Source organism: Numenius arquata, chromosome 1 (assembly GCF_964106895.1).
Source record: "Numenius arquata chromosome 1, bNumArq3.hap1.1, whole genome shotgun sequence".
Classification (NCBI taxonomy): Eukaryota; Metazoa; Chordata; class Aves; order Charadriiformes; family Scolopacidae; genus Numenius; species Numenius arquata.
In genome coordinates this window covers 95287895-95561328 of record NC_133576.1, presented here as the reverse complement: position 1 = coordinate 95561328, position 273434 = coordinate 95287895, and the positions used below count along the sequence as shown (strand labels likewise).

General features: G+C 39.7%; 3 protein-coding genes across 3 annotated transcripts; 2 read left to right on the top strand and 1 right to left on the bottom strand.

Moving 5' to 3' along the window:
- Positions 1 to 9070: 9070 nt before the first annotated feature.
- On the bottom strand, positions 9071 to 17450 carry COMMD6 (COMM domain containing 6). The gene is made up of 7 exons (XM_074152295.1): positions 17374 to 17450; positions 16681 to 16739; positions 16023 to 16088; positions 15784 to 15860; positions 14329 to 14497; positions 13026 to 13178; positions 9071 to 11965 (listed from the first exon to the last, which is right to left on the bottom strand). Exons 1-7 carry the CDS (start codon positions 17420 to 17422, stop codon positions 11915 to 11917), a joined length of 624 nt encoding a protein of 207 aa, XP_074008396.1. The 5' UTR covers positions 17423 to 17450; the 3' UTR covers positions 9071 to 11914.
- A 3460-nt stretch (positions 17451 to 20910) lies between these two features.
- UCHL3 (ubiquitin C-terminal hydrolase L3) lies at positions 20911 to 65697 on the top strand. Its single transcript, XM_074147632.1, has 8 exons — positions 20911 to 21048; positions 33038 to 33166; positions 36331 to 36487; positions 36871 to 36956; positions 38039 to 38086; positions 60293 to 60368; positions 63640 to 63698; positions 64966 to 65697. Exons 2-8 carry the CDS (start codon positions 33092 to 33094, stop codon positions 65047 to 65049), a joined length of 585 nt encoding a protein of 194 aa, XP_074003733.1. The 5' UTR covers positions 20911 to 21048; positions 33038 to 33091; the 3' UTR covers positions 65050 to 65697.
- Positions 65698 to 71201: 5504 nt separating this feature from the next.
- Positions 71202 to 208155, top strand: LMO7 (LIM domain 7). The gene is made up of 34 exons (XM_074148826.1): positions 71202 to 71270; positions 107875 to 107945; positions 111403 to 111472; positions 132567 to 132673; positions 161485 to 161515; positions 161931 to 162044; positions 162528 to 162726; positions 163854 to 164106; positions 164571 to 164870; positions 165224 to 165514; positions 165792 to 165992; positions 166470 to 167186; positions 168722 to 168751; positions 171053 to 171170; positions 172355 to 172497; positions 173794 to 174235; positions 175014 to 175334; positions 178244 to 178358; positions 184426 to 184587; positions 186010 to 186194; positions 186874 to 186934; positions 187996 to 188052; positions 190216 to 190241; positions 190560 to 190664; positions 192474 to 192566; positions 193951 to 194312; positions 196068 to 196133; positions 196464 to 196529; positions 198419 to 198471; positions 200133 to 200352; positions 201279 to 201551; positions 202931 to 203039; positions 204895 to 204997; positions 207409 to 208155. The coding sequence occupies exons 1-34, from the start codon at positions 71202 to 71204 to the stop codon at positions 207429 to 207431; spliced, it is 5556 nt and encodes a 1851-aa protein (XP_074004927.1). The 3' UTR covers positions 207432 to 208155.
- Positions 208156 to 273434: the final 65279 nt, after the last annotated feature.

Here is a 273434-nt window from a genome sequence, read left to right as displayed (position 1 = left end):
CTCTCCCCGCTCCGCCGCCTCCGCCCGGGGGGGGGGGAAACCAGCCTTGTCGCAAACTCGCCCGGCTGTATTGCAGCAGTGTCTCCCTGCCGAGCCGCTGTCAAGCCAGAGTTTAATTAAGACAGCTTTAAAGATAATTTTTTTGTTTTTTTTTTTTCCTCTGTGTTTCTTTTTCCTGCTTGAGCTGTTGGGGTTGGGTTGGTTTTTTTTTTTCCTTCCCCTCTTGGCTATCGCGATAACATATCTTTTGTCAGCGAAAAATCCGCCACCTACTGTAAACCTTAGTAACTTGTCTCTACCTGAGAAAGTAGCCGGACAAGGATTTTCCAGTCGCAGAGCATCCATATCCGTTTTGCAATGGTCAGCGTTAGTGACCGTCCTTGTGTTTAACAGCTCTAGCAACGGCGGCGGTAATTCCCAGTACCATGCTATTACGGCAACGGTTTTAACCCCGTCTAGGAAAAAAAAAAAACCAAAAAACCAAAAAAAAACCCAAAAAAGAATAAATCTCTATCTTGAGCTGAAGAGCGACTGTGGAATTTGAGGCTGCGTGCTAGATTATTTGGGCAGAGAAGGTCATTATTTGGGCAGATGCATCACAGCAGGTCACAACGGTCTGAACTGACACAAAAACTGTCACGTTAGCAGTATTTTAATAGCGTTACAAGCAACTCTGCTCATTTCCCGAGCAAAGGATTTTGCTCTTTTTTTTTTTTTTCCTTTTTCCCAGTTTAATCATCCAGTTGAATGCATTTTGGCTTATCAGTTGTAATTTTCAGTTTTAATGTTCTGACTCAGAAAGACCTCAAATATACCTCATCCTACAGAATTCTAAAATGAGCTTTTTTTTTTTTTTAGAAGAGCCAATGCAAAAAGTCTCATGGAGGCTGGGCTGGACACCAGCTTTAATATTTGCTAGAATGGTACGAGTTAAAGCCAGAATGGAGTTGCTTTCCCAAGCTATTTTCACACACATTAACATCCGAACTGTGTTAGAATAATAACGGCCAAATTTTGGGGATCACAAACCTAAAACAATTTCTCGTCCCTTCAGTCTTCACAGTTGGCGCTAACCCCTGGGGAATGTGGCTCGAGATGTTGTGCCCTGGTGTTGCGGGATGACAGTTTGGGAGCTGCCGGCATCCTCTGAACGGCGCACCTGGAAGAAGACCCATTCTCTTCCTGGCAGCAGCCCTGGCACCGGTTCGATGCTGCGGTGAACTGCTCGTTTTCTGCCAGTTCCGTTCCGCGAGCCGCTTCTAATTGAAATGACAGCCCTCGTACAGATCCCACTGTGGGCACAAAGGAAGCGGGAATGGCTGCTGGGGGCGGGGGGGGGTGTGTGTGATGGTGGCAAAGAGGGGCAGCGAGACCGCTCGCTCCTTTTGGGAACGGTTGGCGAGATGATTCCTCTGAAGCATGAAGCTGAAATTCAGTCGCTTGAGCACCAAGACCCATTTAAACTCGCGGGAAAGCGAACCCAACGCTGGGCTTGCACTAAAACCAGTGGGGAAAGCCCTTGGTACATTGTGTCGGGAGGGTTTTAGGTGGGATAACCATGAAACGGCTCTTAACAAAGCAGCCTAAGGCAGGGAGGCTGCAACACACTGAATTGCTGCAGCTGCTTACAATCGCCACCTCCGAGATTATTAGATCTCTTTGTATGATGTTTGTCCACGACCTACCAAAACCAGGTTGAGGACAGCCACCTAGGCTTTTAGGCGATGCAAGTAATTAATAATACTCAGGAGACATGAAGACAATCATGAGAATACGTTAAAAAAAAAAATAGCAAAAAGAGGCCAAAATTCTTTTAAGCAATCACAGATCCATCTATGTTCTCACGTTGTTCAAACGGCACACAAAGCCTTCCCTTGAATAACAGAATCACAGACTTTTCATGTTTGGAAAGGACCTCTGAGATCACCGAGTCCAACCATATACACACAAAAGACCCCCACAATCTCAGGCACTAGAGCATGCCCTGAAGTGCCATGTCTACACGTTTCTTAAATACCTCCAGGGATGGCGACTCCACCACCTCCCTGGGCAGGCTGTTCCAGTGCCTGACCACTCTCTCAGTAAAGTAATTCTTCCTAATATCTAACCTAATCCTTCCCTGCTGCAACTTCAGACCTTTTCCTCTGGTCCTGTCGTTACTCCCTTGGGAGAAGAGGCCAACACCCACCTCTCTACAACCTCCTTTCAGGTAGTTGTAGAGGGCAATGAGGTCTCCCCTCAGCCTCCTCCTCTCCAAAGTAAACATGCCCAGTTCCCTCAGCCTCTCCTCGTATGACTTGTTCTCTAGACCCCTCACCAGCTCCAGCACTTCAATGTCCCTCTAAGGCTACAGAGCTGGGTTTTCAGCTGCTACGGACACCACCTCAATTTTTACAAATTTATTTTACCACGTAGAAGTGCGAGGAACAAAATGTGGAAAATGAAGCTGAAGTTCTTAAATGCTCACTGTTGTGCCAGTTACGCAAAGCTGTTTGGGTTTCTCCTTCAGTTGGGTGATTTGCTTAATATGATAGATCTGGTTATTTTGTCCTAATTTATTTGTATTACTGAATTCTTCATACAAGTCCCTTTTAAGATGAAATTAATCTAGATAAACTCTACCACTAATATTTTACCTCCCTTCAAATTTGAATTCTCAGATGTTAATCCGAAGTTTTGATGCTTTCTTTTCGCTTCAGCTATTTATGTCTCTCTGAATCGATTCTTCATAGTAATCCCTCTTAGCTGTCCATTACCTTTATCCATTTACTTCATTATTTCTTTCTTATCCTTTAACCTGCCTACCACTTTTTATCCTCCCCCCATCTCATTACTAGTGTTTCATTAGAAACTCAGTCCTTTAGTTACATAACTTTCTTCTTGAAGTTGGTCCCTTTTTCTCATTTCTCTTCACTTGTAGGATTTCATGCACCTTTAAGTTAAAACTTCCTAATTTCTCTCATCTTGAGCCCAGTATTCCTTTGCCCATGACCTCTGTCTGACACGCCTCTCATGTAATTTTTCTCCTAGCATTTAAAACCATAAAGGTAACAAAAGCATCATCATCTGTAATTCTTTGCACAATATAGTTAGGAATTAGCTTAAACTATATAATCCTTATAGCTCAGTTAATGGGAATCCGAAACTTTGGGACAGAGAAGAAAGCAACTTTCCGGAGCTCGTATCCACAGAGCTTTGAAAAAACGTGTCTGTTCTTGAGGAAAGAACAGTTTTTCTCCAGGTCATCCCGAACGGAAAGAAGTGTAAATGCAGTACCCGTGCAGAGACATGACAGACAAAGCCTCAATCGAGAGGCCACACATTTTTTTTAATTGCTTTTTTTATTATTGTTGGCCAAGCTTCTTGAAACCAATTGTAAAATTCAAAGTGAAAACTACGTTGGAAGATCTAAAGTACATAAAGTACCGTGCTCGATAATTGCCGTATCATGTGCTGCAAATACATGTTCAGTTGGTCAAATAAAACCAACCACGCACCCAGTCAGACTTTCTGGAATCATTGATAACCTGCCATTAATTTCTGTTGACTAAACAGGCATTAGATGTGAAATCTCTCAAAATAAGGTATATTATTGAGGTGACCAAACATAGATACAATTAACTAAATGTAAGTGTATGCCTCTGAACATTTTGGATTCAATGCACTTGTCAATGGAACACTACATGCAGAGATTATTTTTCCAAATAAAATAAGTATATTTTCCTTCTGTTTATGAAAGGAAGTATGTTTTGTTCATTAAGACAATACCTCAATAATGTATACTGTTTCTGCACATGGCACCACAGCAGCCATTTCATCTAGCGTATCTGGATCGATTCATCTTCAGCGTCAAAGGATTTAAACCTGTAAAATGGTGAGCAACCACAGTTCCCAGTAATATCTTCAGGAGCGAGGAGACCTCAGCGTTTCACATGATCAGACTGTTAATTGCTAGTAATTATCCATCCCCTTAAGCTTTCTAGCCACAATTTTAATTGCAGAAAAAATATTAAGTTATTAGAGGAGCTGTAGACTTGACTTTACAATCCCATAATTTATGCGTAACTTCAACCACCTCGGACTAGAGTACTTTAGTTCAGTAATATGCCCCGTAGCTGGGATCGCTTCTCATCCTATTGCTTTTCTAATAATGCTGTCACTTAACTCTGGGATTTCAAGGTCTGCTGCCCTATTTGCATTATTTTTAACCGGTCAAATTTTATTTTACTCTCAGATCACCTTTGAGTAAGATCTGAGACAGAGACAGTTTTACTTTAGAAAACACTTTATTGATTTAAACTACCCAGTCTTATTTGAAAACTCTAATGAATTAACTTTTGGAAATATAATTGAAGCATTAGAAAGTAAGTTCAGTAGACCGGGCATATTACCAAGGCTTTAAACTTTAGCTACTAGAGAAACTCTGGTGCCTCCTCTAGTAAGTGTGTAAAAACACCACTAGAAATAATGAAAACTGTGTATTTTGCCAGATGTATAGAGATTATTATAGTTTAAAATGTAATGCCAAAGGTCTGAGTAAGACGTATCAGTCTTTTAGAGACATGTCAATAGCAGGAGACACTCACTGCAATTTGTACACAATGAAAATGATGAAAAATTCATCTGATAGGGGGTTGGGTGGCTTGGTGGTTTTTTTTTTCCTTCTCAAATGGCACTAATCTTTTTTGATCGTAATGACAGATTATAATTTGTTCTGCCAACAAGAACCACTCCAAAACAGGTTTAAGGGAACTGGAATGATCAAAGTTCGTAAGAGAATAATCCCCAGCTAGAAATTTCTCTAGAACTTAAGGCGACCCACCATATTTTATGTCTGTGTTCAGTGTACTGTTACTCAATTTAATGTAGAACTGATTAAGAGAGACAATGCATCAAATTATTATATTTCTCTTCAAAGAAGCATTTGATTGTGGAACAGATTCTTTACGTTTGTCATTTTTTCATGTAGCAGTCATCCCAAGAAACTTTCTGGCACAGTAGACTGAATCCAGTGAAGAACAGCAATGCTTTTTGTTTAAAACTAAGTTTCAATCTGAAGTGCTGTGTGCTTATGTGTAATCATAGCATCTTTCCAGAGTGAAATATCTGAATTTTGGTGTGGTTTTTTTGTTTTTAAGGTTTCTCCCCCTAAAAAAAGGGTATCAGATCAGCTTACTAAAATCCCTGTTGTTGAGATAATGCAGAGTTTGGTGGCTGTTAGCAGCTCAGGCCACTTGCAAAGCTAGTTGTTGCAGAAGATAAAGCAACTTCTGCAACAAGAACTTCCACGTTCCCAATTATTTCTGCTTTTATATAACGGAAGCATTTACTTCCCTACAATTCCCTAGGCACTGCAGTAACATACAAAGAAGAGACAAAAAAAAAAGAGGAAAAAGAGTGTACTGCTATTGCTAGAATTTACTTCTCTCCCTGACAGTGCCCTCTATCTTGTTTTGTTATTTGGAAGGGATCCTGGTGCCCTCCCACTCTCCCTGATGGAAACTAAGACAGGATTTCTTGTCATTGCCAAAGTTTGAAGGAACATCTTGATATTTTTGCACAAATGTATTATTACATAAGATGACCCACGGGCTAGAAAGGTTAAATCTGTAGCATGGTGCAGAAATAATGCAGAATAGAGAGGCTTTGGGAGGCCAAGAGTACTTCAAAGGTCACAAATTATATTTGTTCTAGAGAAAAATGCAAATACCATTAAGACTTTGGCAGCGTATCTCTATTAAAATGTTACTGTAACTTCACAACTCAGTACTGTACGTCTGGTAAGAGAAGGCACAGTTTACCATGAACAACAGGGCACTTGTCCCAGCACAATACCAAGAATGGTGCCAGCGGAACTGCCAAAAAAAAAAAAAAAAAAAAAAAAAGAACAGATGGGAACCCCTTAATCCTCTTTCTCATCATCCTTGACTCTCTCCTAGGTAAATAGACATCTGGTGTCTTGACTTGAGCATCTCTCGTCTTCCCACCTCCCTAACTGTGAGAAGCAGCGCTGCACAGCGCGCCAGTGACTGATGTGAGACGCACACTTATATTCCTCTACTCATTTTAAATGTAAACTTTAACACCCCTCTCAAGCTTCACGTGTGGTTACAGCATCCAGTACTTGCCAGTTCAGAAGCGCGACTGGGAAGGAAGCCCATCTAGCTTTAAATTGGCCAAGCTCTCCAATGAATACTTTTTTTGAAAAGAACTGTAACCTGCTTAAGACACAGTAGTGATGACATTCTGGGCCCATTAACGGGGAACAGAAAAATTCTTTGCAGATTCAGTACTACCAAGAACATCTGAATGCTATTTTTCTGATTCAGAGGTAGTTCACAAGGGAATTAAGCTACAGGGCCACTTTCAGTGGCAGAGGAGTATATTCCTAAGTGTAGCATAATAACACCAAGAACTAGGCTGCGTAATAAAGTATGGAAAAAGGAATTTAAGAGTGGTTAAACTGCATGAAAACTTGGATAGAGAAATACAAATGCTTGTTCTATGAATAAGATACAGATCTAGAAAAATCTATTTGAGAGATGTAGAGCACCTCTCCTATGAAGACAGGCTGAGAGAGCTGGGGTTGTTCAGCCTGGAGAAGAGAAGGCTCCGGGGAAACCTTATAGCAGCCCTCCTAAAGAGGGCCTACAGGAGAGATGGGGAGGGACTTTGTAGTAGGGCATGTAGTGATGGGATGAGGGGTAGCAGCTTCAAACTGGAAAAGGGTAGAGTTAGATTAGATATGAGGAAGAAATTATTCAGTGTGAGGGTGTCGATGCACTAGAACAGGTTGCCCAGGGAAGTTGTGGGTGCCCCATCCCTGGAAGTGTTCAAGGCCAGGCTGGATGGGGCTTTGAGCAACCTGCTCTAGTGGGAGGTGTCCCTGCCCATGGCAGGGGGATTGGAACAAGATGATCTTTAAGGTCCCTTCCAACCCAGCCCATTCTATGATTTGATGTATCAACAAGGAAAAAAACATAAAACAAGAATAGGCCCCAATAGATATGTACCATGATACTACTTAAAGAGCAATTCATAATGCAGAAGTGTTAGTATAATTAAATTACTGTTTTAACCTACCGCAAATATACACTGTATGGAATATATTCTGATATCATTAAAATGTTTAATGTTGTTTGTGTCACTGGAAATCTTTACACTTATCTTTTTAATAATTCACACAGAAGTTAAGTATTTCCCTAAAACGTAAGAGGTAGGATGGAAGTTGTGGTGACATGAATGTGTACAGTTCCAGATATAAGCCATACCAGGGAGAAAATGAGAAGTCCTTATGCTATTGTCAGACAAGCTCTCAAAGGATTACCACGTATCAAGTCTATAGCAGGAGTGCCACCTGGTGACCAATGTTATGACAAATTCCACTTAAAATACTACATAGAACCAAAATTTATTGTATGAAGTAAAAAAAGTTCCCTTTTTTTTTTTTAAAGCTTACTGTTCCAAAGCTTAATATGTGAAGTATAAAACTGACACTGAAATTACCCACTTATAGATATAACAGTATTTATAATGTAAACACAGTATTTGGAAACTATGGCACCTACGCATATTGGACAGAAATTGTTCCCACAGGTAAGGCAGCTCACCATAATTAGTCATAGGAGAAAAATGCAGCACAGAGAGAGGAAACCTAGAAACACTAAAATTAGCCTTCTCTGAGAATATAAAAATCTCAGCTTCCCTATTTCCTCAATGACACAAAGTCATAGATAACTAACAGACTTATCCCAGCAACTCAGTACAAATGGCAGGTCGTTTCTCCACTGTTCTTCATGCTTTTCACATGGACGCAAGCATTAGGAACTCTTCCAAAGCATGCAGGACAGGGTATGAGGAGTGCCCAACATCATCCCTCTAACACAAACGCTTCCTATCAGCAGCTCAAGCACCCCGAGTGGAAGCGGATGGGTATGGACAGTGCTGTACAGCATAAGCACAAGGAAAGGAAACATTTGGCCAAAGGCACAGGGTGACAAGCAAACCCAGTTGTTTAGGAGGTGACTGAGCCTGAGGGAGGACTACAGTAGCACACCATGCAAGCTCCAGGTCAAGGCAACCACAGGGTACTGGATAAGCTAGAAGCTGCTGCATTTTAAGTCCCTCCCCCTGTTGCAAAGGTTCTTCAAAGATGGGGCATTTTTTGCTGCAGGTAGATTAAATGACTCAGGCACCTTTGTATGTTCTTCTAGTACCCACAAAGACTCAACAGAAGAACGCTGCATGCCTCTGCAAATGACTGGAAATTACCCTCTTGTTACACCTACAGTTACAAGGGTAATAAAACACACAAATATGATAGGAAAGAAGGCAAGAAGGAAAAAGAAACGTTCTTCCTCTCCCTCAAATTTATCATTTCTCTACCTCTATTTATAATTGGTCCAAGTAATGTATCTTCAGGTGTTCAAACAGAGTGCAAAGGCTTGAAAGTAGGAAGGTAAAAAAAAAAATAAAAGGGGATGGGCAGGGTCCAGTAGAACAAGGTTACAGACCTTTACAATGTGGTTGAAGAAGGGCAGTACAATTTTGTGGAAGCAGAAACACTAAGCTAACATAGACACGCTTTTTACTTCGGCCATGATTAGACCGAAGTGTGATGTATAAACCAGTACACAGAAATGACTACAGCCATTTGTGCACTCTTTCCATGGGCCTTTCTCCGTTTTTCTACGAAATAGCTAGTAGGTTGGAAACTAATGGAAAAAGAAAAAAGGTCATGTGATGAAGACGACAGTCATTGCCAGGGGACTCTTTCATTATTGCCTCCCTTGGGTTTGTTTACTGTGTGAGACTCTTTTCCTTCCTCTTGCTCTGTTTCAGGCAAATGCTGAAAAGAAAAATTGTTTACTTGTCTTCTAAATAGTTAAGGAAAGAGAACCACCTGAATGCAATTTCCTGCAAGATTTCATTAGTCTCATATGTCTTCTGTCTTTTCCTGGTTCAATACAGCATTTTGTCTGGCTTTAAATAGTTGATAAAAATACTCCTTGGAGCCTGCAGTTATCCCTCAACTCCTTGGTATCCCATCAGAGAAAGACTACATAAGTCTGAACTTCATCCTAATTTAATAAGGAAAGAAGTTTAGTCATAGTCTAGTCCTGAACTTTAACCATTATGAGACAGACTTTCATACAGTAGGCTTAAAACAAAATACAGACCACCATTACCTTTGTTACCTATATGTTTAATGACTGTGGACTTAGAAAAATGTTCATGTTATACAATTTCGTATCAGACAACAAGTCGAATTACGAACACGCAAGGACTCCTGATTCTCTTGATGAGATTTGGTTCCTGCACATACAGACAAACAATTCAACAGCTTGTTTGAACATGTTAATATTGCTACCCTGAGAACTGTTAGGGTTTTAGTTAGGTTTTTTTTTAATAAAGTATTTAATTCTTCCATTACTCAGTATAAGAATTCCTACCGATAGAGATCAGGACAAATCTCAGAAGTCTGAGTACATAGCCAACTTTTAATCACATCTCCTAGATGTCCAAAAACACCTCTGAAAATTCTCAGACAGTTGTGCTGGTATAGCACACATGTTCAGGCATCTTCCAGGCAGAGTTACAACATGCTGGAGTTCAGGGACATTTCAAAAGTATTCACTAATATTTCTAGAATATTTGACCTGACAAAATCTAAGTAAGACTTTTCAAAGGCTGCCAACTTTCTCCTCTTCCTCATGGACCAAGCAAGAACGGTAACTTAAAAGTTTCCTCATTACCTCCCAGCATCTACTAAATTGTTGTTTCTACAAGACATGATTAATTAAATCTTTTCCATCCACTTCCAATGAAGGCACAAATATTTCCAGCTATATGAAGAACTTAAGTGCATTAGAACAAAACAGGAAGTATTTGTAAGGCTCCAGTTTTACTAAAAAGTATTATTTTTCTGGAACTCTTGCATTGATGTAAACCAATTGATTCACTAGCCCAAAGAATGACGTTTTCCAGTTTATAGCAGCCTTATACTCCAACTTCTGCAAATTAAAAACAAATAAAATAAAAAAAATCAGCTGCCCACATCACTTTTTGACAGAGGATTTTTTGCACTATGTTCAGCCCCGAACCCTTGGAGACAGACAAGGGAAAAGGCAAATGGGAAATGTGTTCCTAAGACCATTTTGCAACCATTGAGAGGGTCCTGGAAAAAAAGCAATCTGCTCTCCCCAGCCACAAAGCAAGACACCTCAGTGTAGCAGGAAGGAAGTATCATCCAGATCAATGGCCACAGCCCAAAACTTTTAGTACCTTTTGTTAAAGCCAACCCTGTTTCACTTACTTGGGCTTCTAAGCAACTCCAAATACTGTTTTTATGCACCATGCATAATGCCCAAATAGGGGGGGCTTAGCTCTCTTTATTGAAAGGACTGCAGTATGCAGCACGCACAGTATGTTGCAGTTTATTCTCATGACACAAAAAGGCAGGCATAACCTGTATCAATGACTTTCAGCCAGCTTCTAAAAAAGTTAATAAAAAAACCTAAGTAGGTTAGAAAGGTAGATGTTCTCATTTAAGGTGTCCTGAAATCACTTGAGGATCTGTCCCAGCAAAACCGCTTCTCAGTCTCTACCATTCTGAAGTTACAGCATAAGCTTCAGTCTGCCTATCAGTATGAATTGCCTCTCTTCAGTTTTACCTGCTCTACGTCACCACCACACCTTGAAATGCAAGTGTTGTTTTCATTACATCCTACTAGGTTTGCAGTTTGTGTTTTGCTTATGGAAAGCAAGAAAAAAAACAAAACAAAACAAGGAAGAAAAAAAGAGAGCATGCAAGCACACTGGATTTATCACTCTCCCTTTGGAAATGCCCCCATTCTTCAGAATCAGAGTCAAAATTTTGGTGGTTAGGACATTCTCTGACAGCGAGCACGTGCACCACAGTCCAGTGGATTCTCGCCACAGAACATAAACAGCAAAGAAATCTTGCTGACTAGTAGTGTGGTTCTTTCGCTGATGTGCTTGGCTAAAACTCCAGCCTGAATTTTCAAGTTTCCTCTTGACTTTGCTTGTTCAGAGTTTGGAGTGAGGCAACTACATCAATATTCTAATTTAATCAGAAAGACTGCTGATCAAAACACCAAGCAGAGTACTACAGATTAGAGTTGGATTAAATGCAAAGACAGAAATATATTAAAATGCCTTTGAATTAAATTCACCTTTCTATCTTTATTTAAAATTAGCCCCAGACTTCATTTCAGAGAATAAATTTTAGGTCTCCAGTAAAGTTTAATGCATTAACTCAGTTTTATAAGCCTAGGTCGTGGGAAATAAGCATTTGAAATAAACAAGCTGTTAGGAGACAAGTACATTCTCCAGTTATTAAAAGAAGACTGAAAGCCAGAACTGCAAGTACCTGCAACTAACAACATGACATTGCTATTCTTCAGTAACTGTATGCTTCTTATGTGTAACTTCATATACTCCTTACATTTAATATTATTGTTGAATCTAAGCACATCTGAATTTTATGGACAAAAGCGTTACCATGGGATTTACACTTCTCTCTGTATCTTCCCAGTCAACATTTTCATGTGCCTTTCCACACTCCAGAGTTAAATGCGTAGTTTCTTACACATAGTTTCTTGCTCTTGGATATTAGAGAAGGTCTACAGTGATGCTTCTGCATACACATCCTGATCTTTTTGTCCACCAGGATGAAGAAAAGTTGAACACATTTTCACAAACACTGAAGACTTGGCTTCAAGTACTCAAAAGATAAGACATCTTCACAGCAATGCAAGGATGATGCTGACAAATACCTGTCGAAAAGACAAGGATACATACCTTGCTGTACAATGGCACTTTATTCCCTGTGCAGAATGGAAAGTTTACTTGATCTAAGTCTGTCCAAAGTTTCAGTGTAAATAAGTTCTCTTCAAACTGTTTCAAGAACAGCTGCCATTTCCTTGAACTGCTTGAAGAAGTTCTAAAAAGCAAGAGTTAAGATAAATTTCAATTGCTTGAACAAAAGCTAGAACTGTAGTTCAAACTAGCATGTTAGACAAAAGACACAACATGAGATTCTCACATTCCCTCTCTCTTCCAGTTAACAGTTTGCAGCTTGAACTGAAAGTTTCTGCTTTTCTTTTTGTGGGCTGCTTAGCTTTTGAGCACATTCACTATTAAATCTACACAGGTGATGCCTTATTTGCATGGGCTTGCTTATTAATAGGAGAAATGCTATCAAAGAAAAATACAAAGTAGCTCTTGCACCACAACAAAACAAACACCAAAAAGCCTTCTCACACAAAGATTTCTATTCCCAGCTGAAATAATGCAGGCTTCTCAAGTATAGCATCCATTTCTAACAGTAGTTGAACAGCAAATTATTAAATAGGTTTCAGCCAGAACGAATACAACATTTCACAACACCTAAGGATTCAGAATATCCTTCTCAAATTCCTGCCAATCCAACTCTGAGGATTTGTTTGTAAGATCGTATGATATTCTAAGTCATGTATTCGCCCTTTAAAGAGGAATGACAACAGAAGTGCCACGTTTGTACAAAATTAAATAAAGTTACTTAAGTTGACAGATGAAGTCATAGCAATTAAAAGCCAGTGGTGACAAAGCTGACCGACCTCTATTCCTAATTATTAGGAAATGTTAGGCTTAACCCAAATTTTAGATTTTGAAGCTGGGAACAGCTCCATAGATTTAGAATATCCTATCCGTTTTTAATAAGGCAGAGTGACAGCTAACAGGAAAGACCCAAGAGTCTTTACATCTTCAGTTGTTCACTTATTTGTAAGAGAACCAATTAACTACTGCTAAACTAACATTTTCGTCTAAGTGATGTAGAACTAAATGCTATGAAATAAGTAATTAGGTTCAGCATTTTAAATATTTATTTAATGCTTCACCTTTGGATGACTGTATTAGTAAGTAAGCAACACAAACGTATGCATTGAGGTATACAGTTGTTCCTTCACAACGATGTCACTGTTATTTTTAGGAGACTGAATCAAGTAACACCAATTACAGACCTTGAACTGTGGGATCGTCATCTCAAAAGATTTGTCCGTTATTTGTCCTGAAGGGTCTGCCACTTTTAGGGTCACTGTAACATAAGGATACTTCAGAGACCTGCAGGTGTCAGAGCTCATCGCAACTCCCAGTTTCCATTCAATATCTACAAACTGCAAAGAATAATTGGAAACAGTGTTAAAAAAAGATCTAGCCTACCATTGCTATTCTGTTGAATGGATGTTTTACAGGCAATATAGGACACCTAGAGCTTCTATCCAAACAGGAAACACACACATGTTTAGATATTATTGTGAACACTAAATCATCTGCCTTCCATTTCATAGTGAAAAAATAAGCAGTTGAATAAGTTACTTCACTTAATCTGTTTTTCCTTATTCAAGTACTGTCAACAGTCAAGTACAGTCTATTTAAAAGTTCTAGCAAGAGAAGCTTGAGCCAGAGAGTTCATCTGGCTTGCATATCACTCATGCTTTTGTCATGTTTATTTAGAAGTTTCTAAATCAAGTGGAAACAAAAACCTCAGACAGTTCTCAAATTTTATAACAACAATAACGCAAAAGAGTAAGGCATTTCAAACTGTATTGTGGATAAATCAAAGTACACCATAAATACATTTCAGATAGGCAAGTCATCATTTTTATTCAACAATTCTGCTTATCATAAAAAGGCTAAAGTGAAGAGAGCCTTTAGAAGCTTACTATCAAGCCTCAGATATAGATTTTTTTTCCATAATTCCACACTCTCTGAAACTAGAATAAAATACCTTAAAATGCAAATACACTCTGCTATTTTTTCAAAAAAAAAAAAAAGCTATGCTGGAAATTCTGGAAATTGACAGAAAGTATCTTTAAAAAAGTTTAAACTTAAGGGAGACAAAGAATAAAACAATTAAGTGCTGGTGCTATCAACTCTAAAGAATTATTTCAATTACATTTAAAATGGATTTACATAAACAGCTCATACAATTGTCTGCCACACCGACTGCCACTCACCTTCCCTAATAGTACTATGAATGACTAACTTATCAAAAGGTATATCAAAAGGTACAAAATGTTCATTTATGATCCAAACAATAATATTAGAATACTGTTCTGCATTTAGACAGCCTTTACTGTATATGCTTTATCTGGGTAGACATTTGGCAACATATACATACATATATATACATACATATATATATATGAAAGCTTTAGGCAGTGAAGATACCACCACATGCTTGACAATACAACATACACAATGAAGCACTGACATTTCTGAAAAGTTAACTATTAACTCAACTGCACTTTGTCATTTAGTTACCTGCCCCACTGTGGCCATATTTCTTGCATCTTCTGACACACTAATGGATTTGCCCTGCTCGTTCCATACATGACGAATAACTTGAACTGCATGTTTTGGCAGCACACTGACTGTATTGTCCAAGGTGGCGACGAGCTCTTCTGTAGAGAGATTGTTTCTGGCTGCTGTGCTATAGGTATATCCAAAGAATACAACATAAATTTCATTCTCCACAAATTTAATAAAATTTCTCACTTCACCCCAAACAGGCAATTTTTAATTTCTGCTTTATGCGTCTATGTACTTTATAATAATTAGGCAGCCTTTTTTTTTTTTTCAGAATATTTTACTAATCTTTTGTATCCACATGCAAAAACCAACATGACTTGACTTTTAATGTATCTTAACATGCAGAGACCAAGCTTTGCCTGGCTTGCACAACACACAACATTAAAACAAAAATAATCACAGCCTCCAAGTGCTGTTGCAACTGAAAAAAAGACATAATTCAGTGAAAGATGTGTGCATAGAGCAGTTAAACAACATTATTACTTTAGAAACAAGGCAGTTCAATTAAACATTTAGAAGAGGTAATTTAAGTATCACCAAAAGGCAAGTAAAAACCTCCAGGTAATGGTATAATTGGTACTAACAGGAGTCAAATGATGCAATAAACGCTCAACTGAAAAGGTAGCAAGTCTAGAGGAAAATTGCAACTCGATTTCCTCAACAGAAACAAGTGAAAAAAATCTTGCACCCTAAGTTTGTTCATACAGATCCGCTCCTTTTAAAGGGGCATTAATAAAAGAAGAGTTGGTCATCCAAGTAGTATGGTCTCATATAATTTAAGGCTTTGTACTTTATAGAGGAAGTAGTATGTTGATTACTACTGATATTTTCTTCAGTCATATTAATGTCACATAAAATGTTTAGATACTAGATATTAAAAAAACAAGATCTAGAAAATTTTATCTTTCTCAAAATAGAAAAACGTACAGCAAAACAACAGCTGAAAATACTACCTAAAAACTCTACTCTTATCACAGTAGAGTTCAACATTATAAAACTGTGTGCTAGGAACATATGCTGATTCCTAATATCTAAGAAAAAAAAAAAGAAGTTTGTAGAACACACTTCTTGCAGGCAAAGGTCCAGCTGACTTCACTTTATGACTGAGCTTAACTTCCTCTTTTATTTTGCCAGTAGTCCTAAAGCTTGCAGAAAGGATCTTCAAACAATTTCCTCTCTATTTTTATTACAAAAAGTAACACTACATATTAAGTAACTACACTTTTTTTTAAAGATTATAAACTAAGCCCAAAAGTTATTTTTTTTTTATATACTGGAAGTTACAAACTTTTGCTCTTTTCCCACATCAATTGATTTTATACCCACATTGATGTCACTTTTTAATACCACAATTAAGTTGGGGTGGAGGGAAAAAACATGAGGCAAAAAACATTATTTTGTGCTTACCTAAACAGAAAGGAAATAACGTTAGCTATTCTTGCCAAGTCACCAACATTAATCTCAATTCCAGATGTTTGAATTCTCTAGAAACAGAATATTCAAACAATTACAAATAATAATAAATTATGCACTAATAAAAACCTCTTTGTGTATACATACACACACCAAAAAAATTGACTTGGGGAATCTAGTTACAGCATATACAACTAATGCATTTGCTTGCAAGTGCTAGAATCCAAGCCTACCTGACAGAGTTCAGCTGTGTTTACACCCGGGATCTTATGGTTCAGATGTTGAATTATTTGTTCACACTGTAAAGAAAGTAAGTTTGAAAATATTCTTAATGCATATTTTAACATACAAGATAAAGCTAGTTCGCTTACTTGGAGATTACAAAACAAAAAAGAAAACCGATTAATGCAAAAACAGACAACAGGAGGATGCTCCAAATGCAGAGAGAAGAATAAAGCCATTGAAATGACTAATTGTGAAGTTACATCAAACCCAAGAAAAGCAAATAAACGCAGTCAAGACTGTTAGTTACTACCTCACTAGCTACTCCTACTTAACACACCATTTTCACACTAACTGAACAGTCATCCTTTTCAAGTACACACTAAGGTAAACAAGCTGAATGTTTTCTAGCAAGCTAGCTTGGTATCTTATTTATATGCAAGGCAAAACCATGTCTTTTCAAGTCTACTGTGACAAAAACATAAATTTAATGCAATCTCATTGCTCTTAGCAGGACTGGTCCATTTTAGGCGTCATGTAAATCTAAGCTACCGCACATGTAAAATTCCCTTTACAACAGACAAAAACCAGAAGAGCTTAAACAAAAACGTTTCCCAGAATCAAAGCGTGCCAAAAGCCATTCCACATCCAATTTATTACCCTCCTTACCAGTTCTGCAAAAAAGTCTTGAGGTATTAAATTAATCTTATCTGCTGCACCACCAACATCTGAAAAACACAGGCAGTTGCAATCAGAAGCAAATCCTTGAAGTGTTACCATAATAAATCTAATCTCTCTCTGAAGAATTCCTGAGTCATAATGCACACATTTACCTTAAAAGCAAAGCTTTCTTTAAGGGAGTTTATCCTGAATTGCATTGATGTGACCTGCTCAGTGTCCCAACTGAAATCTAATAAGAGGGACTCCATAAAGCCCCGAAATCATAGATTAAGTCTATGCAACTACACAGTTTGACAGCCCTGAATAACTCCCCCGGCCCTACGGAGCAGCATCCGCACTATCCGCTTAGCGGGAAGCTGGGCATGGCCAGAGCTGCCCTCCGGCACTGGCAGCACAGGACCGCTGCTCTCCCTACGACTACGCTGCCTCATCTAGCCCCCTCCGCTCCCCCTCCCTGCGGCGAAGCCCCCGCGGGCAGCTCGGGAAAGCCCCCGCTGGCCCAGCACAAGCCTCCACCCGCTGGAACGGCAGGACCCGGGCCCTGGGTGAGGTGTGTCCGCCGGACGGCCCCAACTAAGCCCTCAGGAGGAGGGAACGCTCCACCCTACACCCCGTCCCGCAGGCCTGGGTAGGCCCAGCTCCCCTCAGCCCCACACCGGGGTCCCCTCCCGGTCCCCTCACCCAGCGCCTCCAACGCTCGCGCCAGCACCGCCACAGAACCCGCTGCCATGGCGCCGCGCACCCGCCGAGGCCTGACTTCCGCCACACAACGCCAGCCGCTCTGATTGGCTCCGAGCCGTCTCAAAGCGAGGCAGGGCCAGTGGCCTCGCCCTTATTGGCTGCCGGGTACGGCGCATGCGCTGTTCTCCCCTGGCAGGGGGGGCGGAGCTTGCCCGCGCGCGCGGGTTGGGGGCCTCCGCGTTGAGGCTGGGTCTGTGTGAGGCCGGGCGGGTGTTGGGGGGAGGAATTGTCCTTCTCGAAGTAAATCGCTTAAATAGATGGAAGTAAAACTAGGACTGCGTTTTAAGACACTATTGGGTCTGCAGGCAGCGGGTGGAAAAGGTCGCCCGCGGATGATGATTCAGAGCCTTTGCAGGTTGGGGCCTAGCAGGCCGTGGCCTTGCCGTGCTTCACCTCAGGCTGGCCGTGCCCTCCTGCCGCAGTCCCCTGTGCAGGTGCTTATGCAAGCGATGGCTTAGGAAATGGTGCTGGCATGAGAATCGTTTGGGGAGACTTTCAGAAACGCTAGTTCAAGTCACAACCGGTTTGCGCAACAAGTTGTTGACTCGGTTTGGCTTGTTGTTAACTGGCGTCAAGGTTTTGTTGGCGCTCTCTGTTACAACAGTCTTGGGTACATAAATCATGTACTGTTCCGTGTGTACGCAGCACATATGGTGTATTGAATGGAGTAGAGTGACCGTGCTTTTTGCAGGTGTGTTGTGTAATCAGCCTGTACACCTGCCAATAAACTGTGCAGTTCATGGGTGATTTGTGTAGATAAACTATGTCTTCGGTTTGCTGGAAAAATGGTCATTTACTGTAAAACAACGGCTAGAAACATGTTAAATAAACTTTGCATACTGAGCATACTGAAGTAAGTTTGGGGTGTGGCTGGAGTCCTAAATTATCGCTGATCCATCGCCAGTTTCACCTTTTAAAAATAACAAATATTCTTAGATTTCTCTAGTAACTGGTTTTAGATTTGCTTTTAGCTTTTCTTTCTATATTGTAATGCTGCAGTCTCAGTAGATCTATTGTAAGACTGTGACGGAGCAGTGAAACGTAACTTGTCATGCAGTAGCGCTTGCTAGTTCAAAATTAAGTATTTTCAATAAATGTTAATGAAAGAATTGAAATTAAAGAATTAAAAAGATGCTTGGGGAGAAGAGTAATTATTATGGAACATGGTGTGTGTTTATGAGCTTTATACGTTTCTGGTCTGTCTGATCCTGGCCTCTCCCTTTTAAAGTATCTAATTAAGCGTGCAAATGTTTTTAAGTAGTATGTGTTTTTATGACCTCATGATTGTCAAAACACTAGAAATGTACGTACTGGTAAGATCTGTCTGTGATAGCAAGGACCTGATTTAACAATCTCTTTGTTCTTAGCTTAGGTAACTCTTACATACTTTGTTATCTAGAGAACTTTACATATTATTTTATATTACAATTTCATCAAGTCGCTTAGTAGTGCCTTTAACACTATGACTAATATTTGTTACGTTCCTTTTCATTCTTTCTCCAAGGTCTGGAGGTAGATGTGGAGTTGAATATCTTGGTAGTTCGGTAATTACAGAATCATTTGCTGAAATTTGGAGTTATTTGGGGGTTATTTTCACCAACATGTGAACACGCGTTTAGTTCTTTGGATTTGGAACAGAAGGTGGTGAAGTATGTAGTGATATCAGCTTGTCTCCCCATCCACAGAATTAAACTCCCTATCTTTGGAAAATTCTGCCTTCTGTAAGTGTGCTCTATGAAGCTTTTCATGGCAGATGCAGACTGTGATGGCGATGTGACAGTACTGGCCCTTCTCTTGGCTAGGTGAGGGCTGAGAATACGAGGTGATGCTTGGTATAGAAACTAGAAGACAAATCTCATGAGCTGCAAGCGGGCTGGATTGCTGAAGAGATACGCTACAGTATTGTTGAGAGGTCAATATAGAAGCTTAAGGCACAGGCATGTAGCATCACCGTAGTCCTGCTAAGTGATAAGGGGGGGTAAAATAAAACAAAAACATCGTTAGGTAATTTACTCCATTTCATAAGCTTTACATTTGCAGAATGAGGTGTCATTTGCGTCAACGCTCTAAAGAACTACACTGTGTTCTTCAAAGAGCTTTTCAGGCCGGTGGGAGAAGGGGTATCTGTTAAGTGGTTTTTACAGTCCCTCAACTGTACGGTGTCCCCAACACCCTGCCTTTCTGGCCGCCTGGCACTTTGGTACTCCCATCTCTACAGTACCCAGACACGGCATTTGCTCGTATTGTACTGCTTCCTTCTCTCACAGGACGTTGGTTTGACTGTAAACTGGCACAGCTTCCATCTTCCAGGCACCCTCTGTGTTCGCCCTCCATGTACACGTACGCTCAGCCACCTGTTCCTGCTGCCCCCCAGGTCTTTCTGGGCACATGCTGGGCTGGCCCGGAGGTCCAGCTTATGGGCTTTGACAGGCCGGACGGGAGAATGGATTGAGAGCAGCCCTGAGGAGAAGAACTTGGGGGTGTTGGTTGATGGAAAGCTCTACATGGGCTGGCAGTGTGCACTCACAGCCAGAAAGCCAACTGCAGGCTGGGCTGCATCAAAAGCAGCATAATTAGCCAGTCCAGGGAGGTGATTCTACCCCTCTGCTCCGTGCTGGTGAGACCCCACCTGGAGTACTGTGTCCAGCTCTGGAGCCTCCAACATAGCAAGGACATGGACCTTTTGGAGCGGGTCCAAAGGAGGGCCACAAAGATGATCAGAGGGATGGAGCACCTCCCCTATGAAGACAGGCTGAGAGAGCTGGGGTTGTTCAGCCTGGAGAAGAGAAGGCTCCAGGGAGACCTCATAGCAGCCTTCCAATATCTGAAGGGAGCCTACAGGAGAGCCGGAGAGGGACTCTTTGTCAGGAAGTGTAGTGACAGGACAAGGGGTAATGGTTTCAAATTGGAAGAGGGGAGATTGAGATTAGATATTAGGAAGAAATTCTTTACTGTGAGGGTGGTGAAGCACTGGAACAGGTTGCCCAGAGAAGTTGTGGATGCCCCATCCCTGGAAGTGTTCAAGGCCAGGCTGGATGGGGCTTTGAGCAACCTGCTCTAGTGGGAGGTGTCCCTGCCCATGGCAGGGGGGTTGGAACTCGATGATCTTTAAGGTCCCTTCCAACCCAGCCCATTCTGAGTTGAGAAGAGAAATACTTTTCCCAGTAAAAGAGCGGCTGGAGCCGGGTCATCCCGGGTGGAGCGTCAGGTTTGCCGCCCCCTGGGGCCGGGATCGGGACCTCCGAGGCACCACCCCTTGCCCGCTGGGAGAGTCCATTGCCGGGGGGGGAGCCAAGAGGGTGGGAAGCGGGAAATCTTCCCGCCTTCTTTTGTCTGGCAGCAGCTCGGGAGAAGGCGTTCATCGCCGTTGTGGCGTGTTGTCCCGCCGCTCCGGAGCCGGGAAGAGGTTTGGTTGGGTCCGCGGGAGGGTTTGGGGTTTTTTAATCCTTCCCCCACCCCCCGCTTTCCCGGTGGTGCGGTCCCGGGTCAGATCTGAGGCGAGGCGGCGTGAGGCGCTGTCAGTGCCGGTACCGGGAACCGCCGTTGCTACTACTACTGCCGCTATGGAGCCTCATCGCTGGCTGCCCCTGGAGGCCAACCCCGACGTGAGTGCCCGTGGGGAGGCTGCCTGGCTGCCGGTGGGAGGGAAGAGGGAAGAGGGGTCGGGGCCGGCCCGGGCTCAGCATCGCGGGCTGAGGGGCGGCTGGTGGGGGCAGGGAGCGGGGAGAGGCCTTAGCCCGCGGATCTAATTGGGGTCTTAACTCCCCCTTGTTTTCTGCTTCCTTTTCAGGTCACGAATCAGGTAAGAGGCTTTTATTTGAGGTAACCTTTAGTCTCTCGGCAGCTTTAGGCCCATCTCCTTTCGTTTTCATGTCGTGAAGGCTCCTCCTTCTCCAGCCTCCCTTCCTCCCCCCACGGGTGTCGGCGCTCAGTCTTCTAATGTTGGACCTTCCTGGCACCTCCTGAAACCTCGGAGTACACAGTGTCGTGTAAAGATACTGTGTGAAAGAAAAAACGGTAAAGAAAAAGAGAATACATGTGGTCTGGTTATTAATGTAATGTAATTTCTGGTGTGTTCTAAGGTGGGTTTTAACTCATTAATTAATGATTAAAGCATTATGTATATATTATATATAATATATATTATATTTATACATAATGTATGGCAGTTCTGGACCTGTACATGGTGGCTTTGTGCACTTGTATGGATCTGCTTACATCACTGTGTCGCAGTCTTTTTCTTCTTTGGCTGACCATAAAAAATAATGTCATTTTACCATATTTACACGTTGCTGCTTATTCATGGCAATATCTGCGTGATTTGTTGTTGCCGATTTTCTTGTTGTGGTTTGTTTTTTTTTTTTTTTAGCCTAATAGAATCCATGCTAGAGAAAGGAAGCTTGTTCTAGTCCACAGAACAATGGAAGTGCTAGATAAACTAGTTGAAAGGAAATCATGCATTCTCCAACCCTGCATCATATTCTCGGTGATAATTTTGAGTATCTTTAGCAAGCAGTAGAGGTCAGACGTTGATCCCTAGCAGCATTGATAATGTTAAGGATAGTGTTTAAGCCAAAAGACTCTGAAGCTTCCTGCAGTGAGATGACATTCTTAAAACTATAGTGTTGAAATATTTTGGAAATTAGGGATTTCTATGCGTATTTTTTGTTGTTGCTGTGATATACTGAGTCTGCAGGATAGTGAAGGATTATTTGATGCTGGGTCATTTTGTACTTGGGTTTATAGTTTTCTAGGACAAATAATGTTGCACTTCTTACAGTATTGCTGCTCTGGAGCAATTTGAGAAGTTTTTAATCCCAGTACTGAGTTAAAATTAACAGTGCTTCTTGGGAGCTTTTCTCAAATGAATGCTATAATTTCCTCATGTTTTAAATTTTCTAAAATTTTGAAGTTCAGAGACTACATTCCAGGTTGGAAGAAAATAAATAGGAATAAATAACTAGTAGAATTTAAAATTCTCTAACTTCTTTTCCCTTTCCAGATGTTGAGATGAGCTTAGCATGGTACAAATAAAGTCCTGTCAGTTGTAAAGTAGAAATTGAGGGGGAAAAACTAGAGACTTTTCCCAAATATCTGAATTATCTTGTATCACTACATGGTTATATTATATGGAGAGAATCCTCCAAGTACGTTAAATAAACAATTCAAAGTGTATTCAAAACTTATCTCTCTTGCCCGTTGGCTTTGCATTGATGGTGGATGGTATTTATCAATTGTGAATCATCATGGATTATAAGAACTTTTGCTCTGCAAGGACTTTGTTGTTAACATTTTTGTACAGAAAAGTCCACGTTAGACCAGTTAGACTTCCTCATTCACAGTATTTTGCCACTGTTAACTGAGCGGTGGTCGTTATTATCTAGACTGAGACGTGTATTTTATTTTTTTTAAAAAAAGGGAAGAAAACAATGGTCAGTGTTGAGTATGAATACACCTTGCATTATTAGTCATTGTTCTTTTAATGTCATCAGTACACTGGTAAACTGTAACAACAGGGCTGTTAGTCACCAGTTATTCATATCCTGCATAAAACAACAATAATAGTAATTTGAGATTTAAATGAAGTTGCAAACACATTTTTAAAAAATCCTGTTGAGTTAATTGCAAGGATAGGTTGGTTGGGTTTTTTTTTTTTTTTTTGTGGTACTCTGTGCCATGCACTGTAAAATATTCCAGAATCCTTCAGGATTTAAAAAAACCCCAATGGTTGCCCTTAATAGCTGTAACATACCTGTCCAGTAGTAGTTTAATACATACAGGCATCTAGCCATGTGTTTCTTGGTTGGTTTTTTTTTTTTCCTATTTTTTAAATTGTATTTTATTTTTTTTACTCGAGTGTTAGGCTGTCCTTGGAACATACTACTTCTGTTAGTTTTAAAGTGTGGTAGCGAACTCTTAAACCCCTCCAAAATTCCAGTCAACCGTAACATGCATGGATTCTTAAGTATTAGATTGTAGTCAGAACTGTCATTGTGTTTTAACAAACACTTAGCCTGTTTTAATTATTATACCAATCATTCCCTTTTTAAATAGAAACTAGAAAGGCAATGCACTAAATGCAGGTTTGTTTCCTTTTAATGTGTTCTCACCGTACTGTGTGCTCTCTAGTTTTGAAATTTAAGTTGCAAATTGGAGACTCTTCCAATCTTTGTGGTAGAAATTCCGAGGATAATGGAGAAGAAGTGGTATTTCTCAGTTGTAGGGTATGTGAAATCTTTCCAAAATATCTTGAAAGTTTTTCTCTATCTGAAGAGAATGTTATTATACACATCTAGGAATTTCTACATCCTTAGTGTGTGTGTGTGTATATATATATATTTATAGGGTCTGTCATTGTGCATATGTGTTAAAATTATTTAAAGGTTCAGAAACTGGCTTGTGAGGACAGACAGGAATATTCTTTCTTAGCTTTAGAGATTTCCAGTGGCAGTGACTCACTCAGAATACCATAGCCACATATCTGTAGTGATCTTTTTAAGAGAAAAGTCAGCGTAGTTAAATGTACCATACAGTGCTGATTTAATGTCACAATACTTTTTTTTTTTTTTTCCCCTTCTACAGTCCGATAGAATGAATCGTTAGTCCACCTCTGATACAGAAAGAGTTGATGATTCAGCATTTACAAAGCCCCAGTTTGTGTACAGTGATGACAGGGAATGGTTTTTTCTCTTTGACTTTCAGCTGGGTGCCTGACATGACCAGTGCTACTCTTCTTCCTGAACCTCTTACAAGACTTTCCCCACTAATTAGAGAGAAAGCAAGAAAATGGGTTTTATCCACCCAGTGTTTACCAGATGATGTTTGGCTGTGTATCTTGTTCTCAATTTCTTCTACCACCAAAAAAAAAAAAAAAAAAAGCATACATATTTTTGGAGTCAGACACAAGCTGATTGTTCTGCATCATGACATTGCTTCAGCTTGGCTTGCAACCCATGATTGATTCCCTAGCAAGCATAGATAAGCAAAAAAGTATATTGGTGGTGATCTGTCATGATCTCTCTTACCTTTCTTCATCTCGCACATTCTAAGAGATGTCCTTACTTTCTAGATAAGGTGCCCTGTCAACTCACACCTTCTTTATATCTGGATAATGACAGAGTAATTGACTGCATCTGATTATGAAGCTCAAGCTCTGGCTTCAAGTAGTTCAGAGTTAAGCTATTGCGAGTTGGCTGTGGCTTGGGCTTATCTTGCCACATAGGGCTTACTTGCCTGTTCTTAGTTACCTTCCAGCATTATTTTCAGGCCTTTGATCCTACTTTTTTTTCTTTTTTTAAAGCAATTAAGGTACTGAGAGTCAGCTACATAAAGAAATTAATTTTAGTCCATGGACACCCTTGACAGCTGAGGGGGGCAATAAAGATCACAAAACATAGAACAAATCTCAGAAACTGGATACAGCTAGTCTTTGTCCGATTATGGAACACATTTCTTAAGGGTGTTGGGCAAATACAGAGATTAATTAAGTATCTCAAGGAAACAAACGTTGCTCTTCCTAAAATGTCCTTCCATTTCGTGAACTCTGCAGCACTATCGCAGAAGGTTTTCTGAAAGAAAGCCCTACAGATCTAAGTCACTGAAAAAGCAGTGTGCCCACAATTCCTGAAGTGCGTTGGATGGTAGTACTCGTAGATGAGCTACTGTGTTGGAGTGAAAGGATCCTGGATGTGAATAAACAGATATGTCCTTCTGAAAATGCTTAGCTAGGCTTACTGGGTTTTTTTTGGGTCGGGGAGTGGAGTTTGACTCTTCTGTTGTAAGCAGAGTGGAAACAGTGCAGATAGTGTGCATGTTTGGAAAACAGCCTGTTATTATGAGTGTAGCCTCAGAAAGTGGAAGACCAAGACTCAGTTTGTGTCTTTCTGGAAAGAGAATACCCCAGAAAGCCTTCCACAGAGCTAACAGAGGGAAAGTGTTGAGGCTGTGGCACAGCACAGCAAAGAACAAATATGAAGGGATTGTAGATGTCCACTGTGAGACGGCTTGTTGATGGCTTCTTCTAGTTTATATCTCAAGCTATACAGACCTCTTACTGAGTTTAAATAGGTAGATACGCTGCAAAGAAAAAAATTGTAACTTATTTTGGGGTTTACAGCCAGTGGTCGAGCAACTCGGGGAACGAGAAAGAAGTGAGAAAACATCTGGACAGAGCTGCATCTATGAATTTGCAGTCTAGTTTCTTTGCAGTCCTTGAATAGGATGCTTCAGACTCAGTTGAAAAAATCACTGAAAGGCCTTGAGTCACTGCAGGCTAAAAATGAAGAACTACTTAAAATAATAGAAAGTCAGAAAGAAGAAAATAAGCATCTTGCAAAAGATATTCAAGATAAAGAAGAATTACTTGAAAACAAACAACATTATGACACTCATTCCACCAACCTCAAGACTGAAGTGGAAGAGGCATTAGCAAATGTGAATAATCTTCAGTTTAAACTGGAATCTTCAGAGAAAGAAAACTTGACCCGAGTTGCATAGAGGGAAAATAATTGAAAGATTGACCAAGGATCTCTCTTTCAATGTTCCTTGGTAGTTGAAAGCTAAGAAAACCATGTATTTCATTCCTCTATTTATACTTGTCACTTCTGGCCTTTTATTATGCTCTTTTTTGCTCACGTTCTTATTTCTGTTTCAATGACATAAGTTAAAAATAGTAGCAGGAAACCCTTACTGTCTGGAGCACTGTTTAAGTGAATGGGGTGCTACCGAGTCAAAAACAAGTGATAGTGGTTCATGCAATAGGTTATCTTGTTGCACTGAAGATGCTGTTGCTCTCTTCCATATTTTCCATGGCTTAAAGGACCAGCAGAATCAGTAGAATCCAGTTGTTGTTTTGGCACACTTTTAATGAAATTGAAAGTGTTTTCTTTTCTCTTCCTTCATCGCAAATTTTGAAGGAAAAAAAAAAACAAACTAATTAAAAAAATTGTGGTGATAAATGGACTATATTCCTTGAACTTTATTAGGCGATTCTGAAATACAGCACTTGTGGATATTAAAGAATTTGTAATAGATCTTTTATTTCCCAAGTAAGTTTATTATAATGGAGCATCTCTTGTTTGACCAATGGAGCAAGACCATATTGTGGCCACTCTAAGTGAGGAGTAGGTAAAGAAGAATAATGCACCTCTTGTAAGTTAAAACCAAGTATTTGCTTCTGGTATGCCTTTTGACTTGCTGTATAGAGCTAAAGTTTCTACAGCTGCTTCCATCTTCTCCTGTCAGCCATTTCAATTAATGGTCTGAAAGACGCCTTCTCTAATATGTATTCAAGAATGTTCCCTTAATTCCATAAATGTCATAATGAAAGAATTAAGCAATATATCCTTTTAATGCCCAAACAATAAAGGTTTTGTTACTGTTTGGGCATTAGCAACTTACTGTTATTGGGAAATAAGGCGGTTCCCTTATTTTTATGAAGGAATTTCACTTCTGAAACAAACAGTTTTGTTGTAATATGCCTCTAGAAATGATGTATAAAGAATTGAAAGCAAAATATTGGTGCATTTATATTTGTAATATAGATTAGTTTAATAAGAATTGGATACTTAAAGGGCCGAATAGTACCATCTATTTGTGGATTTATATAAATTGTAATATAAGTGTTTTTCCATATTTTTTTTTCTTGGTGATAATTCCATCAGACATATTTTATGCAATGTCTTACTACTTTCTAGGGAAAAATATTAGCTTAAATTTAACAAAGTGCCAAAAATTCTTATGCTTTAATGAAAAAGTTACAAAATATTTGTCGTCTTAATTGGTTTATCTAGATGTAGTTCTTCCAGTTTCCTAAAGCCATAGGCATGTTTTGTTATTGCAGAAGAAAATCTTAACTGTGGTTTTGTTGTGATACAGTGATGCTTTAATCCGCTGAGCAAAAGTACAATAAAACATAGAGTCTGTTGGTGTCTTGGTTTGCATTTGCATTTAGAAGAGGATTACAACAGTGTGTTCTTCCCACAAAAGCTCTTTGACTTTTACATCTGAGTGTCTGGAAATGTTTGTGCATTTTGCCAGTTCTGTGTTTTCAAGGTTCCAACTTGTATACAAATGCCACAGTAAAATGTGGAAAACTCAGTCTTGAGTATAATGCCTTAGTATTTAGAATGTGGGGTTCTTGAAATATTTGTAAATACCATCCAACTGTAATTGCACCTAAATTTCAAAGTCCATTTTGTTTCAGTGTTTTTCCTCACTTTGTTTTTACGTGCCACTGACAAATTAGATGAGGGCATGGCTACTTTGGGCAATATTTAAATTGTGTATTAAGTACTCCAGAAGTTTTCTGTTAAAATAAATTGCACCCTTACTTTTTCCTACCCCACTTACCCTCCCACATCTCCATCAACCCCATAAATCAGATTTTCCTACTGGCTATGTAACTGTGTTGGCAGGAGTGCTGTTTTAAACTGCTCAAGTCAAGTTGTCTGGGTCAAGATGTTGCTAGGTTTCCTTTGTCCTCTGGGTTTCCATTCTACTGTCGAGGCTCTTTAAAAATAAATAAATAAGCATGAACTCTCTCTCTTTTTTTTTTTTAATAATTAAATAAATTTAATGAACCTTAAAGGTAGCCAGAGTACCTCAGTGCAAAATCATGTATTAAAGATGACTGCTCTGTGACTCTTTCAATGCCTAACAGTTAGTAGGTTATGGCAGTGGTACTGACAATGAAAACAGCATAGGTCATACCACATACGTAATGTGCCTAAATCTGCTTATTGCAATGTTTTTGCTATTAACTAACATTTGGACATACAGATTTACTGTTTGTGGTGATTTAGAAAAGAATCGGGTAGGCTGGAAGGGACCTCTACAGTTCTGTAGTACAGCCATATTCTGTTCAAAACGGGTTTCTCAGGAACTTGTCAAGTTGTGAATTCCTCAAAGGATGGAGACTTCACAGCCCCTTGGGCAGCCTGTGCTAGTATTTGACCCTGATCATTGTTTTTTAACTTTATTTTTAAATTATTTCCTTATAAAGTTCAAATTTCCCATGTTCCAGCCTATGTGCATTGTTTCTCATTGTTCTGCTGTGCACTGCTGAGATGAGTCTGTCTCCATCTTCTCTGCGTTCCCCCTTAGCTAGTTGAAAACAGTAATAATCAGGTGAGAAGGAAGGGCCTTCTGGAATACTGGGGAAAAAAGGAGAAATTCATGACAAGTGCAGATAAGGAGGGGTGTGTGGAAAGTAATTTCAAAAGTGATTTCTTGTCTAATGGTTAGCTGGACCAGTGAAAAAAGAAGTGTTTTTCAGGAAGGTATTTTAACACAAGAAAAGAGACAACTGAAAATATGACAACAATCAGTAAAAATAAAGTTCTGAAAAAGTTAATAAACTAGAGATGTGTGGTGTTTTTTGTTGCTGCTGCTGTTATTGTTCTTCCTGAGCCCCTGTAAGACTTCTGTAATGTAGCCACGTATCTTCTTTTTCTTTTCTGAGGTATGTGCTTGAAGACATATAAATTAAGAATAGTCAGCAATGTGATAAGCAGTGACTGAAAGAGTACCTGATACTCTCTTGAGCAGATTTAGAGAAATATAAAACTGCTATTTTATGTTAACCTGGGTATGTAGTATCAGTAAGCTAAGAGAAGGTACACAGCTGAAAGTGAGCCTACATATACCTACTGGATGGAGAAGTTAGTATCTGTAGAATAAAATTGCTTGGGTAATCGCTGAATAATTGGAATTTAATTCCAATTAAAGGAAGGAGGCCCCTCCCTATGAATGATGCTCTCTAAAAAGCATACAGAACTGCCTGCTGTCCTAGAACAGGAATGTTTTTGTTACTAGGGAAGGGGATGTTTCACCTCCTGGTACATAACTGACTCCTTTTTGTACCAGCATCTTTGTCTGACCTAGGAAAGAGCTAGAAAAAGACTGAGGGAGGAAAAAAATGAGGTTTAAATTAGTTATGACTAAGATATTACGGTAGTTTGCCAAAACTGAAGCTGTTGCTTGTGACACTTCATTTCTGACCTTCCTGTGTCACATCTAATAAGGATTTTTGTCCCTCTAAAGAGCTTTACCTGGTTCCTAACAACTTGGTTTTATTCCTGCAAAATTTCTTTTCTCTGACCCTGCTAAATGCAGTCTTGCCTTGCTTTTATCCATTCAGAACACAATTGCAAAAGATTACTTCTCTGGCTGTGTCATTGAAATCCTTTTTTCTTTGCATATCTCCACATTAAAAATGAGCTCTATATGGTTCTTCCCACCCTGCCATCACTTCTAGTCATTGCTTTGATTGTATACTGAAACTTCTAATTTCTTAGATTGTAAGATTTCTTGGCAGTATGGTAATGTGAAAGGCACCCTATATTTGTGGAGTTTTAGTTATGTTGAATATTTCATTCAGGAGTTTGAGTAGCTATTCTTGGGTTTAGGGAGTATTTTGTTGGTTTGGCGTTTGTGGGTGGTTTTGGTTTGTTTGTTTTGGTTGGTTGGTGTTTTTTTTATCCCCAGTATTGTAGAACAGGACAGGAGACCCTAAATAACTTATTTTTCCAGTAGCTTAATGTTGGCCTTCTAGCACTGATGACTGTGGTTGTGGGGCCTTTTTCTGGGTGAGTGTTGTTGGTTTTTTTGTTGGGGTTTTATACCCTTATTTCCTGCAATCTTGCAAACTATTCAATAGGCTTTTTTCAGTTGCATTAACTGTTCCCACAGTTCTGAATAACAGCAGTAAAAATGATGGAAAGATTAGTCATTGGCTTTGTAAGAAAAATACTAGAAATACAAATAATATTTTAATGCACCTATACACGTACTCCCCCTTCAGAATTTCGTCCTTTTTGCGAGTCACAAAGTGGTAATTATTTTCATAACATAGAAGGTTAGAATAGGAGTTCAAAAAATACTGTCTTCTGTTTCATCAGCTGGTAAAAACTTAACACTTTCCCTTTTCCCCATTTTCATTAAAAGATAATAATTTGGCCTTCTTCCCAATCTTGGCAAGATTTAAAGGTGGTACAGAACCGAAAGAGCTTGGTGTATTACATAAGCCATCTTCTGAGTGAATTTTCTTGTTGTACTTCAAAACTACTTTGTTTTTTAAACAAGTCAAAAAGGGTAGGTTCTGCAAAGCCTTAATTATGACTTGTGCCCAGTCCCACAAACCTCTACAGAAGGGAACAAGACTTCCTTAAGGGCTCGATAGAGACACTTTATTTTGCCCCTCATATCCCTTTTCTTCTTTGAGTTTATGGTCAATCCATGTTCTTCATTATTAGTAGGTAGTGTAAAAAAAATGGGGAAAAGTGTATACATGCCCTTGTGAAAAGAAAATCTCCACGTTTTGCCATACAATTATAATCAAATATTGAACTAGTGCTGTGAACTGTATAGGTTATTACTGTAGATACACAGAAAGCCATATTACATTTTCCAAGATACTCTTTAAACTTGTTTCAGACTTAAATTGTCTTTGATTGCCCTTGGTCTTGTTGTCATGTCTTGCAGTGTAAAGTGGAAAGAGAATAATGCATTTAAAATAGTAAAGTGTGGGGTTTATTCGGGGGTTTTTTCCCCTCAAAACACCGACTGCAAACTGCAGCTTCATTCCCTTACTAAATTTAAGGGTATGTATATTTTCTGTTGGTTTGCCCCCTTGTAGAAGATATTCCTAAGTGTTACTGGTAAAAATCTTCCTTATTCTTTATAAATACTTCTTGTCCATGCGTTCAGTCTTTGTAGAAACTGTCTCCTTTATATCCCTAAATATAGAGAGTCAGTCCCTTGGCTGTGTCTCCGGGAAGACAACCACCTTGCCTCTTGCCCAATGCAAGCTGAAACTGGTATTTGAAGGGATCTCATAGTAGATGAAGACACTTGTAATTTGTTGTATGTTCTTGTGTTTTGTTTTAATAATATATTCATTTTGGGTATTTCTTACAGCTAATTCTATGTAGGTACGAATCTACTCAAATATGGCATAACTGTCAACTGAATTCTTGTGCATATGTGTAAACCTGCTCACTAGGTGGATTACGGAAAGAAGGGTCATCTATGCCTTTCATTTAGGCTTACCGTCTTATGTGATCCTTAAGCATCTCTTTACTGCAAATGTATCAATAAATAGATTTCCTCAAATAGCATCGGGCAGGAAGTATGATGAAGCTTTTAAAATAATCTTTCCCCTCTAATAAAGATAATGGGCAGATTGCTCTGGTCTTCTACAGTATCACTTTTGGGAACAGTACTGGGAACTGCAGAGTTGAGTTTTGTTGAGAGCTGGCTAAAGAAATGCTTTAGGAGTTCATTGTTTTTCCATTAGAGAGGGCAGAATAATATTACTTGCTACATGTTTTTTCAAGCATTTAAATTTGCAGCTGTTTATCAGCAGACTGTCCTTATTTTAAACTGGAGCCCCGCGTGACTGGATGAGATTTTCCTATAGAATGTGATTTTTTTTCAGTAGAAATATAGTAAGTTGTGAAATGTTAACTTTTTGGAAAATATACATCTTTAAGTATCTTTAAGTTTTTCTCCCAAATGTATTTCTTTTACCAGTAGAAGTAGTGTTTCAAAATAGGATTTGTGTATGCCACAGTGTACCATTAGCTTTTTCTTATAATTATGGATGGTCAGTGTATGTGTAATAACAATAGTTTCTGAATTCAGTTAGGTTCTTCTAGACTCCAGTAATGCAAATATTTCAAACTGGTTCAGATCATATATCGTTAATTGTGCAACTGTTGTTGTGGTACATAACTTACCTGAGTAAAAGAAGAATGTCTGATTAAAAAATGAGCACCCAATTGTAGGCTAAGGTTGTAAAAACTTAGTAGGTGCTACAGTGTCTCTTTTGTTCTTAAGTGGACTAATGTTAGGTAAAAGAACTAAAATCCCCTTTTGTGTTGTGACCCGTAACTGTAGTATAGGAAAGAGGATCCTTTGGCTTAGGATCCCAGAGGATCCTTTGGCTTAGGTGCTCTTCAGAAGTTCTAAAGAAGCAACTGAGAATTACTTGATGATTGATGATTACTGTCTAGCAGTTAATCTTTGTCAACTTCAAAATATGTTGCTCTATCATAGTTTGAAAGGAATTTTCTCCTAGAGTACCACCTTAAAAGGTACACCTACTAAAATTTGTGTCTTGTGATCTTTGATGGCATCTTGAACAAAGAGACACAATTTTTTTGAGTTGCTTAAACCTTCCAATATGTGCACTGGTGTCAGGTGTTCTGAAGTACTCATGGAGTCAAATAATATCATAGGTTTATTCATATGTGCTCTGACCCATGATTTCTAGGTAAAGTGAATATTCAGTACTCTTCTATTTTGTGACAAAACACTCTCAAAATGGCTGAAAGGCTTTAATGCTTTAGTAAATGGTGCTGGGATTGTTTTCACTTCCCTTTCATAAAACTATCTAAATAAATAAAACATAGGAATTTTGTTTGTCATTGTTAGCACTACGATTTATTTATTTATTAAAACCCGAATCTCGTTTATTCTCCTTAAATTTTGGAAAGTATGGGTTGTTGCAATGTGTTTCACATTGTAAATACTCAGTTATGTTTCTAAAATGTAGGTATATGAGCACAGTCATTTAATATTATTCTATTTGCTTCTCTTCCAGTTTCTCAAGCAGTTAGGTATACATCCTGACTGGCAATTTGTAGATGTTTACGGTATGGAACCAGAGCTGCTTAGCATGGTGCCAAGACCTGTCTGTGCGGTGCTACTTCTCTTTCCAATAACAGAAAAGGTAAATGTTTATTTAATAATCAACTAATCACTTTTGTTATAAATGAAATCGGAATGAACAGTTTGAATCTTGTACTTTGATGCCATAATAGAATCAAGATGAGACTCAAACCTTACTCAAGAGACTCCTTAATTAAAGAAAACAACAAAATGTTTCCTTCAGAACCTTCTTTTGATAACCTTACTTTTATATTTCTGATTTCTTTTCAAGCTGGGAGTGGGAAAAGCTAATGTAGAAGCACAGAGAAATGCACCTCATGTTTTTCTATTACAGACAATTTAAGTTTGTGTTTTTTTTTTTTAAAATATGCACTGTGAAATGGCTCGGTTTGGTACTTTTAGCAGAAAGGTGCAATATAATAAAAAAAGTAAGAGGTAAGGTGTAGGACTATATCAAATGCACCTACTTTTTGAGTTTTCTTACTGTTGTGCTTACCAAACTTCAATCCACTTTTAGTTCAGTTATCAGTGTCCGAAGGGCTTTTGCTTCTTGGATAGATGGGGCCTATTTCTAAGATGAAAGAGAATTCCTTCCCCACCTTATTCCTCTATGTTAGGCTTTGAAATACTTGATTTGGCTAAATCTTCAAGTCTGCTTATTTTGTGTTATTGTATGCTTCTACATGGAGAAGACATCCATCTTGCATGTCTCCTTCAAGTGTTACGTAGGTTGAAATGAGTGATTTATATTGATCTTTCAGTTTATAAAAATATTACCTGATTGTGATAAGATCAGCTGAAAAGTTTGAGGTGAATCTGCCCAAACATCGTCCTTTTAATATGTCTCTCAAAAAGAACATGTGGTTTATAAGGACAAAGCAGTTAGCTATTAAAGCTTAACTTCTATAACGAAACCTGTTTAAATAGAGAGAGGAGTGACTAGGTCAGTCCTCTTGCTCATTAGGTCGTGAAAACCTTTGAATTCTTAGTTTCTCCAGAACAGCTATGCAGGCAGTCCTTTTCAGGCTTGATCTCAGCTACCTTGATAGTTTTGAATTTAAGCAAATTCCTAACTGTTCTCACCCGCCTTCAGGAAATTTCGTTTCTGTCACCTTTGCAGCATTGTTTTCTGTGTGCTGTGGGTTCTCTCTGGCTTCTTGAGCTACAGGTTTGAGCTCTTTTCTGTGCCTATCGCTTTTTTTTTCGCCTCCCTGCCTGTGCAAACTTCCTTTCTTGGATCATGCTATGGGAGCATCATCCCATGGGAAAGAACAACCTTCCTCTTGTTCCAGACGGTGTATCAGATTTCATCCTCAAGAAGTGCATGAGAAACAGAGCCAGAGAAACAGCATATGCTCTGCTGCATCGATCAATCAAATTTGACCACTAGTCAAGTATTTGAGATTTTCTCCAGCATGTTAATCCTTCAGAAACATCAGGGACACAAGAGTTCTTGTCAACCTGAGCATGTGAATGCTGAATCTTTCATGTGAAGTCCCAGTGTTCTGAAGCTTTTGTTATTCAGTGTGAACTCTACAAGACTCTTGGGAATTATTTTGTATTTCTGGAGTAGTTTTCCCTTCCTCAGTCTCCCTTTTAACGTGCCTGTTATAATTTGCATTATTTAATTTGTTATTTATTTATGTTTCTTGGACGTGTCTACATTTATGAAAGTGTGGCTCAATTAATTTTGCTGCCTCTGTAAACACTTTTCTATCATGTCTTTGTTCTTCTGCCTAGAAGTTCCTTTTTTTTATATTTTCTATGTATCAGTTTCCTTGGACTTGCTTTTAGGGCAAGATACTCTTTGTTAACATACAGATAGTCTTAGGATTATTGTCCAGACTTTCTTAGTCTACATTGTAGGCTCTAGACAGAGTGAACGCTGTGAGCCTTGGGCATTTTGGGCATGGCCCAATGAATATATATATATTATGGGATAGCTTGGGTTAGGAGGGACCTCTTCAGGTGATCTGGTCTAACCCTTGCTCAAAAGTGTATTTTCGGTATTCTCAACATTTATATATTTATTTTTGCCATGGAGTTCATTTTGGTTGGCAGGGAGTGAATGGCAGCTATGTTGTTTACCTGCTTTAATATAAACTTCTGTCCAGTTATGCTCTGTGAAATTTCTTTTCTCAATTAAGGCTGTTTTTGTTAACTTGTAGATATGTGGTATCAAATTAAAATTCTCTGTAAATGCTCTTGCTATTACTTAGACCATTCAGAACATTCAGACAAGCTGCAAGTGTAAAATTATGACACTGGAAAAATTTCTTGGTTTTTTTTGTCACTGACGGTACATTGAGTCCTAGAGAAATTTCTCATGGGTCTTCAGGAATAGTTCCGTGATAACATTCTGCTTTCAAACTTTACTGTTGTCATATTTGTATAAAAAGCCTATCTTCTTCAGTATTTTTTTGTCTACAAAAGTACCTAGTAAAAGAGGCACAAGAACAGCGTTGTCTGGAACATTTGCAGTTTTCTTTCATTCTTTTTCTGTTGGAAATGAAAATCTTAAAATAAAAAAAAAAATTAAAAATCCCAACCAAACACAAAAATGAAGAACAACCTCCTCCCTAAAAGAACCAACACACCACAACCAACAATAAAAAGCCCACAAAACCAACACACTGTTGCACAGTGTAACAAATTTTAGTCAGTTATAATCTTTACAAAACAAGTACTTTAGATTGTTCAGTCAAACTAAGTTCTTTCTTTTACTACAGAAAATAAAAATTCACTTTATGAATATGGATTTTGAAGGGCCTGTTTTGAGGCTGTGAGCATTGTAGAAATCTTACCTTTATATTCCTGGAAAACTGAAATGTACAAACGGAACTTGTAAGAATGCTTCATGCTGATTAAACACCGGAAGTACCTCTGTCCTTAAAAGCTTTTTGCTGGATTGAAAAGGGACGGTGACAGGTGCTCTGATCAAGGAAATATTTTTTGAAATAATGTTAACACAATTTCAAAATGATGTTTCAAGTGTGACTGGGTTTTGGCTGGTGGCAGCATACTGGTTTAAGAAACAATATAGAGCTGTTCAGTGGAGTAAGTTTACATATACTTGTTGGACCACGCTTGTTAAGTGTTTCAAATCACAGCTTGAGTTTTGTTTTGTATTAATTAGCTTTTGCTTTTTTAAAATCATGTTTGCTTGAATAATATAGCCAGTATCTATTTCTACTATTTGTGAAATGTCTGTAACTTTTCTTCTAGTATGAAACCTTCAGAACAGAAGAAGAAGAGAGAATAAAAGCTAAGGGGCAAGATGTGAAATCATCAGTGTATTTCATGAAGCAGACCATTAACAATGCTTGTGGAACAATTGGGCTAATTCATGCTATTGCAAACAACAGAGATAAAATGAACTTTGGTAAGTTTTTTGTTGGTTGGTTGAGGTTTTTTTGTTGGCTTTTCTGTTTTGTTTTTTTTTTTTTTAACTGTGGGGAGGTGTGAAGGGGAGGATACATTTTGTACTATTTTCTCTGAATATAACCATTATTAAAAGACTATCTCTGTTCAAAGAGCATTTCTACCTACAGTTATAAAAACAGTATTTCATACTAATCCACAAACTAAAACACTCCAAACACAGCAAACTTCAGCAGGTAGTAACTCCTCTTGCAGTCAGCCTTCAGTGTCTTAAGGGTGCAATGTAATTATATCCTTAAATCTTTTGTTGGATATAAGTGTTCTGTAAGCTTTGAATCAAGTTGGAGTTAAAGCGTGACTCTATGTCTTTTTTATTTTTTTAAGAAACTAATTCTTCACTGAAGAAGTTCCTAGAAGATTCGCTATCTATGACTCCGGAAGAGAGGGCCAAATACCTAGAAACTTACGAAGTTAGTATCATGTGTTTTTGCTTTTTATTTAAAATGATAGAAGAATTACTTGCATGAGCAGGTACTGTCCTTAGGACTTGATCCAGTGAAGCACTTAAAGAACTCAATTTTACATGTGAGCTTAGGATCAGACAGTTGCTTCAAAGAAAACCCTGCTTTGGTAAAGTATTCCTGTCTGCCCATATCTCAGTCAGCAGAATGGATTTTGTTCCTCATCCTTATTAATTCACTTAGCTTAAAATGACTTTGAAATGGATGAGAAATGCGTGCATAATGTTTTTGGTGTGTTCAGGATGCAGTTTAATGGTCAATTTAAGCTGATCTGGGGCTTTTGCTGTAAGGATGGTTCTTCTGCAGCCTCCTTTCATTTGTGCCTTCTAGTCATCCCTCTTTGGCTATATCAGCTTGGGGCACACAAAGAGCTGATTTGGCTGAAATATAATCTTCTTCCCCCTGCCCCCCGTCAAACAACTAGATGAGCTAGCTGATAGTGTGTTTAGCCAGATCATCAGTGCTGTTTGAAAGGATGCAGCAGAAACATCTGGCCAGTGGTGGAATGGGAGAATGGTGCTGTTGCTCCTGATGGTAATGAGGATCCTTTTTCAAGATTAAAATCTTGATGCCAAGCCTGAGTTCAATTTAAGCTTATTGTGAAGCCCTCAGGAATAAGGGTGTTAATATGTGGCTGAGGGAAGTAGTAACAAACAGAAACAGTAGAGGTTCAATTTTCTGTAGAAATGTTGGACACAAGATATCTGATCAGAGCTTCTATCTAAAGTGTTTTGTCTGCTCAAGAAGTGATATATAGTAAAAACATTTGCCCTTAGTGTTTTCTGTGTGTAAAAGTGCCATTTCAAACTGTTAGGTATTTGATTTGAACTGACTGTCATGAAACTGAAATATTGGTCTCCCTCCTTGGAAGTGGAGATGATTTATTTATTATTTTTTAAATTTATTTATTGCAAGCACTGAACAAAAATAGTAACACCTATGACATTTGATAAAACAAAAAGCTTACAGTGATTCTTAAAACACTGAAAGTCTCTCATTTAAAGTCTGATTGAAATATGTTTTAATTTTAGGCTATTCGTGTCACTCATGAATCCAGTGCCCATGAAGGTCAGACTGAGGTATTCATTTTTAAAAAAAAAAAATCTTTGTTAATAACTGCTTTAAGTTGAATATAATTGAAATGACAACAATCATATATTAAAGGTTTACAGTGAAATGGAGGTTATTGCTTGGTTTGCAGTATTGTGTCATTGGTCAAAAATCAGGGCATAAAATCAAGTGGTATTGTTTGGGGGAAAAAAAATTTGAAGCTTGTTGGGGTTTGGTTTTGGTTTTTGATTTTTGTTGTGGTTTGGGTTGGGTTTTTTTTAAGGTTTTATATAACATGGATGATCTTTTCAAGTGTCATTTCAGAGTAAAACAGCCAGTAATAGTATTTTTAATGAAAGTTGAGGTTTTGATTTTGCAAATTTGTAGGTAAGATCCATAGTAATCATACAAGTGGAACAAACATTTTGGGAGAGTTTGAGAAGTTTTATTTCAGGAAAAGAAATAGTATAATACTTTGTTTGCCATCATGTATATGCTGCTTGTTTACAAATATCAATTCAGATATATTCTCACTAATAAATGTGTTTATAAGGTTTTATCCCCCAACAGATTAGGTGATAGAAAAACAACCACCAAAACAAAAGAAAATGCCAAAACAACAAAAAAACCTTAAAATAAACATAGACATAACATTCAATATTTTCTTGCTTCAGTCATACTAAGGCAGTTTTCCATCTTTCCAGTTCAGATTTCACTATCTATTCCACAAAAAGAAAAGTGATTAGATTACTGCTAGCACTGCTTTGTTTGACGAAGCAAGGAGCCCACCTTTCTTTGACTGTAACTTCAGTGGCTCCTTCACTTTTTTTTTTTTTTTTTTTCCTTTTTTGAGGTACAGTGGGTGATGTTGTCTTCTTATGACTTGTGTGACTTGTGTAGTGTCTTGGAAACAATGCAGGAAAAAACAAAGTAGTCCTTTCTGCTCCCCAGTTTCATTTCCCCCTCTTCACTTCCATCTGGAAATGAAAATTGAGAATTGTTTTAACTACCTCTCTTTTATATACTCAACTTCCTTTTTAATATTTTCTTTAAAAAAACCTCACTGCTCTTTCTTCTTACCTTTTTCTCTAAATTAATCAAGGTTCTATATTTCAAGAAGAAACATCGGAGCAAATTCATAATTCTCTTTCTTTTCAAAGTGAGAGAATCCACTTTACAGATGAGTAAGCTCACTAAGAGAGAGGCTTATGGAGATTATTCCCACAAGCTGCTGAAGACTGAATCTTTTCCTAAGATCCTTGTGAAAGAGGAAAACTTCTTTAGTTGTTCTGATGTACTGTGACTTTCACCCAGGGAATGGTTTGTCTGTGCATTCTTCTGACAAAAATTATGGAATGACTGGGAAAGAAAATGCAAGGGCTATAGAGTTCCTGAGAGTCTTCTTAAAGATTCAGGAAGCATCTAAGGGATGATGGAATCCCCTCATAAGGGACAGTTAACTTCTTGAACTTCCATAAATTAATTTGTTTCCTGATCAAGATAACCACAATACAAAAGATTAATAATTGTGTGGAAATATGATGACTTCTTTTCATAATAAAAATTTACAAGATTGTCTTAGCAACCATGTCTGAACACAAATATTAAATAGGTAGTTTCCTTGCCAAATATTTATTATTCCATTTTGCATGACTGAATCTGGAAGTAATTCAATATGGATATTCCTTAGGCTGGTAAAATAAGTTTTTCCTGTCCTTCTGTTTCCAAAGTTGAAATAGTACAGTGGCTGAATACATGTCCTAGGACTATTTTTCATAATAGTTCTGATCCATCAACCAAGGAGGGAAGAAATAAACAAGTTATCTTACTGGAGCATCTAGTAGCCTGAAGATCCTGTCCTGCCAGAGTGTACTTAAATTGGCAGCAAGGCTTCCCCTTTCATTTGTACAGGAGGAATTGCTTTACTTTAAAGTACAATTCTTTTTAAGCAAAACAAAATCTGAAATGTGAATATGCTGGGAAGTGTAACTGAGGGTTGGGGTGAATTAATCTCCTAGTCTTTTTTCTTCCGGTGGTACACTGTAAATGTAGCTTCAGGTAGTAGGGGAGGGACTGGTGAACGGCATGCCCTTGAAGATGCTGAAGTTAGCATATACAGGTCCTACAGGGATGTTGACTTGTCCTGCAGAATGAGTTGACAAGTTCTAGCACCTTTGGAGCAAGAGAGAAGAGAATCCCATTCCTCCTGCATATCGATTATTTGTTAGGATTACTTTCCTGAGAACTTAAACTTCATTTCAGAGGAACATGTTTGCCTTCCCATGCCTCTGTTGGGTACTTGTTCTCCCCCTGTCCCCGCACAGCAAGGGCATCTTGCATAAAAATCTTTCCTTTGAATACAAAGAGTCTTTTATAGTTGCTTAATGATACTAAGTGCTGTAGCTTTGTGAGTAAAAAGTCCTCTCCAGGTCTCCTACAGAATTAAAGGTTAAGAAAACGTGCTGGCCTGCTCTTTTTAGGATGATTAACTTGGCTTGCTTGCTTCCTAAGAATAGCCTGCTCTGTTGGTAGTTCTGTCCCTTAGATAGGTATTGCGTGCTACTCTCCACTCAGATTCTTCTGAAAATGTTGCTTAAGCTCATCTGTGTTAGAATAATTTCCAGAAGTGGGAGGTACAGCAGGGCCTTGCTGATTTGGTTAAGAAACTGTGTAACTGCCCTCAAGATGCTGTTCTTCCCCTCCCCTATTCAAAACACCCCACCCCACCATAGATCAGTGTGATGTGATAAAAGCAAAATTTTCTGGAATCTTGAGATGCGGATGGTTTAAAAATAGCAAAGAATACAGGCAGGTTCTTCTCTGATAATATGTCTTTTTTCTGGTCTCTGATTTCTCAGATCTTTGAGGAGTCAGCCTTTAATGCTTCTAAGTAAAGCCTTTATTTGTTGATTGCTCCTTGACAGTCTTGCGAAGCCATCTCAGTGGCTACTTGTTTTTTACAATATGCAAGTGGATTTTCTGGTTTTGTTTCTGTTCTGTGTATGTGGGTATTCCGAACCTTGAAATAAAACAAGTCCATCGAGAAATAAAAGGTTAGCAGTAATAGAGTAAAGCAATGCTGTCTTTCTAGTACCTGTGTATTTCATCTGTTCGTCTTGTCCAGCGGGCAGGATTTCTTTCTGTTTGAAAAGAATCTGTAATCAATTTATTTTTATTTTGATTTCTTAATTTTTTTTTTCCAAATACAACTTTTCTTAAAAACATATCTGACAAGATAGTATTTGTATACCTTCGATATTAGAGGACGGCTAGATTCTACATTCCAGTTCGTGATTGCTGGAAGAAAATAGTTACAGTGGTCAGTTTGCTGCTGGGATTTATCATTAATGTGTGATCTATTTAGATGAAGCATTAAGATGGCTTGCTAAGCAAATGGATCAGAGCTGAGAGCTATGGAGTGTTGTGCCTTGATGGGTGTTTTAACAGGCTTCCCAAGTTTGATAGCTGCAATTAATTTGCTTAGTTTCAAAAGGGGGAGGAAAAAAACAATGGCTGTGTTCCTAGCCATTTTGTATAACTTTTGGTATTGCATTGAAAACTTTTACAGAACATCTGTAGACTGGATTAGAACTGGGTTTTTTCAGTACCTTTTTTTGGTATTAAAATATGTGAGGTTTTTAACAAAGTTTACTGAATTTTTATTAAATTTCTAAATATTTTTCTTAAAAATAGTCTTTTTTTTGTTCTTTCGAAGAGATTAAATTTTAAGAACAGTCAAGCAGTTTTCATTTTGCTAATTCGTTTCAGGTTTGCAAATTAAAAGGATTGTAAATTGGGGTTGTCCTTCAGGCCAAGTTTTGGACAAGGTGTGATTCAAGTTCTGTGTTAAGACTCTCGGATTCTGTGGCTCCATGGCTCACTTCTTTGCTTCAGTAAAGCAAATAGATAAAGCAGTCCTATGGGTACTTCTATGTGTAAAAAATATAGGTCTGTTTAAAATTATTTTAGTAGCAAGCAGTAAGATCTGGGAATAATCCCACAGGAGAAGCGTGGTGTTGGTTTCAGGGGTTTCAAGGGTGATTTGATTCTGGTCCCATGTTCCAGTACCATAATGAGGGCAATTAATGTAAGACTCTTTTAAGTCTTGCTGTTAAACTTTATGCTGCTGAAGCTTACACTTTCTCAAGTGACAGGTATTTTATATCCAAAGCTGCCAAAAAAGGGATCTAGGTCTTTAGGATAAAGCTTCACAGATCCAACTTGTTCTCCTTTCTAGGTGATGGTTCCTTTAAGGCAGCTATTGCTGAGACTGGAATAGTTGCCAGCTACTCAAGGTCCTCTTTCTTTTTTTCATGAGTCTTCTGCTGAGCGTATACTTTTGTTTATAGTATCTAGGATGTCTGAAGATATGGAAAATATAACCTGCTTCTTTGCAGAACTGCACACACTTCTAAGCTGGTCCTTATGTTGTTCCTTTGTACTGAGCAGAGTTTTTCTGTTTGTTTGTTTTGCCTTTTTTTTTTTTCCTTTGAGGGAGGAAAAGTAGCAATTAATAGCACTGATCACAAGTGTTAGGTTCATATCTAACTTTTTTGAATTACAATCTTGGGTTGCTTTCTTTCAAAACAGTCACAGCAACTATTTTCAAGTAACAGATCAGAAAATCTGAGGGGAGAATTTTTTGAAAACAGGAAAACGTCATTCCATGAGAGAGACTTCCAGGTCTAGAGTCTTTTGCAGAGGAAATAGCCCTTTTGAATTTGGAGTTGGGGAAGAAACTTATTTTGTATCCTACCTACTCATTTTCATTAATAATAAAAAGTTACTGTATAGTTTTCTGAGTGAGTAGGAAGAAGAAGATGCAAAGACACACTTGTTACAGAAATAAACCAGTAGAAATTGTTTAACTCAATTAAACAATGATATGCTATGACAGCTTGAGGGAAGTTATTCCAAGTAGAAATTATTATCTGTACTGATTCTTGAAATAAATGACCTTTTTAATATGTGAGTATTATAATGTGAGTAGCAAGTTATTTTCATTTTGCTCTCATATTATTGACATCCGTATCCACTTCTTTGCAATGATACTTCATTAAGCTCAATTTTACAGTAAGGAAAATGGCAAGCTATACCATATAAAGTACCTTTTAAAAGATTAATTGGCCTTCAGACAAGGAATTGATCTAGAGAATAATCTGTATTCAATTTCTGCCTTTCTAAAGGCTTTGACATGCTTAACTCCTGTTCCAATACTGTTCTGGTAATAGTATCTGAAGTTTTAGACAGCTGTGTGTGTCTGTTGAAATAATTCTGTATTGTCAGATTACTGACAATATCTTCTGTCTTCTGTCAGCTTCCCAAACAGCTTCTTTCAGCAGCTCGTCCTATAGCTCCTGTAGGAGCTAATGCTGGCACAGCGGTGTTAGAAGCACACTCCTGGGAAGAGAGAAGGCTTCACAGACTAGACTTAGATCAGCTTTTGCTGCTGTGGACAGCAAATACTCAAATAGCTGGGGTGTTAAGGAATTGTCAGGCTGTTTGGGCAACATAAGGTATCACTAACTGCTGACATAGAGCTTTCCATATCACTTTTTGTTATAAAATTCAAGTGATAGAGTGAACTTTTTATTATTATGTCTTGCGGTACTTGCGGCATATGGAACCACTTTCGTGTTTGAGGTTGACCTTTTTTTTTTTTTTTTGGACAGGGGAGTTTTAGCATGGTTTATGCATTACTGCTTAGCAGAATTTGATTTGTGGTCTTTAGGAAGTTTACGTCTTTAAATGTCATTACAGCATAGCTCAAAAGAATGTTTTAATCGAGCAAATAAATACAAGTGAAGTGGCCACTTGAAATACCTGTGTTAGATAATGGTTAGAGAATAATAAGAACTTCTTATTTTGTTCATGGCCTAAATCCTTAGGAGAAAATTAGGAGTTATCAAATTCCTGTTTTTTTTCTTTTCTCTTCCTTAGAGGGAATTGAGAATGTCCAACTAAATTAAGTTTAACCTACAGTGTTTCAGTTACTAGTTATGGAAGAGAGAAGAAAACAGAACTAGAATATACAATATATCAGCTATTTCGGGGAGCACAGAAAATACTGTTTTTGGTTTTGTAACTTGTGTTTGTGAGGGTTTTTTGTTATCTCTTTTTAGTACAGTTCATACCTCTATTTACCAACTGACACCTTTGGCTGCTAGTACTATCTGTTGGGCTAAATGAGACTCAGAACTGAGCAGACTGAGGTGCTGCCTCTGAACTGCCACTTCAAATGAAAACAACATTCCTGCACCTCATTAGACCTCTATCAAAAAATTGATGGTGGAAATATTAGCCTTTGAAAATCAAAATTGATGTTTGACTCTGTCAGTACAAAAGTCACAAGTAAGAACTGCTCTCAGATGTTCACAAAAAACTGATGTGCTCATCAGTATGTTTACTTAAATATACTTTTTGTTCACAAGTATGATCAGGAATATTTTTAACATGGATTGAAGTTGGCAGCCACTAAAAAAGCTACCACAGCTTGATTTCTTCCTTAACTCAAACCATAACTGCAAACTGTAGTCTGTAAACTTGTTTAGTGTGCTCTGAGAACTATAATCTTGCTTGGAATGTGCTAAGTTAGACTTTGATCACAGTAACAGTCGTTAACATTGGCAAGAATGAAGTAGAGTCAATGTACTCTGTTCTCAGCTGCTATAAAACTTGAACTTTCAAAGATCTCTGGTTCCCTGGGGCATTACAATTTATTGTTAGAGAAGAAACATAAAGGAGCTTCCCTTTCACTCCTGCCAAGAACATATGGTGGGATTTTCTTCTTAAATAGCCTGTATTCCTCAATGTTTCTTCTGAATAATCCATAGTCTTGTAAAGAAACATTTACATCTTGGGAGAATTTAAAATCAATTCTATAACTGTTTCTAAGATGATTTTTGTTTAGCTTAGCAGTACAGAACAAGCGTGTAGTCTCTCCTGGAAAGGCGATGAAGTTGCCTAAATTTGTTAGCTATAGCTTTTTCTTGTTTACAGCCTACACAGTAAAAGTGTAAAAAAAAATTAGCTTACTAGAATCATGTGAAATGTTTTGGAAGTTGTACTTGGTTAGTCTTTGACTCATTGCATTGCCCTTTTATTTAACATGTCAGTGTTTGAGACATGCATCAATCTGATTTCTGTAGTTTACTGAGCAAATAAGTAATAAGGTATTAATACAGTATTGCTCTGAATTGTTATTCTTATGATTAACTGTAAAATCTGTATGAAGGAACTCTGATTCCCAGGATGAAATGTAACTATAGAGGATATTCGCACCCATAAAGCAGCCTATGAACTTAAATAACAAGTATATAAGAAATAAATGATGACTGAAAGTAACAAAATGCTTCTACAGTTTTGCATCCAACAACTCTACCAACAAACTACCATAAGTTTTTTTTTTTTTTTTTTTTTTTTGGGTTTTGGTTGTGGTTTTTCTTTTTGGCATCTCTCCAATCCATAACGCTTCCAGTGCTGTTCTTGCACTATCCATGTAAGAGACAGCGAGCAGCAGGCTCCAGCCATGTGTTTGCTCACTGGTGTTTTGGTGGGCTGATCATGATGGGTGATGGTTGAGTTCGCACTCAACCTCTTTCCCTCAGGCAGAAGAGAAACTAATTTGGCTTTGGGTTTTTTTGTTTTGTTTTTTCTTTATTCAACCACTTATTGGGGGGGGGGGGGGGGGGCGGAAATTATAAGAACTTACAATCTTTAAGACAGCCAACCTTTTACCTATATGGCTGAAGCTAGACAGTGGGCTAAAACTAATCAGAGAATTGATGTTGCATCAACCAACTTTGCCCAAGGAAGCACTCTAAAAATATGATAATTGGGTGTGCAACAATGCTGTTCAATTTATTTAAGAGAAAAAAATATTGTGGAGGAAAAATATTTGAAAAAAAATCTAGTTAAATTAGGTTTTGCAGAGCTCCCTAACCTTTAGAATTTTCTTTTTTGTAATTCCACTAATTTTTGATCACAGAAGTCACCATTGTGATAATCTAGCTTGACTTTTGCCTAACATAGGCCATAGAACTTAAATTTAGGTCTTCAGAGAGATACAAATAATCACAAATTTTGGAAAGATTTTTTTGGGGAGCTCTCAGCTCACCATTTTTCTCACCTTTAAGCTCTGTCTTTACCCATATCCCTAGCAAAGTAATACTCTTGGGATACTGTCCATTCTTAATCGTGGATTAAACTGACACAGAGAATACTGTTAAGGTTTTCTTTTTACCAGGTGCAGAAACTGTCATTAAACATACTGGTGCGGAAGTTGATCAGTGAGCAGGTGTAGCTCAATTTGCTTTAAAAACTGTAGTCTCGGTTTCAATACATACTAACACTGATGATTGTAATGTTGATAAGACACGTAGGTCTGTGAAGAGTGGAGTTTATGAACCTTAACAATTTGCATGTTGCGCAGGCTTTTGTTGCGTGTAAGGAAGTTCTAGTTAGGAACAAGACATTGCTTGCAGTTGAAATATTCATAATATCTCTTGTTTGTGTGAATTCTGTGGTGCACTGTTGGAGATGAGCTCATGAAGCAGCTTCTGCCTCTGTGGAATACTTCCTTTGTCAGGCTCCTCTTCCCTGTCTGGCTGCTTATCTTCTTATAAAAGCTTGAAGGAACTTAATGTCTCTCAAGATTTCCCCACCACCACCAAAACAAGCTTGAAACGCTGTTAAAAGATTAAAAACACTTGTGAAGGAAGGAGGAGGAAGAGGATTTTTTCAGACAGTGGGATGCATGGATTTAATTTGCATGTAAAAACCCCACTAAGGATAATGACTTCTAAGGAAGAAAAACGCTATTACACTTTGAACTGTAATACAGACCCTTTTAAACAATACAATAGTGAGCAATTACTCAAACAAACCAAAAAAAGCTGTAAAAGGTGGTGGGGAAAAACAATAGATAATAAGTACATCTTCTCTGAATGTAATCTTAAAGCTGTAATAACTCTTATATTGCCTATTTGGCTGGCAAGGTTGCACTTAATGTCACTTCAGCCTTCCCCCATCTCCACTACAGGGCTTACTGTACGGGAACTGTATAATGAGGCCACTGATCAGTGTCAGTGTCAGTTTGTTGGGAGCAGTTATTGCAGGCTCATGGACTGACTAAACCAAGCAGCTCCAGAGCGTGTGGCAGGGCCTCTGATCCCGGGGTTGCACGTAAGAAACGAAGACCAGGACTAGAAGCGCTGTATTTCCTCCTGTTTCCCAAGTTTCCAGTGATGTTGGTGTGCAGTTAAAGCTGGTTTGAGCTCTGTCCCAGTGCAATGAGCATTTCTTTCTACGTAGCGAAACAACCTCACAATCGAGGAAAGAAGAAAGCCCCACTCCCAGCATAGTTTGTCAGCTGACAGACAGGGAAGCCTCCTTAGAGGAAGGTGGCATGGGCTTGAACTTTCCACTGAGAGGACACCCTGAACTTGAGCTTCCAGACGGATTAATTTTTGTAGCCACTACCAAGTTAATCGGTAATAAATATTTCCCCTTAGAAAGAAATGGTCATGCAATACCAGACACCACTTTGTCCTGTTGGGTCTTCAATGCATTAGATGTGGACTGAGATACTTTGCTGGCTTGGGTTCCCCAGACAAGATGAGCAGATACATCCCTGTTCCTAGAACCTGACCGGTTTGGTCGTGAGCCCAGTCATGAGCTACTCAGCGCTATCAAACTTCTGCACTTTTAGGTATTTGCAAAAGCACAGCTCTTGGTGCGTGATGAACTTTGTAGGTGTTTCCTTGAGATCTTAGACTTAAATGGCTCTAGGCTTTAATAACAGCTATATATAGGAATGAGTTTCGGATTGGGGCGGATGATAATTGCCTAAACGTTTTTTGGACCTATTCCATGAAGCGTTTAACTTGTTTATAATGTATTTTTTGCATTACAAACCATAAACATAATGTACTTACTGGTTTATATGACAATAACATTCGATTCTATTTCAGGGTTTTGTTTTACCGCTTCAGATATTTGACCTGCTACAATTTTCAGCTCAGAAATATGCTCCTGTGATCTTTTCATCTTGTGAAGTTAGTCTAATTCTCTCTTCTCTGCAGTTTCTAGCTGTTAATAAGTCTTGTTTGAATAGTATCTCAAGTTATGATGTCTTCCGCATTTTAAATTAAATGTGAAATATATGACTTTGTATCCTTTATGTGGAGACATGTATTAATATTGACAATAATTCTAGCTTAATTTTTTTTTAATATTAAATTGAAAACAACTGCAATTGACACAGCTTAATTTGTGCTTATTAAACCAATGCATGGAATTTTATGGCTCTTGTAGCCTTGTTAATTAGGCATAATCTGGTGTTAATTTTGCTTTTCAACAATTCCTATATACTCTCTGTTGAAATTTCACTCTTAAAAATGCAAAAGTATGTTTTCAGTCTGGAGGAAGTTTCTCTTTGTCTTGGTTGATCTCATTAGGGGACCTACTAGTATAGGAAATAAAAGATAAAAGATAAAAAGGTTCAATGAATGTAATTTAAAATTAAGACAAATACTGACTTAGAAATTTTAAAATACTAGTTGCCTTAAACTGCATTCTAGGTTATAAGTTTAATTTTGAAAACTTAAAGTGTTTTCTGCTGTCATTACATTCAGACAAGGGGTGTTTTTAATATTTTTTGATTATTTTAGCAATATTAGCTAGGGAACAAAGAAATAACCGCAGTCATGGAAAATGGAAAAAGTGAAGAATTGTGGGAAAATGGTAACAAAAGGAAAAAAGGCTTTATAAAAAAATTCTTTCAGTATTCCGGTCATCCCTGTACTGTTAAAAAAATCTTAAATTTGGTATTGTTCAAAGTCTTACTGTTTCACAGTAATTACACTAGGAGTGCTAAAAGATAGAGTTTTTCTCAGAGCAAAGTATACAGTTTAACAGCTTCCAGTCAATGGAATGCATCAATAAATTCCTACTCTCAACAAGTTTTTCAGTTTCTTTTTTTTTTTACTATTTCTAAGTAAACAGTTACTGTATTGTGGTCCAGGAAGACTAACAGTCTTGTCTGTTTTGATAGCAGCAGCTTACAAAATTGTAAAACATAATGTAGCGTGTCTTGCCTTTTATCATGAACTGTCTAGTCAGCAAAACTCTTAAATTTCTGCCCCACAGCAGGTTCTAATCTTTCAGGTTCCTCCCTCCATAGGGAGGTCTGTGGACTGTGAGGACTTCTAGGAGCAATGTTTTATCAGTCATCTTTTGGAATTTTCTTAGGCAAGCTGAGAAAAAATTGTTTTCAAAGCCATCTGATACATTATCTAAATGTAAAATGCCTCATTTTAAATCTGTTCAAGTGAAGAATTTGAAAAAAAAAAATAATCAGTGGTACAGATAACTATAATAGCCATGTAAGTTGTAAGTGTCTCTGACTCATAGAAGTATTGTCATTGTTAAATTGCTCTTTCTTCATATAGTTACATTTTTGAGCTGGAGGTTTTCTGGTTTTGTCCTCTTATGTGGAGCTACTGAGATATAGGGGTGGTTCAGAATGTTTGAAAATCAGAAGTTAATTGAAAAAAAAAGCCAACCCAAATAACACTCCATGCTTATCTCTGAGCTCTACAGTTTCTACTGTACTTGACGCTTGCTTTTCATGAAGAATTCCTATTCCTGTGTTTGTTCTTTAAGGTCAGCAATATGGGAGCAGTAAGAACCAATTCATTGTCCCACTCTTGATAGAAAAAGGAAAAAAAAGTGAAATTGGATGGGAAAGAAGATTAATTGCTTCAAAAATAATACAAAGGAAGTAAATGTTTTTGACTGACACTTATGCATTGATTAAAAAGAGTGAAAATATTTTTTTTTTTTTCAGAGAACCTATCTAATGCTTGGTCTCTGAAGTCTTCTAGAATCATTCCATTGAATGCGTAATGTGGGACATACCTTAAAGAGCTGCAGTTTCTATTCTGCTTGCATAACTTCCATGGATTCACAAGTAGATGGCAGGTCTCAGTGCGGATAAGTGGGGTATCATCAATGAGTAAATATGTTTGCTAGGGGGGTGGTCTCCAGGGATCGGTTCTGAGACCTGTACCGTTAAACAACTTCTATCAGTGATGTGGAAGGCAACATAAAAAATACACCCCAAAACCTACAGGCAGTGTAAAAAGATCAAGAGATAGTAAAGCACAAGACATCAACACAGGACAATCTGGATTGCCCTTTAGGTTAGCTTCAAACAAAAAGGAGTATTTTTCTGAGGCCAAATAAAAGCTGTGTCATTAGGATAAAAGATAAAGTTTATTTCCTGACAGAAGGTGAGGGGTTCTCTAAAAGACTGAAGATAACATTGGGATTTTTATATGTGGTGAGAGGAGAAAGTTATGGTGGATGATAAGCTGAAGGTGAGCCCCTGGTTTGACATCATGGCCAGATGAACGAATGTAATCTGTTGTTCCATGTTCATATCATCATTAAGCAGGACTAGAAAGGTTGCCTTTTCATTTAGCAATAATGTATTAAGTAACATCCATACAGTTTAATAACTCTCTCTGGAGCTATAGACAGGATTGATTGAATTTTTGATTTGTTCTGATTTATTTCAGTAGCAAAAGAATTGTTAATCTTGAATGTTTGTTTTTGTTTTGTGAGTGTGTTCTGATCCAAACAAAACTTGAACTTGATTGGTCCTGTGGCCTGTGTGGGGCAGAAGATCAAAACTAAATCATCACAATGGTCCTTTCTGGTCTTAGATATATTTACTGTAACTTTGTCAGTTGCAGCTGAGAGTCATTTTTAATACTTCTGTGGTCTTTCTTCTAATAGTAACAATTTGAATGGTTTAACATAGTCCTACTGCTTCCACGGATACTAAAGGGATCCTGAGTGTTAATGGCAATACTGCCACTGGCCTGCTATTTTAGAAGAATAGGTGAAAAACTTAGGAAGTTGCATACCTCATCACGGTAAGCTTCCCTTTTCCTTTGCTTTCCTTTTATGTTAGCCATGGAACAGTAAAGAAACTCTGGGTTCTGTCACAGTAGTTACTTGATTCATTTTAAATCCCAGAGCAGCACAACCTAGCTTTCCCAAATTACCAGAGAAACTGTTGCTTACGGTTTTGTAGCTGTAGACAAAACTGATCGCTCTCTGTTCTCAACTATTCCTTCCATGACATGACACTTTAATCCTCTCCCTCCTCACTTTCCAACAGTCTGTCTCTTGAATGAGTCAGTTAACTTGTGTTCATATTATGAAGTTCACTGGGTGTGAATAACCTCTAGATTATCTAGTGATAAACTTCAGATTTGGACCATGCTTATTTTCATTTTTCCCTTGTCTTCTCATTCAAATTCAACACATTCTTGATTATTATCTGTGTGACTTGATCAGTTAAAGGACAGTATAATAAAGAGTGGACATCTTTGCAGTTGCCTTTTTGGGTATGTTACTTCAAGTTTAAGTGGGCTAAGTATGTTCTTTTTTAATGTTTATGTAGTCGTCATCGTCCTCGCTGTCTTCACCACCATCCTCATCGCAGCCTCAGGTTAGCAACAGCAGAACGAAGGCTTCACCATTGTGTCACTCTGCATCCCTCTCCTGGGGCAAACGTAATCATGTAGGTCCTGCAAAGGCTACCAGTCCGTCAATCCGTCTTCGTCGTTGGCGGCCCTTGATACGCCTTCCATCTGTTGGGCTTCATTCTGTTGTAAGTGTAGTCCATCTTCAGTCTTTTCTTACTCTGACACGACTGGCCTTCTGCCATGCAACTTCAGTCCTCAAGGCATCATTTTTTGTTGGAGTCTTTTCTAAACCATTCTTAGGATTTTTTTCTTCCTTTTTTTTTTTTCCTTTTTTTTTTTTCTTTCCCCCATGTTGGACAGCAAAAGTACATCACTCCATGCTTTGCTGTCCAGGTATTTTTGATTCAACGCACGTGCCAAATCATTTTCAAAGCATAGATGAAGTTTGCCCGTCATGAAGTGGCTTTTTTTTTTTTTCGCCATAGGCTCCACATCCAGCCTCTTCTTTTCACCTCATCTTCATGATCTTTCATTTGGATGTGCTAAACCAAGGGGCTTCTAATTCTTTGTTACATGCTGTTATTTCTTCTGTGTTTGAGACCTGGTTTATGTTTTTGTATCCTAAACCTGGTCTCCTTTTCTTTCATTCTAAGTCTTGCTTAATGGTCCCTGAGTATTTCAGTAAAGGTTAAATGTTTCCTGTAATCCCAAGGGGCTGCCTTACTTTCTCACTTGACATCTGTTTCTTTATCCAGTTTGAAGACATAGATTCTAGTTGAAGGTGAAGACATTCTAATAAGAAAAGCTTGTCATCAAATACCATACTTAAAATTTTTTTCTTCTTCCCTCACAAGGCACAAATATATCTTGGAAACGTTAGAAAAAAGCTACATGCACAGAATAGCTACTATTTCTAAACTGTCCTATGACCACTATCAGAAACAGTAAACTGAAAGAGTGGTTTAGGGTTATTGCATCCTGCTTTTAAGGAGTGGTCACACTTTTAGTGCACACACAAAAAAATCTTGATATGTAGAAGTGAATGGTCTTCAATGTAAAACTGGGACAGTGATTTTTTAGTTTTTTAATCATTCTTCGATAATGACCACCTGTCTTGCTAACAATTCTTATTTGAGGTGTGTGGATTTTTCACTGAGGTGAAATAATTATTCTGACTATGGTCCAAATAACTTCCTTTTTCATACAGATCTGTCTTTCCAGATATGGAAAGCCTTTTTAATGTTTTATTGCTATTAAAAATTCATGTCCAAATGCTTCCATATCCATTATAGCTTTTATATTTTTATCCTGAGAAGTATCTTGAGATGAGATGTTTTCCCAGACTCCATTCTCTTTATGTGAATAATAATTGCTATTATTAAGTATTTAGCTCTCTTGTAATCTTCAGAACTATAAAACATTCTTGATACTATCATTTGGAGCTAGTTAAATACCTTGGGATTTGAGGAGGCATGGAGTTTGGCACAGAGTTAAGTTCTCCCCAACGCATGCTTCCTCTCCCCCCATGTAATATTTATGCCATTGACTGCTGACATTTTACCTGAGGACTTTTTTGTTTGCTTAGCAAAACTTGGAAAATTCTACGTCGTATTTCTGTAATTTGAAACTGGGTGCTTGTATGAATTTGACCTATATAAGCTTGTTGTTAACAAAAGACTTATTGAGGGCAACAAGCTTGAGTGTGCCTGCCTAGAACAAAAACATTAATTGATCATGAGTTTATTTCAACACTAAATAAACCATGACTTATCCAAGGATGGACATTACAGCATAATCTGTTGTGATTATACTAGAAGACCACTGTTGGCAAGTTGAGAGTTTTATTTACTTCAGAAAATTTCTGAAAACAACTCCTCATCCATTAGCAGTGAGTGTTTGCTTTGAAAACATTCAAAAAATTAATTGAAAAAGTGGCCTTTGATACAGCTGTATCTGGCAAAACAGAAGCCACTAAAAATAGATTTAAAATAATATTCATTAACTCCCCTGAGATCCCAACTATCTCCATCTGACAGATTAAAATTGTAAGTCCTATATGCAAAGATTTTGTCACTGAATAAAATATATTCTGATATTTATTGGTAACTAAAAAGTTGTGCTTGTCTTTACACTTTTGTATAACATAGCTTTTCAAGAAGATTCAAGAACACACAAACTATATGTAAATTATTTTAATATGCAGAAAAACAGACAGCATTTTGGGCATAATTATCAAGCTGAGACAGCTTTATATACTGCCTTGTCCTTTAAGGTTTGCCCTGTCAATGCCTGTCGCTATTAGTAGTATTAACATTGCTCTGATCACGTACAAGGAGGCTGAATTGGTCTCAGTGTTGTATGAAAATGTTGTAGTATTGCTTTTATTAAAAAATCTATGGAGCTAAATTTAAGAGAAGGGGGAAACATCCTGTGTATTGTATTTAAAATAAAATTGAACTTTTTTGTAGTTCTAAGTATACTTCTACTACTTAAACATTGACAGAAAATAGATTGTTTCAAAATTCAAGAGCGAAAGTCTTAATCACAACAGACTGTATTTATGCTCCTTAATAAAACCACTTTCCTTACTTGAAAACTTCCCTTGAGTTTTTAGAGTAGGTTTCCCAGATGAGTTAAGAACATACAATAGAAAAAAAAGTAATTGAAAATACTGTCCTGAAATGTTCTATGCAAGCCTGATAAATTGCAGTAGAGATGACAAATTTTTAAGCTATAGGTAACAACATACTTCATTAGTAATGTTGAGCTTTCCTCAGTCCTTGTAATGATCTCTTTATCCTTGCAGCTCATCTGTTCTTTTAGTTTAGTGTCTCTGCTTGCCTTATGGTCACTTTGTTCCCTTTTTTATGTCAAGCAGATCTCCTAATTCTTTTTTCTTTTCTACACTTCTCAAGTTGGAAAACATGCTCTTTGTTTTTTCCCCATTTACTTTCTGTGTCAGACTTAAGTTCCCGTTCTTCAAAAAAAAAAAAATCCAAGAAATACCTATTTAGAGCAGGTATATAATCCCTCTTGCTTATGGATCTAAAGGGAGATTTGTGTTTGTATTAACGTTCTGTATCCAGATACTCTGGTCGTTGGTAGAACCCATCTCTGAATTTTGCCTTCTTGCTTGACATCTTCCCATTCAGAATCAGATGCTGCTTTCCTGTAGCTTGGACCTGTACCTCACCTGGCAGTTGTGTTTTCTAGCATAGTTCGGGACATAGAGGTAATAAGCTTGAGACAGCTTGTCTACAATGACAGCATGGTAGAAAAATACATTCAGGCAAAGCTTAGCACAGCAACTTCTTGTCCATTCTTAGGTCAGCACTCAAGACAGTCCCTCGGCTCCTTTCTTCTAGAAATTCTTTTTCATTACTCTGGACAAGGGATACCTTGATCTAAATTAAGCTATCTGTGTTCAACTGTGAAACTCCAGAGCATTTCAAATGCTGTAAACTTCACGGCAGTATATTGAGCGTGAATGGAGACATCACTGTTCTGTGAGAATGAGCCAGAAATAATCTTGCTGAAACTTGTGATCATCATTCCAGTGGTCTTTGTTTTAATTGCAGTATTTTAACCAGCATTCAAATGCCTTTCACAGGACTGCACAGTACATTTGCCCAAGCATGTTCTGTGCTTCAAAATGGAAATTATAGATGCCTAATCTACTCAATAGCAATTCCATCACTTTTCCCCTTTTACTTCAAAATTTATTGAATCCAAGCCATACCGAAAGTTCTGTTCTGTAAGCTTTGTTTTTGAATATGTTTTTCTTTGGCTTCTCGCAACTCCTTGTGAGTGAAATTGTATAGTTACTCCTAAGTTTACCCCTAAGGTTTTTTTCTTCTCTTATACTTCAGTTACTTTTGTCATGATTTTTCAGTTGGATGCATCTGAAACTTCTTATTCCTCAAGGTTCTGCAAAATCATCTTTTCCATATCAGTCTTTACCACTCTTCATCCAGAATCTGACAGACTCTTGATGCCAGTTTCTTCACTTAGCACAAGTAGTATTTTTTCCCTTCCCAATCACTATCTGTAATATGAAGCATTTTACTATACTGGTTTGTGAGACTTCTTGCTTCATTCCTTTCTCTCAAGAGCAAGTGTAAGGAAATAATAAAAAAACCCAAGATTTAGTTCGAAGAGGTGGCTTGAAATCTGACATGTCGCATTGAACCTGGTTTTATAATATGTTTTTTTCTTAAATAAATTTTAAGCAGGATGTGGTGAGGACTTGTTCAGTATGTTCATGAAAGCAAGACAATTTTTTTTTTTGTTCAATTATGTATTTGTCCCAGAAATGCAGTTTTCAGGGGAAAGAAACCAGTTGCACATCAAATTTGATGAACGGTTTTGTTCTGTTAGCAACATTTGAAGATCAAAAGATTTCAAATGCATGAAAACTAAATACTGACTTTTAGATTGTGTAGGGGATGAAATGTACCTTATTAGATGGCCCGATACAATTGGCAAACAGTGATATAGGGGTGTACTACTGAGGTTTCTGAAGGTTAGTGCAACAACAAGAAAGAGGACTGTTGTAGTTCATGAAGAGGGCAGCATGCAAAGGTGAAAGGTAAAATCAAGGAATTTCTCAGTACAAAAAGAGGGAGTATGAAAGGTTATTATTTGTATAGTAAAAACTTTAGGAAGTGCCTTTTTAAAAATTGCTGATTGGAAATCTGCTGGTGAGAATGAAGGAATAAATGTAGAGGTGCTGTTTCAATAACATAAACTAATGGGTATCGACCTGAGACAAGTCAATTAAAACTCACTTCACAGCAGTCAGCAGTTGTTTATTATTTAATTTGAATGTCCAAGTTAACAGAGAAGGCACACAAATCCTCTGAAAAATTGGGACTCAGTCATTTAGGTGCTTTTAATGTGGTATCCAAAATTGGAGGGCATGACAACCTTGGCTGTCACTTTTGTATATGAGACTGAGTATTTATGAAGATATGCCCTATTATTACCATTGAGCATTATCGCAATACCTTGAGAAAAAATAACAGCTGAGAAGACGTTCTCAGAAACTTCGAGCACTAAACTTCATGTATTTTTCCTCTTCTATCATTTTCAAGTCTACAAGTCTACTGGTCTTTTTTTTTTTTTTTCTTTCCAAAAGATAAATTAGAAAAGTGATGTCCACTAAACCTTACTACAAAAGCTTATTTGTTATACTAAGGTTGAAACCATAACATAAGCTTCTGTAAGCTACTCAAGATGCTGGTATTTGTCCTCTTTCTGTCTTTTCTGGATGGGAAAGAAATATAAATTTTCTTCACTGTGTGCTACAGCTCTTTGGAAAACTTGAAAAATGAGTCTTGAATCCCATAGGTTAGTTCCAAATCCTGGTTAGACAATCATCTTATTTAGACTCCTGTGTCTTTCTCCCTTCTTGTGGTTCATACATGCAGTTATTCAAATGTGCTGTCTGCTTTTGCACATTGAGTGGGCTTCTAAGTGAAAAAATCTAAAGGAACAGGTCATCCCAGCACTTGACTGATGTTCATGTTACTGTGGCCTTTGACAAGAAGAGTAATCCAGAGAAAATCCTCTGTAATTGTTCTGAAAATATTACCTAGTGATGAACGCGCAGTCAGACTTCTTAAATCTATGTTCTCTTGTGCTTGTAAGCATTCACACAGACTGTTTATTAGAAGCTGAAAACTTGGCCAAAGGTGTAGCTTTTCAAGGAGACCACAAAAGCCATCTCCCTGAAGCTGACATTCCCTCTTCTTTCCATTCCTTTGAAATTTAAAATCTTCTGGTTCCAAGTATTAGAATTTGTAGAGCTTCCCAGTGAAGTAGAAATTGGTCTGGCTATGCTTCTTTTTGTGTTAGTGTCTGTGTGTGCACATGCATGCACACATATGCAATGGATGGGGTTTTTTTTTCCCTAAGGAAGAGTGGGGTGAATTTTGTATCAGATACATTACATTGGCAAAGTTTAATCCAGTTACTTCTTTGCCTAAGTCATAAGCAACATGTTTTTATAATATAAAGTTTTATATCATCTTGACTGTTCAGTCCCCATTGTTTCTCTGTGCTTATAATGATGCAAATAATTGTCTGTCAAAATTGATTGAAGTCCTAATTTTTCACGAAATATAACAGATCTACTTGGTAGTAAATTTACTAGTATCTACATTTGATGAAAAGTAATCACAAAGGAAGGAGACTGCCTACATTAGAACATGTGGTCGAAACTTTAATAATGGTGTGGCATTTTCCCTCTTTCTATGAGGTTGGGAAATTAAAAATGTAAAACCAACATTTCTCACGAGTTGTGGGAATAGCACTTAATGGAAGCACATTATTTAGACTAGGCATGCACACAAACTCAGCAGGATTCTATAGGAGCAGCACGGTCTTCAAGAAAACTCTATGAAAAATTAATCATGCTTTTTTTGATGGCATCCCTATCCATCTTCTAGCTGTATATAGGCTCAGCATTCCTAACATGCCAAACGTTCCCTCTATTGAAAAGATGTTTATTAGGAGCTGGCAAAGAACACAACCCTCAAAATGGGCAAAGGGACAACTGTATTTTGTTCTAAATGTGATCAAAACCAAACCTTGAACATCTCGGAATCCTCTGAAATAGTGGTACTCCGAGCTCTTCTAGTAGATGTCAATATGAGCCCAGGTAGCGTATACTCAAATGCAAGCTTTTAAATGCCAAGCCGTTTCCTTCCTGAAGTGAGACTAACTGGCAGTAGTCTTTCCCCTAACCCTAAAATTCCTTAAGCCCAGATTTCCCAGTTTAACTGGTAAGGGAACAGCCGTGAAGTCATATCTCTACACAGGGGTTAGGTGGCAATGTAGGATTTGGCAAGGGCTCTCAGCCGTGCCTGCCTGCACGCTTTTGTAGCAGCATGGTTTAGGTGCCTCTAAGCTCTTGGTTGATTGATGGCACCTTGTTGTTATTCCTGTTGGTCGGCAGCTACTGTCTTGTGCCGTTTTCAGGAAGTTACAGAAACCTGTGCTCCTTGGAAGTTTACAGCTGGGGCAGCCAAACTCTAGAGGCTGCTTGTTTTTTATTTCTAAGCCCTGGCTCTGTTTGGCCTTCTGTAAAGTAAAATTCTCAAAGGCAATTCCTTATGCCATAGAGGAAAAAAGACTCCTTGGAGTTCTGGTGCAAAGGTCCTCTTGTCCCTTTGATAGCCGTCTCATCTTCAGCAGCAGGAATGCTCTTTCTCCATTCTAGGCCCTCTGAAACTGAGATGAAACAGGGTATTTATGTCTTTCACACTTTAACTGGTTACGGAGATAAATCTCAAATGAGGGTGAGGGGTGGTTGTCTGGTTTTTTGTTTTTCTCTTTTTCGTTTTTGAGCTTACTGCATAGAATTTCTGTAAGCTGTTGCAGTTCCTCTGTAATGCTGTGTTCTTTGGCATTCTTGGTGTATTGAAGGACTTATGGTGACTTCTTGTCCTTCACTTCTATTGTTCGGGTTGTTTGCTACATTTGTTCAATTTAGATAATCTTTTAAAGTTGTTTGTTTTTTTCATGACCATCAGGAAGAAAAACTTTTAACCCAGTCTTGAAAACATGACGCAACTGTAAGGTTCTACAATGCATTGTACCCTCTAATCTGCTTCTGGCAAATTCTTAGATTTTTGGGGCACTTCAAGAAATTAGCATAAGGCTAACAGTAATTACAAGCTGGGAAAAAAAAAAAAAGCATGAAATATATTTTCATGGAAGTCAGTTTCTCAGTAGTTTAAGAAAAATTGAGGTGCTTTTTCCCTGTTCCTTCAAATGGTATCTTAAATTATGGATCGGGGCTCAGGTGTGGAGTGGTCGGATTGATGAGGAAGTAAGACCATCAGTTGCTACTGAAGACAATGGTGGTGATGCACCTTTTGGCTCAGAAGTTCAAAGCCCACTGCTTAGTGGATGTCAGGAACGTGTGCTGGCAGAGTGCCATGCTCTGCATGCCCTGCTTTCTTCTGAAAAAGCTTTTGCTTGCTGTAGTTGGCAACACAGTATTGGGCTAGATAAATCTTTACAAACTGCAACCATTATTTTATTTTTTTTTTTATGTCATGTCACTTGAAGTTGTCACTGCACTTCCGTCCCTTCTTGGTATGCAGTAATGATGCCACTTTGAGGTTTCAGAAGTCTCAGACAAACAGAGCTCTAGGCACGTGTCTGCTTATTTTCCTTCCTCTTCACCTAAGATGTGTGAATTGTACCTTGGGAGTATCTGTTTCTCTCAACCCCCTGTGAAGAGGGAACGGGTTAACTGTACTATATGTGGCTTAAGAGGAAAAATTATTTTGACCAAGTGAATATTTTCAGTTTTAAAATACTACAGGTTCAGCATTCAGCCCTGCATCTCTTTGTTATTGGAGGTGGGTTAGTGAAGGAGTTGCTATTTATATGAATATCTATTTTTAATGTTAGTATATTTGAGCCGGTACTACTTCTAATTCAGTAATGAAAAATAAAGCTTTTACGCAGAGCTATAATTGGAAGTACTTCCAGATAATTTACTGAAAGGATCCTTACTGATCTATGCCTTTGCAGAAAGCTGCTTTATATTCCAAAATGTTCTGCAGCGTGACTTCTGCCATTCTGTATAGATCCAGAATGTGCTTCTCACTTGTGAGTTCTTTTGGCCAGGTGTTTTGTGTATTATGACGATATGTTCTCATTAATCATATTGTGATAAGAATTTTAGTGAACAATTTATTTCTGTTTTGTTTTGTCTTGCAGGCACCAAGTATAGATGAAAAAGTAGATCTTCACTTTATTGCATTAGTTAATGTAGGTGGTCATCTCTACGAGTTGGGTAAGAACAATTTTTATCCTCTCTCTCCATTTGTTTGAAACAAATACAAGCAGTACTGTTGTTACCTGTTAAAGTTTGGGAGACATTACTTGATTAAATGTAGGCCTTAGGTTCTTTTCAACTGCATCATAGCGTCCAGGGGTCAGGGGATTCTGTCAAACAATCGCAGCCTTCTTCCCATTGTTTTTTTGGATTCTCCTTCTCTCAACTCCCTCCTATTAAGATAAAATAGTATGGAATACTATACTGCCTCTAGACTTCCTTTATGATTTACAAGGACAGGAAGCAAGAAAGAATTGGTAAGCACTCAACGTTTTAGAGAGGAACGTACTGTTATATTTATGTTCCTGAATTGCTTGTGGAATTAATAAATGAACTGTACGACACCTTAGAAGTGTTAGCTATATTATTAAACTGCATGATACAGTTCAAACTGAATTTAGGTAGTCAGAATACTAGCAGATGCTAATGTAACTCATTTGTTATAGGCTGGTTATTTTTTCTTCTACCTCTTTGTGGTCACTAGACAGTTAACTGTAAAACAGTAGTCTCTGTTTTCGGAATTACAGCTGTTTTTTCCCCTCTTCGGATTGTGTAGCACCAAGTTCTACTCAGATATTCTCTAATGACTCCAATCTTAAACGTGTTGCTGGGCAACTAGGTTTTGCCACAGGCACTTCAGAAAACTAGGAAGCAGATCAGCATTTTGAAACTGCAAGTCACTGGTCTTTCCTAACATTTTTTTTTTTTAAGTAATTTATGGTGAGAACATTTTCATCTTATGCAAATCAACATGTAATTAAGCAATGCCCTTAACAGGTGGCAGCTAATCATAACCTGGGGCATAAGCGGTATATAAGAAGTGCTTATGTTAATGTGAAGCTGATATAAGGGATATTATCAGTGGCAAGTCATGAACAATAGGCATGCATTTCTGTATTTTTATGATGCTGTATGTCTATCAGTGACCTAAATCAAATAGTGAGGCAACAACTGTAGGATGCAATATAAATATTTTATGACTAAATGGGCAGAGAATGGCTGGAGATCAGCCCTGAGGAGAAGGACTTGGGGGTGTTGGTGGATGAGAAGATCAACATGAGCCGGCAATGTGCGCTGGCAGCCCAGAAAGCCAACCGCATCCTGGGCTGCGTCAAGAGAAGTGTGGCCAGCAGGTCGCGGGAGGTGATTCTTCCCCTCTACTCTGCGCTCGTGAGACCCCTCCTGGAGTACTGTGTCCAGCTTTGGAGTCCTCAACACAGGAAGGACATGGACCTGTTGGAACGGGTCCAGTGGAAGGCCACAAAGATGATCAGAGGGATGGAGCACCTCCCCTATGAAGACAGGCGGAGAGAGCTGGGGTTGTTCAGCCTGGAGAAGAGAAGGCTCCAGGGAGACCTCATAGCAGCCTTCCAAGATCTGAAGGGAGCCTACAGGAGAGCCGGAGAGGGACTCTGTCAGGAGATGTAGTGACAGGACAAGGGGTAATGGTTTTAAATTGGAAGAGGTGAGATTTAGATTAGGTATTAGGAAGAAATTCTTTACTGTGAGGGTGGTGAGGCACTGGAACAGGTTGCCCAGGGAAGCTGTGGATGCCCCATCCCTGGAAGTGTTTAAGGCCAGGCTGGATGGGTCTTTGAGCAACCTGCTCTAGTGGGAGGTGTCCCTGCCCATGGCAGGGGGGGTCATTAAGATCCAACTTAATGGATTTTACTCTAAGATTCCAACTTCCAACTCTAACCATTCTATGATTCTATGATTGTAAATTTCAAGGCATGATGGATGGCTCACTCTTCTTCTAGTTGTGTGCTATTATTTCCATATTACCTTTTCATTGTGCTTAAAAAGCACACTACAGACTGTGATTACCATGTTTAGCTATTTTCCATAAATATGATGCAAGATAAAAACATTTGAATTTTTTGCTTAAATTTTAAAAAATTTTCTTAAAAAAAGAGGCATTTAGCTCCCCTGTATAGTGGGATGCTAATACTACTGTTTCCTTTGTTTTTAAAATAACTTCTCTCTGTACCAGTGGAAGAAAGCAAGAAATACTTAAAAGTAGGAAAACGGGGAAAGGTTTTTCAATTAATTCACTGGCTTCAGTTGCTGTGGCCAGCATGTGGGCTTTGGCAGGCAGAAAATGCTAAAGAAACACATGAATGTTAAATGCTTATGATGTTTTTGCCATAGAAAACACATTATTTATAGGCACATAAAATTAAAATGCTGTTCTGCCAAGATGTATGTAAAAAAAATAAATAAAAAATCGAGTCAAACTTAGCTTGCAACAGTACAGGGCATTCAGTGCTGTTTCCCTGGCACGTTCTGAGGGGTTTGCATTGTTGTATCTTCAATCACGCTTGTTACAATAATGAACAATCTCTTGTTCATGTAAATCCAAAAGTTTTCTAACATGGAATCTATTTTTAGCTATGGAAAATGTAGTTTGGAAGTATTGTCAACTTGGATGGAATCTTTAGGCAGGGAAAAGCCTTTAAAAGGGAGGACAGAGCCAAAAGGGAATTTGGTCTAGCAAATACTTAGGATATCCTGACATATGTTCTCATACTGTTAGCTCTTCACAAGTAACCTGAAACATATTTCTATGAATAAAATTATTTTTAAAAAGCTGAGAATAATAGCATTATTATATTGCAAATGGGAGAAAAAATGATTAACTATAGAAACCATTTTTAAATGCTGCGAAAGTACTTAGTACTTGAAGCTATTAGGTTTGTTTCCTTATTTTATTTAATTTTTTTTTTAAATGAGGGTGACATTTCAGTTATGCCAGACTCTTCAAACTGGTGGGTTTGGTATTCTCTTCTGTTGTGGAGTCCCTGATCACAGCTGTCAAACCCACAGATGTACAGCTGCCTGGGTAAATCCATTAAGTGTAGTTGAAATTGTTCTTCTCTACTTGAAAAACCGAAGTACTATACCAGGACTAAAGCAATCACAACTTACAGCCTTAAAGTTTTCAAATAAAATACTAAAAAGTATTTCATTGGTTTGATTGTGGGTTGTTTTTGTTGTTTGGTTTTTTTTTTAAATGTAAATGGCTAATCATCATGGTACCTGTTGAAGCAATCAACAGTGGAGCAGAGACCTGGGAATAGGTAGCTGCATGCAAAATTCTTTTATGAAAAATGCGGTAGCATTTTTATAAGTGAAGAGCAAAAAATCTGTTCAAATAGTTTTAACTGGAAAAATGAAGCTTTCCTAATTTTATAAATGCGTTGTTCAATCTTCCTTTGTGTTTCAACAGATGGGCGCAAGCCATTTCCAATAAACCATGGAGAAACTAGTGACGATTCATTTTTAGAGGTAGGAATAGAAAACCTTCTTAAATGTTCTTGTACAAAATTATTGCTGTATTTACACAAAATTTATAAAAAATATTTTAATAAATATTTATACAGAAGTCTTGCTATATTTATGGTTGGACGAGGAATAGAGCGAGTGGGATGGTGAGACAAAATTAGGTTTACTCAGTTTTAAAACAGGTATTTCAGAACGCTGGATGACAGGCTGTCATAACACGGTAACAAGAAATGTCAGAAGGGTTGACCATAACAGAAGATCAGGCTGACTTTTCTTCTGTGCTGAGATTTTCCATATACCCCTGCTCCTTTCAAATTGTACATGAGATGAAGTCATCAGATAGAAAACTCAGGACAATTTTTCGTTCTCTTTCCTTTTAGTTACAGGTTGATATGTGCCATGCTAGACATGAATTGATTTCCTTTCTGACACTTGCTAATAATCAGTCTTCTCCAGTTTCGTGGCTTCTTTTGGGTGCTTCTTTGTGTCAGGAACTGTTTAGATGAGAAATGAATTGGAAAGGAGTACACTGAATTGGGAGGATAAACTGTCATCCCCACAGAATGATGAGAGTAGGCAATGCCTGGATCTGACTTTTATGGTATCCAGACTGGATTAGCTTTACAAAAGGAAGAAACCAGAGAAACTAAGAAACCAACCAAATAAAACCTTTTATAGTTTAGTAGCGTAGACTAATGTCTGTAAAGGCTGCGTACAATTTGTGCTTGTTTGGGCAGGGGGAGAAGTTGGATAAAGCTTTCCTTTTTTCTTATGTGGCTTTCTTTCTGTTTTACTGATAACATGTGTTCTCCAGATTGCACCCTAAAGCTAGATGAAGGAATTACTTACAATCTTTCACTTACCCCACGCAGCTTAGATTCATCTTGAGACAAAGGAAGAATTTCTGAGTACAGCAGCACTAGTTAAGGCGAACTTCAGAGATGCATTTAGGAAGTCAGACAAGGAACACAACTGTTGCACAAAGGAATATTCAGTCTTTGTTGCTAAGGTTCTGCATATGACTCTTGCTCTCTTTTATGCTGCCCGTATGAGCACTGTAAATCTTGAGTAGCGGTAACTGATCAGAAATACAGTTTACGTAGATTTGTCACACTTCTTAGTAATCTTTTATAGAAAAAGGATTTTGAGCATATTTTGTATAAAGCGTGTCTTCATATTTCAGTTGTGAGGGTTTTTTTTAATAAGTATGATTTATAGTGTGTTTTGTTTTCTTTTTTTCTTTTGTTTGTTTTTTGCTTTTTTTCCCTAGGATGCAATAGAAGTTTGCAAGAAATTCATGGAACGTGACCCAGAAGAATTAAGATTTAATGCAATTGCACTGTCTGCGGCTTAAAAGCCTTTTCAAATGGGGCTAATCTATTGCAGTGTATTGTAACAATAAAACTGTTGCCATATGTTAATAGTACAAATTTTGATACTTCCCTAACATGTTGATTAATTGTAGCATACGTGGAATAAACTTTGCATTTGTCCTTGCTATATCTTGCTGCTTGTTCCTGGAGCAACAACGTTGGGTATTTATATACACGCATGCATTTTGTGCAAGACTTCTTTGTGGTGGGTTTTTCCCCTTCCACCCCCTTAAAAGTTTTGGGAATTACTGTCTGTCATATTTCATCATAATAACGGTGAGCTAGTTCAGAGCAGGATTATCATTTGTATCATTCACAGATAATATTTTTGAGTATGTGATATGTTAATGGGTAAAAACTTGAGATATGAGGCTATCTCCATCTTTTAATTATAATCATACAAGAATATTATGAGAACTTTTGAAGATGACTGAAAAGACAAATGCATTTTTTTCAGTGCATTATTTATAAATAAACATATGGAAGAAAAAGGCAGAAAAAGGACTGTTTCGTCTTTCTGTTGGTGAGCACTAACATTTTAAAACTATCTTAATCTTAACGTTTTGAATAAAAATTGTTTTTGTTTCTCAAGCCTAATAATGTTAATAAATTTTTAAAAAGCTTTAGTTAAACCAGCGTTTGCTATTTGTATATGTGGAAAAACAACATGGATTTTTGCCTCGGAAAAGCCACAGTAGTAATTAATACTAGTTCAAATGGTAGGACCATGGAGGGCACACGCAGGTGAATACAGCAACGTGAAGTATTCACATTCACCTCACCTAACTGAAATAAATGACAGAGAAGTAATGATCACTGTAACAAAGCTTTGTGTAACAGGAACAGACTATATATTTTAAGGTAGCCGTGATGGTCATATATTTTTTTTTTTTTCCTCTTTAGGAGTATCTATTGTAAATTTGTCAGGTGGCATTACTGAATGCTATGTGATACCCTTCCTTCCCCTGTGCCATCCCTCCCACCCCACCCACTGGATCTTAAGGTACTGTTGACCAGTTTCTACACTTGAATTAGTAACAACTTGGTTGTTTTGGGGTTTTTTTGTGGTGTTGTGTGGGTTTGGGTTTGGTTTTTTTTGACTAAGCAGTCCTATGCTTTAGGATTCTTCTGAAGGGTGGTTTTGGTTAATGTCCATCTTTTGACATTCCAGAATAATATTCCTTATTTGTTGCTTTGAAGTGAAATAATTCAGGTTTGCTTCCAATCAAGATCGCTGCCAAAGGAAACTGAACCCTCCGTGTCCCAGAGGGTGCTTTCATTCTCTGTCAATTGTCATTGCAGGAAAAATGAATGGGGTTATGCCAGAAGCAATCTGGCAGTTTTCCTCCTTTATCGAAAAGAAAGAGGCCTGGGAGTCTGTCTTATCACTTAAGAACATCTTTTGCACTCTAAAGAATAAGTCGGAGTGTCTGTCTAAAACATGTCACCTGGAGAGTCCCTTAACAACAAGAGTCTGTTTTCTTTAAGTGAGCTGGTTCGAAAAGTGAGGGGAAGAACAACACTAATGAGCTATTTTTGAGCACTCTTTCACCCCCGTAAAATGCAGTATCGTTAAGACTTGCTTTATGTTGCCATGCTCATTAGTAAAGCCCTGAAACTTGTCTTTAAATAAAAACCAAAGGCTTTAGTAACCAAAGCAGCTGCACTGTCTTCCTGCTAATATCAGAAAAATCAAATCTAAGTTGTCACAACTTAGTTGGGATATTGCATATCTTATGCTAAAGGAGACTTGGAGGAATACATTTAAAGTAAGCTACAGTTATATACATAACTTGTAGGGAGGAAGGTGAGGAAAGAGAGACTTCAGTGAATTCATGACAAAGGAAATCAAGGCTAGAATAGTAAATGTGGGGTGGGATTTTTCATGGACCCCCTGGAAATATACATCTTGAATCTTAAATGAAAACTTAGAAGAATTCTTTGTATTTTGGCAATATGATAGTTTTGCTCAGCGTTTTTTCACATAGTTTTCAAATCGGTTGTCCTGCAGGGTAAGGCTTCCTTCTATTTTGTTTTACTTTCACTGTTTGTTAATATATAAGATGGTACTTTTTAGTGAACATTGCTTTTGGAAAGGTTCTCAGAAGTCTGAGATGACGAAAGAAGAGCAGTGCACCAGTTTTTATGCTGAACTTTATCTGCTCACCGCATGGTCCCTTCGCTAGATGGAAACTTTGAAAGACTGCACTGCAGAAGTACTATCTCACCTAAAATGTACCATTTAACAACCTTCCAGTACTTACAAAAGCATGTTCTGGCACAGGCACTGGTGACCGTCTTGAGGAGCACAGGGAATAAAGGGATCTAGAAGATGCTGTAATATCTTTGGCCTTGACAGAACCTGTATGTCTTGGACACAAGGAGTGAGGTACGAACACTTGACCGACTTGCGTAGCTCAGCAAAGTCCTGGCCAGGGGCTGATGAGCCCTGCAGACCACGCGGGGCTTTTGGCTCTGCAACGCCCGTGCAGACGTTGCCTTTTCTGTACAGTCTGTGCTGATTAGCTCAAGCTCCGTGGGAAAATAACGCTGTATTTCCAAACTTGCGCAGCCCTGCCAGAGCCTCGCCGCCTCGGTGGTGCGGAGCAGGGTCTGGCCACAGGCAGGCAGACCTAGTGACTGTCAGGATGTCCCTTTTCAGCTCCTGCAGCCTGGGCCGGCCCTACACATCGTCTTATGGAAATGGTGCGTGTAGGAGGGAAGAGATGATGCACACTCAGCCCTCCTCTTAATTTTAGTTGAGTGGAGCTGGTGTGCTATTAAGCACTCAGGATTGTTCAAGCGCTTTTAAGTTCTATTGGTGTAAGTTTTCCTGTGTTATTACAAGCGTTTTATTTGAGAAACTGTAAGAATTTAATAACCAGTACAATGCCCTTTCCTTTGTCGCGGCTGCATGATTCAGTTGAGGAAAGAAGGAGGAAGAAGCGTTTTCTGTCGTTGAAATGAAGTTTTAGAATATAAGCACACTTAACAGCCCACATTTAAAAAATAAACACGGTCTTTCCTTAAGGGAGGAAGCCTGCCTTGGTAGAAAATATTATTGTATCAAATATTTGTAGAACTCTCTCTGAGAAGAATATGACGTAAACTGTTGCTTGACTTATCCCTGGGAGCGCACACAGTTGCTGAGTAGAACAATATTATGTTTGCTACTTTTGACACCAACAATTAGCAGCTGTATCTGGTATACGGAGTATTTTTCTGACCAAGGAGTCTGGTGACTTACCTTGTTAGCGCAAAGGAATATTTAACCATTTTGGTTGTTTGGGCTTTCATAGAGAAATTATCCATGATAGTCGATTTTAAATGCACTTTGAGGAAGAAATTTGCAGGTTGGAACTTTTTTACTCAGTGAATAACTTTGACTTGAAAGTTGCTGTGATCCATGCAGCTTACTAAAAAGAGGATTTACTCATATTACTTGATTACTCAAATTACTTGAATTATTTGATCTAAAACATTAAATACTTGATTTGCAAGAAAAGTGATTTTCTTTGCCACTAAGTGAAATAAACCAGCCAGGAATAAGCAAAAACTTGAAAACTTGTTTTTTAAACGTGACCTCTTTTGAAACCTGTTTCATAGAATTTTATTCTCAAATTTAAACTTTTACAGTATTCATAGTTACTCCTCCTACTTAGGGACAAGCATCATATTTTTATACAAAGTAAAAAGGCAGACCTTAAAAATCTGGGAAAGGCTGTAGTACTTCTCCAGAGAAACGTTTAGTAATGACAGCTAATGCAAACTGATGTCAGCCAGCAGCAGCAGCACATACATTTAGACTTTTTTTTTTTTTTTTTTAGCCTTTGTAGTCACGAATGTTAAATAGTGAGATGAGAAGGTTGTTTTCTGATGCTCAGGCTTCCCACTCAAGGAAAAAGGCAGATTCTTCATTTGTCTTGGGGCTGATCTGGCTTGGAGCAGGAAAAAACTTCAAAATTATAGCTTTGATTATTGTTTCATTCATCACTGGCTCTACGGCATAGTTGTCTCAAATCACACCACTGTGAGGAGCTAACTGCATCATTTCTATGCATCTGTATGCCAAACATCTCCTGTGGAACTTATTTCAGCCGGAGTCACTGGGTTTTCCTGCCTATGTGTACCACCAGTAACGCTAATCTCCACGTACTGCAGACGCTGATGGCTAATTGGGATGTCGAACAGATCTCCTAAAACCTTCTCTCCTGTTCTAAGAACTTTCTTTACAGAGCGAAAACAAGATCTGCTCCCAAGAGACACCTTAGGAGAAGCTAATTTGCGCGCAGTACAAATTTTAAGTTATCTTTTCTCAGTAATCCTTTAAAAAATGACTTTGTATGTTCAGCCCTAGGCCCTACAAGCAGAAGATGCCTGCAGCAGCTCTGTTTTGCTTACAGAGAAGACAAGGAAGGGTGGAAGAAACGTGGAAGTGCCGTAGCATAATCCCAACTCATCCTGGTGTTGGTAACCTTAGGGTAACCAACCCCCCCGGGCTCAGGAAGAGTCGGGCTGAGACAGAGCTTCAGGACCCACAGGAGGGTGTGGGGAAGTTCCTAAGAAACTGTTCCAGCATGTTGGGGAGTGCAGAGACACCAGTGAAATAAATCAATGGGCCTTCCTGGGGGTACTGGGAGCAAACACACGATAGCTGCAGATGGTGCTGGGAGCAGGAGGGAAGTGTGGAGGCCACCTCTTGTGGCTCCAGCTCTGCCCCAGGCATCTCTGCTAGGGTCATTTTGTGTGAAAAAGAGTTCAAAACAAAGCATGGACATCTCCTGTCTTCCAAATCACAGAATGGTAGGGGTTGGAAAGGGCCTCTGGATATCATCTAGTCCAACCCCCCTGCCAAAGCAGGTTCTAGAGCAGGCTGCACAGGAATGCATCCAGGAGGGTTTTGCGTTCTCCAGAGGAGACTCCACCACCTCTCTGGGCAGCCCGTTCCAATGCTCTGTTACCCTTAAAGTAAACAAATTTTTCCGCATGTTGAGATGGAATTTCCTGTATTCCAGTTTGTGCCTGTCGCCCCTTGTTCTGTCGCTGGGCACCACTGAAAAGAGTCTGGCCCCATCCTCTTGGCACCCGCCCTGTAGGTATTTATAAGCATGAGATCCCCACTCAGTTTTCTCTTCTCCAGGCTAAACAGACCCAGGTCTCTCAGCCTTTTCTCGTAAGAGATGCTCTGGTCCCTTCATCATCTTCATAGCCCTCTGTTGGACTCTCTCCAGCAGTTCCCTGTCCTTCTTGAACCAGGGAGCCCAGAACTGGACACAGTATTCCAGATGGGGCCTCACCACCAGGGCAGAGGAGAGGGGAAGGATGACCTCCCTCGACCTGCTGGCCATGTTCTTTTTTTAATGCACCCCGGGTACAACTGGCCTTCTTGGCCACAAGGGCACATTGCTGGCTCATGGTCATCTTGTCCACCAGGACTCCCAGGTCTTTCCCTCCGAAGCTCCTCTCCTGGCTTCCAAAAGGCTCCTGACCTCATCCCCAAGCGGGGCAAGGCTGCAGAAGAGCGTGGAGTCCTTCCCTTCCCCCTGCTGCCGGTGCTGTCGATGGCCGCAAGGCAAGACCGGCCGGGCAGGAGGTGGGGGGGCCGGCGGGGCCCGGGGCTCCGGCTGCCCGACCGGAGGGAGAGCGGGAGGCGGCGTCCCGCAGGGTCGTCCCGGCCGGGCGGGGGCGGTCCGCGGGGCGGCAGGTGGCGGGGGTCCGGGACGGAGGTGGCCGGCCCTCAAAGGTGCGATTGTCCCCAGCTATTCCTGGTATGCGGCGGGGCGGGGAGCCGCCGGGGGCAGCCTCCACCGGGCGGCGGGAGGACGAGGGGCCCGGCGGGACGGAGCCACCGTCGCCGCAGGGGGGGCGTGTGTGCAGCCCCTCCCGGGCGTCCGGGGAAAGGGGGTGTGTGTTGCTTTACAGCCTTCGAATTCTTGCGGTCGCTGGGCGCCAGCGAGCTCCCTCCCGGCAGGGGGAGGAGGCGGAGAAAGGAGGGAGGGAGGGAGGAGACGGCGCGGGGAGCGTTAAAAGGAGGCAGCTGAATGACAGCGGCTGCTCCCCGCGCCCCCACCCCGCCGGAGGACCGGCCGCTTGATCCCACCTCCGCCTCTCCATCCCTCACTCACTGCTGGCCATGGAGGGGAGAGAGGACGTGGAGTGCGACTGCCAGGCGGCCTTCGCCGAAGCTCGGCGATGGGTAGAGGTGAGGCGTCCCTCGGTCCCCGTCTGTCTGTCTGTGTCACCCCCTTGTCGCCCCACGGCCCCCCCCGCCAGGTGGGTCGGGGGTCTCGCCGCACCCCCTGCGCGGCCCAGGGGCACCCCCCGCCGCCGCCGGTTGCCGGGCGGGAGCGTCGGGGACGCGGCTCCCAAACTTTGGTTTCTTTGTCAGCGGCTGCCGGCTGCTATTTTTAGAAGGTATCGTGCAAAGAGATCCGTCTCGGCAGTATCGCCGACGGCCCCCTCCCCAGAAATCCAAATTACAGGCTGGCGGGGCTGCCCTCCTGTCATTAGGGCTCGTAATTTCTTGCCATCTTGTAAATTACTTCTCCTAGCGCTTGCTCTGAGACGGTCTGAATTAAAGGCACTCCTCGTCTTCCTGTCTCGAAAGAGTTCAGGACAGAGAGCAACCTGAAATTACAGTCATTTTCTTTCTCTCCTATTTTTAAACATGAGTGTCTGACTGAGCACAGGGCTTGATGTAAATATCTTGTGTTTCCCTATCGTTGCACAAAGCCACAGTGTTGTGCGTTAATGCGCGGGGAAAGGAGTTGCTCACAGTTGTACCTGAGCGTGTGTGTGTGTGAGTACAGTCAGGGGAGCTGATGGCGTGGAAGGTGTTAAGAGAAATGTTAGAAATATCGAACAGCCTCGTTTAGAGTCAGTGTGTGCTCTTAGAGAGGAGCTTTAGCGTGCTGGTTTGTATGTGTTTTAATGTGTTAAGCTTATTTCTGTGCGCCTGTTCACTTGAGATGAAACTTCCATTGTCAGAAATGCTGCCCCAGTAACTTTCTGAAGAGTGAGTGTTCGGAGAAGGGTGTCTGTTACTTTTTACCTCCCCATCTTCTCAAGCTTGTCAAGACCCGAGTCCAGGCTTCTTTGTTTCCTCTGTAAAATGATGACATCTAGTGCTTAAAATCCATTGAGGATTTTGAACCGAGAGCACCGTAGGCGAGGGTATCGCAGATGACTTCTACAAGTGTCAATTCTGTAAGAGCCATCCGTGAATGTAGCTAATTAAAGCAGTCCTGGCTTCCTCAAGTGTCAATTTTGTCAGAGCTAGCTGTGAGTTTAGGTAATTAAAGCATTCCTCTCGAGCGTACATGTTCCTTACCTTGCTTTCTTTCAATTGGCAAAGCTTACTTTAAATAGTTTCAATCATTAAGGTTGATGTAATGTTGTCTTTGAAAAGGCTATTTTAGGAATTTGGGGATTTGTTCTGATTATTGTTAATTTTCATTTGATGCTGGCTGGTTTTCCTACAAAAGGTTCCCTCTCTGCCTGCCAGTAGCACATGGGAGCATTAGCAAAGGGGTGGAAGTGTAAAGGGCGCACTGTTTCTGTAGCGAAAAAACCATATGTTCAGCTTCCCCCCTCCCCTTCCCCATCTAATTTTTGTGGCTATACTTTGTTTCTGATACGTGAAAGCTGTTCTCGTTTTAAAGTAACTTTTAAACTTACCCCTTGGAGAGACGTTCTCTTGTAAATCGAGTAACTTAAAAACCTGAAGGTATTGATAAACAGGATGTTAAGAATTCCATAATGTTGAAGGAAGATGTAAATATTTATTTCCCTACGAAATGAGGTTTGCCTTTCAGAGAGTCTGTTGTGTTTCTCTACCCTTTAAATCCAGATGGATTAAAAAGCCACGACCAACTGTTTCCATTGTGTGAGATGAGTAAAGGTATTTTTAGAGTAAGGAGACACGGTCTCAAGGTTTTGTGAGTCTTGGTCAAATGCAGTGGTGTGTATGTGATTGAGAGTGGAACTTGGTGAGTCCTAATCATTAAACAATTAGTTTTGAAGATGAGGCAGATTTCCAAATATTTATGAACTTGAAGTTCTTATGTTTTGGTAAGGTTTTGTGTGCCAGCTTCCCCCTAACATTAGAGGAAGATGAAAGCATACAAACACTAGCTACTATATATTTAAAAGAACAAGCAAAAATCTCTTTGTAAACTGTTACTGTTTCCCTTTGCTAATGAATTCTGTGTAAACATTTTTCTGTATGTCAATACAGAGCTTTTTGGACTCTGAGACTTAAAAAAACCTTGGAAGACCTGAGCTCAAACCTTGAAGCTGAGAGCTTTCTGTAACGGGAATGAGGAGCTGTATTTGTTCAGATCTGAGGGGGAAAAAAAAGGCACCCCAAAACATCAAAAGTTTTCACCCCCATATGTTCTGGAAGCTTTTGGTGAGAGAAAATTGTGTCCTGGTCAGGTCCCGCTTCCGCCTGTTCCCAGCTGGAGTCTCCATGTTGTACGGCAGCCACTGGCTGGTAGGAGCTTAAATATCTGATCCTAGTTCTTAAGCTGTACCAAAAACGGAGGGGGGGGGGGAAGGAACAACAAAAAAACACCAAAAAACTCAACAACTTGATTAACAGCAATAACAACAAAAGATTTGCATCTGATATCTGGTGTTAGTTAACGAAAGACTTTGTTCTTCAATTCAGATTCATGTTGAGGCATAGTTTATGATAATGCAGACAAGGCAGGTCTGTAGTCTTTATGGTGCAGAGGCCTCTTAAAGTGTAGTCCCCAAACTCTTGTGTTTCATGTGATGTGTTGAACTGGAAGAGGAGATAATGTTGCTCGTCTTGGTATTGGTTACTCCCACTGGTGGTGGTTAGTCACTCTGGGAGAGCTGGCTGTCAAGGACATCTTCTGGGGAAAGAGTAGTCATTTTCTGTGCAAAACTCAAGCTCTTCTCAGGTGTCCCTTACCCAGAACCTAGCAGTGGTTATTGGTGGTGGGTTCTTTCATCTGGGATGTCTGGAGTCTTCTGAGCTCTGCCTGTAGCAACTGCTGCTGGTCAAACGCGCGTGCAGCTCAGCCTTTACTTAGCACCTCAGCTGGGGCAGACGGTGTGCGCCCAGACCAGAATAAAACACTGAAACAACACAACTCAGAAATAGTTTCTCCAAGGTAGAGCTGTGTTTGCCAAAGCTAGAAATAGCTGGGTTAAAATTATTTTACTGCGTACTGTTCCATTTTATAACTTAAGCGAGCCAAAAGCTGTTCCTCCAAACCAAAGCATTCTTCCCCTGGCTATTAAATATCCCAGACTGCCGAGTCTGTTTTCCTGCCTCAAGATGTGGGAGGGCAGCCTGCCTCTTCCTCTCTGCAGCCCACCACCAAGTTCATCCTCGTGAGCGAAGGGGAGACGTGGTCCCTCTCCCCCAAAACACCCTTCGCTATTTTAGGGATGATGTCTCTCTGAGAGTTCAAGAGGAAAGAAGGGTGTGTGCTGTTTTCTTGTAAAAAACAAAAAAAACAAAAAACAAAAAAAAAACAACCCAAAAAAAACCCCCCAAACCACTGCTTTTGATTCCTGTTCTGTGTCATAAATGAACCCTAGTCTTCAGGTAAATGTCTATGGTTTGAAATTGTTTGCTAAAGCAACTTGAAACCTAACCCACCAAGTCTGTTAATCTTTAGTTGCAGTGCCCTGAGGCAAATAACGCTTGAATATTTTTTTATTTCTTTTTTTTTTCCCCCGAAGTAGTCGAATGTGCAGATCCCGTCTGAGGGAGGGTGGGCAGTGAGCGTGTGCCTGAATCAATTGTTGGGAGGGAAGCAGCAGAGCTGTAGGAAAGCACATGGAACAACCTTGACAAATCCACTGAAGTGAAAAATAAGTGTTAGGCCAAATAACTCTTAATATCGCAAACTGTTACAGGGCCTCTTGGGAGCTTAATTTCTTCTGCTAAGAACTGATCTAGAGTTGCTAAAGTCAGATGTTCTGAAAGCTACTGATTTCATATGATACCATCGTCAAGAGCATCAGTCTCAGACTCACGAGCAGGAACCTGTGGTCCTGGGACTGTTCCTCATGCAGGGACACTGCAGTGGATCAGAAGTCCTTTCTAGTGCGAACACTACCCAGTGTTGATCACAGAATCATGGAATGGTTAGAGTTGGAAGGGACCTTAAAGATCATCGAGTTCCAACCACCTGCCATGGGCAGGGACACCTCCCACTAGACCAGGTTGCTCAAAGCCCCATCCAGCCTGGCCTTGAACACTTCCAGGGATGGGGCATCCACAGCTTCCCTGGGCAACCTGTTCCAGTGCCTCAACACCCTCACAGTAAATAATTTCCTCCTAATATCTAATCTAAATCTCCCCTCTTCCAATTTAAAACCATTACCCCTTGTCCTGTCACTACACTTCCTGACAAAGAGTCCCTCTCCGGCTCTCCTGTAGGCTCCCTTCAGATATTGGTAGGCTGCTATGAGGTTGATGGAGGGAGGTGTTTCACCATTAGGATTCCTGTAGCAAGATAAGGTTTTTATCCTTTTCAATAAGGCAGTGTTACAGGAAGGGAGTCCAGTGTGTCTGGACGGCAACTAAAGATACCTCTTGCTGCTCATATCTGCCGTGGCCATTAAATACGTAGTGAAATAGCCAAATTTATCTGCATGCTGTTGGGTGTGCTAACAATTTCATTTATGATTGCATTACAGTGTGCTTTTCAGAGTTCAAAACTATCTTCCTTGTGATTTAAAGGTATCTGTTACATTTTGGATGTTGGAAAATTATTTGGGGGCTTTTGTTTTTGTGTTTTTTTCCAGGAAAAAAACCCCAAAACCAAACACAAACACACATCCCCCCATCCCCTGCCTGCTCAGAAGATTAAAAAAGCAGATTTAGGAGTAGCTTGGTAGAAAGAGTCAGTTTGAGGATTAAAACGTGAGAGCCAGGACTACTTACTGAAGTCTTCTGGTTTGGAGCAACGGCGCAGCAATCAAATGCAGCGAATGGTCTCTGACATGTGGCCACCAAATGTTTTTGTTTGTTGAAACGTGTTCGACGTCTGCATTTCTACTGTATATTTTTATGGCTTGTGCAGATGCAGCAAGAGGTGTCTAGCAGCCACGTTTTCCCTGCATTTGCATGGAGATCTTACCTCGGTGATTATTTTGTTTTGTTTTTCCCCCAAGCATGAATCTAATGCGTACAGTCTGGTATGGCAGACGGGAGGAATAACTGTAGAGACAGAAGACTCATCTTACTGTTCAAATCCTCTTCTCATAGGTACCTCTATTTCAGTTGAACTAATCGTTATGAAAAGTTGTTTTTTGTTTTTTTTTGTGTCTCTGTTCTGGGTAAGGTGTCCTCAGATAGCGTGTAGAGAGCCAGTCAATGTCCTGGCTGGTGTCAGAATGAAAAACGTGTGAATGAAAAGGCAAAATCTATATACTGTGTTGCTTAAACTATGCCTAATACTGGGTAATTCTGTCAAGTCATAAAACCTGGGTGGGCTGGTTTCTGGAGAACTTCTTACAGCCCGGCTGCCAAAGTCCTGGCTCACGTCTACATAAGGGATGTATTTAACTCTCTTTTAGGTGGATGCATCAATATTTCATTACTACGTGTAGATTCTTGGCAGTGAGCCCTTGCACGAAGTAAAACTAAGTGTATCCAATTAATGTATAAATATGAATTGATTCATAAATATACATGCTGTTAAGTAAATACTGTGGGGAATGTCAATCCTAGAAATAATGTTCTCTGCTGGCTGCAGACTATGAAAGTGCTGTGGCAAAATGTCATATAACAGGGCTAGCAATAATGTTTTAGAGGGAGAGGGTGACAGTAATACTGTTTTATCTGGCTTAACATTATTCTCTCTGTTACCTTGGTGTCCCCTTCCTTCTGGACCTCAGGAAAGGTGTCTGTAGTGTATTTGGTGATGTGTTTGAGAGAAAAATGGGACTGATTTTTGCTTGAGAGTAGAATCCATTTCCTGATTTCTGCAAGGTGGGTTTATATATTTTCAAGTTAAGTCTATATTTGGATTTCTGGGAGATGCTTGCAGTCTGTCTTCACGCAGTCCTGTGCGATGGGCATGCATAGCTTTGAGCTGAGTTCACAGTGTAGTTTCCTTTGTGGATGGTTTATCTTTGTAGTTTTGAGCATTGTGTTAAAACTTCGCATGAAAGCAGCGTCTGCAGACACTTTAAGAGGAAGAATTAACTTGTTGACTATAGAAATGGATATGTCTTCTATACTGGGGAAATGCATTACAGCTTAAGAGGATCTACACACAATTCTGATTGGACTTCTGTTTCTTCTGTTCTGCATTTTGTGGTTCCAGCTACAGTTAGTCATGGTGTTACTTTTATTCTTTTCCTCCTGTCTTTTTGTTTGTTTGTATTTTGAACGGTGTCCTGATGCTTTCTTCGTTTTTATGTGAGGTCATGCATTTATTTTTTTTTTTTTCCCACCCATGGTCTGGGGAGGAGGTGAGATGATGATTTCCATGTTTAGTACTCCACCCTCTGCCCCATTACTATGGACTCCCTTTTAGCACCTTTTCTTTGTCAAACACCTCTTTTTTTTTTGGTCAAAATTTTTAAGTTTTTAATGAGCACTTGGGGTGTATTACATTAGACGGTGACCTTGCTGAACTTTGGAAAACGCTTGGGTTTTATTGAGTTGTAAGAACCAGATAAATTCCAGCTGTTTCTTGTACCTACCACTCCTCCTCTTTCAAGTTCCTTTATCCACTCCAGGAGGAATATTTTTATTTTTTTTAAAAACAGAACAAAAAACCCCCAGCCTTTTCTGCTTAACGAGACTAACATAACTCTTAACTATCATTTTTTAAATGGGCTTTCCAACTTCAGCAATTTAATGAAAAACAGCACGTGCTTTCAGACACAGTGTTCTGGAAATGTATCTGCTGGTGTAAGGTGTGCTTGACACACCTAACTTATTATCCAAATTACGTTAGGAGGAGTGTTTTGGTTTTGCTGTTTTTCACGTATCTGAATACTGTCAATCTGAGTGAAAATCTAAAGGAATGTAGTGAATAAGCTACTTTAAAATAGGTTCTTTGGTTCCTCGTGCTGTGAGCTTCTGCAAGCAGTTGTAAATTTAGCGTTTATGAATAGTGCTAAATTTTTATTTTTCCAATGAGAAGAAAGATGTATGGATCTGACTCACAGTGTGCTTGCTTCCAGTTGGATACTTAGCTGTAAAACTTTCATTTGTGTTACGCTGAATAGAGAAACAATTTCGACAGTGTTTTGCATTTGTGGTACAAAACATCTGGGATTATCTTGGAAGGGCATGAGAATTATAAGACTGGTTTTATTATTTTATTTTTTTTTTTGCCAGCGCTGGGTGTGTTGGCACATTTTTTTTGCACCAGCTCATGTGAAAGTCCTAACTTTCAGTTCTGGATGTGATTCAGCTTTCAGTCGTTACTATTAGAAAAGCAACCTGATCTACTAACTTTGGGAAATAGTTGTTACTATGTTGGCCAAAAAAGTCAAAATCATTGTCATGTAACACAGCTTTAAAGGAATATCTGGGTTGGGATCAATTCAACTAGCACAGACAGTGAAAGGTGTTGGTTGGGCCAAGCTGTCCTCCTGGGTAGATCCCACAATGACGTGGTTCTGTGTTTGTGCCAGGATGTTATCACAGCAAGGTGTCATTGAAACTCCAGTGCTTGGCATGTGCTTCTGCTGTGTCTTTTTGCGGTGATAGTGGTGTTTGCCTGACCCTCCAGTGATTTGGCTCAGGGAGTTCATCTGACGATGGAAATTCAACCTGGTTTGCAATATTTGGCTCCTGGGATGCGAGGTGGGCACCTGCGCTCATGCTGGGGAAGAGGTGGTGTTGGTGGAGTTGGCCTTTCGGTGGCAGCTCGCTGTCCGGTTGCAGCCGAGCTAGTGGGATGAAGAGAGGCAGACACCTGAATTGAGACAAGCCATCTCTTTCCCTGCAGGTTTCTCAAGTCACCTGCTTCTGCTCGTTTCCCGGCTCTATTCCTTATGTGACTCGGGAGCCGTTCGCTAGGCGCCCGGGGTCGCCTAGACACCTGAATTAGGGAGACTGGCTTCCAGCCATAACTAGCTTCTTCAGGACGAATTTCATAAGGCTCATAAATACAGTTGGAGCTGGTTTAAATAGAAACTCTGCCAGGAGTTTCAGGGCCAGAGCATTTGAAAATATTTGATATGCTTATAGACTGACTTCCGCTACGGCAAGAGCAGCCCTTGCGTCTCACTGGAGTTTCGTTGCTTGGGAGATGGTCCTTCAGGGGTGGTGGGCCATGTGGCCCAGCAGTTCTGCAGTGATCATCACCTGCCCTTCAGGGGTACGATCTAATCCCAGATATAATCTCCACTGTTAGTTGCAAATTCTTTCCTGGAAGTACTTTATTGCCCCTGCTGTTTGTTACTTAGTTAAATTCCTTCCTGAAGGAAAAAATAATTAAAAATCTGGATCGAGGAGTTTGATCCGAGACTTTCTATGTGGTCAAATGACCGTGTCAGCACGATGTGATAAAGAACGGAAGCAAACGAAACCAGATGTCGAAGCGGCTGTGGAGAAGAGGAAGAAAAATTAAGATCCAGATCTGACACCACGCGGGGGGGGGGGGGTTCTGTAGCAACAGCTGCTGCGCTGCCTTGAAATGCTTCTTTGGATGCTATTTCAGGTTAGATGAAGCTAGACATCACTGCATTTCCACTCTAGCAAAAACCTCTCTTCCTTCTTGTGTTCCGTTCGCCTGAATGGTGCCACTGACAAAACATACCTTTTTGGTACACCTGAAAATGTAATCCCGAGCAAAAATGGGCCAGACATTCGATTGCAGGTTCTTTTGCAAATAGAAGGGGTTCTAACAAAGTGACATCAGCTGTCTTAACTAACTCCAGAGGTCTCACCTTCGTATAATTTTTTTTTAAAATGTCAGGTGGGCATCCTCAGTGCAAGATCTCGGCATTCCATAAAAAGGTATGCTTACCATAAAAAGGTTGCTCTTATTTGGACTAAATGAAAATGGAGTAAGAACGAAGGCATGAGCTCCGGGTACAGATGGATATCTTTCACAGACATTTGCCTGATGCTGTGGAGAGGGGAAAAAAAAACCACAACCCTGATATAATAAGCATCCACTCGATGATTATTCAGGAGGGCATTGCTTCACAGCTACGAGTCTTACGTGTCGACGAATTTTTTCATAGACAAATCCCCATTAAAATGCACAGACTGGGTTGCTCGCTAATGACCTAGCTTTCATGCGTCTGATAAAATCCAAAAGTCCTCTGTGACGTTGGGGTAGGTCTTGCAGACACGGGCTGTAATCTCATTTGAGAGCATCGTTAAAGACTCCAGGAAGTTCTGCATGTCGGGTGTCAGTGGATGGGGTTGGGAGCTGTGCGCTGTGGAGGAATGACAGAGGAGAGAGGCTTGGAAAAGGAAGAGGAGAAATGTGCACCTAAGGTTATTTGTAAAGAACTACTTTTTCCTTCTTACTGGAATGAATTTTTTACCTCGTAAGTATTTAAATTATGAAATTTTATAGAATGTACTAAGTCTTTAAATCTGTGGTGGTTTTTTTTTTTTTTTTGTTTTGCATTTTGGCCATTTAAAAGATTGGGGTAATAGAGTCTCAGACTGTTCTAAATTTCTGAATGTGTTATTACACTTATTTTAATTTTTTCACTTAGGTATTTGTAAAATCAGTATCTCATCTGATTTACCTGCCATGGGGCATGGAAGCCTACTGTTAGACCTGGCTGAAAAATGCATGTATGTGTGTACCTATGGTTCCTTTTTTGTTCCTTTTCTTACCTCTGCAGTTAAGAATTTCTAATTTATTTTTTTTTTAATGTGGCAACTAAAATCTTGTGGCATTCCATCTTTCAGTGGAATCTTTGATCTTTCCTTGTGAAAACTGTCTCCCCTTGAAAATTACAGTAAGAAGGTCAATGTTCTCTTCCTAAACTTATTTGGATATACTGTAGTTACGAAGAGCAATGCCATTAAAGCACACCTGGTTCTCAATGTAATGGTTCATTTTGTCAGAATACAAAATACTTAACGTGCACATTTCGGCAACGAGTATTGGTCTTTGCGTGCGGGCGAGTCTCTTGCAAGAACCGTATCTGCTGGCCACGGTAGCAACACGTAAGGTTGGAGCAGCGTTTTCCGGCATCTAAGCAGACGTGGTCGGGAGGCTGGCAGTAATTTGGTTTCCTGTGTCTGGTGCGTAGATGGGTTAGATGCGATCCAGCCCTGCAGATTTCCAGCGGTGACTCATCCGATTGTTTTCTCTTTCCTCTGCGATCAGCCGAGGGGGTAGGATAGAGGAGGGTGTCTCTCAGGCTGTAGAAGACATCTCTAATGTCACGCTACTTTTCAGATACGGGGGAGTGGAAGATGGAAAGGATATTGGTGTGTCTCAGCTGTTTTTAAAGGTATGCCAGCCTTCCTCACCTCAGTCTTTTTTTTTTTTTTTTTCATTTCCTTAGAGTATTTTCTCTTAACCCAGCTGTGCTGTGGATCTAGCTCAGCCACATCTTATCTTTGTTCTGGGAAATGGTGAACCTAATGCAGGCTCACTGTAACAGACATTGCTCCTGGAGGGAGGATATGGAGAAAAGGTCTGGATCTCCGGATCCTCCTCTTCCCAACCTCAGCACGTGCTTCTCCACTCAAGTAAAGAAGTGTACGTGTCCTTGTTTCTTCTTGAGGCAGGGCATGTATATTGCCCTTTGGGAAGGGGCGGTCTTCTGCAGACTGCTAGTGAAGGTAGACGTGGCATGCACCAATTTTACCAATGTTTTCATCTACTGATGCGTATACCGTTGCTTGGGTTGCACACAGTGGTTTTAACTTTTGACAGAGATGCAGACGAGGACCTTTAAATGCTTTGACTGTGTCTCCCTACCTGCTGTAGGCTGGGAATTGGAAGCAGTGTGGCTGCTGTCACACACAAATCCACGTGAACCAGTTTAGGTCTGGCAGGAGCACCCACGTATTCCACAGCATTACACAACATAAACATCCTTGGAGATTTGGATGCTGCGAGTTAATTGCAGCCGGACACAGCTCATAGTTTTCTTCATCTAAAGAGCCTGGATATTGCTCACCTTTCTGTTTTGTGAAAGAAGATTCAAAGTATGAAACTTGCTTCTATATAACTTCCTTTGTGTGTCAGAAGGAACTCCATTTCCCAGAGTACGAGTAATACCTAGGTTCCTCAACTATTGTAAAAGTATAACAGCTGTTCATCTTTCTAAGAGCTTCATAGTCTTAGTTATAGAATGGAACATCCTTACCACGAGAAGGGTCTGACAGAGAAGCTTCTCTTGAGAAAGCTGCTTTAAATCGTCTCGTGTTTAGAGGTAGGTATGTGGATTCCATATGCCCCTTTCTTTCCTGCGTTAGATGTGTAATACCATGATAGAAGAATTAAAGTCTTTGTGTAAATGTTAGCATTATGTATCCCCCTCCCATCTACTTTTAAAATAGTTTTAATCCCGTGATTTGGAAGGGAAATAGGTAACATGAGGGAGATGCAGATAAAAATCCATCCCGTGGTTGGGACCAGTCTGACAGGCAGCATGATGTATTGAGGATCTTAGCTTACAATAACGAAAACTCTGGGGATAGAAAGTTATTTTAACACCAGCAATCAGGTACCAAATATCATTGCACATTATCACATGTGGTGTTATCACATTCCTCAATTTAGTAAGAGAAGTTTTGGCCATCTTCTCAACTTCCATGAGCAGCTCCTGCTTACTGGTTCAGTTTAAATTATCATCTCTTTGGGTTTTTTTTGGTGGGTTTTTTTTTTTTTGTGTGTGTGTGTGTGTGTGTGTGTAGGTTTTATGGCCGTGATGCTCTCTGGTTTTCTGCCGAGAAAAATCTGGTTTTAATCTTGAATTCTAAGCTGTGTTTTTTGGGAGGCTCTCAGAAGTAAGCATGAGTCTTCAATATGAACTAAAAGCTTGATTGTTTCCTGGATGTAAGTGCCAGGACACTTTCTACTTTACACTGAATTTGACCAGGGTCTGTTGCAGCAACCCTCAGTGGTCATTAAAACATCACTTTTACTGCTGATAGTTCATTTCTACATGGAATTAAACTGACATGTTTTGGAATATTTACGTAGTGCACTTCTCTTTATTTAGCTTTTTGGCATAATTAGGCTACAGCACTGTCATGAAAACACAGTTTTGGTTAAACGCTACAATGAAATGAAGTCTTTAATGACCTCTGAAACATTGCATAAGCACTTATAAATCATAGCTGTCAGGCTGGAGTTGTGAAAAATATCTACAGCAGTGGCTAGTTTCAGGGAGAAAGTTTTCCAGCAGTCAGAAAGTTGGTAAAATACTATTTTAGACCTCAAAGCCCCTTGCTTCTATTTATGTATCGTGTCAGTGGATGCTTTTTGATGATGCTTATTGCAGATGCCGCTTGCCACGGTCTCAGACGATGGGGAAACTGCTGCGCGGAGCAAACGAGCAGCTGATGTTCTCCCTCTGCATAGATTCATTACTGTAACCAACTTACTCACATACATGCAGTCTGGAAATACTAGAAGTCTTTGATCTTTAAAACTTAATGTTTGAAAATGTAAATGATGCACTTCTTTGATCTGCTTCTTAAATTAAATGGTAATTGTGAAAATTACATTAGGCAGCTTTCCACTTAAAGGTTTGTACTTTTCATTTCACACTATGTTAATTTTAAGCTGTATGTCTTTGCTGGTTTTTCATCAGTGAATTCTGGTAAGGGGAAGATCTTTATGTTTCTGCGTGGCCTAATTATCAGCAGTGTGTATATTTAGGGATTAGACCTTAACATGCGATTCCTCTAACACTGTCTCCGGGCATCGCCAGTTTTGCCTGTCTGCTTGTGTGTTCCTGACTGGGGGAATAGGAATCGTTAAGGCCGAGCGGTAGAAAACAAAGGGAGTTTGAGCTGTGTGTGCCCAGGGTAGGATTTGTTCACCGAAGTTGTCAGGAAACGCTTGGGCACGTGCTCCCCTGCAATCTGGTGATGTGTCCTCCCAAGCATCTGCTGATAGCAAAGTAGCAAAACCTTTTTTTTTTTTTTTTTTTTTGTTTTAATCTGGATTCTTCTGTGCTACTGGGCTGTTTGCTGTTGCCTTTCCAAATTACTGTCGTCTTCTAATCCAAAAACCTACTGTGTAATTCAGGGCTCCTAAAAAGTTGATGAAGCTCATGCAAAATTCGGTGTTTTCCTTACATCAGCTTTCTAGTACGTAGTATATTTGTCTATCTTATTTACCATAAATGATGATAAAGGCCTCTCTGCCTTTTGTCCTGTTTTCTTATAAAAGGGGCCTTTGAAGTCTGAGGGCTGCGTCAAACTGCCAGCTCTTAACTCACAAGGTTATTCAGAATCCATGTGTAATAGCTTCTTTTAAACACCGGTTGGTTTAACGCCAACTGAAAATCAGCTGCTAAACTGCAATGAAGTTGTTATTTACCCCCTTAGTAAAATCACTTTGTGTGCTTTTCAATTATTAATATTTGTTTAGCTACGCGGAGATTAAGTTTGTGGGGGAGAAGGTTCAAGGTGGTTAGTATTGTATGTCTGCCACAACAACTCTAAGATGTACTCATGGCTGGAGGAGGTTTTGTGGGTTTTTTTGTTTTGCTTTGTTGTTCTTTTTTTTTTTTTTTTTTTAGGAGCAGGTAGATGTTCTTTGTTCCAGATAAGAAAATAACACCCCCAAACCAGAAATAATCTATGGGAGTAGGCTTTCTGTTTTGAGTATCATCATGTGGACCTTCTGCTGTAACTCGTGCTACAGTCCCAAAGTTTGTCTTGCTTCCTATCTCCTCTTGACTTCCTTTGGAGATGTTTGTATAAAATTTGGCATCATGCTGAATTACCATATTGCTGCTTTTTGCTAATTTCCATTTGTATGTGTGCTGATGGACCTGAGCATTCACTTCCAGTAATTTGCATAGGATGTTAAACAATCTGATTGCTTTGGTGGCACCCATCGGAGTTAGGAAATTGCCCAGCTGAGGTGAACAGGAACATCTCCACTTGGAGCTGCTACAGCAGCCTGCCTGCATATTTGAACTTTTTTTTCTTTTTAATTTAAGCACGAAAGCAGAAGAAGATATTTCCAACTGGGGATAAAAACAGTTGCCAGGCAAAAGAAATGTGAAATGTCTTTTCTGTGGTTATGGAAATGATCTAGCTTGGGTTTCAGTGCTTTGGTTTGATACCTTCCTCATTAAAATTTCTTTTAGGTGGATAAGGACTTATAAAACTTCCAGAGAACTGTTCAAAATAAAAATGAGTTCTTTTAGATTATTTTTTTTTAACCTAGGAATGCTTAAGTTTTATTTCTCTTTGTCTAACTGTGGAGAATTCTAGATCATTCTTTCTCAAAATTTCTCTTCCCCAATGTGTTCTTTTGGCTTCTGTGTCCTTTTGAATAAGGAAGACTTGTAGCATTACTAAAAACCTAATTCGCATATACCTGTGAGTTAAAATTATCTGACCAAAACCTTTGGATTGGGTGCAGAGGAGGCCACAGGAGCCCTCTGTCAACTTCTGCTGTGAGGACAGAGACCGCCACTGGAGAGGGGCTGGCCAGGAGTGGGACCACGCAGGCAGGACCATTCACCACCACTTGTGAATCTTCAGCCTCTCTTGTTACCCAGGTCTCAGAGTTGTGTTACTGTTGATTTTTCCTTTCTTCTTCAAGCCTAGTGTGAAGGTCCTGTGGCTCAAAGTGGAGGCTGGTTGAACACTAATGTACCTTTTTAAAGCTGTTACTTTAACGTATCAGGTGATGCTGAATTTTTTTTTTTTACTGTTCCTTCATAGGGAATAAACACATTTAAAGTCAAGTTAGAGCAAGTCATTAATTACAGTAGGGAATTTTTGAAGTCCAGATTTTTTTCTCAAACTTGAAGAACTCGAAACAAGTGCACTCTGTAGGTGCCTAAGAGCAAGTAACTTGTATTTTCTGGCGAATGAGACTGCCAGTTTTAAACCTCTCTCACTGCTCCTTTAAGGCTAGCCCAGAACTAAGTAAAATAAAAGGCCTTAAGCTTCAGACCAAAACTTTAACTTTGAATGAATTGCTCGGGATGAAAAAAAGAAGTGGTGGGTGTGTTCTGTTTCATGGATTTAAAAAACAAACAAACACAAAGTTGTGTCTGCTGCCCCATTCAAAGCGGTTTGCTGCCAAGGAGACCTTCCCTCCTGGAGCCAAACTTTGATAAACTTTCTGGGGCTCCCCGGTTTTCCCTGTATAATTTCATTTTCAGTCTTGTTTGGGGAGTGTTGTGACCTCTTGAGGGTTTAAGGCTTTTCCAGAGACCAGAGCTACCGCAGTCCTGTAACCTTTCACGTAGCCCCCTGTGATGGAGCACAACAGCCAAGGACTGTTCCTTAACAGGAACAGGAATCTGATAGTACAAATCTCTTCCCTCTTTAAGGTGTGAGGCTGCTGTTAAGCACAGGAATCTCTTGTAACCAGAAAAAAAGATATTTAAATTGCATTATGTGTAATCATATTCTTCTTTTCCTCTGCTCTTATTGACACTACAGGAGAAAGGTTTGACAGTGACGTCTCACACTAAACTTGCTCTTCAGGGCCTTTGTTACCAGCAGAAATGTAGGTACTTGTTTGAAATCTCAGGAAATTGAAAGGGCCAAGCTTTAGGTCTAAAAAAAAAAAAAAAAAAAATAGTTGTTCTTGTCTTCTTGTAGGTATATATCATACATAGGGCTTCCTTTTCAATTTTATGATAAATAGCATATGCTGGGTTTTGGCATTAGAACTTGGAATTGTGTTGAAATTAAACACTAGTAGTCGGATGAAATGGGCTTAGACAGGCTTTACTTTGTTTTGGTGCTCTTGAGCTAATCATTCACAAATTGCTGAGCTAAGGGGCACAAATTAATGACATTCCAGCATCTTAAAATAGCCCTCCCTATGTCATACTGGACAAATGTGTATTCGGCATTCAGATGCCATGAATTTCACAAATGTTTCATTTATGTGAAAAAAAAAAAAAATAGGATCAAGACACAGAAAGGAGTTGAGTTGATGTTTTGTGTCAGTTATTTTCTGTTAATCTGAACGTTGCAATGTGGTTTTGAGCAGCACAACATTCTTTACAACATTTGCAAAATTGCTTTATTACAAAGATTTACAAAGAATTTTCTGCCATAGTATTTTTTTCTGTTTAGCAGAAATGTCGCTATCACAAACTTTCTCATAAAAAAACTTTCATTAGCCAGCAAAATGTTTATTGCTTAATCCAGTTTCACTTTGTGCAAAGTTTTCAGATTTGATTAAAATAACAATTTCTTCCATTGCAGCATACTGTGACTTTCCAAGGACTCATAAGGTATTTGGCAGGGATTCTCAGCTTCCTATTGCAGTGTTTTTAAGGGCAATTCCAGCATAAGATGTTTTCAAATAATGCTGAATACAAGTTTCAGAATTGTTTTATTCTAGTTTTGGTTTTTGAGGGTGGTGGGTTTTTTTTGGTAAAAGGTGTTTTAGGAAGTTCTGTTGTAGACTTATTCATGTCTGTATGGAGGAAAAAATATTAGCAATCTTTTGGTTGGTTTTTTTTTTGACATTAATTTGCTTCTTAATACTCAATAAAATATGGAGCGTTCACTTAGGTTTGCTTTATTGACCCAAAATCTCTCCCTTGGTCTCTATTGATAAGTCCCACACAAAGAGTGACAGTCACTTTTCATAGACATATCTTTTGGCAGAGACTCTTACCTGTATGAATTTGGCACATGTTGATGTGTATGAGGCTTTGACAAATCTCTGTCCAGACAAAACCTGGGAGGGCGACCTCTGATCTGCCAGCTTTTGACTGTCATATCTGGGGGTTTTTTTGAGGTTCTTGTGCCAGCCACTGTTACTATGAAATGCTTGGTCATCAAGCCTTGTGGTTGTCTCATCTGAGTGGATTCATAGATTCATAGATTGGTCCAGGCCGGCAGGGACCTCCAAAGGTCGTCTAGTCCGACCTCCCTGCAGTCAGCAGGGACACCCCCAACTAGACCAGGTTGCCCAGGGCCTCGTCAAGCTTCACCTTGAATATCTCAAGGGAAGGGGCCTCAACTACCTCCCTGGGCAACCTGTTCCAGTGTTCCACCACCCTCATGGTAAAGAATTTTTTCCTAATATCCAATTCCTGTGGATTCCTGTGAAATCTCCCTAAATTCAGTGATAATGGTGCACAGAGCTGCTGGAAGCAGCAGTGGAACTGTAGTTATCCAGACTCTCACCTTCTCCAATGCTAAGCAAAGGCAGGAGACCAAGGTATGGCAAAAGTCACATGCGAGTTCTGTGCTGGACTTGCTGGCAGGGGATGAGGCAGACAACAAAGGTGGTTGTTCTCATCTTTCCGCCCCCGTTTCTTCAATGCAAATATGAACAGCAGATCTTCAAGGGTTTTATGCTTTTGTCCTTTTCCTTCTGCTCCTTCCTTTGGCAGCAAGGTTGTGTAGGGTTTTGCATCTTCTTCCTTGAGGTGGCAAAAACTTGAATTTTTTAATTTTTTTTTTTTTTTTAATGTGCGTTTCTAAAATGATGCCTTGAGCAGGTGAATTCATGTAGCACCTGTGACCAAAAGCTATGTAATGAAGTCCAGACCTGTTTTTATTTTGCGTGTTCCCTTCCAAAAAATATGTTTCTGTTATTTTTCTTATGTGGTTTCTGGATGTTCTTCAAAGAAAACACTGCAGTAGCTGTAGCAATCCTCTCTGCTGGTACCTGCCTCACTCCTGCATAACTCTGTCATTGGAGGTGCCCAGGGAGAGCACTTTCTCCTTCAGAGCTTAGAATCATAGAATAGTTTGGGTTGGAAGGGACCTTTAAAGGTCATCTAGTTCAACCCCCCCCGCAATGAACAGGGCATCTTCCACTAGATGAGGTTGCTCAGAGCCCCATCCAGCCTTACCTTGAATGTTTCCAGGGATGGGTCATCTACCACCTCTCTGGGAAACTTGTTCCAGCTTGTAGGCCGGTTAATTTTATCAGGTCAAGACAAGCCTCCACCACAGAAAGGGAAACCAGAATTTTATTTAGTTTTTTCTTGTTGTCTGAAACAGTCACATAATCTCTGTGGAGATGTACGAAGTTCCAACGGTGCATAGGCATCCTCAGCACCAGCACCTTGAGCCTCTCCCATCTCTCTGCAGGTATCTCCAGTGGTTTCAGGGCAGCAGACCACCGGAGGAGCAAAGTTGGACCACCAAGAGCTTCTCTAAACTATGGGATATAAATAATCCTGTGCATAAACAGCAGTCACTTCCTTTCTCCCCATCCCCAGCAAGTGATGAGAATTAACAGGCATACAGAGGAATTTATTTTGGGAACAGAATTCATTATCATGCATAAATCAGATGCAACTCATACCTCAGCCTTTAAATTCTAATAAATTGTAGTTGCCTATGCAACTTTTACCATAATATTAGAGTTACAGAGTCTGGTGTTTGGTTTATATATGGTAGTGTAAGTGCCACTTAAATTGTGTGTCTTCAGAGCTGGTAATTATCCTGATCTGAGCAATTATAGTTACTCGAGGGGGTCAGTACTTGTGTCTGTTCCCCCACCATGGGTATACAGCTTTTCTTTTTTCTTGTTTTAATAATGTCGGTTCATAGTAGGCATTATAGGTTTGAATTTCTGATTTGACACTTAAGAGTATGCATCCTAAAATAAACAACTGATGTATGTGTAGACCTTTTTTGTGTCTAGGTTACCAAGTGTTTTGAGCAGTTGCTGTAAAGTACCTCATTTCCAAAACACCACCAAAACTACCCCCGAAACTCACTTTGTTCTGTCTTATGCCCTAAATCCTGCACATGCATACATGCTTAACTAAGAATTTTCTCTTGGTTTGGTATTCAGATGACGAGACTGAGTAATAAGCTCTTTCATGTGGAAATTGCATATGTGGCTGGAAGAAGCTCAGAGGTCACGTAGTTCATGAATACTCTCTTGTAAGACCGGATATTCTTATACCCAGACCATTCCTGGTATATATATTTTTTTTTTTTTTTTTTTAATCTCTTAAAAACTGGCAAACTGGTCTATGGTCATAACTCTTATGGTTAATTTTTCTTCCCTAATCTGTGAGAATTTTCTTTTCTGCAAATGAAACCAATTAGTACAACTTCTGCTCTGATAAACTTGGGAAAAGAAGTGTTTCCTCTCAGTCTCATCTCTTCTTTATAATAACTGGTCCTCATACTCTTAAGCGTCTTTTCTGTTTTGTCTTGAAGTGTGATAGCACATACCAAGCTGAGAGTAGGACAACTACTGCACCAATACAAACTGGTAAATAATCACTTAAGGCAGTGGCACTGCACAAAAGGGCATGGGGGTCACTGACTACAAACTGATCTCAAAACTGTTGTCAGAAAAACCCACAAAACCAACCAACGACCCAACAAAACCCACCCAACAAAGTTAACGTTGTTTGGAGATGTACAGGAATATCCTATTTCTGTGTTTGCTTGCCCTGGTTTAAGAATAAGATATTGTAGCTAAGCTCTGCTGAATTTTCTCTTGCTGAACTTTAGACCAGTGCTCCAATTTGAGACTAGAATGGCAAATTCTCATCTCCTGCTGTAATGCTCATGCAGTGTTCCCGTTTGGGTTTATAAATAATATGGTTGTAGTCTGTCACCTAATTCTGTTGAAGAACACACTAAAGAGTCCTGGGAGTTGAAATAACTTCTCTTGCGTCCAGTTTAGTACCTTATCCCAGTCTGATGTTGCACCTTAGAAACCTACTCTCTACACGTGTGATCTTCTTCCTACTGCCCAGGGAGGTCGTGGAGTCCCCTACTCTGGAGATTTTCAAGACCCGCCTTGATGCAATCCTGAGTAATGTGCTCTAGCCAATCCTGCTTCAGCAGGGGAGTTAGACTAGATGATCTCTAGAGGTCCCTTCCAACTGACAATTCCGTGATTCTGTAATATCTAACCAGATTCCATGATTCCGTAATGATGGCCTTTTGATCTCCTTACCTGGACTGTATTTCAACAGTCTGTCTGTCTTTAAATAAAATAGCAAGGCTTTTCACCAGTTGCATAACTTAAGTCCATCTATAGCCCACTTATTGCTTTTCTTCTTGTGTATCAGACCAGCTACTTTGCCAAAGCAGGAAAAAGAAATACTATTTGGTTTGAAAAAGTCACATATAAATTGTTGTCTCCCTTCTAAACAGCTATGGTGTGGTGGTGGTGGTGAGTCAGCAATATTTAATTCCCTTCCAGAAACTAAAGTTGGGGAGATTAGTCTAAGTGCTTTTCTAACTCTCATTCTGGTTTATTCTCATGTCATCACACCTCTAAAGGGGATCTTTATTTTTAATTTTTCAGTCAATGAGACCTTTCCAGCCCTTTGAGTTGAAGATAATTGCTAATGGCTTAGAGCATGCTCTAGAACACAGAAGAATGTAATTAAGCAAATTCTTCCAGACTTCGCCATCTTCAACACTTTTCTTCTACTCTCAGTAGTTGTTTTCCCAGTCCCATGCATCTCTGAAGAATCTGACAGCTCTTTAACCGAACGTCGTAGCCATCTTGTCATTAACTGTTTATTCACCTTCATCGTACCCAATCCATTCTTCATTTTTCTTCTAGCATGGCCACAGAATTTCTTTGACACTTTGTCTTTAGTTATTTTTTTCTCTTTAACTTGCCTAACTCTTTCTTATGCCAGTAGAGTTAACTTTTTTCACTTCTGTTTGTACAAATTTGTTTCTCAAAGAATTCCTCTTTAATCATACTGCTGTTTGGTTTAGGCTATTCAGTTTCTCATCATGTTTTTGATAGGATATGAAATGAAACTAGCCATAGTAATTTATTGATCTGATTGAACACCTGCCAGATTCTGTAATAGCCTTTAAGCCAATAAATAAATTTTTGAGCCCTATTGCAAGGTAGTGCTGGGTAGTCTCTCTACACAGACGGCAGAACTGAGGCTCCCTCCTTATATCATGCAAAGCTGCTGTCTTTATTAATAAAATTTTTGAGTGGGAAACTGAGCTAGCTGTCTTGACATGCCTTATTTAAAGTAAACCCATATTTTGAAATATTAATTGTAATGTTAAAATCTGCAGGACACTCATGGTATTTTGCGTAAGCCATTGTTTAGCGCCCTTGCTGACACTAATAACTAGGTATTCATTTCTGGAGTATGTGTTTCTTCTGCAGGAACATTTTTGGGGGCCCTTTCTGTTTTAGTTACCAGCAGATGGTGGTTGCAAGTGAAAGCAAAAGAAAACATGTGAGGATGGCTATTGGAATGGTGTGTATACGTGTGTAAGCGAACAGACTGTCACCTGGATACCTGTGCGATGGAGTAGGGTGCCGTGCTGAGTTTTAATGACTGACTGTTTTGTAGTTATAGTTGAGGATCCTTTAAGGTTCACTGATTTATTCATATTAGGCTGTTACATTTCCTACTTTTACGCCAGTAAAGGTGTTATGGGAAACTTCCATATGTTTGTCCCAGCAGAAGCAAAATCTTCAATGATTAAAAAAAAATAAATCTCTTAACCACATGCATGAAGGTGAAAACAAAGTCATTACATGCAGAGCAATTAAAAAAAAAACATTAATTTTAGTATTACTGGTAAAGAACACAGTTGTTGGTGAAAACAGGGTGGATTTTTAGAACGAAATATTGCCAAAGAACTGAACAAGACAATTTTCTATTTGTCTCTCTAAAAGAGGTAGGCTCTTGGCATAAGGCAGAACTTGCTGATTTGAGATTAGGGTCTTTTTCCTGATTAGACATGAGGATTGAAAAAACATTTGGTGCTAAAACAGTCATTGGGCACTATGCCACTCTCTTTCCATTCCTTAGTCAAAAGTGTTATCTGACTGGAAGATACTGTTTATAAATATTTGATCAAATACCGTATCATCTCCTAAGCCATGGGAAATCAGCAAGTCAGAAATAATGCAAGCTGTAGATGCAATTTTATTTTGAAGTGTGTCAGGCGTTACGGTGGGAAAGGAAGAGCGAATGTTCTTTGAGCATTTGTGATAAGTACAGTAAAGGTTCATGCCTTAATCTCCATGATCAAGGTTCTGAGAGGAGACTTCTTATCCAGAAGGGAAAGAGAAGTTTAGAAGTAGAGCATCGTGATGGACACCGCTTTGTTTCTTCTTTTCCCCCCCTGAGGGTACCTATCACTTAAAGTGGCGTTTTGCTGTTTTCAAAACCTTGCCAACCAATATAGTCGTAATTCACTCAGATTTATGCTTTCACTGATGTTAACGTATGGGTTACTTAGAATACGATTTCTTTACTAACCAGTACTATCAAAATTCAATATAGAGTCCTAGACTTGTACCTAATTAAGAGAGCTTGCTAGTCTACTGTAGAATATTTTTGTAGTAAAAATGCAACTTAAACTAAAAAAAAAAGTGCTGCCTAAAACTAGTTGTTTGAATAGTTCCAAATTAGTGATAGTCTGTATATTGCTATGCTCGGTGGTTTTGCTGGTATCTGACATAAAAAGCCAAACTCAATGTATTCTCAGAGAAAGATGTTGGGACAGTTTGGGAGCATATGTAGAGTCCAGATGCAAAAAGAACAGGGTATGTGTATTTATGTAATAGTCAAATATGCAGCTTGTAATAAATGACAGGATAATAGGAACATGAGGGGGAAGGAAAAGCTTGGGCACTATTATTTTTGTGCTTCACAGTGTAAAATAAAAGTGATTTTCCTATAACTTATTTACCCTGAATATCTGCAAGTATTGAAAATGCAAATTCAGCTGCAGGCAGTGTTTTAAAGAAAATTGTTGTCAAAATAAATTCCACTTTATAACAGCAGAGGTCAGAATATGTCAGGAGATATGTGAAATCAGTTCTGCAGTGACACCAAGACTGTGTGAATTCACACCCAGTATCTATCCAGGCTCTTCAACTGAGGCACCAGTCTTGGAGAACGCTGGCTGACAGGAGATGTACGAGTTTTTAATAGCATATTCATGGTTACATACCTTAGTTAAAAAAAGGCATTGTATAGATTTAACACTTCGGATTTAATACAAGTTAGACTTGTGTCCAGTTTTTTCTGGATACACATTTCCCTATCTTATTGTATATCACAAACAAAGAAATACTTAAGCAATAAAGTATTAAAAAAATTGGTATATGGAGGTGGGAGGAAGTGGTGGGTGATTATTTCTCCTTTCTGTAACGATTTCTGATGCAAGAGAAGTGTGTGTGAAAAGATGTGTTGCTCTCCCTATCTGTGTTTTTTACCATTTAATTACAGAGAAGGCTGAAACTCCTCTAAATATTAAAGTACTGGTATCCTCCCTCCCCACCCTGCGAACATGCTGACATGCCTGGTACAGGTCACTGTCAGACCGAGGATGCTGGACGAGGTGGCAGCTAGTTTAACTCAGTGGGATAATTCCTTTGTTAGTCTGTAAGCGTTGTGCAAGTTGTGTTTGAATGCTTCAAGCTGAAGTTACATCCAACTTTTTGTTCTAGCAGAAAATATTTAGGAGGACGGGAGTCCAATAAAACGTATCATTTTGCGATGCCCCCAAACAAAATTTAATCTTGCATCGGAAATAACATTGATGGCACAAAGTACCATTCCTTTCTCTCTGGAATTTTGAATAAAAAAACCCCAAAGACATCATTCGGCTTTGATAAAGCGGTGACCTAATGTTAAAAGCACTTCCCAGTTTTGTTTTTGTTAATGGTAGGGAAAGTCTCTTCAGCTGCTCTACCGAGCTTGTAAGTAAAATGGTCAAAATACTCCTGTAGAAATGGTAATCGTGTACCAGATCAAGCAGCAGAAATTGGCATAACTTCATGCAATATGTATGGAGGAAAATGTTTAAATTGGGGGTAGTCTATGCTTTGTTTCAGTTGCTAAGCAAAACTTCAGACATTCCTGAAGTCTGCATGCCCTGGAAGGCAGCTGGTCATAGAAACCACTGTGGCTTGAACCTGAAATGCTTGAGGCATATTGCCTACGGTGGAAGAAAATCTCAGTCTTCCAGGACATAGATATTCTCTGCTGATGAGAAACCGTAGGAGTTACTGATAATATTACTCCATTTAATGCATTATTATTTTAAAAGACAAAAGAAAGTTCAGCTAGAGATGAAAAATGCCCAAAGTGCACACATCTGTTTATAATCCTCTGGATTATTTTTTATATATATACACACACATAAAAAGTGCATCTTTTCTGTCATTACAAGGTACAAGCATAATCCTACTAAATGAATGGATCAGAGTAGTCTTCCAAGACTGTTTTTTATAGCTCTGGACAGAACGTTTTCTGGTACAATTTGTTTGCTTGCATCTCGGTCCTTTTCTTGTGTGCATTTTGTGTGGCGTTTTTAATCACAATTCTGTGTGGCTGTATCATTAGGAAAGGTTATATGAATACATGTGAACTGTCCCACTACAGTGGGTTTGGTTTTTTTAGACAGGACTTAAGCTCGGTGTCTCCCTTTGAGAAACATTTATCTGCCTATGGCTGATATGTCCTATCAGCCATGTGTAGATAAATTATTTAATATGCTGTTGTCTGTCTTCCAGAGAAAAATAAATGAATGTTTTCAGCAACATCAGATTTTTTAATGACATATATATAATATATTTATAAAAAAAAAAGGGTATTGAGCATTCGCATTTTAAATGCTTTGTGGGTTGAGTATGGAAGCTGCGGGGTAAATTTCTGCCTCTCCCTTGCAGGGTATGGAATTGTTTACTAAGAGTCACGAACATTTCTCCAAGGATGTCATAATAAATATAACCAAATTATGATTGTCTTCTGTAATAAGGGGGGGATTGGCTGCTTTTGACTAGTAATTAAATCCTACCTCTGGGCAGTGTTCATAGCAACTCTGTGTAGCTGCTATGACAGTCAGTCTTATCTTGGGCTCCTCTAAACACACCCAGGGGAGGAGGCAAGCACTCTGTCAAACCAGTTTGGCTCCTCAAACATTTAAATAAATGAAGCTGCATTTGCAGAGGCGCAATAAAATGGCTGGAGGAAGTGTTCACGCCGGAGGTGGTTGAGTAACGCTTGGGTTGTATCGATGCTCAGCCTGGATCAGAAATGGAGCGGTGAGTGACGGTGTCAAAGAAGAGAGATAGTAAGGGGGAAGCGTTGGAAGAGTTTGGAAGAGCAGCAATTGTCACTTGCGGCTTCCCTTCTGGACCACAATCTCTCCTTTGTGCTCTTCACCTTAATTCTTTAATTGAAGTGCAGCAGTTATCCCCGTGTGGGGCCACCTACTACTTTGATAGCTGCTAGTACTTCTTCTATCTGTGGTTTTGCAAACCAGGCAGAAGAGTTCCACGGAGAATAAGAGTTTGCTAGTGGTGTATTTGGCTTAATAAATACTCAAATAACTAGACTGACACATTCAGATAGGAAAGACAGATGACACCACAGTGTCGTGCATAAAGAAGACCCTTTTTGTGTCATCTTTAGTCTTTAAGTAGAGTGGAGTCCTGATTTTGAGGTCAATGGTACCCTGATCCCTGATTTCTGTTAGCAATGACATAGTATTTTTGTAAAGCCAAACACATCTCAAACAGTGAAGGAGTTACATCTTGGGGTGTGTGTGTGTGGAATATATATATAATTACGAATAATGGGTGAGTAGCATAAGCTACTGTTCAAGGTGGAACTGTGTCTGCTGTGAGATGAATTAAAGGGTCTTGAAGGAGCTGTAGCTGGAATAGGACCCCCTGAAAAGCTGTGTGATCAAGCACAAGAGTTTGTTTTGGAGTTCTCCAAGTATAAAGACACTTCAGTAACTTGCTATGTGTTCATCAAATATTCCTTTATACTTAAATCCTTTAAAATGATAGTGCTCATATTTTAGAACTGCTCATAAACCTAGTCAGAGACAAGAGTTGGTCAGCAAAACTTACTGAGCCCAAATTTCCTTACTCCTTTGGCCAGACTGATGTTCTGCCTCCTCTGGCATCTGTTCCTGTCATCTTTTCAGATGCACGCCATCCTTCTGCAGCTCCCTTGGACTTCAATTTCCTCCGTAGCCATCCTTCCTCCTCTGACTGCAATTATTTAATTTCTTTGCCAGAGGCGGTTTCTTTCATCTCCTGCCAAGGAGAGGGACTACATATAAGCACAAAGCCTCTGGTCATATGCCATACCTGGCGTCTCTCATTAGATGGTGCTGCGTGGCAGTGGCAATGATGTCCTTGCCGTCCAGCGCTCTAATACAGGAGCTCATTACCTGTAATGCAGTATATCGCTATGAGCCTTGGGAAATGGAGCCTTCAGAAGCCTCACTCCCAGCTTAGTAACTCGGTGCATGTACAGTGTACTTCAAATATCCCAATATAATTATTGGTGTGTGTTTATATTCCTTTAAACTTTGGATTTTAAAAATTCCTAAAGTAACTCCCACAAAACCCCCACATTACCATTTTTCTTGATGTTGCGGTTCTATATAGCTTCTCCTATGGCTTGCTCACTCTCACTTCTTAAAACTTAACTGTAGTTGAAAAAAACCCCAGCTAATAAACTTAGTAGAATTCAAGAGCTTTACAGTCTTGCTTTTATTTTGAATTGAACAAATCGTATTGGTGGAGTTCTCTTAAGCTAATCCTTCTCCCTGAATTATTCCAACTCCAGAGAAGAGCATAATATTTCTACAGCTGAACCTGTAATGCTTAATCAGCATTAATTTCAGTGACTTCCACTTGATGGTTTATTTCTACATAGCTGTTGCTAGATAATACTGAATTTTCTAAAAGCTGTTGTTTAAGTGCCACATTTAATGCCAAGTGCCATAGTTTATGGGAAGTGGGGTCATGACTATTTTTTTTCCAGACTCCATACGTGACACTAATTGCCTTTATGGTGTCTTTTGACCCTGCTAAATGTTCGTTTCTGCACAATTTCTTTGCTTACTGTCCATCTGCTGCAGTGTTAATGAGCTAAGTAAATCTGGTGAAGTGGGTTGGAAACTTGTGGGTGTAGGAGGAGACAGAAAAGGGAAGGGATGTGGGGACAGGAGGGAAGACGTGGCCAGAGATGGCTGCTGGTTCCCCAAACCCTATGTGCACGCACGTGGGTGTATGCATGAGAGAGAAAGGGGGGGCGGGGGGGGGTTGGTGAATACTTTTGGCTGGGGCTAACTCAAACCACGTCTCGGTATGTATTCTGCTCAAAGTACTATTTCCAGTAAAGTTTGAAAAACTTGCAAAGATTGACAAATCTCCAGTAATAACAAGCAATGGCTTCCATGCATGAATACCCGCGCTCAACACGCGAAGGCAATTGTATCTAAAGCATTTCCTTCTTGTGTGCGTGTTCTTTTCTCTCATGCCTTTTCTTCTCCTTCTGCCAAACGTAGTTTCAGGACCTTGCAGTTAGATCCCCGGTTTGCTCGTGGCACTGGCGCTGCCCTCTGGAGAATCACGCCTATTTAAAATGTATGAAAAAATCAAAGTATTAGATACATCCAGGAATCAAAGCAGTTGACTTGTAACAGGTAACTGCAGTCTAGGGCAGAAGTACGCTCTGGTTTTGGCTGCTTCATTCGGTATCTCTGTATTGCTCGGCCACTCTCATAAATTATCTCAACAGGGACCCGATTGCAAATAGCAGCGGAGTTTTAGTATATTCTTCTTAATTAGCGTAAGCAAAGGTCTTTCCTATAAGAATAAATGCTAATGAACTGACAACCTGTATTGAAACTTGCAGCATGTAGTCTCTGACCTGGAATTACAATAGTAGTAAAATGGAGCTATAAACTTAGGAAATACAAACATCAGAATCCTCTTTATAGCTTGCGTTTACCTTTTGTTCTAAATTAACAAGAACAAAATACTTAAAGATTTGATTACAGTGAAGTGGGGACATTACTTAAAATAATAAACCTAAAATAATAAACTGTTAGAGAAATGTGGTTTTAGTACCTTTACAGCAAAAAAGTCCACGTTTGTATTTGCTGTATTCCTTTCTTAACATTTGTCCTAAACAAATGTTATTTTAGTAGCGCTAACATTTTATCTATTAATATTTCAAGTAATGTCTCTATTTCAATTGAAGCTTGTAGAAACAATATTTTTTTTTTTCTCGTTCATCTGAAACCGAAGTGTTGCAGCTGTCATAAACTTTGTTTTCCTCCTTTATCAAAAGCGATGGTATAAACGGATTTTACAGAGAGGTTTTTGGGGTGGGGTTTTTTATTACTGTTGCCTGAACTTGAAGTTCTTTGTGAGGGTGCATGGCTGGCCATCCCATCGGTCACGTACTGCCTGGCTGTCAGGGCGCTGAATCACTGGATCTTTGGGTATGTTAAGCCTCTCAAGAATCTGCACAAAGTCCAAATGTTATCCCTCTCTCATCTCTGGCGTGCTGTGGCTCCAGCCCTGTGGTGCCCTTCTCTGGTGCTTGGAAATCTTGGCTCAATTTCCATGGTCGTTTTGGGGCCGGGGAGGGGTGACAAGATGTGTGAGGGAGTTACGTGGGGAATGTTTGGGGTTTGGTTTTTTTTTTTCTTTTTTAATACTATATTAAAACATGAAGTCATCTGGGTGATTGCAGGAGATTTTTCTAAATGCAAACCCTTCACATGGGCATGAAGAAGAGAGTGGGAAAGGAGGCCCTGGTGCCATTTCAGGAAGGGAGGAAGATCATGTTTTTCTTCTGTGACTGTGCAGCCAGCCCTCCAAGACCTTCTGTCAGTGGTGTGTCTAAGTCTTCTTGTAAGCCCTCCTTTCTAAGCTGTGTTGTTGCTGATGTTCTTCTAGTCTTTTTATTTCAACATCCTAAGGGAGGTGTTGAGGACATACTGATTTTTTCTGTCCACGGCAAGCTTTTTGTATGCCCTGGGTGGACGCTATGTAGGAGTCCAGCTGAGACGCAGCTATTCATGGATTCGTTTATCTCTTGATCACTTACACCCCTGCTTGGAAAGGCATTAACAACCTGAGGTCGGGTAGCAACCAATGCAGCGCTGAAGATGTTTCAGAAAAAAAGTTCAAGAAGTGGCATGTGGAGTGACTGGCTTTCACAACGGGCAAGTCCAAAACTTGGCTAGCGTGAGAGTGCATGCATGATGAAACAGGATCATTAAAAGATATCTAATCAGTGAAACTGGAGTCTCTGCTCACTGCTTCTTCTGTTATCTCAGTCAGTCACTTTTCTAGAAATCATTCCTTCATATTCCTCATTCCCTGGGTATGTTTAACTTTTTTTTTTTCCCAACTTTTTTCCCCTATGGCAGAAATAAACACCCAGGTCTAGTACACCACCGTTACGCTGTGAATTACTTGAAAAAGACAACTTTCAATCAACCAGGTTTTTTGCATATTTAAGGAATTCAGTGGTTGGTTTCTAGTTGTTGCAGGGGCGAACTGAATGTTTGGACGTTTGTTTTCTCGTGATAATTTTTTCCTTTTCTCTGCTTAATTAGGAACACTTATGGTTAAGGTACCCACTGCCACCCTTCTTTTACCACCAGTCACTGAACTAGTATGGAGCTCAGCTGGCAAATCTTAAAATAATCATGTTACTCATATTGTTTTGGGAAGGTCCATAAACACTCACTTCTATTTAACTGAAGTTAGTTGTGAATACACGTGAGAAAGTAAATACTTGGTTAAAGTTGAAATCAGCATGCATCAATTAGGATGGCAGCTTTAGAACTTGTGCTCATTTAAACCGTTTATGGAATTAATAGTTTCCAAATAAATAAGACGTATCTATATTATTAGAATAAAATGTCAATTATTTGGTTTTTTCAGAGATTCCTAGTCATTCAAATTTCACTTTGCATTTGCAAGTTTTACGTGCTAGTGGAACATCTGCTTTCATCTAGTTTATGCTGCCCATCTCTGCATATACAGTGAGACCATTTTTATCACGCAAACTAATGCATGTTGGTTTTCCTAGTTTGACAGCTGTCAGTACAGTCATCAGTATAAACAACAGCTTACTTATTTGTCTTGCTGTTTTGCAGGATGACCTTGTTTGTTGGGGGGAAAAAAAAGCTTGACTGAATTGATTGATCCTAAATGTTTATCCTTGCTCTTTCTGCAGTATTGTTCCTTGTAGTCAGGGATTCCCTTAAATATTGGAAGAAAAACTTCACTTCCATCAGTTTGTATTTTTATATGCAATTTGACAGAAGAGCTGAAAAAGTGTAAGTGGCTGATGAGCAGAGATTTATGCTTCTCACACCTTCCACAGCAGTAATCATGTGCCTCCTTGCTTGCCCCTTATTCATTGGTTTTCTTCGTCTTTTGTAAAAATGTATGTTATTTCAGGAGTCTTGGCATGTCTGTCCAGAAGGCATACCACAATAAGACCCCATCATTATGTTGATGATAGAAAATAACAGTAAGACTCTTTCAATAATCAGTCATTTCCTTTTATAAATGTCTGTTCTGGTTTGTTATCAAAGGAAGTTTTGGCTGAAGATTGAAAAATTTCCACATCCTCTGAAATGAAATTATGCCCAGGGATTTGGGGTATGGGGTTAAACAGGAGAGTACGGCTTTGCGTTGAGCAATAGAGTGGGAATTATTCCAACTGAAGAACAGAAGCCTTACGGATACAAAGGGAGGCATTCACATGGGCCAGCATAAGTGATTAATGGCAAAAATACTCATCTCCTTTAGCCGCCTTACTTTTTTCTGTGCAGTTCGATTATACAGGAGATTTCTTAGTAGATATTTTTTCTTATTATTTCTAGCCACCCCAGCTCTTTTCCTTAGTGGAGTTGTGCCTGTCACGGAGCTTAGCAATGAATTGTGAGGACTTGAACTTCTTTCTGTAGAAATCCAGACCTTGCTCTTGACTCCTGTGCAGTTTTTAGGCAGGGTAGTGTCAGAAGTTCATTGCTGGACAGCTGACCAGTAAAGTCTCTGTGGGTACCAGCTTCTTGAGCACTCGTTGACCTCTCAGGAGTTAAGGACCATTAATTAAGTTGTGATCAGCAGAGAAGACAGCAGCACAGTTCCCTCTATGACCTTGGCTGCTTTAGACCTGACATCCCTCCTGTAGCCAGAGGTGAGATGCCAGCAGTATTTTTTCATGGGTGGAAGATATGAATGCCCACTCTTTCTGGACATCTTCCCAGGGCCCAAAATTCAGGGAGACAGATGCTGCTTGCTTAAAAAATGAGCTGCTTTTTTCTGCCATTTGCCCTTGAGAAAGCTAGGAACTGCAGTGGTCGGGCTGTTTGCTGCAACACCAGAGGCTTTCTACCTAAATGGCTCATTTTGCCATTTTTTATGTTCAAGATCGTGTGCACCTAACCCTCTGAATACGGTTCCTACCGTCCGCCCTTTGAGAAGGATTTGGATAAATCAATCGACTACAGGAGCAAATTGCGGTAATGTTAGGATTTTTTTTTGGTTGGTTGTTTTTTTGGGCTGTTTGGTTGTTTTTGTTTTTTTATAAAAACAAAAGAAATTCAGAGAGGAAGAACCAGGGAGGAGAAAACTGGGAAGTCTGCAAAGGGCAAACACCACAAGCTCATTACTTCAAAGCATGATGGCATCATTTTTGTTGACAGCTGCCACATACACCATTCAAGGACAAGCTCGTATCCTGCATGGCATTTAAAAAGGACTGCAAATAGCTGTGAAGGGGGGAGGCAGGACCTCTTGCAAGACTTCGGGTGGTGCATCTGAAGTGTCTCACAAAGGAGCTATTTATGGTCACAGTCCAGAAGAACCACCAGTTCCTACTGAAACACAAGAGAGGAAAAAGTACCTACTGCTTTTGACAGATCCTAAAAGGTAAAAATCCATCAGGCTGAGGTATACAGCATGTTAGTGACAACTGTATATAAAAAGCAGTGGGCTTGAAATAACGTATAAAATGTGTCATGAATCTACTACTAGGTCCTGCCAAACCATACAGATGCCAGAGCATTGGGAGTTGCTTGGACGCTTGCTTGTTGGCTGTGGGTGTAGCCTATATATCTCCTTGTGTGTCTTACAGTAACAGTGCTGTTCTGGAGTGATATATTGGATGAGGGTGGTTAGAGCCAAACGAGTGCTGTAAACGGAGCTATGTAATGCTGGGATTATGTAAGGATGGAGCCATTTGCCGTGTCATCTGATCCAGATGGTAACTGTGGGGTGGGAGGAAGAAAGACCATTAGCAAGGTAGCATTCAGACATTGAGGTGATCCGCCGAGGAAGGCACTGTGACAGAAACTGGCAGGCATAGCCAAAATTCTGTAGTGGGGACGGTACCGCAGCACCAGATTTGTATTGTTATCTCCGTTCTCTACAGCATATGAGCAGTTGGTCCTCTCTGCAGCACGATAAGCTTGGCTTTTCTTGCTGCAGGGGACCTGATGTTCATAAATCAGCGTAGTATCCTTGAAGTTGTCGTTTGGTTAATTGTTTGTCCCACGAGATACTTGCGTGAGCCTGCATTAAGGCTGTTGCCATCGTGCGTGGTTCAGTATCTTTCTTGAATCTTCCATCCCTAACCTGTGACCCTACATCAGGGAGCTGCGTGCTTCACGCTGGTGCAGTTAGAATTTCTCTCAAATCAATTGCATGGGATCCTTGCGCGTTTTGAAGTTGGTGTAGTCTACATGGGGTGGTGGTAGAGGAGCTCTGAACGAGATAGAGAGAGCAGGGCTGGCCAGGTGGACGGCAAGTACCTGGCTCCTCTGCAGCGAGGCATTGTTTAGGTGACAGGCTGGTCATGATGCAGTGCCACCTCCTTGTTTCTGAGAAGCTAACACTTTTGTGATGGAGGATTGGTTAGCCAGCGTGCCTGTATCTGTGGTGTCAGTCTTGCATGGGATGGGGAGAGTCTAGATTTGGTGTTTCCACCACAGCAAAGTTAAACTGAGAAACCTGCCACTTTGAGTTGCACGTGGTGGTATGTATGGGAAACCAACCCACTTGAAAACGTCTGCCATCCTGCGGTGGAGCTGCCTTTCTCCTAAAGCCATTCAAACCGGTGTAAACCGTGGAAGCAACTTGACATGAACTCCCTTAGTATTTTTTACTAACACTGAAAAATCTTTCGATTTTGAATAGCTTGTAAGGCAGAGAAGGCCTATTATGATCAGCTATATTTGGCCTCTAGGAGGACAAGCCAAAGAAATGTACTCAATGTTAATTTTGGTACTGAGGCGTATAATCAGCGTATTCTTCTGTGCTGTGTGCTTTTTGTTCGGTCCATCATGATTTTGATGTCGTGCCATCTCCAGAATGGTTGATCTCTGGTTATTTCTTCTTGATTTGCCGCCTCCTACAGAAATCACAGCAAACCTGAAATTAAAGTAGCCCTCTGTGTGTGTGCGTGTGGGTAAGCATTTTTAAAATATCTGAATTTAAGTAAAGACTTGATTTGCATACTGTTTGAAGTAAATTGCTTGGACCTGGCAATTGCAAGTTACCAAAGTATTTGGGGACGCTGACTTACAAAAATAAAATCAAACTGTTTTACAGCAGCAATTAAATGTGATTTTATGATATAGCCTTTAATTATGTCATTGCTCTCTTTCTATCAAAAAAGCAGAGAATGAAGCAGAATACATTCAGCTGAATGAAGGAGAGAAAAGAAACATAATTTGAAAAGAGATGTTGTTCAAACATGGATAAAAAACACTTTTGCAAGATATCTTCTTTATTATTTGGTAGCTCACATGGCCTAAGTGTTTGAAAAATTGTCCAAAATCAATTATGCCTATTACATAAGAGTACCACACCCAGTATAACCAGTTTTTATGAATAAACAGTGACTCACGCATCGTAGACATTGTTTGAAGATGTAATATCTCAGGAGGGGATTAATTTTGTCTTACTCGAGTTTCCATTTTTTTTTTTTAATGACACCTAGTTCCTATGTAGGCTATAATAGTTAGAGCTGTGCTTGATGCCTTGCAGTGGATATAAGCCAGATGAAAGTCCATGCTGAGAGAAGTCCTCCCTCTCTGTACAAAAGCTGAGTTTAAAATGGAGTACTTAGTTTTGTGCCATCAACAAAGTCAAGGTGTTGTGCAACTTGGAAAATGTTTTGGTTTCAAGCCATCAGTGTTAAATAGTTCCTTGAGAATACCTCTTAATTACTTAATTATTAGTTATCCTTTAAAAGTCAATATTAATGAAACCTAACTTGGCAGTACCGACGCTTTTATTTTAATGTCAACAAACCACGTAGTCGCCAAAATCTGTGGGTCACAAGATCAGTCTGACAGCTCCATCCTGTATATCAAATCAGTGTTGATTGCCACAGTGGCTGCACAAATAACTTAGTCAAAATGCTTCCACGGAATGCCCTCTAATGTAGTTTTAAGAGGTCTGCAAGTCTAATAGTAGCATTTACAAGCTTGTACGCAAGTTGGACTCTTGTTGCTCAAGGGTGGCTTCTAGTTACCTGAGGTCATGTGCCTGAAGACTTTGTGGCAGTCAAAAATGTTTCACACACCATTTTGGAGACTGAGGTGTTGGTGGGTTTTTTTGTGGAAAAGACCACAAGATGCGCTATAAAAATGTGATTATGCACTGCAGCGTGGCACTCTTGTGTTCTAGAGGGGCTACACTGAAGTTTAATTATTATAGTTTTAATTATTCTTGAGAATAATTTTTGAGGAGTGATCTCCTTAGCCACATGCTGCAGTTTTAGGATTATTTTTTTTAAGGAATTTCAGTGTGAAGGTTGTTTGTGGATATATAAGACTTCGCATGTTTAGGATGAGCCCAACTCTAGGTGAAGGAAACACCTTGCTGTCTATTACATGCATGACTTACCAGTAAACTGTCTATACAAAACTAAACATTTGGACTGTATAGTCCTGTAGATGTCAGCAACAACTCCAGAATGATAATAACTTTTGGACTCTCTTAAGAATTGATTGGAGTTTGAAACATAACCATAAAGTCCCATCCTACAGCCCCTGTTACAGTACAGTTCTGCTGTATAACGTGCAGGCTTCAAGTTTCTAGCTTGCAGAATGAAGCGCTTAATTTATAACCCATATTCCCTATTACCTAGGGAACACAAATATTTATATTTAAACTTTCAGTGATGCTATGTTACATTGGCTAGTTTCCTCAAAATTATTATCGCTAAATATAACAGCTTTCTATACAAATTTGGAAGCAAAAGGCCATATATTATTTGAGGTAAGGGTAATTTTCAGATGCTGTGTTTTGAAATTATTCTTGAAAATGATATTGCTAAGATTCAACATCTACTCTTTTGTTAAGAACAGACTGTTAAAGAAATATTGTATAAAATGAAGTTCTCCCAGGGGAATCACTGTCATCCTTTGTTTTTAAAAGTTTTGGCATTGCTTCCCTTCGTCCCCACCTTTACCTGCGTGTTGAAATTTTTCTTATCTTGAGTTGGTTTGTCCTAATTCTTTCTCCTTATTTGTTAAATCTTAGGGGAAAAAATTAAACCCTAAAGAAGATTTTTGTAACATCTAAATTTATTTTCAATAAGGAGATAGAAGTTACAGCTTTTTAATGAAAAAATAACTTGCATAAAAACTACTTGCTTAAACTTTAGCATTTCTGGTGTTAGTTCCTTTTGTAATTTAGGAAAAAATAATAAGGTGGTAACATAACAGGTCCTGAAGAACTGCGTCTTCTCCCTTGCTCTTTGAGCAGGCACAGCTCATTTGTTTCACTACTAATTTCCTTAATTACTGTGGTAACCAGTAGCTTTAGTCTGCATGCACGCAGGTTCCACAGCATGTTTAACTGTGTGCCCGAAGTCCTGTGAAGTATCAGGGATGGTCAGGATCCCCAAAGGGGGCTTTGTAATTAGCTGGTGACCTCTAAGCTCAAACATGGTGTCCTCTAAGCTCAAATAAATATCCTTCCTAGCGTTTGATTTCTACACCCAACTGGGATAAAACCCTCTTTTGGACTGTTTTAGGAATATTGGCTCCTTTTCTGACTTGCGTGTCGGTTACTGATCTGGGTGTTTAGAAGATACCTGCCAAATTTGGTCTCTTCAAGGGACATGGGCAGAGAGGGGATCTAGTAAGAAGAATCCAGGTGAGTTTAGACTTGAGCAGGGTGCTGCGTTGATGATCTACATTTGAGATGGAGGGAGTAAATGCCAGGAGCAAATCTTTTTGTCTTTTTTTTTTTTTTTTTTGGTAGAAAACAACTTTGCTGAAAAACAATGCTTTTTGCATTGGGTATCTTAATTGTTCTTGTTCACTGCTTTTCACTCTGTATATGAAAAGTAGTCCCATTAGTATAGTCCTACCACTTGCCAAGTAATGGGAATTGATGTGCACGTGGTAATACAGACTTGCTGGAGTGGTTCTTTAGTCACACTGCCTTAGGTGCAAGTGGCAGGGGAAAAAAAAAAAACCTTATTAAAATACTTTGTGCCAGATATCATGAGTATACACGCTGAAATATGAAGTAGGAGATAAAAGACTTTTTCCCTCTTCTGCACTTCTGTTTGAAATTTATTTTATGCTTTTCAGTGTGGCTGGTATTGCTTTAGAAAATAATAAGTATTTCCACAGAATTTAGCTGGAGATTGTTTTACACTAGAGAAAACTACTTGAAGATGTTGGATCTGACTTCTTTTGAGGCATAAAGAACAAGTTTTTAAACACTTATTTCTTTTGAAGTCAATATAAGAAAATAAAAGTATGAACAAAGTGTTGAATTGAAAAGGTTTTGTTGGTTTGTTGTTTTTTTTTTTTGTTGTGGTTTTCTATTTTTTTTTTTAGTACTACTTAGACACTCTTGCTAGTCTTGACTTTCTGTGCGTGTCCAGTTAACTCTCAATTCTTATTTTTATAGACAGTTACTGGGAAAAGCTTTGGAACCAAAGACTTTCGAGCAGCTCTAGAAAATGGAGTCCTGTTGTGCGAGTGAGTATTGACTAATCTATATAAAAGTCCTTCAGGTTAACATCATTTGGCCTCTTTCCTTGCTGGCTTCTGAAATTTATGGGTTTTTTTTGAAGTACCAAACGTATTTTATAAGTAAATTTTTATTTTTTTTTTTATACCTGTTGTTTGCCATGAGAAGGAAGAACAGCTTTCAGACATCGTCTTTCTAGATCTACACATTCCATGTGTTGTCCCACACACTTCATGTGTTACTGACGGGATCGTGCTGATCCTCTGGCCACTTGATTGGTTTTATTGGTTATAATGCTCGCGGTATCACTAGGCTTTCCCTTCAGCTTGTGCAAGGTGATGTGGCCATGGCTGGGATCACAGCATTTGGTTACCCCTACACCCACTGATGTTGTTTTGGTTTTTGTCCTCCATCCCCACCCCCTTGTAAGACAGTATTGTAAACTGTGTGTGCTGGTTGTTCTCTGAATCCTGAAAGCTATTTATTCCTACCAGAGAACTTAACACTCAGAAAGTTTTATTTTAAAAAGTACTACATTTCAGAAGTGAACTTCGTGAAATTGTAAATTAAAGATAACAGGCAGGCATCTGATTTCATGTGCTATTACTTACTAATACTGTTCTTATGGTTACATCCAATTATCTCAGTAATGTAGAATCTATTGGATGTCATTTCGCTTACTTTATAAAAACATACTTTTAAAAAAAAAACAAAAACACAAAACAACCAAAACAAAAACAACAAAAAACCAAACCAAACAAACAGGAAAAACCAAACAAAACACACACCACCCCCCCTGCCCCCTGATCACTTTAGGATAATAAAAGTAAGTGGATTGGGTCTCAGCATAACACAGAAATATGTCATTATGTGTGACACGCAGTACAGGTTTCAGTACTTTCTGGACTGACTTAGTTATTGCCTTTAACAGCAAACTCTGACCTCAGCTTTTTTTGGAGTGCTTTCTCTAAAAGGCTTCCTTGTGCTTATATATTATAGGCTTGGCAATAATGAGACTCGTCTGGTTTCGTTGCTAGACTGAGTCAGAGGTGTAAAATGTCCACTCGTCAGGTCTCTTCTGTGTATCTGTAATTGGTTTTGTACTTACTGGAACAGGTTTCCAGGATGGGAAGCAGTGCTAATCCCTTAGTATTTTAAGGAATGGCAGGTGTAAATGTCATTAGAATGCCAGTGCGAGAGAAATCTTATTAGAGAACTACCTGGGATACTTAAAAAAAAAAAAAAATCTCAAATCTCAGAGCCATTCTTAAATCAGTTCAGCCAAGCTAACTTTCAGAAAATATTTATAAAGGTTCAGTTCTCTGATTTTTTTTAAATTATTTTTTATTTTACTACATAGCAAAAAATAACCAAAGCAAATGCAAAAAGGCAACGTTCCTGCATTTTCCCGTCTATGACTATTACTGTGTTTTCTGTCCTTGCCTTTATTTTTCTCTTTGGGCCCTTTGCCCATCCAGTCTATCATCTTGCTACTTGCTTCTGCAGTTATCTTTCAGACATGGAGGAGTTGATTGATTTTGAATGATCTGGAGATGTATTTTCATTTCTTATGTAATCAAATGTAGTAATCAAAATAGTTTATACTTTGAATAAGAAAGTATTTCTTCAGGTATGTGTTTAGTGGGATGTATGTATTGTATTCAGCTGTAACTTTTAAATAGTGTCTTTAAGAATTGGCAGTGAACTGATATATTCTAATCCTCTGATATCTTCATTGTTGCTGCTTATTTGGCAAAGGAATATGAGCTTCCATCTGCCAAATGCAAATCAGTTCAATCTATCTGTAATTAATAGCCATATGCAAGAAAAACATCCTCTAATTTCTTCAGCTGAGCAGCTTGCCTTAGGAAGCACACAACTTTCTTTAAAGCAAAAGCTGCCTTATTATGTTGCGTTAAATCATATAGCTGTCCTCCTGTGTCATAATTTTAAATTTTACATACTTGAAATACAAGGAGAAATTATTTACAAAGAAATTCTATGGAAACAGGAAAAAAAGCAAGATGGGAAAGGTTTTCAGTTGTCCAATTTCCACCAAAGTCAATAGAGTGCAAGATCTTAAATAATTGAGACAAAATAGACATGACATTGCCCATTTCCTTGGTTTGCCTGTGACATGGCTAATTCAGTGTCCATGGATATATTATCTCTGGAAATGGTATATTTGATTTAAACTATAGCAGTTTGGGGAAACCCAAGCTTTATTTAATTCTACCTCAACAGAGCACTCTTTTTTAAACTTTTTTTTTTTTTTTGAGAAGTCATTAAATGTATTTAGTTTACTACATAAGTTAATGCAGTTGAAAAATCGCAACACCTGCAGCCATTATTCCTTTTTTTGCAGGCACTTAGAAATCTATCCTCCATTCCAGTGAGTATAGGTAAACTCTGTTATTTCGTGTTTATTTTCCAAATAAATTTGCTGCTTGAGCAAAAAAAAAAAAAGCCTTTTCCCATATAGACTTTTAAACTCCAGGTCCTGACTCTGCATTGGCGTGGGCAGATCACAAAAGCTTGCTGATGCTTTGTGGGGTAAAAGGTCTGGCCAGACAAGCAGCAACAAGAAGAGGGAGCACGTCCCAGATCCTCAAAGGTATATAGGCAGATGAAGTCTGCAGGGTGTCTTGAGGTCCCCGTTCTCTGTTGATCCTGTGGTCTAGCGTGTAATTTGGTGAACCACAGTATTTTCCTACCTCCGTGGCTGAAAACCCTGGTTATAAAGGTGCAGGGAATCCTGTGCCTCATCCTCACTGTAGGACAAGGCGTGCCTTTGGGCTTGTGTATTTGACAGTGATGCATTACTCTGTCCTATCTTCTCAGTTTAATTATGAATTTGATGTCAAGTAAGAGTGATATGAGGCGCAACCTCTTCTGGCTGAGACTGAAAATGACTTGCGTGTGTAAATTATATGTGCCAATAAACGATTGTTGCACACATCATACTGGGCTTGACTGCATTATGAAAACTGAGTTGGTTTCTTACACTTACAGGAAAATCAGTGCTTTCACACTGAGCTCTGAAAATTAATATTCTGATATATTTCTGGCATCTTCTGCATCAGAACTTTTATGTGAAGAAAATCTTTAAATGGGAAATTTGAATCTGCTTCTTCTACATGGGTGGTGATGTTAAACACTGATCCATTTCTGCCTACGCCAACCCAGGCATTTTCTTTTCTTATTTCTCACTTTGCCATTCTTGGAAATCTCTTTGTGTGTGTGTGACTTGTCCCATTTTTGCTTCTACAGGCTGTTGTTACTTGTCACTTCTTGGAAAACTGATTTTAAAAAATAAATTTTGGGGGCCTTAGTAGGTGCAAATTTACTCGGTTCAAGTGGTGTAAGTTAGGACTATATGCAAAGTATTTCTTAATAAGTATTGATTTTTTTCATGCTTAAATATAGTTGATTATGTAACAGAAAAATCATATGACTTCTTTTTAGTTTGATTAACAAGATCAAACCTGGCATCATTAAGAAGATCAATCATCTGTCAACTCCAATAGCTGGCTTGGTAAGTAATGACATCAAGTCTAATATCTGGGGTATGACACCCAAGTTCTGTTTGGTTTTTAATGAGAGCTCTCTTGTCTATTGTTGTTCCATGGTCCTGCTACCAAAACCTACTAAGTCTTCAAAATTTTAACTCCATTTCCATTTTTGTTTAAAATTGTACCATTTATACATTGAATTAGACCGCAAAGGTTACCTGTTCTGCGATTTGCATCGGTAACTTTAATCAGCTTGTCACTGCTTGAAGTGTCATCATCCCCAGATGTATCAAGCACTGAGGGCTCCTGTCTACAAATGTATATAGCATTTCTTGCCTTTATTTAAAGGCCACCATCCTATTTTATATTTACAAGCCGTTTCAGATGTCCCTTCATTAGGCCACGGGCAGACTAGGAAGTGATCTGTGTAACTGGAGTATTTTTGGAATCTGCATCTCCCCACCCACAGCAAAGCTTAGGTTTCATTAAAATAACTGATGATGCAAAGTCTCTCTTCAGGGTTCATTTGAGGGATTTGCCAATGTTTTGGCTGTAAATCACATTGTCGGGGGGGGGGGGGGGATGGGGTGGGGAAGGGTAAGCAGGGAAATACATGTAATCATTTCCACAGGAAATTTAAAAGATTTCCTGTATGCTGTTTGGGAAATTTACAGGCCAGAGACCTGCAAAAATAAATTTTGTAGCCCTTTAGAATCATAAACTCCTTTGTGTGTAAATGAATTAAAATAATTTTTTCATCTTTTTTTGGCTCTTCATGTCACTAGGGTATCTAGGCTGTGTAGTGCTGTCATAAGAACAATTGTTCTCCTTTTAAGAGACCCAAGGTGAACAGCGATATATGCATGATTACTGTAACAAATGGAAGATCTCACTTTATGGTAAACATGCAATCTCAACAGTAGGGAAAGTTACCTCATTTCTTAATAGGAATGGAATGCAAAACATCTCTAGATACTTATATTTATATGTTTTAATGGGATGAGCCAACAAAACATCTGCTTTTGCTGGTCAACCTTGTATCTCATTAGAGAAGAAGTGCAGTTAACTTGGCTGGAGGTCATAAGATTGGATTAACTCGCCATATATTACTGTACAAGCTGAGAACGTGCTTTTCCACATCAAATGAATGTAGAAAGTATTAGTTGCCTTTGTCCCAGAAAAGCTCAGGGTATTAGGCTTGTGAATAACGAGTGCTGCACATTCTTTTCCCGTGAGGCATCCAAAAAAGAATTCAAATGAAACCAAAATCATTCTGGGGAGGACAGCACAGTTATTCTATCAGCAGTTTGAGTGCCTAAATGGCCTCTGAAGTAGCCATTTGATCCAAACCATAAAACCATAGGCTAGATTTCATTTTTGTGGTGACTTAAGAGTTGTTTTGAATCATAACTGTAAGAACTCGTGTTTCTATATGCTTTTTTCTGTTTGTTACCAAATGCAAAAATTTGGAGTATTCATTAGGTGTGTAGTTTATAGTTTACTTGAAGTGTACTATTAGTTGTTTCTAGTTCCTACAAGCCTTCAAAAGTAAAGGAAAGGGGAGGAAAGGTGAATGATTCTCGTAAACCAAGATAATCCAGCGGTATTGTTGTTAAAATACCACTTGAAGATGGCAACTGAGAGAGCTGATGTTTTGTGTTAACCCATGGAAAAGGTTTTACATAAATACTTCAGTGTCAGAAAATCATGATTGAGGGCCATAACGGGAGGATTTCAGAGGATGGTCCTTGCGGTGGCAATAGTGGGAAGGGACATGTGTTTTCCCAGACTTGCGAGGAATGTGCTCGGTTATACCAGCTTTGAAGAGCCCAGCTTTCATCCCGACGTGTAAAACTCAAACCAAAAATGATGGGTTTCTTGCATTTATAGAAAAGCAAGCATTGATACCTGACAGGCTCAGGATACTGTGGCTGATGAACCATAGGATTTAGAGATGGAAACAGCTTGTTAAGGAGTTAGCCGGTAGGCTTGCTTGCCACATTCTGGAAAGGTTTTCATTGCTTGTCAGTTGCTCGTCTCACAAATTTGCTTCTAGATAGTGTTTTGTGTGGTTTCATATATATACTTCTATGGCTCTCATTTCTGCTGTTTTCAATGTCTTTCAGTCTTGCATTAATTGCTCCCCACCAAGCCTTTATGAGATCTAGAAATTACGGCTGGGAGGGGGACTTTTTTTTTTTTTTTTTTTTTTTTTTTTTAAAACCAGATGGAAATTTTAACTTCAAGAGATGCCTTTTTTTGTGTGTGTGTGTCTTTTTCCTAAAGGATAAACAGATGCCGCAACTTGAATTTGGGTCTTGCAAATCCTGTAATCTGAACATCTTTTGACCGTGTTCTTTCTACAGCTTCTTCGTGGTCCTCTGGACTGGTGTCCTCAAGTCCATTTCGAAAGCATTTTATGCATTCATCGTTGGGCAACTACCATCTATTTCTCTGCTGGCTTTTCTGATTAAAAAGAAACAAAGAACCTGTTTTCTTGACAGTTTTGCGGCAGTCTGATTATCAGCAGGAAACAAATGCTTTAAAAGACATCCTTTTTTTTCTCTCTCTCTTTTTTTTTTTTTTTTTTTTTCCCCTTTGTTTTCTCCCCCTCCAGGAATTTCTTCAGGTTTGGTTTTGTTCTCTAGGGAGTTAATATATTTGACTGCCATATAAGTGTGTTTTTTAAGCGTTGTGTTCATTTCAAATACTTGGCAGGGTGTTTTTCAGCAGTGCAGAAATAGTGTTCAACAGGCGTCTTTGGTTTAATCTCCAGAAGGGTTTCATTATATTGTTTCTTTGACTTCATGGTTATTTTGAAAACAATTTTTTTTTAAGTAAAATAGGAAGTGAAAGCCTATACAAATAATGAAACATTCAGTTTTACATGGAATATTGTGTACTATACTCTTTTTGTATTGAGGTAGGGTGAGGTGCTTTTTCTTTTTTAAGTGAAGGATATGCATCATTTATTTGTTACCTCATATTTACTTTTATGACACCTTAGTTATCATAACATCTAATAGGAGCTTCATGTTAGCAGGATCCAATTCCAATTCCAAACACATTTTAGACAACTGAAAATAAGCCTTAGCTTTCACCTTTAGTTTGATTATATTGCTGTCTAGTGATTTTTGGGTATGGATCGCAGTGGTTCGGGTGTAATCCTGGTGGAATGGATAAATAAATGCATGTGTTTTGATGATTAAATACTGAAGTGAAACTCAGCATTCAGTTAACAAAAAATGCTGAATTGTTACCAGGCAAGTATTTAAAAAAAAGATTAAACTTACCCTCAGTTTGGCGTGGTGCACGATGGCTGGGTTGCAGCTTCTGTGGGAGGTTTTGTTAAAGGTTTTTGGGAAGGAGAGTTGGACCTGGCCATAACGCGACCTTCATCTAGCAGCTTGCTGCTCCGTTTCTCTTCTGCAGCACATGCCTCCCATGGTTTGGGTGAGATCTAGCCATCATCTTAGCCATGTGTATCTATTCATTTTTGTTCCAGTTTGGAAAACTGATCGGCTTCACAGGGGGTAAGGCGAGTAATGGAGCTGTTACAGGGAAGCAGTGGTCAAAGAGAGGTGACTGAAGGAATGTCCATGCAGCTCTTGAGGTGGTTTCTTGAGCAATGAGGTGTGCTATCTGCAGGGTGTAAAGGACTAATTCCAGCAGTAGTCACAGAAAGATGCCACTTGTGGCAGGTTGATTCTTAACAGCTCACAGCAGGTTTTGGAGACGGTGATGCTCCTGTAGGTTTTCCAGAGGGACTTAGCTGGGACATGGCTATTGGTTTGTTTGCTTTAATTTTGGCCATTTTATTAAAATGCCATTTAAAACCTTTGCACTAAAATAGTTTTTGGAAAATAAAAATTTAATTTCTGCTTATCTTTCAAACTGTCCAAAATACACAGTTTGTGTAAAGAGCAATGCATATATTTTCCCTACTACAGCAGAGCAGGCAAGCAAACCAGCAGAGAGTAGCAGTTCCTGAAGCCCTCTGGCATTTCTGGGCGACATGGTAAAGATAGCGGAAAGGTCAGAGGACTGTGGAAGCTGGGTTTTATTATGCACAGTAGTGAAAGTGGAGTCTGCCTTAAAAATCCACATTTTCTGGTCCATGCTTATGTGAAATAGAGATGGTATTTAAAGAAAATGACGCAAATAGATAAATCTTGCTGGGTTCAGATCCCGCAAAATGATTTTGCTTAGAGTTCTTGGGGGGGTGGAGGAAATAAAATGAATGCTTAGCAAAAGCAAACCCAAAGAAAACCTGCTTCTCAATAAATACGGATTTTTCAGCTTGAATCCCAGCATGTGAGATGGTTTGGATATAATCACATAAGGGGGAGGACTTTGTGGTCTGACAACATATTTTCCAACAAGGCTCTGCCGAGCATTTTCAGAGGCGCATCTCTGGCTGCAGCACCGTTGTTCTCCAGAAACCTCACGTCTCCAACTCAGTTGGCTGAACACAGAGAATCATAAACTGGGATAGAAGTCATAAGACATCATGAGACAGTAGGAAGATGAATGAGTTTTGTATAGTATATGCAAGCTCAACGTATCTGTCAGAATAATGTATTGCTCAGGAGGAATAACTGTATGCTCTGTAGCAAGGCAAAATTTTAGTTTAAGTTTTCAGCCGAGATAAGGAGATAAGATGGTGAAGCAAATTCAGAGTTGGAGTCAATATCTCCTTTGGAGAGTGGTAGCTAATGGGAACCTTGCCTTGCAATGTACCAATTTGGTCTTCTAAGACCATCTGTCTTTCCTTGCAGCTCCTGTGAGTGAGATGAAAGTGCAACGCTTTGCTCTGTGGTTGGGAAGTGTTTCATCACATCAGAGGCGTGAGGGCTGTGGTCAAACCACAGGGCAGAGTAGAAAGCTGTTGGGTATTTAGAATTGTAAATGAAATTCCATTAGTGCTGCTATTTTTTTTTTTTTTTTTTTTTTTTTTTATTTTGACGTTGGTCCTTCATTTCAAATGAGTAGAGATGTTGCTAACTCTCACTGTCTCAGTGTGAGTGCCGGATGAATATTAGCACCAAATGTCATCTTTGTGAAGTTCTTCAGCTATGGCAGAGGGTTTGTTTAGTGAACTTTTGTTTCCCTTTCGCACAAGAGAATAAAACTGCATCTCTCTAGGCAGTCCCAGGTTTGAACTGGTGCATCTGAAATACTGCAGAGTGGGATTTTTTTTTTTGTTCCAGTGGGGAATTAGGGTTCCTTTGGGATGAAGAGGATATTGATAGCTTTCCAGGCAGGATTTTTCAAACTTACCTTTCTGGTTCACCAAGGCCCAACATGCCCTTCTGACAAGTGCTACTCAAACATCATTCCCTCTGTTTGATGCAATGTAATATAACACCACTACATTCTATAATTTACTTATTTAATGTATCAGAAAGTAATGCATTCCATTTGCACCAAGACAACCACACTCAAACAGTGGAGGAGAGCCACAGATCATCAGCTTGTACCTTCTAACCAGAAAGTAGGGAATAATAAAGGAAAGAAGGGAGAAATATGAAAGCAAGCTATACCAAAATGAAAGGGGAGATAAAGACGGGTGGAGAAGATAATGTTGCCATTAAAAAATATTTTTCTCAGCCTTTGTGTCTAACACTTTGCAAACCATGGAACCGCCCTGGTACTTCCTTATCTCTTGTCATCAAGTAGAGCTGGCCAAAATTTCCGTTTCTGTGGGAAAGTTTTCTTCACAGGGTTGTTTGGGTGGTGCGTGTGTGTGTGTGTGTGTCGCAGGGGAATGAAATGCAGATGACATTTTAACTTTATTATAGGACAGTTTTAAAAGACTTTTTCAGGTACAATCCACACACTTGCAAAGTGAAGATTATTTCAGTTGTATGTTTTATTTAGGACTTGGTTACAAAATTCCTTCTCTAGATTACTTAGAATCAAATTAGTTGTGTTTTCCACTTAGATTTTAATATCTGATGGTAATATAAATACGAGAGGGCTTTTTTTAATTTAAAAGAAGAATCCTTTTTTCAAAGCAGCTCTGCTTCCAAAGTTCATTTCTTCATGCTAAAAATCCTGCCTATTTATTTTCTCCTGCTGTTCACCTCCTTGTGTTTACTATGGCCTCTATATTGGTCCATGCTTTGTGTTTTCTTGCATTTTGTATTTTTTTTTAATGATTTGAATTTTTAAATATTAAACTCCTACTCTGTGAATTGGACTAGTATGGGCTACATTAGTAATATTAATAGTGGCTTTTTAGCTAATTCGTAATATTAGGGATTATTAGTAGCTGCATTAGTAACATTAATAGTAGCTAATTAATAGTCTGGTATGAGAAAATGAGTATGAGAACTTCTCCTTTCTATTCCTCATGAAAAATGAAGAAGGGAAAATACACAAATACATGGAGTGAGTTACAAAAAAACCCTACTGTTGTTTGCTTTGCTTTGATACCAGACACCAAAAAACTAAAGGCTCAAACCTGTATGGAATTGCTGGTTGTGCAGCAACTAAGTGTCAAAAAAACGGTCATAAGAAGTAGCCTCATAAACTTAGGTCAAGAGCTGACTAATGAACTGATAACCATTTGACAAGCTTTGTTTGCTTGCCTGATTTTTTTCTTTTTGCAGTGATGAGGGAATAATACTGAGTGATGTGGACCATTGCCTTTTTTTGCTGAAGGTTTAAGTCACCTCTTTGAAGACTACTAGAACACATCACGGCTAACACGGCAGCTGTGGGCTCTACCTTGAGCCCTGTCTCCATTGCCCTCTCTTGTGGCTGACCAGGGTCTTGGGATTTTGGTTTGTCTGTGGACGGTAAATTCAGAGGTACAGGGTGAGTGCGTACTCAGCACCGCTCTGAAGAGCAAAGTTGCATAAGTCCTATTTGATGTCTTTCACCTGGAAGCTGATTAGTCTGGAATTGCTTTTCATAAGGCAAGGCACAAGATGATACATGTCTTTTTCTGAAAAGCTGATAATTTCAATGTGTAATCAAAGTTAAAGAGGCATCATCGCCTGTTTTCCGGATGAATACGCTCAACAAGTTGCTGGGGAATGACAAGGCTTCTACGAGACTTCTTGTTACTTGGCATAATCCTTACGTGAGTGGAAATTTTTGTTTTACAACAGCAATTGGTGTTTCTTGTGACTTCAGTATGTCTAAAACTGAAGAGCAAGGCGGGGGGAGGAATGAAAGTGAGTATGGTCTGACAGAGCTCATGCCCCACATCCAATGTGTGCTCTCCTTTATAAGGCAGCCTGTACGTTTAATGCAGGCTCAGGAGAACTTCAGGCAGCAGAAATGCGGTGAGGTTCTTCCTTACAGTAGTAATTATCTACCTCTTTTCATTCAATATCCTTTTTATGCTGCAGGTAACAAAACTTCCCAGAAGTGCTATTTTCCTTTTTCTTGTGGTAAGCAAAAGATTTGTGGGAAATGGGAAATATCACACCCATTTTTAAAAAGGATAGAAATGAGAACCCTGGGAACTACCAACCTGTCAGCCTCACCTCTGTGCTTGGGAAGCTCATGGAAAAGATCCTCCTTGAAGCTATGCTAAGGCACATGGAGGACAGGGAGGTGATTTGAGACAGCCAGGGTGGCTTCACGAAGGGCAAGTCTTTCCTGACCGACCTAGTGGCCTTCACTAATGGAGTGACTACATCAGTGGACAAGGGAAGAGCTATGATCTTGTCTATCTGGACTTCTGTAAGGCCTTTGACACGTTCCCCTACAACACCCTTCTCTCTAAATTGGAGACATACAGATCTGATGGATGGACTATTCAGTGCATGAAGAATTGGCTGGACAGTCAGATCCAGAGGGTAGTGGTCAACAGCTCAATGTCCAGATAGAGATCGGTGACAAGTGGTGTTCCTCAGGGGTCCGTACTGGGACCAGTACTGTTTAATATTGTCATCACTGACATAGACAGTGGGATTGAGAGCACCCTCAGCAAGCTTGCAGGTGACACCAAGCTGAATGGTGTGGTTGACGTGCCTGAGAAGACAGGGTTCCATCTAGAGGGACCTGGACAAACTCAAGAAGCGGGCTTGTGTGAACCTCCTGATGTTCAACAATGCCAAGTGCAAGGTCCTGTACCTAGGTCAGGGCAACCCCCTGTATCAGTACAGGCTGGGGGATGAAGGGATGGAGAGCAGCCCTGAGGAGAAGGCCTTTGGGGTGTACTGGTGGCTGAAGAGCTGGACATGTGTCCTGGCTTGGGGTGGAGCAGAGCCAACTCTCGGCTCAGTGAGAGAGGCTCTTGCTTACACTGGGTGCCGTGGCAACCGGGGTCAGCTGACCTGGTGGTTTACCCAGTGGAGGAGTGGGCAGGTCAGGTGACCCGAACTGACCAATAGGGTGTTCCATCCGTCTGCCCTGATAAGCATAAAAGCTGAGGAATCAAAGTGGTCAGGTCGGCTCCTCTTCAAAGGTTCAACCTCAGTGGCTCTCTTTCTTTGATGACTGATGCCCGAGGAAGACCCTGCCTGCCAGTTTGTTTACCTTTGATCCTCATCAGAGTGTTCCAGAATCCAGTTCCTATTCCTCACTGAAACCAGTCTGGAACTTTCCCAGTGCCTGCTGGTGACATCTCCCTGGGAGCCTGATAGAGTTTTGTATATATTTTATCTATTTAATTATTTCTTTTTTTTTATTTTATTATTAATATTTCATTAAAGCAGTTTAGTTTTTTCTTAAACTCATAACTCTTTATCTCTCTTCTTCCTCTCCTCGGAGCAAGAGGTGGGGGAGAGCATCTGTTGTCCTGTCATTGGCTAACTTGGCCCGAACCACGACAACATGAGCCGACGGTGTGCGCTTGCAGCCTAGAAAGCCAACCGCATCCTGGGCTGCATCAAAAGCAGCGTCGCCAGCAGGTCGAGGGAGGTGATTCTGCCCCTCTGCCCTTGTGAGACTTCACCTGGAGCACTGTGTCCAGCCCTCGGGACAGGAAAGATGTGAACCTGTTGGAGTGTGTCCAAAGGAGGGCCACAAAGATGATCAGAGGGCTGGAGCACCTCTCCTGTGAGGACAGGCTGAGGAGTTGCAGTTGTGCAGCCTGGAGAAGAGAAGGCTCCGGGGAGACCTTATTGTGGCCTTTCAGTAATTAAATGGGCCTTATAAGAAAGCACCAGGCTTTTTAGCAGGGCCTGTTGCGAGATGACAAGGGGTAATTGTCTCTAAACTAAAAGAGGGTAGATTCAGACTAGATACAAGTAAGATTTCTTTATTTTTTATTTTTTATTTTTTTTTTAACAATGAGGGTGGTGAAACACAGGAACAGGTTGCTCAGAGAGGTGGTAGATGACCCATCCCTACAAACATTCAAGGTCAGGTTGGGCGAGGCTCTGAGCAACCTGATGTAGTTGAAGATGTCCCTGCTCGTTGCAGGGGTGTTGGACTAGGTGACCTTTAAAGGTCCCTTCCAACCCAAACCATTCTATGATTATTTTTTTTCCAATGAAGTAATGGTAATTGCCAGGAAGGACAGCATAACTTTAAGTGATCGTATTTTACTGTACTTAACTAACAGCCAGTTTGAGGTACCACATTTTCTGTGGTTTTGTCCTTTTTTTATTATTATTATATATTTTATTTTAAATACAATATATTTCTTTTATTATAATTAGCTTGAAACCTGTCTGCTCTGGCAAATGATATAGTTTCATTAAATACTGAAAAGTATTTTAATGTATATAGTGGTATATTTACTGCATTGTTTTAAGTAACTGCAGTAACATCTTCATATTTTTAAAAGTGGTTCAACCAGATGAGGACTTCTACTTGACTGTTACCAAACAGGTGACTAGGATACACCTTAAGTATCTAGTTTTGTTCTGACAAGTACAATTACATGGGAGGGGAAACCCATTTCTTTGATCAGTGGTCCAGCTGAAACAAGTTTCCGGGACATAAAAGAAATTTATATTAGTCTGAGAAAATATCTTTTCACTTGCGAAGTGATGCAGCATGGTATTTCAAGTGTAACCATCAAACAACATGTTAAATTTCTTACTTAGTGAATTTTAGTGAGAATTTGTCAGTGCTACGAAAAATGCAATTGGAAATTAGCGTGTGTGTTTGCATTATAAAATTCAGAAGTTTCAGTTGCTGTTACTTCAAACTCCTAAGCAGATGGTCCTTCAAATTTGGGAAAATGATGGGCACACAAACTAGCGGATGAAAATTCCAATTAAAAAAAAAAGTTATGAATTTTTGCTCTTTATAAATTTATGAAGCATTTTAAAAACTTACATAAAAAGTTTTTAAAACATTGGATCTCAGAATACTTTGCAAAGAGCTCTTTACCACGGATTCAGTTCTATGCCTGAAGATAGCAGAGCATGGGCAGAGGGAGTCTTAGCGGCTTTCCTGAGCTCACTCATTAAACTGTCAGAGTAGGATAGGGGTGAAATTTTGACTCTCAAACCAATTCTTTCATAGACTATACTGCAAACAAACAAACAAAAAAAAACAACAACAGCAACAAAAAAAAAAAAGTCTGACCTGAACTCTGAGAGCATATCTATAAATTAGCAAATGTCAGGAGTGATGCAAAACCTGATAGGAACGTATGTGAAACTATAAATCACTTCTGGTACTCTTTCTACTGTCTTATGGGAAAGAGGAATGTGGCTTTCATGGAAATACCTCTGTTAGACAATTAAGAAAAGACGGTTGTGTGCTAGAAAGGAAGTATGGTTATTAATAGTGAGAGATGACATTGTTCTGTAGTCTTTCAATGCCTGATAGTGGGAGTATGTAATCTCGGCAGTGGTTTGCTTGATGTTTTGTGCCCTTCTGCTTGAAAACATATGGTATGTTTCAGCCTTAGCTCTGAATTTCCTTTAATTGTTTTCTTGTTGCTGCCTAAAGACTTTGAAATGTAGGGTGTGGGGAAAGGGGAGGTTGATGCAAACTCTTTGTGACATTTTTAGTAGCTGCTCAAGACTTCGATCAGGCAGAATGAAACCCAGATGCTGGATTGAACTTGATAGGTTTTGGGTGGGTGATGATGAAGTGAAATATATCTAAGAGACATAACTGGGGAGAAATTATGTGGGTGCAGCCCCCAAGAAGTAGTGGTTCAACTACCTGCTCTGCTCTCTTGTCAGGAGGCAGCAAGTGCTATGCCTGTTGGTTGATCGCTGTGAATCAGAAATAGTATTTTGGGGCTGCTTTAAATGAGATCATGTCTTCCAAACTGACGCTTCCAGCCTGCTACTGGGATGAGATGTCAAAATTCTAATTAATTAATTTAAAAATTCTTGTAAACTAACTGTAAAGTAATATGGCAGCAAGAACTTTCTAATGTGGAAATTTTTCATTCCTCTTCATGCTCTAAACCAAAGCTCTGAAAAAGTCTGACCCTTTTTGCCTTAACTTGCCAGAACATAACAAAATACATAAATATGGTTGCCAAACAAACTGCAAAAAATTTCCATTTGTCAGCTCAATCAGGTGTAGCCTGTGGTGTACTCTGTCATTTGTATGCTATTTTTATTTCCTTAAATAACTGATGACTGTTTCTGTGTTTGTAAAGAAACATTCCTTCCTAACTGGAAAAAAAAATGTCAACCATGTAGAAGAGGTACACACCTTAAATCATACTTGAGACATTTATAATCTGATTTCTCCTCCCTTTTCCAAGGACGTGCGGTTTTGAGATTTCTTGCAGCAGTCGGTGTTTATCTGTGTTAAATCTTCATCAGCTGGACACCACAGTGCTTTTCTTTCTGGCTTGTCAAATACTTATTGATGTGCGGTGCTTAAAATTCATGGCAATTTCCAAAGAAAGTAAATGTTAATTGCAGCAGTGATTTTTTTCTTTTTTCTTTTTTTTTTTTTTTTTTTTTCTGTGGTATCAGTGCTGGAGCTGTACAGCCACACTACTCGCTCTTCTGTTTGGTACGAAATCCTCATACCACATCTTTTAATGCCTGTCTGAACACCCCCACACCCGTGTGCCCGTGCTGAATCACCCTCCTCCGGTGATGTGTATGTAAAAGAGCTATTAAATACGATGCCGATGCCAATGCCAACACCAAATGCTGCCGAATGTAGGGTGCCGAGCCACTGAGCTTGCTTTCTGTGGGGCGCGGGGATGGGGAGGGACACGAGGAAGCCTGGCACTAATGCGGGAGTTCAGATGGTCTGTGAGGCAGATCGACTCCAAACCTGCCCATTGATCTGGGAGTTTCTCTACACTATGGGATGAGCCCACCCAGTAAGGGTTAAATAGGGTAGTAGGATGCTAATCCTCTTGAGAAACAAAAGATGTCTGGCTGCTGAAGGAAGCAAAAGTAGAGGAAACTTCCAAATTCTTTTTTAGGAAGAGTGAAGTGCTAAATCATAGTCTAAAAATCAGGGACTGTGTGAATTGAGGATCTGTTTCAGGCCCTGTGTACAGAGAGGCTGAATGTCATCTATAGCAAATGGTTAACCTGTGTGAGCAAAACAGAAAAACTTGTGTATACAAATAAAAAAAAAAAAGAAAAGGGGGAGGGAGCAAGTTCTGCCAAAATTTTGAGTTTTGAGAACAAGAGGTCTTTACTTCTTTTAGTACTCATTAGGCTTCAGGGGAGTTTCACCTTTAAGTGGATTACTGTCATTCCAGTTCTGTGTAGTGGGGTGACTTGGCACTGGAGAATTTTACACACTTCGCTTGTAAAGTCTGTTTTGTATAAACCATTCGGGGTGAAAAGCACATCACTTGCTTATTTTTTTCTTTTTTTTTTTTTTTTCCTCCTTGACTTTGACTGGAATGCAAGTAACTAGTGGGAAAGTTAAGGCTTGTCTAAACACGGAAATATCCTGGGATGGTTATTCCATACTGGCTTTCTGAGCCTATGCTTTCTTTACGGTAAGAATGCCTGCAGGTGGGTGAGCTAAATTACTTTTCTCTTGTCCAAAATGGGATGAAGCTGTGAAGTACAGAGAGCTGTCTTGATTAACAAGGCATGCCTGCTCGGGGTGCCCACGTGTTGTACTTTTGCCCTTCTTCTTTCCAGCTGGCCTTATTTGGTACAAGTGACATCCCAGAAACTCACCTGCAGTTTACAACCCGATATTCGCTCTCTCTTATCAATAAAAGGCTCATTTGGTAGACGTTGTTGCTGTAATATAGGGCTGTAATGTCATAGCAAAGGTTATGCTGTTGTGCGGTAAGAGTCATGGGCCTAGGAGGGATATTGAGTCGCTGGGGACAGTTGGTCCCTTCCTGTGTTAAGGACCTTGAAAACTGTGAACTCAAAAGTCCTGCTTCAAAAAAAGGCCATTGTTTTTTGCTGCATGTTTTCCTTAATCCCATTAGTCCTGCTGGAAAGAAACTGTAGAGCTCAGTGCTGCAAGAGGTTGCAGGCAATGGGATGAGCTGGGCAGAGGTCTTCTGCTGGCCGTTATGCATGCCGGTGGGCAGTGCCAGGAGCTGAGAAACAAACTCTGGGGAAGATCCTTCAACACACACGTTGGTTTTACAGAGGTTTGTGATGACTGGCTGCTGTCACCACAGATGGGGTTGGGGTTTGGGGGGTGGATAGACCTTTTTGTCCAAACACAGAATGGTACTTTATCTAAGGCTGCTTCAGAACGTGGTTTCCATAATGATTGAACCCTGAGACACACGAATTTCAGTAGTGAAGGGGAACACGATGGTTGATACTGGGAGCACCAAGATTAAGGGGAGAGTTTATGCAGAAAGTTTCATTCCTGCATTCTGGCAGCAGGACCACCAGATTTTTGAGAGGAAAGCTGGAAGTGAATCGTTAAAGAATTGATGTCTAATTGTGCGTATAGCTGGGGCAGGGAATCCCTGTGTCAAGGATCACAGTAACTTATTATTTTACCTGAAGTGGAAAAACGACGAAGGGCACACAGAGGGGAGTGGCAAAGCAATTAGCACAGTTTCTGATCTTTGGCCAATACAGTGCTCTGTGCAAGCTGTTATAGGTGGGATAATTTACCCAGCAGAAGCCTTGAGGTCACTCTAAGTCAAATTATGCCTGCAGGATGATTGTTTTAATTATTATTTTTAGTTTTGGGCCCAAAAAGGGAGGAAACAAGTAGTTTAGCTGTCCCACCCATGCCGCTGCCTCCTTTCGGTTCAAGGTTGAACCCGTTAGCGGCTTTCAGCGAAATCTGGAGAGCTGTAGGAGCTGAAACTGCAGTTTGCAGATGGGATGAGTGGGTGATGGGAACTGGGCATCCCAAGGTGCGAGGCCAAGGTGGTAATTTGGGAGTTCCTGGCTCCCGGGCCTGTGGTCAGACCACAAAGTTGGTTCAAGCCCGTTCCCTGCTCTCCCCCTCACCCCTTCTGCCCCCACCCGCAGCCAGCACTAATAACCGAAACGTACCTCCGAGGAGGAGCAAGTTACCTGACTTGTTCAACGAGCTCCCGCTGTAGGTTTCTTCCCTTACCCCACCTCTGAGTATAAACAACGTGTAGCCGTGCAGCGATGCTGCTGCAAAATGCAACTGTAAATTCCCTATTAAACTGATTTGTGGTCAGTATAATGCTGCATATATAAAAAACGCTTTCTGCTTTTAAAAAAAAAAAAACCTCTTTTTGTAATGGAAATAGGCCCTTACTTAAGGGAATGCAGGTGCCATTAAGGAGGGTTTGTCGTGAACGCAGAGCTGAAAGAGACAGAGTGTAAGCTTTCAAGATGACTCCAAATGTCTTCATAAATGTAGTGCTAAGAAACATGCCTGTTAAATATGATCTATTCGGATGATTTTCAGAATTCTGTAGCCAAAGAAATGCATCAGTCTCTCTCACTAAAATGTCAAAAGTTTTTGTTGCTAGGCACTGTAGGTACTGAGTAGTTTTTTCTTTCCTTTTTTTTGGGAGGCTGGAAATTGAAAACAACTTCTGGCACCGAGTCGTGGTCTGGATGATGCTGTAATACTTCCATGCAAATAGGTTCACGGTCCTAGGAGCATCGGGTGTCATTATGAAACGATGTTTCCATCCTTCCCCTTCCTACTCTGGAAAAAAACCAACCAAAAAAACCCCTAACCAAAACACTCAAAACCCTAACAAAAAAACCAAAACAGCTTGAATAGCAGTAGAGGCAAACAGTGAGTGTTTGCATAAGAGACAAGAGACTGTCTTCATCTATTGGCTGACGCAGCCAGGAAAACAGAAAAACACCGTTGTTAATTAAATTGTTTTTCTCCCAGATGCCAACTGAATTGAAAGATGTGCCATAACTTGCATGCCTACGAGATCTCGCTGTGTTTGGTGCATGGGTAGGGTTTCAGGGAAACAGTTAACTAGGGAGAAGACTTACCACACAGCATGACTGCACCCTAAAGAAAGCAAATTTATTTACACACTTGTTTAAATTAATATTAGTGCCCCACCTAGATAATCACGATAATGAGGGTTTTATATTTTTAATTAAATTGCAGCTCAAATATACAAGCCAAATTTAGTGTGATGTTGCATTGCACTTAAGTAGTCAAAATAAGTTGGTATTTACACATTTTTATATGGAGAACTCTCTTCTTAATTACCTTTTAACTTCATGCTCTTTCACTTTAGAGATTTTAAAGAATTTTTTTTTTTATTATTTTACACACTGTGTGCCCTTTCTCAGGTTGTGTTTTGTGTTTTTTTTTTTTTCTTTTCTTTCCCTACTTAAGGTCAATTCTTTCTTGATTGTTTTTGCATGTGTACTCCTGTTTTTTCCCTCATTTCCCTGTTGCTCATGCGAGAAGTGCCCTTTCTTTTTTCCCCTGAGATTTTAGGTGTTGAGGAACCTATGCACTTCCCCACTACTGCCTCACCAGTGTTATGCGTTTGCCTTACTTTTCATAGTGTCGCATCATCCTTGTCTCAGGTTCTTGCCTTGGTGGCAAACATTAGGAGCTGATAACAGTTGCAAACACAGCTGGACTACTGCGTCCAGCTCTAAGGCCCCCAACAAAAGAAGGACATGGACCTGTTGGGTGAGTCCAGAGGAGGGCCACAAAGATGTTTAGAGGGCTGGAGTATCTGCCTTATGAGGACAGGCTGAGAGAGTTGAGGTTCTTCAGCCTGGAGAAGAGAAGGCTCCGGGGAGACCTTATAGCAGCCTTCCAGTAGCAAGGAATCCTACAGGAGAGATGAGGAGAGGATCTTTATCAGGGAGTGTAGCGATAGGATGAGGGGTAACAGTTTTAAACTGGAAGAGGATAGGTTTAGATTAGATACTAGGAAGAAATTCTTTCCTGTGAGGGTGGTGAGGCACTGGAACAGGTTGCCCAGAGAAGTTGTGGATGTTCCATCCCTGGAAGTGTTCAAGACCAGGCTAGATGAGTCTTTGAGCAACCTGGTCTAGTGGGAGGTGTCCCTGCCCATGGCAGGGGGGTTGGAACTAAATTGTTAAGGTCCCTTCCAACTCTAACCATTCTATTATTCTGTGACCGCTGCTAGTTGTGATGCCCTAACTTTTTATATTACTTTTTTTAATTATTATTTTTTAGAGGAAGGTGTCCATATTCTCATGTTTTCCCATACAGTAACTGGCTTCTTTCTTCGTTGCCGTCTGGAGGATAGCAATGGGATTGAGAAGCCCTGCAGCAGCAGCCCTGCTCTTCCCACCCCATTCACCTGCTAGAGCTGCAGAGCTCTGGTGAAGCTCTCCTGCCCCTTGACTAGGAGAAGAAGCAGCACCCAGGGCTGGCGAGGAAGGACGTGGTGCCCAGTGACAGGACAAGAGGAAATGGGCACAAACTTGAACATGAGAAGTTCCATCTAAACATGAGGAGGCACTTCTTCACTTTGAGGGTGGCAGAGCATTGGAACAGGCTGCCCAGAGAAGTGGTGGAATCTCCGTCTCTGGAGACGTTCAAAACCTGCCTGGGCAAGTTCCTGTGCGACCTGCTTTGGCAGGGGGGTTGGACTAGATGATGTCCAGAGGTCCCTTCCAACCCCATATCATTCTGTGATTCTGTGACAAAGAAGACTCAGCTCTTTCCTCTCCTCATGTTCATGACCTTGCAGGAGCAAGAAAGGCAACCCTACTTTGCTAGGACTTTGGAGGGAGAGCGTGGACCACAGTCTCACATTCAATATGGGCCATGACATCTCGGTCTCCTTCTCAAAGTTGGTTAGAGGGGGATGCTTTAGGAACAGATAGAGGGAAGGTTTTGTGGCTAGCGGTGCCCTGTGGGGACCAGAAAGGCAGGTGCATGCCTGAAAGCATGCGGTGTCATTTGCCATTCCTCCGAACGGTGGTATTTAAATGCCTGCTCGTGGATGACCTGCTTCCCGCTGCTGGCTCTAGCTCTCCGTCTTATGACTTTACCGAGTTTTTGGGTGCGGTTTACTTTGAAGTTTGAGGCAAAAATGAAATGCTGAAAGGTAATAGCTCTACCTAGTCAGCGTTCCGCGGTCTGTTTTTAATGTAAGTCTGTCAGGGGTGTGGGAAACTCCAGTCGTGCTGGGAGCATCTGAAATGCTCTGCTGTTTTACCATGCAATAGTCTGGGGGGAAAAAAACCCCACACACCTTCCCCCTCCTCCCCTCCTCCTTCCAACCTACCTCCTCCCACAAAACACTTAGAAGTAGTAATAACATAAGGGAATTGTAGTTGAATTTTGTGGTAAAGGCTTTAGGCTTTGTTTTTGTTGTGATTTAAGACCTGTAATTGTATGATGCTAATTCCAACTTCAGATGCTCACAGAAATGCATTGGTGAACCTCTGTATTAAAATCATCTAGTTGATTTTTGTCCCAATTGTCCCTGTTAGTCAGTTCAGAAGCTTTCTTTCTCTTTTTTTTTTTTTTTTTTTTTTTTTTTTTTTTTTTAGTGGTTAGAAGCCACATGTTTTCTGCATAAATGTATTTGATCTGTCTTACCATGGATCCTTGCTTTTGGACTGGGCAGCTCTTCCCCCCCCCTCCCCGCCCCTTGTGGTGTTACTCCCCTTGTGCTGGTAGATGGCAGCAGTATTGCCTCTCGTGCCCCATTTCATTGGTGTAAGAGAACAGAGTTCTCCAGTTCTCTCCATCGTGTATGTCTCTTGTCTTCTCCTCAACATCATACTCCTCTTTCTCTGCAGCTCTGCTAAGTTGAACATTTGCTTAAATTTAAACAGCCTGCCCTCGTTTACAGAAATTGGGAACAACTCAGTGGCAGAAGGGGAGTGTGGACACAGGCATGAAACCCATTGTTTCTCAAGCACGCTGCTTGGGTGACTCGTGGTCACCAGGAGGTAGGCCTGGTCTGTTGTGCTTCTCCAGGCTTTTGAGTTCTGAATGTTTAAAAAAAATCCTTTTTTGTGGAGTAAGATGAGATTCAGATTGCAGTATACCCTTTGAAGCTGAAGTGGTAGCGACCATTAGTCTTATTAAAGTACAGCATGTTGGTAAAAGCAATAGCATGATGGCTTCTATATTTGAGCACATTCATCACTGAACAATGTTCTTCTTCACATTTTTAATGATAAATCTAATTGCAAGGTTGTCATTTTTTTTTTTTAGCTTGTCATTTTTTTTTTTTCCTGCTTATTTCTGTGGTGCTATTCAAAATTCATTAAGGTTCATTATCCTGGTAGGGTTTAATATGGCTGCTAGCTATTTCGAGACCTACAGCTTCTAGATTTATTTCAATGATTGGGGATGGTCAAGAATAACTTGGCAAAGGACAGTATTTAGAAGTGCTGATTTGTTGAAATTCTACCTTTTTGTGTCAATATCCAAACCAGAGCAGTAGCCTTTTGGGTAATGTCTCTTGATGCTCTGGGGGTGAATTCCAGGCCCTGACCGGAGGAGAGCTGGTGTTGGGGCAGTCACCTGTGAGATGGCAGGTGTGACCGAACTGCTGGTTTGGGAGCTGGGGAGGAGGTGGATTTTAAACCATGTTTTATCCTGCACGCCAGTGAGTGCCAAGACTAGCTGTGTTCTACCTCCCGTGTTGTCTCCCCCTGCCTCTGACCTGTTTCTGAAGGTCTTGACTCATGTCGGTGATGATGTTCTCGGGGGCTGTCAGTGTTATTTATCAGAAGGTTGGTGTTTGATAGGTTTAATTGCTGTGACACCTTCAAAACTAATTCTCTCGTACTCCCAACAGTTTGATGGTTGTGCAGCCAAGCAGCCACTGATGAGCAACTCCTCTGCTTTGTTACACTTGGGGTGTAGGCAGCATCCATTTCTCTAAATCTCTGAGTCTTCTTCCTTGTTTACCTGCACAATGTGCTCATTCTCCACAGCTCAGTTGACATAACCCATAGGTTTGGGAGGTTACTCTGAGTTTTGGTGCCTGGTCAGACCAATCAGGACATGCCTTGGTGTTGGTGTCAGTTCTGTTCATTACCTTGCAACTACTTGTTTCTTCTGCTCTTATGCTTTCTTCCACTGCCTTCCCTGCCTGTTTCTTGGACTCCCCAGACTTCCAAGTACTGACCTGATAGTTGCATGTCTCTTGTTTAACAAGTAGTTCCTCTTCTTCTCCCAATGGAACTTTAACCTGTGGTCTCTTGCATGCAGAAGAAATGATGCCTTCTCAAGTCCTTGGGGTTTTGGTGCTAATGTGGCACTTTACTTATTAATTGACTAAAAATGCCGTGTTTAACCGGCTTTCCCTGTAGGGGCATTGCATGGGAAGGAAAAGCAAAAGCCACTCCTGAAGTTGCATCCCCAACGTGAAGCTCTACCGTGGCCACTTGTGTCGGCAGCCCCTTGGGTACTGCAGGAGCTGGTGCAGAGGCGAGGTTGCCTGTCCTCCATCCTTCCCAGCCCCCTCTGCTCATTCACCACCGTGTCATATCCCCCATCATCGTTGTCATGTTGTCTCTCCTGCCCCAGCAAGAACAGCCCCCGTTAGGCTTTGGGTCATAACCTTCACGGTGCGAGACGCGATCTTTTGGATGTGGTAACGTGAAGCCCGCAGCCTGCACGGGGAATACCTTGTTCAAATATTTTCCTTGAATGAAGCCGTGTTTACAGACTGATAAGAAACACTAGAATCCTAGGGACCTTCAAAACAGAAGGTTGTGGGGATTCTTGGGTTTGCTTTACTTTTTTTTAAGTTTTTGTTTTACTTTTTAAAGTCTATATGAGAAGCACCTGCTGTTTTCTCTCTGGATTTTTTTTTTTAAATAAACTTTAAATGATGGAATAATTGTTACATCCAGTGAATATATGTTTATTAAAAAAAAAAAAAATGTTTGAAGTGTATTAAATTGGTGAAGTGGAGGTTTTCTGTACTGTGAAACTGATGCGAGTACCTTGACTGACAAACCCTTCAAATGACAGGGCTGTGCGTAGCTTATGGATTAAGTAACTTTGTGTACCTTTTCCTGTGGCTTCCAGCTGAAGGGAGCAAGTGCGCAAGAGGGCACATTCTTTTGTTGTTGATAGCATTCCGCCTTAACGAGAAGGAATTTCTTGCCTATTGTTTATGAAGTGGAAAGAGATCACAAGTTGTATAATCTCTCTCTATATCGTTGGATTTATTTTTTATTTTTTTAACCTTGCTCTTGCCATTCAGTCGATCCGCAGCAGGTGCAGCGAGTGGGTGCTGCAATACACCGCACCTATATTTTTTTAAATATATTGGTGTGAGCTGGAGGGGGGGGTGGAGTGGAAGGGGAGGAACACAAAGGAGGGACCCCCCCCCCCAAGTAAGGAAGGAGCAGAGCTGAATACATTTGGTTTCTGTCACTCCGGAGCTTTGCTCAGCAACCAAACCCAGGCTCCAGGTGCAGTATTCCCTCATCGGTCTGTGAGCATAGAAACATTGCGTCCCTCCTCTTCTTCCTCCCCTGCCAAGAGTTTCTGGGTGGTGAATGTCAGTAGCTGGAGTTATTTTTAAAGGCAAGAGGTGAGGCTTGTCGTGCAAAGCTAGGAAGAGGGCGTTTGTTTGCTGAGCAGAGCTGACATCAAAGTGGAGATTGCTGCCTACTGGCTCGCCACTGCCTTATGCCAGGTAATCTTTAACGCACCCCTCACTCACCGAGATCGCAACCCAGCCTGCCCCTGTGCATGAGAAACGACCTGCGTTTATGATCCAGAAGATTGGTTTTTCAGGATTATTTCCGTGAGCTGGACTTTGACATTTAAAGGCTCGCACTAATCATCTTGCAAAACCTGCTTAGTGCTTTTAACTGAGCAACTGCTTTCTACTTCTCTTCGCAGGATAATATAAATGTTTTTCTGAAAGCGTGCGAAAATATTGGACTGAAAGAAGCCCAGCTTTTTCACCCAGGAGATCTTCAGGATTTGTCCAATCGAGTCACAGTCAAGTGAGTTTTGTGGTTTTGTTTTTTCCCTTTCCTTCTTCCCCCTAAGCTGTTTCACAGTCTTTTTTTTTTCCTTTTTTTCTTGTTTCTTTTTCTTTTTTTTTTTTTTTTAAATGTTTGCCTATGGAAAATTCTTTTTTTAATGTGGTACGAGCAGTTCTGAATACTGTGGTGAGAGTTTAAGCATTGTTAAGGCTTGTAGATAAGATTGCACAAATTTAATTGAAAAAATGAAGTGGTATTATGCCTTACAAGCAAACTAATTGTTAATGAATATTTACAGCATTTAATATATGAGAGGGAAGCTTTTCAACTTACTGTATACTTGGAGCAAAATTACCTGTTAAATGATATTGAAAGCATTGCTTCCCTGTATGCTTTGAGATTACCCAAGTAAAATCTGAAAGGCTTAGGTGGTACTTCTGAGACTTAGTTGAATGGCTCTGAGGCTTGGGTACGGTGTTACCTAAAGGACCGCTGGTCTTGCCACTCTGAGTATTAATCGGGTGTTTGTCACCAAATGTCACATCTTCTGTCAAGGAGTATGTGTGAGTAGAAACCAAGTACTGAATTGCACAAAGGGCAGTTGTCATGCTTACAGAGAAAAGAGTTTTCCTGCGGAGTAGCAGTGGTTTGGCTCTGAAATATAATTAGAGGATTCTCAAATTTCAGGACTGCTGTCTCCAAATACCAGTTTCATTTCTATTTTCTGAGAGATTCAGATAGTGTTTATATAGTGTCTAAATGTCTATATAGACACTTAACAGGTGTTTTAAGATAAATGTGCTGTGGAAAAATATTGTCTTGGGGCATTTTGCTTTGTTACAGTATTAGCTGTTTTTATTGTGTTGGTACAAACGGTGAATTTACTGTTAAAAAAAAAAAAAAAAAAAGAAGCTTTAGTGAGTTTTGCTGGAAACCTGTCAGGTTAAATGTTAAGAATTGGTTCCTGTCTTAAATTGCCAGTTTTATCAAAGAGGAATAGGCAGTAATCACTCTGTAAATACAAGGGGGAAAAATTATTGTGAAATAACACATAACTGCTTTAATTAGAAAGAAATCTCTTGTAGGTGGATCAGGTGGTAGCGTGTTGACATACTCTCTGCCTGGTTTCAGAATGAAAGTTCGTACCGTTCTGAGGTCTGATACTTGAGATGGCAACGCATTTTCCAATCTTTGACTCATACCCGAAACGTAATTTCTCACTAATGTGGTGTTTAGGCCCTTGGCGCCTTTCCAGGACGCCCATATTCTCCCTGCTCGTTCCTATGTCATGCCAAAAGCTGGAGGGTTGGTAACCTCTGCCATGCTTTAATTATCCGCAAAACCCTTGCTAAAGTTATTTTTGGTGGAGGTTTGCAGGAAGGGTATAGCTGGAAAGGGCTGGAGGCGGGCAGGAGCTGGCTTTCAGCAGTGTCAATAGCGACGAGCTGAAACCCCGGGGAGGTCAAGTTAGCAAACTATTGTGCAAGGTATGTTGTCCAACTCGTCCCTACGTTAACCACGGCGCCCAAGTGAGGTCAGCCATGAAATGCATCCATTGGGTCTGTAAACGGGGTTTTTTGGGGTCCTTTCAGCTCTGCTGGTTCCCTTCCCGGCTCCGGGAGCAGAGAGTAAGGCTGGAATTCGAAGTCGTCATAAGACAATGGGGTTTTTAACATCATACCTACTCGGCAGTGGATTAATTAGTGTCTTTCAAAAACCAAGATTTAACTGTTGAGCACTTCTTATGGACAGGAACGCAAAGGGTCTGGGTTAATCGAAAGAGCTGCCAGCAGTATAGCCATGCTCTTTTAATTTGTTTCAGCATAAATTTGATTTTCCACACATTGCATATTGTATGATGGTCCCACGGTGTGTGTAAAATGCTTATAGAGTAACTCAAAACTTCTGTATCTGAGCATACTGTAAAGTGGTTACCTAACTATGCTAGCACATTTTGATGCGTGTAGGAGTTTGAGGAGGGACAGGAGGAAAGTTCTAGTTCAAGAAATGAAGGAAATAAGTTATATGAAGATAGCTTTCTCCATTGAAAAGTTAGTTACGTGTCACTTGATTACCCAGAGGGCAAGCTGGTCTTTGGAGGGTTTCCAGAGAGAGTCATATGCGTGTCAGGAGAGAAATGCTGTCTGATCAGGAACTTTATCTGATCTATTTTTTAATTATTGTTATTTAATAGAAAGAAGGCATTTCAAAGATTCAAGCTGAATTACAAACGTCTTCAAAACTTGTAGGATGCCAGGCCTCAGAAAAGGGATATTGTTTCATGTCTTGCTTTTGTGTTGTCCTCTGTTAACCTTGGACTCAGCATTAAAAGTAAACCAATTCTTGTCACAAGGAGGGAAAACTTTTTTTATACGCTGATTTTTGTAAAAGACTGCATTTCATTTTTGGCTTTCTGACCACCTTAAGCAAATTCATTTTGCCGCTGTCACCTGAGGCTAATTGCCCACGTCTTAAACCAGCTGCGATAGGTTGTACAGCGTAACATTAACGTGTGCCTGAAGCAGTGTGTATTTTGACACCTCGGCACTTGTGCTGTGTTCTGCTGTTGCACCGCCGTTAGCGCATGCTTTTTATCTACCCAAAATAGATTAAGCTGTTGCTTAAACAGTCAGCTCTTCAGGCTGGGATGGCTGAGAACAGTGTACTGGTAGGATGCGCGTATGTAGTGCCGGGCATCAGAAAATGCCTTATTTGCCTTGTATGTGGAAAATGGAGAAGAGGAAGGTACCATTAAAAAGGTAGATCCACTCCTTTTGCTAAGGAAGATGTGAAAGTTGTCACCTTATGTCTCTGACACTGGCTGGGAGGTTGCATCTTCGTCCCTGCCATGCCTGGCTTTCTGTAGGCTTGTCTAATTGCTCTGATGTCTGTGGTGCTGGGCAGGTCCTGCAGGAGGAACACCACCCCTCTGAGGATGATGTGCTCTGTGAAGAGGTGTCCCCTCTCTTCCTCCTGTCTGCTGCCTGGCAGCTGCACGTAGTACCACCTCCTTCTTGCCTAGTGGGAAGTCATACGCCCACAGGCTGTTGGTGTCTCAGGCTGCTGTCCTGTCCCGCCTGGGCAGGCTCCCTTCCCAGCAGGAAAAGTTATTTTCCTCCTCGTGCCTCGTTTCTGAATGTACTTGCTGCCTTTCTGTGTACCTTTGCTGATCACGTTTGGTCTTTCTATCATCTCATCAACAATCATGTCAAGCCATTAAGGAATGCCAAGCTCTTTATTTGTACGTGGTGTAACGTTCTTGTGTCACCTGAGTTAAGGTAAAGACCCTGTGTTCCTCACGGTTCAACAGAAGCTGCACTAGAAAAATAATCTTCCTATCTGGTAAGGAGGTTGCAACTTTCACTTGTATTTTGTTTTCTGTTGCGACTGGGATGCTGCACAGGCATAATGTGAAACCCTCCTCTGTAATTACTACTAGTATCTGGGACAGGAGAGGCAAGAATCCTCTTAAATATCCACGCTCTCGGTTCCAAGTGATTATGTGATTATCCTTTTTGCAAAAAAAAAGCTCCTTAAAATTTTATTGTTTAGAAGTTCGTGTGAAGAGGGCTGGTTAAAATTACCGATTGCTGTTCAAAGCCTTGCAAACTTTATGCTTTGCCAGATCAGCGATGAGCTTACTAGTCGGGTGGTGTGGAAAAATATACTGGCATGGATGGTTTCTTTTCTGCCAAAGAAAATGAAAGTGTGGATTAGTGTCTGAGATTTATAGTTCAGTCTTTCGGTAAATCTGCAGAAGTTATTGTTCAATGGTACAGTACAGTAACGTGTCATGTGTTCCAATAAAGATTATCCAGATGGATTTATTCCTCGCATACCATGTCCGGCAGTCATGTGCATATCTTCTTGTTTCATGGCTAGTTATTTGTGCGAATGCATACGTGTCCCTCTTCAGTTCTTTCAGTATATTGGATTTTGTTAGCCTAGGATCTTATTCATTTTAATCAGAGGAGTTGTTATTTTAAAGCCCAGCAGCTTGGTGGTTTAGTTTTTTTTGTTTGGTTGGGTCTGTTTGTGTTTCTTTTTTTTTTTTATAGTAATGAAAGTTGGCTTAATACTTCATTTGATTCTTTCTTAGGTCTATCGAAGTAAGAATGTAACAGGAGCTTAGTGACTCTCAGTTGTCAGCATGGCTACTATTTAAAAATGTTAAGCACTTCCTTGCCCAGCTCTTTAGAGGTGACACACCCAGTTGTTCCCAGCTGTGGAAGGGTTCTTAGTAAAATCATGTCATGGAGCTAAAAGTGAGAGTTTGCTTAGGCAGACACCAAACTTCTATTCTGATGAGATGTGTTATCCCAATTAGCAGTTTTAAAGGAGGCAGCCTGAACAATTGGATGGCATAATTAAAATTTGTCTTCTCTTTCAAGAAAATTACTTCTTCCATCTGAAAAAAAATCTAATTCTGTAAAATGAGGTGTCTGCTTAAAGAGTTTCATTAAATAATACTGATAAATCCAAACAGTGGTTTTATAGATGAAAATATTAAACTAAGCCAAAAATGATGAAACAATCCACTGCCTTAATACTAAATAGCGAACTTTTTTTTTAAAGTTACCACAAGACCCTGAGTCTTGATGTTGAAGTTTTACTATATTAATTCTTCAATAACATATCAAATAAAAATATTTGGCTTTATTAATATTACTATTACAGTGTTATATTTAGAGTAGGTCTTGAATGAAACTCAAAAATTGTCTCTACAGATAGCTGGAAGTATCTCAGCACCTTGCAGAACTTGGTATTTGGATAACGTTTCCAACCTTTTGCTGCTCTGTACTTCTTCAGATATTCATTATCAATCCTGTATGCTAAACGAAGTGTACATTGTATAAAGCAAACAGAAAACCCTGTCAGAGAAGTCTTGCTGAAGTGGGATTAAGTGCATACATGAGATGAAATAACAGGGCTCTGACTCTGGTCCTGACGTTTGTAACTTTTGGATAGTTTTAACTTACCAGTTTAATGTGTCTTTTGCACAATTATTTTTCATTATTTCCTAAAGCAAAAAGCAACTCTGGAAAAATTTGGATGCTGTGCTTTCTGTACCATATATAACTGGAGCCAACTGGAGGGAAGTAACAACAGTTACCCATCACGTTCATCCTCGTGTTCATGCATTTCAGAAGCTGAGTTTTTGAGACAGGCAATCTATTTCAGTTCAGAGGTAATACTTTCTGAATTTAAAATACCACAAAAAAAGTGTTTCAGAGATTAGATGCTTTTAAAATAAAGCCTGAGAAAATTAAATAGTTGCTAAGTGATGCAGTTCTAAGTATATATTTTGCATCTCTGTCCATCTGGATCAGGATACATTTCATGGGGTTTTCTTCTGATTACATATCCGTTATACCAACATAAGCTATTTTTAAGCATACATGCAGAATCACTACCTGCCATATCACAACTATTGTCCCTTACTAAGCAACCATCTCAAAAAGGAAGCCTTCTAGTACCAGGCTAAGCCAAACACAAAACATCCTCTGATACCTACCTTCTTTATCCCATATTTCAGTTTTCAATAATGCCAGTGCTTCCTTTCAGTGATGAAGGTGCCTCACTTGTCTTTTTGGGTGCAACCACTAAATGAGCAGATATAATAGGGTTCCTGAAAATAGCAGCTAAGCAGTAGCAGAGAGGGGTTGAATGCAGATGTGGCTTCTTCCAGTTCTATGTTCAGTGTTTTAGCAACTTCCCATTCTTCATGTGGTAGGAAAATAACTGTAGATTTTAGTTTCTAATTAGAAGAGAGTTAGGGTGGGGTTTTTTTTTCTTTTTTTTTTTCTATATGAGTTGATAATTTCTCATTACATCCATATTCCATGTCTAGTCCTGGGGAATATGCCAGGTTTCCTCATTCCACTTGTGTTTCCTGCAGGGTGCTTGCTTCTCCAGGGTCAACAAAGAACAGAAATTTCACTTTGCCTATGGGATGAATGGTACCACTGCCAAATAGATCACTGAAGAAAGCAATCTGCATAGAAACCACTGAAAAGATGGTCTTTTTGAGTAGAAGATTGTTGTCGGTGCTCTTAGAAATCTGATATTTTGAGAGCTTTAATTGTGAAAGCAGTACCACTTCTCAATCTTAGGAGGAATTTTTTAGGGTTGCTTTGCCAGTAACACTCAGATCTTTGAACTCTCTGACAAGGGACTTACCTGGAAGCTTAAGGTGTAATGATGAAATACTCTTTTGGGACTTGTATCCCATTTTGTGCCTTGGGAAGAGCTGCCATATTTTGCTCAAAGGAGGCAAGAGTTGAGAGAGACAAATTGCCCACAGATTGGCTTGCACTGTCAGAGAGAGAGAGAGTGTGAGCCAGTTTGTGATCATGTAGCTCAGAGCTGGTGTTTGCTCTTGATAACACTGAATTTGCACTCGAGTCGTCTTCCATATCTAATATGTTTGCAGAGTGAGTTACTATATCTGCTTGAAAACTTTTTTGCTCAAGTATTTCATGCTTCTAATAAGAGGGCATGATGGAGCTAAACCTGAATTTGCTGTACTGATTTTTTTTTTTTCCAAGGAACACACATTTTAATGAGTTGAAAACCCTATTTCTAATTTGGCTTCAAAAAAAGAAAAAAACAGAACAAAACACCCAAAACACAACACCGAACCACCCTTTCCTGCCTTTTTATTTTGTGTAGAATAGAAGGTTGTAGACTGGATGAAAGCCAAGTGCTTCAGTGCAAGAACTAAGACAGTAGTTAGCCCAAAACTTATACCTGTGTAATATCTCCATCTTATACCTGTGTGACTAGAGCCAATCATGCTAAAGGCTGGGGCATGAAGGTTTAAGAAACTATCTCTGAATTCAAGTTGAGATGAAAGGAATAAAAGACTGTGTTTTGTGGGTCTTCAAAGCTGAAATGCAAACCATTTAACCAAAATTTCATTAGAACAATGAATGCTGCTTTTTATTTTTATCCTTATATCCAGGGAAATAACATTTCTTCCACATGTGGTTGTAATAGGCTTTTATTGTGGTAACTGAGTTTCCTAGTGACACTTCCCTTGAAATGGAAAAGTGCAGCACCCTCAATTCAGAATGACTCTAGAAGTGTTCCTATGACTTTGTAAGTGTGGAAATTCTCTTTTGGCTACGGATATTTTCACAGAAATGAGTAATATTTACAGCAACTAATCTTCCTGGGCATAGCCATATTCTAAACATTGAAATTGCTGTATTTATTTTATTGTATGACTAATTTCAAGATCATTCATTTCACACATTTAACTTATTAATATTGATTACAGTTATGCAGAGGTAAAGAAAATGAAAATAGAGTGTATTTATCAGCCTTGTGAAACTGTTGTGCTTGGTGTAAAATATTCACATTCATGTCATTAATTTGCATAAGCTTTAAATCATTCCAGTAAAGCCATCATAGGCAATAAAATAAGTTCCAGACTTTGGACCATACCTGCTAGAAACTTACCTCCAACTCTTCAGTGTAAAGTCTATAAAGTGTTGGGTGTGGTGCTATTTAATCTTTCTGTGAAGTTTCTGATCATTAAGAGACTGTTCATTTTTTTTCTGTTGAGTAATTTAACAGTTAATAACTTAACTTCCTTTATGGGATTATGCTCTTGATAATGTTTGATTTACCATTAATCTATTTTGTGAAGATAGTTCTTCTGTAAGAATGAAAAACTTTTGGATTTGTATCCCTGTACCTACAAGTGGACAGGAAGAGTCTGAACAAATCTGCAAAAAATGACATTAATGTGTTGTATCTAGAACAGTTCAGGTACCTTTAGTGACACAGGTGTATAGCGTTACATTGGAATTTAAATAGTTATGCTACAAAACTGAATGGTTTGCTGAAGGAGGTTATAGTAGCTTTTTGGTGAAAGGTGTTGATATGGTCGAAGTCCTCATTTTTGATCCTTTTACGGTATCTCTGGAATAACTTTTGTGGGGGTACAAAACATTATTACTAAATGCCTTTACAAAGTTTTTCAATGCTCTTTTGCTTTGTATTAAGAGAAGTGTCGCTAACCCTTTAGGATTCCCATGGGAATCCATCTGAACCTTAGGCACCTGTACCCATTTTAAGCATTCACATCAGTCACCTAACATTCTAGGATTAAATGCAGTTTATAAAACAATGCAGTAGAGAGAGGGAAGCAATTTGGATGAGTAGCATTGAGTTATGAAAGAAGGTAAAGAGAAAACCTGTATATTTTGGTGGTATGTTTTTTTTTTTTTAATACAAAAAAAGTGCTTGTGTCTGAAGTTGGAAGTTGTAGGACTTCTAAAAAGAATAAGCTTGTGTTAACTTCATATCAATTATACAGAATATGTATGCAAGTTCACAATCATATTATTTTTAGTTGTATTTTACAGCAAAATTGCTGAAACTTATTTAGCTTTTCTGTAGACAGGCAACTCAATAGGAAGAGTTTCTATATTTAAATACTGGGCAAAGCCACCTTCTTGAAGTTTTCCACAAATACAGGAGTTTGTTAACCATACTCTGTAAGCAGTGAAAGTTAAAGCTGAACAGTGTATTGACAGTTCTGGTTCCTGCTTAATACAAAACCCTAATTTTGGCCATTTTCATTCCTGAGCTGTGATTGATGCTATTGTTACACTGCTTTGAGAGATTTCAACTCCAATTGTTATTACTGCTTAATTGGAGCACTCATAGTATCCTTCAAAGTAGCATTAACAGGTTTTCTGCTGTGAGCACTACAGAATGTAATTGGTAATGCAATAACAAATTCAAATATTTTTTATAAAGAACGTCAAGAGGGTTGCAGGGCTGTTTTCATCTTGTCACTGAAACCAGTTAAATGAAATCATGTCTCACTACATGGTTAGAATACAAGACATGATGGGGGTAAGGGAGAAATGAAGGAGAGCTAGGTAGCAGCCAAGGCGTTATCTTTTCATGTTTCTTTTAAATGATAGAGATCTGTTGTTGTTAAGAAACAAAAGGAGAAAAAAAAAAAAACAAAAAAAACCAACAACAAAAGAAAACCCAACTGGAGAACTCTTCTCCAGGCTGAGCAAGCTGGACAATCAAGCTCAAGATCTCCAGCCCTCACCATCATGGTGGCCTCCACTCAACTTGCTTCACTTTACCAACGTCTTTCCTGTTCTGGGGGTCACCAAACTGGAGACGGCAGCATTATAGATGTGGCATAACAAGCGCTGAGGAAAGGGGAGATGATCAGGTCCATCAGCTTTCTGGCTATGCTCCATTTCGTACAGTCCCACGTGCTGTTGGCTGGCTGTGCCAGGATCTGCTGCTGGCTGACATTCAGCCCAGTAGGACTGCCAGGCCTGGCTCCCCACCCGGCTCTGCCATCGCAGGGGTTAGGTCCGTCCCAGGGGCAGCAACTCGGACTTTGTCCTCGTTGTATGTCATGACGTTCCTGCAGATCCAGTCCTCCCGGCAGCCCTGCCCTCCAGCGTAAGGACTGCGCCCTCTCCGTGCTCCCGTCTGCTCGGGGAAGGGATTGTGGTATCAGAAACTGACTCAAGAAAGAAAAACTTTGTGACCTGCTGCAGCCGATTGCTGCTGCTAGAGTGAGAAGGTTGACTAATGGGGATGATATTTCCTCTTTCCCTTCTAGAAAAGACGTCCTGCAAATGCAAACACGTAAAACACCTTTGAACCCAGTATGTACAGATACGCATCAACTGACGTGGATTCCAATGTGTTATATGATAAAATGTTTAACTGGGGTGGGGAAAGGCAGGCTAAGTTCAAAATACTTCTGCTTTTGCAAAGGCTATTAAATTACAGCCAGCCACTTGTGCCTTGTGAATAAATGCTAGATTTATGGGGCAGTAATGTATCCTGTTTAACTCCATGACCTGATGCTTGCAAGATGCTCTCAGCTGTGATCGTTTTCTGGGGTGAGGGAGGTACTTGGTGAAGCATTAGCTAAAAATGCCCAAGTTAACAGAAGGCACGTTGTATTTGCGTATGGTTTGACTTGAAGATGTGGTGTATTTTCATCACAGATCTGTACAGTTTGGGAATTACTATGCAGTTCCACAAACTAATCCTAATGTGTCCAAAGCTACCACTGTCGACTACCCTAGTAAACAGCTTTTAATTGTAGTTTGCAGGTTAATTTTTCAGAAACTGTATAATGGGGTTAGGAGTTTTGTGAGGGTTTTGTGAAGGCATCTGTTCCGTGCCAGTCCAAGAGAAAAAGAAAACAAAACCAACAACATCAAAAAACCCCAACAAAACCCACAAAACACCATCACCCCGAAAAACTCCACCCAGAAAAAAGCCCCAAGCATTATTAAGTAGTATTAGGAATAGAAAAAAAAAAGCATGGCACATCACTGTGCTGCCGGAGGTAATCTGGAATTTGCCATCTGAAGCTTTGAACTTTGGTCACTTTCCCTTTCCTCACTCTCCCATTTCACCTCCCCAAATTCCCCCAAAATTAAAACTCTTGAACTGGGATATCTTCATTCTCATGGTGTTTCTCTGACCAAAAGTAAGAATAGCTTCTGTTGCAGGTTTAGTTGAGCCTGTAAGAGAGATGATGGATGCAGAGAAGAGGTGGGCAAAGTGTAGCAAGCCTAAAACAAACAAACAAACAAACAAAAAAACCCCCTAGCAGATGGCATGGACAAAGTGGTTCAACTAGTCACTGTGTCCCATGTTACATGAATGATCAATGAACCAAACGAAGGGGCAGTAGGCTTCCTTGTCAACAGATGCTGGGGATGATAAAAGTTTACTTGAGTTCAGGGGGAAGCGGAGAAGTTCAAAGAAGGGAAATCTCTTAAGAGTTACTTAATACGGGGACAACACATCTAGCTTGGGAAGTCCCTGAGGGAGAAGCATCTGCTCTGTGTTTACTCTTCCTTAGGCAACCACTTGGGGTTGCACAGGAGGATGGGATCCTGGGTTAGATAGTGTTTTGATACCGCCCCATGTGAACGTTCCTGTGTGTAGTTTTGGAAAGGATACATCCAGTGAAATCTGCTTTTAACTTCTATAGATCTATGATAACCTCCTCCAAGAAGCAAAACTAAGGAAAAAAATCAGATGCAAATTTTATGGAAGCAATTAATTTGATTTTCTAAATCAAGCAAGCAATCTACTGTTGTTAAGCTTGAGCAAGAGTGGAACATTAAGCAGAGGTACTGAAAAAGATGAATGAAATCGTGGTAGGTCTCCTAATCTAGACCAGTATGTGACCAGGCTGTGCAATCATGGGGAAAAATATTATCAGTTCTTAGAAATTTAACATATGATGATTTTGCATCAAGCCACTTGAAATTTTAGTAAAAGCTTCATAAGAGAAATAAATCAGAATGGCTGAAATTTACTTGAAATAAGGTGGCATGTGTATTTGCATATACTATATTCAGCATCATTACTTAAAACCTACTTTTGCTCCAAAAAGATCAGTTAATTTAAGAGGTTTTGTTACTGATTTTGGCATGGGTAATGTAACTGTAAGATCACACATCAGATGGTTGTGCAGAAGGCACACCCACCCAGATTGAATAAGCGCAGAATAAGATGCATCAGTAATGATACTCCTCTGCTATGCTCGTCCTGCAAAACACTCGCTTTCTCTGTGCAGAACATTTTATTCTTTGAAATCTGAGCTTGCTTCTTGAATTGAATGTTGGCTGCTGTTGAGAAATCATGCAAAAGTCACTTAACGCTGGTGATTTACTAGTGTTTGCTATTTCATTGTGATGTTTTTGTTCCTTCAAGAGGAAAAAAATTTTCTTGCAAAAGGATACTTTTCTTTTTATAAACAACATTTTGTCTTTCTGAAGCATTTTTCTTTTTCAGCTGTGACCAAATTCCTTGGTTTATTTCAGTCTTCTCTAATACTGTTTGAATAATTCGTGAATGTATTCAACAAACTAGTTTGTTTAGTTATTTAATAACCTATACAGAAATCTCCAGTTTACCCAGGTTGTGTAGTCAGTCTAGGGTGGTGATCATCACCAAAATGATGTGACTGCATTAGTAAATTACTTCTATTTTCTGTTCAGTATTCTTTTTCATTGGTCTGGTAGGGTTTTAAATCTATGAATCTGGGGAATGATGGCATCAAACAGCCCGAATCTGTGTGTCCGAGCTTTGCTTGCTCGGGTACCACGGGAGCGATGAGAGCACAGTAGCTGCTCTCGGTTATGCACCAGGCTGCCAACACATGAGGGCACATCAGCTCATCTCCTGGTTTGCCAGCACCACTACTGAAGAGTGTGTTGATTCAGACTCAGAATAAACTAAGGTACTCCATGCTTACGCTGTGTTAAGTGTCTGCCCAAGTTGCTTGATAATCTTCCTCTCTTTAATAGACAGTGTGAGTTTTATCAGGGGAAAAGCTGGAATGAACGACTGGTACCTTTTGGTTTTTTCAAAAAGTGTATTTACACAAATGGGCACTGCAGTGAAAGGGCAGACAAGGGGGTGGAAGCTGGGCAAGCTAAAAAGCAAGAAGAATCTGAATCCAAAATCCATTCCCAAACTGGAGCTTAATCTGAGTAGTTGCGAAATCTTCACTGAACTCAAATTTGAACTGAAGTAGGGCTGAGAAGAGGTAGGAAATCTTAATCTTAAGAATGAAACCAGTACATGACATTTCACTTAGCAATTTTTTTTTTTTAATATCCTTTCCCAAAAGGATGAATTTTACAGTGAAAAAGTGCAATGGATCGAAAAACTGTCTAAATAGAAATACAAGCTGAACATAACAGTATATGAGGAGAATAAAAGATAAAAGCTTAGTTCCCTCAAGCAGCTCAAGTACGAGCAATAAGTGAAAATGCTTATGTGGAAGTAGGTCAAAAAATCAGTGAACGCTTCTTCCCAGGTAGCCTCGTCTGTGAGGAAGAAGAGAGTCCACTGGGCTGGGCAGTACACAGCTTCCCTTGGTTTTACTTGATCAGGGGTAGGTCTGCACGATAAGGTGTGCTGGGTTGGCTTAACACCCTAGGTCATAGGAACAGCAGCTTCTTCTGCTAATACTGCAAGGGTTGACCCAGAGCCGTGTCCCACCACGGTGCATCTGGAGCGTGTGTTCTTGGCACCTGTGATTGTGTCCTGCTGGAGTAACACCACATCACAGCTTTCTCCTTTACCCATTTTTTCCCTTTCCACAAGAGCTTCAGTGTTTCTGTATTGTGCTGCTTGATGTAGCCATCTAACCTGAGCTCTGCCTAAATTACTTTGTTCCTCTACAGAACTTGTTAAGAGGACAATGTAGCAAGGACAAAAAAAAATTGCAGCAAAGTTTGATTTAAAGCTAATGTGGAAGAATCAAGCTCTTTATTTCTTTTGTTAACATTCACACAGAAACAGATCTCGGCTGGTCAGTAGTATTAGAGAAGCGTTGCAAGTCATTGTCAACATCACAAAAATGCATTTTCTCACTTTCAAGTACCACGTTTCGTATGGCAGAATGGTTTGCATTTGCATACCTGCAGGTTTTTTGTGTGTATTTTTTTTTTTTTTTTTTTTTTTAAACTCAGGTCCAAGAGGAGCCTGGGCTGAAAGTTTCTGTATTGGCTTAATTCCAGTTCAGGGGAGGTGGGGAAGCAGTGAACACTGGAAATTTCTTCTTGTCTCCTGTTGCCCAGGAATGTGTTTGTGTGGTTTCCATCACGTAAAAATGGCGTATTGCTGTCTGATCAGTCAGAAGAGAGAAGCTCACTTTTATCTCCCGGGGAAGGAATCTTTTTGATGGACATGTACCAAAGGCACGCGCACTTTACTTATAGAAGGAGCTTTTGTTTGCAGAATTTTTGTCGGGAGAGCAAATATGCTCAAGCTCCTAGAAACTGTTTGGTCAAGCTTAATTGCATGTAGGTTTTGGCATACAACGTTTAATGGAACATGTTCCTGGTATTTGTGCATCTGTAGTCACAGGAAAGACTGGGTTCCTTATAAGCTGAAATAAGGAGCAGTGAAAATGGTGGAAGAAAACCACTAAACAGTGAGTTTTCTGCCTTCATCCATGAGAGAGTACTTTAGCTAATTACTTCAGGTTACTTCAGCTCTTGGTACTGTGACTTCTTTGGTAACGCTGTATGTTTAATTATGAGGGCTCCCGTCAGTTTCCAAATGAGTGTATTAAGATTAATCTTTACCTGTAAAATATTCTAGAATCTGCTTTCACTGTAAATGAGAAGGGGGGTAGCATCTTCTGAGATTCTAGTTCCTTGGCTGTAGGTGGTCTGCGTGCCACCGCTGCCATCATTCAGAATAGCCTTCTGATAACTCTCCAGCTAATTTGGGACACCCGGTGAAGATTCTTTCTCACTGTTTTCATTCTCCATTGCTCAGACGTCTCTGCCAGGCAACTCTCAAAACAAACAGCAACACTGGGTCAACCTCAAAGAGTGCGTGCTTTGAAGTAGAGGGTAGGTGATGGTTATTAAAGGTTAGTCTTTAATCGTATTGCAAAAGGTAGCTGTAGAGGTTTCCATGCATTTGCCTATTAAAGTGTGTAATGTCTTCATCCTTACATTAAAAAAAAAAAAAAAGTGGGTAATTATTAGAAAAAATTACCTTGTACTTTCTTTGGCAGTGGAGGATACAGCAGCAATTAGTTTCTAGCCAGGATTTGAAAGCATGTGGCTCTTCTTTAAGTGATGGTCAACACGGCAAGATACAGGGTCAAAGACAAGAGTATAAGAGAAACTGGGTATAGATGGTCAACTTAAAAGCCTTGTAGAAAAGAGAGGGCAGAAAAAGACATTGGCTCATTAAACAAAGCAAGTTGCAATCCATTCCAATCTTTGTACCTGCAGTAAAATTGCTAATTATTTAAGAGAGTAAAGACTGTGGTATTGTTTTCATTGGATAATTATGTGTTTAATTTTTCAGAAAAATTTTTTTTGGTTTGACTAAAGCACTCGCATCCTGGTGGTACTCCCTGGCCAGCCTTCAACTTGTAAAAGCACTTTGGCAAGGCTTGGTTGTACCCGTGAAACACAGGATCTTCTATGCAAGCCAAAACTAGCAAAAAATAAAAGTCTTTTTGGAGAAAGCAGAATTTCAAGACAGTTTTTATTTCTGTAAGTTGCTCTGGAATCACGAACATGTAAGTGAACGTATTTTTGAGGGAAATTGGTATGACACTGAAAACGAGTGTATTTGAGATTTTACACACTGTAAATCAGCACAGAATGAATTTAAATGTGCACTTATGTATTTTTAAAGGCCTATTTACTTCACATCCAATCTGCTGATTTCTATCCTATCAGCATCCATCCATGCTAAAATGTCAATGTCGCTGCTTAAAAAGAGAAGTGATTTGGGAGTGCTTTCGACAGGAGTTTGTTTTTTCTCTTAGCAAAGAATGATACTTCTATGCTTTTAATTTATTATTCTTTTCCTGGTGGGTTTCCTTTTTGAAGCATTGCCTGGGTTTTGTTGGTAACTTTATTATACAAAAAAGTTCAAGTATATTCACCTGTGTGTACATATTCTGTGTCTGTTAGGGTTTTTCCTTCAGGCACTAAATAATAACTAGTTACTTTTAATAATAGTTCAAATAATTGCATACTTGACATTCTGTCCAGAGTTCATGCAACAATTTGGGATTTCTTTCCCTAGCAAAAGCTTCTGCAGATTCTTTCCTACCTGAAAAAAATTTTGGGGTGCATACTTTCACATGTACTCAAAGTGTTGTTTTCCAAGCAAAGAGCTTTAAATGCGATGGCAAAAATACTTCCGGTTCATCTTCTTTCTCTTTGAGCAGTAAGTATCGGGCTACTGCAGTGGTTCTGAATCAGTGTCTTCCAATAAAGTACCATCAGACAGATGGCCGATTTGTTATATCGTGAGCTGTTTCTGATAGTACTGATTTATGCTATTAAAGATGAGGCTTGCATAACTTACACTGCAGTATAAGCTATTTTTGAGTACCTTAGAAAACTTTTACACTGTACTACTCTGCCATAAATATATTTCCTTGATGAAGATGTTGATCTTGATGAAGCCTGTTGCATGTCTTTGTACCTTCACTTGCTAAAAAAAAAAAAAAAAAGCTACAAAAGTGACTCTTACTAAATTTATTTTTAAATGTATATTGTAGCAGGTTAATTGGGCCACTAACTGCATCTGCACTGAAATGTTGATGATGATATGTTAAGAGCACTCCAGCTATTTTTTCCTGGCCTTCTCCACCTATCTAATGCTATACAGCAAGAAAGTGAAAATATATTGCAAAAAACTTCGTGTTATGTGGATAATGTGGTCAACAGTTTACCATCTGGCAACCAAACTGATGATCTCCCATGTATGCTCTCTGTGCATCAAAGGGGGATGGTATTTCCATCCCATTCTTTTCTCCTGTACTTTATGGTGATTGCCTTCCTGTCAAAGTGTCAAACCTGAGTTTTGCTGTATTTTGACAACCTATTCCTAAACCTTCAGCAGGGACTGACTTATTCTCTCCTTATTGGGGGATGCTACTGGTTATTCCTCCATTGAACTGAGTTAACTTCTTGTAGCTCTGTTAGCCTGGAGGTGAAAAGGAGGAGGGGAGACCTTGGAAGTTACTGAGTTTCACTGCTGCAATATGCATGTTGGTGATGAGACCTCTGAGGTGGCTTCCTGTGTGATTCTTCCCCAGTTGTAATTTGTTTCAGGTAGGCTACACTAGAATTAGGTGTAATCAAGAGGAGAATCATCAGATTAGTTTTAGTGAACTGCTAAACATTTCTCATCTTGTCTACACTGATTATCAGTCCTAATCGGGGATGATAAGGTTTTGGCTCTTCACTGAATTGTAAAAGTGAACATAGTGACAGCACTGTTGTTGTTGGGATTTGTCAATCAAATAGGGCTAAAGACTTGAGATCAAAAGGGCTGCTTCCATAGACATTCCCAAGGCAGCAGGTCTGGATTTAGCACCCGCTAAGGCAGCGTGCCTACTGTCCCTTATGAAGCTGAGCCCTGTAGCAATCTTGTGCCATTGACATACTTTGCAGTTTAACCATTAGGTTGATTTAATCTTTGCAATAATTAAATGCAATAACAATTGCCATTAACAGGCTTTTCAAGAGACCCTTAGCCTTCCAAAGCTGTGGATTCCTAGATGAGAGTCTCAAGGTTTCTGTTAATCTTATCTGGGTCAAAAAGACTGCCTGGTCTTTGTGTAGAAATGATGAGGTTTGTCAGGGAAAGGATTTGCGGAATAGCCTCTTCCAGAGCCCAAGGGTTACTTTTGTGTTATCCTGGCTCTGTGGTTTGATTGACTTCTGGAAAGGATAGCTTACAACCACCATGTGTGTTTTAAGGAGCCTATTTCTCCAGTGCTTCATCTGGCTAGGCAGTTGGTGAGATTCTGCAGATGGCTAACTGTAGTTTCCAAGAGTTGGTGCATACAGTATCTCCTTTCTCATGAGAAGGAAGATTCCTAATTTAGCATTTACACATGCACTCATTAAAGATGTTGGGAATATTGCCATGGCCTCACTTGGAGCAGAATCGGATCGTTTTGTTCCACTCCCTCCTTACCACCAGACTTAGTTGTAATAGCTTGTTGGAGCATTTTGGTGGTGTCTTAATTGGTGTATTAAGCTTTTTTTTTTCCTTCAGTCATCAGTTTTGTGGTACAAATTACATACTCCATGAGTACCAGTGAAAGAGAGGTGTGAGATCATCTAGAGTTCCCTGGCTGGGATTGTTTTCCCATATCATTAATTTTGTTGAAGTTTTTATTCTCAGACTCCTCTAACTTTACAACAGAAACTCTCAAGTGACTAATAGCACATTTGGTTTCAGTAGGTTGGGATGCTCAGAACTGATGTAAATTCTCCAACTTCAGAGGTATATGGTCAGACTAGCTTAACTTCCCCCCTCCCCCCCCCCCTCCACCTTTTTGCCTCCCACACAGACTTTCTAACATTCTGGCAAAGTAAGTATTTGGACTTTTACCCATTCTCTCACTTTGCAGTAAAGAAGCATTCATTTTTCCAACATTAAAAACTTGGCCTGAAAACCTGGCCCGAAAAGCTTAATGTTTTGAGCAAATGTTTAAAAATACCCTCTGACTTGGCTGCTCTAAGTAGCCTTAAAGCACCGTTGTCCACTAAGGTGAACAGATTCTTCTTCTCCCCAAAAAGCTAACACTTATCCAGTAATATTGTTAGCAACAAATTGAATTTAGTCATTTCAAATGTTACAGAGATTAATCTGAAGCTGTAAGGAACCTGAATAAGAATAGTTGTATCTTTAAGGAACTTCCTTATGCGTGGATGTTGCAGGAGCTGAGGATGGGAGGTGAGAACTGTAGCAAATGTGGACAGTAATACCTGCTTATCTCAGATCTTGTCTGTTCCCCAAAACAAAAGGGCACCTTTTTGCTAAGAGTAGTACACTTTGGATTTTACTTGATTTTTGTATCTTTGTTCTAAATTGTGTTGCTGTTTCACCCTGTGTCTTCTGGGAGAGATGGTTCAAGGGAATACATCCTCTTTCAGTATTCCTTTCTGATAAGGGTGAATACATTAACATTTGACTCTGAATTAATTGAAGTGCTCTTTCCTGGCTCTAAATATGTCTTCACAAATGAAGGCAGATCAAGAAAACATAGGCAATAATTAAGTTCAGTTGTGCCTGTGTACCTCACTTCTTTTGGGCATATATGCATCAATCTAAGTTAATAGAGAACTGACTTCACTAGAGAGAAATCAGGTTCAACCTGTGTTTCATACTTTTGTGCCCTGTCTGATGAGTGATGATGTTGTGCTCTGTGTTGCTAGGGTAACCCAAAGAAACATAGAGAAAATACGGCAAAATTTCAAAAAGGAAGCATTATAATTTCTTCAGTGCTTCTTATTTGCTTGTGAAATATTTTGCCAATATATTACTGTGAAAACCCAGTAGTCCTTTAAATTTTTTATTCCAAATGTAGAGACTAAACTAAATGATGCAGTCATGAAGTAGTGATTTATTTCTACTTAAGAACAAATTCCAACATCACTTTAACTTGTTTCCAAAATCATTGTCATGGAATAAACTGCACTTACCTTGTACCTCCGTTTTGTCATCTTTGCTCTGTCCATCTCTATAAATAAATCTAAATTCTTTCCAAAATCCTAGCTCTATGACACTTTCCCCAAAGCTGTGCTTTTAGTAACACCCCTTTGAACTGCTAAAGCATTTGTTCTTTAATATGACAGAAGTTGAGAATGAAAAGAGGGGCTGGGGTAGACCCTGCCACAATTCTCTGTCCTCTTGTACAATAGTTTGGCCAGCACTATGTTGGAATTTCTCTAGGGGAAAAAATGAGCCATCAGAAATCTCTGTAGATGACACCCAAGTGCTGCATATCGCATATATCCCCAAAATGTAGGAGATCTGGCTCGTCTCAGGAGGATATTTCCATCCTTATGCGTATACCTGGCAATATGGGTCTTGGCTCCCCTGCAGAGATGGCAACTGCAGTGGACTGAGGCCTGGATTGCTTCCCACTCATGGGCCACAGATAGGGCATCTGTAGTTTCTGCTGTTAACTCTTAGTGAGTCACCTCTGTGCTGATTCGTTTCCTGCGTATGCATTAGAACAACAACAACCGAGCAGATACCTATTTGGAGTGGTGAAACTCAATGTTAGCACAGGCGTGAACATAGCAATACCCGGTATAAGTTACTGTCATCATCCTCTTCTTTCTTTATCAGAGGATATGTTTGTTGCCAAATATCTGGTATAAATTATGCAGTATAGACATGAGTTTTTTTTTTTTAATCTTTTTTTGCACGCCATGAGAAATTAAATAAACCGTCTGAAGTCACTATTGAGTGTTCTAAGCTGTGGTAAACTGTTCTGCTTGCACATAAGGCACTTGTACATCACCACCTGTTTGCTTGACACAAAAATAACAAAGGATCACAATTACCAAATCTTTCTCTGGGCATGGACCAAGGGAGGAGATTGAATGCAGAAGGGTGGGGATTTTTTTTTTTTTCTCCTCTCTGATTATAGAGGCTATAAAAATATCTCTGTCTCTCTGAGCAAGCAAAGTTGTATAACCTGCCAAATCCTAGCTCTTCCCAAGGGACCACCTCTGAATGCTTTATCCAAAATGAACGATTGTATTAATCCTGGGGGTTGAGGGTAGGAGAGTGCACGCAGGCAGTTGCTATGGAGTAGTTGGTAGGTGGAAAATTTTTTACCCTAGCTTGCCTTGCATTAACTTGTTTATCCGTTCCCAGAGTTGGTGCAGAGGTGTCTGAACGATACTTTAGATGGAATAAATGAGTCAGTATTGAGGGCTATTCTATAAAATTACCTCTGGTATCTGTATGTGGGGAGAGGGGATGTTGAAATACTTCGGTTAGATGTAAGAGTAAAAAGGACAACAATTTTAGAAAGACTTAATTTAATAATGGCAAAGAGGCATCAGCCAATAGAGAAAGTGGATTTTGGTATTGTCTTGAAAAAATGCTAACTGTGAGTTGCCATGGTTGCTGCAGCTTAGCTGAAGCAAATAATATACTTTATACAAAAGAATATTTTTGTAAAATGCTGTTTTACTATTTTCGTGCTAGTTTAACAGCTGCACCTTTGCGTGTTTTTTGTATATATTTCTAAAAACTTATAGGATCGCACTTAATTGCCTATTTTGATACTTATTTTTCAGAGTAACTTCCCAGATATACCAACTGTTCCTTTTGGAAAGAATGCTAGCACAAGTGTGTGTTCTCCGTATGGATTTCTCTTCAAATTAATCTACAAAATTTACACAAGATGGTCTAGTTTGGTGGGGGGTGACGAAGGAAAAGGATCTTCAAAACTGAATGCAAGAGGTGTTAACGTTATCAACAGGATGAGCTCAAGTCTGTTGATTTTTTTGGGAAGGGGGAGTGTAAAATCTCAATATGTGTGTAAGGAACCAGGAAGAAAAAAGGTATAAGTGGTAACATTTACTATAACCCTGGTGCCAGGGTCAACTGAATTATGTACAGGGAGGCGAAACAGGGAGAGATGGAGAGATCCAGCAAAGTGATATGCACCAAGTTCTAAAGACCAATGCTTTGGAAGTTATCAAAATCTATAAGGTGTACAAATAGTGATATGGTAGCTATCTATCCCCTATCTAAATTGCTGTGCTTAAGTGTTGGGGGTTTTTATTCTTGAAAAGCAATTAATTTCACCTCTGAAATTCAAACATCCTCTTGAATGTGAACAAACTGGTTTCCTTTGAGAACTCCTAACATTCTGTGTAAGCTTGGAGTCAACGCTGCAGCTTCTAATTCCTTGTGCAGAGACTCGATCATTTCTCATGAGTTAATGGATGTTCTCATGCTTCTTGGCCAAAGTATGGCCAAAGCACGTGACTGGTAGCTTTCAGAAATAAAAAAAAAAACCTATTTCTTTTGCATAGGTTCTGGTCTAGACCTGGAATTCAAAGTAATTAATACAGACTGGGGAAAAATTCTAGATTTGTCCTGGAAATCTACAAACAAAAAAGCAAGGAAACAAAACAAATAACGTGCTACCCCGTTTAGTTACCTGTAATTAGTGAAGCTGCTGACTTCTAGGGCTTTTTAGGAATGAAGCAAGAAAAAGACCCAAAAAGGGCTAATGCAACAAAGCTACAGTTATTATTATAAGTACTTTAATTTTCTTTACTGTGGCTTAAAATTTGAGAAGGAAGCTGCAGTATCTTATCAGTCTTTTCCTTCTGTGCAAGTTGTTGCTGCAGCGATGTTCCATCCCTCTTCCCCTGCCCACCCCTGAGATGAGAGCCAAGGAGCGCTCAGGTTATTACCAGGCTCCTTCACACAGGCTTGTCCTTCTGGGGATGGTTTTGAGGGGTTTTATTTTTACTTTTTACTTGACAGGTATGCCTTCTGCCCTTCTCTATACTGAATGTTGCTTTTCTCTTTGGGAGAACCTATAGATTAGGCTGAGATAATGAGGAAGCTGGCAGAGGTGGATGACCCAGGGAGGGGTCGGAAAAGAGTGTGAGGAAATGGATAATTTGAGTGTCCGGTGACTTGCCGGGGCTGATGCGCGTTTCTAGAAGTGCCTGGTTTTGTTTTGATAAGGGTTTTAAGAATAGCGTGGAAGTGTAACGGGTGAGATCAGCAAGGAAGCGCCATGCTCAAGAGGCAGTATGAAAAGACGGGCTCTGAGGCGATGGAAGGGGACGCATTCCCACGGAGGGTGTTGGCCGGCTGCGTTCCCTCTCCGCCTTTCCCCTCTTGGACATCTCCTCTCCAGCCCTCAGCCCCTTCGTTAGTAGGCGAGGGCATGGGGTGGGGACAGGCTGCTTGGTCATCATGGCCCACAGAGCTCCTTGCTGGTGGTTTTGTAGGGGTATGGAGAAACGCTTTCTGCAGCATTTTATACCTGATTCTCTGTGCTGTAATGATGTAAGTGGCATTGGGTCTGGTGGATATGTTGCTATGGAAAATACATGTGCTTTTTATAGTCAAATAGAAAGGTGCATTTCCAAAAGCTGTTCTTGAACGCTGCAGCCATAACCTGACAGTTTTATTTCCATCCGTCTCGGCAGTGAGCTGTGGCTGTTGGGGTTGAATATCAGTTCGCTAAGAATCCAAGTGCTGGAGGAATGTCCTCATGTTTCTGTACCCATGCGGCAGCCCCATCTTCCATTGGAGCCTTTCTATTCTCAGCAGCACGTGGGAATTCAGTGAGATCCGATAACGGCAATATTAATAGCAGTTGAGTAGGTGGTTGAAAGAGGTTGAAATTTAGCACAAGCTCGCTGCTAGTTGGACAGCCGGCGTTCATCTCCTGCACAACATACCTCGACGGGGGTGGAGAATCCTTCAAACCCTCCGACATCCTCCTTGGAAGCGTAAGTGGAGCTGGTGGGTGTCGGGCTAGAGCGCCTGGAGCTCAATGAGGAGCTCGGGAACAGGCTTGTTCTGCATCCTGTTGTTCTGCTCGGACTCCCAGGCCAGGGCATGGTTCTTTCAAATCTTTCAAAGGACATCTGAGAGGTGGAATTGCTGCCTTGGTGGATGGAAGTTCAAAGGGAGAGCACCAATACTTTTTAAAACAGAAATCTGTTCAAGTCCTGTGTTCATGACATCTGTAATACAGAGGGAGGCATGGAAAACAGATAGCTTTGGCAGCTGTTGGCATTTCTGGGATATTCGTCACCAAGGGAAGGGTTTGGCACTGGGCAGGGTGCATTTGTCACTGGCGCATTCCTTTCTATCAGTGGGAGTGTCTCTGTCCCTTTTTTCTCCCCGTAAATGGATTTGGATTTGCGTTATCTCTTTCAGCTTGACCACGTGGCCTCTGGTCAGCAGATAACTCATTTAGGGAAGGGGGATTCTCTCATCTACCTTTTTTTTTTTTTTTTTTTTTTTTAAATCATAGATTGATATCTATACTGTAAATATGTTTCTACATAAGAAACAGACCCTCAGAAAGCCATGCTTTCTGAACAGGATGCTGTAAAACCATCTTCTAGAATTTTGCTCCAGCTTCTTGGTATCGTGGACTTGGTCTTGAGCTCCATGTTGGTGTTATCTGTGGAAAATAATAAGTGAAGTGTCAACGTAGATTTGACATAATGAGTTGATAGTTTCTGTAGTTTAATATGCCTTAGGATGTGGGGGAACCAAACCATTTAATGTTTTAGGGAAAAAAAATCCAAACTATTATATATGTTTGTTAGCAGTCTTGAAATAAGTCAGCCTAAACATAGCTACTTAAAACGCACTGCTCTTTTGTGAGGAGTCACTGGAGAGGTGTATGTGTCCGCATTGCCAATGGACATATTTTATAGTTGATAAAGTCTAGTTCATGGTTTCTTAAAGTACTGCGGTCTGCTAGCTATTGGAAGGTATACGATTGTCTTGTACAATATATTTTTAAAATTATTTTTAAAATACCTCGAAGTGCATTAAAATAATACTAGCAAGCTTTCCTCGTTCCTCAGAGCGAAGCATCAGCAGATGAAGGGGAAGCACAGAGTGCCTCTGGCTGGGGTTTCATCACACAGGGACACTCATGGTAGTGGCGTGTGGAGCAGGGTCCTCCTCTGCTGTGCCCCCCTTGCCTGCTCTTCTGCAGCAACACGTCCCCTCGGCTGCGGTGCTGACACAGTCACTTGTACGAGCACACTATAAAACAGATGAGCGAGTTTTACACATTTTTTTTTTTTTTTTTTTTCCAACCCCCAGATTATCAGGAAAAACCCAAACAAAGAAACAGGCAGAGCCCTCTGGTCCTGATGCACAAGGTGGAACTGCAATGTGATTCAGAGCTGTGTTGGCATAACCACGGGGGCAGCAAACAGGAGCGGCTGGAAGGGAAAGGGAGACCAGGAAATCCTTAAGCTAGAGCTGCTGCCAAAGCCTTTGTATTGTCAGGCTAGGGCCTTGGTGACTAATTTTGCTATTTAACCTTGAGCAAACAGCAGAGCCGAGACGAAATTCCTTGATCTGCAGCTCAGCCTGCTGATCTGCCGTGTCACTTTGCTTTATTCTTGTAGAGTGGCCCTCAGTGGGGAAACATCTGTCGGTCCGTGCTGGCTGGGCATATGTGATGTCTGTGAATATGTGTTGCGTTCAAACGTAACAGAGGTATTTGGTCACTAAGTGCATCACCGACTAACAAGCAAGAGCTATTTCTGTCCCATTTGTATTTTTCTGTTTGCTAAAGGATTGACATGGACGAGATGATTTACACAGAAAGTAGTATTTCTCCACAGGTGGTTATTTCACATCTTTTTGCATCGGTGCTCAACCTGGAATCATGCAGTTATGCTTCATAATAATTATAATAACTCCATGTATTGTTATCTCGTGGCCTTTAGACTTTCATGCTGTGTTAGATCAAGATTAGCCATCCTGGAAAATATCTAAGTTGTACATAAGCTTTTATTGAAACCACTGCCAACAATTAAAGTTCACGCTTTGCAAATTAAAGTTGTGCTTTTAAATTTTTGACAATGTTGAGTTGGGGTTTGACAATGGGGTTAGATTAGGTAATGTAGAGGATCAGAGTTACTTTTCTTTTACACTTATAATAAGTGCTAAAATGCTGAGACTGTGGCAAGAGCAGATGAAGTATTTGGAATAAAATTCTTTCTGCAAGATCTTAACCACTCTCTTTGGCAGCTTCCTTTGCTTAGTTCAGACATTTTTAGAGAAGTTGCATTGTTAGTGAAAGGAGATATAAAAACTTCTGGGAAAACTGAAATGACATAAAATGGTTTGGTAAGCAGTGTTGCGTCGTCGTTTGGAGAGGAACTCACTTCTTTCAGCAGACTGTTTTTAAGATGCAGCCTTGGCTGTGCCTTCCTGAGCAAAGCAGCAGCCTTGCTCATAGCTTTCAGCGTAATGGAATTAATCTATTCAAGCCAGAAATTAGGTTACACACAATAATATTTTCATAAAGACTATAGTCTGTATCAGCTGGGCTCTATGACGATTTTGGATGAAAACGTCAAAAAGCAGACTTCTTTCGCGTTTGCCCAACGTGGGACTGGTGTCTATTTGCATTGACGAAGATACTTCAAGTGGTTTACCCCTTCAGTTCCTAGAATAGCTTTCACAGGACAAATGTCGCTATAAGCAGTGCTGTGCGTACACTTCAATTCTACAGACATGTTCAAAATAAGGTTATGATTGTCCAGGAGTGTTAAAAAAGCTGAAAGGCTACATTGCTGAAGTCCTTGCACTTGCATCTTCCAACTGATTTCTTCAAATACAGTGTGAGAAACCGAGTGTTTCAACCCTGTATATTTAGAGCGGGACTGGAGAATGGGAGTGGAGGCGGGAGCAGGAGCTCGCTGTTGGGTAGCAACAGGTTGTCAGAAAAGGTAGGATCGTGCCTCCTCTCGCAGCAACAAAGAACTGGCTATATTTGAAGTTGGTGCCTCCTCCATCTTGTCCCCTGCTATGAACTGTAGCTGTTCAGAAGTATACACAAGAGCCCAGCTGAATTCTTTTCATGGTACTGCATAATATTTACATTTTGATAACACTTTATGAAGGAGAACTTCTATCTAATATAATATTTCATTTTGTGTTTTCATTTATTGCAGTTGAGTTAAAATCTTTTTTTATTTTGATGCTCACAGGAAAAAGTCGTTCCTCTTAAAAGCTCTTCAGTTTTTCTCACACTGCTATCCAATAGATATTTTCCCAGCTATTTTAAATGCTATATACTGGAGGGTAACTGGGCAATGGCTTCTGTACGTAAGCTCAGATGTGCATCATGAGCTTGGCCAGGTTGTACTTCTAAAGGCCCTTATTTCACTTGGAGAATGGTAACAAGTGGATCCAAACTGCGTCTTCTACAAGTTGCATACCTGCAGCTGTGAAGTTTGGGGGTGACAAATTTCTTTTAAGGCCTTCTTTATTCAGGATTTTGTTTTGGCAAAAAATTGTATACCTTTTGTTTTACACAAATTCTAGGAGAATACATTAATCATCCAGAATCCTCCTTTTTTCCCTTACTTCAGGGCCATAAAAGAATAAATATATGCCTATATCAATGAGGAACTTATTGTTCTGGATTAGCAGGGGTTTCCTTATTATTTTTTTTCTTCTGGTCAGACTACGTCTGTCATGAAATGTTGCTTAAAAGGTTTAAAGACCAATAGATGTAGTTAAGAGAAGGAGAGTAGTAATACAGGTGAAGAAACCTTGCTCACGGAGGATAAACAGCTTGTCCGTTTGCTTCCGTTGTTAGCCGAGCAAACATGCGAAGGGAACACAGTCTCTTATTCAAGCGTGTGAAGTATTTCCCTGCCTGCAGTTTGGGTCTCAACTACGCTCACTATTTTACGTAAATGTCTTAAGTTTTGCATTGTTTATAGCCCAAGTACGCAGTCCTAGTGTATTTATGGTTATTCAAGCGTAGAAAATATATTGAAATATAAAACCAGCTGAATGTGCCTCCTGTTTGCTTCTACGTGAGTGTTGGCAATACTCATGTAGAATGGATGTGCAGAGTTCTTCACTCATTGCTAGACTGCTAAACTCTGGAAGCAAACTTTAAGGCATCCTTAGCAAGGGCATGCCCGGCCTCTGCTTGTATAATTGCAAATAACAGAAGAAATTCTGCCCTAATGAAAGGCTTTCGAACCTTGAAGCTAAAGAATGTAAACTTTCAAAATGCTCTCTGTCGGATGTGGGAAGCATAATGCTGATACAGACCACTAGGAAAAAAATTTTCCATCCTCTAGTCAACACATTAGGTCACAGCCATGGTGTGTCCTGCAGCACGGACATTGGAGAAGAAACCCATGTAGTGAAGAAAAGGAAGAGGAAAACTTTATCAAAAATAGTCTCCAGTGAAAAAAGAACAACAACGTGTTTCAGAAGGTTTTTAAAAATAATTAAAAAAAAAAAAAAAAAGGTGTAAATATTTCACATTAAAGAAGAAGGGTTCCTCTTTATCCTTGAGGAAGAGGTCACTGACTACAAAGGCAGTGGTATCTCTGGCATGTGATATTAAGGAAAGCTGCAAGTGGGGATTGCACAGGTTGGATCTGTCTCAGGACTTTGTGTTCCTGGCAGCCTGATTTCTTTACGGTGTGGAGGACGGGCAAGGCAATTACAGCTGCACCAAGTGGGAGCAGGAGCTCTCAAACTAGAAGGAAAGAGAAGGAGGGACTGTCTCTGTTCCTGCTGGTTGTCATCTTGCTTCGAGTATTGTATTTCCATGAAGCGTCTCATCTACCCTGACCAGGCCCTGTCATCGTTTTGCTACCTCGTAACTGTTCCCTGAATGGATTATTTTACCTTTTCCCTGCAACCTTTGACAAACTTGCTCCTAGGCAGCCAGAAACAGGGTAGGTTTCGCTGATACATTGCTGGTCTGACCTGTTATGGGGTTCTCTGTAGGCCTTCCTGCCGCCATGTGTTAGTTCGTGGCGGTTTTTGTTTGAACCCCTTCACCGTACTGTGTGTGAAGCTTGCTGCTTAGTCACCCCAAACCAACAGCATCCAGGGCAGGTGAAAAGGTGTTTTCAGTGTATTTAAGGCATTTGCCCTTCCATCACCAGTTGTGTCGTGCAGCCGCTGTCTGCAGTCCAGCTGTGGATGTCCTACACCTGAAGACCAAGGCCATGGTACCCCGCTTGTGGGAGGCTCCCATACAAAAAGTTTCTTCTTCTAGCTCTTAAAATGAGCAGAAAGAGAAGAGGACCACTCTGAGTGTGCACTGGTGCACTTCTGAAGTGTACCACAAATATGTGGCTATATATTTTTTTAAAAAAGTTTACTAATGTTAACGATTGCATAATTGTTTAATTTTATTTTTTTTTACATAAAAGCAAACTAAACTCCTCTTTTCCAACCCTACAATATCTCTCAACAGCTGTCCCAGTTTCAGCTGCTCGTTTTTTTTTCCTGAAAAAAATCTCTCAAGGCTGAAGCATTCTCTGGGTCCAAGGCAAATACTTTAGAAAACATAATACAATTGGGGAAAAAGTAACAATGGAATCTGCTTTTATATGGAACTGAAGGTCTTCCTGGCTAATAGAGACTATATTTCCCAAAGTCATTAGCTTGTTTTCCACTATTATTTTGTTGGCAACTAAAAACCTTAGCTAATTAAAAAAACCTAGAGCCTTTCTGGGTACCTCTCCAATCAGAAACTATAATAGATCAGCTAGTTTCTCACTTCATATGTAACGATTGAAATAGTACAGAGTGAAGCCTATGAATTCAAAGCAAATTGTTTTTTATTTCTTTTGGAACAGTCATAGTTGCATATTTTATACTGGCTTCTAATTGGGCTTAAAACCTTTTAAATCTTGAATAATAATTAAATTTTAAATCAGATATTTTAAAACTTTTTGTTTTGTTTTGTTTTGTTTTTCTCACTCCCTGCCCTGCTTCAGACCGGAGGAGACCAACAGAAGAGTGAAAAATGTAAGACACACTTACTTCAATGCTTTCTGAAACAATTCCACACTAACTCTCATTAAGTATTGCTAAAATGCTTCTGTTTATGGCACTATCATGTTTACCTTATTCTTCAGTTGTTCATCTATCTGATGCAAATTAGTGCCATCTTATTATGATCTCTATGCAGCTTACTTTCCCAAATAAGTGTACTAATTAGAAACAGTACTTATATCTGCTTACTTGAGGTACACGAGCTGCATCGTAACACTCCTTGATTGGTTTTGATGGAGATCATAGCTAGTACTGTAAACAAGATTTTACAATTCATTGTGAAAAAACATCTCTAACAGCATGCTGAGATTCTTTTATACTGGTACATGGTATGAGAAGAAAGTAATTAAGTTTGTATTTGTTTTTTTGTTTGTTTGTTTGTTTTTAGGTTTTGATTACATTATACTGGCTTGGAAGAAAAGCTCAAAGCAGCCCTCATTATAATGGTCCATACCTCAACCTTAAAGCGTTTGAGAAGTTATTAGGGCAAGCGTTGACTAAGGTAAGGAATCCAAAAAGAATAGTAAACAAACAGCCTGAATTTTATAGTTTGCTATACATTACAGCACCAACTCTAAGCAATGTCTTGGGGGTTTAATTTTATTCTTAGTTTGGAGAACATGGTCATTTGTTTTGTTTGTTTTGCTTGCTGTCGAAGTTCATGTGAAAGGAATTTTTAGCTTACGCTGGTTCTTCTGCTACTCATATAATCACGAAATTCAGAATCCACTTGCTCTTATTGATGTGGTAGATTGTGAAAATCTTTGTCTTGATTCCCTTTGGTTAAGATAAGAGGAATTTAAGACCTTTAGTTGAATCTTCTGTCCAAGCTTTTGTATATGTCATTTTTTGGGGTTTGCAGTAGTTTTTGGTAAAGTCCATTTGTGCACTCAAAATGCATTTAAAAATTTTTTGAGTTAAAACTCACGAGTAGCACTTATACATTAAATTGTTGCAAAAGACCTTTCAAAACTTACTGTCATAGGCGCTTGAAGAGTCCAGTCACCTGAACAGAAGTGGCAGGGATAGTGGGTACGGTGATACTTGGTACGTTGACCGGGGAGAGCCCTTTTCGTCTTCAGCTACCCATAAAAGAGACGATTCCTTCGATAGCTTGGACTCTCTTGGTTCAAGATCCTCCACAAGCTTTTCATCAGATATAACCTTGAAAGGTGGCAGTGAAGGTATGTTTTTTCCTCTTTTAAATCTTTTGTTGACATAGGTCTTAACGAGTGTGAGAGAAGACAATGTATGGACTTAGTACTTTGGGAAAGGCAACGCTCGTTTTGCAACTGCTGCAGTTGCATTTTGCTTAAGCAAATATTGACCTTTAACAGTTGGTAGAAACAAACCAGTGTTCACATAAATTTTCATAGGAGGGGTTGCTGGGACTCTTGCTTTCACAGCCACACTACTGTGTGTGCATGTGTGGGGTATTTTCCCATAGTTCAGGAAGGGAAATTGCTAGAATTCAGATCCCGATGGGTTCACCTGAAAGTTGACAGTTGCAAAAGTCTCTTGCCTTGTTCCTAGCATGGATGTGACAAACCTCTGTGTCTTCACTCCATTTTTGGAGATTCTGTAGGGTTTTTCCAGCCTAGATTTAAAACTGAAGAGTTTTTTTTATTTTTGATAGTTAGTCGTGGAAAGAAAAGTAACATGTAGAAAGTTTGTAAAATTGGATCTTTACAACTGTACTCTAATCTGTGTTTGTCTCCCAGTTCTAAAATACAATACTAATTTGTATTCTGACTTAAAGTTATAAAAATAGTGAGCTTTTGGATTTTCTGCCATGTGAATAACAAAATCATTGAGCCAAGGCCACATGGAGCATTTCTCATCTGAGCAAAGCAGCACGTAGCCATGCTACAGCTGTGATGTACCCGTGGCTTCTGCTGGGTGTAAATCTGGTGAGATGGGCGTGTTGCTATACTATTTGCTGGTAACCTGGCTTTGATAGTAAATTTGAATGGCAGGTATGTTTTTAATTAAAACCTTCTGTGCCATTTTACGTCTTCCATCTAGAGGTTAGCTCTTTGTTTCCTGCAGGGTGCAGTGACAGTGAAAGAATGGAACAAATGTAGCAGGGGCATGCAAACCATGTCAGCTTAACGGACCTTATTGCACCTTCACAACAAACTTCTAAAAATACCTCTACTGCTGTCCTGCCTGTAGCTCAGCAAGTTTGCAGCCAAAACACCTTGAATACAGAGTGAAATTGCTTGTAGAAGATTTTGGTGCAAGTTCTAGCTAGAAGTTTGTGTCTAAAGGATAATGTTTGTACCTTTCTTTCTCTCCCTTTTCTGCTAAGGTTGTGACAGTGATACGGACTCAGAACTGCCTTTCAAAATGCACGACTCCCATAAAGATGACAGGTCTTACCGTAGGATTTCTGTGATTGAACCAAAACCTACTGCTGACTTCAATCGCTTCTTACCCAACAAAAACAAGCAGACGGCATATGTGCCGGCGCCCTTAAGGAAGAAGAGGACAGAGAGGAATGAGGACAACAGGAGGAGCTGGGCAAGTCCAGTCTTCACTGAGTCAGATGGAGCATTTTCAAGGTACCGGTGTGCAGTCTTAGTAAGCCAGACTTTGATTTAGGGCTTTTTTAATAAATTATTTATTTGTTAGTTAAAGAAAAGCTGCTGTTGCTGCAATAGGAAGTAAAGTATTGGAGTTTCCATATTTTAACGGGAAGGGTGTTTTGGTATGGTTGTGTGGTTGGTTTTTTTGTTTGTTTGGCTTTATCTTTTCACTTTGTTCCACATAACTAGTTTTCAGGTGTTTTGAGTAGTGTTTTGAGGCTGGTGAGATTCCAGACAGAGGGGTTTTAAATGATCTTAAAAGCAAGGTCATGGGAGCTAGACCTACAGTTTTAGTTTCTCATTAAAGCCTATCAAAATATGAATTTTGGTTGTCCAGCTTCTTGGTGCATACAGATGAGATTAGTGGGCAGTTCCTGGGTTTCATCATTGCCTTCGTGACTTCACTGTCTTCATTCTGTTCCTGTTTTGGTCAACCTCAGTGGACGTGAAAGGAATCCCGTAGCTTCCTGCCAAAATAGCAGAGCAGAGTGTGGGCTCACAAATCCAGCTTCCTTCCAGATGATCTATGAGTATGACAGTGGCTCTGATTCAGAAGATGAAAGAAGACTGCCCGACGTGGTCATGGATGACTTAGCAAAACGTAGATTTCTAGTCAAAAAGAGCCCTGTAAGCTCTGCTGCACCTGGACATCATTTCGTGTTGCGCAATGACCCTCCTAAATCTTGCTCACAAGAAAGTTATCCAGCTGGTCCACTAGCTGCAATGCTTGAACCACTGAGGTCAGAGATACTAATCCAAGATCCAGTAACTATTGTGTTACCTAAATTGCAGTCCATAAATAACTCCATAAAGTTAAGTCTTCTAATCGGCATTTTAACACGGCTGATAAATTGTTATGCCTTTTCTGTCAAACTTCATATTTCTGTCCGAGGTGATAGGATGCTGATATAACCATTTAACTTTTTTTTTTTTTTAAAATATATATTATTATTTCTGGTGCTGCAGTGATGGAATTGAGAACTAATTTGCTTCATTCATGAGGTTGAACTCCTGAGCCAAAAAGCATGCCTTTTTGCATTCTTTCTGTCAAGTTGCTCCTAAATTATCTTAACTGATTGGGTATTTTGAACAGTAACCAGAGGAGGCAGAGGGAGTTGGATGCTAAAGAGGAAAACAAACCAAGAGTTAACATTCCTTCAGAATTATCTGGGTATTTTGATGAGGACGAGGAAGAAGAAATAGGCATCCCAAACATTGAAAAGGATGATCTCTATTTTCGCAAGCTAAGTTCTTCAGCGGCAAATACAGTGGTTGCTTTTGACAAATTTCTTCCTAAGTTTTGGACTCCAGAAGAAGAATTGCTATGGAAAAAAATCAGGAAATCCTCTTTCAAACCCTGGTATAAAGAGATTCAAGGGTTCAGGTGCGTTTTCATGCATGCCCCTGTTTCTCTCCTGTGTGCAAAACTTACAAATGAAGTGTAGTTGTATGACTTGATTTTTGTTTTTCATTTTTGTTGCCAACGTAGCAGCAGGCTATGTTTTCTCTTTTTTTTTTTTTTTTTTTTTTTTTTTTTTAAAAATAGTTGAAATATTATTTCCATTACACTGTTGCACTGTTGCCACTGTGCACTTTACTCAATTACTACATTTCATGGGTCTTTTTCTTTCCCTTTGCTCATTCTTTGTGCTGCCACACAGTAGAAAGAAATCAGATTCCGAGGATGAGGAATTTGCTTACAAACAAAGCTCTGCCATTGTTGCTAATCAACCAAGACCAGGTTTTGACTGGAACCCCAGTTACAGAAGGGATCAGAGCTATAAACCAACTGCTGAATTTGTGGGAAGCTCATTGTCACAGATTGCAGAAGGAAAAATCTTGGAGGCTTCTGATCAGCCCAGGTTGATATCGCTGCATGAGCTGTACTCTTGCTGCATCAAAAAGAAATGGCTGGATATGCAACAGCTAAATTAAATTAAACCAAGTCCTGTGATGTTGTGCTTTTTTTGGTTGTTACTATTTTGTTGTTTCTTCTGGGTTTTTTTTTTGTTGTTGTTTTCTTTTTAAATGTAGCCGTAACTTGCTGGTCTTCTGACACCATGTAAGCGCAAAAGCGTAACATGCTGCAGAGGGTTACTGGCTTTATGTGTGAGCATGTAAGCGTGCTGTTTCTGAGCAGGTTAGTATGCCGTGATACCTTTATATTGGTTGACGTGTGCTGTGCTACGGTTAGTGGTGGTGAATGCCAAATGGTGTACCTGTACTGCTATGGATATTGCAAGCCTAAACCAAGTGTATATGGCAGTACGTTGTGATCTGCTTGTTTCTTGCTAGTTAATGATATTTTTACTTCCCTCCTTTTGTTTTATATGCTTCAGTCAGTTTTCGTTACTTCAGGCCCTGCAAAAATACTCTGACTACTTGTCTTCTGAAACGAAGACCAAAATTGATCCTACTTCTGGCCCTAGGCTCATAAAATGTAGAAGGAATATTTCCTTTGAACCAGGATGCAAGCAAGGAGATGCGGAAAATGGGTATCTGTATCCAGATTTAGAAAACGATGACTTGTTCGTTCGGAAAACTGGGGCTTTCCATGTGAATCAAGTTGTTCTCCAAGACCCCCGGTATTTAAAAAAATTATCTGAGGAGGAGCCTCCCCTAGAGGGTGAGATAATTTTGCAACCCAGAGAGGGCCAACCTGTGATTCCAGATTTGGAAAAGGATGACATGATTTTCCGTAAAATCCTCTCTCAGAAAAAAGAGGTGCCTTTATCAGGTGCTCCAGACAAGTATCACCCAGCACTCTTTCCTGATCCATGGAGTCTTCCAGAGGAGATCCGGTCCAAATTTCTATGTTTACTTGAAAAAAATACAGCAACAGAGGAAAAAAAGAGCAACGGCAGAGTGCTGTCACCATCTTCCCGCCATAAGAAGGACGATATGCTGACCCGCAAGATTGAATCTTGGAAGGTGGGAAGCAACGTCCAGCCAGTTAATTTCATCCCGGGTCCGTGCAGTGAAGAAGACTGGAAGAAGTGGGAAGCGATCAGGGAGGCCAGCAAAGTTAGACACAAGAAACGGCAGATGGTGGAGAGGTCAGGTTGTGTCCTGCACGGATTGCGCTTGAGTGCAGTTGAACCCTTTCCATTCAGAAAACCATCCTCTTGTGCTGAACCGTTCGTAGAGTGCCAAGCTGCTCTTTGTTCGTGGCGTCCTGGACAAGCTTTTTATTTGCTTTGAATAAAAGCTCATGACTGCAATACCATATTTTCAACAAAAAAAATTACCATGTTTTCTAGTTTTAGGCTGCTATTTCAGAGAAAACATATTCTCATTCCTTTGGGCTCAAAGTTCTGCATAAGTTTCTTTCCATGGTTGAACAGGAATAGTGGTTATTCAAAAGACTATGGAAGCTAGAAATATTTTTTTTTTCTTTCCCTAATATAATTGGTAAAAACATTTCTGAAACACATGAATGCTTTAACGACAAATGCTGGAAATGGACATTCTGGTACTCTTGCTTGCACCTAAGTCTGAAAATGCTTATAAACTGTCCTGCCACAGTTTTGAGATGATTAGGTGGGGTGAAAAAAAAATATTAGTGTTGTTTTGCCTGCCCAAAGTCATGGTGCATGCAAGGTGTGTGTCCATGTAATATTGAATTCCACTGTGACGTATTCTATTCTGCCAGTATTTCCCCCCTGCTTTCATACAGTCCTGATTAATACTTTCCCCTAATCCTTTCCTGGTATACTCAAAATTTCTTTTCTCTGACTGAATACTGTTTTTTAACTACTTCCTAGCCCTCCTGTGGATTTTGTACTTACTGGGGGAGAGTGTGGTTTCGAATATTTCCTTAGCTCTGAAAATACGGCATTGCAAGTTGCAGTTCTTCCAGCTGTGCATCATTACTTCGTGACTAAGACACTTCCATGTTCCAGTTGGTACTTCGATGTTGCTGCATTTAATTGTTAAGCTTAATACTGTTATCAGAGTGTGAGCTTCACTGAGGGATATTTCTGAAGTGCTTGAAAATATTTCACGTTTTAGGAGTTCACTCAATAGAATAAAATACTCATATTCAAGAATACTAAAAATCCTCTTGAATCACACTGCATGAATTTGGTTGTCCACTTAATGTGCTAAACTTCTATATGTGGCCTTTTATTCTTATCCATTCCAAGTATTACTTTCTTTTAGTATCTGAGATGGTTGTAGTAACAAGCAAACAGCCTCTGTAGGCCAGGCTTCTTGTTAGGACTCAAGTTGCATTCATTTTCATTTCTTGAAATGAGTATTTTTTGAGCATCACGCTGTTCAGCAGCACTGGAATAAGTGGTGCAGGATTAATACAAGGCTCTATTTGTGCAGTGTTGCTAAATAGGAGGTATTGGAAACTTGCAGGCAGCCTTGGTCTGTCAGTTTTCTGCTCAACTTACACATCCTGCAAGTCCTGATGTGTTTTATGGCTAGTGTTGGATCTCTGATGTGCTATTCCCTGCTGGCTGGTCTTCAAGCTTTCCGTTTCCCCTTCACTTAGTGAGAGTGTTGCTGTACTGGTGGTATTAATGTTGCTGTGAATATCAAGACACTGAACCTTTTCTTTTTTTTTTGGTTTCTGATTTCTCAGACTGTTTCAAAAGCTTTCTGATGAGCAAGGGTAAGTTATGAAAAGCTTGAAAGATTGTAACACTATTTTTTCCTCTCGTTTAAATTTTCATGCATGCACAGTAGCTAAAAACTCATGCTGAAAGCAACTTGTGCATGCTGCATGGTTGTTCTGTGCTTGGGCAATTTATGTAACGAATGTTAAGAGACTAAAAGCTACGCGTCTGGCAAAAGTTCTCTCTGGCATCTAGAGTATCCCAGTTATGGTTATCAGGCACTTTGAAGATCAGTTCTAATATCTTATTCCTGCTGAAGTGAAGTACTTGGTGTTCTGTATTTAAATGAGGCTTTAAAACATTCAGAAATATAAAGGAAGATTAGTAAATATTTTATTTTGAAGGCTGTACGGCTAGAATCTGAAAATAAGTAATGACATGGTATTTGTCATGGGATTGGTGAATATTCTGTGGTTATTTTATATACTTCAGGTTATTGAATAGTTAGTGGTAAACTTATTGGTTAGTGTCATGTGAACTTAAGCCTCATTTATGATGTACTGTGACTTTGAGAAATATTTTTTGACTTCCTGTTTGATGGCACGTTAAGTATTTTGTTATGCATGGTGTTCTAATGTTGTTGTTGTTTTTTTTTTAAAAAAAGTCCATTTATTTATTTATTTATTTATCTTTTACCCTGCGGCAAAACTTCCGGAAGAAGCAAGAAATGTTTCAGAAACACTTAGGTGTTAGGGGAGGGAGACTCGGAAGGCTCAAGTCACTAGTTGGATTTTGAATTTAAAACTAGAATTGAAACTAACATCCTGTTCCTTGTTATGAATATACCCATACGTGGAGTATATTGTATTTAGGTCTAGATTTTCCTATTTTGTTGCAGGCAGATATAGAAACTCAAGAGAAAGAAAAGGAAACCCTAGTCATGTAAGTTTTCTTGAACTCATCTGGTACAATTTTGATACATACAGTTCGGTTAGTCAAAACCTTTTCTACGTGTGATACAACTTAACCATTAAAAGAATGAGGAAACGAACTGTAAAGAAAAGAGTTTTCTGCAATAGCAACCAGAAGAATTTGCTAAATTGAGTGTTCTTCCCGTTCAGAAAAGAGACAAGCAAACAGGTAGAATGAGTTAATGCCCTGGCCTTTACTTCTAGAGGCCAAAGTCCAAAGTCTTATGTTACCAGCGAAAGTGAGTTGGGCCTCTTGGGAGGAAGTAAAAGAGTCTGGTTTGTTAGTTCAGAGCTTTCTTGGTATGTAACAGATTAGAGAAAGGCCCTGCACTGAATCAGTTTTGTTTTTAACCTGATTTTCCATCATAGCAGTGCCACACTTCCAAGCCCTGTTAGAACTCGGTTACATGCCCTCCCTCCCCCCGGCCCCCGTCATTTAGATTTTGTTTGGATAAAGGCAAACAAAAGTATTTTTGAAAAAATTAAAATAAACCCCAGAAGCCCAGGTTTCTTTTTATATTACAACATCAAACCTTATGATGAAACACACCTGTGTTTTGCTTGGTGCCTCAGAGGTTTGTGGTCAGCTCTGAGCAGGAGTTTTGTCCTATACCTAAATTAAAAGCCATGTTATGTTTATCACTGCGGTGTGAAAGAATAAAGGAGAAAACAGCATTGGAGAGAGGGGGAAAAATCATGAAAGGTGAGCTTTGAGGAATTTAGATTAAAGGGAATCAGTGAGTAGGAGTTCACAGGGGAAACTTGTAGCCCTGTTGAAGAAATTAGTGAGGATATGGCTGTGTTAGCCATCCCAACTTGGGAGGAAATCATCAGGGAGGCTTGGGGAGGGGTAACGTAGGGTAGAAGGGCCCATGACATGCGTGACTTACCATTTAGAAACATGCATCAATAACGGACTTGATTTTATGATTAGCCTTTGGAAGGAAAGAATTGGGGGGTGATTCTGGGGCTGTTACTGGAGAGAAGAAGTGGAAGGATGGGAATTTAGACTCAAGGAAGGGGGGACACCTTTTAGGTCAAAGAAAGGAGCAGGGTCAATAAAGAGAGTAACAAGGGTAAACAGAAGTAGTAGTTGGGTACGAGGAGCTCAATGTGAGTGATCAGCATGAAGCTGCTTCAGAGCTGCTTATTCCCTTAACCTGATTTTTATTTGCTCAAATATGCAACTACTGATGCGAGTGCTGGCACTAGAGCATGTCCCAGCCTTGCTCGTTCAGCAGCCCATGTGTTTCCTGCTCTATTCGAAATAACGCTCAAGAGCACTCAGTTGTACTAATATAAATATCTCTCTCTCTCTCTCGAAGGATTCACATGCATAAATGATGGCTAAGACATGATAAAGCTGAGTACTCTTTTTCTTTCTAGGAGTAAATCTTTGAATGATGTCAGTGCAGAGGAGCTGCAGACATTGCGCAAAATCCGTTACGAAGAGCTACAAAGGATAAAAGAACAGTTACAAGAACAAGATCTGAAGTGGCAAGAAGTAAGTACACCTTTTCAACCCTCCTTGTGTATCCTGCTGAAAGGCTTGGTGCCACCTGCCTTCAGTGTCCCTCAAAAACAGGCTTTGGCATGTGTGCAGCAATTTATGGGGCTGACCTCTAAAACAATCCTTCTCATGCAACTACTAGTGGTTTTGGGTATGTCTGTTTAATTTAGAACTGAAATTGTTTTAAATATCATCATAAGTATCGGATTAATGCTTCAGGATAAGACTTGTATATGTTGTAATAAAGCCTTCAGGCTTGATTTCTGTGGACATCAAGAAAAGTTAGGGCATAGTTTCATGTGTTATCTGAAATTTGTGAATACTTTTTTGTTTTTTGTGAAATGATTAGAATGTCTAAGTATTTGCTCCTTTGGGAGAGGGGAGGGAAATAATATTTTTCTTGTGCAAATTCTTGAGGTTCCTATCCCCTAATAATTCTGTCTTAAATCCAGCTTGTAAACTGATGTGGTAGCTTTGCACAGCATCATCAGGGTGTCTGAAGACCTCTTCTTTTTTCATTAAAATCTCTGCTTGCCAGTGATTACCAACAGAAAGCTGAAATTAAGAACAGAGCTCCAAGCAGAAAGTTCATAGTTGTTTGTTTAATGCATGTCAGCCATCTCAGTTCTAATATTCAGTACTTATCTTAAATCAGTTCTGGTATTTCATGGAGAATATTGCCAGTTCACATTGTGGTTTTACAGAACCGAAGAAAATATATAAGTATATGTTTTCAATTTAGAATTTAAGGCATGATTATTCTCAAGCTAATGTATCAGTCTAACTTTGTAGTGCTTTGGAAAAAATAAATCCCAAACTCCAAAGCCTACAACAGAGAAATACAGATGTTATTTGCATTAGTTTTCAACTATGTGTCATTGGGTGAAGTATTGTAGAACAAAATTGAAAATGTTAACGGGAGAAAAAAAGGGCAAAACGTGCTTTTCCACTTGTAGTCCAGTAATTACAGTTGTTGACTTTAATGGGCAGTGAGCCTGTAACCTGAACTGAAATATGTGAACCCCTTTATCATTGAGGGGGAAGGCGCATGAAAATGTGGCCGCGCTGCAGACATGCAAATAAAATCAGGGCTGTAGGTAGCATGTGATGGGATTCCTCTGTAGATTTACGAGGTCTTGAGAAAATCTGAACCGTGCATGTTCATGTTATTCTTACAGGATCTAGCAAAATGGAAGAACCGTAGAAAGAGCTTCACTTCTGAATTGCAAAAGAAAAAGGAAGAGAGAGAAGAAATAGAAAGGAGAGCCTCTGAGGTGTCTGAAAGGACTACCAAGTCACTGAAAGAAGCGCAGCAGGAGAGGTAATGACCCTAATGGGAGTATTATGTTGAAGAACTTAAATCTGAGCATTTTTATTCCCTTGAATTCTTAAGCAGTTTTTACTGGCAAGTTGCAATTGATTCTGCAGAGATCTCAACAATTTTAATTGCAAATTATAGTGTAGAAATCTAGGCAATTGAGGGATGGAATATGGTCCGCTAATGCATTGTTTTCACAGAATGTTAAACAGTTTTGCTCTATAAATGATGTTTTACTCTACTATCCATAATAAATGCATTGAGAAGTCAGTATTTACATCCACTTTAAAGCAGTTAAAACAATAGTGTTGAACCGGATAACTGCCTTTTTTATTCTTGGATCTACTTAACCTATTTCTCTTTCCTCTACCATTGCATTTGCTATTCTTTTAACCACCATGGATAAATACAGCCAGAATTTTAATGTATGTCACAGAGCTGTAAACTTTTACTTGATTTCCCCTCTATCCCCAATAGTTCCTCTGGGTATTTACAGAACAAGTTTCTCTCAGAAGAGTAAAAAGTGTAAACTGAGTAGCACAGTATCTTTTTTTTTTTTTTAAATGCATGTAAGACTGAGATGAAGGGAATAGTCACATGGCATGCATTCATAAAAGAAAATTAAATAAGTCTTAAAACGGAATGTTTCAAGTTTCTGTATCTTTTTTTTCTTTTTTTTTTTTTTTTTGAGGACAAAGAATGGTCTCTTGAATAAATTACAGCTGCTAATTGTATTGAATATCCGGTATCATCAGAATCTTAAAAATGATGTGGTAAAGATTATCTCTGTGGTGGTTGTTCCTTAATGACGAAGGAATGAATAGTAGAAAAAAACCCAGTCTGAACTTCAGGACACTATCTTATTTTGTTATCTGAAGTTCAGTATAGAATTTTCATAGAGCAGAGACATCAGCGGAGCTATACGGTTATGAGTTATGGGGCTACCGTCTTCCCATTCTTTCCTCAATAAAATCTGAATTTCTGAGGATATGTAACTTGAATAGCTGTATCATTTTCTTGGCAAAGAGATTTCTGTCATGGTGGCAACCTGATAGTGTGACAGTAGTATGCCTGAGTGTTACGGGAGGGTTGAAATAGAGAGGAGGGGGAAGAAGGTAGATTTAAAAAAAAAATATTAAAACACTAATATTTTTTTAATGATGCCATTCATTTTCATTTACTGGAGATCTGTTTCTCAGTTTCTACTCTGCCTTGGACGTTGAGTAGTCAAAAGACGTAGTGCCCGCCTGTTTGTTAGGTCACTTTGTCTGGTGGTGTAAGGCCCTGTGTTCCCCATAGGGAGGAGAGAGATCAAGACTCCTACAGGCAGCGAAAACATGAACGCATGTGGACGTATTCGCTGAATGACGACGTGTTTAGTGAAGAAAAAGCACCTTCCACACGGTCAGCAGCAAAAGATTACCTTTTGGAAGAAGATACCTCCCACAGCACTAAGGACAGCAAGAGCATGTATGGCACACAGCTGCGCAAGGAGAACCCGCCGGAGAGCTCGGCCGCTCGTGAAGCTCCCGCTCCACCGAAGAGCCTGGCAGAGGAGCAGAGCTCGGCTCCTTTGTCTACTCGCTACTCGGTGAATGCTCAAACTGGGTCAGCTCAGGTTTCAGCTTCTCTCCCGAGAACTTACCAGAAAACCGATACCTCTAGGTTAACATCTGTGGTTACACCAAGACCTTTTGGTGTCCAGTCAAGAGGAATCTCGTCACTTCCACGGTCATTCACGGTAAAATTCTGCTTCTTTCCCAAAGTTTGTAAATGTTGGGGTCTTGGATAGGTGGGGGAACAGTAGAACATTTGTTGTTTTTTAAAAAATCGTCTGCTGTTTGAAGGCTGTGGTAATAGAGCAGGCAATTCTGTCGTGGCTTTAGATGTTTACTTGTGTTTCTGTACTTAAAAGCACTCCTAGCAATAACCTGATAGATGTATTTGGTAGAATAATCTTTTTATTACTAGCAGTAAGTCTCCTTAGTGTTCCTTATCAAAACTGCTGCCTTGGATGTAATAGTCTGAAGCTAAGTTAACATAATTAAGTGTTAAAGACAAATTTTTCAGGTGATAAAGTTTCCTCTGCTCTGCTGACTTTGTTGAAATTGAAATTTTATGCTAGCCTAAAATTTGCCTGTGCAGTAAAGCATTGAAACACAGAAATTGATCCCCCCTGATTGCAATGTTGATTTTCATAGCTTTCTCCTAAATCCCTCTTTGTCTCTATTTTAAAAATTGTAAGAATGCAAATCATTCTAAGCAGATGATTTTAAAAAGTTTCGCATAAAAAGTCAGGCCTATTTATTCTGGAAGCACTTCAAGAGTAAAAAAAAAAAATCTTGCTGCTTTTTAAAGTCGGTAATTAGTAATGGGTACAGTAACCAGAATTTGCATGAAAGGGAAAGGTTTTTTTGTTAAATATTTAGATTGTTGAAAGATTGGGGATTTGTGTGTGTTTTTTTTTTTTTTTTTTTTTTTTAAAGCACATATTTACCAAACTGCCATTTTTTTTCTAGATGGATGATACCCAGAAATACAACGGAGAAGTAGAAAAAGCTAAAAGAACTCAAACTTTGTTCCCTAGCAGTTCATTTTCACAACCAGACTCTGCACACCCTCTCTCCACTAGCGCATTTGGAAGCAGAGGTGAGGAGGAGGAAAAAGAAGGTGTTCAGTCAACACCTCCTCCTAGTTTGGCATTACCTGTAAAATCCCAAGATCAAGATGCTGGAAGCAGTATTCTTAAACCAGAGTATCGCTCTCCTCCTGATTCTCTTTCACTTGCATCTTCTGCAGAAAATGTGAGTCTGCTGGAGCCCGAGGATTCAAAATCCCTGGTAAGTGTGGAAATAATGTGATTACTTAGTGTAACTGAATGCTACAGCAGAGTAAAAGAAAAAATAAATAAAATCACATCTAATGCAAGTATTTTTTGGTAGTAAGAAAACGGCTCAGAAAAATGCCATTTCCTTTGATTTAATTCAGGGGAAAGAGAATATTTGGAAAGAAAATAATTGGTTCCTTTGCTGCATTTTTTTACCTGCCCTTTATACACCCTATGCTTAATTTTATTTCTCATTCTAATTCAAAATAGTTACTCTAAATATTGTTTGATTCCTGAAAAGTTTTTGTTATTCTCCAAATTAGCACATTGTGTGCGCAATCAGGTATGTCAGATGAATGACCTGAGCTGCTGTAGCATTCATTTGCACTTCTAAACTGGTGGTGGAAAATAAAGATCAGCTTTTCAAAGGCCAGCTTTAAACATTAGTTATCATGCTATTAATTGTTCTTCTGTTTTGGCTTGAGCCCCCTCCTCCCCTTTTTTTAAATAGTTATTCACTTCAAATTAATCAAATTAATGTTCACATTAGTGAATTTAAAGCAAATCACCATCTCTTTGTGTATGTGTTTATCCAGAAATTGAGTCTTTCAGTGGTTCTTTTGGAATATGTATCTTCAAGTGCTGTTTCCTCCAACCGGTCACATGTGAAAAACTACCAACAACAGTTTTAACTGTCAATACCTTTCTGTAATATCTAATGATGTGTGACAGATTAGAGATTAATTCTTTGCATTCCTGATGCTGCTGTAAAAGTTAATTGTGCCAGTTGCTTGAATGAGGATAATAAGATTTTGGATGCTGATTCATGAAATCACTTCCCACCCCAGCTTTTTATAAATTTGATCAATTTGAAACATTCTTCTTCCTAATCACTTGTGGAAAAGGAACGCATTTCAGTTTGATACTCCTGATACCCCCTGGCCATTGCAATGAAATTATCATAACTTTTTGAAACTATGATTGTTGTATAAGGAAAGAGATCATGATCTTTTTTTTTTTGTTGTTTTAACTGTCTTGTAGCAAAAACAGGCAGAGGAATTGCTGTTCTAATCAGTGAAAACATAGATTAGATACAGGTTCTTTGTATCACTTTAAGCGAGACAAATGAGAGCAAAATGTACTATGTCCATATTTTTTTTTTTTTCCTGCCATTAGTTACAAGAATATAAATTGTCCTTCCTGCAGATGAGTAATGTGGGTTTTTAAAATAAATAAAAAAATTTTAAAGACAAGCTTGTGTTATGCCTCAAACAAGCTATAATTTAAGGAATGCAAGTTCCGTTTGGCATGTTTGTAAATCATTGCCAGAGTTGAGAGATTGGTATAGTTCACTAGTCATCAGGGCAATAACACCAGGTTTGTGGAGTACTCAGTGCTTTGGCGATGGCCTGTCCAAATGATGAAGTTCAGTTTGCAAAGTTGCATTACTCCTATGACAAAAGAGGTAGGTACGAAGAAGAGCTGGGTTAGGATGGTAAAAATAAAAACAGTAACAGTAATTTGCAGGAACATATTCAAATTCAAAAGCTTTATATATGCTCTGGCTCGGTGTGCTAACCTCTGTTAGCAGCATTTGCTTTTAATGCACTGTTACTCACCTAAGGACCATGGTTCCACCACCTAAGGTTCCATGGGAGTATTTGCAAGCTGGTAAGCTGTGTTTTGCAGTACGGAATTAATTTCTACCCTGGGCTGTAACGGGGATTGTTTTGCCAGGAACATTCCTGTAACAGGAGGCGAAACCTCAGGATGTTGCTTTGCAATGTTGTTGTCTTCTGCACCCAGCGCTCCGATACTGCTGAAGCCTCCTCTGGCTGCGTCCTGCCCGGAGACTCTGGCTAACTCCATCTGCTCCCTGTTGCCGCCTGGTGCATCCTGCCAACATAGGAGCTTTGGGGAATTGGCTTACATATCTAGACTTCTAAATATTTTAAGTTAAGGAAAATGAATCCCACCCTACAGGAAAGCTGGTTTGTTAGGCAACTGAAATGTAGCTGTACATTTAGGATGCCAAATTTAATACACAAGCGGGGGTCTCCTCCTCACACAGTGTTTGACAGAAAAAGTCTATAATACTTTTTTCCTTTTGTAACAATGTCAGTTCCATGATAACAAAGTGAATAGCCTGCATTTGGGTATTTTAATTGTTTTTTAATGAGTTCACATTAAAATGTTAATATATGCAACACACGTTCATAGTATAGCGTGGGAGTGAAAGGAAGTGTTACAAAACCTTTTCCCAATCAATTTCTGAAGTTTAAAATGGTAATGCTAGGTTTCAATTCTGATTTTGAAAGCATCTTGAAAGTCCACTGGAACGGAAGATCTGGATTCTAGCTAATTCTGGATTAGCTGTATTAGCTAAGGTCTCCATTACAAAATCCATAGCAAGCTAGTAGTATTTCACATGAAATTAAAAAGATGGTTCTTCACCCAGGTGAACCTAGTTGCAGCATTGAGCCTAAAGGAAATTGATGATACCCACTGCAGGATGTGCAAGAAAAAAGATTAATTACTGTTATCTAGTTTTTACACTTCTCTGACTGATGCTCTCGCAGGAGGCAGTATGTTCCACAAATTCCCTGAAGACCCATTTGGGGATTTAGTTTTCTCAAATTTCTTACATTTGTAGGCTTGTGTTACAAAACATTTAAAATAAGAGAAATGCATAGCTAAATATTTGTGTAGAGAAAATATAAATGTAAACTGAAAACATACCTCTTTGAATAGAAAACAAATGAGTTAGTTAACTGACTTCAATGCTGTTTCCTTTGTCTGTGATGCTAATAATACATGATTAAAGTGGACATTGTGAGCACCCTCACTTATTTAGAGGATAAACTTTCCCTCATTTAGATTCCTGTGATACCAGATACTGTAGTGTCATGTTTTATTTTTCAGGAACAGTACAGTGAAATGAGAATCAGTATAAACCAGAGACCTGGCCACAGTCACAGCTTTGGGTTTACAACAAATTGGAGTTCTTCAGGGGCCTTTGTACAGACAATTGAAGAAGGTAAATGTGTATTAACTGCACAAATTTTTGTTCTTATGTCTAGTTTGCAGAGTCTTTAAAGCATTTGCTGTTAAGAGTGCTGCAAATATTTTAAAAAAATCAGGTAGAGAATTGAAGAATCAATATTTAGTTTGCTATTGTATTTCTGTGAATCCTCATCTCTTGAAACAGGTTGAATTAATAAATACCAAAAATGCATTTTCCTAATCAAAGACATTTCTGCACTGAAAAGGCATATGAAACATTCACCAAGTTCCTTACGGAACAATAGTAAGGGGTACATACAGATATCTAATATCCAGGTTGTTCCTTTCAGCTAAGTTTAAGATTTCATTTCATACGGTTTGTAAACACATGCAGAGGAAATTTAGAATGTAGTATTTTTGTTTCAATTTTCCCTTTCTTAGTCATGTTGGATTTTGGAGACAGTTAATATTTTCAAGCAATTACAACTTCTAAATTGATTTCCAGTGCAGTTTTTTCAGATGTGTTAATACTGAGGAAAAGTAAACATTTTTGTCTTGAAATGAAACACACATAAAGTTTATTTCTAAGCTTTAGTAGCCTTCTGCAGAGAACAAGCTTGGTTTTCTTAACTAAAAAAGAAATGCAACAAAGCACAACAAAAAAACCCGTAAAGCACAAAACAAAATCACACGTAATGCTTGTTTTCTTAACAGTGATCTTTCCCATTGCAGTAGTATTTGAGGAATACTGAATTGTGCCCTTCCAGCTAACACAAGATCATCCTGAGAAAGGAGAAAATAACTAGAAACTTCTCATTTAGTTAGCCCTTCATTGTGCTTTCCAGAGAGGAAAAAATATCACTTAACAACACTTACTGAGCAGCTTTGATTTTATTTGATTTATTTTTTTTTCGTTTGAAATTCAGTTTTTAAACCTCTCTTCACTATAGCTTCTCATAATTAGATTGTAACCATTAATATTTGCTTTGCATGAAGAATAGCTTTCCATTTGCTTTCCCTGCTGCTAGGCTTCTGGTTTAATTTTGTTACTTGGGGGCAGAGGACTGCCTCTTTGCACTGCCAGCTGTAGATGAGAAACCTGAGGGTGGTGAATGTTCCTGCTGGTCATTCACAAAGGTCCATGTGGGCTCCACCCCCAACTCTGTAGGCAAGGAGAAGACGAAGGCCTTGCGGCTGTTATCTTGGTTATGCTTTATTACCATTCTCACAAGTAAGGGTGCAAAGCGTAAAGACTGAATGGAGAATGGACTGCATCTTAGTATTCTTGTTTATAGCATGTGTTTAACATCTTTTGGTTCAACAACTGGCTCATGTTGTACCTTGACTCAAAAGCTGTAGCTTCCTTTATAGTAAAGAAGGATGAAAGAGGTAGACAGCCTGTTGAATGAGTAAGGTGTGCTTTCAGCTGGGCACTTCTGAATGTTGCTTTTCCTGTTTTTAAGGATAAGTCATAGGATAATTCAGGTTGGAAGGGACCTTGGAAGATCACCTGGAGCAAAACCCTGCTCTAAAAAAGCATCAAGGCTGAATTCAGACCAGGTTGCCTAGGGCTTTACCCAGGTGGGTTTGAGACCCTCCAAGGATGGAAACTGCACAGCCTCTCTAGGCATTGCATAATTATCCTTTCAGAGAAAGCTTTCCCCACATGCCCATTCAGACTGACCTTTGTCTCAGTTCATAACCACTGTGCTGTGTTGTCCTGCCATGAATTTTAATAAAGACAAAGCTTTTCCTTCTCAGTGACCTCCCAGTAAGTACTGGGGGGACTGCTGTTAGGTTCCCCTGCAGCCTCTCTTCTCCAGGCTGAAGAAGCCCATACCCGTCAGCCTCTCCTCACAGGGCAAGTGCTCCAGCCCTGCCCGTACCAGTGGCTTCCCATGAAACTTGCTCCATTTTATTGATGTCTCTCTTACAGTGGGACACCAAAACTGGACACAACATTGTCCATGTGGCATCACAAGTGCTGAGTGAATGGGATAGTCACTTCCCTCAATCTGCTGGCCATGCTAGTATTCATATAGCCCCACCACTGCCAGGGTGCCCCCAGCCCTGCTCTCCAGCCAGTCAGTCCCCAGCCTGTACCATCACTGGGGTTAGTCCATCCCAGGAGAAGGACTCTGCATTTGCTCTTGTTGAATGTCAGGTTCCTGCTCTGAATGGCAGCCCTGTCCTCCAGCGTATCAGCCACCCTCTCCCTTTTGGCATAGTTTGCAAACTTGATGAGGGTATGTTTCTCCTCCTGGTTGTTGGTGAACATGTTAAAGAGGACGGGTCCCAGGATACATGCCTGGGGAGCTCCACTTGTAACCAGCCTCCAGGCTGAGTATGAGCCATTAGCCGCTACCCAGAGAGCCTGACAGCCCAGCTGCTTTTTCACCCATCTGGTCGTCCTGCCCTGTAGATAATACCATCCCAACTTTGATACCTGGATACTGTGGAAGATCACGTCAAAAGCCTTATTAAAGGCAATGTGGATGTTATCCACCTCTCTCCCTTCATCCACACATCTAGTCATTTCGTTGTTGAAGACAGCCAGGTTGATCAAGCATGATTTAGGCTTGCAAATCCATACCACCTGTTCCCAGTCACCTTTTTCTCAGTTGTGAGCCCAGAAGTGGCTTCCAGGAAGACTTTCTCTGATTGTCTTGACATGCTTGTAATCCTAACTAGCAATATAATTTTCTTCAGTAGACAACCTGCATTTATCTTTTTACTACTTATAAATGAAGCTATATTCTACATATGCTTTTCCTTCAAAAAGTTGTTAAGAAAACTCCTTGGTAAGCAAAATTAACTTCTTATAAGTGTTCCCCAAAAGCTTAATAAGAGTTAAGCTTGCTAACACATTTCAGTGAGACCCATTTACTGTGTATAAAAGAAGATAGTGATTTTTTTTTTTACAGGAATTTTCAACTTTTATACTAAAAATTCAGTACAGGAAGCCTTAAAGTTGCTAATCTAGACGTTCTGCCAATTTCCCAGTGTCATATAGTCTTTATTGTTTCAATCCTTTCCCTTTCACCCACCCTATCTGCAATCGTTCTTTGATATTGTATTGATGTAGGAGTGCATATGTCTGTGCTCAAACACCTGCAGGCATGCAGGGCAAAGTAAATTTGACCCACCTGCTTCAAGTTTTAATGTTTTTGTGTGACTCTGAGGTAGTAGTTATCTGTTGTAATAACAACAGATGAGGATAGGTTAGAGATAACTAAATGCCGTTCAGGGAAATTTATGAAAAGCAGCAATACCTGTTTTATGTAATGTAAGCTAAATCCTCTATATAGAGAGGATATGTAGGTATAGAGAAATTATCAGTAAATACTATTGTCTTGAAGGAACTAGACAAAGGCAAACAGCGCCATACAGTTTTTGGCACCTGAATTGCCAGCTCTGTAGACTTCTCTGGAGGTGAATCAGAGCAGAAGCCAAATATAGGCACCTTGATTTGGCCTCTTGAGAAGCCCTTTTATTCACACACTGTAGAGGCAGTAGAGGAAGAACAGCTAGCAAAGTTACATGCCAAAAATTGAGGGGTGCAAGTTTTCCTGGCTGTGTTAGGTCTGTATGTGAAATCTAGAGACTGCTGCTGTTAATTCGAATCTGTATGGTCTGGATGTGTTTTTCTGGTGATGTTATAGGAGAGACTATGCAATCTTAAATTTCCTTCCTTCCCTAAAACCTGAATTGGTAATCCACTTTTGCCCCCTCACATGCTTACCGTAACTGAGCTGAGGTACTGTTCTCGCCTCTGAACTAGGTCTCATCCCAATCAAATTATCTGAGTAAAATGAACACTATCTTTTTTAGTTCCTAGGGCTCATTCTGTCACAACAAAAAACAGGGAAATTATTGGTTCTGATGTCTTTGCTTGAGCCTAAAGCATTGCCTGCACCATAAGCGTAAAGTTCAGTCTACATGTTGTAAAACTATATAGCACTACAGAGCTTAGATTTTTTTTTTTTTTTTTAAATTGGACACAATTCCAAATCTTACATGGTGTTGTTGAAAATAGTAACTTCATTGATAGTATCTTCAATAGTACCTTAATAGTACCTTCCATTAATAGCTTTGAAAAGTCTCTTAATTCTTTAACATCTTCCTGGCTTCAAGGTCATACATGTTTTTTTCCAGTTTAATTATCACCCATGTCTTCTTCCCTTTGAAAATCCTACTTTACTTTTAAGCAATATTACAGAATCACAGAATATTTTTGGTTGGATGGGACTTTTGAGATCATCGAGTCCAACCAACAACAACAAAAACAAACAAACAAAAAACCCACCAAAAACAAACAAACAAACCCAAAAAAATCCCAGAACACCAAACACCAAAACCAAACCAAAACAAACGCCCACAACCACACGCCACCCCACCCACAAACAGACACAAACCAACAATCTCGGGCACTAGAGCATGCCCTGAAGTGCCATGTCTACACGTTTCTTAAATACCTCCAGGGATGGCGACTCCACCACCTCCCTGGGCAGGCTGTTCCAGTGCCTGACCACTCTCTCAGTAAAGTCATTCTTCCTAATATCTAATCTAAACCTCCCCTGCCGCAACTTCAGACCTTTTCCTCTGGTCCTGTCATTATTCCCTTGGGAGAAGAGGCCAACACCCACCTCTCTACAACCTCCTTTCAGGTAGTTGTAGAGGGCAATGAGGTCCCCCCTCAGCCTCCTCTTCTCCAAAGAAGTTAACTGATGTGTTTTGAAGATTTTACTGATAGCTGCTAATGGAGTTTTTAGTCCATACTTTAAGAAGACAGCAGAAAAATAGAATATGGAGCTATGCTCTTTAACATAGTAGTTAGTGTTGTTTTTTAGTGAACTCTGATGGATCACTGTTTAGTGTAGTATTAGGAAACATAACATTTCTTCATTTCTTAACTTCCTGGGGTGCCAGGAATATTAAAAAGAAATTGAATCCTTAGTGGATGATCCAGACTTCTAGCAGCATTTTACTAGTGAGTCAGAAGAAGGTCAGGATTAAACATACGGTGTCTAAATTCTTCCATTGTGCTAGTCTACATTCGTTTCTGATAATGTAATAGAGCATTGGTCTTGGTATATTTTAAACACTTTCACTACTTGTTTTGGAAAATGCTTCCATTGTGTAATTCAAATTTGTTTTTTTTTATTAGCGTGAGGATTTACTGTGCAGTCTTTAACTAGGTTTTCACTTAGCTTTTCCATTTTATATTTTGCTAAGGGAATAATTGTTAATGGAAGAACCATTCAGATGTAATTCATAAAACCTTACTTAGGCAAGTGTGAGTTTTTCAGCTCATCCATTTTCTGAATTAAATAGGAAAAAAAGTTTATTGTTTGGTCCTGTATGCTCTCTGTCCTTAGGCTAGTGAGATCACTTGCCAATATTTAGTAGCCGATGAAGAGTATAAAGTGCAGCCTGTCTTGCAAAGTATCAGTAGAATTCAAAGTCCAAGCTGCAATAAAATTTACTCTTAATTGATAAAATAAGTAGAATCCAGAGAAAAAGCAATAAAGCAGCATGTTCTTGTCAGTAGAGCCCAGAAAATGTAAATAGGAATATGAGAAAGCAAGCTTCTACCAGAATTAACAGAGCAGAGGCTGGGTTGTTTGGTTGTGTGTTTGGTTTTTTTTGTTGTGTTTTTTTTTTTTCTTTTTTTTTGCAAATAAGAGGAATACCCAAACATTGGCTGAATTTCAGCTAATTGTTGGCTACAAACACTGTGGTGCTGCCTCTCTGTCACTATCGCAGGTTATAAAGGTGAGTTTGTGAAAGCAAGAGTGGGCCCAGCGGTTGTTCATTAAACAGTGTAGCCAGAATGTGAATGCTTGCAAGTTTAAATCTTCTTTGTCGTTTTCATAAGTTTCAAATTGAAACACTACTTTGATATTAACTGAGTTTACTGACCTTAGATTACAGTGTAATAGATCTTTTTTTTTTTTTTTAAGACTTTCTGAATATCCACCAATAAACATTTCTTTGAATTACTTCCCCCCCCCCCCAACCCCCACCTCCCCAGTCACAACTGTGTTAAAAAAATAATTGTGAATGGAGACGTAATTTTATTTTGCTTCTGTTTGCTGCAGGTAGCCCTGCAGCACTTTGTCAGCTGCATGTAGATGATGAGATCATTGCTATCAATGGCACAAAGGTTTCACGTATGGACTATAGTCAGTGGGAAGAAGCCATCAGCAGAGCACTAGAAACTGGAAACCTGGTCATGGATGTCAGACGATATGGAAAGAATGGTGAGTTGTTTCGTCGGGCGGATACAGTATGCTCTGTAAGGCAAATAAGCTTTGTCTCTGCTGTTCCTGACAGCTGAGAGTCCTTATTACCCTTACAGTAGTAATATGTATCTAAGCTAAGTAGTTTGCTAGCATGTCTGTTGCATTTTAACACAACTTGGCTTTTTTTAACTACACGTGCATTAGAAATGTCTTGACAAGCAAGTCTACAAAGCATTGAACTACTGACCTCTCTCTTGTTCTCTGGCCTGTTTCTGAGAGGATGCACAGGTAAAAAAAGTGTGCAACCACCACACAAGGGAATAAAACATTTTCTTTCCTTCTATACTACAAAAATGAAGAGGGGCTGGTCTCTAGAGGATGGTAATTTTTAGAGCCTCTCTCCCTCCATGAGCAGCCCCCTTTTTTCAAGGAAGGTGGACCTTTTGTTCCTTTCTTCAGGGAGTGTTTCAAGTGGCATATGAGCTTGTGGGTGATGTAGTACCTCTGTGCTGTTTTTTGCCATTGACCAATGATTTTTGACCATTTTGACCATCAATATTGTGATGCTTTAATCTGTCCAGGATGGTACTGCCCGTTCTGGCTAGTGAGGGTTTCCATCCTGGTTGAGGGCCTTGTAGCATCTCTAGACTTGCCATGGGTTTAATCAGGATATCCTTTTGAGGTCCCAAAAGAGTTTTTCCAGAGTTGGAAGTGTGACCAATGACTTCTTTCATGGTATAAATACAAAACATTCTTTTACTGGGAAGCTAGGTAGAATAAGTTACCAGTAAGTAAGGGAAAAAAATAGTGAGTTGAGGAGGAGACAAGAAATAAATCACAACTCCTGCAGGGACGAGAAACAAATCACAACTCCTAGCAAAAATGAAGAGTGAGATTAGTGGAGAAGAACTCATTGAATAAATTTTACTTAGTAGGAAGAAAGAAATGATGGAGTCCGATAGAAGATTATCATTTGTCTTCACCTCATCATTTTTGCTTGTTTAGTTTAGACTGCCTTTTTTTTGCCCTCTGTGCTTCCTGACGAGTATGGACATGAAAATGACAATACTTGGATAGTGTATGAGTCAAGTTGTACCTTGTGTGAGTAAAGGTGGAAGAATTCTCTCAATCCTTACTAATGCTAATGAAATAGTTTCTAATGAATACTAATTGCTGTGTAATGTTGAGCTGCTGTAGTCCATATTAGCAAAACATCTGGTAAACTTTTACCTGGCTTATGACTAACACTTGCATTTTTGGGGAAGGCGGTCTGCTCATAAAAGCCCTTTTTCCTGTCTTCACAAATTCCACCTGATTTGTATGTCTCCCTCTTCTGTTATGTGCTTTTTTGTGTTATTTTAATGTCTTTTCACTAACTCTTGTTCTGTTCTTTGACATTACTGTCTACGTTAATTTCTTGAACCTCCACATACCAAAAAGATTGGGGCAAAGACCAGCCTTCCCTGCCACAAGTAAGGCATAAAATCCTCAATCTCACCAGTATGGCTACCAACATTATAGGTACACCTGAAAATAAATGGATTGATGCAACTTCTGGAGAATATGTTTCAAATGTTTCCACCATATCGACAAAAAGAGATTTCTCCAGCAGCCTTCAAAGTTCTGTGAGTATGATTTTGAAGGGTCGTGGGATTTGAGGGGAGGAAGAAGTAAAAATGTAATGCCTTGATAGAGGAAGGATGGAGAAAAGACCTTGGAAATCTTGCTTTTACTTGTATTGCTTAAGAATCATATAGGATATTGCAAATGCGGAGATGTAGCCACGTACTTATTAAGGTAAATAAGACGTTTTAAAGACTTGTTACTGTCAGTTCATGAGTGAACACTGCTAAGTATTAAAATATTTGTAGCCTATATTTTAACTACAATGTATAGAGTGTTTATTCTTTGGAAAAGACTTCTACCACCATTATTAGTGTAAATGAAAGTTTCATCCCCAAAGAACAAGGGCATACGTGTTTTCAAATTACTTGCAAATAACTCCCTCCCTGAGAGCGAGCTGAGATAGGAGGATCTTGGTTTCTGGCATTTTCTTGCAAATTAATGTTTTTTATTTCAGCCACCAGTTCACTGCTGGTTATTGATCCCCTCAAATGCCTGCAGTCGTTTTATCATATAATACACTCAGAAAGTTTTAGATAGTTTTGTATCTTTCCATGGAAAGTGTTCTGAAATGCTTCATGATATACGGCTCCTCTCAGGGGAGACATGTAATTGGACAAACTTCCACAAATCTAATGAACCTAAGACCTTTACTTTGGGTTGTTTTTTGGTATTTTTCAGGATACAGAAACAAAGTTGATAAATGGAGTGCAAGGAGATCTCGGCTCTAGCGAACAAAGAGGTAAAGTACCATTGCTTTTCATCCGTTGTTTGTGTGGGTTTGGAACAAGCGTAGGCACTAAACCCATAACCATCGTAAGCTTTATACAGTGGACGAAGCGAGACCTTAATGAACTGAAAGCTAGACAGGTATCACAGAGATCTAGTTGCATCCCAACTGGGTGTAGTTTGCTTCCACGATGTGCTGAGCAGTTGGAGAACTGACAACAAAGCAGTGACAACCTCCCCCCATCTCGGCATTACTGGGTGTAAATTCACTGTGTGCTAGGGATGAAAGAGAAGGAGAAGAAATATGATTTATTGTAATTGCCACTGCTTTGTGTGGAGACTGAGTTGGTATAAGTATCAATTTGTTTCAATGTCCAGGAATTGTGTAAAGAGTATGCAATTTTATTTTATTTTTCCCTTATTTCAGTTGTGACGTTTCAGGGATAGTGGTTGTTTTGCTATTATTATTTTACTTTTGTTCCTGGAGAACAATGTTGATGGTTCTGGTATGAATAATAGTTACTTACGATGCTATAAACAGTTATAGCCTTACTTGATGACAGTGAGAGAAACCAAGTACGTAGACTTCCTAATGGAACAGTAGTCCTTAAATGGGAACTTTGTATTGCATTTTATCTTGAATGTGCATGGTGATGTATAAAAGAGTTTCCCCAAGAGATCATTTGCCCTCCGGAGATACCTTTCTGATGACCTTAAATGGTGATTAGGCTTCTCAATCCAATTTGGCATCTCAGTCAGAGTGGCTTAAATTAGACAGGGAGAATCTGAGTCCAAGTTTGACACTTGTGCTGTTGTTATAGTTGGACATTGTTAGCGATAAAATGAAATACTAATCAGGATATGATGTAACCTACTAAAAACTGTATTTGTTACTATGAAAGATTAGATTTCCTTTGTGTTTCAGGGGCTTCTTATTTTTCTGAAGTGATGTTACTGTAGATTGGAGGCCTAACCAGTGTTTGTTATCCAGTGGTGATAGTCATTTACAAAAAAAAAAAAAAAAAGACACAGCACCTCATTGACTTGTTTGTATTCTTTGTATTTTTCAAATAGCATCTGAACCTATTTCTTTGAAAAACTTAAAAAGGCGGTCACAATTTTTTGAACAAGGTAAACCAAAGTGCTAACATTTCATGTACTTCCATGAAATTGTTCCTGCTGCACACTCTTTCTAACAAGTCTGGTGCTGGGTACTATACCTCTTCAGAGTTGTTTGTTGCAGTTAAAATGAAGCAACATAATTAATTTCCCTTCTTTCCCCAGGGTCATCAGGTTATTCTTACAATTCATGGGTCTACCTTTGTGGTAATGGGTCTTTGTGTGTTCTCTTATATCTATAGCTGTTTAAATCTCTTCTATGTTGTTCATACTTTTTTTTTTTTTTTTTTCCACTGGGTAAGAGTAAGAAGGATAGTGCACTCTGTTCAGGTTTGCTACTACCTACAAAACAAGAATAACGTTGAATATTCCAGCAGAGGCTTAGTGCAAATCTCAGAGCTGCTGATAAAATACTTAACTCTGGATTTGAGTTTGTCTTTAGTTGCAGCTCTGTGCTTTCATCTAAATTGGTGAAAAAAGGCAGCTGCTGGCTTTCCACTATGTGGTGATGTCTCAAGAACCCAAGAAGACCAATATAAATTTTGAATTGAATATGTTAGCTGTTAAAGGCAAAAAACGAGGCACTCAATTTTGGTTTTGTAGGTTGCTTTTTGGTGTTTTGCATGTCACAACTCACATACTTCCACTAATGTTGTATGTCTAACGCTGTCTTCAGACTATGTATGCCTTGCTGTTTTGCTGTAGCCTGAAACAGTGAAATTCTGGCCCACTGGAAGTTCAGTGTGAATTTTGCTAATGATTTTAGTGGAGCCAGGACTTTGGTGCTGACGGCTTCTGTTTTTTTTCTAGAAGTGATATGTCAAGTGCCACAGTATACATCTGTGTTTGTGGTTCTGTTAGCTTTTAAATACTTCTGCTGCATTGTATCTGCAATGTGGTGGTATTTTGTTGTTGGTTGTTTTGGTTTTTTTGGTTTGTTTGGTTTTTGGTTTTTTTTTTTAAAGGCCGGCTGTGAAGTTTGGTTTTTATTTTCATAAATATTATAGCAATATTGAAGTATTTCACTTGTGCTTGAGGGGGAGGAGAAGGGCGAATTTCTAGAGTGTACGCTCAGTACAGTTTTGCTCATTTTAACTTTTGACACTAGCTTTACAATGATATGAAAGAGTCTTCTTTCTAAACCTGTACAGGCCAGCATAAGCTTACAGGGGTGACAGAAGAGGAGAGCGAAGATAGGTGCCACCTGTGCCTCCCTTTAACATCTCCTGGCGCAATTACAGGAGATCAAGTTTGTTTGGCCTATTGTCACTGTGGCTGTTGCGATCTGATAAAGAAGACACAATTGCGCATATATAGATCGGGCACCAGTCAGTGACTCATTAGATCTCCTTTGTATCCTAAATTTGACCTTTTCTCCACTTCACGTGGTCATACTTCAGAAAACTGCTGCAACTTGTTGCTTTTATGTGTGGTTTCTTTTTTTTTTTAAACTGAAATTTGGACAGCTAGGTAACAAGTACACTAGCAACAAACGAAAACAGTGATGATGCTTGGGAAAGGATTATACTTAAATTTGTGCTTCTCCACATTTTTTTTTTTATTTTTTAATATATTAGCATAATACACATCTCTCTAATAATCATCTTGGCCCAAGATAAGACCAAACATGATAGCCTTCAAACAGCATAAGGTTTGTGAGGAATGGCAACAAGCTCACCACATTCAAGGGTGCTTTTGGGACTAGGAAAGGAGGACAGTTGGAAGGGGAAAATACATGGTTTTGTGGTAGCAAAGTTGCCTGTGGATGTCTGTTGCTCTTAATTCATGTCAAGGGCAGTAGGTGAGTAGCTGGTCTACCCTGGAGCAGCGTTCTGGTTATTGGTCATGCTAAACAGTTGGGCTTCAGAATAGTAATAATAGGAGAGGTGTAGCAAAGAACCTCTGTATTGCCATAGTGGGAGATGTACTGCTAATTCAAGCAATTGCTGATGGCATTTGTAAGCATGTAAAGCTTTTAAACAATTGCGCACATTAGCTGAAAGCACCTAATGAATTCTGACCTCAAGTAGGTTCAGTAGGGCAAAATGCAAGCATGGCTTACTAAGGAAGCAAAAATTAGTCTGAAGCTCGGACTTTCCACATCTACACAAGTCTTGCACTAGTGAGTATGTCTGTTTCTAATTATTTCTGGTTTTTGTCTTCCAAATCTCACAGGAGGCCCGGAGCCTGCAATGCCTGATGTAAGTACTATGTACAAACTGCTAATTAGTTGTATAATCCTGGTCTTTTCAAGAAGCCCACTGCTTTCTATTGCTTTCTATACTGCTTTAAAATTGAGATCAAATCTGAGAGTACTGACTAACCTTTTCTAATGTGTAGTGGAATGGTTGCTTTCTGTTCCTTTAAAGAAAAGGCTAATTTAGGTCCTTGTCACTATAAAGCTGTAGTGCTTGTAATGGCTTTTGTTTCTCATTTAAAAAAAAAAAAAAGTTTTAAAAAATATAGTGTGTTGATTACATGGAAGAAGATAATATTATTTCATTTTTGTGCTATGTTAGCTCCCAGTCCCATCCATTAGTGCTCCTAGTCGTCGGGTTTGGGATCAAGAGGAAGAACGAAAACGACAGGAAAAATGGCAAAAGGAGCAGGAACGTCTATTGCAGGTATAATTCATTTTGATAATCATAGGCTGGTAATCCCTATTTCTTCCCTGATAGGGAAGAAAAGTAACATGTGACTCCTGCAGCTCTTCTTACTGATGGCCTAAGAGGACTTTCAGATACGTTGGCTGGGCTGCAGAGTTGCACACAATAGCAATTATTCAGCAAAAACAGGACAATATATTAGTGATCTTCATGAAATCAAACCCAGACTGTGAGTATTCACTACAGCCAGAAGTGCTCAGTCATCACAAGGCTGGTATGCTCTTACTGGCAACAGAATTTAAAGGATAAACAAAGACCTAAGGGGCAGTAGTCTTTGCTTTTCAATGAGTTTTGTTCCTCCCCACTTAAGGAAATTGTCTTGAGAGTGAGTTTTACCTTCAATTAGCAATACTACCTTAAATTCAGAGACGAAGAGAAGGCAGACCAATGCCATGGTTAGAGCATCCTGTTATTTAGCAATCAGCTAATTAGGTGGAATCAACCTGCTTCCCAGGACCTCTGTGAGTCAGGTAGCCGAATCTGCTAACACAAAACCACCTTGATAAGCAGTTGTTAGAGATGGAGGGAAGTGTTGCAGAGGGAAGGAGCAATCTTTGTCATCTTAGAATAGCACAAAAACCAAGCACACATCTCTGCAAAGACCTCAGTTCTCAATAAAGCATAAGCCCATTCAACCACATTCAACAAGACACATCTCTGCAAATTAAATTATAGTTTTCTACAGTCTGGGCTAGCAGAGTCATCAGTGAACATCATTGATTCTGCACAAGCCCTTTTAATGAGTTTGGTACGTTCAACTGTGATGTCAAAGTACAGTTTAGCAGCTCTGTTGCTTTTTGGATGTCTTATCTTTTGCTATTCCCTTTAGCTTACAAACTCTGCAAAGTAAGAGCTGTGCCTTCCTAAACATATTTGTGGGCTCTATTATGGTTTGGATGCTCCATTTGATGCCTGAAGAGATGGCTTTAAAGAATGTAAACCTTGGCTCCCATTTCTTGAGAGCGATCTTAGCCCTCTACCGTAATTTTTCTTTGCTTTGCTTCTCCTTTTTTAGCCCTGAAGTAGTAAATTTGGCCAGAGTAATAATGTTCTTTCTCTTCCCCATGATCCCAGTAATGAATTTTCAAATAACAGAGAAAGGAAGCAAAGTCTGTCTTTGCTTATTTCCAATATCTTAACGGAATGCTTTTGACATCATTAAATATTTTGCTTTCCCCAAGACCTAAGTGGTGACTGACAAAACCACCAAAACATTTATTGTGCATCTTGAGTAATGCCTTAAGACGTTACATTGACTTCATACCAAATCCAGTCATAGGACAAGTTTGGAAGTCCAGAAATTGGGTTTCGTTTAGATAAGCTTCAAAAAGCTCAAGAGTTCTTGCTCAAACCAAATCACTGCCTCATATTTCACTTAGTGATCACTTTCTATTTACCGTATTAATGTGCCCAACTCCAAGTTACATCTAATCAGTCCATCCTTCAAGAAAATACCTTAGGTAACTGATTTTTGTTCAAATGAGAACTAAACTGTGTGGGGAATATAACAGATGTGAGGTCAGTTGTTATGAGACTAAGCATGTAATAAGCCTGGATTCTCCAAAATCAATTGCAGAACTCCTTTGGATTGTATTTGAGCCAGGATTTCATTCATGTGTGGCCAACATAATGTCCTAGTGTAGCTCCAGCACATTTTTACCATACTGATCTGTTAAAAAGCACATTAAATACCAGTAGTACCTTTTAAACCAAATAAAAAATACCATGTTTCTTATTTACGTGTTTAACTTCAATCTAACCTAACAGGAGAAATACAAACGGGAACAAGAAAAACTGAGGGAAGAATGGCTACGAGCTAAGCAAGAAGCAGAAAAAGAGAGCTCCAAGTATTTTGATGAGGTAGGCTATGAATATGGCTTCACCTTTGACTGTTTAGTTTCATGATAGCTTTTTTCCCTAATAGTAGATGCATGCAAGAAGGGAAATAATTTACTTTGCTATGGCATTTATCTTCTCATTTTGGAATATTAATTGTTGGCTGTGACTTGGTAGAAAGAGATTGCCAAAATGGTAAGGAAAGAGTAAATGGGATGTTTTGAGACCTGTTGAATTTGACTTTTTTCCTTATGGATTGGTTAGGTAACTAACACCAGAAATATATTGGCAAAAACTTATAGCATGTATTGATTATTGTGACCAGAATGGAATGGTTACCTTTGCTGTACATTTACCCCCTGATGTCACTTCTTGGAATTCTGCTTCAATACTTCATCATGAGGCATGTTCGTGACTGCCTGGCTTGTGCTGGCAACCAGTTCATCTCATCTCTGATAAATTTACATATCAAATCAACTTCAGATTTGCTATCCTGTGTTTCAAAATACCGAATGCATGTAGTTTCTGTAGATGCTGACTTCTGTGGCTGTTGCTTATGGGAAGATGAACAGGTTTTTTCCTGAGTGTGGGAGGTGTCTGAGATATCTGTTGTCTATTGCTATGGGAGTGCTGCTTCAGGCATCCTAGCTAGATCAGTTGTGTTTATACAGTCACAAATAAGTAGACTGTAATTTAAGGCTTAGGACTTCAATAGGAAAGCTCTTAGAGCTGTTAGAGGACCTTGCTGTACAGGAATGTAAACCCTTTAAAATATATTTTTATCATTAGAAGCTTGGACAGACCAGTCCTTAGTAGACAAAACGGTATTTTTTTCTCTGCAACTAAATCATATTTGACAACTGAAAGACCTTTTTTCATGTCTGAGAGAAGAGTCATAGGGCGGTAGGTCTGAGGCTTCATTTCCAGATGGTAGGAGAATGGAAGAGGATGGGGGTTTCCTCCACATGATGCTTCACGTGAAAATCACATATATCATTATATGCTCTTAAGTAGGTCTCAGGTTTCGAAGTCAAAACAGTAGGGAGAGATGCTGGGTATCATGAAAGAGTTTGTTTTCCATGGATATTTAAGTGGGGATGGGATGTCTTGAAATGTAAGTGATACTTCAGAAAGCAGAATGTTTCACATAGTTGTGGCCGTGCCTGTGGCGCTCGCTAAGGCTGCCATGTGGAATGAAGCTCTTGCGTTAGGAGAATGTGCTAGCAGGCACTCAAAAAATGAGACCAAAGTACACCCTGGGTCTCGCATTGGAATCGTTCAGGATGCTTTCTACATAGTCTTCCCTCAAAGAATAAAGGAACTTTTCTGAGTGAGCAACCTGTTTAAAAAAACAGCTCCCTTGCCTAAACACATGGGGTTTTTTTAATTTTTTTTTTCTTTGCTACAGGAGCAGACTGTTCTAACCTTAAACATAACGTCTGTCCCTCCACGGGCTCCATCTGTGTCCAGCTGGAGGGCAAGCCCTGAAGCGGGTACTCCTGAGGAGCCAGAAGGAGATGGAGGAAGCGAGCTGGCGGCGCGCTTGCTGGACGAGGAGGAAGAAAGGAGGAGGCTTCAGGAGGAACGGAGGATCCAGGAAGAAGCGGCCCTGCGTTTAGAGCAAGAAAGGGAACTCCGAGAACTGGAGCTGGAGAGGCAACGTAAAGAGAGGGAACAGCAACATGCTGAGGAGCAGAGGCGGCAGGCGGAGATGATGGAGGAGCAGAGGCGGCAGAGGGAGGTGTCAGTGGAGACTCCTCAGTACCAAAGGTGTGCGCTTGTGATGGGATGTACTCTCTTTTCCTTCTGCATTAAAAATTCAATTATGTTTCTAAAGGGAGTGCATATGTCCTGAATATATGTCTATTCATGTAATATTAATCAGTCAGTGCAAGATTCCACAGGACAGCTTTTCTTTCTGAAGGCAGAAGAATCAGGCATAAGACAAAGTCTTTCACCATGAATCAAGTGCTCTATTAACCCACTTCAGCTCGTTTTTTAAATAGGAAGTGTAAACACAGTAATTACAGCCAAATCTAAGATGACCTGAAGCACTGAAGTGTGAAGATTTTATAACAGCCCTGCATAAACTTGTAATTTGAGAGCCAGTGGCTCAACATACGGTGCTTTCAGAAGAAATGCCAATTCAATTCTTCTCCAACAAATATGCGACTGACTTTCTGGACTCCTCTCATTTTAGTTCAACAGTGCAACGATAAAGTTCAATTGCCCTACTGGCTTAATTTGTTGATGAGGGGTATCATGGTATATGAGTGAACAGGTACTGGCTTAGATAGCATAGCCTGTTTAGAAGTACCCATTGTGGATATATTTATTCTAGAGGATGAAAAAGTTTCTTCTATTCTTTTCTTCAGCAGCTTGATTTTTTTATAAAAAAAAAAAACACCAAACAAGCAACCTCCCCCGCTCCCAACTATTAATTTACAAGTGCATGTTCTTGCCCAGAAGTTTTCAGACTACTATTACAGACATCTGTCTGAAACAGATTAAAACAGTAACTTTTCCTTATTTCATGTGCATTTGGCTTACTGCCTTGTGTATGACTAGCTTTGCTGTTTCTCTTGAGGTTTTTTCCCCTTTTCTTATACAAGTAACAAGAGATGACTGAAGATAACACATGGTATCAAGTTATGTCCTAGGAGAAGAAAATATGATTATAAAGTTGCGTGTGTTTGCAGGGGAGATTGTGAGACCTGGAGTTACTTCAGCTCATTGTAGATGACTGCTGCTTGTGATCCCTGCCGAGCCAAGCAGCGGCACAGTTGATGATACAATGGCTAAACAGGTTCTTCTTGGCAGCTGAGCCAGGGTATCTCTAAAGTTTTAGCTTGCCCCAATTGCGAGATAATAGGACTTTGTGCGGTAACTTACTAAGCTGCTGCAATATCTGCATATCTAAATCCTTGATATGTGCTTTAGTCTCAGGGGATTTCATTGCTTCTGAGGTTGCTGCCAAAGGATGTTTTGCTAAACAAGGATGGCTTTGCTTAATAGTAAGGGAACAAGTTCAGTGAAACTGGGATTTAAAATATCTAGTGCTAAATGTTTGCTTTATGATGATATCCAAAGATATGACTTGAAATCTGAAATGTTATATAAACATCTGTGAAGGCTTGATACTCGCTACAAAGAACGCTGAGGTGGGAGACAGGCAGCTGGAAGAACTTTGTCTGTGGAAGTTAGTGCTTCTCCGTGGGTTACCAACTGCACCTTCACAATTTGCTAGAATATACATGTAGCTTTTAGAGAACTGCTTGCTGTGTTTGGGCCAAGCTTACCTCCTGGCTTTGAAACGGATGAGATAACCACTGCCATATACTGATACTTGCAATTTTTGCAGCATCTTAAAAAAGTCTTGTTTTTTTTTTTTCTCATGTATTTTCATGTTTCTAACTAAAGTATCTGAACTGTCTCATTTTTCTGTATGTATACTTACTGTTTGCTCATTTCTAGAAAAAGTTGGGTTTGCATTTAATATGTATTTTATCTGTATTTTGCTTCTAGACATTATGAGCGCTATGAGGTATCTAAAACAATAGAGGATCGAGCTGGCCATCCTCTCATTGACAGGTAATAAGAAGTGGAATCGATAGGTAGGCTGAAACATATTCAGCAATAAGTATTAACCATTTTGGTATGCTCAGGCTTAGATTCCTTGTCAGTTACAAAAATGTAATTTCAGGTAGGTTTTAGAACAACCTTTTTTTTTCTGCTTTATTTTGTTAGTTGTGTTTCTGACTAAAATTAAGCCTCCTTAGAACTTTAACTGTTGGGTGGGTTTGTTTTTTTCCTTTTTTTTTTCCCCCTTAAGGATCTGTTTTGAATATATTTAGTAGGAAATAGTTATGTCTCTGTGTGTCTTTATCTCTATATGAACATTTTTTTTTTTTTTTTTAATAGGCATTATGAACGTTATGAAGTCTCTAAAACCATTGAGGAGCAACCTGACCAGTCATTTGCTGACAGGTATGCATGATACCTAATCTCAGCGTAGGTTGTAACATCACCATTTCTGCATCAGAGAGCTTGGAAACTTTCAATAAACTTTAGCCATGGCAGCTAAGCGTATATGTTATATTGCTGCTGTGTGTTGCAGTTTTTAAGGCATGTCTTCATCTTGAGAAAACAAGCAGCCAAACTTTTTGGCAAATTATTACCCGGTGCTGTAAACAACAGTTAGTCAGTCAGTAGGATTTTACTGGGAGAAGCAGAACTATAAGGAGGTAAATATGTGGGTGGTACTAGACTTATCTGGGTGGAAGACAGTTTCAGATAGTATTGTGATTGTGTCATAATGTGCTATACAAACTAAGGTGCAGTCATCCCAATCAGGATTGTGCAACTTAGGAGAGAGTAAACAAGGAGGGAAGTGAGAGGCAGCAGCAGTGTATTTATCAGGAAGATACAGATGTGTCACTTGTTAAGTCACTCTCTCTTACATTGGCTATTTTCTATTTGGTTTTGCTTGGTGGTTTGTTTGGGAGTTTTATTGTTGTTTGCTTGGTTTTGTTTTGTTTCTATTTCAATAGAATATATCAGGCACTGCAGATTTGGGCTCTTTGAATAGACACCTTTTTCTTCTCCCTTTTTTATAATTGGGCTATGGTTAAAAACTGCTGAAGTAACCTAAATCCAGAACGTTTGTATCAAGCCTTTCTCTTGGATGGCATCCCCCAGTAGTTCTGCAAGATCCCTTCTGTTGCATATTTCAGTCAGATCTTATAGTTGGTGTGAGCATACCTTTTTTATATTAAGAGGAACCCTAAAACTTATAGGGTACAGCTAATGGATTTGTTACTAATGGAAGATCTAAATCCAACTTCAGAAGGTGCCTGCACTAAATAGTGACATCTTGCCTATACGTGTGAGGAGGACACTCAGGTGCTAAAAGCATCCCAGGCAAGGCTGACCTGCTCTTTGGAACTCCTTTTTACTACAAGCAACTGTGAAATTGCTGCATCTTCTCAAACAGACAATAAAATAAGTCCGCACCATAAGACAATCAGAACTTGGGGGAGCAAGAAATGTGATGCAGTTTATGCATTGTTTATTTACAGAGAAAGGACAAGACTCCCTCAAAATGCTGTTACATAGCCAATGCTGTACCTGTAAACACAATAATGTGGCGGCTTTGAGCTGCGACCCAGCAAAAGATTTCTGTTCTTTTCCAAAGTATTTTAAACTAAGAAACTCGCTGTATTACTTGAGCCTAATAATACAGCACAGAGGTGTTGCTGAAGCTCCTGCTCTTTACTGTCAGAAAACCAGCTTTTTGCTACTTGTCTTCCTGTATATTAAATGACATTTCTTGGCTAGAATTCATTTAAAAATTATGCTGCTGGGTATGATCTGTGAATATTAAATTTCTCGAGAACAATCTGCATTTTGAGGAGGTGTTTTGCTTATGGTCTAGTAACAGGGCTGAAGTATGATATAAGTTTCTTATAAAGTTAAATCATTTATAAACCTGCTTTGAAAGTTATCGCTTCTTTGACTGTCTGACTGTAGTCTTCATAAAGCTTCCACAGGGAAGGACTTTGGTTTTTACATGGGTTTTTTGAAGCAAATACAATGCTCAGTTCCTTATACCTGAAGCACTGGGAACTTTCAATACACAATTTTAACTTTTCATCAGTGATTGCCTATTGACTTCTAAATATTGATATCAACAGGATATTATCCTGTTGATCTTTGTTTGGGTGGTTTTGCCTCTTGTTCTAAGTACAGCATAAGTTGTTGATGGGAGGGATGGTGAAAAAAGGGGCTGTGTATCTCTGGTTCACAGTGATAAGATCTTTGTCTGTGACGAGGTCTCCTTGTTGAGACAGAGAAATTAATGTTTTCTATATCCTTAGGAATAAGTCCAAGTCAACTTCAGAACTGAACGAATTCAACACAATCAGAAATGGTAAGTACTGTTTAATTTCCCTTATTTTTAAAATGTATTTTTTTAAAAAAAAGGTGTTACGGACGTAGTCATCCTAAGAAAATTAATTGTTGAGGTACTTTTTTATAGCTGCATTGTAGTTCAACTTCATACGATGCCACGATTTAATTAAGTTTTAACAGTGAGAGGAAATTCGTACAGTAACATACAAGCTTAGGACAAATATGGTTAACTGCTCTTGAAGTGCCATAGCAGTGATTACAAACACATCCCAGATGCTGAAATTTTAGATGACTGATATTTATATGAGATTAAACCAATCATGTAGGTATATCATCAAAGATATATGTGCTCTTGACCTGTTCTACTGGGAGGTGTCCCTGCCTGTGGCAGGGAGGTTGGAACTCGATGATCTTTAAGGTCCTTTCCAACTCTAACCATTCTATGATTCTATGTTGACTCTGTCAGTAAAAAAAGCTGCACATACCAAGATGCTAACGTATTTAATACAACTGTTTGCTCTTCTAAACTTCTGTTAGTGTAGGAATAGCACAGCTAGAAGCCAACTCTCAATACTGTCACAGTGGCTTGTCTCCTGGACTCTACTTGATGGCTGCCTTTCTTCAATTGTCCTTCAGTTACATTACTGCATTTTTAGAGGAATGTGTGTCAAACAAACCAACCAGTTTTACGAATATGTTACAGTGGAAAATGCCCAAAAGCTATTCCTGTGTCCAAAATATGATTAAAAAGAGTAATCTGAAGTAATCATAGAAATGTAAATGGTGTATTAGAGGAAATATTGCAGATTGACAACACTGCTTTCACGCCTTAAAGCTCGGTCATTGAAACTAACGAGCAAGTAAACTTACACAATATTTTATAATGGTAATCTATAGCAATAAAACCAAGAGTAAATCTAGTCAGAGCAGTATTTAAAGGGATTGAAATTTCAATTGAATGACTTATCGCTGAGTAATTTTCTTAATTAATCTTACTGTAAAAAGTAGTTACTGGATCTAGGAAAGAAAGGAAAAATTGTTGCTTTCTAACATGTCAACACATATTGAAGAACGATGGCTTGTTTATTTCCCCTTCCAAAATTTCAAAGGCCATAAGGTTGCACATTCTTTCTCTGTCTTCCCCCCTGCCCCAACCCTCCCTCCTCCCCCCAATGTATTCATATAAAGCAATGTGTTTAGTGCCTTGAATAAGGAAAGAATTCTTGAAAACAGGGACAAGAGAATATGAACTCCTAAAGAGAAAGAAGGTGTCCCACCATTCAATTATGTATTCCATACATGCTTCAGTTTGTATTGGAAGAAGAGTCCAAACTGTGGCACTAAAAGACATCATGCCCTTTTAAAAATGCATGTATGTGTGTACATATATGTGTACACACAAATGTGCATTCACATGCACTTGGGAAGTGAAGGGAAACACCTAATTGTATTTAAGTTAAATACAATGTAAAAGGCCACATTAATGGAAACGCGAATGAAAAAAACTGCATTAATAATGGTGTGTTGCCCATTTTGATACTGCTGCAAAAATTAACTGGAGAAACTTGTGAATGTGGTGAAGAACGACTGCTTTTGGAGTTATAGCCAGAGTACTGGATGTGTGATAACTGCTTTTGTGCCTTAAGGTGAAGCTTAAGTTTGCCCATGTTGTCCAAATAGGTACTCAGAGCAAGTATTCAGAGAGGTCCTGGAACATGGGTGAATCGCAGAAGAAATCTCAGAAGGAGCAGAACCTCTCTGCAGCAGAGTTGGAGAGACAGCAAATCCTTCAGGAAATGAGGAAGAAAACATCTCTACACACGGACAGCAGCTGGATTAGGCAGCGCAGTTCCAGTATACATAAGGAGCCTATTAGTCTGTACAGCAATAGTATGAGGAGGTAGGAATCATGTTAAAAATTAACTTTGTCTTCATCAAATATTTTTGTTTGGTTATTCTAAACTTCAGCTTGCCTTACAGAGCACAGAAACAAATCGAGTCTTTGAAATGTTATAAGGTAAACTGAAGAGTAGCACAGACAGAAGAAAGTAGCAGTCTTGCAGCTGGGATTAAATGCTTTTTTTGCAAATAAAGAATATGGATGTGACCTGTAAATAACTCAACTGCTTATTTCTTGGTTGGTATACCAGCAGTGGAAATCAATAACCATGCCTTGTCATTGACAGACATGGCTTAGAATTTCAGCGTGACAATTTATGGTGGAAAATGATTATTAGGGCTGAGTAATATACCTTTTTTTTTTTTTTTCTTTTAACATAGACATATGCCAAAGTCTGAAGTGTTTCTTGCTTTGAGTGATGTATGAATGTTGGATTTGTCACTTAGGAAACAGCCAAGTTATCAGTCAGGAGAATGTTTGGCTATTGGGCCAACACCTTGTACCTAGACGATGCTATCCAGTCTGGGTGGATTGCTATTTCGATCTGGTATCCCTTGGAGAAAACAAAAACAAACCTGGTATCTGAGGTCCATTGCTGTACAGCGGATTTTGATATGGTTCACCCTGATAAGGCTGGACCGAAGAGTGTTTTGCCTTTATTCTCTAGTGGTTAAGTGCCACCTCTCTTCTGCCTCGCCTGCTTTTTTCCCATGAGACAAGGACTGGACACAAAGGATCATTTGCGGCTCAAACATTTTAAATCAGTACGTGAAGAATATTGCTCAGGGTGATCAAACAAACATTCATGCTAGAAAATCTCAAAAATGCTAGGATAATGTTTTCCTTTTAAAAAAAAAAAAAAATACAGTAGCTCCTCTGTTCCAGCTGTACTGCTATTTACATTTGTATGTGTACCTTTATTGCAGAGGAGAGTCTTTGGACAACCTTGATTCTTCAAGAACGAGCTCATGGAGGCACCATACGTGGCTGAGCCAGTCTGCCTCCTCTACATCCTTGTCCTCCAGTCAAGATTTCAGTCGCCCGGTGTCCACTTCAAACCGAGCATACATGTGCACTCCTTCCTCCAGCAAAGCACCTCCTGCAGCCACCTCTGCGAGAGCCCCCTCTGTGTCCCAGGCAGCCCCCCGGGCTCAGTCTCCCCTCTCTACTTCCCAGGCAGGGTCCCAGACACGCAGCAGGTGAGTGGGTGCCCTTCTGCTGGGTAGATATAAATGTCGGGCCACACTAAAGAGCGAGCTTTGTGTATATGGTGGTCTACAGCAGTGTTCTGGCCCATAACATTGATTAACAAGTCTGAAAAGTACCTGGAGTTTTCTGGCTGGATGGGGTGGTGGAAATATGGGCTGGTATTACCTCCCTGCTCCAGTCATTCAGAAAATTCCTCAGGTTTGTCATCACTGCTTTGACATCGGTTAAAAAAACAAAGGAACTGGAATAAGAAATCCCCAGTCTCCAAGCTGTATGTTGGTTACCAAAATGATTAGTAAAAGCCTACTCCAGATGGCATTTCTGATTTATTTTCTTAGGTTTGTTTTAACAAAAGATTCCTGAAACCCACGCTTTATGGCCCTCATCTTGGTCTCTCCTCCCCCCGCTTCCTGGCACGTGGTCAATATCTTCTCAAGGAGCACTCAGGAATGCTCATAACCCGTGACCCTGGAGAATTACAGAGTAGGATGTTGGTTTTAATCTAGGAGGAGAAAGCAAGAATTGCAACATATTTTGAAACAAAAGTGGAATTCAGTTGTGGTAGGGTAGATAACTCTGCTGTTTATGTACTTGAAACTTTAAAAATACCTCGGGATAAGAGTATAGAGAATCATCCCCACACGATTACATGTATTACATATAACAGTGTGAACACTGCTTCACTAGCTCTTACTTTCTCAGGCACCTTTTGATAAATTGACTCTTTTTTTAAAAAAAAAAAAGTTAGGCTTTTTAAAAAAAAAAAAAGCTATGCTCCTACATTCCTTATGATGTAAGAAAATTACCTTCTTAACCATGTTTGCTTATCTTGTTCTCACTTCCATTTGAGAACATCTTGGTAGATCTATGGAAAATGACCTCTGTATGGCATATGTTCAAAGAGTTAACATAATATTATATGTCCAGGACTAGCCTTCTGTTATCTAACAAGGTGCAGATGGTGAGACTTGGCAGGGGTGCTTGCTAAAACTTAGCCTTCAGGATAATTCCCTGCAAATAAGAAGTAAGGCAGGAGCGTATAACCTGTGTTCTTACTCTCCAAACTTAACAATATACTTTTCATGTTTATTTGTCGAAGGTATTTTATACAATCAAATGTCTCCCAAGGATTTGACAGGATTTCATTTGTTCCTATGTAACTTTGATCTAAATTATAATGCCTCAGCTTTCCCTAGCTTTCAGATCTACTGTAAATAATACTAATTTTCAGTTTATTTTCCCCAAGCAGCCTAATAGTCCACTTTTTACCAGTATGTTTTTATTTTTAATCTCAAAAAGTCTTTGATAACTTTTCTTTGTCTTTTAAACCTTTTCAAGCTGGTTTTAAGGATTTTCGTTCTGTATCTAGGTCAGTCAGTGGGAAGAAAATCTGTTCATACTGTAATAACGTTCTGGGCAAAGGAGCAGCCATGATCATTGAGTCTCTTGGTCTTTGTTATCATTTACATTGCTTTAAGGTGAGAGCTGGGAGTCACATCGTGAAGGAACAGGAACTAATCAGGAGCACGCATGGCTACTCAGTGTTATGCTCACTGGGGCTCTACTAATCACTGCTTTGCCTTCTACTCTTGACAGCGTGGTGCATGCATATTTCCATGGGGCAGTCCTATCTGCGGGCATTTAGCACTCAACTCTAGGACTATTTCATAAATGCCGGACCTGACAAGTAGGACTCTGACAAGTAAAATGGACATGTTGGCTGTGAGATCAGTTTTTCCTTCCTCAAATGGACAGCAAAAAAAAAAAAAAAAATCCGAAGGGGCTGAGCCACCGCTCCCAGAGAAATCGAGTCCTTAAAAAACAAATAAAAACTCAGCCTGGACCCACGCAATTGAATGATTTGAGACGATCCATCACTTCTAAACTAATCCTAGCAGACAGTGTTCACATGGTGTTTTCCAGGCAAAGGCATGTTGGCGGTGTTCAAACTGGCAGGATAAAACCCAGCACCAGAACAGAAGCTGTGGTTAGTGCAAAGCAACCCTGGTCAGAAGCTAGATATAGTAGTGCTAATCAGCCCTGGTCAGAAGCTAGGCGGGTATATTAGCTCATTCTCAGCACCGAGAGAGTTTTACATGATTTGCAGTCAGCTTGGGGCATATATAGACCTGAAAGAATAAATGCTTGCCTGCAAAGATGTAAAAGCACTCCTAGTTCCCCTGCCCTAGGGACCAGATGAGGAGTTAGACTAATTTGGAGGTGCTGTTGGACCCTGCTTCTTCCATGGCTTTAAGAAAAAGACTTCTGTGTCTGGTTCAGAACAGAGCCCTGTGTTGCCCTCTGTGCCCAGCTCGAATGTGTAAGGTAGAGTATTACAAGGGATTGACTTGGTGTCCTTCCTGGTCCTGCCTCCCTGAGCTGGAGGGACTGGAGTAATCCATGGGGACTGGAGTAATCCAGGGGGGTTGGTCATCATTCCCTTTCTGTAGAATGTGTATTCCGTGTGAGGGAGTCCACCTGTAGGTCCTAACCTACATAACAAAACATGAAATCTGTGTTTTTCAAATTTCTGGAGATTAGTGAGCTGTTGAACAGACTGCTATCCAAAAGATTCATTACTCGTTTAAACAGGCAAGCTATCTGTCCTTCTGTAGACAGCTGAGTACTTTGCCTCATAAATTCAATGAGGTGTGTTACACTTTGGTTTACAATCCTTCCAGAAGTGGTTGACATTCACAGCAAAGATGTGTTCAGCCACCATAGTTAAATAGTTTAAAGTTAGCATGAACCGCTTTCAAGCCCTTTATTCATGTGTTTGTTTAAAAAAAAAAAAAAAAAAAAAGAGAAAGAAAAAAGAAATTGGCTCCTCCTCTCCAAATAAGAGCTTGTTTCTATGATGCAAACCCAGGAAATAGGGGGTGCCTGAGTATTTGCTGCTTTGGGTGCCAAAGGGCTGAGGGCGCCAGCAGCGTATAGTGCCGCATGGAAATCTGCAAGTAGCACACCCAGGTGTTCTGTGCCAAAATTGCTGTTGTCGTCTAGAGAACAAGTTGGTTTTTTTTTTTATGTCGAGCCAGTTTTAATTTTCAGAGAAACTGAAATTCAAATTAGATTTAATGAACTAATCTCTAAAAACCGTCTGCTCTATGTTTGCTTAGTTGGTGTATCTCTGCTATTCGTTGTCCGGTCGTCGCCTTAAAATACTTTCTCAGGGTTGGTTGCATTTTGATCTACTAATCGTTATACATTTGCTTCTAGTGATTGTGGGTTTATGGTTCAAGCTTTGTTGAGCTTAATCCAGGCTGCTTTTGAACAGCATTTTCGTTTCTTAATATTTTGTAAGGAGCTGCTAATTGTTCATCTGTCATACAGTGTGTTGCCTGCGGATGCGACCTTGGGGGATCCCGCTCTGGAGCTGAAGTTAGGATCCGAAACAACAAACTCTTCTGCAACGACTGCTATGTCAGATTTAAAAGTAAGGCAATCCAGCTGCAGTGTGCATGACTGTAGTTCTTGTTTGTCCTGTAAAACCTCAAGTGTTTGCACAGCTGAGCCACTCGATGGCTTTCACGTTTACCTTTAAGTTGGTATCTTAGAGAATAGGTTCAGTAAGGTCTGATTGCCAGTTTCTCTCTTTTTTTTAAGGGTAGTCATTCCTAACTCGTAACTCGCTGGTAGCTGATTTTGCCACCTTGTTATTAAGCAGCTTCAAGCAGAAAATGCGGTGTAGTCATCCTGCTTTCTTCATAGATCTGAGAAAGTGGTGTCATGGAGTTGTCAGTTGCTGAACAGGCTTGTCTTGATAACAGAGAAGTCTTTTTGAAAAATTGTCTACAATTTTTTTTTTTTAAAGTATTCTGAATATGTATTTAATTCAATCCTAACACATACCTGGAAAGCTATTAGTTTATCCTGTGCAGGTGCCACAAATGCTGGTTTCTTTTTGCGATGCTATTATTATTTGAATTATAGGTCTGTGATTGGTTATTCATTTAGGTACAAGTTCAGGAGGAATTGATTTACTTACAGATCTTAATTAAAAGGTGCAGTATAATTTTTTTCCTTTATTATGGTTTGCAGAATTCTGATTTACTGGAGCATGATGTTAAGGCTTTGAATAATGGTGTTAAGTTGTTTTTTCTGCTCTCATAGATGATGGTAGACAACCTCCTAATTTTGACAACTCTCAGAGTTTTATATGGATCTATTTTTACGTAGCAAATATGGAATTCTCTAGAATGATAAAATTCAGCTAAGGGAAAGCATTTCTGAATTACTTCCTGGGAAAGATGTCTGTGTTTCTTCATGAGCCCGGCACATTTTTCTCATGGTGGACCAGAAGGCAGTGAAGGGAACAGGATACTCATGCTACAGTAACACTTGAGCACATCTTGGGCATCTGCTGGCTGGAAGCCTAGCTCAGGAAAAAGAGAAACTCTGCATCTGATGCTGTTGCTGTTTTCAGACTATTTTTTTGGCTTCCAGGAAGAGGAAGGGCTGCCTGCACCACACAGAAGTGATTGTGTGGTGCCCAAGCCTAAAACCAGAAAACCCCACACCTCTCCTTGACGCTAACCGTGCATTCACAGAGGCTAATGTTAGGTGTAAGGGTGCCTCTGTCATCAGTGGAAGGAGGAAGAGAATCACCCCCTTCCATCTGGAGGTGACCTGGAGCACTGGGACATATCTCTCGGAGTCAATGTTCGGAGAATTTATCTCCTGCTTGATGCCAAAGTGACCATGTTCCTATTTGAAGCACGCAAATGTGTGGGAGATTCAATCCGGAGCCTGCTCATGTTATTTCTGCTTTATCTTTTCTTTTAGCGGGCAAAATTGCTGGATGAGTTGTATAAGTTCAGTACTGAAAAAAAAAAATATCTTTTTTTGTTATTTCCTGGCAAGAACAGTATTCAGGAATTTGGTGATAGAAGTAAGCAAAAAGTTTATAATGGATAAATTGCTTGTTAGTCTCTTTTTGACATTATAGCCCATAAAGTCACAGCAGTGCCTTTCAGAAGCAGAGTTGATCTGTAAGAAACATTTCTATGCCCTTCCCTTCAGACTGCATCTTCTTGGGCCAGTGGGCACCTCAAAATATAATTGTATGAGATGCGAGTGAATCAGGAATTGTAAGAACGTGTAGGTACAGAATAAAGCATTGAAATTAGTGATTAGTAGTTCAAATTAGCTACTTGAATAATACAAAAACTGGCTATGTGGTTACTGCAATGAAGATATACCGACAGCACAGCACTGGTCTGTAATGCAGATTACTTTGTTTGCAGTTGGCATTTGACATCAGCCTGGATTATTTGTTAGTTTGGAACGTGAATATAATGGCTAAAAAGTTTGATAAACTGTAAGATTATTAATATTCACTGTGTAATTTTATGGTGTGATATTTTTCCATATTTTAATGTTAATTTTGTGGTTTAAACTCGGAACATTGTAGCGAAACACCAATGAATTGGTAGATGCCCACAAATACATGGAGAGAGAGGATACAAAAGTTCTTTTTTAATATTGTTACAGTTATCTAGCAAATATTAATTTCATTATTGAAGGATAAATTTAGAAAAACTGTCACCCTGTCTCTATGCTAATACTAAAAATAATTCTTAAAAACGTGGTAAGGTGCATGTTCTGTGGAATATTACTTGGCCTGAAATACTTGCAGTGCTATAATTGGATTAAACTCAAATTTGTTTTGTTCTTTAAATTTCATTGCTAGATTCAGAATGTATACCTTAGTTTGTGTTACCATTTTTAATAGGTATTGGAAATACCATTATCTAACTATTTTTAACTTGGAAATTTTAATTCTTGTCACCAAGATTCTTCAGTAAATAGACTTTATTTACAGTTTTTTCTGTCTCTCTCTAACAGCTGGACAACCAACCTCCATGTGAAGCAAATGAAGATATGAAGCCACTGTTGCAGATAAAAGAAGAGGTGATTGCTGCTGATGTAGATCTATAAATATATATATTGTGTGTATGTGTGGTTTTTTTCTAAGAGTAACTCTGGCTTGTCTAGTCTTCATAGCAATGCATTGTATTCTTCATATAACTATTTTTATTTATAAGAAAGTAATTGCAGTAAGGAAATATCTGGGGAAAATGCTTTCACTTTTTCAGCTTCAAGTACTGAGAGCACAAGGGAGAATAAGTATATTTTCAGTAATAACTTCAAAATATTTTTGAGGCTTATAATCAACTAGTTGACTTTCCAATGGTCTATGAAGAGGGTATTTTGTTTCTAAGCTCTTGAAATGAGCATTAGAGAAATAGCTAATATAAATATATATTTGCAATTGCTGTCTTTATTTTTGACATATACTGAAAGTGAATTCTCTAGGTTAATTATGAAGCTGCATTTAAATGCACACAAATGTGTTTGCTTTCCATATGCTGGTTTCTAAAATTATCTGCTTTTTTGAAACTTAAATACAAGGAATAATCTGTTTGCTCAGTGGTGTTGGCATAATATTCTGTGGAATCCATTTAAAGGGAAGAGTTCTCTTTTCCCATTTGGAAAATATAACTATCACTTTTTCCTCCACAAATTGAGTGGAGAATGGTTGTTGAATTACAGTATATTTGTAAATAAAATTTCTGATGTTGCATTTATTAGAAGTTTGGGGTATTTTTTCTTTCTATCCAGCTAAATGTGTCTAAGATGATTTGTTGAAAGATAAAATTGTTTGAATTTCACCTTGGGAAAATATTTTTTATGAGAGGATTAAGATGTCCACCTAAATATGTGCAAGAACAATAGTTCTTGCTTTTCTCTTTTCCTTTACAGTAGACATCAGATTTTGTGTCTAGTTCTTCCATCAAGCTCCTCATGCTCTTTCCCTTCAGCATTTAATGCAAGTGTTGAGTCTGATTCTTTGTCCTCTGTGCTCATCCCTGAAGCACGACAATTGGAAGAGATGGAAGTTCTCCAAAACCTCTCTGCTGTGGCTAGAAAGGAGGCGCTGAATATATTTTGGGTTAGCTTCTGCTCCTTCTGAAAAGGAGGAGTGCAGCTGGAAAGTGCACTATGTGGTTTTCAGCACTGGCTCCCAAATTGCTTTGGTCAGTGGCTTCCCCAAACCCTTTCATGCCCAGTTGTGGACCCTTCTGTGTCTGCATCCTTGGCAGCAGCAAAGAAAATGTGGGATGTGGATCAGAGGAGTTTGGGAGGGCGTTTTGTGGGTGGAAACCAAGGAAGAGGACAGCTGGGAGGTGTAGGAGGGTGGTGGGGCTCTGAGTTTCTTATACATGGCACCATGAGGAGCCGCAGTGAGGGTGCCGAAGCATCTTATGCTGCTCCTTCCTCTCAGGGGAGCTCAAGGACAGATAGGAGAGCTAGCAGACTGGGGAGAAGAGATTGTGACTGTGATAGCTGGGGGCAGCAAGGGAAGATCATGCTGTTTCAGTGTAGTGGAATAACTTCATCTGTGTGGGCCTCCTGTAACGTCTCCTGCTTGTAACTCCACCTGTCTCCTGTTATGCTTTGGTTTATTGATATTTCCCCTGAACAGAGGGGTTCTGCCTTGTGCCAAGGAACTCCCTGCTGATAAAGGCTGAATTACAAAGTGCCAAACATAATTTTCAAATTTTGCTTTAAAAAAATAAAATCTAAAATGCCTCACCAACTCAAAGTTGACAAGCTCCTTGTTGAGCCACCTTTGTGACTTAGCCTTGGCTTTTGGTATTCTGTTAAAGTGTCTTCTATGAAGTGGACTGGTAAAGACATTTCATTTGGTTTCTACTGTTGCAGTTAAGTACTGACGTGGCAGACCACAGGTGAGAACTCTGGGGTATGAAGGCCCTGGTCCTCAAATACAGACTACGGAAGGATATTCACACTCACACAGCTCTCTGGGAGCCTGGGCTCCTCTCTGCTGCTTGTGGAAGAAGGCTGCTTCCCTGAGAGCTATTCGGAACAGGAACCCAAATTAGCTGCTGTGCAGATCTGGCTCTCAATTAAGGCACATCCCTAATGGATGCCCCTCTTACGCTGTCTAGTTTTCAGTCTTCTTTTATGGTAGGCAGCATCAGACTATGAACAATCACACACACCACCCCACCTTGCCCCCTCCCCTCAGTAAATTCAGGATCCCCACAATCCCCATCGCCAGCCCTGAAATACACCGAGAGACACAAAATTTTTTTGTCACAGGTCAAAGTTTCTCAACTGCCAAAGCATCAACGAATTTATCCAGCCTATCCATGATTTCCCCTCTCCCAGCGTTGTGTTATGCAGCAAAGCGGTGGGAAAAATCAGGGATGGCCACGCTGTCTCTTGCATCTTAAGACCAGTCATGTTGCCCTGTCCCTGGGAATCATTTGGGCATGGAAATCGCCTGGAGGGTTGAAGAACGGAGGGAGAGAAGAAAGCTCAGCGACCTGAGGTCTGTGGTGCCGCCAGAGCTGCCTGACTGGTGTCCTGCAGCCTGGAGTGACGCACTCTCAGCCAGGCTGGCTTTTCCTAAATGACATCAAGTATTTCCACGTGGGGCTCCAATTTCATTTTCCCGTTCAATGTCTGCAAAAAAATGGGTAATTTCATTAGCTTGTTCCAAATGGCTTGCCTGTGAGCAAACAGCGAGTGGAATTTCAGGTTAGTGGGGCTCAAAGAGCTGAAGTTGAAACTCTTGCAGAGTTGAAGCTGTTTCTCCTCACCCTTGTAAAAAGGCCTGGTTTAACAAGGCTCCTTTAAACCTGCGTTTGCTAATTTGAGTTGGCAAATGTGAGCAACAGAGACTCCTTCCTCCTCTCCTTTCCCTGGAGAGGAAGAGGCAGAGAAACCCACTGTATGAATGTTGCTTTATCGGTGTGTTTTCATCCTCACTAAAGTATTTGGAGCGCGTTGGGCTCTGAAGTTCAGCAAAACCGATTTTCCGATAGCGACACAAGATGGCAGTGTGTAAGTGCAACTCGTGCAATAATAAAAAGGGTCGCCTTTGCTAAATGATATTGAAGTTGCAATGTAATGAGAGCTGTAGAGAGAACTTTCTCTTAATCTTGGGCCTTTCTCCCCACCTGGCACCGTGGAGGCGCGATGTACAACTGAATCTGAACAGTCTCATTTGATTTTGTCTGCCAGTTGGTTAATTAACTGCTACTTAAATGAATACTGAGTAGGGAGAGTAAAGAGAACATTTCCTGGGAAGAAAGATAAACTAGATGATTTGTAGTGGAGGGCTTTGGTGTATTTTTAACTATTAAATTTGATGGTGCTGTTCAAGGAACAAGTAGTTGCTCCCCCTGCTCTGTTCATCAGCTTCAGAGACTGTTTAAGGTTAAAGCCCTTAAATGCAGGTGCCTACATGCGAGCTAGGCCTCTGCGCAGCTATTAAAATCTGGGTGGATGTAGGGCTCGGCTCCATTCTCTACTCTCGGGTGTCTGGTGCTGCTTGGGATGTTTTCAAGTGTCTAGGCCATCTGCCCAGGGCTAGGGGGATGGGATATGGTGCAAGCCTGGGAGATACTCGTGCGGCTGCTGGTGCAGGTCTTGCGGGATGCTTTAGAGCATCTGAAAGGGCAGCAGAGATTTACAAGCAAGCAACGAGATCGAGCTCAACTCCCCTACAGCCAGTGGAGCAAAGGTGATTTCATGGGCCGGTGAGTAGGTGTCCACTGTTGGGTGAGTTGCTTGGCCGTATAAGCTTCACTCACTTTAAGAGGTGCGTGAACCCTGGCTCACGTGTAGACAGTTGCATTTTTGCACACCTATGTCTTAATGCTGACTGAATTCTTCTGAGAATATCTAATAAATGCCGATTTAGCTAAATCCTTCATCTGTCCTATTTTTAGGCTCGTAGGCTTTCAGCTAATTAATTGCAATGTACATTTGAATATGTCTTTGAAACTGAGTGGTTTACGGATAGCAGCTCTGGCACAGGGCAACGTTAAATAAAATGGCACTTCAAAAATAGAAAAAGTTTTCTGTAACTTTCAGTGTGAACTTACCATGGGATTTCTCTGATACATAAGAACAAACAATTCAAGCATCTCAGAGTGAAACTCAAGGTATTGCACGTGCTCTTAGTTTTGTTGAGATTTCTTTAAGAAAATTTTTTAGTAGAAGATTTGTCAGAAATTTCAAGCTCAATTACATATGCGTTCATCTCTTCAGGCAAGCTGCAGCACTGCAGGCGATCCTGGTTAGTGGCGAGATTTATGCAGCCAGCCCTTTGTTAGAGCCCGGTGTCTGAATTTGGAACTCACGCCGATACCAGAAATAGGCAGAAACAGTTTCATTATTTTGAGGAAATAGCCTCACAGATGAACCCTGAGGAGGGTCTAAGTGATAAATTCAACACTTCCCTTAGGTAACAGCTGTTGTAGCGTGGCCCACCTTGTCACTTATGGAGGGTAAAAGGGTTTGAAATCTGACAGTTTGAGCTCAACATGAAATCTGGCACACTTGCAGTGGTGTTTTAAATTCCAACCAATCATCTGTAATGGATTAGCAAAACCTGTGCCATGGCTGTAATGGAAGGCTATTAGCAGCAGGTGTAATTACATGAAAGAGCAGCTTCATGCTGGAAGCTCTTCAGCATTTTCATTTTAGCTCCATGCTTCTTGGGAGCTAGGGGCAGTGACATAAAACAACATAGGAGGATGACGTGGAGCACTTGCTCACAAAAGGAATATTCTACGGTGAGCGGTAGGGTATCAGTTTATTGAAGCTGAAGAATTTTTTTAATTGGTTCAACCTACTGGAAACAAACTTGCCAATTAAGTAGCTGCTGTAGGCAACAAACACTCCAAGAGAGATAGGTTGTGCAATGGGAATTACTGGCTTCTATGGGTTTGCCTCAACTGTCAACATCATTGTAAAAAGAACCAAAGCACTTTAAAAGAAAAAAAAAAAGCTATGTACAAGGGTGTGTGTATGCACAGATTCTCTTTATTAACTATAATAAAAGAAAGAAATAAAAATCTCGAGCCATTAAATGGACAATCCATAACCAAAACCCAGGGAGTTTGTGGTCAGCACAGCGTGCTGTCTTAAATGACCTTTTGCAAGTATGTGTGCCAGAGCAAGCATTTCTGCTTCTCTGACCTGGAATTTTCTTTGCCCCCAGGCGGTCAACCAGGTGTGCTACTTCTTGGTATATCAACTGCATATGGTCTTTCTGGGATCGAAATTCACGGATTTCAGGGTCAGATCAGGTACTGCAATCGTTTGATCTGCCTATATCCCTACAAAGATCAGAACCTCTTGCCCAGTAATTCCTGTATTGAACACACAACTTCTATATAAACAACAGTGGTCTTTGTTGGAAAGAAGCCCTGTGCGGATCTGAAATATGAAAATGATGGAAAATCTACCACATGTCAACATAAATTGTTCCAGTGCTTAATTAGCACTCTTAAAAATGTTAATTTTATTTTTAGCTATTTTATTTTAATGAGCCTTCTAGCTTATTATGATTTTTATTTTCGTTCATTTGACTTGATTTAGGCTCTTAGCACTGGATTAACTCTTTTTTTCTTTGTCTAGCTTAGACTGTAGATGTGACTTTAATGCAGTCTCCATTTATTTTAGTTTTATTTCTTATCACAGCATCTCACAGAATAGTAGGGGTTGGAAGGGACCTTCAGAGATCATCTAGTCCAACCCCCCTGCCAAAGCAAGTCCACATAGAGCAGGTTGCACAGGAAAGTGTCCAGGTGGGTTTTGAATATCTTCAGAGAAGGAGACTCCACAACCTTTCTGGGCAGCCTGTTCCAGTGCTCTGTCACCCTCAAAGTAAAGAAATTTTTCCTCGTGTTGTTCCTGTTTGTGCTTGTTGCCCCTTGTTCTGGCCCCATCCTCTTGACACCCGCCCTTTTGATATTTAGAAGCATTGGTGAGATCCCCTCTCAGTTTTCTCTTCTCCAGGCTAAATAGACCCAGGTCTCTCAGCCTTTCCTCATAAGAGAGATACTTCAGTCCCTTGATCATCTTTGTAGCCCTCCACTGGACTGTCTCCAGCAGTTCCTTGTCTTTCTTGAACTGGGGAGCCCAGAATTGGACACAGTGCTCCAGGTGCGGCCTCACCAGGGCAGAGTAGAGGGGAAGGATGACCTCCCTCGACCTGCTGGCCACACTTTTTCTAATACACCCCAGGAGACCATTGGCCTTCTTGGCCACAAGGGCACATTGCTGCCTCATGGTCAACATGTCGTCCACCAGGATTCTCAGGTCCCCCTCTGCAGAGCTGCCCTCTAGCAGGTCAACCCCTAACCTGTCCTGGTGCATGGGGTTATTCCTCCTTAGGTGTAGCACCCTACACTTGCCGTTGTTGAATTTCATCAGGTTCCTCTCTGCCCAACTCTCCAGCCTGTCCAGGTATCACTGGATGGCAGCACAGTCTTCTGGCATGGCAGCCACTTTTACCAGTTTTGTGTCATTAGCAAACTTGCTGAGGGTACACTCTGTCCCCTCATCCGAGTCATTGATGAATATGTTGAACAATACTGGACCCAGTACTGACCTCTGGGGAACGCTGCTAGTTACAGGCCTCCAACTGGACTCTGTGCCACTGATCACAACCCTCTGAGCTCTATCTTTCAGACAATTCTCAATCCACCTCACTGTCCACTCATCTAACCCACTATTCCTAAGCTACCTATGAGGATGTTATGGGAGACACTGTCAAAAGCCTTGCTGAGGTCGAAATGGACAACGTCCACTGCTCTCCCCTGTACATAAAACCTTATTTCTCAGAAAGCAAAGCCTTATCAGAAAAATGCAAGATTACATCCATGGGAGGATACAGTGGATAGACTGGCCCTCTCTCAGTGAATTGGAACACAAAACTCTGCCAGGAGAATATCTAGAACAGGGGGGAAATAATCTTTGGGTGGGTTAAAAAATCCAAAGGTCTGTAAGAATTTATTTGTGTAATACATAGATTCAAATAAGAGCTTATGTCCACAAGGGAATTTTGCTGCATAATCTTCTGCCGTAATTATGAAGGCATTGAATTGCCTTTGTGGGAATGACCATGCCCAAATTCCTGTGTGGTTCTGCTAATTTTCCTGTCTTAGGAAAGCACCGGTAAGAGATTCCCATGCTGACATGTCTTGACCGACAAGGGGAAAAGATCACATTCCATTTTTATTTCCCAGCATGAGGTGTCAGCTGCAAAAATACAATTTGTTCCTGCTATGTTTGGAAGGTATTGGTAGGAGGGGTCCAACTTGCAGCCTTCCATCAAGCACTAGCTCTGTAACGATAACAGTTGCTGTCTTCTGATGCCCATGTAAACAAGAATTCTGCAGAGAAACATTAGTTTTACTTGCATGTGATACTTCATTTTAAGTAAAACTCATTCCTACTGAGGTAACTATTGCATTTATGAGATCTGTATGTGCTGTACCTCATTATTAATGCCAGTGGCTCTTCCAGTGTATGCCTGCCTGGACAAATCAGAGGAGAATCCCAAAACGGTTTAGGAAAAACCCCATTGATTGCAATGGAGCAAGTCAGTACATGAGCAGCCTTCAGCTGGGCACAGCTATCATCTGTTAATAAGCCATGGCCATCTAGCACTGCGTGCGGCAGAATGGCAGTCACAAGCTCTGCTAGTCAGCATATTGTATGCAAAATTCATGTTAGAAATAAGCATGCATTTCTATCAACAATTTGAATGCTTACAAGTGCTTTTGGACCTCAGCAAGTAGAAAAAAGTGACAAATAATTTCTTTGCCCTTTGCTATTAGGATAGTTGGATGTTTTTGGCTTTTGACTGGTGGACTCTATATTCTTTGGAGTTTTCCATTGCCCGTGATAGCTCATAGCATGTCTAATACCTGCAAACCTTGGGATGTGTTCCCTCTCCCTCACTACTGTGTCAACTCAGCAATAGAAGAAAGGAAATTCTAGACTGAGGTTATCCCTGTCAACATACAAAGGTATTTAGGTTGTCCAGAACATTCTGTGTTACGCCATCCACCTTGGTTTCACCATCACCTGATATTATAGAATCATAGAATCATCTAGGTTGGAAGGGACCTTCAAGATCATCTAGTCCAACCATCAACCTAACTCTGACAAAAAAACCGTCACTAAACCGTGTCCCCCAGCACTATGTCAACCCGTCTTTTGAACACCTCCAGGGATGGTGCCTCAACCACTTCCCTGGGCAGCCCATTCCAATGCTTGATAACCCTTTCAGTGTAAAAATTCTTCCTAATATCCAACCTGAACCTCCCCTGGCGCAACTTGAGGCTGTTTTCTCTAGTCCTGTCACCTGTGACTTGGGAGAAGAGACCGACCCCCGCCTCTCTACAACCTCCTTTCAGGTAGCTGTAGAGAGCGAGAAGGTCTCCCCTCAGCCTCCTTTTCTCTAGGCTGAACAACCCCAGCTTTCATCTGCTTTTTCATCTGCTGCTTCTTGTGATATAGTGCTAAATGGAAATTAAAGAGTGAGCAGATAAACACCAGTTCAATACTGAAAAGATGCTAAACAAGAGGGGATATACAGGCTACACAATCCATTTACCCTTATTACACTAATGCTCTCTTTGATTACCCCCTATAGCACTTTGAAGATATACAGTTATACATAGTGTGTTCTTGGTATCATATGCGCTTATGTTATCTTAAATCCTATTTCTCTGTACCATCTTGGACTCAAAGCCAAGAAACCTGCCAATTCAGAAACACAGTTTACAGAATCTTTTATTCCTAATTTCTTTGCCGAATCATGAATTGTTCATAAGACTGAATTGTGTATAAAATACTAACTGAAGGTGCTAATTTCATGCAGCTTGTAAAACCAAAGCATCCCTTCACCTAGAATTAGAGAGCATTTGAATTCTTCCCTTTAGTGGGAAGGCTATTCTTCAAGGCTGTGACCTCGGAAGTATGTCCATAAAAGCATCCATTGCAAAAATGTTCCTGGGTCAGTCTCCCAAGAAGCGGACATTTACACTCTCTGATTTTGATAGTCAAAGTGGTATTTTTTTTCTCATCAGTCCTGCTTCACTGTTTTGTTTTTTTTTTCCATGATAGCAACAATGGTTATACTGTTCAGCAAATATATTTATCTTCTGATCAAGCTTCATGCTGAGGCAGCAAAACAGATGCATTTATAATGCTGTTCTCATGCACATACATCGACTGCAACTCTGATTCCCACAGAGCCTGATTGGTTTTAAGCAGAGCATTTGACAAAAGTGAGCCTGGGAGTCATCTGCCTGCCTCTTGCCTCCCATGATGGAACGGGCTCTTTGCAACAGCGCTGCCATTCTCTAGCCTGGGAAAAAGCTTTCCCCATGCAACCCACGGGTATGTTCTGCTGTTCAATAAACTCCGGTGGCTTGCGTGGAAGGAGAGCCTGCACCACTGGCGGTTTACTGCATCGCTGGCCAGTTAGAACAGGAGTATGACTCAGATAGCAAGGCCCATTAGTGAGGCTGCGAAGTGATAACCTTGGCTGAGCTAAATACTACAGTCTGTGTTGCTGGACGGTGTTAGAAAGATCAGCTCTGTCGAGGCGGGCAGAACCGCAGTGCTTTGCCTCAGCTGGGGGTGTATGCAGGGTGCAGATGAAGTTACAACTACCTTGTAATTCTTATCTGAGCTTATCAAAGTTTTGTACAGGTGCTGTAGAGGTTCTTGTACAGGCATACAGGTATAACCGGGGGTGGGTTTTTTTGCGAAGCTTGAGAGCTACTAGCTGGAGAGTTAAGAGCGATGAAAACAATATGCTGTGATTCTGTGAAGATGTTGAGTGCTCACCTATTTTGCTGGACTAGAAGTCTCCTTTGTGATGTTCTTGAAGCCTCTGATTTCAAGCTGTCAAATTAAATAGGAATTTTTATAAACCAGGTGACCTTTTTTTCTCCTTAAAGCAAGAAAACAGTGACAGCAAACCAGATAGTTAAATAAAAAATTAAATTCTGTTGGCATTTCTTCAGCTAATAGAGTGCGAAGAGCCCTTGATAAATGACTCCTTCACCAAAGGAAATGCCAAGCTTTAATTTTTTCTTAAATTATAAAATGAATCTGGTCCTGGACTCTTGAGTGATGGGTTTGTGATCCCACACTACTTTTAAAAGGAGTTCGTGGGCAGTATTTTCTAACTTTTCTATTAGGTGTTTGTAAAATGGATCTGTGTAGCTGTACTGATTATTATTTTCCACACAAGGACTTATATGTCTGGAAAATCTAAAATTTTTGTAGCACCCATCAGCTGTTAGTAAGCTTCAGTATTCAACTAACCAACCTGTGAGGAGAATGCTAAGAAAGATGATAAATGTTTCTGTTCAATCTAGATCTAAACTTTTTCCTCTTTGGCATGCTGTTTCTCTGTGTGGAGGACGCTCGCTGTGGGGGTGAGGAGATTGTACTACAATATATCATCTCCAGCAGCAGTAGTAGGTTTTGGGACTCAAGTCTCTTGCCCGACATGTCCCGCTCTACTGTGCTGGGTCAGATTAGAAAGAGCAGTGTTTCTTTCTTTCCTCCGCCAGATATTAAACCCCCAAACCTCTGATACCTGATTCAACACTTAGAAGCCATAATGGGTAGAAATGGCTTCCGTCTACCAGCTTTTCAATACAAGACTGGGCAGATAACAGATAAATGCTGAGCAAGTTCTGCTGTCCTGCTGTCTCTGGCATTAGAGAATGGACCTTCTTCTTTCTGCCAGTCCAGGATTTGCCCTGTGGGTTGCGTTGGGCAGAATTTGACATGTTTACCTCATTGCTTTTCTGAGCAGAACAGCGCTTTCCAATGCATTTTCTTCACTGGTGGTTCTTGCCAAGAGGGTTGGATCCACTCCCATACCGTGGCTGCTGGTTTTATCTTCTCCATGCTCACGTTCCAGCATTAAAGTCAGATTTTTGCATTCCTGACAGCTGAAACAGGAGGAAACCTGATGTTCAGCCCCTGTCAGCCTTTCCTTGTAATGTCAGTAATTAACTGTAGCGTTTCGCTTGCCGAGCAGCAAGCCTTGGGGTTCTTGCAACCACGCTGGAAAGTGAAATATGGCAGTCTCCTCACTTTCCTGCTGCACTGTCAGGTTGGCTCAGCGATTATCTACTGACAGTCGTGTTGCTGGCAGAAGGAGTGATGTCTCTGGCAGCTAGCCTACGCGTGACTTGGTACTTAAGTTATTAATTCTTTCCTTCAGCCCTGCTTCAGCAGCGCTTTACAGATTCAACTTGGGCTCGAATTCCTTTTCTGCATTCAGTTTGCTAAGGGGAACTCTTCCCAGTTGACCTTGTAATTAAGTCAAGTTGTAAGTTTCATAAATCTCCTGCTTTAAAAGTGAAGCATTTTTGGAGGTTCCCGATTTCCATCAGCTGTATATCTGTCTGCCACCACGCAATGGAAGTTGCTTATTTTAAGCAGAAGCCACCTCTGCTATCAGAGACTCCCAGGTAGCAGTACATTTTGACCCTTTGTCTGTCTAAATCAGGTAGTGGAGGAACACCATAAATTTAGAGTAAAGGAAGTACAACCATGAACTGTTTAGCAGGGGATTTAACTATTCATCCCCTGTATCCCATCCCCAAGAAAAGCAGAAATATGGGGAACTATGTGAAAGGTTGCCTCCTGTTTTTAGGTGGTACTGTGATGAGGGTGTTGGTTTAGGTGAGACTGTGATAAGTGTAATGGCGTATGCTGGCTGCAGGAGTATGAATGAAGGCAGACCACAGCAGGAAAGGGCTGGACATGGAATAGAGAAAGGCAGCTTTCGGCTTCACTGGTTGCAGTCATTAAAAACTGTTTCCCTTATCATACTTTGAGCTGTGCCTTTGATCGTTAAAGAAAAAAAAATTAGAGCTTGTAGGATAATGATACAATGCATTTTCTAACAGATGCATTTAGTTTGTCTTTCTAAAAGGTTATAACTAGTTTGGTGAAAACCTCATGCTGCTGGAGGACTATATGATGGGAACGTGGCTTGCATAATATGGGGGACAGCTGGATGCAAAACTGTTTATATCAATAGAGGGTATTGTAGGTTTAACTTCTTATTTTTTGAGGCTGTGATAAACCCCTCTTTTTGTATTTTGATCAGAGTCACCATTTCTACAGGCCTTTCTGGGACTGACTCAGCAATAAGAGTGTCTGATCCACAGGCAGTAGAGCAATGGAAGACCTGAATTTTGGAGATTTTTATTTGAAAAATACTGAGCAGTTTTTCTTTGTTTCATGAAAACAATGTTGGCTTTAGACTATCTGTAATTGACACTTTCTTGCCTAGATGGTGGATTTTCTCTGAGGTTTCACATCCAAGATCTTTGTAGGTTTGACCTTGCTTCCCTGGTGGCGTTTGTAGCAATGTCTCTGGCTTTGCAGACCCATACAATGATTAAAGAGTTAGATATGCCTTTTAATTAATTTTTAATTAAAATGGAGGAAGCAGAGAACAAAAAAAAGGAAGAGTCCTAAAAAGCTGAAATCTTTGTTCTGCTCTGAGTTGGCTTCAGCTGTTGTTATGTTTGAGAACTACAACTGATTCGGTCTTTCTAGTTTGGTTAAGAACTGGAGAGAGTACTTGGACATTTTCTTGCAAAGTACCCCCAAACTTTGAGTTCTCTGTTTTTCCTGGGTGCTCTGGTCTGATTCTAAACTTGGAAGACATGGATCAGAAGTCCAAGCCCAAAGAGGCTCTCAAGAGGTCACTTATGGAAATATTTAATATTAAAATAACTTTACAAGGCTGCATTCATTAACACAAACTGCTATACATTTTTTGACACAATGTAATTACCTTCCTTTCACCTCTTCATTACCCTCAAAAATCTCATCTGCTCAGGTTAAGTGCACTAAGATGATTTAATGAAAGGTCATGTTCTTTTCCATAAATGCCATTTAAATATATTTAGTGAATGAGTATAAAGATTTTTCTTTAAAATGACACTATACTTAATTGCATTTTTATGCGGAGAAACTTTATTGGAGTTAATGAACTGCTTTCATAGCTCAGTATAATATTCAATTAGGTGAACATACCAGTTTCTATTTTATTTGCTAACAGTCTAATTTGTTAAGATTAAGTTTTGTTTTGCTTTTAGATTGAATTCAGATAACCATCAGTTGTATTTCCTTTCAATATACTTAGAATCCTAATAAATGGAAGAGGAGCAGACTAGGTATTCTAAACTATGTTAAAAATGCAACTTGTTATAGATCTCATGTTATAATACATGTAGATGCCATGTGAGCCTGTCTGACTCTCACGTTAATTTTTTTTTTTAAGCATTCTAAATGCTCTGTGCACAAATTTGTCCCATTGCTTCTAGATTTGTGTGGCCTAGCAAAGGGCTGGAAGAGAATATGATTATTCATCTGTAAATACATTCAGAAGAGTGAAAGTGGTAAAAAAGACAAGATCTTTTCAAGTTAAGAGGAAGTAATGAGAAACATGAGATTGAAGTGTTGTAACGGCTCATAAATTTAGACTGGAAATCAGATTTCTGACCATTTGAAGAGTGAGGTCTGAGCTACTCTTCCTGACATGGTAGTAGAGACAAGATGGACTTTCAGAGAAATATGGAGGAGTGTGTATAGCAGAAAACAGAGCAGTTCCTGGGCATATAAAAAAATAATCTTGTGGCCCAAATCCCTTTCTTCCCTCCCTTGATGATTTCTGAGGCATGGTAGGTTGGCTGCAACTACTGGCATGAGTAGGGTGTGTTGATCTCTTCTAATAGTGTTTGCACATTTTGCAGGTTCCAGGTGTATGTGCTTTGATCACTCTCAGGGTTGACTGGATTGCCACTCTTGGGACTGGGACGGAGTCCTTCCAAGGCAGGATGACTGGGGTTTTGCCAATGTGTGGGACACGCTTGGAGAAAAAGATACCTTTACAAAGCAAATTCCCCATTCCTGGCAGCGTTAAGGTCAAGGGCAATGCTCTTGATCTTTCCTGATCTGCTTCTATAGTATGTTATAAAAATTCAGCTTCTGGCTGAATTTGGATGTTTGATGTCTATGCATTAGGTTCTTTTCACTCTATACAAGTACAGGTTGGTGCTTATCATGTTCCTATCTAGCTGAGACCTACATCATGTATTCATTTTTCTCACAGGTCCCCCTCCCTCCTGCAATTTACTGGCCTCTTTGTAACACACTTGCGTCCCATGCTGCTCTGAGTTTTCTAAGAACAGTCAGTCATTATTACCCATCATTACCTGAGGTCACAAGAATACCCTTCCAAAATATATATCATTGTGTTCAGATTGAATATATTCTGTTTTCCAGGTCACTGAATATTTTGCCCCAAATTAGCCTGAAAAGGAAATCCTTAAACATCCAAGCCTCTTAATAAAGTTTTTCAAGTCAAGTTCATAGCACAGAAAACCAATATAAATTAATTTTTCAGATGGGATGATGAGATGCAGTATTTATAGTTTTACTAAAGCATGATACTTTATGAAGCCTATATTCCCTCTAACTGCCTTCTAATGGTCACTTCTATCTCTGTGTATATCAAACAACATTTCTTCATCCCAAAATGTAGTCAGGTGGCAAATTACATCAGAGCTATGACTCAGGATATAACTCTGGATATGTGCATAAATATATATTCATCTTTTTTCTCATGCTGTGTTAGTGAAATGCCTGAGCCTAATCCTCAGCTTGCTTCCTGACATCTTTGAAAGTGAAGGGCAGTGACTCTTTCTCATCATCAACCCAATAATTCAAATTTATTTATTTGCTATATTAGGGATAACTGACAATAAACATATATTAAAAATAAAATACTTGTTCTTCGATTTTATTGCTTGCTTTTCAAATTTGTCACTGAGAAGAATTAAATAATTAAATATTAAATATAATAATTAAAAAATTTTTAGTCAGTTTGTGAGATTCATTCTTCCAATATGATGCCACAGAAACAATTTCAGGAAATGCCTAAATGCTATTTCCTAAAAAAAAATCACCCTTGTAGAATTGTTTCATACACATTGCAAACATAGAGAAGTTGGGAGCTCCATATTAAAAACAAAGAAAAGTTGTTCTGTTCACTGTTGTACCACATTAAAGGCCAGCAGCTCTTTCTAAAAATGTGCCTACTTTTATTTTCTTTGTAATTTATTTTCTTTCTTTTTCATGCAATAAGAGCATCTATTGTAGAAACAGATGAATATGTATGTATGCATGGATATGATCCTTGTCAGAAAGGATCTGATCTTTCATTAATTTCAACACAGAGCAACTTTGGAAGGACATATTTGATGATTTTCCAAGAGCTCTGGACTTTAGCAGCTTGAGGTGAAACAAAAAATCTTGGAAAAAGTGAAAAAATCTCTCTACAAAAGCTTATCTTTTTTTTTAAACTTTTGCACTTGTCACTTATTTCCAAACATGAAGTGACCTATGAATTGAAACAACAATTAGCAATTTTCCTATGCATTTTAATTTTCCAGCTGTTAATCACAGATTACATTGGCTACCTAAAATGGTTTTTCCTTTTATTTTTAATATGTTACTTAAGTGCTAAGTTTAACAATAGACAGTGATTTTTATTAGTTACCATGGCAACTTATTCTGCAAAATTTCTTTCAAGAAATACCTTTTAGTTTACTATGTCCTAAATTATGTGTTAAGTAGTTTACTGTGTCTTAATGCAGCAAATGCTACTGTATTTTATGCGGTCTTATGAGTAGCATGTTAAGTCATCTATGAGCTTTGCAAATGGACTTGGTGGAGAGAGGCCCTTAATTCATTAAGAATGTATATAAATGCTATTATTATAATTTTAATTCTTCTAATCTGCTTCTGCAGGTTATTTTAATTATGAATCCCTATGTTTCATTTTTATCTTCCTTGTTGTTTGATGATGCATTTGATGTTTGCTGGGATCCCTTGCAACTCTTTTGAAGCAGTTGACCCACTCTTCCCTCTCCATACTCTGCTGAGATATTTGCAGTAAAATTCTTACAGCTCAGTGTAGTTTTTAGTCATTAATTGGTATACATAGTTTCAAGGTGATATGAATTAACTATGTGTTGTGTGGCTTAATTACTGTATTTTTGAAGAGTGCACAGTCTGGAAAAAAAGGCCAAATACATTCGAAATGACGTGGCAAGATTAAAGTATGTTGAAAATTACTTTCTTGTACCTGGCAATGTGGATAGTTTCCCCTGACACACATTCATGAAATTATTTTAGCATCTAGAGATTCAGGTTTGTAGGTCAGGGCTGGGCCATCTCATTGTAGAAAGGCAGGTGAATCTCACAACTGGATTGTGATGGCCCCATGTGTTGTACCGCAATTCAAGGTGCATACTTGGAAACTTAAATCGGAGTAGTGGAATAATATGCAAGACTGTATTGGCTCTGTTTGTAATATAATAAATCTAGAATATGATAGTATTCACCAATGTATAAGACATTTCAGAAATTAGTCAGTGTCAAGTTGCAGCACTTGCAGTATTTAACAAGCACATTAGTTGTTTCTATAAAACCCTTCAGTTTTGCACCCTGTGAAACAGGCTCAGTGATAATGCTGAGCCAGCGTGTTCTTCTTTCTTTTGTAGGCTCTCTAAGGTACTATTGTTTTTCATTATGTCTAAAAACATCAGAACATTAGTCTCTATTCAAATGTATATTTGTATTGCTATGACTGTCTCAGTGGACCATGGTACTCCAGCAGGGAAGAATTTTTGCACATTTCTCATCATGAGGGCATGGTGATTTTTACTTCTTTCCGTTCTTTGGGTTTCTCTAGAGGTACTCTTGCAGAGTTGTTGCTTTCCTTTACACATGGCTTTTCTGTTGATTGAGGTAGGTATTTTCACTTTTAATTTTTTTTTTTTTTTTTTAAATAAAGTGATGACAATTATTGGCTATTTAAAGCCATTGTGTCGTAAAGGCTCTCCCTTGCTGGCCTTTTTCTTAGGACTGCCTAGCACGTGGTACTGGGAATCTTCCTCAAGCTAGAGAAGACAGCCATATTAGGAAAAACTGCTTTACGGTAAGGGTGACAGAGCACTGGAACAGGCTGCCCAGGGCGGTCGTGGAGTGCCGTACTCTGGAGATTTTCAACACCCACCTTGATGCAGTCCTGAGTAATGTGCTCTAGCCAATCCTGCTTCGGCAGGGGAGTTGGACTAGATGATCTCTAGAGGTCCCTTCCAACTATGACAATTCCGTGATTCCGTGATAATAAAACCAACTCTATGGGGCAATGGGATGCTTTTGTTTACTTGGCTGGTTAACTTTCAGGCAAAGTAAACACCTGTGCTGCCCAAATTTATCACATAGCATCTCACTAAGTCTTGTGGAGGGGTTGCACCTGTGGAAAGAACAGCTGACTTCTTTACTATGTGTAACCACTGGATGTATGGATTAGTACCCTCAGATGTTACCAGACTTTCTTTTATCCTGCAGCTGTACATAGGAAAAGATGACGATCATGCTTAGGTACGGATGCCCCCTGTTAATGGGAATAGCTCACCAATGTCCACCAGCTATGTAAAGTGCCTTTCTCAAAATACGCATTGCTTAAATGGCTCAGTGCTATTTTCCATAGAGTGGTAGAGGTTAAACACACTTGACAGTCTTTCTGGAAGGGAAATGCCTGACTTCAGTAAAATATTTAGTGAGTAATGAAAGAATACCGTAAAGAGTCTCTAGCCTAAATCTCCAGCTTGGCCTCTCTGCTGGCAGAAATCTTCTGCCAGCTGTTTGGAAAGTCTGTTGCTGAAGACACTCCAGCAATAAGGCATCAGTGGGGTGCAACTGTCATGAACAGATTGATGCACGTTGTGCTGAACAGACACTTAGAAAAAAGGAGTCATGGTGTCTTCATGGGTGTAGGAGGAAACCTCTCAGAGGGACCGGAATGGAGAAATCTATAGTTTCTTCATTACCGAAAAAGAAAAAAGTGCTGTTAGTCCGTTCATTTCCATCTGTCTTTACTCGCCTAATCTATTCGCTAAACACAACTGCATTTTCCCAGCGTTTATCTGCCTGCAGTACAGCCCAGATGCCTCCTTGCTGTTCAAATCCAGACATTCCTGGATGCAACCAGAACTGCCAATCCTCATGAAAACCTTGGTTAACTGTGAAAAAACTCTACAAGCACACAGCCATTTAATTCAGCTTACCTCTGTCATATCCACTTAATGCTGCCTGGTTCTTTTTGTATAAAAATGAGTTACAACAATGAATCTAAGGCAGCATATATTCTTGTGTCTGATATGCTCCCAAACAGTTGACTGCTTACTCTTGAAAATAAATTCTCTGCTCGCAAAGCCATTACCTCATTAGTAGTAAAGCTCACCACATGTCGGCTGATCGCTTCTTTGAAATGGTTTTGTGGGTTGCTGTGCAGTCTAATTCCAGAGTTTGAGAGTTCATTTGTTTTTCTTCTCTATTTAAAAGTTTTATTTAAGTCTCACAAATAACAAAATAATGATCATCCAACAAATAATATTTTTAGGTGTGAAAATACATCGCAAGATAGCTGCAATGGAGAATGTATTGTCTGAGGGAAAGAGAAGGGAAAATGTGTTTGAATTGCAAGAAATCTTTGTTGCTTATTTTGTTTTGGAAAAATCTTATTTTAGCTTTACCTCAAACCTGACACAAGCAAATCATTGCATGACATGTTCATATGAGTGCAGATAAAGAGGTGGTGAAACTTTGATTTAAGGTATTAAAAATCTACAAGAGTTTCCCTCTTTTTCAGTCCTAAGAAAAAAAGAAAAAGCTAAAAAACAAACCAAAAAGAGCTCTTAAACTGGTAAAAATTTCTACTCTTGCTGAAAATGTAAAAAATTGAGCTGTTCTTGGTGTTTTCTTAGAGATCTCTAACTCACATGGTGAATGGTATCTACCTCACCCTGCTTCTTCCTCTGTTTCCACCCCATTTAGTCAGCCTCTACCTGCTGCCACCTCTTCTGTCTAGGTGTTGAGGTGTGTGACATGCAAAGGTCCTCTTTAGCATTATTTAGCAAAGGTGTACATGTGTCTGAAAACAGGAGAGATGGCATAAAGCTAGACCCAAGCCCAGGGATGTAGTCCCTGGAAAAGCCTAGAGAGAGTTCCTCTGGGTGAAGAGGGCTGGAACTGTTAAGTAGAGAAACACCATATTTTTAAAAAAATCTGAAACAGAGAAAAAAAAATAAATAGAAAAGTGCTAATTATTTAAAGCAATTTTCTAAAGGACTTTCAGTGAAACTTCCAACAGGAACATTTTAGGTCTACATCAATAGGCAAAAATGCAGAGGCAGATCTGCATAGTGTGTTAATAGACTCAGAGGTGCAGTATGAGGGAACCCACAGAGTGCTACCAAGCCGAGTTTTCTTCATCCAACACAAGCGCTATGACCACAGAGCCACTGAATATTCATGGCGGTTGCTGGGGCTTGCAATTTTTCAGAGGTCATGGCACTATTCTGCCTTATAAAGGAACAACTGGTGAGAAAACAAACTTTCCCATGATCAGGAATTGCTTTCTGATGAGCCAGACTGCTGCTTACTGCTGTCTGACTCCTGTTGTGCTCAGGGAAGCTGCCTTTTCTCCTCTTCTTCTCTAATAAATAGCAAAGAAATAAAGAAATACTGGTTGTTAACACTGATTTCTTCTCCTAACTGTCTCCGACTCCACTTTGAATTCTGCCTTCTTGCCTGCCTTCAACAGGGAAGTAATGGTTTACCTCTAGTTCCCATTCTGTGTCTGTTACTGTTTGCTTTCTGATTTTGCAACTCTTTTTTTTTCTGAATTCACGTGCAGGTATGGGAGGTCTCTGCTCCTTGCCTTTCCCGATGGTAAAAGCCAGAAACTCCTGCATGAAATATGGTTTACCTTTTCTGTGCAATTTCAAGCAAAACAAACCCCAGTAAACTTCAGCATTTGTGTTGTGGCCATTTATTTTAACATGGCTCTTACTCTTGCTGTGAGGTCAGTGCACCATCAAACATAATTTTTGTTTCAGATTTTGTACAAACTAAATAATTTCACCGGAAGAAGTGCACTTGTTTCAATTCACACATCCTCCAGGACGAGTGAAATAGGAGGTGTTCCCCATTGGCTTGGGAAATACCTTTGAAACCCATCTTTTCTGCTTTCCTAAGAGCGAAAGGCTTCTGGGATTGCACTGCCTCTGTCTGTCAGACTTTTGTTGGCTAACATCTGCTTAACCTGGCAGAGATGTGGAAATCTCAAAATAACTACATTCCTGGGGGTTCTGTGAAAATGCTGAGTGGATGGAAAAGGCCTAAATCAGTGCCTGCATCGAAAGCTTTTGATAAATAAAGATGGATCCAGACTGGGCTATTATATGTCTTGGCTGACGTGTCAACTGAGTGACTCTCAACCATCCTGGGCTCTTCATGAAGATACCGCAGGGGGCGTGGGGATGTGAAGTTGAGGTGGTGAAGAAGTTTTGGGGCCAGAGGCCACAAATCCATAGGCAGCCAGCAGTGAGACCCTTCTGCTGCTCATGGAAGCAGTTGTTTTTGAAAAGACATAGAAAAAGCTTTGCAGTGTATTGAAAAGCCGTGTCACATTGTTAATGCTTTGCTTCCTGCTTGGTTTAGTGGTTTTTTTTTTTCCCCTGTTGTTTCTCCCTGCCTTTCACCAGAAATCATGTTCAAAGCCGGGAACATTGTTTCCACATTCTTCACCTTAAACAGTCTTGAAGCCAGACGAGATAATGTGAAAAGCAAATGAAATCCTGTTCAAATAGTCTGTGAGGGAGTGTCTGGAAAGTATCAGTGACTAGCTGGCTAATGTCACAGCACAGCTGATGTCAGGCAGAGAGGATAGAAATGGTGTTTAATCATGGATGTGAATACTTATTTAAATAGGCGTTCAAGACAGTGTTCCAAATTTTGAGGTGACTTTAACCTTTGTTAAAAGCACCTGTATATATGTCACATATATATAACTTGTGTGTGTTAACAAAGTAGGCACACAACCCAGTGTAACTCAACAGGGTCCAAAAGCAGCAAAAAAAGGAAAATATATATGATTTTTTTTTAATTACCTGCCAGTAAATACTATTTTTTTCACCCTCCTCACTTAGGTAATGAGTGGGTGACTGCCATGAAAACTAGCAATCAATGCAAACATGCGTTCACTTTGGACTGAAAGAGTCAGTTCGGAATTTGGGATCCTCTCTTCTTCAGACAGGTTTGAGGCATGCAAGCATTGTACCAAGGTGAGATTTCGCTCCTGATTTACATATTAATGTATATGTCTACATGTCCAACTGTGTGTGAAGTGTCTATGCTCCCACTACAGTCCAAGGAGAGCTAATCAATACAGTCAGTGGGACCGAATGAGAGGAATTTTATCCTAGAGAATAGCTAGGGCTCAATTCAGTTGTTAAAACATAAGCATCTAATGCCATTTGAAATACTCTCGGATATCTGAGGCACCTGCATGGGCCTTGCAGATGTGATGTGAGAGATGGCTGATTGAGACAATTGAATTGTGTCCCTGCATTTGCTCACTGAACTGCTCTCCCGATCCCCTTGGCTGTATCGACTAGCTCTTCACTAACACTAAGTGTGGACGCTTCTGTAGGCATCTACATTGAGATGCCTGAACCTGGAGCTGACTCTTAGATTCAAATCCCAGCACCCCAAGCTGGGGCTTCCTGCTTTCTTATCCTGGATATGGTCTGCATAATGTAGCCACCTTAAGTCGTTTCAGCTAAGGTTAAAAGATATGCTACAGCAAGCTATGTCACAGTGAGACTGAGGAGAATGAGCTTTTAATGACAACCATTAAAAAAACCCCATGAATATACGAGGCTTTCTTGCAGGGTCATGAGGTAGCACTGAGGTATCAAAGCTGGTTTTAGGATTTTAAAAATTCCTACTATCTTTCTCACTCATGGGGAATGAAATTGAGACCTCAAACCTGAACTTCATGGACTTGCTACAAATCCTGTCACCAGCAAAGTCAACAGGCATCTTGCCATTGATTTTTAAAGAAAACATGACAGCACCCTGCTGCCATGGCCTTTATGTAGCATGTATTTACAAGGAGAGGCTTTGTGCTTTCTAATTCATCAAAGGGCAAGTCTGGCATGAACTACATGTAACAGGACCACCAGCAAAGCAGAGAGCTGCCTTACAAAGAAATCAAAGTACAGGGAGTCTTCCAGCACCTGGGACCAAATGCAATCAGCAAATGTCAGCGGGCAACCCTCAGAAGGTTTAGTGGGTGAGACATTTAAGTGTCACATCTAGTGATTGATTTCTTCTGTGTTTTCACCCTTTTCCTTTTAGCTCTGATGCTTTTCTCTCTTACATGTGGCAGAGAGAAAGAATAGGCACATGTCTGTATGGGTAACACAGGGAAGCTGATGTTCATTATTAAAATTTTTAGCTGGACTTTTGGAAAAGGACTAGAGTCTGGATGCATTTGCACTTTTTTCATACTCAGTGTGTGAGATACCTTAAATAATAGGCTTTGCGGTCCAAGGATGTGAGTACATTACCTCCAGAGCAAAACCTTTTTAAGTCAGTTGGGCAAAGTACAAGGATCCTGATATCACTAGTTACTTTTGAAAATGCAGATCTCTTCCCTTCTAGAAAAACTGGCTAGAAAAACCACGTAGGAGTGAAGACCAGTGATCCTGACTCGTGAGGAACTGGTGCTCCCATCCCTATTACACCAGATGTGATCAATAAGAGAGCAAAGGCAAGAAGGGACCTGCTGCTATTTTATTTGTTTCCTTTAGCAACTGTTGCATGAGGCATCTCTCTCCTCTCTCTCCCTCTGTAGGAGAGATGGAGATGCTGGGGAGCACAGGCTAATCCCAGGGCAACCGCTCCCTCTGCAGGACACAGGCTGGAGGGATCTACTCCTCCAAGCTGGGTGAGAAAGCAATGCAGTATGTACCCGCACATGAATGAAGTAGAAAATATGGGGGGCAACACATGACACGGTGACGATGACAAGACTAACAGATGTCTTACACGCAGGTGATCCATGAAACTTCAGAATTTGCTAGAGGTGAGGTCCGAAGCCTCTGCAAAAAGCAAGTCTGCCAAAAGGGGAAGGGTGGAGAGATGGCTGCTGTGTCCAAACAGCATGGTGATAGGGGAACTGGTTTGTGAAGTGCTGCTCTGCTCTCGTCTGCTTAGCCCAACCCCAGAGACATATGAAGTCTGCTGTATGGCATCTTACCTGTACTAGGAAAGAGGTTTTTTTTTTAACTGTTTCAAGATTTGATGACTTTGGCTGTTAAGGCAGGGCTATCTGTATTTTTACCCAACTCAGGCGTTGTGTCTAGCTGTTAATCCCTGACTGTGGTCTCATACTTTCTTACCCTGATGTGCTAAAAATAACTCATTTTTAATGCAATTTTAAGTTAGCTGCTGGAAATAAGCATTTTTATGGTTTTAACAGAGATTTTCTGGGCAGAAGTCTGTGCTTTTTATATTATCTATGTAAAAATAATTAACGGGTGTTTTATGATCCATCTGATATTAAAATTACATTTAATTCGAAATTTTTGCTTTACAGCAACAAGCAAGAGGTCTGCTTCTCAGTTCACTTAATAAAGATTTTATGAACTTCATGAATGTGTGTCTGGAGTAGATGCTAATAGCTCAAATGTATCAATGAACTAGGTCTTAAAAATACCTAAACATGTATTTGCCTAATTTGGTATTTAAATACTATGTATGCAAACTTCCATGATTGACCAAAGTAGAAATGAGCTCAGACTACAAATTTGCTTCCAAACTTCTAGTCTTGTCAGAAATTATAGATCTTCTGTATGAATCACTGAATTGTGGCTGTGTTTACTATTAGACATGAAAGTAGATTAAATAATTGTAATGATGTTGCCTGGCCTTGAATATATGAATAATTTTTCAATAAATGCCCCAAAACAATATAGATCCATTCACCCGTAAATGTTTAAGTCTTTCAAGTTACCTTTACAGGAAGGATTATATGTCTTATCAGTCTCTGAATATGACACATACTGAAAGATTATACACGTTAACTCACAGTTGGTTATTCATGAAGGTAAATGATTTTTTTCTGAGAAAAAATATGGAGTCGTTTAACTGGCTTATCTGATCTTCTCCATAAGTAGGAAAGAGAGTTGAGGGCTGAAGTTTGGGAAGGTATTCACAACATTTAAAGTTGGAACACTTTAGTTGTTCATTTTAGTTTAAGAGCTGAGGTTCCCTACATAGCTGTGGGAAGGGTTAACTCCAGAGAGTAATCTGGACAAGTGAGATATGTATACTTTGCCTCCCTATTTAGATGCCTTCCAGATACCTTTTTTCCTTCACCGATCACATGAGCGTCAGGACTCTTCAGCTAGGCATTTAAAGTTAGATGACATAAAGTCAGGAGCCATTTCTGAGGGACAGTAGACTATGAGATTCATTATTGCTGTGCCCTTGCATCACAAGGGCAGGCTGCTGCTACTCCCTCTTGTTCCTGAAAAAAAAGAAAAAAAAAAAGAAAAAAAAAAGTACAAATAAAAAAGCTTTTATAATTACACATTATTTTATATATAGGTATGTATATAACTATGTGTGCATGGAAATAATTCTGTAGAAATATTAGACTGAAGAGAAAGTGAGTACTAAGATTTTCAGGTAACCACAACATGGAATTCTTTTCAAAAACTATTGAGACTCCATCTCACAATGAATATGGGAGAAGTACCTTTTCTTCTTGGAGAGATTGCTTTCAATACGTACTTGAAGGAGATGAGAAGTTAAGAAGCAGCTTTTCTGTTTCAGCTGTTTCACATCCCCCCCTTTCATACAGAGCATAGAAAAAGGCCTCAAGCAATCACAGCTGTAGCAAAGCCCAGCAGCAAAGCGAGAGGCATCACTGCAAGTTACCGCTTTCGTGTTAGAAAGCTTGAAAATGGATGAAGGGCATTAAAGGATTTGCTCTCATTGTGAGAATGCAGAGGACATTGCTTACAGCGGTGGGTTGAAGCACTTATACTGTGCTTTTTACTTTCTACTTTAAAGTACTCATCACAGTGTTAAGCACTACGATCTTAATTGCTGATTTGTCTGTAAGCTCCTGGATGTCTTCTTTCTCTCATTCCCTCTCCCTTTCCTGATTTCTCCTGTCACGATCTTAGGTGCTGAGGTTTGAAATACAGCAAATGTACTGAGATCACAGACCAAAGGAATCTGTGTACGTTACTTTGCCCATGTTTTGATCCAGGCATTAGCTAATCTCTTTGGGGTGGGACTGGTGAAATTTCAATTTTTTTTTTTATTGTGACATATGTTAACCAAAATCCAGATGACTCATTAAGAATCCTGTAATATTAATCAGGAATAGCCTAGCCTCTTAAATCCTCATGTTTGGAACAAGCACTTCAATATGGTATTAAATATGGTTCATATTTGAATCATGTGTCTGATTGTCAGCAAAAGAAACTTGAAAAAACTTCTCTGGCAAAACCAACAGTTCCCATAAAGCTCTTAGAAGGATATTAGAAGTTAACTTTTTGGTTTTTAATATGGGTGTAACCTAGAGTATTTGATAATTAATGAGCTTAATTAATTAGTAAGCTACTGATCATTGCTAAACAGACATTAGATGATACATTATAATAATGGAAGTCTTAATGCAGAGCTCCCTAAAAGTCACTGCAAATCTTTTCACTGATTTGAGTAAGACTGAGGTCAACCTCTTACCTCAGAAAGACTGAAGACATTAAACAGCTTGTCACTCTCCAGGCTGTGGACTGCTTGTTTTGTTCCTTTCTTTCATTTTGCTCATTTTAGACATCGAGATTAGTTGCATTTTTGTTTAATATCAGTTTTGTTTTCAGGCTCTGTGTCTGAGGAAGTTTAGGCTGCCAACAGTACTGGCTAATATGTTATTTGTTTAAAACCAATCTATTTCCGTAGATGTCTTAAAGCAAAGCCAACAGTACAGTTCTATAAAAGCTTGTTTTTACAAAACCTAAGTTCTGACGGAGAAAATCTAAGTAGCAAAGTTTCCTTTAAATCTCTGCCATAACCCAGCTGTGTGCCTTTTTCAATAAACTTTATTCTTAATGACTTCTTGTTTAGGAAACGGCTGTCTATCTGTGGGCCTTCTGACTGTTACAGGGGAATAATGGGAAGTCTCTCTGCTTTCTGCTGCGGAGCTGTTTTCAAGAAGGCTCGTAGAAAAGCAGAGTCTTTTTCTCTCCTGTTTTTTTTCAGGCTGTTTTTGAAAAGGTTTGTCTCTGTGTGGTTTTGTGCAGCTTTAAAAATGGTGTCTTTATTTCCCCCAAGTCTTTTTGCCTAATTTACAACAGTGGGGTTTAATCTGTTTCTTAGGGCTGAGGGGTGACCTCCGTGCATGATTTCCAAGGGATCTGCAAAAGGAAGCTAAGAAAAGCAGTGGGATTAAATCTGAAACCCGTCTTTATCACTCCCTTGGAAACTTTTCACAATCAGTATACTGAAGAAGATTTCAAACCACTGCTTACTGCAGTACACATCTTCCCTCCATGCTTTTTGGCATGAGTAGGAATGAAATAAAAAACCTAACAGCAACACCCTATGCTCTGAATTTTTCTATGTAAATCTAGACTCTGATCATAGAATCATTGAATGGTTGGGGTTGGAAGGTCATCCCAAATGTCATCTTTAGAGGTCATCTAGTTAAACCCCCCTGCAATGAGCAGGGACATCTTCAACTAGATCAGGTTGCTCAGAGCCCCATCCAACCTGACCCTGAATGTTTCCAAGGATGGAGCATCTACAACTTCTCTGGGCAACCTGTTCCAATATTTCACCACCCTCATAGTAAAAAATTTCTTCCTTATATCTAGTCTGAAGCTACCCTCTTTTAGTTTTAAACCATTACCGCTTGACCTATCGCAACAGGCCCTGCTAAAATGTCTGCCCCCATCTTTCTCATAAGCCCCCTACACGTACTGAAAGGCTGCTATAAGGTCTCCCTGGAGCCTTCTCTTCTCCAGGCTGAACAACCCCTACTCTCTCAGCTTGTCCTCATAGGAGAGGTGCTCCAGCCCTTTATTTTTCTTACCTTCCTCTGGATCCACTCTAACAGATCTTTCCTGTGCTGAGGGTTCCAGAGCTGGATACAGTACTCCCAGTGGGGTCTCACCAAAGCAGAGTAGAGGAGCAGAATCACCTCCCTCAACCTGCTGGCCGTGCTTCCTTTGATGCAGCCCAGGATGCGGTTGGCTTTCTGGACTGTGAGCGCACATTGTCAGCTTATGTCCAGTTTTTCATCCACCAGTACCCCCAAGTCCTTCTCCACAGAGTTGCTCTAAGTCCCTTCATCCTCCAACTTCTATTGATACAGTTGTCCTGACTCACATGCAGGACCTTGCACTTGGCCTTGTTGAACCTCATGAGGTTCACATGGGCCACTTCTTGAGCTACGCCAGGTCCCTCTGGATGGCATCCCGTCCCTCTGGCATGTGAACTGCACCACTCAGATTGGTGTCATCATCAAACTTGCTGAGGATGCCCTTAATCCCACTATCTATGTCACTGGTGAAGATATTAAACAGTACTGGTCCCAGCATAGACCCCCAAGGGGCACCACTTGTCACCGATCTCCATGTGGATATTGAGCCTACTGACCACTACCCTCTGGATGTGACTGTCCAGCTAATTTCTCATCCACTAAATAGTCCATCCATCAAATTCCTATGTCTCCAGTTTAGAGAGAAAGATGTTGTGGGGGAATGTGTCAAAGGCCTTACAGAAATCTAGATAGATGACATCCATAGCTCTTCCCGTGTCCATTGGTGTAGTCACTCCATTATCAAAGGCCACTGACCACTTGGTCAGGCAAGACTTGCTCTTGGTGAAGCCACCCTGGCTGTCTCAAATCACCTCCCTGTCCTCCATGTGCCTTAGCATAGCTTTAAGGAGGATCTGTTCCATGATCTTCCCAGGCACAGAGGTGAGGCTGACAGGTTGGTAGTTCCCAGGGTCCTCCTTTCTACCCTTTTAAAAAAATGAGCGCAATGTTTCCCTTTTTCCAGTCACCAGGGACTTCACCTGATTGCCATGACTTTTCAGATATGGAGAGTGGCTTGGCACGGTCCTATATGGACCTGCAGAATTCATATCTGCCGAGCACCATTTCTGGGTAATTGCCACGGGTTCATTTCTGCTGACTACAGATGTGGAGGGAATAGGTGCCACGTAAACATAGAAAACAGCTATCTTGACATGCAAGATTCTGCAGAGTATATGCAGGCTTCCTATAGCAGTGGGTTTTAGGACATTAATCATATACTGGCACTTTTTCTGAGTATAAGCTGCAAGACAAATGTAATCCATATTTGGTCTTTTGAATCTCCATTTGATTGCTGTGCACTCAAAGTTATAAATTGACCATCATTGAACTAACCCTGAGAATGATTCAAGAAGCTCTTCAGTTCAGTATGTAATAAAACTCCTGCTCCTGTTAGGTTTTGTATACTTTTATCTTGTAAATGGTTTGGATGGTTTGGGTTTCTGATCTGACCTTGGCTATTACTGAAATTTGTGTACAGGGTGCTTTAAACTGCTTTTGTAATGGATACGCTGTAATTTTTGGGTTCTATTTCATACCATTGACCATTCTGCTGCAAGTAAAAACACAAGAATATTGTGGAGGTCAGGAGCTCAGAACCACTGTCTGCAGGAAGCTGAAGATGTGTGAGACTCTCTTCACAGGCTACCAGCCAACATAGCCTAGTGTTAAAAATGTGATATCCTGCCGTGTTGGCTTGTATACTGCTTTGTTTCATTTCTTAATATAACGTATTGGGGGTGTTTTCTGCTTGTGCTGCAGGATGCAATTCCCACATGCCCTCCAAAGGCAGGAGAGGTTGGAAAAGCAAAATCATTGTTGTGCACCTTTTCCTTCTGCAGACATCAAAAGTGCTTAGAAAAGCTCCTGTCAGAGTAGAGAAAGCTCATTTGTTAAATGTCTGTATGTCTTGGCTGCCATCATCACTACCGCAAGTATCAGCGCTATGGCCTTGAGGTGACAAGCAAGAAAAGATTGAATGGTATTTTATGAAATGATTTATTTTCAAAAAACTGAGTCCATCTCATGATTTTTTTAAGGATGAACCACAGCACTCAGAATAGTCCTTCTCTGAATGAAAATAAGGCTATCAGAAGAATAATTTTCTACTTTTATACCACAAAACCTAGATTGATAGAGTATTTCCTGCTTTTGACGTATTTTGCTCAGTATAGAGCCATTTTATTTATTAACTTACTTATGGTTATTAGCACTGCATTTAAATCTATTTACAGTAGACTTAATGAAGTAGGCGCTAAGGCCTGTGAGTTCATTGATATTTGAGTAACACTTTAACAGCACTTGCCATGATGCATGATGTACTACTCTACATTAAACTGTGGGCAGGAAAGTGTTGAGAGATTTGGGATGCTTCAAAAGTTTTCTGCTGTCCATTTTATTTTATGGTTACATTAATCTATTTAAATTTTTTTTTCTTCCAATCCAGATGTTAGAGTAGGGAAAGATTATGAAGTTTCATTCAATTTCAAAACTTACTGAAGAAAGCTTTTTTCCTTTGCTTTCAGTGTTTGCATTGCAAAACATCACCATCCGCTGAGATTTAAAAAAAAAAAAAAAAAAAAGATCGTGGGTATCCAGTTATATATTCTTCTCCACTCAGCCTTTTGATCTCATCTCCCTTTACCATTTTCAAAGTGCTCCAATAGGCACACTTGAGACTGGGATCTCAGTTCTCGCATTTAAAACAACTTTCTCCATTTAAATCATTTAGTATGTATAGACATAGAAAGACAGAGCTTAGTCCTTTGTGTATCTGTTTCTTTTGGGTTTGGGGTTTTTTTTGTTAAATAGAGAACTGACATAATGAGTTGCCTCATCTGAGTTGCCTCACTGAAAAAAAAGGTAGTGAATGGAAGTCAGGGGATTGGAGTGAATGACAGGTGACTGAGATAAACCTGAAATAGCAGCTTAAAAGAGTGACAGGGAAAGATTAAAAGATATAAATGAAGGCAACTGCCAACGACGAATAAAATCTAGGACACAAGATGATGTAGAAGAAAGGAAGTTTAGAGGGGAAAGCAATTCAGACAAGATGAGAGTGAAAGAAGAGCTGTCACAGGATTTCAGTATTTTCTCCAACAGGAAAAAAAAAAAAAATTAACATTTTGATAATACTTGATGGGGAAAAAGAGAAAAGAACAAATAGGTTCCTGTCTGACAGAGAAATAAGGAAAGTGAGAAGGAAGGAAAGTGATGTCTTTGCAATAAAAAGGAGAGTTCAGAGGGCTAAATGTTTATTTAGAATAAAATGGGATTATAGCCAGAACCATTTGAGGAGGCAGGCTAGGTGTAGTTCAAAAGCTGAGGCACTGGAGGAAACCCACAACTACTTTCTGATACTCTTGTCGTGTAGTGAATAGTATTCATAAAACCTCTCCTTCTTCCTCTGTTTTCATTGAGCAGTACATGAGATGAGTGTTTCATAAATCATAAAGTAAGATTGTATATATAACTTTTGGTAATATGCTTTTGGAGACAAAATGTTCCACCGACACAAGTGTAGCAATTGCTAAAATGGGATGCAAAGCGAAAACAGGTGACAGATTTGAGGGAAAACCTTATCCTTCAGCACAACTCCTTCCTTCCTTTCTGCCTAGGCCTGAGAGCACACTCTAGTTAGAAACAGAATTAATGCTTTGGGGTAATTATTGACAAAAGGTGGAGATGATGGACCACTTAATGACACGCTGTTTTAGGTGCCCAGGCATCTGGGCACAGCCTTGGAGCCAAGTATCTTTCTGCTATCACAGCAGAACAACTGGATGTCTTTTATAAGAATTATAGTATCGTATTGCCCAGACCATCCTCGTGTGATGCCTGAAGCAGGAATCATCCAGCCATCTCCAGTGCAGATATTAACAACAGTGGGAGCAGTTTTGTGCTTCCTTCTCATCCAGTGGAGAGGAAGGGGGACATTTCATCTCATCCCAGTGTAGATATTTAAAACAGATAAATGGATCGGTCATTTCTCCATTGGCTACACAGAGAGTTTATGGCGATTTGAACAGCCAAAGTTAGGTGAGATTAATGCTTTATCAAGAACTGAGCCTAGCTCTGTCCTTCCAGACTCCTCGTCTCTGTACTGGTAAGACGCCAAGACCTCCACATTACTGCAGGGCCCTGATGTGCATCTTGGCACCAGGAGATGAGTCCAGGACAGAGACGTTTGTTCAACCGAGCAATTTCCTAGTCGTTCAGCCTCCCACATGAAGAAAGATGAGGACTTCAGGGACGGTTCAGCTCACTGTGAAGTGACTAGGCTTGTGCTAGGAATCATCTTTGGGACTCACCTCTCTCTTCACTGTCAGAGGAGCCTATATCAGCTTAGGTTAGATGTCTTTTGGAAAAGATTTATCTTACTGAAGGGGACCTACAGGAGAGATGGGGAAGGACTCTTTATCAGGGAATGTAGCAATAGGATGAGGGTCAATGGTTTTAAACTGAAAGAGGGGAGATTTAGATTAGACGTTAGGAAGAAATTCTTTACTGTGAGGGTGGTGAGGCACTGGAACAGGTTGCCCTGGGAAGTTGTGGATGCCCCGTCACTGGAAGTGTTCAAATCAGGCTGGATGGGGCTTTGAGCAACCTGGTCTAGTGGGAGGTGTCCCTGCCCATGGCAGGGGAGTTGGAACTCGATGATCTTTAAGGTCCCTTCCAACTCTAATCATTCTATGATTCCATGATTCTACTGAACTTCAGCTAAGTATACTGAATTTAGAGTCCAACTGAGTTTGTATTTAAGTTCCTGTGTGAAATCAAGAAAAGCAGATGTGTGTTTTCCCAAATCAGGGCCACAGCAGAAAGCTCTTCATCGTTTTTTCCTTTTAACTTTAATTTTCTCAAAGTATAATGCCTAAATTTATCATTAACACAATTCTTTTTTCCTAGAGGTCATTTCTGTGCACATGTCAGAGAGAGGGACTTTTATCTTAAGGTCCCTTCCAACTCTAACCATTCTATGATTCTATGATTCTATCTTCAGAAAGTATATTTTGAAACAAAATATGAGTATTAAAAAAGCCACGAAGCTTTGCCATTTTCCTTATTTTAATTCTTGAAGTAACTGTTATCATGGAGATGACTAGTAATATCCTTTACTCCATCAGGGAAATGCCATGACAGTAACTTACATTTGCCTCTGGAAATTCCCACCTAAATTATCCCTAAGGCACTCTTCTGCTAATACTAATTGGCCTCTCTATTTCTGTGCTTTGAACATGTCTATTTTTTTATCCTCTACTTATTTCCGTCTCTCAAGGCAAAGTAACTTTAATATTATTAACGACCGACTTAGTTATAGAAACATGAAGGATTTTTCATTCTTTTTAACTTCTCCAATTCTGATGTGAAATCAGCAACTTAACAGTGGATGAATGGGCATAGGTGGTTTGTATTGTGCTCCCCCATAGCACTCAGAGTAGGGCTAGACCCTTCCATCCTAATACAGCACAATAAATGAGGAAAAAAATACCTAGTAACTCACAGATCTAAATTCAGCTTATTGTCCTTGAAAACCCCACTGGAACACCACTAATAGGGTTCAACTTTATCGTGATTGTATACAGCAGAAGGACACAATCATTTATTTATTGACTTCTTTATTTAAAAAATATCACTTCAGAGATTTTAAACTGGAATGCCTTTCAGTGAGTTACTTTTAGTAACTTTAATGTCACTGTGTGACATAGAACATTAAAGTGAGTACATTTTTGATTTTGGAATAGTAAATAATTTGGTTTTAATTGCAGTGTTGGAGATAGCTTTAATTTGTGATGATTTAATTCTTTCTGAACCTCTCCACAAAATAAATTCAAAAGAAAAAATCTTACTTATTAGCTACAGAGTAGCACTGGATTGGATGAGAAAAGAAATCACGTTGCTATCGTACTCTTGACCATTATGGTTACCTATCAATTAAAATGATTTTTCGATTTTAGCATTACCAACACCTGATTTTGTAGTTGACCATGGGAGGAAGGACAAAATCATTGACACCAGTTAACCGCTGACATCTGATTTTGAAATCATGCAATATTAACCCTAGGCATTATGTTTAATGTTTTAGCCTGGGAAAAAGGGGGGACTATGGGGAAAGCGCTCTTTTAATTTTGTCTTTGCTTCTCACCATCTAGCTCTATTTTGTTCGGCAATGAATTAAATTAATCTTCCCCAACTCAAGTCTGTTTTTCCCAGGATGGTAACTGATAAGTGATCTCCCTGTCTTTATCTCAGCCCATGAGCTTTTTAATCTTATTTTCTCCCCCTGTCCTGTTGAGGAGGGGGAGTCAGAGAGTGGCTGGGTGGACATCTGGCACCCTGTCAAGGTCGACCCACTACAACTATATTTCCTGCAAAGTCTTGTTGTGAGCCACGAGAAGACACAGGGTCAGATCCTTACCTGATGAGGCTTGGTGAAGGTTGCTGGATTTTAACAAAGTGATGCTGCTGACAGAGATCCCAACCTGTGATCTTTAATGTCACACATCATGCAAACAGCGATATTTTGTTGTGTTTGGAACAAACTACATGTAAAAGTACTGAGACTCAGGAGGTGCAAGTTAGGGGTTTTGGGGTATTTTTTAGCTTGCAGCAGTAGCAATGTAGTGGAAGTCTAGACCTATTTTTACCTCCACAGCAAACAATCTCAGCTCTGGCCTGTGGCCTGTTGGATATTAAATTACCTGAGCCACTCTTCTGAATAAAACCGAATACCATTCTGGAATTTGCTTTTGTCTAATTGAGCTCAGAATCAACATAGTAGGATACTACTCTTCAAAATGAAGTGCAAACACACAAGTGAGGAGCAATAATGAGGTTTTTATCGTTCAGCAAGAACATCTTTCCCTCCCACCTGTCTTTTCTCAGCTCCTCCATGTGTTCTTTTCCCCTTGAGATTTAAGACACCATAAATAGAAACCTTTTGTTCCCTGGTGTTATCTTTTTGTCATTGCTAGATTTCTTTAGTTGCTGGGTTTCTGTATGTGGTGGACAGCTAAGGGCTATTTTTTTTTTTTTTCAGTAGGGACCTCTGAAAGTATCTGAAAGTATCTGAAAGATACTGAAAGTATCTGAAAGTATCTGAAAGGAAATGAAATAAGTAGTAGCTTGAAAGAAGACATATAATAGGAAGGGGAGTGGAAAACAGGCCAGTCAAAAGCAGAATGCATGCTGGCTGTCACTCAGTCATTTTAGAAGACTACTGCAAATAAAGCAGCAGCATTAACTAAAAACCACCCCCCTCTTGCTCTGCACAATCCCTGACCTTACGTGTAGCTTTTGAGAGTTCTGCAGGCTCAGGGATGAATTTGCATGAGTACAAGAACAGCAATTGCACTTTGAATGGGGAAAGCTGTGTTCCTTAGTTCACTACTGGAAGCTGTACCACCAAATAAACCTACCCTGGCGCACAGACGAGAAGGTGGTGTGAAGTCCAGGCTCACCTGAAACAGCTTTGGTCACCAATTAGCTTCTGAAACTTCTGACTATTGCCTGTATGATCTTCCCAAGTGTGCTCAGCCAAGTGTAATGACAGCAGAAACTTTGGTGAGGACCTGATACTTTTTGACACAGGTAATCAAAAATAGTCATGGCTAGATTATGATCAGAACAGACACATCACACAGCAATGATAAGATACCTCCACATCTTGACTGTGTCCTCAATTTAATAAGAACCATGAAAAGGCCTGTGGGAGACTTCATGGTTCAGGTAATAGAAATTGATCTGGTCTATCGAACAGAGCACAAAGTGTATGCTTTTAGCTTTTGAGGGCCTTATATTTCCCCAACAGCATTTTAATGTTTCCATATGTTAAGGCTGTCTCTAGCTGTGTAGATGTTACACCCAAACTATTTGTTTCACAGTCAAGGAAAGTGGCAAAATATAACCGGACCTTATTAAGTAGTGGGCTGAGGCAGGGTTTGACTTAAGTTACTCTGTATGCTAAGCGACTAAACCAGAGGAGATGTTTTCAACTCATTGTACTGACATCATCTTAATTTGGGTGTGCAGCCTGGAAGTGTTACTTATTTCTGGAGTAGCCTAATGAGATCGTTGATCAAATACTCACCTTTTACTTTATGGAAATAGCTTTGAAAAAAGTATAATTAATGCAAATATATGTAAATTAGAGTGAAAGTTTAGCCCAAGGTGTAAGAATTCCTGTACATCCTTTCAGATAATTGATTGGATTATCCTCTCAGTTACACTAGAGTAACTCGAGTTTCCCTTCAGTAACTTAAAGCCGGTGTTTTTCTCTAACATGGATAAAGCTCCTGCGTGAACAACAGACTCGGGCCCCGAGTCCCTGGTTTTACTAATGAATTCAAGCCACAATTATAATTTACCATTATGAAGCAAAACCAATTCCGCCAGAGATTAGCTCTAGATAATGCTCAGGTTTTTTGTTGTTGTTGTTGCTGCTAAAGAGACAAAGGAGCTTCCTGAGTTTCTTTAACGAACAATAGGAGATGTTGTTTCTATAAATGCAAGTCCTGCGTAATTGAACTCAATGAGAGCCTCATTATAATAGTTTCTTCCTGTAAATATGCAATCCACATACAGTGCACTTAAAAATTATTAGCTCAGGGAGAGCCTTAAAATCGCATTTCAGCATTGTAAGACAGGAGACACAATTCACAAATGACCTTAAATGACTATAAACAGTAATTAAAACCTATAAGCAAATAGAATGGTTTGTGGTTTTTTTTTGTTTGTTTTTTTTTTTTAATTCACTGTGTAAGTGTGATAATTTGGCTGTTACTAAAAGTATACTTGAATGCATTTGCATACTCAGGGTTTACAGACTCACACGATCTCTATGTTTTGGTCAAAAGGAAATTTAGCTAATGGACCTTATTGGTATTCAAGCCAGAAAAATATAGAGGGAGGAGATTTATGAAGAAGTAGCTCTTTCCAGAAGAATTAATGAAGGTTTTTCAAGCCTAGCAACTGAGGTGTTGCCACCAGGACCATGTTAATACCAGTGCTGTGGTAGTCACACAACGGACTGTATCTTGTTTCAAGCAAATGAAAGATTTCATAGAATCATAGAATCATAGAATGGTTTGGCTTGGAAGGGGCCTTGAAGATAATCTTGTTCCTAGCCCCCCTGCCACAGGCAGGGACACCTCCCACTAGATCAGGTTGCTCAAAACCCCATCCAGCCTGGCCTTGAACACTTCCAGCACCCTCATAGTAAAAAATTTCTTCCTAGTATCTAATCTAAATCTCCCCTCTTTCAGTTTAAAACCATTACCCCTCGTCCTATCACTACATTCCCTGATAAAGAGTCCCTCCCCATCTCTCCTGTAGGCCCCCTTCAGGTACTGGAAGGCTGCTATAAGGTCTTCACGGAGCCTTCTCTTCTCCAGGCTGAACAATCCCAATTCCCTCAGCCTTTCCTCATAGGGGAGGTACTCCATCCCTCTGATCATCTTCGTGGCCCTCCTCTGGACCCGTTCCAACAGGTCCATGTTCTTCCTGTGCTGAGGACTCCAGAGCTGGACGCAATACTCCAGGTAGGGGTCTCACCAGAGCAAAGTAGAGGGGCAGAAACATCTCTCTTGACCTGTTGGTCACACTTATTTTGACGTAGCTCAGGATGCAGTTGGCTTTCTGGATTGCCAGCACACTTTGCCGGCTCATGTTGAGCTTCTCAACAACCAACACCACCAAGTCCTTCTCCTCAGGGCTGCTCTCAATCCATTCTCCGTGCAGCCTGTATTTGTGCCTAGGAGTGCCATGACCCACATGCAGGACCTTGCTCCTTGCCTTGTTGAATTTTATGAGGTTCCCACAGGCCCACTGCTCAAGCCTTTCCAGGTCCCTCTGGATGGTACCCCTTCCCTCCAGCATGTCAACTGTGCCATGCAACTTGGTGTCGTTGGCAAACTTGCTGAGGGTGCACTCAATCCCACTGTCTGTGTCTCCAACGAAGATGTTAAACAGCACTGGTCCCAGTACCAATCCCTGAGGAACACCACTCGTCAGTGACTTCCACTTGGACATTAAGCCATTGACTGCAACCCTTTGAGTGCAGCCATCCAGCCAGTTCCTGATCCACTGAGTAGTCCATCCATCAAATCCGTGTCTCTGCAGTTTAGAGACCAGAAAGTCATGCAGGACAGTGTCAAACACTTTGCATCAGTCCAGGTAGATGATGTCTGTTGCTCTTCCCTTATCTGCCAATGTTGTAGCAAATTCGTAGAAGGCCACCAAATTTGTCACGCATGACTTGCCCTTTGTGAAGCCATGCTGGCTGTTAGGAATCACCTCCTTATTTTCCGTGTGCCTTAGCAACAATTCTAGGAGGATCTGCTCCATGATCTTGCCAGGCACAGAGGTGTGACTGACCAGCCTGTAGTTCCCCAGGTCTTCCTTTTTTCCCTTTTTGAAAATGGGGGTTATGTTTCCCCTTTTCCAGTCAGCGGGAACTTCATCACGACTTTTCAAATATAACGGAAAGGGGCTTGGCAACTCCATCTGCCAGCTCCCTCAGGACCTGTGGATGGATTTCATCAGGTCCCATGGACTTATGTACCTTCATGTTCCTTAGAAGGTCTTGAACCTGGTCTTCTCCTACAGTGGGCAGTTCTTCATTCTCATAACCCCTGGTTTTACCTGGTCCTTCAACTTGGGAGGTGTGAGGAGAGGGGTTGGCAGTGAAGACTGAGGCAAAAAAGTTGTTGAGAACCTCAGCCTTCTCCTCGTCTGTTGTTACCAGTTGCCATTTCTGTGGTTATGGTTCCAGAATGGCTATTCTTACATATGCTAGGCATATATTTTCTGTTTAATGGGATCTGAAATCATATTACTATTTCTTCATAATACCGTATGTGTCAAAAGCAAGATTACATCACTCACTCCAAAAACCAAAAAGTTTTTTAGCTGGCTTCAAGAAAAAAAAAAATTATTCTTTTTCAAAAAATTAAGTACAGTACCTGGAAAAGAGTTATGTAGAGTAAGATGGGAAGAAGAATAGGAATTTAGTCCTCTGGGAAGACCTTTCTGTCTCTCAGATATAACTAGATATTTTTCCATTCCAAGTGAATATTACCATTATAATTATCACTCTTATTTAATACTTGTTTTGAAAGAGCACACAGATTTGAGCCTAATTGTGCCAGGTGTGATCCATATAAGTGCAAAAACATAGTTCATACTTACACACATATAGAGCCAAGCTGCTAAAAACCTGCAGTGGGAAGGTGTCGTAGCTTTAGCTCTGTGACACTAAGAACTACATATTTATCAGCCAGGGGCATTGATAAAGCATGACTGAAATAACGAGCAGATGTACCATTCAGTTCAGTTCAGTCATTGTTATTGACAGAGTTGTGTGAACTAGATGTGGGTGAAGTGACTCTGGCATATAATCCATGTACTAATTGTATATAATTCAGATATGTACTAGTGTCCTTTTCCTTCCTCTTTTATCTGATAGGATATCTCTGGGCTGTATTGCCAACATTTACATGTTTTCAGGAAAGAATTGTGTCTTCTCAGTAAATTGCCATTTAATACACTTTTTTGGTTACAGATTCATAGAACTTCGTGGTACTTAAAGGACTCCTCTTGTTCTGTAGGCTCTAGTTAGGTCGTGCTGGCATTGAACCCTCTGATAAACACTTGCTTTTGTGGCTGGGATTCATCTCCCTGGGTGCAGAGATCTCAGCATTGAATACCTGACTGTGAGTTATAAATCCTGCCAGCTCCTTTTACCTTCTATGGAGGAAAACAGATTTTTTAAGAGGGCAGTTCAAGAAGACTTGTGTTAAATATTCCCAGAAGACATTGCATGTCACTCTAAGAAAGATATCAGAAGGCTTTTAGAAGAGACCTTTCTTTTCTCCATAAACTGCAGAGGGTGACGATTTAAAAACTATTATTTGCCCTTCCTTCAGGCATTTGAAAGTGAAAATAATCTGTGTGTCAGCATGTATGAACACTTCTAAATTTTGTTTACTCAACAACATAAAGATTCAGTGTAAATTAACTATTCAGGGGAAGAACAGTAGCTTCTTCAGCTAGGAGTCCTCATCCACGAATGTCACAAAAACAAACCTGGACCCAAATCTTTCAGTTTAAGCAAGGCATTAATTTTTTAACTAATTTTAAGAGTATTTTCTTTTCTTTCTTCATTTTTTGTGTGCTGTCCTTTGAGACTCCATTGGAACACTGATGACATTTATAGCAGTAAGGAAAAAAGAACAACTAGATGATGGTCATTCTCTTACCTTTTTTTTTTTTTTTTTGTTTCTTCAAATATTGCTGAGGAATAAGTTCAGAAAGTGTGAAAATGCTGTAATATATATTTCCACTGTTGTGCTGGAAATTGCTCACACAACCTCCTGGGAGTCCTTTATTAAAACCCTTCTTATAGATTGAAGAAATTAATTTCCATGCATCTGGTAAAATTCTGCATTTGTTCCAGGCCAGATATGATCTGTGATTCATAAAATTACTTTTGATGAACTTTTTTCTTTGGGACTTAATCAGTTTGCCTCAAACAATAGGAATACACAAACAACAGGAATTCCAGTAGTTAATTGTATGCATTAACTATGATAACATAGCTCTGTCTCTAAATAATAGCTGAAGTTGTGCTGCACAATCAAATATTGTTAAAGTATTCTCATTAGCTATGTAACCGTAGTGCATTTGTTTCATTGGTGGGTGACTATGAGAATATGCTGCATTAGCTGGAAAAAAAATGTTGACAGCTGTAGGATCTGTGGAAGAATACAAATATGCATAGATCAAATTTAGATTCACAGGCTTGAATATTGTGCAAAAGAAAGCCGATGCTGCTGAATTAAAATGAGACTGAAAGAAATTTTAAAGTCAGAGTGAGATTATCAAATGAATTTTTGCCCACGCTAGTTTTCTTTGCAGCATGCACAGAAAAAAATAATCAGAAAATTTCAAAAGGAGATTTTTTTTCCCCAAAGTAATATTTAAAGGTTTCTTTTAGTGAGATGCAGCAGTATGGAAACTATTCATGCATGAAGAATTAAATAAAGAGAAAAACTGAGAAAATTTGCTTTTTGATAAGATATGAACAAAACAAAGGCATTTTCCACCTTTCACTGTTTTGAACTTTGCTTGTTTCCATGAGACCTCCTATTTATGAACCCCAAAATGGGCAGGTGTGGGAGAAACCAGGGAACTTTTCTACTGGAGTTCCAGATGCCTGACCCAGATATAGACACTCTGTAGCATGGATTTCTTGAAGACGATCCCAAAATTAAGGTTGGAGAACCTAGAAGTTTTAAGCAGAGATTTTGCTCAGCGTAAGTTCATGGACACGTTACATAAGTTTGCTCTATATATGAACTGCATGGAGAAAACCGCTTTATTATTAACTGACACAGTATTAGCTGATTGATACATCTGTTTCAAGCTCATTTATTCCCAATGCCACAGAAGCTGGTTGTGTTCTTTGGGAAGAATGAAACATATAGAAAGTCTAGGGGAGCAACATATGATACTATGGATGGGAGAAACAGCTGTTTAAAATTTGCATAAGGAAGTCTTCTCTAAAGATGTTCAAAACCTGCCTGGATGTGATCCTGTGCAACCTGCTCTAGGTGACCATGCTTTGGTGTTGGGGGTTGCACTAGATGATCTCTGAAGGTCCCCTCCAATTCCTACAATTCTGTGATTCAGTGATTATTTGCAAACATATACAGCATTTAGTCTGGACTCTGCTGCCATCCCAGTATGCTGCAGAAGGGCACAACGAAGCATGTCCTCATGCAGAACTGTCTCATTCCAAGCTGAGCACTCAACAGCCTGGTTTCTTTCAGAAATTTCAAAAATGATGTGACAGAGCCAGCTGTTCATTCAGGCCAAGAGTTCTCTTCTCCGGAAAGCTGACTGACAAAGAGACAAACTCCTCTATTTCTAATTGTATCATGATAATCCCTGAACAAACAGCTTCTTCAGCAACCACATAGCAGTGATAGTGGTGCTCAATATGGGACACCCCTGTAACGGGGTATCTGCAAGAACACATAGCCTCCATCCTTACTATTTTGGGCCAGGTGAGGATGTATGTAGAAATACACATACTCTTGTCAAAGGCAAAACTGGCAGAGGATAGGGAGATCTCATGGAACAGATAGTAGATAGCAACCAATTCTGTATCTCCCCAGCTCACGTGAGAAGTGAGGTACTGGTCCTATTTTGGCATTCTCGGCAGTAGCACACTAGGCTGTGCAGCAGAGGAATGAGAGAGGGACAGGGAAAGAGGCACAATCAAAAGACTTCAGGAATAGTGATTAGCTGCCTAGTTACCTGAACCAACCAGGTTTCCAGGTTTTTTTTCTTTTTTTCCTTTTTTTCCCCTCTGTTGCTGGATCCTGCTTTTTTCTCTTCTCTTTTGCTTGAAGAGCCAAATCACAACTGACTATGTTCCCAGTTGTCGTGGTTTAACCCCAGTCGGCAGCTAGGACCATGCAGGCACTCAATTAGTTCTTCCCCTTTCCCCTGAGAAGGGTAGGGAGGAGAGGGAGAAAAGGAGGGGAAAGGAAAAAATTCATGGGTTGAGATAAAGACAGTTTAATAGAAAAATAATGGAAAAAGGAAAATAACAATACAATGATAATAATGATGACAATAATGATGATGATGATAATAATAATCATAAAAGAATATACAAGATGAATTAATACAATACAATTCACTCTCACCACCTGGTGAATTGCTTGCCCAGACTGTCCTGAGCAGTGATCGGGGATTCCCAACACCTGGCCAACCCCCATTTATATAATAAGCATGAAATCTATGGTATGGAATGTTCCTCTGGCCATTCCTTTCTGTCTGTGCTTCTTCTAAGCTTCTGTGGGAAGATGAAAAAATTCCTTGAAGAGTATAAACATCACCTAGCAACAACTAAAACACTTAGCATTATTGACATTCCTTTCACACCAAATCTGAAACACAGCAACCACTGTGAAAGAAAATTAACTCTATTGCACCTGAAATGAGGACACCACCCTATCACACTTGGCCTTTGTTTTTTTTTCTAGATCCCATGGAATGTCCTGTAGCTCTACATCATATTTTCTATTTTACATGCTTTTTCCCACTTCTAAGTACTATTTACTATTTTACATGCTTTTTTTCCCAGCTCAAAGCATCTGAAATTTCAGTTGGCTGTGGTATATCTCACCAAAGTGGTATTTTTCTAGCACAAAGCTAAGTAAATGGTATGTGGCATAAGAACATGAGAGAGAGTTGAAACAGGTTGAGACTGCTGAGATAGTGTTGAAGGAATTTTTATTAAAGGAGCCAAATCTGATGGAATTTCATCAAGTTTCTGTAAGAAGGGTTTGGATCGTCCAAGGTCCTGCTTGAAGTTAGGTGAGTTCAGAAGGTTTCAGATATACAGAATTGATTGTTCCCTGTATTTGGCACAGTCACGGATCTCAGAAAAGGTCTGCACAGGTGTAACACAGGGGCTTCATCAAAGTCAATTGCTCCAGGTTGTCTGATGCCCTAACAGTTCTGAAAGCCAATATGTTTACAATTGTTAGGTCAACAGGGAGAAGCAGGTCTCTAAATCCTCAGGAGAGGTGAAGTGCTGTGTTTTGTCTTTCTTTCCGGGTTGCTTTTTACTTGGATTATTCTCTTTCAGCCAGTTGTCCGAGTGTCTGGACAAATGGTTTTCAAGTAATGCTCTCTCTCTGTCTCTCTCTATATCCATATCTATATCATCTATATCATCTATATCACCTATAACTATATCTATATCTATGTCTATATCTAATCTATGTCTATGTCTATATCTAGTCTATATATCTCTATATCTGTATATATCTGTATATCTATATGTCTATGTACTTATATATCTGTATCTGTATCTATCTATATATATTTTTTTATTTTGTTCTTTGTCACTTTGAATCACGTGCTGTTAGCACAGACGCAGGAGTCATTTACGTGGTTCTTCAAAGGCTGCAGAAACCAATTTTGTAAGTGGCCAATCTGCTTTTCCTGGCTGTGTTGACGTGTCTCCCTCTTGGGTGATAAATTTTGGAGTAGTCCCATGCAATGCAGAATACAGGGTTCCCTCTGTCTAGGAGTTCATGTGGCTTTTAATTGGTCCACAGTTTCTGGGACCAAAATGAATGAGCACTGCAGTTTTTACATAGTCTGTAAAATCCAGGCACTATTTTGAATAATGACCGTTTGTACAGGTGTGTGTCATGAACAGCATTTTTACCTCAGTATTTTCAGTGCACTTTTATACTTAGGATTCACTTGGCATTTTAGAATATTGCCATGCTAACTAGCAGAGGACTGTATTCTCATTCATACAGAGAAAATACATTACATTTTTTGAGGCAAGAGCTTTTGAGCTTAACTTTAATACCATTCTGTTATTTCCCTCCCCCCTAAACTCTGAAGCATAAATATCAAAGTTAAGCCTTATACTTGTTATTGTCCTTCTTGCTTAATATTAAGCTTCCTCTCTCTACCATTCATACATCCCACCTCCCTATAATATATTCTTGGTTTTAGTAGGAAGATTACAATCATGTGCATTAAAAAACCTTTGTTACTGTATAATTCAGGTGTAAAGAAATGAAAATATTCTGTAAGAAATGGTCCATTTTTGACAAGTCATGGGTAAAGCTCAAACTAGTCAGCAAAATTTAATTCCTAATTGAGTTAAAAATTATTATGAAATATTCACCAGTAAACATGTACTATTGATGTTGAGGTCTTTATCACTTCTTTTTACGCAGATTTGCAATTCAGTACTTATTATTTCTACAGACAGTCTAAAAACAAAAAAGTAATGTGAAAAGGTTAAAAAAAGCTTTACAGTGTGTTGACGTGGCTCCCTCTTAGGTGATGAATTTTGGAGTAGTCCCATGCAATGCAGAATACAGGATTCCCTCTGTCTAGGAGTTCATGTGGCTTTTAATTCATTAAATAGATAAATTTATCTTGTTTAAAAGGGAATTTTTGTATTTCTTAAGTCGGTAATTGTGATCAAAATGCACAGGCCTGGTTTATCTGAGATAAACAGGAAATTAGCTTGTTGTGAGACCTTGTAAAAGGGCAAGGAGATATCTTTTTCCAAACAATTCATTCAGACACTCATGGTCATTCCCACATAGATTTCACTCACTCTCAGACCTACCAACAAGCACAAAGACGAGCCTGAGTGGCCTGCCCAGGGTCACTTGTATGTGTCAGGGAAAAGGGACACCAGCAGTTGAGTCCTAATCATGTCACTATATTCTTTTCTAGCAATGATAAACTTTTTTTTTTAACTCTTTTTATAATTCGTGATATGATTCTTTTGCCTCAGAATCTTTCCCTCTTCATCTTGCCTAAAACACAGCAAAGTTTTGTTAGGGTTTCCTGATTTTGGGTCTCCTCACAGCTATACTCGGTCTTCCAGCTGGGGTAAGAGGAAGAGGAATAGCACACACATTGTGGTGTCACCTTATTGCCACCTTCCTGATGTCAGCACGCAGGTCATCTGCTGAAAAGCCATTGTGCAAGGGGCTTGTTCAGATCATAGGCCTGCTGGTCTTGATGTAAACAGTGACAGGTCCCTGAGTTTTAACCAGACTACTGCCGTCAGTCATGTCCTTGGTTATTAATATATGCTATTATTTTGACCTTTGTTCTATATTGAATCCTCTGGTGCTTTCACACACAGATATTTCCATTAGTTCTTCATTCAGACCAATCAATCTTCCTGTTAAAATTTCTGCGAGTGAGCGCTTTGGATCATTTTATCTAGTTCTGACCTTCATTGTCTTTTTTTTTTTTCAGTATTCACTTTCCCTGTTCCCATTTTCTCTAAAACTCCTTGACCCTTACTATATACCTTACTATATAGTCTTTACAGCAGCTCACCTAAGTGCATGGTTTCAGGCAGCCTCTTTATTCCAGTAATTGACAAATTCCCTGATCTTCCATCTAGCTGTTTCACCTGATGTCTTGGAAATTTTCACCTGGGTAAACTGCAATAAGCTGAAGTTAGCTTGGTTTACCTGGAAAGCCCCTTCTCTGTCTTTCAGGGTCTTTCTTTGCTTCATGCATCTATGCTGTATCCAGTGCTTTTTCCTCTGCAGCATCTTTGAGATCTCCCGTTTCTTTCCTTTCCTCATGTCAAATATCTCAGTTAACCCTCTGTATCTCCTTGTCCCAGTTACTATTTCTCAACATCCCAAACACACACTTTATTCTATTTAAAATGCAACTGTTCAATACATTTACACTACATACATAAATACCTTTACCCTGCACACTGATTTGGTCATAACAGAAAAGGAGGCCATTGCCAGTTTGATATGAATATAAAACAACAAAGAAATTATTTTTGCTACCCCTTTTCTTGTCACCCACTGGTTTGCTAATCAAGCAAGGAGACTATAAGAAATGCAGGGCAAGAGCTCCCTGATTTTTATTTGCCTTAACATAAGAAGTCATACAATTAATACCAGTGAACACACGATGCTTACGTCTTTTTGGATGGCCCTTCTTTTTTTTTGAGATTATAATGCCTTGGCAATGGGACACTTATTCTGGGAGTGGAATGACGGTCTCCTGGTTACCCTAGGCCTATTGCAGTGCAAACACAACCTTCATTGGTATGTGATGATTTCTCCATTTTTAAGAAATTGTTGCAGAGCTCAAACTATTAATCAGAATTTTAACTCAGTCCCAGGAAAATGATAATACAGTATTCACAAATTATCCCAGAATCTAGTCTACAAGATATTTGCGGTAGATCTAACACTGGAGCACTGAATGCTTTATATATATCTGTTAGGATTACAAAATAGCTGCCATATTTTGGCTCAGAATACATTTATGTCCCTGGTCCTACACATCTTTATAGGAAATTATTTCCTATTAATCTTCATAATAAATGTATCTCTGAAATCCATATATTTAGAGTCTTAATGCATGAGTGCTAGAAAACAGTATATATATAAAAAAAGGTGGCATCACCATAATATAATAAAACCATCTATAATGTCTTGGAGAGTTCCAGCTGTAGTTGGGAATGTCATTGGTACTTATACCATTTTTGACCCGTCTTATCTTTTAAGCTCCTCAGTCCAAGTAAACATAGTAAGCATTTTGCAATGTAGGTGATTAAACAGAGAGAGGTCAGGTAATCTCTTCTATTTAATGGATAAAGTAGCATCTAGCTCTGCCTTTAGCATTTCAAAGCAGCTACCATCTTGTTTTTTATAGGTGTATAATAAAATGCTGAAGCAGAAAATGACAGTGAGGGCTGCCAAAGCAATTATATTTTCTGCAAACTAATAAAACCACTGACAAATAGAATACACTAACAATTGGATCATTAATTACTTTAAATTCTCTTAAGGTGTTTAATAAAACAACATTTTTCCACAATATCACTGTTTGGCAGATGTTCTTGTGTGTTCAAAATAAGCTGTTGATTCAGTGCTCATGTTATATTGCTTACTGGGGCTCCCTTGTTCTGGATCATTAGACAGGAATAAAAACAGTTTATTTTGTTGTATGGGATTGTATCACCACATGGTGTGATAATCATATGTCTTATCCAGTAGTTATTCTAATACGGACCATAGTGTAAACAACACCCCACGTGTTGTGCAATGTTCTGGGTTTATATTTGCAATTAGGGTTCTGCAAAGAAATTCCAATTCAATATTTTGAAAAGGCTCCTGCTAAGAATTCACTGATTTATTCATGTATCCCGGCAAACAGTCTGCCAGTGCAAACTGGCATGCCTCCATGTCCATGTCAGTTGCGGGTCTTGTAATTTCAATACAGGTGTGCCAAAGAGATTGTGGATAAAATGAAAGCAGAGAAGACGAAGAAGGGAATGCTAAAAAAATTAAAAGTCTTAAAGGACTTTGATCATCTTTAGCATTTCTACTTCATACATCCCACCAGTATTTCTATATGCAGTTCCACTCAACTGCAGAAAAAAATTATTCAAATAACGGAAAATAAGGGAAGAAAATTAGAAACTTTCATTGAAAGCACATTGAGTTACACCAGCTGTGTCTATGTCCTTTTCAGCTTAATTTATATGCAAAACATTGGAAAGGCTTAAAGTCACAGAACTACAAAGCAAATGAAGACTCTATTATATTACCAAGAAAAGCTGGATGCAATATTTTTGATGAATACAACTCTTTGTTGAAAAGCCATTGCTTCAGCAGAACAAAAATAGTTATTGGAGATGTATGAGTTCTGCAAAGATCTTCATGTGAAAGTATTTGATAGAGGGCAAAAAGCAAATCAAGTAGTTAGATGGAGCGTGGTACTTTTATTTTTGACAGGAAAAAGTTGAGTATGTATGTAACTAACTGGATGACTGGGCAAAAAAATGGCAGATGAAATTCAGTGTAGATAAATTAAAAACTGGGTTAAAACTGGGTTAAAAACTGGCTGGAGGGCCGGACCCAGAGAGTGGTGGTGAATGGAGTTAAATCCAGCTGGCGTCCAGTCACGAGTGGTGTCCCGCAGGGCTCGGTACTGGGGCCAATTCCCTTCAACATCTTTATCAATGATCTGGACGAGGGGATCGAGTGCACCCTCAGTAAGTTCGCAGATGACACCAAGCTGGGTGGCAGTGTTGATCTGCTGGAGGGTAGAGAGGCTCTGCAGAGAGATCTCGACAGGCTGGATCGATGGGCCGAGACCAACGGAATGAGGTTTAACAAGGCCAAGTGCCAGGTCCTGCACTTCGGTCACAACAACCCCAGGCAGCGCTATAGGCTGGGGGCAGAGTGGCTGGAGAGCTGCCTGGCAGAAAAGGACCTGGGGGTGTTGGTCGACTGTCGGCTGAACATGAGCCAGCAGTGTGCCCAGGTGGCTAAGAAGGCCAACAGCATCCTGGCCTGTATCAAGAACAGTGTGGCAAGTAGGGACCGAGAGGTGATCGTCCCCCTGTACTCGGCACTGGTGAGACCCCACCTCGAGTACTGTGTCCAGTTTTGGGCCCCCTACCACAAGAGGGACATTGAGGTGCTGGAGCGGGTCCAGAGAAGGGCAACGAAGCTGGTGAGGGGTCTGGAGCACAAGTCTTACGAGGAGAGGCTGAGGGAGCTGGGGTTGTTCAGTCTGGGGAAGAGGAGACTGAGGGGAGACCTTATTGTTCTGTACAAGTACCTGAAAGGAGGCTGTAGAGAGACGGGGGTCGGTCTCTTCTCCCAAGTCACAGATGATAGGACAAGGGGTAATGGCTTCAAGTTGCGCCAGGGGAAGTTCAGGTTGGATATTAGGAAACATTTCTTTACTGAAAGGGTTATCAGGCATTGGAATGGGCTGCCCAGGGAGGTGGTGGAGTCACCATCCCTGGAGGTATTTAAGAAACGTGTAGACATGGTTCTTCAGGGCATGCTCTAGTGTCCAAGATTACTGGTTTGTGGTGGGGTGCTGTGTGGGTGGGTGATGGTTCTTGGTTTGGTTGTTGTTGTTGTGTGTTCAGGTGGTGGGTGGTGGTTTTGTTTGTGGTGTTTTTTTTTTTTTTTTTTTTACTGTTGGTTGGACTCGATGATCTCTGAGGTCCCTTCCAACCACTACGATTCTGATTCTGATTCTGATTCTGATTCTAAATGTAAAGCAATGTACATGGGAAAAAACCAGCCCTATCGTTGTATAATATGACAGTCTCTGAAGTGGTTGTTACTGCTGTGGAGAAAAACCCTGGGGTTCTGATACACAGCTGATACACTGAGTGGAGTTCTGGTCCTTCCATCTTTAAAGGATACGTTGCAATTGAAAAAGGTTGAGAGAAGAAGAGGGAGAAAAGTTAAGAGGTGGAGATCACCAGTACAACTTGGCAGAGGTCTGCAAGACCTGTGAGTACCACAGGAATCACAGAATGATATGGGGTTGGAAGGGACCTCTGGAGATCATCTAGTCCAAGTTCCATGCCAAAGCAGGTCCACCTAGAGGAGGTTGCTCATGTTGCTGTGAACTTGTCCAGGCGGGTTTTGAATGTCTCCAGAGATGGAGACTCCGCCACCTCTCTGGGCAGCCTGTTCCAGTGCTTTGCCACCCTCAAATGAAGGAGTTCCTCCTCAAGTTTAGATGGAACTTCTTATGTTAAAGTTTGTGTCTGTTACCTGTTGTCCTGTCACTGGGCACCACTGAAAAAAGACTGTCCCCTTGCTCTTGACACCCTCCCTTTAAGTATTTGTAGGCGTTGATCAGATCCCCCGTCAGTCTTCTCTTCTCCAGACTAAAGAGACCCGAGACCCAAGTCCCTCAGCCTTTCCTCATAAGAGAGATGTTTTAGGCCCCTAATCATCTTTATAGCCCTGGGAAGGGTAAAAGGCTGTTCGCTGTCTCTTCTAGTATGAGAGAAAAGCACCAGAAATGCAATGAGTTGTAGCCAGATTTAAAGCAACTGCAAGAAGCCAGTTCTTCACAAAAATGGGTAGTCGACCTGTAAAACTCCTTGCCAGAGGATGCAGCCCTTTGTCCATAAGGTGGTCTTTGCACAGATAAGTGTGCATCTAGTCATCTTTATGAGCAGTTACAGTCACTATCCAGATTATGGCAAATCCTGCCATTTGGCTTTTGTTGGATCAGGTCCTTTATTTTGCAGACCTCATTTATGATTAGTTACCTATTCCAATTCTTTTTAGTATTACAGCGGAGTGATTTGTCTTTGCTCATATTTGATACCTTACAGTTTTCACTGTAAGACGTCACCCACACCACCGGTATTTTCAAGCCTGCCTGAGTTGTTCATAGCTGCGGTGATAACTTTAGAGCAGAATCAGGAGGTCAGGATGGCTGGCTTCTGTCGGCCGTTTAATCACTGAGCTAAGGCAGGTAAATTATTCTCTTATCTGCACTTACAGTTTTCCTATTTGTAGATAGGTGTAAGAATAATCCTCAAAGTGGGAGAACAGAGGTATGCTGTGCCCTCAGGTTTCTTCCTGTTCTCCTAAGATAGAATCATAGAATCATTTAGGTTGGAAAAGACCTTTAAGATCATCAAGTCCAACCTTTAACCTAACACTGTCAGGTCCACCAAAATATGCTCAGTACTTCCAGGGGAAGAGGATTTTATATAAAGTGCATGCAGAAGCTATATGGAAAATGCTGCTCCTGCAACATGCAGGAGCTGTGAGTCCAGCTGGAGCCCTGAGAAGCTGCAACCCTCTGCCTCAGGAAGGTGCTATGTCCCTCGAGTCAGGCATCCAGCATCCCTGGGCGGTGAGAGCGGTCACACAGCTCTGCTGGGCTGCCTGCCTGCAGGTCCCAGGACTCCACGTCTGCTGGATGCCCCTGATTGGCAGTACCCTGTGGTGGTGAAAGGCTGTGGGTCCTGGGTGGTTGCTTGAGTTTCATGGAGCTTGGTGTCCCTCGACATCTCACAATGAAAGAGAGCAGGATACTCCTGTGAAAGAGAGCCATTTCCAGGGCCTGCTGAGCTTTAAACCATTTTCCTCCCTCTGAAACAGCACTGAAATAGTTGCCTCTCGCACATTATAGGAGCTGTAATGAGCCTCCCACATAAAAGCTTAAAACTCTACTGTAATAATTCAACACATGAAAGGTGGATTTGATCCAATGATCCAAAATAGAACCAGATAAATGGGAAGCCCTTTTACGATTATCAGAGCCCCAGGGATACAACTGACACCTTTCTGTTTTCCTTTCTTTCTCTTTCTGTCTTTGTCAGTAAGCTATAAACCTCTTGCTGAGCTGTAAAAAAAAAAAAAAAAAAAAAAATCAGCAAAGGCTGAAATGAAACAGGTACTGCAGCTGTAAAGCAATTTAAAGAGTGCTCTTGGTTTCAAGAGCCAATCCATTACAAATTCTCTGGATTTTTTTCACTCCGTTCTTGGGAAACCACACAAAAAAATCTACTGCAAACTCACAAAATAAATTGTTCACTAATTGTTAGAATTTCTTTAAGCTAATGGAGCTTCCTGGCTAACTGGGTTTGATAGCTTGCTGATCTTGGGTCTGAAAGGGTAAATAGAGATGAGTCAATAAGATAGTCAATATTTAAAGGACAACAGCCTGAGAGAAGTTTTGCTCCGTACAGAAGAGTAGTAGGATGCACTGTATGCAGGTCTTCCAGTTGAAGATGTGCTGAAATAACAGTCCAATTCATAGCTGTTTACTATCTCCTGGACCCCTTAAATGATCACACTGAACTGTTTGAAGCACCACACTCATCATTCCTCCTAGTGTGCCCCAGGTCTTATCTTGTACTAAGAAAGCATCCAACAGGCCATAAACCTTGCTTTCTTTTCTGGGTTTTTAATAACTCCTGATTTTCATTGTTTTTTCTCCTATGCTGAAAATTCCCGTACAACCTGCACTCCAAAGCTCCGTGTGACTCGCCAGGTAGTTGCTATACTGGGAGACACTGACCGCACATTTGTTATCACAGTCAATATGTCTCAAGCTTGGTGGACACAGATTGGTGAAAAACAACATAGAGAAATCAAACCTTAAATCTTATGGCATTTCTTTAGAAAGATGGATCCTTGCATGAGTCTTGAAATAGTAGCTAAATCTGAATTACGCTGTTCACAACTCCAACTCCAACCCAACATTTCCCAAATATGCATGTTTCTTCAATTATTTAAACAAAATACCTCAGGAATGTTATGATATACCAAGCAGTATCTCAGCTGTGAGCAAAAGACTCAGAACTACTTATCAGTGGTGACAAAGGAGTCTAAAAGGCTTATATTCGATGAGTTTGGAAATGTTTGATGAGCACACAGAAATTATACGTATTGCAGTCTTTAAGCATTTTGATTATGGTTCTGGTGGTTATAATTCTTCATATGACTGCAATTTAGTGATGTTCAATGCTAGCGATCTGCTGAAGGGAACTCTTAAGAGGCTTGTTATAATTTTTCTACCAGATCAAAGACAAAGATAGAGTGATGCCCTTGTGTCTGATCTGGAGAAAGTCCTGCAGCTCATCTCTAGGCTACAACTTAATCACATTACCAAGACAGATACACATATTACTGGAGACTGAATGTTTTGCCTGTGAAATGAATCAGACTGAACTGCAGTAACCCAGAGTCTTCAGACAAATTCTCAGCTAAAACAGCTATGAGTGGTCCTTTACAAGCTCTCTTCCTCTATGGACTGATCATAGATAGGAAGTAAGACATTTGATTCATCAGTGAGTTATATTCTGATTCCAAAAAGGGACTTTATGTTTAAAGGAGTGCTTTCAGATCCCACTATAGTATATGGGGAGAGCTTGGTGCATCAGAATGGGAATCAAAGTGGAGACCATCCTGTAGGTGACTCTAAAAGTGAAAAATGAGGAAAACCAAGAGATTAGTCTGGAGCCTATGCATTTTCACCTGAGATGGCTTCACACACACAGACCTTGTTCTTTCGTAAACAGCATTGAAGTCACTCATTAAACAGCCCATGGGGCAAGAGGTACAGCATAGTCTTCATGGTCTCTATGCTCTGTCTCTGATGCAATGAATCTTGAAATAATTTGTGCACAGAGCTCGAAGTAATATGGGCTGATTGAAGAATGGGAACAAATACTAAGTTGTTCTTGCAAGGTCTTTCCCTCTCTGTAGTCACTGCCAGCTAGAGGAGTCTAATGATTAAGGTAATCTCAAGAAAACCTAGGAAGTAGACCTCAATCTCCCTTGCCTTGGATATGTGACTTAACTATTGAGCTCTCTGTAGAAATTTGGAGTCGAGGCTGAGGAAAAAAGGTAGTAACAGCAGTATTTTAAAACAAAATGATTGCCACTGTGTAACACATCCATGGATTTATGATAGTTGTTTTCAGTGTATATTTACTGAATTGAAATGATTACTAGATACTGGTAGGGGAACAACTGATTTCTAGACCCTAAGTGATTCTGGACGTAATCTGCCAAACCTCATGGAGTGTGAGGCTTGTGCAGGGAAGAGCTCAATTGCTGAGCAACTCTCACTTTGAAAGCAGTGATGCTTCCAAGACTAGGTAGCAGCTAAACAGAGACTTGAGAACTGCAATTTTGAACTCAGGGAGCCTAAATTCTGATTAACTTCTGATTTTTTTTATTTTCAAATGAAGTTCATGTCAAATGATAGCTATTCACTTTCTCAGAAAGCCCCTGCTGTGAGACGGCTACTTTCCTGGATAGTCCTGGTGCACCAAAAATCTTTAAAGTTAGAAGAACAACTGTTTAAAACTTCCTGGTCTGAACTTCAGCTAAACCTGCATTCTCTGTGCATCTGCCTTCTGCCATACATGCCTGTGACATGTACTTACCCCTAGTTTATCCTACCTGTGCCATGCATTACCATTCCTGTTATTGTCCACAGGTGGTTTTCTTTGACTTTCTATTAATTTATTTTTCAGAACACATAATAGAAATTCCAGAAAAAGCTAATTTAAAATGGCTTTTCCCTTTTTTTGTGATTCTGTCCTTTTTGCAAATCTGAACAAGAGTGTTTGGGTTAAAAGAAAAGATTTTTACAACTTTATTGCTGTGTAGCACATAGTCCATAAAGCTTAGTATGAACAAAGGAAGGACCTTGTTTTATTAGAGACTTTTGTTAAAATATTGGCAGCACATCACCAGACAGCATGCACTTTCCTTGATCTTTGTAATATATTTGTAAAAACAATGCTTATTATTGTAACACAGATTTGTAAGTCAAATTTGTTTTCTATATTTAACTATAAAGTGTTTCCTTCAGGAAAGATCAGGTTAACCAAAAAATACATTATTTCTATGCACTTTGTTATCGAGAAGAAAAGGTCTTGTAGACCTTGGCCAACCGTTAGTATTGTTTCTATATACAACTGTCTTAAATATTCATCCTGACTGTTTGAAAACTCACAGGCAATGTGTTCTGCAACCAAAGGATCTATTTATTAATTGAAATTTTATTGGGAGAATTCAATACTAAAGGATGAATCATTGTAGCTCAGAAGAGAGCATTGTGATAGACAGATAAAAGGGAACCAGTATATATAGTTTCGTCAAAGAAAAGAAAGAAAGTCTGATTGCTTTGCTTGTTGGAACAGTAACAATTTATTTAGGAGTATTATTACTGGAATAGCAGTCCAGTTTATTTCAGGCTGACTGGAGTTGTTTCAAAGGCTCAGAATTTCCTTTCTTCATCACTTTTACATAGTTCCAGTTCACATTTGGGCGGCTGCTCTTGCTTTGTGCTTATTCCAGATGCTGCTTCACTTTCTTGTTTTGCTGGGATAGCTTTCATAAGCTTTTCTCATTGAAGTGTCATCTTTTTTATCCAGAAAATGGAATATCCCAGTGTGTTTTCTGACAGCAGTGCAAGACAGAAATTTCCCACTGATGCATTTGCAGAGACAGTTCCTGACAGTTCCTAAGTTTTTCTACCTTAATGGAATAGCTAAGGTCATGATTACAGCAGCGCTGAAAGGTCAACCTGATATTTCCATACTGGTACAATTATATTGCTTACGGGAACGAGGTAGTTTTAATGAACTAGTACATATGGAGACAAAATAAGTGTATTTTGTAAGCAATGAAGAGATTGAATACTGCCGCTCAACTTGCATTTCTGTCCACTCTTTATGTCATTGTTTGCTTGACTAATGATACTGTAACAGAGTAAGTTAGAAAAGAAAATCCTTTTTTCCAATTACAGTTCTGTAAATAAGTCAAGGAAATATTTTTCAGCTGTATGCTTAATAGCAAAAACAGCAAAAAATGTGCACACATCCAGAACTCCCACTAACTTGGGCAAATATTTTCAAGGCGCCAGAAGCACATGGACCTTGTTTTTTGGGGATTGTTTCTTTGTAGCTGTTGTTGTTCTTGTTTAAGCAACAGTCAGCTTTCCACTAGCACCCACATTCTTTCTTAATACTTCTTTCTCCTCCAAAAATATTTCTCTCATACAGTGGCTACCCCTTAAATACCTATTGATCTCAGAGCCTCTCCTGATGCCCTTTAATAGGTTTCTGTAGAGCAGTCTGAAGTAATTCTCTCTTGGTGAGAATTAAGTCCTTCCCTTTTATCACTTTAAATGCTGTGGGGAAATCCACGTCTTCAATTTCCCTTATACACTCTGTCAGCTTTCTGGGGCAAACTGTATATTGTCTCCATTGCAATTTGCTGGCAATGCCACTGTCAAAGTGATACCTGCCATACAAACAAAGAAGGTTGCTACCCTCTAGCAAAAAAATGTTTTCTATCCAGACAAAAAAGAATTAGAAGAATGCAATAAAAAAATAAAAATCTAAAATTTCTGACTTCTTCCCTTTTCTTCCGTACTATGTTTTGTCCTCAAGAGGATATATCAATCTGTAGAGGATGCTAGTTGTAAAGATTATTCTAGCTGAGACATCATCACTGATTGGTCATCCGTGACCGAGAAGGCGTAGAGGAGCAGGAGAAAGAAGTCATTAGCATGAGAGTGAAAAGAAATGCAAGTGGCTTGAACTGTAAGTAGCAGATCAAAGCAACAGGATTCAGAGGCAAGTGAGCAAAAGATCAGACCAAAGGGCAAGGATGTTGACTCTGTGTACCTGAGTGTCTGTGTGTATGCGTAGATAGATAGACAGGTAGATATGTTTTGCATGAACCGTGAGAATTGTGAATGTTGAAAGAGGCCAAAGAGTAGCAGGGAGCAGTCAGCAAAGTGGCAGAAGTTAAATGCTTGACTGAGCATTTACTATAGGGACAGGAGGAAAAGGTCAACTGTGAAAGTCAATTTACCTAAAAGCACTGCTTGGTGGTTTTGGCTTATTTTTTCATCTTTTTTTTCTCTCTGTCTTTAAATGAGCTGTCTGACTTTCCTTTTTGAAATCATGTATCTGTTTGCCTTACATTAATATCCATGCCGTGTTCTTCTGTGTTATGTTACTTTTGAAGTACCTAAGCATTTGTGCTTCTCCTAGAAAGCCTTAGCACTGAGAAATCTTAGTATTAGATACCCTAGAGAAACTGCCAGTTCCCTTATTAACCATTTTGCTTCTGACAAAATATCATGGTAGTAATGCTGAAGCTCCAGTTCTTGTATTTTACCTCTTCCTTTTTTTGCATTCTTTGCTTGATTTTTTTTTTCTTAGTTAAATATCAAGGTATTTGTTTCTGTCCTAGAATCAGATCACTCCTGTTTTTTGCCAGAGGCATCCCATCCATGTCTGTGGTCTTTATGCATGATGTTAATCCTGTCATACACCTCCTGAACTGTCCTTTCTCTTTCTGCTTTTTGAAGTAACTGTCTCACCTTGCTCTTAATACAGTGAGCATACATAAAATGTTGTCTTGGCTCCTCATGATAAAGAGAAGCAGACGTGCCTCTGCCCTGGCAACAGGCTGACAGCTTGTTTTCTCCCAGCTAAGGGAACTGTAGGCTGCAGAGGAGCTGTACAACACTAGAGAAGTAAACTCAAGATGAGAAAAAGATCTACACCTGTAACAAAGGGCATCAGGGAAATAAGGAAGTGGATAAGCATACAGCCATTCAAAACATTCTGATAAAATGTGCTCCCATCCCTTAAAGCAGGCAAGTTACTACATGCCATGGGTATGAGAACAGTATCTTAGCACAGTGATGCTCAACAGGGCTCCTAATCAAAAAGCTGGGGAGCTGCAACTCACCGTGTTGAGAGAGGGTTACTTTTATAAACACCCAGACCAGCTGCTGTGCATGGCAAAGCATCAAAGGAATGTGTTGCTTTCCTTTTACTCTTGCCATCATGATTTATGGAGAAGACCCTCTCCCTCAGGAGATCAAAGTAGTGTTTGCCACCAGACACCTTGCTCACATAGAAGGAGGCAATGGGAGAGCTTGGAAAATCACCAGGTTTCTTACGCGCTGCCTAGATGCTTTCATCTCTGTGGGTTTTTTTGTTGAGGTTTTTTTTTTTTTTTTCTCTTTCAGGACTAAGAATTGGTAACCTTAAAAGCTAAGAGATCAGTAATCTGTTGAACACTGGAGACATTTTTACAGGACTAAAAGCTACCAAAATTTGAAAGGCTTACAATAAATTAAAAATCATGGTTCTGGTGTCACCTGTTTCCTCTCCATGTATACATAGAAACCAACTATTTGTTAGATGTAGTTACTTGAACAAGACAGCCAACAATCAAGGCAAACCTCAGAAGTTCTGAAATAAAGACAGAAGATCTGCCTGAAATAAGTATCTATCTTTATTATCATATTTCTTCAATGAGAAACACTCCAAATGTAAGTCACAAATTCTGTATTTTTTCCCAAAGTAGTTAACATTTCTTTTATAGTTAAAGAGTGACAGAAAGAACTCTTAATGCTCTTTGAAGCCTGTATATGTAACAAAAACCCGCAGTACTTCATGCTCCATAAACTTTACTACTTTCCTCCAATTTCAGACCAAATGAAGTCAGAGCTACATCTAAGAGACTCCAAATATGATTAGCAATCACTCTTGCTCATACATTATTCATGGAGTTGTCATTATATGTGCCAATTACAGGCATTGATACGTGGTTTCATATGTTCTTCCTAATTGGCAACTGATTTTAAATTATAACGCTTAATTTTGCATTCTAGGAGGTAGAATGAAAAAAAAATAAAAAAATCTCTGTTGCTATCTATAATCTATGAATTTTTCCAATAGAGGTCATCCTAAAATCTACTTTAGCTTACTGAGAAAGGCACCAATGGAGTTTCCATAGCAAATAAAAATTATGTCTAATATCTCAGGACTTAATAGATACATCCACTGACTGTCAGTTGAGACGCTCAGTTCATCAGTCTGAAGATGCCTACGTCATTCAAAATAGCACTAGGATTTGCTTTATCGTGAAGAGAGATGCAGGATATTTTACTCAGCAATTTCATTAGCTGTTATAAAATTTTTCATTAATAAAAATACATAAAAAGCTATATATTTGAATATAGGAAATACTTTATAATAACATTTAGTCTTATATTAGTACATTTTTGCATACAATACTGCTACGTAGCCGAGGGTTGCTTTTTGTTTGTCCTGATGGCAATATAAGTGCCAGCGTCGACAGACAAAAATGGATACTGAAAACTACTATTTGCAAGTTTGGTTTTTAAAGATTAGAGTCCTCATGATGTCCCTCAACCTCTTCTCTCCAACAGACTTAAAGGTAATAACTCAGTAGGCTGCCAAATGTTCCCTTACCCACATTTTCATGGACCAGGAGAAGAAGTAGGCACTTTAGGACAGCTTAATTGCAGCACAGACCAGACTCAGTGAGAGCTACTGTTTTGTATAAAACAAGCCCCCAGAGTTGTTAATGGGTGTGTTCTACTTAGAAGTAACCTGCCTATTTATCTTTTTAAGGTGAGATTTGTGTCTGATTAACAATAGATCATCCCTATTGGAGTGACAAGGGAGTTTCTTAATTGTTTTCCACTAACCGCAAAATACAAACTGTTCATGTTATCTGCTAATGTGACAGCTCATATTGTTGTGCTGTTAGACTGGCAAAGCCATTTACACATGATGTCCAAGAACTGTCCAAGAACAGTACCTACAACAAAGCTAGCTGTTTCCCCAACACACAAAAGAGAAGCAAACATTTTATAAAGGTGCAATGGTAGGAATTGTCTCACTGCATTCACGGAGAACTGATGGATTTGACAGTTCCAGGTGAATGTTCTGTTCCAGTGTCATGTGCTGTTTCTTCCTTAGCTGCTGAAGTGCCTGAGAGCCAGCAGAGGATTTCTGTATCATGTTGTTACTGATGTGTGAACAAGTTCAGAAGTCAAAGGAGAGGATCAGGCAGGCCAGAAGACACCTTCTGGAGGTGTCTCACCCAACTCCCCTGCTCAAAGCAGATTTAGGCTTTGCTCAGACCCATGTTTGGTTGGCTTTTGAATATTTCTAGGTGTAGAGATCCCACAGCCTCTTGAGACAACCTGTTCCAGTGTTTGACTACCCTCATAGAAAATGCCTTTTCCTTCATAGCTATTCAGATTTTTCTGTGTTCCAACTAGTGCTTGTTGCCTGTCATTCTATAACTGTGCACCTTCAAGAAAAATCTGACTCCACTTTCTCTACACCTTCCCATCTGGTGTTGTTCATAATAGTAAGATCACCCCACCAACAGTCTTCTCTTCTCCAGGCTGAATAGGCCCTGACCTCACATGATCTCCTTGCACACCATGTTATCCAGCCCAAAACATGCTTGGTGGTCTCTGCTCCACTTGTTCCAGTATGTCAGTGTCTGTCTTCTACTGTGGAGCCCAAAATTGGACACAGCACTTCAGACGTGGTCTCACGAGTGCTGAATATAATCTCTTCCCTTGACTTGCTGACTTAACTTCGGCTAATATAGTCCAGGACATTTTGGTTTGCTGCAAAGGTGCATTGGTGGCTCATGTTCAAGCACTCCATCAGAATCTCTGTGTCCTTTCCTGCAAAGCCACTTTCTGGCCAGCTGGCCCCCAGCCTGCCCTGCTGCATGGGATTATAAATTACCACATGCAAGACTCCACATTTGCCTTTTTGCTGAACTTCAGGAGGTTCCTGTCAGCTCAAGGAATTGAGAAGTGTCATGTTAAACTTTAACAGCTTCAGTGTTTTTAAGAAGAGACAGTAGAATTAAGAAGGTGGCTCCAACAAAATTTGCTTAAGAAGTTGTTGAAGACTCTGATTGGGTGTAAACAGCAAGCCCGAGGAAATTTCACAACACTCTTAGCTTCCAAAAACTTAATATCAAACCCCTATTCTCTTTCTCTCAGAAACTGTAAATATGTGCATGAAAATGCAACCATGTACTTAAGAGTGCATATATATACATAGTACCACAGATTTCCCTACTTTCCACTGAGATCCATTAAAACACACAAGCAAGCAAGCAAGAAAAGACATTATAAAGAATTTTATCTATTCTGCAAAAGGCTATAGAGAACATAAAAGTAAGTTAGTATAAGGTCTGTTAATCCTGACAATATACTCTTGATTACAGCATCATGAATGTGATGCTCAAATATTGCAAAATTCAACTGTGTTGTTGGCCATTACGTAGTCAATTACTCTGCTGTGTATTTTTTGGAGCAAAGTTTAACATTGTTTGTAACAGGGACTCGTGAGACTTTTTAAAAACTGATGAGTGATTCAGATGAAGAACTGAAGTATTAATAGCACCATTTCTGAAACAATAACTACCACAAGATGGAGGTACACACTATGTACTGAAATGATCACTGGAGCGTTTTTCTGAGAATATGATCAATACAGAGAGAGTTTCTTGTCCCTACATTCCCTTGCAAAACTAACAGCACTATCTGTAGTCTGAGAGTCTGTACATGCAAGGCTTATTGCAAGCTTGGGAATTCATGCACCAAGACCAAGATATATCAGTTGAAATCCCCAACTCATTGAAGGCAATTGCAAAAACACTACTGAATCACACAAACCTGGCTTTTATTTCTAGAACTTTCTATGAGCACTTGTCTTGCACGTGTTAACGTAAATGCCAGCTAAATAAGGGTACCAATATCTCCTCATCAGTATAGGTTCATTTAATTTTCATGCTGTACTTGAACCCTGTAGAGTGTTTGTGTTCAGAGTTGTAATAAGTCATTACATGATTTTAAGAGCCCAGGAAAACAGATGGAAAACCTTCAGAGCATGCCATCTGATGAGTATAAAACTATAATCCTTCTGCAAGAAAACAATGTGCAAGTTGTACACGTGACATGAAGTTCCACAAAAATTAAACCTTGCCTATTAGTGTGGCTTCCATGGGAATTGCATGTGTGTGTGTGTATTTGTGTGCCTGAAAGATTCATAACCTGAAAGTAAGTATCAAAGCATATTAATTTTAAATTAGTATTAATAGAGAAGCAATATCTGTGTAAACCAGTATCATTTTAAAGAGTTCTAGGGACAATATGTCAGGTTCAGAAAACCCACTGACTTCCAGAAACTTCATCAGCTGCCACTGGTGGGAATGGGATGCCCCCAGCCTGCCATGGGAGCGGATTTGTCACGCTGCTTACAGTGGAAACTAACTGTGATAAAATCTGCTTGCAAGTGACCTTTCATCACACGAAACGGCAGATGGCAGCCTACAGCCAGTATTTTTTACTGTGCTGTTAGCTACTGTAATTAATAAACAGAATCTCTCTATGAGAGATTTTTGTAGGAAAGCTATGATATATTTAGGTGCATAGAAATGTGAGGAATGAGTGTTTGTGTTCTTCCCTCCTGCCTTGCCTCTGTGGCACAACTGTGCTCATTTGTATTTTTGGTGCAGAAGCAATTCTCCATCTTATTCCTGTCCGGTTGGTGAAATTTATTGCTGCAATGTAGTCAGCTCCTCGAAGAAACTGGGCAGAAGCAGCTGACCTGGGGACAGCAGGCAAGGAAGTTTTAAGCTGTTGAATGCTCCTGACTACAGTCTTTGTCAAAGTCAAGAAGGCCTTTACAACATTTTTTATTTTCCACTGAGCTTTTATTAGTCTGCTTTAAAAGAAATAACTGTGCAGTTACAGAATCAGCATCTTCCCTCCCCTCCCCTAGCTGGCTGCTGCTGTGCCAGTACACGGTGCTCCGAAAGACTAACAAATTGGTACGTCCTCTCTTATGATTTCAAGATCTCCATCCCGCCCTTTTAGCGTAAATGCAGCTACATTAGAGCACTTATATTCTAAATGACAGAGGCTCTAAAGAGTTTGTTTAATGGCCACAGAGCACTTTGCAAGCTGGTATCTCTTTGGACTATGTGGCAGGGTGAGCAGAAGGCTTCACGTGTATGCGTGGCTCATGTGTATCCAGACACATGAAGAAGTGGCCTAAAAAATAAACACGTTTGCCAAATGTAGAAAATAACACCCTGGGTCTCGGATTTGCTTTTTTTAAGGTTTCAAATTACTTCAGTTTCAAATGTGTGGTCCCTTCTCCTCCCTTGTTCTGGTCCCCTTTGCCTTCCCCAGGCTCCATGCAGCAGCGATAGAGCAGAGGGTCTCAGAGAAATGCCCACATGGGGCTGCCTCTGGCCATAGAGACCTGCACCACTCATGCCTTATACCACTTAGCAGTGCCTCCTTGCCTTGCTACCCTCATTGCCTGGAAATAGTAATTGGGTTCTGCAGACTACAAATGTCTTTTGTGCAAAAACTTTTACACAAGCAGCTGATACGGTAGTTGTTCTTTCAGTACTAAAATGAAATACTTACATGTTATCTCCTAAGGATATCACAGTAGGATGACAGTCAATTTGTAAAGGATTTTCTTTGGATCAATAGAAAGAAAAGACAAATGTTTTAAAACATCTTTCATCACAATTTGATTTTATAGAAATGAAGAGAAGTTTCATGTATATTCATTAGGTGAGCTATGAGCCTATTTCTTTCTTTAATTTGCTGAAGAAAAATCTGACCACCGAGAGTTTTTTACAGTATTAAAAAAGCTGTTAAGAACATTGCCAAAAGGATATTGCATCAATAATTCAGGATATCCTTTACAAAATACAGAAATATTTCTAGGACTTTTAAAATGGAAAATCACGAAGTTTCAAAATCCAGTTTCATAGAAGAAGACTAGTCTTGTCTCAGTTGCTATTCAGCCATAAAAAATGTAGTAGAATTCATCTTTGGTGCTACAGGGCCTGCTTGTAATGCCAGCTGTGACCTGCCCTTTCCAACCTTGGGATTTGCCTTCTTTCATCAGGAAATACAAAAATGTCATCTTGGAGTCTCAGTTTTGTCTCCCTCTTCTGTATTCTTGTGGTGGGCTGATCCTGGCCTCCACCTGGTCACTTGCTCACTCCCACCTCAGCAGGATGGGGGAGAGAATCAGAAGAGCAAAAGCGAGAAGACTTTCTGCTTAATATAAAGACAATTTAATAGGTGAAGCAAAGCTGCGTGTGCAGCGAAGCAAAATAGGGCATTCATCCACTACTTCCCATCGGCAGGCAGATATTTAGCCACATCCCAGAAAGCTGTGCCTCAGCACGCCTAATGGTTGCTTGGAAAGACAAATGCCATAACCATGAATGCATCCTCCTCCTTTTCCTGAGTTTTTACCTCTGAGCAGTATAAAGCATGGAATATCCCTGTGGTCAGTTGGGGTCAGCTGTCCTGGCTGCACCCCTCCCTAGCTTCTTGTGCACCTCCAGCCTAATCACTGGCAGGACCAGAGTGGGAAAAAGAAAACCTCAGTGCTGTAGAGGGACTGCTCAGCTGTAGCCAAAACACCTGTGTCCTATTGACACTGTTTTAGTCACAAATCCAAAGCACAGCACCATATAGGCCGCTGTGAAGAAAATGGATGCCATCCCAGATAGACTCAGTACAACTTGTCTTCTCCCCTTCTTTCTCCAGTGGACCAGCGTAAGATAGCAAAAGAAGATCAATAAATGCAACTTTTCTGGTCTTTCTAACCCCATAGACTTTTCAGACTGTATGTCAATGTAAACAAAAGGAGGGATGGTAAGACTTTCCCCATGAAAGTATTCCACTAAACGGACTTAATGGGGACTCCTTTGTGAGAGAATTAAAGCAATACCCCTTTGTGTTGGTACTGCATTTAAAGCAGTGCTTTATTTAGACGTTAAATACCTTATGAGGTTGCAATTAGTCTGTCTGAGCAGTATTGCAAAATTAAGAGCTATTTCTTTCCTGACAAGCCTGAGGGAAAGATACCTGCCGTGATCTCCTTTGCTAAAGTCTAGGAACCATCTCCTGCAGGGACAGCAAGTGCTGTGCCAACTGCTCCAGCTGCTTCCAGGGTAGAGGCACTGCTGTTCCCTGGGTGGTAGGAGCTTATACATGCAGCATAAACCAGTTAGAAACTGAAAAAACAGTTACCAAAGAGATCCATCAGTTGGTCCAAGGAACGCACCCTCTGGTGGAGACGTTCTGTTGAAGGCTTGGGGAAGGGTTTATACAACCCTGCTGAAAACGCAACAGTTTTCTCCACTCATCTTTGTGGGGGAAAGGGTAAGTATGACAAACACAAGGTACAAACTAGAAATTCACCTTTTCTTATTACATCGCTGTTTCTCATGCGAAGAGTGCCATTTGCAACATTTATTTCACCTGCTTGCTGGCAAAACTCTTATCAGGGAGAAAGGAATTAGGCTGTGTTTTACAGATTTTTTTTATTTGTTTCCTTTTGCCTGCAAGGTGAGACATGACACCAGTTGTCATATTTCAGGAGTAGAATGGAAGATGAGATTACAATTATCAGCTTTACTGGAAAGTAATTCTCCCTTAATTGCTCTTATAACACTGTAATAATAGAATTAGAAACAAGGAGTATTAACATATTACTGTTAACTTCTATTAGTGGAAGGCATCTGAAGTATGCCTACTATACAGAAACAAATATTTCCTAAATTCTACCGTAGATACTGATCCTCTAGTCCTGCAAATGCAACATTTCAAATCCAGATCCTCTTCTCAAGTGTCCTGATAAAGCTGTCAATCACCTTCAGAGACCAGTCATGTACGCAATAAATGCTTTGTGTCTTATAGTCCTATCTTTGAATCTCACTTGTCCTCTAACATTTATAACACTGACCTTCGTATAACTGTTGCACGGTAGGTGTAAGGTTCCTAAGGTTTAGGTAAATACCAAAGTTATTAGATTGCATCTTTCCTTGTTCTTCATTCTCTTTCTCTAGTCATCATATTTATACTTCACATAACCATAATAAACTTTAGCTAGTAAGACACTGTGTTCCCTAACTGGCAACATATGCAGTAATGAAGAACTACCTTCCAAGCAAATATGTTCAGAATTACTGGAGTGGAAATAATTACTGGAGTGGAAAAATTTAAAATTTTAAGAAAGTTTTAAATTTGCACTGGCACACCTCTTCTTTATCAAAGTAGGCAAGTCTGTGTGTGATGGATTCTGGGAGGAGAAACAGGGAAGAGAAGGAAGAACGAGGGATGAGAAGGGCAAGCTGAGAATGGCAGATGTGGTTAGAGAGAGTCAAAAGGGCCAGCTTTGTGCATTTGAAAGTTGTTGAAGATTCAGATTTTTAAATTTGCTTCTGTGGGTGCTAATGTTAAATTTGCATATGTGTGGGAAAGGGGAAACATAAGTACATGCACCCCTGCCTCGCTGCACAGACCTTCATATAGGCTACCCATTGTTTTCACCTTTTGGGTAGAGGCAGTAGAGACTGAGCTTTTTCAATGTGGTCAAGCAAAGCAGAGACATGATTTCATAGCTGTTGACAAAGCTGTTTGATGGAGAAGGCAAAGGGCTCGTCCTTATTTACCTTGGGGGAAAAAACCAATAACAACAGAATGGTATTTAACCTTAAAACTTAGAAAATACAAGTACTAGAAAAAAAGCTATTTCTAGCAGTTACAGATTCTGCCTAAGTATTGTAGTAGCTGTTTTGGTTCTGCCCTCTTTGTTAAATGTTACCCTCTAGGCAGTACCATTTGCTTATTTAAGAATATTTGTTTAACATGGGGGAACAGCAAATATATAGCAGCAAGTTCTTAAACCGTCACTTATTCTTTTTCCTTCCAAACACTGAACAAAGTCTATTTTTTTTTTATTTGAATGACATGTAGGCACAGTCTGTCTCTTAGATTTGCCCCATCAATAAAGTTAGAGTTTGTATTCTAGAGACAGTGGTGTGTCACTGAGTTTGGTCCTTTAATGTAATACGTGAGGCTATGTTTCTGATGTCTGTATTCATTTATTTCAGGTTTCATGATTTAGTGACAGTGCCTCATTCATTACCTGTGTTTCTATAGTAACCAAATATCCCATAATGGCTCTGTTACGATGCCAAAAAATGTTTCAATTTAAGCTAATCTATTCAATTTTAGGTCATTATGCCGCGGTACTAGCAGGGATGACGTTACAGCTTTTTGGCTTTTTTTAGGGTTATTTTGTTGCCGAGAAAAGGAAAAAATAGACACTAAAGAGACTGTTGTGAATAAGAAGCCCTGGGATGTCCGTGCATTCAAAAAAGCTTTTATAGCTGTCTGGCATCTAAATCCA

Coding starts and splice junctions, on each gene's coding strand:
- COMMD6 (XM_074152295.1), bottom strand. CDS start 17,422: ATGGCAGCGGGTTCTGTGGCGGTGCTGGCGCGAGCGTTGGAGGCGCTG. Junction 15,861..16,022: donor ACACAGCTGAACTCTGTCAG/GTAGGCTTGGAT, acceptor TTCTGTTTCTAG/AGAATTCAAACATCTGGAAT. Junction 13,179..14,328: donor ATATGGCCACAGTGGGGCAG/GTAACTAAATGA, acceptor TATTCTTTGCAG/TTTGTAGATATTGAATGGAA.
- UCHL3 (XM_074147632.1), top strand. CDS start 33,092: ATGGAACCAGAGCTGCTTAGCATGGTGCCAAGACCTGTCTGTGCGGTG. Junction 36,488..36,870: donor CAGAGATAAAATGAACTTTG/GTAAGTTTTTTG, acceptor TATTTTTTTAAG/AAACTAATTCTTCACTGAAG. Junction 63,699..64,965: donor GTGACGATTCATTTTTAGAG/GTAGGAATAGAA, acceptor TTTTTTCCCTAG/GATGCAATAGAAGTTTGCAA.
- LMO7 (XM_074148826.1), top strand. CDS start 71,202: ATGGAGGGGAGAGAGGACGTGGAGTGCGACTGCCAGGCGGCCTTCGCC. Junction 196,134..196,463: donor GGCCATCCTCTCATTGACAG/GTAATAAGAAGT, acceptor TTTTTTTAATAG/GCATTATGAACGTTATGAAG. Junction 196,530..198,418: donor GACCAGTCATTTGCTGACAG/GTATGCATGATA, acceptor CTATATCCTTAG/GAATAAGTCCAAGTCAACTT.